This window comes from Leucopleurus acutus (assembly GCF_964270905.1).
Source record: "Leucopleurus acutus genome assembly, chromosome: 2".
Lineage (NCBI taxonomy): Eukaryota > Metazoa > Chordata > Mammalia > Artiodactyla > Delphinidae > Leucopleurus > Leucopleurus acutus.
This window is the reverse complement of record NC_139143.1, coordinates 175,836,550-176,121,004: the sequence shown is the minus strand read 5'-3', so window position 1 is coordinate 176,121,004 and position 284,455 is coordinate 175,836,550. Positions and strand designations below refer to the sequence as shown.

General features: G+C 52.1%; 5 protein-coding genes across 8 annotated transcripts; all 5 read left to right on the top strand.

The window, feature by feature from the left end:
* The first annotated feature begins 8,779 nt into the window (after window positions 1–8,779).
* C1QA (complement C1q A chain) lies at window positions 8,780–11,708 on the top strand. The gene is made up of 3 exons (XM_082833342.1): window positions 8,780–8,809; window positions 9,748–9,917; window positions 10,993–11,708. The coding sequence occupies exons 2-3, from the start codon at window positions 9,755–9,757 to the stop codon at window positions 11,565–11,567; spliced, it is 738 nt and encodes a 245-aa protein (XP_082689468.1). The 5' UTR covers window positions 8,780–8,809; window positions 9,748–9,754; the 3' UTR covers window positions 11,568–11,708.
* Window positions 11,709–15,034: 3,326 nt separating this feature from the next.
* C1QC (complement C1q C chain) lies at window positions 15,035–20,088 on the top strand. Its single transcript, XM_082833345.1, has 3 exons — window positions 15,035–15,087; window positions 15,367–15,558; window positions 19,159–20,088. Exons 2-3 carry the CDS (start codon window positions 15,378–15,380, stop codon window positions 19,713–19,715), a joined length of 738 nt encoding a protein of 245 aa, XP_082689471.1. The 5' UTR covers window positions 15,035–15,087; window positions 15,367–15,377; the 3' UTR covers window positions 19,716–20,088.
* Window positions 20,089–21,751: 1,663 nt separating this feature from the next.
* On the top strand, window positions 21,752–22,579 carry LOC309957834 (heterogeneous nuclear ribonucleoproteins A2/B1-like; the record flags this gene model as incomplete). Its single annotated transcript, XM_082833341.1, has 1 exon — window positions 21,752–22,579. One exon carries the CDS (start codon window positions 21,752–21,754, stop codon window positions 22,577–22,579), a length of 828 nt encoding a protein of 275 aa, XP_082689467.1.
* An 8,192-nt stretch (window positions 22,580–30,771) lies between these two features.
* On the top strand, window positions 30,772–32,784 carry C1QB (complement C1q B chain). The gene is made up of 2 exons (XM_082833346.1): window positions 30,772–30,967; window positions 32,107–32,784. The coding sequence occupies exons 1-2, from the start codon at window positions 30,784–30,786 to the stop codon at window positions 32,679–32,681; spliced, it is 759 nt and encodes a 252-aa protein (XP_082689472.1). The 5' UTR covers window positions 30,772–30,783; the 3' UTR covers window positions 32,682–32,784.
* A 40,757-nt stretch (window positions 32,785–73,541) lies between these two features.
* Window positions 73,542–260,197, top strand: EPHB2 (EPH receptor B2; the record flags this gene model as incomplete). Of its 4 annotated transcripts, XM_082833330.1 has the most annotated exons (17): window positions 73,542–73,602; window positions 138,458–138,522; window positions 141,747–142,431; window positions 218,181–218,336; window positions 219,486–219,821; window positions 234,528–234,652; window positions 242,571–242,733; window positions 245,079–245,187; window positions 246,090–246,154; window positions 253,396–253,518; window positions 254,108–254,355; window positions 255,320–255,535; window positions 256,306–256,455; window positions 257,511–257,704; window positions 259,127–259,282; window positions 259,833–259,935; window positions 260,027–260,197. In XM_082833330.1, the coding sequence occupies 17 exons, from the start codon at window positions 73,542–73,544 to the stop codon at window positions 260,195–260,197; spliced, it is 3,126 nt and encodes a 1,041-aa protein (XP_082689456.1). The 4 variants fall into 4 exon arrangements, with proteins under 4 accessions (XP_082689456.1, XP_082689458.1, XP_082689457.1 ...); XM_082833332.1 differs by lacking the exon at window positions 260,027–260,197 and having other exon boundaries at window positions 259,833–259,941; XM_082833331.1 differs by lacking the exon at window positions 260,027–260,197 and having other exon boundaries at window positions 246,087–246,154; window positions 259,833–259,941.
* Window positions 260,198–284,455: the final 24,258 nt, after the last annotated feature.

The window sequence follows — 284,455 nt, the reverse complement described above, 5'->3', positions numbered from 1 at the left end:
CCATCCTGTGCTGTATGGCTCAGGAGAAGGAAGTTATGCTGTAGAAACAACCCATACCTCAGTGGTTTGACACCACCAAGATTTACCCATCGCTCCTGCAAAGCCTGTTGTGGTCCAGATGACTCTGCAGGGCAGTTGTCCTCCATGCAGACACTCAGCGAGCCAGGTCACTCGGATTCTGTGGCTTTAACCATCGCAACATGAGGACTCCACAACAGCAGCAGCAGAACAAGAGTGTGTTAGAGGATTTGCACCAGCAATGTCACTTATGCTCACGTGTCATTGCACAGAACTGGTCCCAGACCCCGCCTAACTGCTAGGATGAGGTGGGGAAGTGCAATCCCCCTGTGTCTCCAGATGTGCAGAAGCTCCTAATATCTCACAATATGTGACAAACATTTCACATATCGCACCTCACTTAACCCTCATGATGATTCCTGAGCACAGACAATCCTGGGACAGTCAGCAGAGTAGAGGCTAAGGCTTTGGGCTCTGGAGTCAGATCTGGCTTCAAATCCTAGTTCCACTGCCAAACAAGTGATGTCCTGGCTCCATTGGTAGTGAGCTCCCTGTCACCGGAGGTATACAAGCAGAGGCTGGATGACCACCTTGGTCATCGTCATCATTATACATTAATGTGTGATGTCTCCCAGAAGACACCTACATTTTATTTATTTTAAAATTATGTTTTACAGAAGTAAAATATATATACAGTGAAATACACACAAATGTACCATTTGGTAAGTTTTGACAAATGTGTACACCCGTGTACCTGATACCCCAGCGTAGATATAAAATATTTCCATCACCCAAAAAATTTCCTCGTGTCCCTCTCCCTGCTCCCCTCTCCCATCCCTGCACTTTAAAGGACGACGCTTAACTCTGAGAGATGATTTGACAAATGTGGGCTTTCAGCAGAGCCCGGACCAGGATGAGGTGAGTGAGGTGCCCAGGGCACACATTTTAAGGAGGTGTTCACTCTCGGTATCAGTTCTGCACTCACAGGGTCCTGAGTGAACGCCTCCTTAAATTTTCCTCCCTGGGAGTCTTACACTCCTTACCCTAGTCCTGGTCCAGAATTACAGGCAAGGCAGGAGAAATAACATACCTGGGAATAGAAGGGCCATTCCTGAAGCCTTTCAAGTCACATGTCACAAGACTGACTGCAGCCCTGAAAGGCAGACTGGGAGAGGATGAGCCCCCAAGGAGGCGGAGCCTTGACTCAGGGGTCCGTGGCCCACAGGGATGCCACGGGCATATTTTGATGCTTTCTGGTAAGAGTTTCCATTTACTGAACGCTGAAATGCCGGGCCATGTTAGACACTTTGTGTGCTGTCCAACTCTCAGTACAAGCCTGAAAAGTGTGTCTTTGTATCCCCATCTTTCAATGAGAAAACGGAGGCTCAGGAAGGTGGGAGTGACTTGACCAGGGTCACATAAGCAAGGACCAGTGCTGTGATTAAAAGCCAGTCCTCTCTGAGCCCTGAGCCTATTTCTCCCTCTGCCTTCCCGCAGAGCTCTAGACACAAGGACGGCAGGTGTGCGGGGGAGCCCCGAAGGTGAGCCCCCTGCTCCTACGCTGACCCCTCCAACCTCCCTAAACTTGACGGCCCAGGACCCCTGCAGCTGGGGCCACCGTTTCCCAGAGCCTCTCCCTTCTCAGCAGCCGGCGCCGGCAGCTCTGACAGCCTTTCCTGGGAGCCTGAGAGGGTGGTTTGCATACTAGGGGTGTCATTTGCATATACTTAGGAAAAGCCTTCATTTTTCCCACCTGCAGCAAACTCCAGGCTGATTAGTTCTCCCCACGTTGGAGAGTTAATTACTCTCCCGGGTAGACTGGTGTTTATTTGTAATCAGCAGAGGGCTGGGAAGAGGGGGAGGAAACAGGCTGAAGCAGCTGTCATTAGCCCAAATTCCGAAGCCGCCCTGTGGGTGGAAAAATGAGTAGGAGCTGATCACCGCAGACCTGCGCCCAAATCCCGGCTCTGCCCCTGGGCTTGCCCCCGTTCAGGGAAAGGAGAAAGGAGACTGGACCTGAGGTAGGGAAGTGTAGGACAATTGCCCGCTGTGAGTGGCTGGCAGGCCAGAGGCGGAGGCTCAGAACGTCACACTGAAGAAAGCAGCTTCTTCCAGGACCGCCTTAGGGTGGGGCTGGCGGCGGATTCCTGGCCCCAGAGACAGGAGACTGGACCAGCTCTGCTGTGTAACACCGGAAACGGATTGCCCTCTCTGAGCCTCGGTCTTCCCATCAGTTCACCGGGACTGACAACAGTAGTCTCACCAGTCCCCTGGCGGGGAATCACGTGAGGCAGGCAGGGGCTGTGTAAAACATAAATTTCTACTCGGATGTAAGAAATATTTCTGAATTCCCAGGATGGAAATGGTCTCAGCTCCAGGGAGATTTAGTGACCTTCCCTCCCTCCCACCCCCACCCAACCCAACAAACCTGGCCTTTCCCCCACTTCTCCGACTTCATCAAGGCATTTCGAGGCACTTCAGCACCTGCTCCCCACTTGTCTGATAAAAAAGGCAGGGCCAGCCCACCTGACAAGATTGGAGAGCCCCTCAGGTGCTGTCAGAGCTCCAGAAAGATGCTGGGCTGCCTGCCCTAGCTCGCTCAGGGCACCTATGAAAACGGCAGAAACCCCACCTCACAGATTCTAATGCGGTACGTAGGGATGCAGCTCAGGCAACGGTATCCTTGCCCAGCTCCCCCGGGTGACCCTGACCCAGGGAACTACTGCTTTGGTTCAACTCCTCCCTCTTTTTTACAAATAGGGAGACTGAGGCCCGGAAGGGTGATCTGCCCATGGACACCCTGCAGAGCTGGGAGTAGAACCCAAGTCCCCTGCCTCCGCCCATAGTGGCCTCTCCTGATGAAAGTCTGGGGCAGGGAGAGAGTTGGCAATGATATGGGGGGTCACAGTGGGAGAACCTGGCTGGGGATCGTGGCTCGCCCACAAGAGCAGTGATCTTGGCCCCCAGACGGAGGTGAAGGCACCTATTCCCCTTTCCCCTGGGAGGCAGAGACAAGTATCCCCTTCAGCCCACATTTTCCTACCAAGATAGGCTTCCCAGCGAGCCAGGAAGAGTGGGGAGAATGGTCACCCACAGGCTGTGTGACCTCTGTAAGGCTGCCAGATAAAATACAGGATGAATAATGTTTTTAGTATAAGTATATCCTATGCATAGTGTTGTTTATCTAAGATTCAAATTGAACTGGGCATCCTGGATTTTTATTTGTTAAATCTGGCAGCTCTAGACCCATGAGCAAGTCACTTTACCTGAGCCTTAGTTTCTTCCTCTTTAAAAATGAACCAAAATACTACCCTGTAAGGATACTGTGTAAATTGAGATGATATATGTAAAATGCTTGGCACAGGGGAGGTAAACTTGTGAAGCTGGCAAATCTTGCCTTCAGAGTCCCCATACCCAATACTTTTATCTCCTCCATTCCTCTCTCCCTTTCAGAGTTCCTGTTTTAGACCCCCGATCTGCAGGCTGCCAGTGAACATCTTCAGAAAGGTACCTGCTGTGGTGGAAACGACATTACCACTCACTGGCTGTGTGACCTGTGGGGACTGTTTACCCTCTCTGATCCTCATCTGTAAAAATGGCTTGTCATAGTACTACCTCCCTGGGGCTGTGATGATGACATTTTTAGATAGTGTATTAAGCGCCAGTACTCAGCCTGGCAGTAGGGCTCACTAAGTAGAGCCCATTAGCGTCTTGCAAATGCACTAAGACACAACTTTAATTGTAAAACATCCCAGAGAAGGCAAAGCTTACCCCACGGAAAGAATGAGTAGAAGTGGAACTGCAGGCCAAGCGATGGGCAAATGAGGGAGGTCATTTCTGCACGGCAAGTTGGGGGCGCTGGTGGAGGAGGATGGGGGGAAGAAGGGTGGCGGGGGATTTAAAGGTGGGGGTAGGGTGGGGCTTCCCCCTGGCTACTCCCCTTGCATCTATGTGAGCTCCTTTGACGCTCGAATTATCCAGGCCTTCCTGGTGCCGCATTTCCTGGCTGTGGAGTCCAGGCAGCCCTCGGGACCCGGGGCCCATCCCCCACCAGGCAGAGGCCTGTCCTCCTTGCTGGCTCTCACAGCCTGCACTGTCTGTTTTCCAAACTCTCTCCTAATCCTCTTAATCTTTTTACATCTCATCTGCCTGCATGCCTGATGGCTTCCATTAGCGCCTTTCCAGTTCGACCTGCGATCTGTGATCTACACGTTGGGAGCTTCTCCCAGAGCGGCTCCACCTGGCCCCTTGCAGGCTTGGCTGCTTCCTCCTGGGCAGCCAGGATGCTGGTCTCCAGCTGTGGCCAGCTGTTAGGGGAGTTTGTCTTCTTCGTATTTTTCTTACTCTTCCCACAAAATCATCTGTGCTGTGTTTGGTCTTCTTTTTACATTTTTCCCGCAAACTTCTCAACTGGTCTCCGTGCATGGCCCCCTGAGCAGCAGGTGGGAATTTTGCTAAGTGCCTGCCACATGCCAGGTTCAAGCCACACTGATCAGAAACCTTGGCCCAGTCCGAGGGGTCACTGCCATTCCCCAGACACAGGAGTTCTCTCATGCAAGAGCAAAAGAGAGGCAGATGCTGGATTTGAACCCATGCTGCCTCCGTCTCCACAATAAATCATTTCTTGTTCTACAATGCCCTCCGTTTTTCATAAAACAATCCCCCAAAGCTCTTTTATCTGCCGAGAGAGGCAAAGAAGAAAGAGCATGCCCTGAAAACGTGTAGCAGTTTCTGACAGCTCCCTTCCCAATTCCCAAACAACCCCCCAAAAAACAAACCCTGATCTTTTGGGTGGAGAGAAGGAGAAGGGAAGGAGAGATTCAGAAGGCCCCAGAGGAGGGGAAGGATTTCACAAGAAAGCCAAGATGAAGACAATCTCCATAATAAAGAGCTGGGAAAAGGAGAACAAGCGGATAGGGTAGAGGGTCCAGGAGGTTTGTGTTTTTGAGGGAGAGGGAGTGCAAGAGGGAGGTGTGGGGCAGTGGATGGGAGAGGAAGGAGTATCCACGTCAACTCCATGTCCCCTTCTTGGTGTTCAAACAGTACAACAGGGATTTGAGCACATCCGTTCACAGGGTGGCACAAGGAGGAGGATTGTACGAGAATGTTCTCAGCAGCTCTCTTCATCATAACCGAAAATATCCACGAACGGGAGAAGGGCTACAGGAAGTGCGCTGCACGCATGCCATGGAGTACTACTCAGCAATAACACAGCTGACTCTCGCAAGCATGTGAAATGAAAGGAGCCAGACACAAAAGACACACACTGAACAACCCTATTTACGTGAAGTTCAAGAACAGGCGGAAATAACCCATGGTGAGAGAAGTCGAAACGCTGGTCACATTGCGGGGAGGGGGGGTACAGTTGTCCCTCAGTATCGGCAGGGGATTGGTTCCAGGACACCCCTGTATCCCCTCGGAGCCCCAAATCCGAGGATGTTCAAGTCCCTTCTATAAAATGGAGAAGTATTTGCATATAGCCTACCCACATCCTCCCCTATACTATACATCCTTTCTAGATTACTTATAATACCTAATACAATGTAAATGCTATGTAGATAGTTGTAAATACAATGTAAATGCCATGTAGATGATAGTTGCCAGCGCAAGGCAAATTCAAGTTTTCCTTTTTGGGAACTCTGGAATTTTTTACAAATATTTTTGATCCCCGGTTGGTGGAATCTGTGGACGCGGAACCCTCGGACGCTGAGGGCTGACTGTACGACAAGGGGCACGAGAAAACTTGCTGGGGTGATGGAAATGTTCTGTATTTTGATCTGGGTGGCGGTAAAGGATATCTTCATTTACATGAGAAGCCATTGAACAGGGCACTTAAGATGTATGCATTTTACCGTATGTAAATTATACCTCAATGTTTTTTAATTAAAAAAAGGAATACAAAAACTTCAGAGTTACATTATATGCACATCTGACTATCTGTATTTTGCCTAGTAAAATTCAGAGTGAGAAAGAGCTAATGATGCCAATGAAAATAAGGTAAGGGATGCTGCCCATCGCTCCAGACCCTCAAGGAGCCTATTCTGGAGCGTTTTCCTGCAGTCCCCAGGTCTGCCTCAAATCCAGAGCCTCTTGTGGTCTAAATGCCTCACCACTGAGTACAACTCTAAACTTGAAAGATTGAATTTCTTTTTTTTTCTTTTTTTTTTGAAAAAGGGAGTATATATGAGCCAACTGATATGCAAGTAAAGAACAAAGAAAATCTGTTCTGATGTCAAAGCTAAAAGAACTGATATGCAAGTAAAGAACAAAGAAATCTGTTCTGATGTCAAAGCTAAAAGTGACAGCATAGAAGTATCCCGAAATGGTAATACAGTCTCCAACATGGCCCTTTCCTAAGAATTTCTTCCAAGGGTAATACTGACCATTTGCAATTATTGCCTTATATGCTGATTTTGGAACGCAGCCCTTGAGTGAGCTGTGACTCCACCATAAGGAATTTGAGTAACTTAGAAATTATTTTTCTGGTTATTCCTTAGGCCCTTGGCTATACTGTGGGATGGAGCGCCTGGATCCTCACAGGCATGACAAGGGGTTTCCTCTCATCCCTATATCTCCTACCTCCCCTCCAAGAGCCTGAGCTCTGGAGAAAAGGAAGAGAACGCCATTCCTCTGATTGAAGGTGTCCCAGCTGTGACATTCACAGGGCTATTGCCAACCCATTACTTTTCACACTAATGATATGCTTATTACCATCGATGTCTTTTATTTCTTGGGAAGTGTTTATACTCTTGTAACAGCCTGATAAGTGAAATCATCCAACACTTGGAAATAAGGCAAATAGATAACTGGTGTCCTTTCAAAGTCAAATTCGAGTAGTGTCTCACAAGCCTTCCTAAGGATCATCTGACACTCCAGGGGAATGTCACTTTGCTTGACTTATTATTTACTATTGATTAGGGCCCAGGCTCTATAAAGATAGCTGTTAGCTGGTACAAAACTGATAAGTTGCCAATTATTTTTGTCTGGTAGGGATGCAAATGATTTCTTTTCAATACAGAAGATAGCCCCAACGTTAGGGTTTTATTGCCCTATAGAACATTAACCAGTTTTGTATGTAACTTAGCAACCTTATGAATATTCCAGAATTCTTGGTTTTTTGGTTATTGTTGTTTTTGTTTTTACTGAATCTTTTTTACCATATATAAGTATATATAAATTTTTTTCTCATCTCCTTCATTGCACTAGCTTTGTTCCTTCATTATAAGCTACAAAGAAAATTCACATGAGCTCACTATGTATTTCTATATGAATTGTGTATTTAATATTTTGAAAACTATATTTTGAGAAGCCTTTCACAGTATTTGTTTTTCCCTCATGCCGCCTCTGCCGTTCTCTGCTTCCCACCACTCTCTCATCTTGAGAAAGTGAGGCTCAGAGAGGTTAGGTAACTTGCCCAAGGTCACACAGATATTATTCATAATGACGACTTATTTTAATGTGGTGTTTGACAGTATAAACTTCCTCATATATTCATATAATCCCTCGGCAGCTCACCGAGGGGACTGTATCCCCATTTTACAGATAAAGAAACTGAGGTCTGGAAAAGTGATGTGGCTTGCCCAAGGTCATAGAGAAATTCTAGTTCCCCTAAGCCCCTGAATCCTGGGGAGCAGTAGAGGGGCTGGCAGGAGGAGCTCTGGGTTCCCACCCTTAAACCAGAGCATCCCCATCTAGATTTGTTGTATATATATTGTATGTCACACAAGATTGCAAATGAAAAAGGAGTCCCAAAGGCTTGAAAACCCTGGCCCTAGACTGTCTTCACCTGCCCAGGTACAATAGCCCTCCCTCTTCTCCTCCTCCTCTTCCTCTCCTCCTCCCTCTGGAAAGCAAAACAAAACAACAACAATGACAAAAAACATGGTCATGGGAAGAAACAGAAAGACATGGTCAGCCCAGGCCTGAACACATTGGTCTCCAGTCTGGAGGAGACAGAATCACTCAATCTAAAGAAAAACATTCTCCAGGTCCAAGGTGTCAATGACAAAGTGAGCTGTGCTGACAGGTAGTGAGCACCCCGTCAGTGAGAGTGAGTAAGGCTAGATGATCCATCCAAATGTTAACAGCAATTCTCTAGATGGGGTTTTGTCACTGATTTTTAAATGTTGATAAAAGCTAATTATTAAGTGGTCACCGTGCGTCCACTGTTTTGTATATGTATTATGTCATTAAAACTTTATAATATTCGACAAGGTAGAATCTGTTGTTTCCAATTTACGAACAAACAAACTGAGACCCCAGGAGGTTAAGTATCTTTCCAAGGACATGCAGCTAGGAAGTGGCAGGTCTAGGAAGCTGATTACTGAGCTTCCCATTACTACTGCACTGTTCTTCTTTCTTCTGTATTTCTGTATTTCCAAGCTTTGGCAATGAATACATGCTGCTTTCATAATCACGAAAGTCTTACAAGTTACTGATTTTGTAAAGGTTCCTTCTGCCCTGATGTTCTAGGCCTCTATGGGTCTCACAGCCCTACCCAGTAGCCCTACCACGGCCCCCCCCGGCAGACTCCCGCCTTGCTGTCCCTGTCCCCACACCATCTGTGGCTGGGGTAGGATGTCCCATGTCTCAGTCTTGCTGAGGTCTGCTCAAAATGTCCCTTGCAGGCCTGTGGCCCTAGGGCAACACTGGGGGTAGTTTCAGGGAAGGAGAAGGGGAAGTGGGAAGGGATGTGAAAGTTGGCCACAGGCCAGCACCGCCCTGCTTGGTGTCCCACAGGGGTCCCTGGGCGAAGGACGGGAGTATCCAGTGCATCGACGACCAGACGCAGGTGAGGCCAGCGCTTGACAGGGAGGGAGCTGTAAAGTTCAGGGAACCAGGAGGTGTGGCCCAGGAGGCTGGACCGGGCAGGGAGGGAGGGAGAGCTCTGCTGGCTGGTTCTATGCCAGGACAGTGTTGCGGGGTGGGGGAGCTGGGGGGACCCTGATCTAGGACCCAGAATGAGTGAGTGGGGGGACCTTAACTCCAGGGGCTTGGGGGAGGGGGGAGGTAGTGACAGACCCATGAGCTGTAACCAAAGTTCCTGGGTTCTGCCCCCCACCACAAAACACAAGAAGCTGGGAAAAGGCTGGGGGTGTCAGAGCCCAGCAGAGGGGTCCCACGAAGGGATGGCAGAGAGTGCCAGTCAGCCCTCTGTCCTCCAGTGGGTGCTGAAAGGGGCCGAGTGTGTGGAGGAGAGAGCAGATGTGTGTGTCAGGTGTTTGTGAATTCTGGTGTGTATGCACAGCTCTGCCATCTGGGTGAGAGGGTGTAAATTAAACAGGGAGCAGGCGCTCAATAAATATTTGTTCAGTCACCTGTAGGAGTGTATGACTGTGTGTGTCCAGGTGAGTGAGGGGGCGCACGTCAGTTTGGGTGTCAGTTTGTGTGTCCAGGAGTGTGTGGTGGACTTTTGAGTTTGCTTATTGTGTTACGTAGGTGCGTGAGCGAAAAGCTGTGTTTGTGTGTCTGAGTGTGTAACTATATGGGTATGTTCAGTTGCATGTGTCTATCTGTGTGAGTTTGTGGTTCTTTGTGTATGTTTGGGGTCCCTGGAGCTGGATGGAGGGTGGACACTGAAGGCCCTCGAGGGGGTGTGGGTGCAATGGTCGGGGAGATGATATATATAGACAGATAGAATTGGGCGGGGTTGGGGGTTCAAGTGTGGGTGTTGGGTGTGCATGAGTGTGTGATGTCCAGCCTGCCCAGGCCCTGCCCATGTCTCCACAGTGACACCATGGAAGCCCCCTGGGGCTGGCTGGTGATCGGTGTGCTGGCCATATCCCTGGCCTCTTCGGTGACCCAGGACGTTTGCCGAGCACAGGATGGGAGGGACGGGGCCGCAGGAATACCCGGCCGACCCGGACGGCCAGGCCTCAAGGGGGAGCGAGGGGAGCAGGGTAAGCCCTCCCTCTGAACCCCAGTCCCTCATCCCTGGGCTTCGCCTGGCCACCAGGGTGGAGGCTTGGGTTGGCACTGAGAAACAGGAGTCCACCTGGGCCCACACACGAAGGCTCTCCAGTCTGCACTTGGTCCCAGGGGCTGAGGGGGGCCTAGCCTTCTTCCAAAGCCATGTCCACAGGCCCCAGTGGCCTCTCTGTATCCCCTTTACTGCCCAGGTCCTCTTTCTTTGGCCTCACCTTCCTCCTCTGGACAGTGGGTCACTGCAAGCAATGAATATGAAAGGTCCCAAAGCTGTGCTCAGTCCTTGGTCTTTGTTCAGTTACCAGAAAGATTAATGCCCTTGGCTTTAGACTCAGGAGCCCTTGTCTTGCTGTGTGACCTTGAGCGACTTACTGATCCTCTCTGAGACTCAGTTTCCTCATCTGTAAAATGGAGAAATAACCCCACCTAGCACATTGAGAGGGATCAATTCATGGCAACTATCTTTTTTGCTTCCAGCTTCCCCACAACTCTGTCCCTGCTTCCCCCTTCCCTGCCCCTTCAAGCTTCAGAAACTCTCATGTTCTAGAAAAAAGGCTAAGGGTGAAGGGAAAGGGAGGAGGGCACGACCAGAGCAGGAAAGGAAAGTCTCATGTAATCGCCCTGAGCCTCCCAGTCCATAGCAGACCACAAAGATCTGCACAGGCATTTGCAAACAGTCTGCACACAGGCAGCCTACATGTAGTCCGTGAATCTGAAGAAGTCAAGGTCAGTGCCCTGGGGAGAGTGTGGAGTGCACGGCTGTGGGCAGGAGTACAGTGAAGCCAGTGGACTGCTTTTCCCAGAACGTGACACTCCCAAGTGCCTGTTCACATTTCTCTCCATTTTACAGATAAAGAAGCTGAGGCTCAGAGAGGTTGAGACAGGAGCCCAAGGTCACGCACAGCCAGTCAGAATCAATGTCTTGAAGGCCCAGACACTCTCCCTATCCTCTATCCCACAACCGTCCGGGGTCCCAGCCACCTCCCTGAGGTCTGGAGGACACTAGACCAATTGGGGCTCTCACTCCCAATCTGGCCTTTCTCCCCACAGGGGCCGCTGGTATCCAGACAGGCGTCCGTGGCCTTAAAGGAGACCAGGGAGAGCCTGGGCCCCCTGGAAAACCTGGCAGAATGGGCTACCCAGGGCCCAGCGGCCCCCTGGGGCCCCCTGGCCTCCCAGGGTTGAAGGGCATCAAAGGCAACCCAGGAAACATCCAGAACCAGCCGCAGCCGGCCTTCTCGGCCGTGAGACGGAACCCTCCGATGGGCGGCAACGTGGTCATCTTTGACATGGTCATCACCAACCAGGAGAGCCCATACCAGAGCCACTCGGGCCGGTTCATCTGCTCTGTGCCGGGTTACTACTACTTCACCTTCCAGGTGGTGTCCAAGTGGGACATCTGCCTGTCTATCGTGTCCTTTGGGAGGGGCCAAGTCCAGCGTTCCTTGGGCTTCTGTGACGCCAACAGCAAAGGACTCTTCCAGGTGGTGTCCGGGGGTACGGTGTTCCAGCTCCAGCAGGGAGACCAGGTCTGGATTGAAAAAGACCCCAATAAGGGCCGCATTTACCAGGGTTCAGAGGCCGACAGCGTATTTAGCGGCTTCCTCATCTTCCCATCCACCTGAGCCCCTCCCCACCATGGCCTCCGCTTCCTGCTGTGTGACCCTGGCCCACTCACTCCACCTTTCTGGTGTCTATGCCCTGCTCTGTAAGGTCGGGGTGCTGTTGCTTTAGCTGCCTGAAGGAAGATCGTTTCTTGGAACTCTCCCTGGAATAAATACCTGAGTCCATGTCTGCTGAGCTTGAAGTTCAGTTGCTACCCTGGCCATGGGGAGGGAGGCTTAAGAATGACAACAATTACTGAGTGCTTGCAGGCCAGGCCTGCATTCAATATTTTACAATGAATATTTAGCAGGTCCTGGGAGCCTCATCGGCCTGGCCTCAAATCCTGGGCCACCGTTTCACTTACTAGGTGTCCAATTACGTGCATTTTGTGTTACTTCAGTGAATCTCAGTTTCCTTATCTGTAAAGTGGGAATACTGATGGCACCTTCCTCAGAGGGCTGTTGGGAGGAATAAATGACTTAATATATGAAAATTACAGAGGAGTGCCTCGTGCACAGTAAGGGTTACACATACGTGTTAGCCTTAATTATAGTTTGTTTAATCTTTACAGTTGAGCTCTGAGGTGGGTATTATGACCTTATTTTACAGGTAATGAAACTGAGGCTAGGGGGCTGGGACAAACTTAAAGCCCAAGGTTAGTGTGTAAGGGGAGAAGCTGGGGTTTGACTCCAAGTCTTACTGACGCCCAAGCCTGTGTGTCTACCTACCACCCTAGCCAGCCTCCACAGACACACGCCTGACAACTGACACGTGTCATTTCCAACGCTCAACCAGAAAGGCACATCCAAGGGCATCCAGAAGTCTTCCTGAAGCCAGGTTGCCCAAGGCCAGCGCTGGACTTCGACCCCCGCAGGCACAGAGGCTGGGCTGGGGACTGGGAGGGTCTGGAATGTTTGTGGTGCATTCCCAGGGTCCCACTTAGCCTGTCTGGGTGCTGCTCAGAAGCAAAAAGCCCCACTATGCCCTTCGTATGTGAGAAAAGTAAGGCGACCAGAAGTTCAGTCCTGAAAATGTCCAGCGTCCTGTGCTTTTTCCCAAAGGAAGCCGATTTTACCTTTGTGCTGCACACGTTCATGTATGCACAAGAATACACATCACACTTGCACACACACCTCCCGAGGTGCACGTGGACCTGCATTCCTGGACCAAGACTCGTCTACTCCTCACCCAGACACCCACTCCCTGCGACCCACCGGCTGCACCCCTGGACGCACTCCTTACGCCTCCAGACCCACAGACGCACTCAAGGATACACATGCGTCATACCCGTGCACACCCACCTCGTACACCCACGTGCCCCCATCAACCATCAGAAGTGCTCTCACACACACGTGTTCCAGACACACCCCTGACACGAAGGTGCACACACCCTCCTCCCCCTCTGACATGCGTGTGCCTTAGAAACGCCTGTGATCTCCAAGTCCTCACGTACCCACAACCTCCACGCCCGCCTTCGCCGCACACTCAAGACCCAGTTGGAGGGGGGCCCAGGCCCATCAACAGCCTTCGGGGCTCAGGAGGAAGAGGGTAAAGCTCTGCAGCCCCAGAACAGTTCTTGACTCCCCAGCCCCCTGCCCACCCAGAACACACACACCCACGGACTGGGAAGAGAAACAGATCTGTGAGCACCTACTGTGCGCTGGCCATTTTACAACCATGGATGCATTTAATCCCAGCAAAATCGGTGAGGACCCTGAGGCTCACAGAAAGGAGACATCTACCCAAGGTCACACTGCCAGAAAGTGGCAGGGCCTGAATTTGAACCAGGTCTGCCTGATCCCAAAGTGAAGGGCTTCTTTCATCGCAACGGGGCTCAAACACAATGTCAGGGGTAGAGGGCCCGTAAGAAGCTGGAGAGGCCAGGCTATAGAAATGGCGGGTGCAGGGAGTGCCCCGCTGCTTCTTACCCTAAATTCCACTCATACCCACCCCTCTTCGCAGAGGCAAATCACTTGCCCCTCTGGAAGGAGGGGACCCAGCCGCAACCCAGGTGGGCGGGGCAGGGGCGGGCTGAGCGCGGGCTGAGGCTGCCACCTGCTGGAGAAGCCGGACCCAGGCAGGAAGGAGGTGAGGACTGAAGATGGGAGAGAGGCCTGGGTGCCATCGGCCGGGTCCCCCACCCCCCATAATGCTGCGTCCATCATTTCTGCTCTCTCCAGCCTTCCACCCACCTGGGAATTCCAGGGACAAGTACATTCACGTTGTTGCTCTTGTTGCACACTCTGCAGCCCTGTGCCAGAGGGTGGAGAGCCAGCTGGGAAGACTGAGGCCCTGAGGGTCACCCAGCAAAGCAGGGGCAGGGCTTGGAACTCTGCTCATGGCTATGCACTGTGTATGCATTAGCACTGCCCTGCATGGAAGCTACTGGAAACCCTCATTTACAGAGGAGAAATCAGTGCTCGGGGAGATCAAACCACTCACTCACATGGGTGGCAGGAGTGGAATCAGGGTTGGAACCCTCCACTGCCCATCACCTCCTTCCTCTCTGGAATCTCATGTGAGGAGAAGAAAGAGAGGAGGGGCCTCTCTCAGCCTGGCCTCGACTGGCAACCCCTCACTAGCCATAATAGGCTCTGAGACGAGAGGCCAGGGATGGAGGTGAGGGAGGGGGTGCTGACAGGGAAGGTGGGATCATCAGGGGCCCCAGCAAAGGAAGAGGCACCAACATGCAAAGCCTGGTCCTCCCCTACCACCCAGTATACAGATGGGATGACTGAGACCTAGGGGCCAGTGGTTTGCTGAAGGCCTCGGGGCCAGGGAGTGGCAGGGCTGGAAGGAGAACCCAAGGCCGCTGACTTTGTAGCCAGAGGAATCTGTCGGCCACAGCAGGCTGCCTGCTGTCAAAGTTTGCCCTGGATGTCCACCCCCAAGTAAGACAAATGGGAGGGGGCATGTGGAAGTCTCTAGAATAAGACCTGTCACTTCACAGGTGCATGTGAGGCTTGTTTCTTAGGGCGGCTAAGCAGAGGGGTCAGAACAAGGCTTTGGACCCAAGAAACCATTCACTAAGTGACGTTGGGCAAGGGTTTTCACTTTCCTCAGCCTCAGTTTCCTCATCTGTACAGGGGGAATTATAACTTCCCCCTAGGGATCTTGTGAAACAACGGGGTCACAGGCACAGTAAATGGCAACAAACAGGGACGGGCATTAGCCGGGCTGAACTTGACTCTAGGGGAAGTCTGCCCGGCTGATGTTTACGCGCACACACACAGATAGGCACCCTTCAGCAGACCCGGGGCAGCGGACATTTCCTCATTTCAGACACTCATGACCTGGAGGTGGAGGGACACAGGGACATCAGTGCGGTCAGCCTGGCTCAGCACCCAGGAGAAAGTACTGAGTCAGGAAAAATTATGGGAAAGGGGATGTGGTCTTGGGGAGAGGAGGGGAGGGGACAGCACAGCCTGCCCAGGCCCTTCTTGCTGTGTCCACACTGACACGGTGTCCTCCTGCCTTGGAGAGGGGAAGCAGATCTGAGGACATCTCTGTGACCAGACCAGAAACCTCCCACCTGTCCAGGTGAGGGCAAATGGCAGCTTTTCCCCGCTGCCACTTCCTGAAACGTGGCCCCAGGGACAGCCTGATTTGTGAGAGGAAGGAGGGTCCCCATCTCCGCTCAGCCGGGGACTGAGCTTGAAGAAAAGGCCCCATTCCCCATCCATTGTGCAGTCCCAAGGGGCGAGGGGCCGGGGAAGGGAGGTCAGCTCCTGAGGGCTGAGAAGGACGGCCCCTGGGGAGAGAGAGGGTGAGGAGGGCATGCCAGGGGCTGGGGGACAACTCAGCTCTCTCCCCATCCAGCTCCTTCCCAAATGGACATGGGGCCCAGCTCCTGGCCCCGCCTTGTTCCAAACCTGCTGCTGCTTTTGCTGGCACTGCTGCCTGGGGGCCAAGCTGGCACAGACTGCTATGGGATCGCCGGGATACCAGGCCTGCCCGGGGCCCCAGGGAAGGATGGGCATGACGGATTGCCAGGGCCCAAGGGTGAACCAGGTGAGTCTGCTGGCCTGCTGGGGAGGGGTCACCTAGGACCTGGGGGCAGGAGTCGGAAGTGTCCATCTGAGGCTGACTCTGGGGAAGGTGGACAGCTTCTTGATGGCGAGGAGTGTGGTCCCTCCGGCCATGCCTGCTCCCAGGGCAGAGTCTTAACTCTTGTGGCAGGTCTAGCCCCTCTCCCCCTCAGAGCCCAGGCCTCCAGCCTCCCCAGTTTCCCCATCTGATAACAGGGAGAGAACAAGAGCACCTGCCCTAGAAGGTGGCAGGGAGGATCACGGAAGATGATCCAGGTGAAAGCCTTTGGCAAACTCTAAAACGCTCTGCTACTATTTTATTCCAACCCCTCCACGACTTGCCCTGCAACATGGACCCCAGTGACTGTACACAACGCCCAGGTGGCCAGGGTTCAAGTCCCAGCCCCACCACTTTCCACTGTGTGAACTTGCACAAGTTATAGAACCTCCCAGTGCCTCAGTTTCCTCATCTGTAAAATGGGGAGATGGTAGTACCTACTGCACAGGGGTGCTGTGATTATTAATAAAATTAAATATAAAACAGTACTAGCACGTGGTAGGTATCAGTAAGTGTGGGCTATGGTTGTTACCGCTGTTGTCATCTTTGTTTTTATCAGAGATGTGTGCTCCCTTCACTCCCTAGGATTCTGGGTAGTTGGAGGGGTAGGGAGTAAGGAGTCAGGATCACAGTCACAGAATCTTCTGTTGGAGATTCATGGGCAAGCCCTAGCACGAGTGAAAAGGGCTGAGGACATGAACAGGCACTGGTGTTGGGTGAGAACTGCAGTCTGCTGGTGACTTGTCTGAGAGTAGGTGCACATCTGGGGGTGGAATGTGTCCAGAGTGGCCATGGGGGAGGCTGGGGTGCGGCTGGGCAGAGGTGACAGGGGTGGCAGAGGCACTGGGCAAGGGAAGCCAGTGGAGGGGAATGTCCTTAGGAATTTCCCACTGTCATCTTCCCTCCTGGCAATAGAGTGGAATTGTACCAACATTCCAGACGGAATTCTCCAATTCAGTGTGAGTCAAATGAAGCCCCCAGGTCTGCCATTTTTCCAGGACCCTGTACTTCACAGCTGCCTCTGGCCACCTCACTGTGTGGGATGGCTGATGGACACCAATTTTTTTTATATAAATTCATTTTTTATTTACTTATTTTTGGCTGCTTTGGGTCTTCGTTGCTGTGCGCGGGCTTTCTCTAGCTGCAGAGAGCAGGGGCTACTCTTTGTTGAGGTGCACGGGCTTCTCATTGCAGTGGCTTCTCTTGTTGCGGAGCACGGGCTCTAGGTGCGTAGGCTTCAGTAGTTGTGGTACGCGGGCTTCAGTAGTTGTGACACATGGGCTTATTTGCTCCACAGCATGTGGGATCTTCCCGGACCAGGGATCCAACCCGTGTCCCCTGCACTGGCAGGTGGATTCCCCACCACTGCGCCACTAGGGAAGTCCCGGACACCAATTTTTAGCTCCTAATTTGGGCCAGGCATGGTTCTAAGTGCTCTACGTATATTCATCTCATGAGGTAGATAAAATTAACTCTATTTTACAAATGAGAAAACTGAGGCCAAAATCCTTTGAAGAAACGATTTACTCCCATTTTACAAACGTCAAAGCTGAGGTTCAGAGCGATTGAGCAAGTTGCCCCCAGTCACACACTGGAATCCTGTCCAACTTCAAGGCCATGCCCTTAACCGCTACCCTGCACTGCCTCTCAGGCCCCCTCCCCACTGCCGTGTCCCCCCCCCCAGCTGGTTGCTGGAAGTCAACATGAAGCATGAGACACAGCCCTGCTTATCATAGCTGACAGCCGTCACCGAGACCTGACATTACTGAGCACTGCCTGTGAGGTGCCCGGCACGGGCATTCTCCCACCCCACTCTGCCAGCAGCTCTGTGGGATCCGTTCTATTATGCCCTTATCTCAACTGGGCAAACAGAGGCTCTGGGAGGGGAGATCACCTGCCCGGGATCGCGTGGCCTGACGCTTAGGTCTGCTGGGTTCTGATTCCCCACTCCTAACCCTGGGATCTAAAAGGCTCACAAGCCGCAGAAGATCCGTCACAGTAGGTCTGCACAGACACCCACCCCAAAGGAAGTCGGAGGAGGAAGCAGCCACGAGGGCCAGCAGGGGTGGTCAGAAAGGGCTTCCTGGAAGAGGAGACTGGAGCCAGGCCCTAAAAAGATGAGTATGGTTTGGACAAGGGAAGAAGAAGCTCATAGGGGCTCAGATAACTAAGGCGGTAACAAGAGTCAGACACTGACTGGGACTAGCCAGACTTAGCTGTGAGTCCTGACTCCACCTCCTACCAGCTGCATGGCCTTGGGCAAGTTTCTGGCCTCAGTTTCCTCATATGTAACATGAAGTAAGTCGAAACAGGCCAGCTGTCAGAGGGGCTGAATTGGGCTGAGTGGGGCTGGGGCAGCTGGGGAAAGGCAGCCTCTATGGCTCCATCCGGTGGATCCCATGTGCTAAGCTGGCCTGGGCCTGGGTCGTTCCGGCTCAGAAATGGAAGCAGGTTTTGTGGGGCTCTGAATCCTATAGAATGTTGAGGATCCTCTTTAAGAAAAGTAGTACAGAATTTGATGGGGGGCGGGGGGAGGTTTCACAAATCTACACGTGCTACAAAATTGTTTTACAACTATAACCACACAAATAATGCATGTAAAAGTGGAGCTCTGTGGGTCCTACAAAGGTTCATTTCTTGGTTTTGATTTCGTACTTTAGTTATGTAAGATTGGGGACGACTAGGTAAAGGGTACATGAGACTTCCTCGTCCTTTTTTTTTTTTTTTTTTTTTGCGATACACGGGCCTCTCACTGCTGTGGCCTCTCCCTTTGTGGAGCACAGGCTCCGGACGCGCAGGCTCAGAGCCCATGGCTCACGGGCCCAGCCGCTCCACGGCATGTGGGATCTTCCCGGACCGGGGCACGAACCCGTGTCCCCTGCATCGGCAGGCGGACTCTCAACCACTGCGCCACCAGGGAAGCCTCCTTGTCCTTTTATTTTTTTGCAACATCCTGTGAATCTGTAATTATTTCAACATAAAAAGTTGAAAAAATTATAAATGTAAAATTATGCAAAGGGTCTTGAAAGGGCCAGTGCAAGTAAATGGGGCCCAAAGCTTAAGTTTTAGGACCTTTCCAGGGGATCTGCCTCTGACCGATCTTCTGATTTTTGTCAAGAAAAACTAAGAACCTAGACTTTTAGGTGAGGAGTTATCTGAGGCTGCATGCTGTCCGTGGGCTGACAGTCGTGGCCTCTGGCATGCTCTCTGAGATGCAGCCCAGCTCTGCCACCTCCTGAGCTGGCTGGTCCTACCCTCCTCTCCATCACAAACATGGAAACTGAGGCCAAGAGACGGGGCCGTGCTGCAGCCAAGGTCAGAGGGCAAGACTGTGGGGAGGCAGGATTTGAACCAGGGTCTCTCTCCCCTCTTCTCCCTGCCCACTGTGCCCAGGTGAGTAGGCCACCCTCAGGGGGAAAGAGAGTCCAGAGACCAAACCCTGGTGGCATGTCCCCTGGAGCATAGCCCTGTCCCTCTTCCTTGTCCCCTGCCCCATCACTTCCTTCCCACCTGCTCTCTCCCCAGGAATCCCAGCTATCCCTGGGACACGAGGACCAAAGGGTCAGAAGGGAGATCCTGGCACACCTGGCTATCCTGGGAAAAATGGTCCCATGGGAACCCCTGGGATTCCAGGGGATCCTGGCAACATGGGACCCCCTGGGGACCCAGGCGATGAGGGCAGGTACAAGCAGAATCACCAGTCAGTGTTCACTGTCACACGGCAGACAGTCCAGTTCCCAGCGCCCAACAGCCTGGTCAAGTTCAACTCAGTCATCACAAACCCACAGGGGGATTACGACACGAACACTGGCAAGTTCACCTGCAAAGTTCCCGGCCTCTACTACTTTGTCCACTACACGTCACACACGGCCAACCTGTGTGTGCAGCTGTACCGCAACGGTGTCAAGGTGACCACCTTCTGTGACCACATGACCAACACCAAGCAGGTCAGCTCAGGCAGTGTGCTGCTGCGGATGCAGGTGGGCGAGCAGGTGTGGCTGGCGGTCAACGACTACAACGGCATGGTGGGCACCGAGGGCTCCGACAGTGTCTTCTCCGGCTTCCTGCTCTTCCCTGACTAGGGCAGGCAGGCCTGCTCCACTCCCCGGGGCCACCCCATCTCCCTCAGCTTCCCTGCAAGAACCCACTGGGCCACACATCCTTGCTCAGGTCATTCTCGCCACTGGATGGACTCCTCCTCCAGGAAGCCCACTCTGCCCTCCTGCCCTGAGTTCTCTCCCTCCTCCAAGCTCCTTCAGGAGTCACTGCTTTGACACGTAACCAACACCTTCTGATACTGTCATTAGTGTTTTCCAAGTCTTGGAAGAGACAGAGAGATACATGAATGAATAAATAATTAAATCAAAGGCTATGCACGGCTCCGAATCCTCACTGCCAATTCCCTAAGAAGTAGTTCCCTTCATCTTCCACTTTGCCCCTGCCACAGCCATGTGTGGGCTCCAGATTCAGGCATCTAGCTGGTGTTCAGTAAAGCTTGGTGCCAAGGTAGAGACACTCAGCACCATTTGGCCATTTGGGAGAGAGATGGTCAAATGTGGCTGAAGGCTGCAAGGGGTCCGCAAGGGGCCATCTGTTGTCACTTGTTTGGGTGAGAGGCACTGCTGTCATTAAAGGTATTCGTGCTCACAGGTAAACGGGAGTGTGTTTGAATTCCCAGACCTACGTTGACCGATGTTGAGTTATGGGAGCGTCCACCACAGGAGGGGTTTGGGCTAAGGCAGGCCCAGCACAGATGAAGGCAAGATGTGCAATGAATTTGTGCTGAATTAATGAGTGAATTGGGGTGAATGAATGAATGAATGAATAGTGGGTAAATGAATGACTAAAAGCAGAGCGAATGAATGAGTAAAACAATCATAATAGCTAACATTTATTGAGCACTCACTATACACCAGGCATTACGCTAACCCACCTATTAAATGATTTAATATTCGTAATTATGCTCTAGGTGGGCATGGATGGGTGAGGGAGAGAGTGAGAATCTGACTCCCGGATGTCTGATTTTCCCCAAATAACTGAGACTCTGGGGGCCCCCAGGAGACCATCCAAAACCACTACTGCCCACAAGCCATCAGGGTTTCACTGTGAGACTCCTGACAGTTGGGCCCAGCTGCCTCGATCCTTGTTGGAGGACCAGGAAGCCGGCCGTAAGCTGCTGCCCTTTCGCTGCGCTCACCACGAAAAGGGGTTGACAGTTCAGGTTCAAAAAGATAAAAAGTGTAACTTTCCTGTGCAGATTGAGGGTCTGGCCTCAGAGCCCAGTGAAACCCAAGGCTCACTCAGGCCAGGGAAAATCACCCCTGCCTGATTGGGCTCTCAGCTTGGTTCCACAAGGCCCCACAGAGCTCACAAAGGCATGAGATGGGCTGTAACAGCAGAGGTTAGAGCTCAGCTCTCCAGCCACTGCCATCCACTTTGGCTCCTTTGTTCCTGAAGGAAGCTGTTTCACACCCCCATAGCTTTGCCCGTGATGTTCCTTCATTTTGTAGAGCCCCCACCCCACTCATACAAATCCTCCGTCCACTTAGATAATACACACTCAGCTGTCAGGAATCAACACAAAGATCACCTCCTCCATGAAGCCTTCTCTCATTCTCCCCTTCGTGTCCCCACAGCGTCCTCCACCGACTTGGACCACAGACTCATGACTTGTTAGAGCCCAGGTTCCCAAATCTGGGGGTGCAAAAAATTACCTGCAGACTTATTTATAAAATAAAAAAACAGATTTCTGGACCCAAGCCTGTTATACAAAGGTTTGGGGAGGACTGCTATTTCCAGCAAGCTACAGGCTGTCTACATCTCAGCAGTGGGTCACAGGACAGCTCTTGGGACTGGGGGAACCTGCATTGACCTGTTTCACCAATCAACCTATTCTGAAAAATTGAAAGTTGCTCAAGGTTGATTCAAGGGCGGCAGCGGCTCCAGAGGCAGCAGCGCCGGGTCCCCGTGGAGGTGCTCCTAGAGTTTCCCTGGAGCAGTGGAAGTTCTGACCGCAGGGTCAGGACCGACCAGGTTTGTGTTCTCACCATAGCGCAGGGGCCAGTTCGGTTCCTGTTAGTGCCCTGAGATCTCCCTCCTCCCCCTGAGTTTCGGAGAAATGGCTGAAGCTAGTAAGCCCATGATGAAGAAAACTTCAAAATCTGTTCCTTTGGAGAGGAATAAGAGAGAAAAGGAACAATTCCGTAAACTCTTTATTGGCGGCTTGAGCTCTGAAACCACAGAAGAACGTCTGTGGAACCACTACCAGCAATGGGGATATCTCACAGACTGTGTGTTAATGCGGGACCCTGTAAGCCAAAAATCAAGAAGATTTGGTTTTGTCACGTTTGCATCCATGGCTGAGGTTGATGCTGTCATGGCTGCCAGACCTCCTTCCACTGACGGGAAAACCGTTACTCCCAAACGTGCTGCTCCAAGAGAGGACTATGGAAAGCCGGGGGCTCTGGTCACTGTGAAGAAGCTGTTTGTTGGTGGAATTGCAGAAGATACTGAGGAACGTCATCTTAGAGATTACTTTGAGAAATATGGAAAAATCAATGCCATTGAAATAATTACTGATGGGCAGTTAGGCAAGAAAAGAGGTTTTGGGTTTGTTGCTTTTGATGACCATGATCCCGTGGATAAGGTTGTGTTGCAGAAAAATCATACCGTCAATGGTCATCATGCAGAAGTAAGAAAGGCCTTGTCTAGACAAGAAATGCAAGAAGGCCCATGTTCTAGAAGTGGAAGAGGAAGAAACGCTGGTTTTGTATATTTTCATGGTGGTGGTGGAAAGTTTGGAGCAGGAAACTTTGGAGGAAGGAACTTTACAGGAGGATCTGACGGATATGGAAGAGGACATACATTTGGGGATGGCTATCATGGGTCTGGAGGAGGACCTGGAGGTGGCAATTTGGGGGGTAGCCTTGGGCATGGAGGAGGGTGAGGAGGATATGGTGGTGGATATGGCTACCAGGATGGGAGCTCCAGAGCTGGTTATGACAACTATAGAAGGAGGAATTATGGAAGTCAAAATTACAGTGATTGGGGCTTCCCTGGTGGCACAGTGGTTAAGAATCCGGCTGCCAATGCAGGGGACATGGGTTCGAGCCCTGGTCTGGGAGGATCCCACATGCTGCGGAGCAACTGAGTCCTTGTGTCACAACTGCTGAGCATGCACTCTAGAGCCCGCAAACCACAACTACCGAAGCCTACATGCCTAGAGCCCATGCTCCGCAACGGAGAGTAGCCCCTGCTCGCCGCAACTAGAGAAAGCCTGCACGCAGCAACGAAGACCCAACACGGCCAAAAATAAATAAATAAAATTAAAAGAAAAATTACAGTGATTTGGAGGATTATAAGCAGAAACCTAAGTACGAATTACTGAAGAGTGGAAAACTGAGTGGTAGCAGGAACATGGGGGGATCATACAGTGGCGGAAGCTATGGTCCAAGAGGCAATGGAGGAAGTGGGGGTTATGGACAGACAAGATGATACTGAGCTTCTTATTTGCCATGGGCTTGACTGTATAAATAGAGAAGTAGAGCCCAGAGGTAACAGAAGAGCTTTAGGTTATCGAAATAACAATGTTCAGGAAACTCTTATCTCAGTCATGCAGGGATATGGGAGAAGACACCAGAGCAGGTACACAGAGCCATTTTGTGAGTGGACTCAATTATGTAAGAACATTACCTTCCTGTGGAGGAAAGACTATAAAAAATGCTTTTGAAACAGTTTCTTAGCTTTTGAATTGTTGTGTCTTTCCAGTGGTCTCTATACAAGTGTGGAAGAATCCCTTCTTTGATAATGTCAAATTTCAAAGTTTTGGGTGACGTGTGAAACCTTTTTCAAGATTTTTCTCAAAGTTTTGAAAGACTATTAGCCAGAATCATGGTGTAATAAGACATAACATCATTCTTCTAAAAAAATCGATTTCGTGTGTAGAGTTAAGAAGCTGTTGTACATTTAAGATTTAATAAAATAATTCTAAAGGTAAAACAGTAGTAGTTTGTCCTCTTTGATAATTTTGCACTTTTAGTTTTTACCTTTTAAATGTTTTTCTTGTTTTATGATATCAAATTTTGAAGTGTAATGATATGACTTACCTATATTATGAAATGGTTACCAAAAAAACCTTTTTCTTCTTGTGATGAATAGGATTTACTGCCTTAACAACTTTCATAGTATCCTACAGCTGTGCTAATTTTGGTCTTCTTGTACATTCCATCTTTTGTAATGGTGAGTAACTTGTCATGTATCTATTGGTCATTCGTATATCTTCTTTGGATAAATGTCGATTCAGTTCCTTAGTCTATATTATAGTTTGATTATTTGCTATTGTGGCGTATGAGTTTTTGTTGTACATTATCTGTTTTGTATTTATTTACCTTATAACTGGAAGTTTGTACCTTTGAACAACCTTTATCCTGTATTTCCTCCCACCAATTTTCTGCTGCTGGGAGCCACAAGCATGATGCATGATTCTTTTTCTGTGAGTTTAGTCATTTTTTTCGGGATTTCACAAATAAATATGATCATACAAAAAAAGAAGGGTTTGGGGAGGACAGAGACATGGGTGGGTGGACGGTCTGCCAGGTGAAGTCAATGCACGAGGTCCACCACCTGGCTTTTCTGCACTTATTTCCTTACAGGTCTGCATCCCTCACTGGACTGTGAGCATCCTTGAGGGCGGGGCCCCTTTGATACAGGCCAGGCGCATAGTAGGGGTCTGGGAAATGTGTCAGATGAGAAGGAAGGAGAGATGAAGACACACACACACACACACACACACACACACACACACACAGCAATAACAGAGGCCAGGGCCTAGGAACTCGGCCTGGTCCACAGAGTCTGAGAGCCTCTGGCAGGGACAAGGCGGGGGTCACGGGGCCGCTCCACTCACAGCTCACCTCCAGCAGCTACTTAGCAGCCCACCCGGCAATGCTGCAAGTGATACATCTTTCTTCTCATTTCTCTTTTGTTTAAAAAATCAGTGCACCGTTTATGTAGGCCACGGTGTCAGATCAGAAACCTGTATTTCGGAAACGACCATTTTTATTTTCCATAATTGTTTCCTTGTTGTTCTCTCTTTGCCAGGAGAGACAGGCCTATGAAAATGCCAGCTTGTCTGCTTGGCCGAGGGGAGCTGGGGGAGGGCTTTTAAGGGGGGTAGCAAGGGTGGGACAGGAGCTAGTACGAGGCACCCCGAGGACCGGGGGGCCTCTTTCAGACCACAGGATGTGCAAGGGTCTTAGGCTTCTCTTCCACCCTCTGTAGGGATTGTCCCTTCTCTATCAGGGTTGCAAGCCAGCGTTTTAAGGGTACAGAGACCAGCTGGCTCTCACTCAGGGGCCAAGGGTCTCCCTAGCTCCTGACCCCTAATCCAGGCATGGCTCCTGTGCCTCCAGGCTCCAAGATTTCTGTCTTCTCTTCAGAGAAATCACACGACTCCCAGGTTTACCTTGGGTGCCTACTGAGGGCTGGGCACTCAGCTAGGCCCTGGACATGTGGGGTTACCTCACTGACCCCACAATCACCCCAGGAGGGGGTGCCCATGCCCCTGACTCATATACGGGGAAACTGAGGTCAATAAACACACCTGAGGCCACATAGCTAGAAAGAGGTAGGCCTGGGATTCAAACTTAGGAGGGGGGCTTCCCTGGTGGCACAGTGGTTGAGAGTCCGCCTGCCGATGCAGGGGACGTGGGTTCGTGCCCCAGTCCGGGAAGATCCCACATGCCGCGGAGCGGCTGGGCCCGAGAGCCATGGCCGCTGAGCCTGCGCATCCGGAGCCTGTGCTCCGCAACAGGAGAGGCCACAACAGTGAGAGGCCCGCGTACCGCAAAAAAAAAAACAAAAAACAAAAAACTTAGGAGGGGCTGATTCCAAAGCCCATGCCCTGACCCCCCCCCCACCCTGCTGCTTCCTATTCTTAGGCTCATCCTGTTTCTACCCCAAATTCAAGCCCATCTTTTCCCTTTTTTTTTTTTTTTTTTTTGCTGTACGTGGGCCTCTCACTGTTGTGGCCTCTCCCGTTGAGGAGCACAGGCTCCAGACACGCAGGCCCAGCTGCCATGGCTCACGGGCCCAGCTGCTCCGCAGCATGTGGGATCCTCCCGGACCGGGGCACGAACCCGTGTCCCCTGCATCAGCAGGCGGACTCTCAACCACTGCGCCACCAGGGAAGCCATCTTTTCCCATTTTTACCAGCCACCAAATCATTGGAGGGTCTATAGTTGGCTGAACCCAGAGACCCTTGGGTTTTATCACACGAGTCTCTTCTTTCCCTATCATCCTCAGCAGTAAACACTTAATTTCTGCCAAGAAGCATCCACAAGCCCAACGATTTTCTCTCTCTAAGCACAGATATCAAGAGAGCCCTCCTGACCTACGGCAGCTCCTGGGACTCGCTGGGCAACCACCCCTGAGAGGGGCATCACGTTGCTTCAGACGCAGCCTCGGTAAGAGGGCTGCTATCCCGGTGCCAGGGATGCCTGACTCCAAGTCCTGCATCTGCCACGAGTGAGAGGTGTGGGCTCCAGCAGCTACTTCTTGTGACATTCATCACAGGAGCAATGAAACCATTGTGTCACTTGATGTGTAATACCAGTCTCCCCCGGGAGAAGAGACACCCCACGGGGCAGGACCCAGGGCCGATTGGCTTGTGGCTCTATCGCCGGAGTACATAGAGGCTCACGATAAGTATTTGCTGAACAGTGCTCTCTCCCCTCTGGGCCTTGGTTTCCCCATGTATAAAATGAGCGGCACGGGCTGGGTGACCTGCAAGCCCCTCTCCTGTCCTAACTTGCTGTGACGCCAGGATCAACAAGCAACAGGCTCCTGGCTGTGCCAATTACAGTCATCAGCCACAGGTCTGCTGGAAGCAGAGGAAGGGGTATAAGCAAATCATGACCACATTTAAAATTCATTTTTCATTATTAGATTATTTTCTGAGAACAGAGAAAGAGCCGGGGTGTAGAAGGGAAAGAAAGCAGAAGATGAGCCCAGAAAGGGGAGGCCTGGGACATGGTATGATATTAACAATTAACATGTGCACTGCACTTTACAGTTTACCCTCCTCTTTCTCCACTATCCCATCTGAGCCCCCCAGCGCAATCTGTAGAGCAAGTGCAATTATGGTCCCACCATATGGCAGAGGAAATGGGGGCTCCCTGGGGTTCCCTTGGCTGAGAATGTTTAGTTGGTAAGTGGCAGAGCCAGCATACGAGTCAAGGTCCCTGACTCCAAATCCAGCCCTCGGGCACCAGGGCAGCCATGTTTCCATTTCATTGAGGAACACCCATGTGCCTGAAGAAATGCATGAGGTCAGGGGCCTTGGCAGGCAAGCCCCCAGTTGTGGACATTCTCCCGGAACAGCCCGATTCCCCCACAGCTGCTGAGCTAGCAAAACCAAACTGGCACCCACCCGTCCTACTTACAGTAAATCCCTCCAGATTGCGGAAACGGGACCTGAAACTGCCTGAGGACAGCAGAACAGGGTGAGAGCGGGGTGACAGGGAGGGGGGCCGGCCTGCGGGGCCCCTGGGAGGGGACCGTCAGGGGAAGGCCCTTGTTCTCGCTGGAGAATGGAACTTCCGCTTTGGACTGAGAACAGGAGGCTCCCAGCTGCCTGTCCCACTGCTGCCCAGCCCAGCGGCATCAGAGGACGCCAGGTTCCCAGGTGAGGATGGGGCTTGGCACCTGGGGGGACTGGCGGGCAGGACCAATATGGCAGAGGGTGGTGATTCCCAAAGTATAGGCCCTGCATCCCCTGCCTCAGAGCCACCTGGAGTGTCTGACAGTGAGGATTCCTGGGCCCAATCTCAGACCTCGGGAGTCCAACTCTCTGGGGGTCAGCTTGGGAGTCTGCTGCTACCTGGGGTCCCAGGTAATGGGGAGGCACCAGGATAAAGGCTTTGGGGTCACCAAGACTGGAGCTGAGCCCTGCTTCTGCCTCTCAGGTGCTGGTGATCTGGGCCAAGCCACATGACCCCTCTCAGCCTGGACCCTTTCCGGGGATATCAGAACCTTTCAGGGCTGCTGTGAGCCCTAAAGGATATACCAGCTCAGCCAGCGCTTAGCACACTACCTGGTGCAAGATATGTCAGAGGCAGGGATGCAATTAGAACCCAGGTTCCCCTCTGCTCAGCCCAGCATTTCTCCAGCACCCGCCTTCTCTTATTTCCTCACAGTCAGACGAGAAAGCTCAGCTTGACTCTTTCAAGGAAATGATTTGACTTGCAGGCGGAGTTGTGATGAGTTGTTAGTTAGTACTGATACCACTCAGTAAGGCTTGCGAAGGAGGGTGTGGGGTCGGGCACTGCACTAGGGACCTGGCTCCTTCTAGGTTCCCTCGCGTGTAATCCTCTGGCAGCTCTGTCGGGTTGAAATTAACTTTGCCAAAGGCTCAGAGAGAGGTTAAGGCACTTGCCTGAAGTCCTGCAGCGAGGCAGCAGCAGAGCGGGAGTTCAAGGTCAAGTTGCCCTGACTCCAAGTCAGGGGGAAAGGGGCTCTTGGGGCTGGAAGGAGATGGAAGGGCGGCTGATATGGGGAACGTGTGAGGAGCCAGGCTGACGGCGGTGACAGGCGGGAAAGGCAGGGGGTTGTCACCGGATGCGCTTTGAGTCCTCGCCCAAGTCTGAGACTCGCTGGCCCCTGAAATGGGCCAGAACCCAGATCTCCCCACTACCCCCCCCACCTCCGGCTCCCCCGAAAAAGCCCAAGTCTCATCATGGGTCAGAACCCTGCTCCCCTCAACCCCCCACCCCCCGGCAGGTGGCCAGGGCTCCCCACCCTGCGCTGCCTGCACCTGAGAGACCTCCTCTCCCTGAGCCCAATCTCCCAAAGGGACCAGATTCTTTTTTACTTTTCCAAGCATCCTCCGTTGTGTCCTGAAACCTGGGGGCTCTCAGATGATAGTGATAATAAAAAAACTAGCTAATATTCACTAAGCACTTCCAACATGTCGGGCTGTCGTGAGCCCTAACGCATCTGTCCTGCCGCCAACGCTGTGAGGTAGAGATTACTATTATCTCCCTTTTACAGAAGGGGAAGCTGTGGTCGGAGAGAAGCAACTGGCCTAAGGCCCATAGCTAAGAAGGGGCACAGGCCTGGTTTGGACCCTGGCAGTGTCCCTTTCCTTATGACACTCCAGGCCTCTCACCTTTGGTGAATGTTTGCTGCCAAACAATAGCAACAATAATAGTAATGATAAAAACCATCACCAAGCCATCACCAAGCACCAGCCCACAACCAGCACTGCTCTAAGTACAACCCAGGCTGTAGCTCCTGTCAGGCTGTCTGGCTCCAAAGCCCATGTTTTAACCAGCAGGTAGGGAGGCCTCTTAATGTAACACCCGTGGTGTTTGGATGGGTTTGAATGGGGAGCGGGTTTGAATCTCAGCCACAGCGGGGCTGCGTGACCTTGATCGAGGTTCCCGCCCTCTCCACTGCCCAGTTTCTTCGTCTGTGAAATGAGAAAGCAGGGGTGCTTTCCCAGGGGGCTGCTGTAAGGACCAAATTAAATGAGAGAATGTGGCCCGTGAAGTGTTTGGCACAGAGCCTGGCACCTGCTAAGTGCCCAACGCATTGATTATTCAGGGTGTCAAATTGTCGTTGTGCAAAACCTCCAGCCAGATAAGCAGGATCGTCCCCAGAGCCACCCTCTCTTGGGAGCGTGACAGAGCCTAAGCCGGTCACTCGTGGCCCTGGTCGCACCCACATTTGCAGCCCCCCCTTCCTTGTTACCCAGTACAGCCCCTGGTCTAATTCAGCTCCTGGTCTGAGCCATGAACTGATTAGGAGACCAAGGGGGCTGGGGCTGACTTTCTGAGCACATGAGCCCCACATCAGCAGGTTTTTCTGGGCTGGCACAGGCCTCACGAGGCAGAGGGGGCAGGGGTCTGGCCACAGCCCCACCATCAGCCAGCTCACTGGGTGATCTGGGGAGGGCTGTTTTCTAATGTTTGCATCTCAGTTTCCTCATCAGCAAGGTGGGGAAATAATCACAACCCACTTCCCTGGAGTGCTGTGAGGATCAGACAACCCCAGCTATGGGTCTGAGCTAGAGCCCAAAACCCTATGGTTCTTCCCCAGCCACGGCCTCACCTGGCTCCCCACGGTTATCTTGGGAGATGAGCAGGGACCCCTATGCTCTTCTATTTTAAGAGCAGGAAACTGCTCAGACTTGGTGGGCTGAGGGGTTATGAGGGAAGGCTTCCTGGAGGAAAAACGCTTTGACCTGGGCCTGGAAAGATGGAGAGAATTTGCATCTAGGCAGAGGTGGAATGGGCTGCCTCAGAAGGTAATGAGCTTCCCGTCACTGAGATGGTACAAGTCATGGGCGGACGGGGCCTTGGCAGAGATGTTACTGAGGAGACTTAACAGTAGGCTGAGGCCCCCTCAAGAAGTTAGACACAGAATAACCATAAGACCCAGCAATTCCACTCCTGAGTATATACTCAAGAACTGAAAACAAGTTTCAAACAAATCCTTGTACATGAATGTTCACATTAGCACTAGTCACAGTCGGCAAAAGGTGGAAACTTCCCAAATGCCCATCCGTGATGAATGGATAGGGCTTCCCTGGTGGCGCAGTGGTTGAGAGTCCGCCTGCCGATGCAGGGGGCGCGGATTCGTGCCCCGGTCCGGGAAGATCCCACGTGCCGTGGAGCGGCTGGGCCCGTGAGCCATGGCTGCTGGGTCTTCGCGTCCGGAGCCTGTGCTCCGCAACGGGAGAGGCCGCAACAGCGAGAGGCCCGCGTACCGCAAAAAAAAAAACCAAAAAACAAAAAAACTTTCCTGGTGGGAATGTCTATAGACTTTCCTGGTGGGAGGACTTCCCTCACAAAACCAGCCCTCCAGGCAGCCTTTCATTTCAGCCAGGGCACTCACCACGGCCTATAACTAGTTCTATTGACTTGTATGTTGACCTGTTTATCGTCTCCCAGACTGTCAGCTCCATGAGGGCAGGGACCACATCTGTCTTGTTCATCAGCGAATCTCCAGTGCCCAGAACAGGGTCCGGGGGATAAGGCACTCAGTGAACACAGGAACAAGTGAAGGAATGAATGAACAAACCATGGCCGTAACCTACCGCATCTTCTTGTCCCCCACCGCCACACACACAGGAAGCAGCTGAGCAGGGCCATGATGAAGACCCCGCGGGGCAGCGTCCCAGTGCTGCTGCCGCTGGTGCTCCTGAGTCTGCTGCACGTCTCCCAGGCCCAGAGTGGCTGCACTGGGCACCCGGCCATCCCTGGCATCCCGGGCATCCCCGGGGCACCGGGCTCCGACGGCAAACCAGGGACTCCAGGGATAAAGGGAGAGAAAGGTACTGTGGACTTTGGGAACAGACTAGTGTCACTGACCAAGGCCCCATCTCCTACCTCCCAAGTCCCAGTTGCCCACCTTAGGGATTGCAAAACACTTGCAAATCCATCAGCTTGCTGAGCCCTCCACAATAACTTTGCAAGGAAGGAATTCTGATTCCCATTTTACAGATGGGAAGACTGATGTCCGAAAGGCTACTGACTTGCTCAAGGGAACCCAGTAAATGTTGAGGCTGAGGCCAAACCATGGCTCTCTTACCACTAAATCCACTGCAGTCACACAGTCCTGGGTTGTTACCTCCAGGGTAGGTGGCTTCGCCTCTCTGAATTGCTATTTCCTCACCTGTAAAATGTGGATAATGATTCTTTGTCAGAGTTGTCACAGGGTTCAAATGAGACTTCCTGCCATAAAACCCTCCTGTAAGATGTAGTTCATGTGTTCATTTAACCATAGCCTTCCGCTCTCTTCACATAATCTCACAATCCCACAAAATATCCCCATTTTACAGATGAGGAAGCTGAGCCTTGGAGAATGTGACTCAGTCAAGGTGACCCAACTAATAATGACAGATGTGACATGAGAAACACATCTGCCTGTCCCCTGAGCCCATGTTCACAGCCACTATACTCTGCCACTCTACTGGAAAAGGTTTTATCTTGTGTTCTGCCAAACCAAGGAGGAGTAGCTGTTTGGAGTGGTGGAGTGAGAAGGATTCTAATACTCCCAGCTTCAGCAAGAAAGAATGCATGATTGATGAGGGATATGTGCCGTCAGGGAGGGGGTGGAGAGGGATAGCACATGTGCCCGGAATTCCTGATCCCTGCTCCAGGCTTAAGCCTGTATGAGCTGGCGAGGAGGGCAGGTCCAGCACCTTCCTGAGGGAGACGCCGCTCCCCAACCCACGGGCATCGGTCCCCATTACTGTCAAGCACGTCTCAGACTCAGAAAGCTGAGCTGGAAGGAGACTCGGGGCCCCTCCCCAACATCCCGTCCTCTTGTTCACAGATGGGGAGCTGAGGCCCAGAGAAAAGCGGGGACCTGTCTGAGGTTACGCAGCCAGGCTCCCTGCCTCCCAGCCCAGCTCCTTCCGGGTTCTCAGCGATCTCTGGCCCCCTCATATCTCTTGTCTCTGCCTTCCAGGGCTGCCGGGGCTAGCTGGAGACCACGGTGAGCTTGGAGAGAAGGGGGACCCAGGGTTTCCTGGGATTCCAGGAAAAGTCGGCCCCAAGGGCCCCGTTGGCCCCAAAGGTGCCCCAGGGCCTCCCGGAGCCCATGGCCCCAAGGGCGACTCAGGAGACTACAAGGCCACGCAGAAAATCGCCTTCTCGGCCACACGCACCATCAACAGCCCCCTGAGGCGGGACCAGGTCATCCGCTTCGACCACGTGATCACCAACACCAACAACAACTACGAGTATCGAAACGGCAAGTTCACGTGCAGGGTGCCTGGCCTCTACTACTTCACCTACCATGCCAGCTCTCGAGGGAACCTGTGCGTAAACCTCATGCGGGGCCGGGAGGAGACACAGAAGGTGCTCACCTTCTGCGACTATGTCTACAACACCTTCCAGGTCACCATGGGCAGCGTCGTGCTCAAGCTGGGGCTGGGGGAGACCGTCTTCCTGCAGGCCACCGACAAGAACGCCCTGGTAGGCATCGATGGGGCCAACAGCATTTTCACCGGGTTCCTGCTCTTCCCAGATGCAGAGGCGTGACCTGTGGGTCCAATTCACCCCCTCCCCTGCCAGCCACGCTCTCTTTACCCCCAACACCAGCCCCCACCTGGCCAAAACACACAGTAGGGCTCCTTGGATATTGCTGAATGAATGAGTAAATAAACTTTTCAAGGCCAAGGGACAGTGGTCTAATTCAAATCTGTGTCCCAGCGACTGGCACATAGTAGGTGCTCAGAAATATTGCTTGAACGCTGCTTGAATGACTGAACAATGAATGAATGAATGAGCTCTGAAAGCAGAAGCTCTATCTAGTTGGTGGCGACTGGAGGGCCAGACTTTGTGTCCAGTTCTGTGCCAGACGCACAATGGGAGATGGGGAGGGAACACCATCTGTTGAGCACGAATATGCTCAAAACACTGGGCTAGACCCTTTGCCCCTTCTCTCATTAATCCTCGCATGCATCCTTGGAGATAGGTTAAATCATGCCCAATTCACAGATGAGAAAACTGAGGATCAGAGGGATGAAGGGATTGCCCTCGATCCCACAGAAGAGCTGGGAGGGCAGGTCTGCCCACTGATCACTGAGACCTCTTTCAAGGCAAGGCATCTAGGCCCCTAAAGGGGTGTTCTCTGTGTAACGTCACAAACCTCCACCCAAGGGATCAAGGAGCCTTTCTTCAGTCTTAAGTGACCTTGGAATCAAGACCCTTCCTCTTTTGATTCTCACCACATGCTCTCCCTCCCAATGCCTTCCCAGCCTGGCTCAAGCTCAGCCATCCAGTCAGAACACACGTCACTCCCCTGCTCAACAATCTTCAGTGGCTCCCCACTGCCAACTGGACATAGTCCCTGCCCACGAGCTGGCATTCAAGGCTTTCTATGGATTGACCTTCCAGTCTCAATCCTTCCTCTCCCGGACAAAGAATATCTCCACTCCAGACCAGCTGGGCCCTTTCTGTCTTCTAGGCAAGACACATGCTTTCCTGCCTCGATGCCCTTACTCTCACTGTTCCCCTTCCACTCTGCCTATCTAACCATCCTTTAAAACCTCATTCAAGCCACACCCTCTCCCTAAAAGCAGACCATGCCAGCCCTCATAGCTCTTACCCCTCCAACCTCCTCTAACCCCATTTCTCAATTGTTCAAGTCTGAGCACACACTGCCTGCATCTAGCATTTCACTCATGCTCACCCCGTCTCCCCAGCTAAGCTGTGAGCCCCTTACCCTGCTCATCTCTGAACCCCTCCCAGCCCTGCACCTGCTCTCTGCAGCCCCTCCTACTAGTCCCACCCACCAAGACTCTCAACCAATCCTGACCAGAGGTAGAAGGGATTTAAAGCACTTCAGCCTATCACATAGCGTTATAACACCAGTCCAGCCTCCTGCTTGGCTAGCCTGTTTCTCAGGATTCCGTTCATTGGGTGCAGCTTCTGCCCTATCTCCTGGGCTTCAGGCCTGCCCCCAACCTCAGACTCTTCAAAGGGGACCTGGATTGAGCCTTTTCACCAGGGGCTGGGCCTTCTTTCTGCTACTCAACCCTTTCAGTACCAACTGTCTGCCTGGTCTTGGTAAGAATTGTTATAATAATAACAACCACACCACGACTGAGTTAAGTTACTGTGTACTTAGTGTTTTGTGTGCATTAGCTCATTCAACCCCCACCACAAACCCTGGGAGACACATACTATTATCCTCATTTAAAAAATAAGAATCTGAGGCTCAGAGAGGGCAAGGGATTTGCCCAGGGTCACACAGATGCAAGTATACAGCCAGGATTGAGGCCTGCTTCTGTTTGTCTCAAAGCTCTTGCTAAATCTATAGACATACCACTCCTTGCCACCCTCTCCTGTTGGAATCCCCTCTGCAGTCCCCCAGCCTCTCACCTGAACCCATCCGACCTCAGGAGTCCACATTCCCGAGCCTCTACCGTTGGGTCTGTCTTCACAGGGCTACACTCCACCCCAAGGGCAGATCTGCTTGCTGGTGGTGAGCACGTGCAGGGCACCCCAAGTCGCTGCAAGGACCCAGGCAAAGCCGGCCACGGCCAAGACATCAGAGCTCGTCTCTAGTGCTGCCTCAAGCCGGCTGGCTTTCCTTCAGGACCTGCCCTCCTCTGACTCCTGACCCGTAGACCCTGACCCTGCCGCCTTTCCTCCGTCAGACCCCTACCCTGACAGCACTCTGAACTGTGCCCCTTTTGTGCCTCCCCTCCCAGCTTCCAGATCTGCCAGAAATCCAGGGCTCTCACTGCATGTTCAGCCATGCCCACTGCAATCAAACATACACTTTACCTTTGTTATTGCTCTTTCCCACCCTGTGAGGAGGGTTCACCTTGTCAGTTCTCTGGAGAGACGATTGAGGTTTCATCGCAGGAACCAGGACCGAGAATGATGGGGGGAGCCTGGAGGTGACCATAGGTGGGTCTCGGGATTTTGCCTATTCCATCACTGTCCAGACCTGCCTGTTCCCCTTTGCCCCTTCTCAGAGTGGATGGGGTTGAAACTCAGATCTCCTGGCTGGGCTAGCTAGTTGAGCAGGGGAAGGAAGGGAAGTGGTCTTCTCAGGCCTGGGACCCTTGACCTTCATGCACCCACCTTGACTCGGACTCATAACCCTCAACATGCCAGAGTCCTTTTAGTTTCCAGACTTCCAAGAAACCTCCTAGAAATAATAACCTTCCAGAAAAGGAGGGACTTATCAGGAGAAGCCAGAGGACCTACAGGACCCAGGAGCAGGTGGGACAGCTCAGTCTCCGTGGACGTGGGTGCCAGACCGGGGCTGCTGTGTCTCCCGCTGGGACCTCTCGGCTCTGAGCCTCTCTCTGCAGATTGGCCCTCTTAACCGTTAAAGGCAAGTGGAGATACATGGATGCCCCCAACAACAGCCTGGACCACCAAGCCATCCCCTACCCCTCAAGGAAGTTACCCAGAGACTAACGTCTCCTATTCCCAGTTCCCAGGAGAGGGGATCTGATTGGCCCAGCTTGGGCAAGAATACTCCTGGCCCAATCAGCTGAGGCCAAGAAGGAGCAGGCCTATAATAATAGCAGCTCATGGTTATTGACCTAAACGCCCAGTGAGTATTCTCTCCTGTACTAGTCACAACAAGCCTAAGGAGCAAATCTTCTAACCCTGTGGTTGTCAAACTTCAGCAGGCATCACAGTCACCACGAGGGCTTGATAGAATTTGCATTTCCTGGGAATTCCCTGGTGGTCCAGTGGTTAGGACTCTGTGTTTTCACTGCCGAGGGCGCGGGTTCGATCCCTGGTCAGGGAACTAAGATCCCACAAGCCACAAGGTGTGGCCAAAAAAAAAAAAAAGAGTTTGCATTTCCTAAGAGTCCCCACATGCTGCTGGTGCTGCTGCCTGAGGGACCACACTTTAGGAACCACTGCTCTAATTTTATTGCTCCCATTCTATAGATAAGAATGTTGAGGCTCAAGGAGGAGATGTTACTTGTCCATGTCACACAGAAGATTCAGAATTTAGATCCAGGGACTTCCCTAGTGGTCCAATGGTAAAGAATCCGCCTTCCAATGCAGGCGCCTTCCAATGCGGGGGACATGGGTTCAATCCCTGGTCAGGGAACTAAGATCCCACATGCCGTGGGGAAAATAAGCCTGCACGCCACACTACTGAGCTCGCGTGCCTCAACTAGAGAGACTGCGTGCAGCAAAACTATAGGGCCCACGCGCTCTGGAGCCCACATGCCACAACTACAGAGCCCACACGCCCTGAAGCCAGTGCACCACGACTAGAGAGAGAAAACCCACACGTCACAACTAGAGAGAAGCCCGTGCACCGCAACGATGAGTCCGCGCACTGCAAGGAAAGATCCCGCCTGCCTAAAGGAAGATCCCGCGTGCTGCAACTAAGACCCGATGCAGCCAAAAATAAACAAATAATAAATAAATCTTAAAAAAAAAATAGAATGTAGATCCAGGCCTATGTAACCCGGGGATCCATGTGTTAAACTCTGTGCCCTTCTGCCCAGACTGCAGGGTTGGCTGGGCGGTTCCCAGAGCAGTGTGGGCGGATCCACCTTGTCTGCCACCTCCTGGCTACAGTGCTCTATCCTTCATTCTCCACCTCCACCCTAGTCCATCCAGATGGGCGTGCCCCTCCCAGTGACCCACAAGCTTTGAGCCAATTAAGAAGAGAAAAGGAGGGACTTTCCTGGCGCTCCGCGCTTCCAAGGCTGGGGGTACCGGTTCAATCCCTGGTCAGGGAACTAGGATCCCACATGCCATGCAGCCAAAAAACAAACAAACAAAAAACCAAAAAACAGAAGAAGAGGAAAGGAGGGTGAAAGCAAAGAAAGAAGGTGGGGGCTTGATAAGTAATACTAATAACAGCTCACAGGGTACCTGATGCTTGGTGACCTTTACAATCATGTCCCCCTTTCACAGAGGGGAACATCAAGGCACAGAGCAGTTAAGTGGCTTTTGCCTGATGTTACACAGCTAGTAAGTAATACAATGAGCATTCAACACAAGGCAGTTTGGCTTCGGAGTCGCTGCTCCCCACAGCAGGCAGGAGGTCCCTGAGGGGCTGTGTGGTGTGGCAGGTGAGGGCACTGCCTCTTGAGTCAGACAGACTTAAGATCAAATCCTGCCTGAACTCTTTACCAGCTGTGCGACCACGTCAAGTGACTGCCCTGGTCTTCTATGCTACCTGCTTACGAAAAAACGATGCGGTGCGCACCTGGTATGTATCGGTGATTCTTCTCTTGGATTAAATTCCTCGAAGTGGATTCCCTGGGGGAAAGGATGTGTAAACTTTGAAGGCTTTGAAATGTGAAAGGATTATCTGTCAAGGCTGGACTCGCCAGGCCGGCTCCAGGCTTGCTGCCACCAGGGGGGAGCAGACACCAGGAGAAGGACAGCCTGGAAGAGGAGTTGGTGGACGGGCCGCTGAGATGGGACCTGGAGCTCCTGCCTCCTCCGTCCCTTCTCCCAAGGCTATCTCACTCCCTGGGTGGGCTACAAGCTTCTGGGGTGGGGCTGAGCATCAGCTTTGAAGACCCAAGTTCCTCTAAACCAGGGTCTTCAAAGCATGGCTCCAGCATCAGCATCACCTGGGAGCCTGTTAGAAATACAGGTTCTCTGTCCCCACCCCAGATTGGGTGAATCCGAAAATCTGGTGATGGGGCCCCACATTCTGTGTTTTAAAACAAGCCCACCAGGTGATTTTGATGCAGCTAAAGTTTGAGAATCACTGTTGTACACCAGGGGCTGCCAAACTTTTTCTGTAAAGTGCCCGATAGGAATTATTTTAGGTTTGGTGGCCATACAGGCTCTGTTGCAACTACTCAACCCTGCTCTGTAGCATGAAGACAGCCACAGACGATATATAAATAAATGAGCATGGCTCTGTTCCAATCAATCTTTAAGCACACTGGAATTTGAATTTTACATAATTTTCAAGTCACAAAATATTTTTCTTTTGATTTTTTTCCAACCATTTAGAAATGTAAAAACCATTCTTAGCTAGCAAGTCGCACACAGTCTGTGGGCTGGATTTGCCATTCTGCTCTAGACCCAGGTACGGCTCCAGGCTTGGAAAGGGAAGAGCAGGAACTTGAACCCAGAACTGCCTGATTCCCAAGCCAGTTCACCTTCCATTAGGCTAGTCTGCCAGGTTCCGACCTTGGGACATTGACAGAAAAACTCTCTGGGCCTCATTGTCTTTGACTGTAAATTAGGCATTGCAATTCCTACCCTGAGTGACCAGAGGCACTGGGTCTCCAATTCTGGTGGGCAACGAAATCCCCTGGAAACTTGCTGCTGTCTAGGCCCCATCCCAGAGGTTCTGATTCCGTAGGACCTGGAAGCCCCAGGAATCTGCACTTTTCTCAAACACCCCTGGTGATTCAAGTACAGGTGGACCTTTGCTCCAAGTGAGAAGGCTAAGCTACTAGACATGAAAGCGCTGACCAGTAGTAGCCCAGCCTCGGCTCACAGGAGTCAGTGGGCTACACGGGGTTGAGGGAAGAAGGAAAAACAAATTTCTTGTCTGTTGGGACCTACACAAAATGAGAAACGCAGTGAGGGAGGAAAGCCTGGGGGCTCAGGAACCGGAAGGACAGAGAGGCTGTATTCAATTCCCACCTCTGCCACTTATAGGCTGTGTGTTCTCAGGCTAATTACTTAACCTCTCTGAGTTACAGTTTCCTCATCTGTAACATGAGGGTGATAATCATATACACGCCAGAAATCTGATGAGGGTTAAGTGGGATTCTATGGGCAGAGACCCTGGCATGCAGAAAGTTCTCCACAAGTATTAGTTATGGTCATCAATGGTGAGCTGTCATTGGAACTGGGGTGCTGTGATGGTGCAGGGCTCCTCAAACTCTAATGTGCACAAAACCCACCCAGGGTCTTGGTAAAATGCATTTTCTAATGCAGCAGGCTTGGGGTGGGGCCTGAGAATTTGCTTTTCTAACAAGCTCCCCGGGGAAGTTTATGCTGCTGGACCAGGGACCACACTTTAAGGGGCAGGGTTAGGGGCCCTGGTTCAGTCTGTTGACCTGCCGTGAACTGGGTTTCTCTCAACCGCGGGCAGCGGTTAGCACAGGAGCCGGTGGTATCTGGCAAGCACTCAGTGAAGAACCTCTTACTGTTGCTGTTGCCGCTGTGGGCATGTGATTATGTCCTGCTGGGGAAGGTGAGCAAGTGCGCAGGCACAGGAAGGGATGAGGGCGGAGCCCCATCTCCCCGGCGCTGAGCACCCCTTGCTCTGAGCGCTGCGGGCCTAGCTCCTGTTTCTCCCCCACATCTTCGCCTTTCTGGTCTCCCGCTGACAACGGGCACCAGGTGCCCTGCCTTTCCCCCCACTACCCAACACGCACGCAAACACACACCCTCCTTTCAGAGCAGGCCTCGAGCTGCGTTTATGTCTGCACGTAGCCAGGAGGCATTCTCATAGACAACCCTGTTGGCCAGATGTAAGAGAAAAGGGTGTTGTTCGAGAAATCCAGCAGGGCCCACCCAGGGAGGGACACCCACAGTGAGGGGACCTGGCAGAGCAGGAAGTGCCCTGGATGGGAAGCCGAGAGCTCCCAGTTCCAGGCTGGCCTCGGAATTTGACTTAGTGTGTGACCTCAGACAAGTTGCTACCCCTCTCTGAGCCTCAGCCTTCCCCACAGAAGGAGGGGCTTGAACTAGATCAGCTGCATTAGACCCACCTGTGACAGAGATTCTCAGGCCCGCCCCAAGCCTACGGATTACGAACCTTAGGAGGGCTTGTGACACCCACAGGAAAAGGGAGAAGAGTTATTACCGGGTCACTGACCAGGGAGGACGCAGTGGCCAAGTCCCCCAACACACTTCAATTTTCCAGCATCCTCACCTATACAGACCACAGGCAGGACCCAGAAGGAAACAAAAGAGGCCAGAAACAGACATGTCACAGCTCAGAGAGCCCAGAAGATTTATGTTTATCAAATGAATGAATGAAAGCATATGTGTGTTAGTTAACTAATTGATTGATGAATAGTTCTTACTCCAGAGAGTACAAGGTCTGGAGACAGATATACATAATATAGGCTCAATAAATAGTTGTTGAATGGAAGGAAGAAAGGCAAGATGGAAGGAATGCCAAAATCACGTCCTGCCCAGAATGAGAGGGAATGCAGTCATGTTTCGTAGGCCCTTGGGACAATTCCCTTGGGAAGACTTGACATTTCCAGGGGAAACAAAGACAGGCCAACAGGAGAAACTTAACTGAGATCATGAATATCATAGAGACATTAACCCGTTTAATCCTCATGACAATCCCCCCTGCCCCCTCCCTGATGTGGGCATTGTCACCCCCATTTGCAGGCAAGGAGACTTGGGCTTATTCCCCAATGATGCAAAGAGAACTGAGCCCCTAGCGTCTCCAAACAGACGCACCAGCAGCGAGTGGGCACATCTGATGGAACATATTTTCTTGGAAGCCTCCTTCCTCTCTTCTGTTCCAGATCTTCCTGCCTCCCCTACCTCATTTTCACGTTGTCTTTTGCAGATTCTTCTCATCTGTGCCTCTTGTCACGTATTTGTCCCTATAAGCCCTTACAGCATCCAGGGGAGCAGGGAGAATGTAAACAAGCCGTCGGCAGAAAGAGGGCAGAAGAAGCAAAATACAGTACACGGAGCACCTACTGTGCATCAGGCACCTTGCCCGATGCTTTGCGTGCATTCCCTCATTGGCTTCTCACGAGAGCCCCACCTCGTTCAAATCCAGCTTTGCCGCGTTCTCGCTGGGTGACCTTGGGAAAGGAAGTCAGCTCAACCCTGAGCTTTTGTTTCCTTGGCTGTAAGATGGAGCTGTATTGGCTAATATTGGCATGAACGCTAAGTGAGCTGGTGCGTGTAAAGCACCTGACTGGTCTGTAGTAGGCACACAATCAAGAGTGTTTTTTATAAAGAACCACATTCCACACCTGACACACAGCAGATCCTCAACAAACGTTGGCATCTTCATCTGAAAAATGAGACTATTGCTTGCTGTAGGGTTCGGAGAGGCTGCAAGAGGCGAACAAGCTTTGCACGCGGAAAAGTCCGGTGCCCACCTTGGGACAAACTTCCCTTTCTCCCCCCAGCCTGGGTTTGCAGCGGGCACGTGGGCGGCACCGCGGTGTGGGCTGTCTGCAGGCTCTGGTTCCTGAGTTCGCACCGCTCGGGGCAGCTCTCCCCACAGGCACAGGTTTCCTTGGGAGAGACAGCTGGGCCCTTGTTAAAAAGTCGTCTGCAGACCTTGTTTAGAACATGTCAGCTAATGTGATTAAAGACAGGACATAAATGTCAGCCTTGCAGGGACCCGCCCCAGCTGGTTTCCAGGGAAGGAGACCTGAAAAACATGTCTTCATTCCTCCTGTTTCTCAGTGCTGGAAACCTATCCAGGGCCTGTGAGGGGTGGCAAGTGGGACAGTCTGCCCCCAACCAGGCCCAACCACAAATGTGTGACCTGGAGTCACCTATGCCCTTTGAGCCTTCTTCTCATCTATAAAATAAGAACAATAATCTATGTGCCACGGGCTGTTAAGAAGGTAAAGGATAACTTTTGTAAGGTACCCAGGATAGTGCCTTGCACAGAGCAGGTGTTCATGGCAACCAGGAAAGTAGAGACGTGGACACTGGGGAATTGAGCTGCACACTTTGTCTGCAGAGATGCTCAGAGAATGTCCCTTTAGCTGGATCCAAGCTGGTAGGGACTTTGAGATCCTTAGTGAAAGGACATTAAAAATAGATAATGGGAGCAGAGTAAGATGCAGGTGCACTGGTTCCAGAGTCATTGACTCTCTGTGACCTCGGGTAAGTGACTCTGCTCCCTGGGACTATAAAATGGGGGGCAGGGCTTCCCTGGTGGCGCAGTGGTTGGGAATCTGCCTGCCAATGCAGGGGATACGGGTTCGAGCCCTGGTCTGGGAAGATCCCACGTGCCGCGGAGCAACTAAGCCCGTGAGCCACAACTACTGAGCCTGCACGTCTGAAGCCTGTGCTCCACAACGGGAGAGGCCGCGACAGTGAGAGGCCCGCACACCGCGATGAAGAGTGGCCCCCACTCGCCGCAACTAGAGAAAGCCCTCGCACAGAAACAAAGACCCAACACAGCCATAAATAAATAAACAAATAAATAAATTTATTTTTTTAAAAAAATGGGGGGCTGATCCCTGGTCTGTCCAGGCTCTTCCTTCGGGAGCACTGTGAGGAGGCTGAAGCCTGGCCTGCCCATGTCCTTGCTGGCCCTGGTGGACAGGGCATAGAGCTACTGAGATTCTGATGCTCCCTAGGCCTGGATTTCAATCCTGGCCCCCTACCTCACCCAGGCCATGGGCTGTGGGACTTCAGGCCAGTCCCCTCATATCTCTGGGCCTCCATGTGCCCATCAGTAGCACTGGGCACAAGTTATGGCCAGACTCTCAGAGACAACTTGATGCAGAGAAAGGGCACTAGACTGGGAGCTAGAGACCTGGGTTCAAGTTCCGGCCTGAACATCCACTTGGCGTGTGGCTTTCCCTCTTGAGCCTCAGTTTCCCATCTGTAACATGAGGAGGCTGGACCTGGTGATCTCTGGGCCACCTCAACTCAGGAACATTGAATTTCTTTCAGGAAAGGAAACAATGGTTGGGACTGGGCTGAGGGAAAAGGGCAGTTTAATGATTAACCAAAGGGCAGAGCTGCATCCGGGGAGAAACCCCTGGACTCTCTCGGAGTCCCGGAGCCAGGCTGAAAGATAAACCCAGAGCAGGGAGTGAGCTCACCAGGCTGCAGCCCCAAGCCCCAGATAAAGGTGGCACTGGGAGACCTGCGTCCCAGACCTAGGAATGGTGGAATGAGGACAGGGGAGGGGAGTTGAGCTTCCTTCTCACCAATTGCTTCTTAACGTCAGAATAAGAGAGTAATAGCAGCTGGCATTGACTGTGCTCCTCCTTTGTTCCAGGCTCTGTTCTAAACACTTCCTATATCTTAACTCATTTAATTCCCATGAGGCAGGTATTATTATTACGCCCATTTTGCAGATATGGAAACTGAGGTACAGGGAGGTTACATAACTTGGCTAAGGCAGAGCTGGGACATGGACTAAGAGAGTGTGTCTCCTGAGCTGCACTCCCGAAGTAATGATGATGATAAATCATTTAATGTGCACCTACTGTGTGCCAGGCTCTCTGCTAGCTTCTGTACGGCATGATCTTCATTAATTGTGGCAGCCTCTTTACGAGGAAGGTGTTTCATTAATCATATTTTGCAGATGAGGAAATGAAGGCCTAGAGAGATGAAGTGCTCCCCAGAATGTGGCTGAACTGGGAATCTGACCCAGATCTGTGTCCAGGACCTGTCACCAAGCTGGACAGGACTCCTCCCCAGAAACCCTGAGAGGGTTCTAAAGCAGGTGTCAGGAGGAGACACAACCATGGCTGTGTGGAACGTGACAAAAGCCCTTCAGGCCCCTCTCCGGGGCCAGAGAGGAGGGGGCCAGGGTGTAGCTAGGTGGCAGGGACAACCCCACAAAGGAAGCTTGGGAGCTTCAGAGAGCTGTTGTGACTTCATCAGGGTTGTGGAAGCAGGTCTCTTTATTGAGCACCTGCTGTGTCCCAGGCACCACACTGAATTCTTTGTATTTATTGTCACTAGATAATAAGTTCTTACCTGTGATGTAGGTACCATTGGTCATCATCCCCATTTTATGGATAAGGAAACTAAGGCACAGACGATTGGAGTCACTAGTCCAGTGTCACATACTTAGCAGGAGCCAAGCTCAGGTCTGTGGGTCTCAAAGCCAGTGCCTCTTCCACAGGGCACACTTTCCCATCCAAGTTCAAGTGTTCAAACCCCTGGTAAGTGCACGGCAGCACGGTATCTGGTGCATAGCAGGCACACCCAGAGTGGAAGCCCGCCCTGCGCCCTCCTAGCTCCCTCCCAGGGCCCTTAATGGGTTAACTTCCCTGAGGTCCCTGATCGTCCCCGTCAGTCTCCCATCTTCTCCCCTGCATTATGAGGACCAGACCCACTCCTTGCTCCGGGCAGCTGACGGGTTCTCTGTTCAGTGGTTCGCACTCCAGTTATTAAATTACTCATAAAATGTTTGGCCTGTCCCCAAAGCGACTGCCGCCTCCTCCCTGCGAGCGCCGCTCACCTCCCACTACAAGGTCAAGTTCTTCAGTGGAGGGGCACAGCACTCAGAATATGAACCGAACTTCATCTGGAATTAGCCTACGATGGGGTGTCGGAGAGCCCGGGAAGGAGGCTCTGGTAGGGTTGGGATTTTCCGGGAGAAGGGATCCTGTCTGTGACCCCCATTCTGGATTCCCAAGCCTGGCCTGAGCTAAGAACTGCTCCCCCAAATCCCAATACTGCAAGGTATGAAGAACCCAGAACTTCTGACCACCCCAATGCCCTCAGGACAAGGCCAAGTGTGACCTGGAATAGGTTTCCATTGTCTGAGGGGCAAGTGGTCTCTCCTCTGCTCGTCCCTCCCCCATTCAGTTGTCATGGCAACTACGGGGCGGGGGCGGGGGAGGGAGACTGGACCACTCAGCTCCTGGCCAGGCTACCCAGTATGCTTTGCTTTCACCCAGTTTTCTCCCTCGCTGCCCTTCAGCAGGCAGGGGGGTGGGGCCAGTTCTGCCCTGTCACCAGCCTGCAGAGGGTTCACATCCAAGGGTCACCACCTCCAGTCCCCAGTCTTCAGGCAGGAGGTTTTCCTGCACAGTCCTCAGGACCAGGATTTTTATGAATGTGGTTCGACAGAGAATGATTTGGGGGGTCTATCTGGAGCCCCGTGGAGTTAATAAGGTCAGTTAAGCCCTGGGATTAGAAGGTCGGGGTCATGGGTACAGCCCGTGTTTGCAGAGTATCACCCCACCCCACCCCTAGCTCCCACCAGCTGTTTCAGAAATGCCTAGTGCTGGTCGTCTAGGGAACTGGTGAAGGAGTGTGGCTGAGGTCTGGCAACCCCATCCCAAGTGCCCACAGTCACAATCCTCAGGGACACACCCTGCAGCCTGGGCTTTGTGGGCCTCTCCTCTTTCTTCCTGTCTAACAAGGACACGTTTTCATAATAGTAACGCCTGTTTTAGCAGGCTCTCATCATCCAGGCCTGGGGTTTCATAAATTCAACACCCAAAGGAACTGGGTGTGGCCTTTGTCATAGCTCCTCCATTTGGGGTACACTGCCACCAGGTGGCGGCAGTCAGTGCCGAGGTATAGGGTTTCACTGAGATTCCAGGTGATTTTCCAGTTTACATCCTCTACCACAACCTATAAAATGTAATCCCATTGCTTGTTGTTTTTTTTTACTTTTATATTAAGGTTACAGGGCTTTATCAATAGCTGAAGTTAAGCAGGCTTTAAACAAACTCTACATTTTGGCAGTATAGTAGCAGCACAGTCTCTGGAAGAACCAGACTACCTGAGTTAAAATCCTGGCTCAGCCGCTTGCTTGCTGTATAACCTTAGGCAAGTGACTTACTCTCTCTGTACCTCAGTTCTTTCTCAGCAAAATGAAGATGGTAAGAATTATCTCCCTCATAGGGCTATTGCAAGGACTTAACGAGTTAATGCACATGAAGTGCTTAGAACAGTGCCTGGCACAGCATTAAGCTCTAAAAAAATGTTGGTTATTCATATTTAAAGATGATGCATGAGAGCAAAGTTTCAAAAATAATTTGCATCCTGAGATTCACAGGCATATCCTTCTCTGCTTGGTCTTTTATCTGCTGATTCGTCTCAGGGCTGCACTGCTTATAGACAACCATAATCTGCCCTGATGCCGCCTCCAGCTCCCTCAGCCATACATTCAAGCCTGCATCCTAATGCTTTACCTCCTAAGTGTCTGTGGCGTCTGTCCCCTCCACTCCAGACTCCTGCCACCTTGATTTCACTCCTGAACCTCTACAACTGTCCCCTGCCTCTCGTTCTGCTCCCCGAACAGCCGATCTCACGGCAGCCATGTGATTTTTCTAAAATAAATCAGCCCTGCTCAAATGCCCTCCGTGGCTCCCCGGCACCTCCAGGATGAAGTCCAGCTCTTTAACTGAGTCCTTCTCCCCGACCTTTCTCTCCAGGCTCATCTCCCTCCCCCTGCTGTCAGAATGCTGTGCTCCTACCCTAGCAGCCTCCTTGCCCCTCCCCCAAAGCCTCAGGCTCTCTCAGGCACTATGGCCCGTGCAGGAGCTGTTCCCTCTTCCCCCGTCTCCGCCTCCCCGCACCCCCTCCACCTCCCCACCCCCGCCTGCCTAGCTCCAGCCTGCTCAGCCTCAAGATTTGGCTGCTGTCTCTGCTCTGGGAAGCCCTTCCTGATGCTCTGCAGCCTCCAGACAAGATGGAGACCCTTCTTTGGATGCCCTGAATCCTCTGCATGCCGGACGGGCCCTGTTGTAGACTATCTGTATCCCCAGAAGTTGCCCTGCATGCAGCAGGTCCTCTGTGAACCTCTGCGGAACAAATGCAGGATGACCACTCTGTCCTATTCAGTCTGGAATGTCCTCTTTCCCACCTTCTCTGTTCCAGTACCTTCTATTCATCCTTCCAGGCCTGGCTAAATGTCACCTCCTCCAAGAGCCTTGGGTAACCCTGGCCCCCATTTCATCCCTGCATGAAATATTTTACTCTGTCCTCCGACAGGCAATCCCAGTGGGAATGAACTCGACACCTATAACTCTATGGCTGTATCCCCAAGGCCCTAGAACAGCGCCTGGCACACACTCAGAGCTCAAGAAACATGTGTTGAATGAAGGAATAGACAAATGACCAGGATTACAGTCTAGATCAATGGTTCTCAACCGAAGTGATTTCACCCCTAGAGGACTTTTGGCAATGTCTGGAGACATTTTTGGTTGTCACAGCAGTGGGGAGGGGTGCTACTGAGATCTGGTGGGGAGAAGCCAAGAAAATGGTTAGACATCCTACCACTCTCAGGATAGCCCCCACATGAAGGAATTATATGTCCCCAAATGTCAGTAGTGCCGAAGCTAGGAAACCCTGGTCTAGAGCTTATTACATACAAATCTGTCCCCCCAGCACACTGAGGACCCTCAGAGTGGACCCTCAGCTTATTTCTCTGTTTGCTCAGCACCCACCAGAGAGCAGGCACTCAATCAACAATTATTTTTAAAATAAATTCATAGGTGAGATAATTGCTGTCCTTTTCTCTGCCCAGCTACCACCTCTCACTTGGAGCTTGGCCTCAAGCGGGGCTCCTCCTGGGTCTCCAGGCTTCAGTTTGCCAAGTCCCTCCAGTTTCTCCTGGCCTCAACCTTCCTTTTCTCAGGTCCTCCTGGCCCACACAGCTACGTGGAACAAGCCAGCAGGAAAGGGCGACCACATTTTCAAGAAGGCAGGGAGCTTTGCTGGGCACTGTGGGCCCTGGGAGCAAGTCTCGCTTGGCCATCAACTTGCCAGGTGACGGGAATAAGACAAAATCGGGGCCTGTCCCCCAACAGACTGCCTGAGGCATCCCCCCTGCTTCCAGTGAACCCTGGGGTGTAGCCTGTAGCCCAGGACTTCCTGCCCTCCCTGGAGCCTGGGTGCCCCCGGCTCTCTGGCTCACACGGGGTGCCGCCGTCTCCAGGGGCGCCACCGTCAGCTGTGACCCCTGCACCCCCAGAGGCGGCCAAACAAGCGGCCTTTGTGGGCTGGGCGCGGGCAGCCGTGGGTAGCAGCACAAAGGGTGGGAAGAAAGGCGCCAATCCTCTTAGGACCAGCCGGGCGCTTTCCCACTGAGGCCCATCTGCTCCTGGGGAGCCCGGCAGAGCTGGCGCCTGGCCCCACAGCGGAAAGCAAGCAAAAGCTGCCCAGGAATGAAAGGCCAGCCTGGCCAGCCCCGATCCCCACGGCAAACACAGGCCTGGCCTGGGGCCTGGGAGGGGGCACGGCTGAGCCCTGGGGAGAACACACTTAAAAGGGCCGCCCCGGGAGGGGGACCCTGGGCTAATCCCCTCCTGCCCTGCGCCTTCCCTTCCCACACCGCTGCGCCTGGCTGGGGCAAGGGATGGGAGTGGGGGAGGGGCTGGGATCCAAGGTCCTCTCTCGAGTGCCAGACCCCCAGTGCACCCCTTTATATGCACCCCTTACCTTTTCCTTGCCGCACCCCATTTTATGAATGGGCTCAGAAAGCCTAGGTCACTTGTCCAAGGTCACCCAGCTGCTTCATGGCAGAGCTGGGATCTCAGCTCTGAGCTGAATCTAAATTCATTCACTGGGGTGAGTCTGAAGTTTGCTGAGCCTCTCTCTGCCAGGGCTCTACAACCATCTCCATTTCTTCCTGCAACCCTTGGACACATGGGGAAACTGAGGCCCAGATGCAGAAGGTGATTTGCCCAAGGTCACAGACCAGATAAAAGTCCTAGCTCTACCCTGCGTTCTGGTCCCAGCCCTCATAAATCTATGTGCAGCCTTGGACAAGTTAGCATCTATGAGGCTCAAGAGCTTCACCTGTAAAATGGGCATAAGATTAACCATCTCATAGGGTTGTTGTGAGAATTCAACTGATGAAATCATTCGTTATAGTCACTTAGAATGGTGCCTAGTTCACGTTTAAGTGCTCCAAAATGTTAACCATTATCAGTTGTAGAACTCTTCATGAGAGTTTTGAAGAGTGGACGGATAATATTTGTCCCATTTTGTTGATGAAGAAACAGGTTCAGCGTGGAGAGGTGACTGACTTAAGGGCAATCAATAGTAGAATGCGGACCTGAATTCACCTCTCTGACTGCTCATCCGGTAGTCCGGAGTTGGGGTGGTGCTGGAGAAGATTGAGTCTTTAGACTCAGCTGGACTCAGGTCCCAGGCCCAGCTCTCCCATCTTCTGGCTTACAGCCTTGGGCTGGTCACATCACCCTTCGGAGCCTTGCTTTCCTCATCTGTAAATGGGCATCTGTGAAGAGGGTGGTTCTGAGGATTTAATAAGATCATCAGTTAAGACTTTAACTCAGGCCCGGCACACAGTAGGTGGCCAGTAATAGTATTAACTGGCCCAGAGCAGGATGGATCCCAGAACCGGAAGAGAAGGAAACAGTGAGTTTCCGCCCATTAATGGATGGCCCCAAACACTCATTTTTTCCATGGATGGGGTTTGTCTGACAGAGTGAGGAAAGAGCCGAAGTGAGGGGGAGGGAGGCAGCAGCTGGAGCCCAGGCTGAACCCCTTCCAGGGAGGGGACGGTGGACAAGCTGCCCCCGGCCCTCACCCCGCCACATGAGGCCCAGAGCCCGGGAATAGTGGAATTCAGAATATCAGAGCCCAGATGCTGTCTCTGCGCACACACACACACACACACACACACACACACACACACACACACACACACACACACACACGGCCCAACTCTGACCATTTTACAGATTCCTAAACTGAGGCTCAGGAAGGAGGCTGTGAACTTTCTAAAGATCACCCAGCTAATGAGCATAGCCCTGTCTCCAGCCACCCTCTCCCCTCCCTTGAGGGGATCTGTCCCTGCATCCCACCAGCCTTCCTCCAGGCCCTGCCCAGCGAGGAGCCGCACAGGGAACAGGGCGGCCTGAGTGAGCCATCCGCCCCTCTCATTTCCCCAGATCTGGAGGTGGACTCTGCTCGGAAGATGGGCGTGAACCCATGGTTCGTTCCCCTCTCCCCTCCCACACCCCACTCCCTCCTTCCTATCTCTTCCCTGCTTGCTCTCTGTTTCTCTTTCTCTCGCTCACACTGTCTCTCTCCGTTGCTCTCCCTGCCCCCACTCTGGCCCTTGACACACTTTCCCCAGGGAACCTGGCTGTGTGTTCCTCTCTGTGTACCGGGAGCTCTCCGGGGAGCTTCCCCCACTGATGGTGTCCCCCTCTGGAGCATGGGGTGATGGTCAGTGCAAGGTCATCGTCAGGGGCCAGTTTTGGACAGGGCCTCTGTCTCCCTCTGCGCACATGGCCAAGACACATGATAGGCGTGGTCCCACAAACGTTCCCGTCCCCAAGAACCAGAGTCATGGAGTGATTTGAGGAGCAATGTAAGAACTTTATTCACCTTTGAAAAGGGTCCTTCCTCCAAATCTTGTCTCTTCTACCCCTCCGCCCGCAAACCTCCCATGCCTTGTGTCCCCCAGGGACCCCCATCTCAACCCCCTGTCCCGACCGCCTGCCCAGAGCTCTCAGACTGCCGCCTCCCAGAGCAGAGTGGGCCTGTGGGTCTTGATTCTGATTCACCCCCAAGGTGTCACCAAAGGACCACGGCATTCTTAGTTAACTTTGGCCTTGAGGTCACCAGGAGTCAGGCAACCTGGGTTCAAATCCCGCCTCTGACCATAACTGGCTGAGGGTGTTAGGCAAGTTAACTCTCTTGGCCTTATTTTTCTTCATCAGTGAGGTGGGGATAATTACTGATTTGTAGCTGAAATTTAAGAAAGAGATGTTACAAAAGAAACTGGGGCTAGGGTGACATGTTACTGAATTCATGGATTGGCTAATTTACATACAACAAAATGTCTGCTCTGCATGGGCCCTTTATACTTATAGGGAAACTGAGGCTGGGAGAAGGGAGGCCCACCTGCTAAGGGTCTGACAGCAAGAAGCAGCTGCGCCCAGACTTGAATTCTGGCCTGGCTCTCAGCAGTTACTCGGTGCAGATTATCAAAGACAGCCGATTCCAGAAGGGAGATCAAAGGCCTGCTTCTTTATTCACAAAGAGAAATCCTCATTAAAACATGGCCAACGGCTGAGGCAGCCAGGGAGACGGGCCACGTATGCACAAAAAGAGAATTAATGATCCCAGGCAGACTGTGCCGGGCGGCGAGGGAGCCATTCAGAGAGTCTGAGCTGGGGAGAGCTGGGGCCAGGGCAGAGGTGGTCTGGGAGGACTTCCTGCAGGAGGAGGGGACTCAGGCCAGCCTTGTGGGGGAGATAGGATGTCCAAGGAGAGTTGACTACAGCTACTACTCATTGAGGACCTACTGTGTTCCAGGCACTGAAAGGATGGGGAGCCTATTCCCATTTTCCAGAGGAGAAAACTGAGAGGTAAGGGACCGGATTGATGCCATAGGGCAAGCCTGGGCCAGAATTTAAACCAGTTTGGGGTCCCCATACCTCCAAGCTTGTCACCGCTGGGCTGTGCTGCCCATGTAGGAATAGTGTGTGTGCATGTGTGTCTCTGAGCATGAGAAGAGGATGAGGTCATGGTCTGTCACCAATTTGTCAAAAGCAAAGGGTCCGGGAAGTGCAGTGGAAGGGTCTGAGAAGGGTCTGGCTAGAACAGCAGGTTGGGGGCAGTGTGAGAAAAGGTGCTTCAAAAGTGCCAGTTGGGGGCTTCCCTGGTGGCGCAGTGGTTGGGAGTCCGCCTGCCAATGCAGGGGACACAGGTTCATGCCCCAGTCCGGGAAGATCCCACATGCCGCGGAGCGGCTAGGCCCGTGAGCCACGGGCACTGAGCCTGCGCATCCGGAGCCTGTGCTCCGCAACTGGAGAGACCACAACAGTGAGAGGCCCACGTACCACAAAAAAAAAAACAAAAACAAAAACAAAAAGTGCCAGTTGAAGTGTTCATGCAATCACCCATTCTTTGATTTGACCAAATATTTCATGAGCGTGTACTATGCAACAGATACTTTTCCAAACACTAGGGACACAGCAGTGAAAAAACAGATAGTACATGGTCTCATGGAGCTGATCCCTTGGGGGGAAGGATGGAGAATAAACACATAACTAAATAAAATCATTTCAGATGGTATATTAGTCTCCTAGGGCTGCTGCAACTTGGGTGACTTAAATTGGGTGACTTAAAACAACAGAGGTTTATCATCTCACAGTTCTGGAGGCCAGAAGTCTGAAATCAAAGTGTCGCAGGGCCCTGAGTCCTCTTAAGACTAGGGAAGAATCCTTCCTTGCCTCTTCTGGCTTCTGATGGCTCCTGGCATTTCTTGGCTTGTGGCAGCATCCCTCCAATCTCTGCCTCTGTCTTCACATGACCTCTTCTCTGTGTCCTCTCCTCTTCTTATAAAGACTCATTCCATTTTACAAAGGAGGAAACTGAGGCTCAGAGAAGAGAAATGACTCACTGGAGGTCACACAGCCAGGGGCTGGGGAGCCAAGTCCAACTGATCCCCAAGGGTTATGTGGGGACCCCAATGCTATACTACACGTAGGGGGGCTGGACACTCATTACTTCTACGGGAGGAAGGCCCTCAGCTCCAAGGGCGTCCACCCTGGGGGAATGGCTCTCACCTCTGTAAGGTCCAGGCCCTTCCCCTGGCAGCAGCCCCGTGGCTTTCCTTTGGCGACCCGCCATCCTCATTCTCTGTCTATGCAATTTGGGAGGGGCTGATCCTGCTGCCCCCACCCATCCCACCTCCCGCTCCAAGAGTGGGCACACCTCCCAGGCCTGGCCAATCAGCATAGGCCATTCTCCTATGGCAGCGGTGACTGGTTCAAAAATGGGCACGTGACACACGTCAGGCCAGTGAGAGTCTACCCAGGAATTCTGTGGACAAATATTGGGAAAAAGGAGCCCTCTTTTTTTTTCTTTCTTTCTTTTTTTTTTTATGGAACGCGGGCCTCTCACTGTTGTGGCCTCTCCCGTTGCGGAGCGCAGGCTCCGAACGCGCAGGCTCAGAGGCCATGGCTCACGGGCGCAGCCGCTCCGTGGCATGTGGGATCTTCGCGGACCGGGGCACGAACCCATATCCCCTGTATCAGTAGGCGGACTCTCAACCACTGCGCCACCAGGGAAGCCCAGGAACCCTCTTTTTACTGAGCTTGCTATACAGGAAGCCATCTTGCCAACATGTGGGCAGACGATGCTTGGGGATAAAGCGCTTGAGGAGGAAAACAGAGGTAAGAGACGGGTGGCTGGAAGAGACACTGGAAGTCCTGGATCCAGCCATGCCAGAGTGGGGCTAGCACATGGGCAGAGCTCACCCAGCTGCCCGAGGAAGGACCAGGGCAGCCTGGAATTAGCATTCTTACAGCCCAGGTCAGCCGTAAGGGACCTCCCAGAAGCGTATCAGAGCACAGGACCGATGTGCTTTGTATTAGAGGTCAGGCCCATGGCTTGATGTGGAAGGACCCACATCGCGTTCACCTGGCCCAGCACCTGCCTCTACTTGGCAGGGTGTCCACATTCTCAAAACACAGCAGAACGGCTTCTGGGGCCTTTCTCAGTGATGCACTGAACACGCTGCTCCCCTGAATCTCCCCCACCCCCATTTGAGCACCTTGCGCACCCAGCTCCGGGGTCTCCAGCCACGCGCTCAGCCACCTACTCCTCCCACGTCCCCAGTTCTCCTCTGGGCTGAGCCCTCGCTGAGCCTCTCCTGGGCTGCTCCTTGGAGCTGGCTTGGATTACACAGTGTTTGCTCAGCAACGCTGGGAGGAGACAGACCCCCCACCCCCATCGATTGGCTCCTGGCCGGCTGGTGTGCAGCCTCCAGGCCACACACCCCTTCCCATCTCCCTGCTGGTCTCACAGCAGTGGTGGGTGCACCCAGCTTGGGGACCTTCCCCCAATCCTGGCAGCTCTGTCCTCAGTGACAGTCTCCCTCCCAAACAAGCTCACCTCCTCCATTACCCAGGTGCCAGTCTCTGGGTCCTGCCTGTGGGGTTCGAACTCAAGTAGTTCCCCACACGATTCACCATCTGCTCCCCAAACCTTCCTCGACCACAGCCCTGACTAGGCAGCCAGCACTCAGGCACCTGAGCTGGGGCTGGAGCTGGAGCCTGCTTCCCAGCCCTGCAGCCAAAACCATAACCCCAGGCCCCGCCTCTCAGCCCCACTAACACCTCTCAACCCTGCCCCTCCTCTCCAGGCCCTCAGGCAGGGCTCTGCCTCAGCTCCGAGGGATGGGATGCAAAACCTGCCTCTCTGCCTCCAGGATCCCCTCCTCCCATTCATCCTCCTCACGGTGTGCTCCAGGGATCCCCATTCAGGGAGTTGGTGAGGTCAGATGTTTTTCATGATAATAAACCAGACATAAAAGAGATCTGCAGGGACTTCCCTGGCGGTACAGTGGTTAAGAATCCACCTGCCAATGCAGGGCACAAGGGTTCGATCCCTGGTCTGGAAAGATCCCACAAGCTGTGGAGCAACTAAACCCGTGCGCCACAACTACTGAGCCTGCGCTCTAGAGCCTGCGAGCCACAACTACTGAAGCCCATGTGACACAACTACTGAAGCCCACACACCTAGCGCCTGTGCTCTGCAACAAAAGAAGCCACCTCAATGAGAAGCCCGCTCACCGCAACGAAGAGTAGCCCCTGCTCGCCGCAACTGGAGAAGCCCGCGCACAGCAATGTTCAAGACCCAACACAGCCAAAAAAATAAATTAATTAAATAAATAAATTTATTTAAAATGCAAAAATGTAAGACAATGCCACTCTGCCCAGTCTATACTTTTATTTTGGAAAATACAGTTATCTTTCATAAAAAGGTATTATTTATTTTTAAATGTAATGGGTTTATTATTGTTACTTTGAAATGAACAAGTAAATATTTTAAAGTTTTCTGAGTCTACTGGATTGAATCCAAGCCCCATGGCCTTTTAAAGTTCCCTGAAGGTGCTGTTCCCTCTTTTGTCTCCAGATCTCTGCCCACACTCTTCCCTCTACCTCAAATACCCTCTTCATTTTCCTTCACCTGGCTTCCTTCACCTATTCCCTCTTTAAGATGAGAGTCAGACATCACTTCCTCCAGGAAGCCTGCCCTGATGCCTCTCGTCTCCCCTGTGCTCCCACCACTCTCACACTGCCCTCTTTCAGAGCGTCTAGCATCTCTGTTTTGGTGTGTCTCCCCCATCAGATTCCAAGCTTCTCTCTCACCTCTGTATGCCCCACCCCTGGCACAGAGCCTGGCACTCAGTAAGTGCTCAGTGAATTTTGGAGCTGAATGAAAAGTCTGTGACAGGTGGATAGATATTATTGGTGGGTCCAGGGTTCCTATGTAGGAAAAGCTTCGAGGTCACTGTTTTGTTAAAAGGCATTTCCGAGGGGGACTAGGGCATCTGTCTGAAGTTAGTGGTTCTCACAGAGTGAGCCGTTTGAACTCTCTGAGCCTCCATTTGCTTACCTATGAGATGGCATTAATGACAATACCTCTCCTCTCTACCTCACAGAAATGTTTTGTGAACCATAAAGGGCTGTGCACATGCAAGATTTTCATTATAACTATTAAAAATGGAAAGTAACTTGGAGATGACAGGATAGCCTTAATCTTAGAGCTGAGAAAGATCTGAGCAACTGACTCATCAAACCTCCTCAACTACAGGTGAGAAGACTGAGCCTTGGGTGGGAGGAGTTACTTATATAATGTCACACAGTGTCTGGACCACAGGAGGGCCATTTTCCATTCTCCATTCCTAACCCTGTATCTTCCTCTGTCAACTCAAGGGACCCCAGAAACTGGTATCCTCACCTGGGCATCGACTACTTGGTTACCATTCTGGTCTGTCCTAACTTGCTTGCGGAAGAAGCTCTTCCCCTCTGTGGCTGTTTTCACATCTGTCAAAGTAAAGGGCTGGATGGATAAGCTCCAAAATACGTTTCAGTATGATTTTTTTAATTAATTAAATTATTTATTTATTTTTGGCTGTGTTGGGTCTTCGTTGCTGCACGCAGGCTTTCTCTAGTTGTGGCGAGCAGGGGGCTACCTCTTTGTTGCGGTGCGTGGGCTGCTCATTGCAGTGGCTTCTCTTGTTGCAGAGCACAGGCTCTAGGCGTGCAGGCTTCAGTAGTTGTGGCACGTGGGCTCAGTAGTTGTGGCTCACGGGCTCTACAGCACAGGCTCAGTAGTTGTGGCGCACGGGCTTAGTTGCTCCGCGGCATGTGGGATCTTCCCGGACCAGGGATCAAACCTGTGTCCCCTGCATTGGTCGGCAGATTCTTATCCACTGCACCACCAGGGAAGCCCCAGCACTCTTGATACTTTTGATGACAGTAGTTAGTCAAAATTGTCAAATCCTATAGCCAAAGTCTTTTAAATGTGGTATGCATATCCTTTGGCCTAGAACACTTCACTTCTAGGATCTTACTTTAAGGAAATAATGTAAACATTGAATGTTGTTCATTGTTTATACAAGAGAGCGAGACAGACAGGCAGAGAGAAGTGTCCAATCAAAGGACACTGGTCCTGGCAATTGCAACCACTCAAACTGATGGAATAATTCTGCAACCACTCAATGGAATAATTCTGTAACCACTAAAACTGATGACATAGCAGTGCATATATAGATGTAGAAAAATATTGACTAGAAAAAGCAGATGATAAACAATACAGGTAGTACATTCCTATTAATGTTGTTTCAAAATGTATGTTAAAAAAACAAGCAAAAGATTCACTAAAATGTTAAAGATGTTATCATTGGGTGCTGGGATTATGGGTGATTAAAAAGTATATCTTTTGGGGGTTGTTTTGCAGTGATTGTATATTATTTATAAAATAAGACAACAAATAGAATCAAGTCCCTTTCAGCTCTGAAATTCTAGACTGTGGGGCTCTTCCCTGGCTGTGTCCTCATTAATATCATCTTGTCCCTCTCAGCCTTAGTGTGAATCATGGAAAACAGGAGCAACAGTCAACTTTAGAGGAATGTGGATTTGGTGGGGAAATGCCGTGAACCTTTGGCCAGGACATGAGCAGTGGAAGTTGTCATCCATGAGAAGGCTTTTCTGTGACTGCAGAGGCAGGAAACCAGGTGTCAGTGCAGACAAAAAAAATTCCTCAGGGCGTGAAATGGGACTTGGAGTAAGGCCCACCGGGAGGGGACAGAGGGCGGCTGTCCAGCAGGACAGCCAGTCCTGACACGGGGAATTCCAGCAACCAGAGCATCCCAGAGCGATTTGGCTGCAAGGCCTTCAGAGCATTTGCTGCTCCATCACCCCTTTTTACACTCAAGGAAACTGAGATCCAGTCAAGTGGATCAGCAATGTCTTTAGACCTACCTGGGCAAGAGAAGCCCTGTCCCTAGGCCCTGCGTTTTGTAAGCAGTGCTCGCAAACTATCTATTGCAAAGGACCGTTTGGCTTTTAAAATTTCCAATCTGTGGCAGACTGAACGTTTTATAAAGACAATAAAAATGAATTACTACTAATAAGGCATCTAAAATAGTCTAATTCATAGAAACAGAAAGTAGAAGGGTGGTTCCCAGGGCCTTCGGGGAGTGGGGGGGGGGGATGGGGAGTTTAAATAGCATAGAGTTTCCATTTTGCAAGATGAAAAAGTACAAGAGATTTGTTTCACAACACTGTGAATATGCTTAACACTACTGAAATGTTCATTTAAAAATGGTTAAGGGGCTTCCCTGGTGGCGCAGTGGTTGAGAGTCCGCCTGCTGATGCAGGGGACATGGGTTCGTGCCCCGGTCCGGGAAGATCCCACATGCTGCAGAGTGGCTGGGCCCGTGAGCCATGGCCGCTGGGCCTGCGCGTCCAGAGCCTATGCTCCACAACAATGAGAGGCCCGCGTACCGCAAAAAAAAAAAAAAAAAATGGTTAAGATGGTAAATTTTGTTATGATTTTTTTTACCACAATAAAAAAAAGTTTCATAACTTACAATGATATAGATGCCAATACATGAAATTCTATTTTGAAATGACAGTCAATGCTTCATAAAGCAACGGTACTAAACTTGTTCAGGAAATGAGAGAAACACATTGTATTTGTCTTAGAACATTTTATAAAATGATTACAAGAAGATGAATGACTAGGAAAGCGAACGTGAGCTTGGGTGTAGCAGCAATGGCTGTGAAAGTTTTGAAACACCCTCGGTTCCTGCACAGCTCCTGCACCAGCCATGGTCCACCAGACCCCACATGAGTCGTCCAGAGACCTGCATGTCACAGTGCAGACAATTTATTAAGGAATCCTGAAGCCTCGGTCACCTGGCACAGCACACTCTCGTGCCTGACGCTGTTCAGGTCCCAAGGAGGAAAGGGGAATGCTTCTGTTCATCCCTTGCTGTGTCCTCAACACAAAAGATGGCTGCATTCAAATGCCACCAACACTTGTGCGTTGTATGGCTGTTGACATTACCGATGCTCCCTGCTTTGGAGCACAGGGAGGCTTTGAACAGTAAGAAAAGCCTTTGCTCTTCGGTAAGAGAGAAGACTAATTGACTTCTTAGATCCTTCCTCTTAGCACAAACGCAGTAAATTCCCAATGGTTCTGAGTGTCCATTTCCTTGCTTCTTTTCCTGTTCCAATTTGTGGTTCCAGAGGTATACAAAAAAGGGCATGGTATCCAAAACGCACAGGGCGGCTGGGGAACATTTTGCAGTATTAAATAATTCATATTATCCTTAAATTGGTATATATGTAACAAACAGTGCATGACACCAATCGCTCACATGAGTGTTGGATCTAGATATTGCTTTGAGAGACAGTAAAACTCAAGATATACATGATAGGGTTTATATGAGGAACTCAAAGAGTTTGTAATATATTCCACAATAATCATAATTTATCAGATGCAATCCCATTACAACATTTAAGCTTGCTTTGTGATACTCATGGCTCATTTCCTAATCTAAACATTGCTTTTCGAATATTATTGACAATTTCTTCTTACGTCTCAACAGAGCAAGTGTTTCCCAACTGAAATTAATTTAAAACTATCTGAGAGGGTCTTCCCTGGTGGCGCAGTGGTAAGGAATCTCCCTGACAATGCAGGGGATGCGGGTTTGAGCCCTGGTCCAGGAAAATCCCACAGGTCGCAAAACAACTAAGCCCATGCGCCACAACTACTGAGCCCACGCTCTAGAACCCGTGAGCCACAACTACTGAAGCCTGTGCACCTAGAGCCTGTGCTCCGCAACAAGAGAAGCCACCGCAGTGAGAAGCCCACGCACCGCAACGAAGAGTAGCCCCCACTCGTCACAACTAGAGAAAGCCCGCGCAGCAATGAAGACCCAACGCAGCCATAAATAAATAAATAAATAAATAAAACTATCTGAGAAATACAGTGACTTGAGAAAGGTGGTCTAATTTCACATTATTAGCAACAGAACAGAAATTATGTGAAAATCTTGATTATAACAACACAATTATTGATTTTGCTGAAATAAAAGCAGGAAAAACAAAATTGACAGACTAAATGTGTAATAACTTATGAATCCTGTCTGTTTTTATTTTATCACTCACTCAAACATCATCAGCCCATCAAGAGACAACCCAGGCACGTGTAGTCATCTTTGCTACTTGGCTGACTTTCACTCATATAGAAACCACAGCTTTGCACAGATTTTGTATTTTGTTGTAATGAACGTATAGTTGTCATAACTCATTTATTATTAATTAGTTTGATTTGCAGCTTTAAAATATTCAGATTTATGGTATGTAAATCTCCATTTGTATCTTGCCCTGAACCCCACAAATGTTTGGATGGGTTTGGTCGAGGGACCTGCCCAGGGCCACACATGATCCAAATGACTTGCCTCCCATTCAAACATGCATTTAATGAGCACCTACTGGTTGCTAGGCATGGGAATTAGGCCAAAGAGTGTAGTTTACAGCCCCTGTTCTTGTAAGTGCACTGGCTCCTTGTGGAGCTCAGAAAGACCCGTATTCGGTCACTGGAGCATCTCTAAGAGATGTCTCGCATGTGGTTCCACACAGACCAGCTTTTAATTCAAATGGACAAGGGCTGAGGTCTTGAGTCCACCCCATCATTACTGAGTGGCCTTAGGCAAGTGTCAGCTCCTCTCTGAGCCTTGGTTTTCTCATCTGTAAAATGGGGATAATAACAATGCCTGCATCCTAATGTTATGAGAGTTAAACTAGATTATGTGTGTGTTTTAGTTATCTATTACTGTGCAACAAATTATTCCCCAAACTTCATGGCTTAAAAAACAGTTATAACTTCACTGTGTCTGTGGGTCAGGAATTCATGAGTGGCTTTGTGGGGTGGTTCTGGTTCCGGGCCTCTCACCGGGTCGCAGTCAGAATGTCGGCAGGGGCTGCCCTCATCTGAAGATTTGACTGGGACTGGAGAATCCACTTCCGAGCTGACTCCCTCCCGTGGCTCTCCTTGATGGCTGCTTGCAGGAGGCCTTCATTCTTTACCACCTGGCCCTCCCAACATGTACCTGAGTGTCCTCAAGACGTGGCAGCTAACTTCCCCCAAAGTGAGTGATCCAAGCTAGAGGAGAAAGCCACAGTGCCTTTTTATGACCAAGTCTCCAAAGACATATCATCATTTCTGCTGTATTCTATTAGTTAGAAGCATGTCACCAAGTCCAGACCACCTTCAAGGGGAGGGAACTAGCCTCCATCTCCTGAAGCGGGGAGGAGCTCAGAATTTGGGGACATATTTTCAAACAGCATGAAAATGCTTAGCAGAGGATCTGGTAAGTAAGCGTTCATCGTGAGTGCCATGATTATTTCCCACGTTTGTGTTTCGTTTTACAGTTAACAGGGTTTTTTGCATCCTTTGCTACATTTAATGTTCGTAAGAACCCTGTGGTGTCATTATTTCCATTTTACAGATGAGGACACAGGCTCAGAGAGAAGTGAGTTACCTAGAGTCAAACAGACAGGGGTGGCAGAGCAGGGCGGGAAGCCAGCCCACTGGTAGGAGGGCAGCAAGCCCAGCTACTTCTTGTATTGCTTCCGCACAAGACGGGAGCTCAAGTTCTGCATTCTGAAGTACTGGGAAGTCTTAGAAGCCATAGAAATCTAGCAGGCCACCGGCAAGGGCAGCGACTCTTCCTGGAGGAGGGAGTGGGATGGGATGGAAAGGGTCTGGTGAGCGTGCAAGAGGGATGGGACGAGACAGGATGTGGCTGGCATTCGAGCATGAAGTGCTGAGGGATGAGAGCAGGGAAGGGGTGATGGAGAGAGACCTGGGGCAGGTGTTGGCAGTACCTGAGGACAGACTGATGCAAGTGACCACGTCTGGGGTTTTCTGGCAAGGGAATGGGAGGCAGGAAGGGCTTTGGGGTGGGATGGTGCAGGCCAGTGTTAGCCTTGGAGGGGCTCCTAGGTGACAGTTCCCCCAGCAGAGCAGACAGCAAATCTCGAGGACAAGCCTGGGCCTTGGAGTAAGTTTCTCCTGAGGCCAAACCTTGACTCGACTCTAACACCTCCAAGCTGTGTGCCGTTGTGTAATCTCTATACCTCTCTGAGTCTCTGTTTCCACAACTACATTGGAGACTAATAACCACTGAACTTCTCTTTGTACACCCCCATACCTGGTATAAACACAGCTATCAGGACGCCTGTAACACACTATGGTGCTTAACTGTCTTCACGAGGCAGAAAAGCCTAACTCTCTGGAGCTGTGCTGGTCCAATGCAGTAGTCACTAGCCAGGTGTGGCTACTTAAATTCAAATATAAATTAATTTAAATAAAATCCAATTAAAAATTCACTTTCTCAGTCACAATAGCCATATTACAAGTTCTCAATAGCCCCGTAGGACTTAGTGGCTACCATACAGGACCAGGCAGAATAGAACTCTTGCACCATGGCAGAAAATTCTATTGGACAGCACCGGTTTAGAGCAGCGGGTCCAGTAGAAACATCATGCAAGCCACGTGTGTCACTTAAAATTTTCTGGCAACCACGTTAAAGAAAGTAAAAATAAATAGATGACAGTAATTCTAATAACATATTTCATTCAACCCAATATATCCTGAATATTATTTTGACATGTCACCAATTTAAAAACATTAATGAGATGTTGTCCATTCTTCTTTTTTTCTTCCAGGCCTTTGAAGTCCAGTGTGTGTTTCACATTAATGGCACGTCTCGAGTCCCACTGGACAAATTTCAAGTACTCAGTAGCCACCTATGGCCAGTGGCTAGTGTATTGGACAGAGTAGTAGGAGAGCACAGGCTCAGGGACCTGCAGAGCTGGGGTGAATGCTGCCTCCTTCACCTGCTGTAGGGCTGTGTGAACTTGGGCAAGTTATTTAGCCTCTCTGAGCCTCAATGCCCTTATCTGTAAAATGTCTATGATTCTCTATATGTGATATTATTATGGAGGTGACACTATCATATTCTATATGCGATTATTATATTATTATATCATTATCTTATACCTTATGATTATAACAGCCAGTGACCCTTGTGAAGATTGACGAACAGACTGAATATAAGCCGGTAGCACAACGCATGCTACAGGGTAAGCTCCTGATAAATGCCACTTGTGGTGGGGGCTGATGTCACTATTACGGGTCTGACCTCTCCAACAGACTGTGAGTTCCTGGAGGGCAGAGACCAGGGTCTGTTCATTTCTCTGCCCCCTCCCTCCATACCCTCCCCCATTCCTCTGCACCTGACCCAGAGCTCCCCTCTGTCTGGGCCTCGCTCTGTGGTCAGACAGGTAGGAAAGCTTTTCAGCTTTCGGGCTGGCCCCCACCCACGGGGCCTAGCTCAGAGCTCATGACTCAGGTTCAGCAAACATTTTCAGCCCGTGAGGCAGTTGGTGGTTCAGAAATCAATTCTCCTGTGGTGAGGGGGCAGTGGGGGGGGGCAAGAACGCTCTGGGCTGGGAGACAAGAGACCTGCTGATAACTCCATCTGCTACCTTGGGTGGGTGCCTTTCCCTCTCTGGCCGCAGTTTCCCAACTGTAAAATGGGCAGGTCAAACCTGATGAATGTCAGGGCCCTCCCATGGCAGCTATACAGCTGGTAATGAGGGCCCCTGACCAGTCAGTCTCTGCTCAGAGGCAGGAGCACAACAAATGCGTCCCTCCTGACACACACACTCCTGGGGACCCCAGATCAGAATGCCCAGTCCCTGCACTCTGAGGGAAAGCCAGGCCTGGACCCCAGGTCTCCTGACCCTGAGGCACCTGCCATCCTTCTCCCTCCACTGAGGAAGGTAAGAGATGGCACAGCCCATAATCAGGAGCCAGCCTGTCATCCTGGCTTGGCCACTCACAAACTGTGTGACCTTTAGTAAGTTTCTTAACTTACCTCAGTTTCCTCATCCATAAAATGGGTGTATGACTACTTACCTCATAGGGTTGTTGTGAGCCTTAAATGAGCTGATGTGTATAAAGAGCTCAGAACAGTCCCCACTTCTTGTAGGTGCTCTTCAAGTGTTCACTGTTACATTATTTTTCACTGTTATATTAAATATATATGTGTGTGTATAACATATAGCTTGATGTTATACTATTATATTATTTATATTACTGATGCTATTATATTACATGAACTATTGTTACAGTCATCCCACATGAAGCAGGTGGAGGAGGAGGCGGAGTTGGCACTATTGAGCCATCCCAGGCAGTTAATGGACTTTATCTCATGCAATCCTTACATCAACTCTGTGTAACTCTATGAGGGTGCTATCATTGCCCCCATTTCACAGATGAGGAGACCGAGGCTTAGGGGTGAAATGACTCACCCAGCGTCACACAGCCAGTAAGTAGCAGACCAAGGATTTGAACCCAGTTCTGACTCCAAAGTCCTCACCCTTTCTGTCTTCTTGGAGAGGAAGAACTAAGCTCTGGGTTCTATGGCTGAGTTCCTGTAGGGTGACCAGTCCAAGCTCCTCTCGGCTAGGAAAACCTATTCCCAGACTCCCTCTAGAAGTTCTGGCCCCAGCCTGGGCCCTGTTAGGTCAGGGTCCCTCCAAATGCCTCCCCCATGGCCCTAGTCCCAGCCCTGGCCTCTGTGGGTGTTTTCTGGACAGGCCTTTACACAGCCAGAACAACCAGGAGCTCAGAAATCTCCCTTTCCATGGCTTCATTTGCATAATCCCCACAATCCAATGCAGACCCAGTTTCCCTTTGTGATATTAATTAAGTGGAGGAAAATGTCCTGGGCAAGGAGAACTGGCTCCTGATTTTCAACCATTGTCCCCTCATGCCAACCCTCCTGCTTGCCCTTCTCAAATATATCATGAGTAAGGTGCAGAATTGGAACTTTGGAACAAGAGGTGTAAACCTGCTCCTACGTGTACCCCCATGCCTGCCTTCCCATGGGGCTGCCTGAGCCCCTTGAACCACTGGAGGACGGAAGAACTGGCCCCTGCTCAGAGATCAGCCATCGGTGGATGTTAAGTGTTTAACTGTGTTATAAAACATGCTATTTGTATTTAAACATTAATCCCAGAGGAAAATAATAGACTATTAGTTAATGTGTAGAATTGACAAACTGGCTACTTTCCAATGCCAACTCAGGCAGTTACAGTGCTGAGCTCTGCACAGCATTCGAGATGGTGCTAGAAAGATGAAAACCACCTTCCTGGTCTCCTAGGACTCGCCTTGAGCTTCTCGTCCCAGCTCCGTGGTTGGAAGTCTGAGGCCAATTGCCAAGTCGGCTCCATAGCCTAGAGAACACCTCACCACTGTCACCCACTAACTTGCTGTGTGACCTTGAGTTAGTCACTTTCCTTCTCTGGGACTCAGTTTCTTCATTTATAAAATGAGAGGGGTGCAGAAGCTGATGTCAGGCTCTTCCGAGTTTAAAAATTCTAGGGTTCTGTCATCACCAATATCAAACACTTGTCCTGAGGCACAGCACTTTGAGGCCCTCTTCCCAGGAACAGAGTGTGTCCAAGAGAAGTCTGGGAAGGCTGGGAAGTTCAGGCCCACTGCTTCAATCCCCTTCTCCTTCCCTCTTCTCAGAACCTCTCCTGGACCCCAGATGTCTTTTCTCACCCCAGCCCAGAGACAGAAAATCACCAGGAGATCTGAGTTCTCGTCCTGACATTGCCCCAACCCACCTGAGACCCTGGGCAGCGCTGTTCCCTCTCCCATGATACCCAATGGCAGAGGACTTTGGACTGACCAGGGACCCATGGGGTGACATAAATGCTGTGCCCACCCTGGGCTTCGCTGCTGGCTGGACCAATCCCAGTTTCTCCTGAGAAGCACAGTCAGGCAGTCAAGGTGCATGCAGAGAGGAATACGCTGCAGAGAGAAGAAAGGGAACCAATGCCTCAAGCAAGCATGCTGAGGGACTCTTTCAAGGGGTGAATGAGACAACATTGATAAAATGCTCAGCACAGCCCCTTGCAGCTATTGTTATTACTATCATTATCTCAATGGTTAGAGATGCCTTAGATTCTGAATAATCACAGGTCACATTCAGGCCTCCTGAGTCTTTTGCCGCGTTCCATTAACACGTGATCATAGACTAGAGATTCCTATTTTTTGATTGCCAGATGTGTCCTTCCAAAAACTCCTGAGTCAATTTCTTGTAATCCAGAGAATCTTCCCAGCTCATATGTCACCACCTCCTGGAAGCCTGCCTGCTTGTCATCATCCTCCCTCCTCTTCATCCATCTATCCATCCATCCATCCGTCCATCCATCCACTCATCCATCTGGTAAAAGCTTCTAGAACACTTCCTTGTGCCTGGTCCTATTTAAATATGCACCAGCTGTAATCTTTGTCCTAATGGGACTTCACTATTATACTGGAGAGCTCGCTACACCTGGTTCTATGACTTCTTCTTTTCACGTACAAGTGTCCTTAAAGAATGATTTACCCTTCTGTGGGTTTCCCCAACCCCAGTGCCCATCCCACTCTGAGCCTTTTCTGGAAGGGGGCAGCTCTCCTGGCCTTCAGTGCCTTCTCCTGGCCGCCACACCCAGCTTGCCTGTCCAGCAGCCCCACCCTACTGCACCCCTGTTGCCAGGCACCTATCAAAACAGCTCTTTCAAACTCCAAGAGAGAGGCAAATTGGGAAAGAGCCGACCAGGCGAGCAGCCATAAAAGCCCTGTGTACTCCCGATGTGGTGCAAAGATCAAAGCATCCTGTATCAGGCTTGGTGGTCAACTGTAACAACCTTTTACCTGGATACGACACTCCACAGTTTCCAGAAGCAATTCCTATCTCCCGATTCCTTTCAGCTCCCAACAGGGCCCCTTGCCACAAGGAAACGGAGGCTCAGGAAGTGACACAACTACCCAAAGCCATGAAGAAAGTAAATGGGGGCATCGGAACTTGAACTCAGGCCTCCTAACGTTTAATCTGGTGGCACACCATAGCAACAGCCTCAAAGGGGTCTTTATCTGGGGGTCAGGACACCTGGCACCACGCCCAACATTCACTAGTCTGTTGAGTGACCTTAGCTAAGTCACATCCTCTCTTGGCTGCTGTTTCCTCCACCATAATATGGGGAGGGCTTCCCGGCTCACTAGACTGTTGTAAGGATCAAAGCGATGATGGGTGGGAACAGGCTGTGGAGACAGGCTGCCCATTGCAAGCCAGAACAACACCCCTTCTAGGACCCTCGGCTATGAGCTGGATAATCCGGGCCCTCCCAGCTCCCAGGAGGAAGTGACTGTGGTTCTGAGTGGTAATTCCCATGGCTCACGGATACTGAAGAGCATTTCACCACCTGTTTCCAATGCCAAGAAGGTTGTTTGTGTTGGTGGGAGAGAAGTTTCGATTCACTATAGCGAGCACTTACACAGGACACATGTGCCAGGCCCTCTGGGATTCTGAGGTGAACAGGATGCAGCCTGCCCCAAAGGGGCTTCCCGTCTAGAGGGGCCATAAGTTAGCAGAGAATGGAGCTAACGTCTCACAGGTATCTGCAGGTGGCAAGTGTCTTGTTTGTGTCCTCTCCTTCTACACTCATAACCTGTAAGGATTAGGACCATTTACATAGAAAGAAACTGAGGCTCCAAGAGGTTAAGTATCCTCCCTGCTCAAGATCACACAGGATTTGAACAAGTACCTCCCTTAACCCCAAAGCCCAGATTCTCTCCATCCCATGAGGCGATTTACAAGAATACAAGATGAAGGAAATTGACGTGTGCCATCAGCCTGCTGTGGAGATTTGGAGTCGGGGAGTAGATCTATGGCAGGCTTCCTGGAGGAGGTGGTATGTGATGAGGTCTTTGGAGGACGGGGAAAATGTGGTCCAAAGTGAAGCTGAGTATGACAGGAGCGTGGAGGTGGGAAAATGGAGGATGCCCCTGGAGTCTTGAGGACAACGGTTTGGCTGGAGCAAAGGGGACCTGAAGGTGAAAATTGGGAGACAAGACGGGGAATTTGAGCTGGGTCCTGTTCCCGAGGATCTTGAATGCCAGGCTAGGGCATTTGTATTTATTGCAGGGAGCAGCGTGAAGCTACTGAAGACTTTTGAGCAGGAAAGTAGCTCAATTGGAGATTTCGAGTTTCAGGAAAACCTTCCAGGGGTTGGAACGTTAGTAGCAGAGATCTAGAGAAAGGGGATGAGACTAAATAAGATCCACCCTCTATACTTTGCACTTAGTTTCCCTCTGACATCAAATAATTAAAACATCGAGCACTTACTGTGGTGGATAGACTATTATTATCCCATGTTACAGATAGGGAAACTGAGGCACAGAAAAATGGAGTAGCTACCCAAGGTCACAAGGCTCCTAAAAAGTAGAGCTGGATTTGAACCTGGGCAGTCTTTCTCCAAAGCTACAACCCTTCAGAATGAGAGCAGGAAGGAAGCCCTACTCCAGAATAAAAACTCAGATGCCCTCCACTGTGGAAGACTGTTCACAAAGTGGTGCAGAGACCAGGGGTCAAAAGTGGAAACCCAGGGGACTTCCCTGGTGGCACAGTGGTTAAGAATCTGCCTGCCAATGCAGGGGACACGGGTTCGAGCCCTGGTCCGGGAAGATCCCACATGCTCACGGAGTAACTAAGCCAGTGAGCCACAACTACTGAGCCCGAGTGCCACAGCTAATGAAGTCTGCGTGCCTAGAGCCCATGCTCCGTAACAACAGAAGCCACCGCAATGAGAAGCCCACGCACCGCAACGAAGAGTAGCCCGCGCGCAGCAATGAACACCCAAAGCAGCCAAAATAAATAAATAAAATAAATTCATTTTTTAAAAAAAGTGGAAACCCAGGACCCCAGCACCTCCTGACACAGGCCACCTGGGTGGTGCTGCGCTCCTGGAGGGTGCATTCACTTCCAGGACCGCCAGGTGGCAGTGGGGAGACTGGCTGCTCGGAGCTGCAGCCCAGCCCAGCCTTCTCCAGCTCCAAGCCACAACAGCCCAGGACTGGCAGTGAGGCATGAAGCACAGCATGGCTTTCAGGGCACCTGACCCTCCTGGTTGCTCCTTGCACCAATCCCTGCATCCTCTGGTCTCAGAGGGGCATCCAAAGCAGAGCTGGGATTGCAGGCACCCTTAGGTGAAGCAGGAAGGCACAAAGGTTTTATGGCCAGTCCTTCCCTGGAATGGTACATAGCCAATAGCGATAGTGTTGCATGAGAGTTTTTAACAACCCAGGGAGATGCTCGCTCTACAGTGCTAGGTGGGGAAAAAAAATAGGACACAGCACTGTGCATACAGCAAGAATACAGTTATATGCAAAATACTTGTGCCTAAAAAAATGCCTGAAAGGAAATGGATTGAAACGTTAACAATGCCTCTCAGGCTGGGGAAATTACGGTCGTTTTTGTTTCCCTTCTTAACTCTTCTGTATCTTCTTTCCTTTTACTAATGAGCATGGGCTACCTTTATCACGAGGTAGAAAAACTTTTCTCAAAATGGAGAGGAAAGGGCTTCCCTGGTGGTGCAGTGGTTGCGAGTCCGCCTGCCGATGCAGGGGACACGGGTTCGTGCCCCGGTTCGGGAAGATCCCACATGCCGCGGAGCGGCTGGGCCCGTAAGCCATGGCCGCTGAGCCTGCGCGTCCGGAGCCTGTGCTCCGCAATGGGAGAGGCCACAACAGTGAGAGGCCCGCGTACCGCAAAAAAACAAAAAAAACAAACAAAAAAAAAACAAAATGGAGAGGAAAGATATTAGCTGTCAATAAGATTTTTTTTGTCTTTCAACTGTCACCTCCTCCAGGAAGCATTCCGTCTTTCTCCAGGCGGAGGTAGTGATTCCCTTCTCTGCGCCCCTGAAAGGTTTGAACAGTCTTTATAAAAGAGCACTTTTCGCTCCGTTGGGTAATTATTGATGTCAATGTCTAAATCTATGCTATTCAATATGGTAGCCACTAGCCACTTGCCACATGTGACTATTGAGCATTTGAAATGTGGAGGGGGTAAACTGAGAGATGCAGAAGTATAAAATACACGCCAGACTTCAAAGACTTAGTATGAAGAAAAAAAAGTAAAATAGTTCATTAATTACATGTTGAAACAATAATATTGTGGATATATTGGGTTAAATAAATATATTAAAATTAACTTCACCTGTTTCTTTTTATGTTTTTAATGTGGCTGCTAGAAAATTAAAAATTACATATGGGGCTTGTACTGTATTCTATTGGACAGTGCTGGGCCCTGAGCTTCATGAGGGTAGATCTGTGACTGCCAGCACAGGTCCAGAGAGGGGAAGGGCCCTGTCTGAAGTCATACAGCAAACTAGTGGCAGAACTAGAACTTGAGCCAAGTCTCTACTAAGAAACTCCCCCTGGCCTGGCACTGGCTCCAGGTGGGTCTGACCCACAACTGGCCATGTGCCTGCATCAGTCCTGCACCTGGGCAGGGAAGGAGCATCGGGACGGGAGTCAGAGACCTAGGTACACTGAAAGGTGACCTCTATGTTCTCTCCAGGCTGTCACTCAGCATAATGCACTTCCCTTTCAGAAGCCCCTCCACCTTGCCCCTCTGGATGAAGGTCTCAGGGAAAGCTGAGGGGACCCAGAACACATTAGCATCCCCTGGTATGGCTGAGATGAGGACACAGGTCCTGCTGTCCCCACTGAATCCACAACACTGAGGGAGTCAGGACTGAAAGTGGCCTCCGAGAAACCACCTTGGCCAATGCCCGCATTTTCATTTGTAGCAAGTGGGGCCCAGAGAGGGTGAGTGCCCTGCCCAAGCTCACACAGCAAGTTAGAGAAGGGCATGGACATACCCTGGAGTCTCAGTCTAGGGGTACAGAGGCCCAGCCAGCCCCCTAGACCAGGAGGATGGTGGCACGGATTAGCACCCAGGCTGCCCGCAGGCCCTGCTGAACCACGCTCATACTGCTTCCTCTACCTCAGATCAGTTCATTCTCTACTTATAATCCTCTATGTCTCCCCATTGTGCTTAAAATACAATCATATTCCTCCTCCACCACCTAATCTCCTCCACACTCCCATTGCTTGCCATGCTTCAGCTGCTATTCCTAGAAGGTACCCTGTATATTCCCACCCCAGGGCCTTTGCATTTGCAGTTCCTTCCACCTGGAACTCTTTTTCCGTACTTTTACATGGTGGACTCCCTGTCATCCAGCTTTCAGCTCTCATGTTCCCTCTTCAGAGAGGCCTTCTCTGATCTCCCTGGCTAGAATAGCCCCCTCCTCTCAGTCACCAACTGTCCCATCGCCTGTTGTCTTGTCTTCCTAGCACTTATCCTTATCTTAATTATCTTGTCCATATATAGGTCTTACACAGCAGAATGTAGGTTCTAAAAGAGCAGGGCCTTGTCAGGCAGGTCCACAGCTGTGTCCCTGCCTCTCCAGTAACTGGCCTGTAGGAAGTGCCCCATTAATGTTTATTCATCAAATTTGATTTAACGCTGTCAGGTCACTGAAGGCCTAGTTCCAGCTGCACCCCAAATTTGCCATACGTCCCTGGGCAAGTACTCTTTTCCCTCTCTGAGCCCCAGTTTCCCCTTCTGAAAAGTGGAGCTCCCACTGCTGCCAGGCTGGCTGGCAGGATAGGCTGGTTGAATTAGCATCAGTCGAGTTGATGGGTGTGAACACTGCTTTGTAAACTGTTAAAGCGTGATTGCAAATGCGAGTAGCTGTTGTCATTAGACAAATGAAGCTTAAGCCGCCTCTTCCTCTGCTGAGGAGGGGATCGGGTCAGATGCTCTCTGGGGCCTCCCGCCCCGGGAGTATATTGTTCAGAGTCCCTGCACTGCCTGCAGGCAGCTCCCAGTCTGAAGGGGGTGGTAGAGATAAGATGCAAATTAGAAACAAACAATCTGAGACACCAGCAATGAATGGGCTGCTGTGCATGGGGCTAACCATCTCTCAGGAAACAGATAACAAGTGCAAACAGTCTGAGGGGGGTGAGGCCAATGTCAATTAAAGCTCTTGGTGGTGGCTGGGGGGGCAAATCCAAGCCGTTAGCGTGGAGAGGACAACCAGGGGGAGGGCACAGCTGGGACAAAGGCACAGCTGAAGGCAGTTGCCACAGAGACCAGTGAGGAGGGGCCTCGCCAGACTGCAAAACCCAGCCACACTATGGGCTCCCAAATGGGGAATAAAATAATGTGTAGGGAGAAAAAGATGGGAGAGAAGGGGGCTTTATTTGATTATTATCGTTATTTTTCTTTTTAGCCAGGTAAATGCCCTGGACTGATGTCCACTTAATTATACAACGTTGAGTGAGTCACTTCCCTCTTTAGGCCTCAGCTTCCTTACCTGTGAAAAGGGGATGTGGGAAATCGACAAATGACTCGCTGAGCTCTTTGTGTCCGTGAAAGGCACAAGGGGGGAATCAGTGTTGGGGTCGGACAGGCCTGGGGTTAAATCCCAGCTCTGACTTGCTGTGTGACCTTGGACAAATTGGTCCTCAATTTCATCAACTGAAAAGGTGAGCACCTACCTCATAGGGTTGAAAGATTAAGGGGAACACTGTATAAACAAAGCTTAGCCTAGTGCCTGGTACGAGGTCCTTAACAAATGCCACTGCTGTTCTTATTTGGAATCAGAGGGAAATACCAATGGGGTGGGGAAATGGGGACAAGGGCCCTAGGGGATAGAAATGCAACAGAAGTGCTGAATCCCCCCAGCACATAACAGGTGCTCACAAAATATATCTTGAATTGGGAAGGGGTGGGGCACCTGGATGTTGGCACTGATGAGTGCAATAGCTTGGAGCCTCTCTGCCCAGGAGAGGGAGTCTTGTCCCAGGATGGGTCAAGCTCAGGGTCTCTCAAACCCTGGGTTCCCTGAAAAGTCTGAGAAGCAGGGACTAAAAATAAAGGCCAGCCACACCCCAGTGGATTTTGACCCTGGCCAAGGAGGAGTCTGAAGCTTAACAGGGGGCAACCCCCCACCTCATTTCCTATCTCTGCTCACTTCTGCTCTGTCTGCTTCCCAGGCAGTCTCTCCCAGCCTTCCTGGCCCACTTCCTCCTGGGGGCCTTCCAGGATGATGCCCATTTCAGTCGGACCCTTGAAGCTTCTAAAGATGACCCACTTTTCCAAACCTTAAATGGGCTCTCAGAGTCTGTGGTATCCTTTTCTTGGTGTGAACTGTAGGGTGGGCCTGAAGGGAGGGGATTGCTGGGACGTTTTGATAGATTGTGGGACAAAGGGATGGGAGAGGTCCGGGTGGCATCGATTGAATTTAAACCGTCTGTTCCTCCACTGGGCACTTACACCCACTCCACAGGGCAGGAAGCTCCTGGTTAAGTCTTGTTTGTCAGGAGTGTGGCTACCAAAGGCCAGAGGCCCTGACTGGGTGATTCCTGTAGCCCCCCTGCAGCTCGGCCACCATCAGCCTCAGCAAAGCCCTTAATGATGATGGTGATGTAGACTGTCAGAGCAGGGATGGAACAAGGGGTTGTGTCCTCCCTGAAGGGACAACCACAGCACAAAACCATAGCTGCACAGACAGGTCCATTCCATGGGGGCGGGGGTGGCTTCCCGAGACACCCCCCCATCTGCACCACCCCCAAACTGCATTGGGAACAAGATGAACAGAGAGAGAGAAATCCAGTGTACAGACAGAAGGGGCTACAGGGAGGGGCTGGTGGGCTCGCTCAGAACAAGGCAGGGAGGGTAGGCCTGGGGTCTGCCTGCCAGGGCCCGGCCCGCCCCTGCCAGAGTGACCCCCCCACCCCAGGCCCCAGTGTTAGCGCCAAGGCCCACTCTCCCAGGCGGAGGCCCCAGCCCAGCCCCAGCGCCTGGGAAAGACGCCTGTTTTGTTCCCATCTCCACCCCCCCCCCTTTTTTTTTCATTCATTTTAGTTCGGTCCCTTTCGGAGCTGCAGGGACCCGGGTGGCAGGGCTGAGGCGAGGGGGGTGGCACTCCCGGCCCTGACAGGTAGGGCCCGCCCCGCTTTGGGCAGCCCCTTCCCCCGCCCTCCCCCAGGGTCCCCTTTCCCTGCCCCTGTCAGCCGCGCCAGACGCTCTCCGGCTTTGCAGCATTCAATAAAAATTCAGAAACATTTGGGCTGAAATCGCTGCTTTATCTGGAGGAGCCACAGCGCCGGGAGAGACCACTGCTGCGCGGGGGGAGCCCGGCGTCTCAGTCGCCGGAGCGCGCGACAGCTCCGCGCTCCAGCGCCCGCAAGGCCCCCGGGTGGCCCCGAGGACGCGGGGGGCTGGGGCTCCAGGAGCGCGCGCGGCCAGCTGGTGTCCCGGGCGCGCGCGGGGAGCGGCGGCCCGGCCGGGATCCCCCCGCGCCCGCGGCTCAGGTGGGCCGCGCCCAGCGCTGGCGGAGCCCGGGTCCCCGTTCTGCCCGGGCTGGATGGCTCATTCTGCTGGCTGCGCGGTGGCGGTGGCTGTCTGTGCGCCGCGCCTCGCCGCTCCCCCCGGCCCCCCGAGCCCGGGGCGCGCGCTCCCGCCCGGGCCGCCCGGGCCCCGCGGCGCCGCGGCCCGAGGCCCCGGGAAGCGCAGCCATGGCCCTGCGGAGGCTGGGGGCCGCGCTGCTGCTGTTGCCGCTGCTCGCCGCCGTGGAAGGTGAGCGGGCGGGCGGGTGATGGGGGCGGGGAGCGGCCGGGCATGAGCGGCCACCGGCGCCCACCTCCGCCCGGCGGCCCGCAAAGTTTGCCCCGGGGCTCGCGCCGGGCGCAGGTGGCCGCGGGGAGGTGTGTCCGGCCGCGCCGGGAGGCGCGGGCCCCACGGGCGCCCGGGAACGGCGGGCGCTGATTGACTGTGCCAGGAGGAGGCGAAGGGACCATCTTGCGGAGGCTTTGTAGCCAGCCCGGCGAGCGCCGCCCAGGGCCGGGGGCTGCCCACGCGCGCTCGCCGCCCCCGGCCCGGCCACCCCCTGCGCGCGGGCCTGGCCTTGCTCGGCACGGGGTGGAGGGGCGCCGGCCGCGGGGCCCGGCGCGCAGTTGGGGCTGGAAAGTTTGGCAGGGAGCGGAGGGAGGAAGGCACCGTGACTGGCTGGGGTGGGGGCTCCCGGTCCGCGCCCCCGGGATGGGGTCGGAGCCCCGAAGAGCGGGGACTGGCAGAGTGGAAGTGAGCGCGCCAGCACCCCCGCTCTGGTGCCTGCCCATCGCCCGCGGCTTACAATGGGGTCCCCTCCCCTGGAGGACTACGGGGGGGATGGGTCCGTGGGCATCTCTTAGCGGCGCGGGGTCTCCGGGCACCCCTGCCGGCCACCGCCCCGCTGGCGGCAGAGCTCAGAGTGGCCGCTGGAGCCCCGGGAACTCTCCAGCTGCCGCCAGGACCGGACCAGATGCTCTTGCCATGTGTTGGCCTTGGCCAGGGTCTCTGGGCCGTCTCTCCATAGCCTCGTGTGTTGGTCCCACCCGACCCTCAAGGGGTCAGGGTGGCTGCCAAGTCTCCTGAGCCAGCTTGCTCTGGAGGAAAGTTAGTGGGGTCTGGGTGTGTCCACCAGAAATGGACGAGCCTGTAGGGCAAGAAAGGAATATGGATAATGGTTCTCATGTGTACAGCTCTTTACAGTTTTCAAACCGCTTTACAGTTTGTGAAGTACTTTGCACTGTATGCAAAGTACTGTGGTTTACAACGTGCTGCACAGTTGACAAGATACTTTAAGCTTTACAAAGTGCTTTCCCACCCACAATTTTGTTGGATTCCCCAAAATAAGTCTTCCACGAAAGTCAGGTGGGTATGAATCTTACTTCCTTCTAGTAGAAAGGGAAACTAAGGCTCAGAAAAGTCAGTGTCTCACCCTGTGGTCACTGGGTGATAAAAATAGAATGGGGATCTCAAATCTCTGAAGCTTGTGCTCTGTTCATTTTGCTGGGTCTTCTTGTCCTTAAACAGGGTGACCTCTTCCAGGATTCTGCCACCATAGGACCGAGGGGTACCTTCATCTCGGGCCATTTGGGGATGATGTGAAGCCCCTTTCCTTCTTGCAGCTCAAAAACCCCAAAAATACCAAAACAAAAAAAACCCTGATCGGACCAGGCATGGAGGCTGCAGCCTCTGCGAAAGGCGCAGTGGGGGATCCCGTGCTATAACTTTAGTTTCTCAGTAATGAGTGCTTTAGTGACCGCAGTTCAGGGGGTGGAGGGGTGTCCCTGGATGGCAGCCGTAGTTTCTGGCACAGAGGCAGCTGTCCTCTGGCTCCTGGAGGATTTGGCGGCCGCCTGAGGTTTCCCGGAGTGGGGCCACTGGGGCACCAAGGGTGCCACGGGCCCTGGGTGTGGAGCGCAGCCCTGAGGCCTGGTGCTGATGGGAGCTCCCTGGAATATGGCTGAGGTACCACTTACTAGCTCTGGCTTTGGGGAAATGACTCATGCGTTGGCCCGCTATACATTGGGATGTTTACAGTATTATGGGGAGCTTGGCATAAATATTGCTATTCGGATTGTAGTCAGCGGTGCTGGAGGGGAAGAAAATTGGCCCCTCTCGTGTTGGAAAAGGCCTGGGTGTGTTTTTAATTACCGTGGGGTGGATGGAAGGGCCACGTCTGTCTGGCCATGTCCCTGGGAGGCGGCGGTCAGAGGTCTGGTGGGCTCTGGCCAGACTCGACCCAGGGCCCTGGACCCTGGACACAGGGCTGATCGGCTACTGACGTCACAGGAGGGCATGGCTGCTTGGGCTGCCACTTGGGGGGCAGGCTGGGAGGAGGGCTGTGGTCGGCACCCCAGACCTTGCTTCAGGCTCTTCCTTTGCCCCCTGGACACTAAGGAGTCTAGTCCATTAGGGGTTAAGAAGGAGCTGGCCTAATGGAGGGGGAGGTGGTGCGAGGTGGAGATCAGAGGCCCCACCTCTCATTTACTATGGGACCCTGGGCCAGCTCCCTTCCCTATAAGGGGCTCAGCTTCTCTGGGTCTAAAATGTTCAACCTAGTCTTCTAGGATTCCATCATATGCACCCTGCCTCCCTTCCCTGAGCTTCAGTTTTCTCATCTGTCAAGTGAGGGTAATCATGCCAATGATTAGGAGTGTGTGTGAGATTCAGACCAGATAATGGATGGCAAAAAGTCACCTTGAAGAACTGTGTGGCCTCTGGGGGATGGAACATGGGGATGGGCAGTGCTGTTCGTGACACAACCAGAAGAGACAGGATCCTCCCGGGAGTAGCACAGTCTGTAAAAACAGGTCTGAAACTTGGAGTGATGGGAGGGCAGCCCCTGGGGCTCCCAGTACCCAGAGACGTGTGGCCACCACTCCTGGCCCTTCCCCCTCCTCGTGCCCTGTAGTAACAAGGCTGTCCTGAGTGTTAAGGTCTGGGAAATCCCCAGCCTCTGAGAGAGGAGAGAGGGTGTGTGTAGATTTTTTTCAGGCGGGGGAGGGTCCCTGTGTCAGGATGGTGAGTTTAGTATCTTAGTATCTCCCCCAAACCATGAGACCCTCCAAAGGCAACACAAGTCTGGAGCATCCGGCGTGGGCACTTGGAGAGGATGGAAGTGCGCTAGGGACGTGTCCAACAGAAGACCAGCCGCTAGATGGGATCCAAAAGTTGAAGTCTAGAGAAAACCGGTCTCCTCTGTACGTTTGTTCTTTTGGTTTCCAAATATTTATGGAGCTTGTTATCTAGCTGGTGTGGTGCTGGCTCCTGGGGCGGGCAGGGAGATAGGGGACAAACTGATGGGGAAACAGTTGGCAAGATATAATGTGGTAAGTGTATCCCAAGTACTGCCAGGAGGAAGTTGTGAACCACCTGGGGCAGCAGAAGCCGTTCAGGATGGAAAGCCGGTCACTTTGTCATTTATGGCTTTATGCTTTGCCTCATTTTCTTACTTCCCATTCTCTCTGCAACAAAACTTTGTCAGCCACCTGCCACATTAATGAACTGTGTTCCCAAAAGTTAAGGAGGTTAACTTTGGGACTAAGAGGAGGCAAATGCTTTGCCTGGAAACAGCGTGTGTAGAGACACAGAGGCATGATGATTGGGTACTTACTTGGGTGTATCTGAGGGAGATGGGTGTTGAGGGCAGCAAAGGGGGATGAGGCTGAGACTGGAGAGCAGGGCTCGGATGGAAGGCTGAGGAGTTTGAACTTGATGCTGAGGGCAGTGGGGAGCCATTGAATGTTCTTGAGACATTGAGGGACCTGGCCAGATTTGTTTTTGGAAAGATCACTGGCTTCAGTGTGTGGGATATTCAGGTGAGCCAGACCCCGTCCTACCCAGTCAAGAGAAGGCCAGCTTGTCTCTTCCTTGCTAGACTCTGAGCTCCCTGAGGGAGCTCATCTGGCTCATTTTTGTGTCCACAGTTGTGGTAAAAAGAGCTCCGTTCAAATGCCACCTCCCAGAGGCCTTCCCTGATTACCTCATCTAAAACAGGCTCAGTTCAGACGCTTTCTATCCCTCCTGCTTTGTTTTACTTCAAAATACCCACTGCCATCTGAAACGGTATCAGAGATTTGTTGGTTTCCTTGTTTAGTGTCCATCTTGGCCACTAGACTGTAAACTCCAGGAGGGAAGAGGTTTTTGTCTGCCATGTTTGCTATGGCAGCCCAGTGCCTTGAACTGAGCCCAGTCACATGGTGCCCAGTAACTGAAAGACATAATCAGCTAAGGAACGTTGAATGAATGAATGAATGAATGTTGAGTGAACAAATGAATGAATATATTATACTGTGTTATACAGTAAGTATCCGGAGAATGATACAGAGATGGAGGAGAGAGTCATCCGGCTGGGGAGATGAAGGAGATCTTCCAGGAGGGAGAAGCATAGGGATGATGTGAGCAGGGATCCAGAATGCAGGCCAATGGGGATAATGCAGAGATCGGTTCAGCCAGAGCTCAGGATTCAAATGGGCCAGCAGCAGCTGTGTGCTAGGCAAGTCCCCCTTCGTACAGGGGTTGAGGGAGCCTGCCTGCCCCTCCCGCTGCCATACACCTCTTGTCTCTCCCACTCCCAGCCCAGCCCTCTGCTTGGGCATTACCTATCTAAGACCCAGCGACCTTCAGTGGGATTAATTTAGAATTGGTTTCTCTTTTATGTTTATTTCTCCTGCTTCTCATTTTTAAAGGAGGCTGCTTTCATGTATTCGTCTTAGCCAGGAAATCAGGGCTTAGATTTAAAGCCCGAATTCAAAAGCAAGTTGACTTATTCATTCCTCCATCCATCTATATATTTTAAAAGAGTCACCAGGCAACTCCTTCCTGTCAGGTGCTGGGTGGGAGAAGGGATTCCAGCTTTGGTGGGAAACAAGGCTGGCCAACTTCACTGACTGTAGAGTAGAGAAAAGGCACAGCCTTCTGAGCAATCAGACCTGGGTTCAAATCCCGACACTGCACACTGTGTGCCCTGGGCAAGCAGCTGGACACCGTGTCCTCAGGGGTTCTTGTGGACACCCACATAAAATGTCGGGCACGTGGCTATGTACAGTAGAGGCTGTTCTCAGCCCCACCAGGGCCCTCTTCCTTGGAGTGCCTATGGGTGTGGTCAGTGTTGGCTGTGTCCTAATTTGCCCCCCCCCCCCCCCGCTTTTTGGCATTTAGATTGTTCAGGCAACGAATCAGCCCTCTGTGTCTCCCCCAGCCCATCGCACAGGCTCCTAACTGTCCCTCAGCCTTGGGATGGTGACCCCACAAGCGTGGGCAGGCCTGGGGCCCCATCTCTGCCTCCGTCTTCAGGGCCCTGTTGGGGGCAAATACTTGGTTCTTACAATGGCAGGGAACTGAGGGTGGGGGGCTCTCAACCGGAGTCCACAGGCCTTCTTAGTTGTGGGGCTGTGGGATCACCCTGAAATTATAATAGAATGTTGGATGTTAATGTGATTTTCCAAGGAAGAGGGGCCTTAGCTTTCAGAAGATTCTCAAAACAGTTGTGAAAACACAAGCCTATACCCAGACTCACAGTGGAGGGCTTGAGTCCTAGGTTGGCCCCGTGGCCCTACTGCCAGCCCCCCTGCCCTGCTGTGGCCCCAGCCCCTCCTAGGGGGTTGTCCTTCCTGGTGCCTTTGGCCCCCGCCACTTCATCAAGGTTTTGCATCAGCCCCAAAGCCAGGATGGGGGCAGGTTCTCTGGGCAGCTATGCTGGGTACTCAGCAAGGCCCAGGGTACCAGCTTGTCATCTCTGCCTGCCCAGAGCTCACCTGTGAGCTTAGGCTGGAGGTCAAACCCCTGCAGGCAGAGAGACCCCTAAAGGAAGGGGCAGATGGAGCTGGCTGGTGACAGGCCTGGGCTGGACAAGGCAGGGGGGCTGTGCTCCCTCAGAGGGTGGAGGGGTGAGACCAGGATGGCCTCCCGGCAGAGGTGGACCTGGCCTGCACCTCTGACCGAGGCCCCGTCCCATCTCGTGGCCTGGCCTGCTTGCCTGACTTAGCTGGAGATTTGGTAGATCCGGATCGAGGCCAGGGATCTGTATTTTTAACTCACTCCCCAGGTCTTCCCATTGGGCAGGCAGATTTGCGCCCCCCTCCCACCCAGTGCCCTAAGATAAAACACAGGACTCCCGGGAAAGAGGAAGAGAAGCCTCAGCAGGAAGCTGGAAAGGACTGAAATGAAGTGAAATCAATCAGTTAGTGCCCCCGGCCCAGGCTGCCTGCCTGCTGGTGAAGGGAGGGAGGCTTGGCTGGGGGAGGGCAGGGCAGGGCAGAATGTTTGCACACCTCTCAGGGGTGGAGTGGGCGGTTGATCGTGACAGCACCTGGAAGCTTCCTGATTGGGATCGGCTGTCTGATAAGGCTGCCTTGAAAGCATTTTAGGGTTTTAGGGCCTTCTAAAGCAGGTGGAGAGGGGACACCTGTCTCCTCGGTGCTCCTGTGTCACCTGGGGGCCTTGCCTAGACCCCCTTAGCCTGGGCCGTGAGCTTCCTGGAGCCATCTGCAGCCCCGCTGCCGCCCCCTGGGGGCAGGGGTATCCTCAGGGAAGAGACTTTGTCTGCTCTGTGGCCTCGAGCAAGTGATGTACTCTCTGAGCCTCAGTTTCCTGATCTGTAAATGGGAGATACTGCCTGTCAGAGGCTCGTGGTGAGGGTTAAGTGAGGTCCTGTATACAGTGGCCAGCAGAGCAGCCTGACCCGCGGCTGTGCCAGTATTCGTCAGTTGTCATTACTATGAAATGTCAGCACCCTTACTCCTTGCCGAGTACTTGCTCCTCTCTCTGGGATCCCAGAGCCCTTTAGGCAAGCCCTGACCCCTCTCTCCCTTGTTCCATAAACAGCATAGCCTGGGGGTTACAAGGATGTCTGGAGTCAGACTGTCCTTTACTCTGTGTCCTCTGGTCAGTTACTTAACCTCTCTGAGCCCTGGTTCCGTCACTTCTAAAATGGGGATAATAATAGTTCTTGAGGTGGTTGTGAGGAACGAATGGGTTAATCCATGAAAGAAGAAGCTGACAGACTGAATGTGTACCTCCTGTGTGATGAGCACGCAGTAAATATTAACTGTGGCTGTTATTTTTTGAAACCAGTGGGAAACCGGATTCAGAGTAGGGGGACGTGGGTGCCGTTTTACTAGGGGGCTCTGTCTCTCCAGCTCTCCCCCTCTTCACTTAACCCCAGGAAAAAGCCAAAGGTTCAGAGTTAAGTTCTGAGTCTATCTAACTTTTGCTGAGTAGTTGGAAGGCCCCTCTAGCCTGCCTCTCTGGTTCCCATCCAGGTTTTTCTCAAGGGTCCATCCCCACCCCAATTCAGCCTCCCTAATCCCAGGAAAGGGACAAGATCTTCTATAGCTGTGCCCTCCTTCTTGGCCCTATCTATGCCTGCCAGACACCAACTTCCATACATGATCATGATAACAGCTCTTAGCTCTGCTAAGGGCATTGTATATGTCATCTCATGCAGCTGCCCCCACAGCCTACCCAGTGCTTTGATTATTACGCCCATTTTACAGATGTGGAAAGTGCAGCTCAGAAAGTGACTAGCCCAAGGACACGTAACTAGGGAGTGGGAAGCAGGGATTTGAACCCAGGTCTGGAGGACTTTGAAGCTCATGCTCTTCACCGCCCTTCAAGTGGCCTCTGGAATGTATCTCCTGGCTCAGAGGAAATGCTTGGCTCTGGCGAGGGTCTCCAAGGCAGCCATCCAGCTCTGACTCCATCAACATCCTGAGATAATGCAAGCGGGAGGGTTCTGGAACTCACAAACCTGCCATAAAAATGCAATCTCTGTCATAATGGTCAGAATAATGTTGTTCTAACTTAGACAAATCGGGTGTTAACTCATTACTTTGTAAGGGGTACCTCCACAGAGAACTGAGGCTGTGGAACAGTCACGGGGCCATTCGTAGCTTGTATTTCTAAACCCGTCAGCTCATCGGGTTTTCACAGCAACCCGGTAAGTGGGCGGGAGCCATGGGGCCCATTTTAGAGATTAGGAAACTAAGGCCTGGGGGGATAACGGGACTTGCACAAGGTCAGTGGCCAGAGCAAGCTTGAAGCCCAAGGCCAGTCTCAAGGCCCAGAGATCGTCAATCCAATTTGAATTCTTAGCCAACATGTAAAAATCAAGAGAGTTTACAGAGCAATCCCGTTTCTGGCTTTGTGAGAAGTCAGACAATCTGGCTTCCCTAGGCCCACATTCCCACATGGCCACAGTTGGCTGGAACCGAATAGTGGCTGCCTCTTCAGATAGAACACGTGAACACGGGGGTAGCTCGCCACCACCTTGCGTCACACATTTGTGTTACTTGTCTGGCTCCTGTAGGGTTCAAGTTTGCCTCCTAGCTCTGCCCCTGTCTGTCTTGTGATCTGGAGTAAATTGCTTCTCCTCCCCGGGCCTCAGCTACCTCCTCTCTAAGATGAGGAAGTGGGACTCAGTGGTTTTGGAGGCGCCTTCCAGCTCCGGGATTCAATGCCCAGTACCAGGCTCCAAGCAAGGGAGGAGAGAGCTGGAAAAAGGACAGGGCTCTGCCCCTGGGAAGTGCATCAGTTATCCACTGCCGCCTAATAAGCCACCGCAAAATGTACTGTCTCAAAACAACAGTGATTTAGCGTTTCTCCTGGTTCAGTGGAGTGGCTGGATGAGGCTGGGCATTTATTCTGCTCCACGTGGTGTCGGCTGGGAGCACTCCTGAGCTTGCCCTTAGCGAGGCTGTGCCGGAAGGTCACCCACATCTCTGTGGCCCTGGTAGGGAAGGCTGGAAGACCAGGCTCGCTCTCTCACTCCTCACGATCTCTCACTGGTCAGTAGTCTACACTGAGCTTTCCCTGGCGGCTGGCTCCCAAGAGGGTAAAGCAGAAACCGTAAGACTTCTTGAGGCCTGGGCTGTAATGTCACAGAACATCACCCCTGCAGCCAAAGCAGGTCACAAAGCCATCTCAGATTCATCCCAGGCTTCCTCATCCGGTTCAGGGAGAGGGGAAATACACTGGGCTTGATTTTCTGTTCCGTCGTTAAAGGGAAGCGTCGTTTCCTGCCGACGGTTTAACACACAGCGTCTGCCCGTGCGTTGCCCAGCGTAGTCTTCAGCGCGTCTTTGGAGGTGATGCTCATCGCCCCCCCACCCGCCCACTCCACCATGTGCACGCATCTCCTTATGCTCTGGGCCAACCTGTGGTCCAGACTTAGCTGTAGGCCCCCTTCACGGGAGACGGCTTTGTGTTTAGCGACGGCAGGTATAGTTGGTGGCCACGTGGGAGACAGTCTACCACCGCGACCGACAGGGCAGGGACTCTCCACTTCACCTCGTCCCCTGCTCCGCCCAAGGCCTGGTGCATGGTAGGCGCTAAAGAGATGTTTGTGCAGTAAAGGAACCTACAAATTAATTACAAATAATAACCCAGGTCATAGCTATTCAAGACCAGGCATGAGGAAGAGGCCCTGGGCTGGTGGGATTGAATTTGGAGGATGGGACCAAGGCGCCCCTGTGGCTTGGAGCAGGTCACATCGCCCCTCTGGGCCTCAGTTTTCTCCTTGGTGAATAGGGGATCATGATTTAACCACCTGAGAAGGCTGTGCCAGGGAGCAGCTGTGTTCATTCAACCGTAAAAGAACCTGTAATGACGTGACTGTGGTTTGTCAGTCCTGCCTTAGCCAGGGGCCACTGTAGGAGCAGGGAAGCACTGGGGGAAATCTGAATGTCTAAAGGCATTGGTTGACCAGTTGCTGTTAAGCGTAAGTCTGGACTACAGGTTGGCTGAGAGCACGTGGAGATGTGTGCACATGGTGAAGTGGGTGGGGACACAGCTCTGAGCAGTGCCTTCAAAGATGTGTTGAAGACCATGGGCAACACGTAGACAAATTTTATTGTCAAACCATTAAGCAGGAAACAGGGCTTCTGTTTGCTGACTGAACAGGAATCAAGCCTACACCGACAATATATTTTGTTTACTTTTCTTCTTAATTATATGTGGGGAAGGGTCATTTTATTTTAGTTTAGTTTTTTAAGTATTTATTTTGGCTGCGCCACATCTTAGTTGCAGCATGCGGGATCTTTAGTTGCAGCACACGGAATCTTTAGGTGCGGCATGCGGACTCTTAGTTGTGGCATGCATGCGGGAACTAGTTCCCTGACCAGGGATCGAACCTGGGCCCCCTGCATTGGGAGCGTGGAGTCTTACCCACTGGACCACCAGGGAAGTCCCTACACAGATAATATAAGCACATAATAAATCATAAGAGTCCTTCTGATACACCTTAGTCTATCTTTTATTTTTAGAAACACTAAAAATATGTTTGGGTATGTTTCTTGTTTGCACAAGGGGAGCTGAATTATTATTTGGGGTCTAGTTTTGTTACCCAAAGTCTAAGTCTTATTCTTTTAGTAAGTGAGTTAAACCTGCTCATGTTTTTTGTTTTTTTTATATAAATTTATTTATTTTAATTTTGGCTGCGTTGGGCCTTCGTTGCTGCGCATGGGCTTTTCTCTAGTTGCAGCGAGCGGGGGCTACTCTTCGTTGTGGTGCACGGGCTTCTCATTGCGGTGGCTTCTCTTGTTGTGGACCATGGGCTCTAGGCATGCGGGCTCAGTAGCTGTGGTTCGTGGGCTCTAGGGCACAGCCTCAGTAGTTGTGACGCATGAGCTTAGTTGCTCCGCGGCATGCGGGATCTTCCTGGACCAGGGCTCAAACCCGTGTCCCCTGCACTGGCAGGCGGATTCTTAACCACTGCACCACCAGGGAAGCCCCTGCTCATGTTTATTGATGTAACTGATATGTTTGGTCTCAACTCTGTTGTGATATTTTAGAATATTGTGTATTTTATTGGCCGTGCTTCTTTTTCTACCAGATGTGAATTCTTTACTCTGGTTTATTTAAATATGTTTGGTATTTAGGAAGGTTTTTGGTTTTGTTCTGGTGGTAACCTTTGTACTTATGCCTTCTTTCTTCTGCAGTGTCTAACCTGCTCTTATAGCATCCAGTGTGTTCCTTCTCTCTAGAATTTCCATTTGTGTCTTTTTTGTATCTTTCTTGTCTCTACTGAACAGATTCAGGCTTTTCCTTCTTAAACATATTAAACAGTTATATTAAAATAAATAAACAAACAAATAAATAAATAAATCCCAAGAGTCCTGGCCTGAGACCTCAGACTCACAGGCTGTCCGGGTTGTGAATGAGTGAGGTGAGCTGGGCGTTCAACAAACAGCAGTGCCCCTGGGAGAGCACATCTTGTCTAAAGAAGGCAGGTGCTACCCACTCTTGACCGTGTTGCTGTGCCGGGATTAGGGCTCAGTTTTGCCAGATCTTCTGGTTTGCAAAACTCTTTTTTTTTTTTAATTAATTAATTTATTTTATTTTATTTTTTTGGCTGTGTTGGGTCTTCGTTGCTGCGCGCGGGCTTTTCTCTAGTTGCGGCGAGCGGGGGCTACTCTTTGTTGCGGTGCGTGGGCTTCTCATTGCAGTGGCTTCTCTTGTTGCGGAGCCAGGCTCTAGTTGCACAGGCTTCAGTAGTTGTGGTTCACGGGCTCAGTAGTTGTGGCTCGTGGGCTGTAGAGCGCAGGCTCAGTAGTTTTGGCGCACGGGCTTAGTTGCTCTGTGGCATGTGGGATCTTCCCGGACCAGGGCTCGAACCCGTGTCCCCTGCATTGGCAGGCGGTTCTTAACCACTGCGCCACCAGGGAAGCCCTGGTTTGCAAAATTCTGATGTTTATGGAAAAACTGGGTTTTAAATGTTTGCTCAGTTTATTCTAAAATATAGTCCTGGCCAAACCACTTCGTGTTTGCTGGCTGGATTTGGCTCCCTGGCTGACAGTTTACAAGCTCTAGCTGAGGTGTTGTGGGGAGAAGTAGCAAGGGTGTTGTTACCTCCATTTTACAGATGGAGAATTTGAGGCTCAGAGAGCTGAAGTGACTTGCCTAAGGTCAGTGAAGGTGTCAGATATGCTGGTAGGCAGTGAAGGTGTCAGAAATGCCTCATAACCTTGGACTGGGGAGTCTTTTTTCCTGGAATTTCCCTCCATGGTTTCTGTTTCCCACCTTCCAGAACAATCCAGGTGCAGAAGCCCCTTCTTGCAGGCATCTGCCATGTTTGAAGGCAGAGAGCATGTCTTCCTTCAATTTCTTCTTTGAGGGCAGAGTTGGTGGAATGGAAGGCTCGTGGTCTTGGAGTAGAACCATGCCAGGTTGGACCTCTGGCTCTGATACTTACAAACAGCCTGACCTTGGCCCTTTTAACTTACCTCTTTGCACCTCAGTTTCTTCCATGGTAAAATGGGGTTAGGAAAGCTTCCTAGAAAAGGTGACTTCTGAGATGCTTAGTAAGGAAGAGCCAGGTGAAGAAGTGGCAAGGCAGGCATTCCAGGCAATGGGACATCAACAGAGATCCGAATGGGAGGCCCATGTGTGTGATGTATTTGGGGAGCTGGAAAGGGTCCTGTGGCTGAGAACAGGGCATGCCAAGCATCGGGGCGGGGCACAAGCTGCCTGGCCCCAGCAGGGAGAGAGTGTGGGGTCAACATTCCCATTATGGCGACGACATATGTCCACAGCACCAACTTGTCACTTGGCCTGAGTCCATGGGAAGCCGGAAGGACAAAAAGCATCTGAAACGTGTAAGTGGGGAGAAAGCGGCTTAGCGCACAGTGGGATGCGTCCGCCTGAATGGGGCTTCTCCACCTCTCACGGGGAGGCAGAGCCTGGGAACAGCCCCGGCCAGAACCCGTGGGGCCTTTCTGGAACCCACGAAAGGCTGTGGCCCAGGGAATCTGTTCGAGTTGGGGCCCCGGCTGGTACGTCCTCTCGCCTGTCCTCGTCAGTGTCAGCTGTCACTCCCCACAGCCTCAGATGGCAGTTCCTGCGGCTCTTGGGAAAACAGTCGAAAGCGCTCCTGAGATGCCAAGGAGGCCCTGATGCTGGGTGTCCCCGAGCCGCCCGGAAGCCCAGCCGTGCCAGCAAAGTTCAGGACTCCCTTCTGCCTGGCCCCTTCTGGAGTTGAAAGGGTTCCGATGAGGCCGGGCCCCTTGGCCTGGGTCCAGGGACATAGACGAGGCAGGAGACGGCTGGGGCAAGATCCTGGACTTTGGAGACAGTCAGACTGTTTAAATCCTGGCTTATCCACGCACCAGCTGTGTCGCCTTGGGTAGGTCATTTCCTCCTTGGCCTTAGTTTCATCTGGCAAATGAGGATAATATCACCGATAAAAGAGATAATGTATGAAAAGCAGGTGTTTACCCAACCTCTCCTAGCCTCAGTTTCTCAGCGGTTTAGTGATTTATAAGAGTAGTGGTAATAATAACAGTAGCAACAAGCACTTATTGAGGGCTTGCTAGAGACCAGGAACTGGGTTTAGTGTTATTATTGCCTGCATCCTATAGATGAAAAAATTAAGGCTTAGAGAAAATAAATAATTTGCCCACCGTCATTCAGCCAGTAATAGTGGAGCTGGACTCTAACTTCAGGCAGCCTGGGCTTCCCTGGTGGCGCAGTGGTTAAGAATCCGCCTGCCAATGCAGGGGACATGGGTCCAAGCCCTGGTCCGGGAAGATCCCACATGCCACGGAGCAACTAAGCCCGTGCGCCACAACTACTGAGCCTGCTCTCTAAAGCCCACCAGCCACAACTACTGAAGCCTGCGCGCCTAGAGCCCGTGCTCCACAACAAGAGAAGCCACCGCAATGAGAAGCCCGCACACCGCAACAAAGAGTAGCCCCCGCTTGCCGCAACTAGAGAAAGCCCGCGTACAGCAACGAAGACCAAAAATAAATAAAATAAATAAGTTAAAAAATGATAATAATAAATAAATAAATTCAGGCAGCCTGACTTCAAGATAGATTGACAAAGAGCTGATTTGTTTTCTTTCCTTCTCCTTTTTTTTTTTTTTTTTGGCTGCGCTGGATCTTCCTTGCTGCACGCAGGCTTTTCTCTAGTTGTGGCAAGTGGGGGCTACTCTTTGTTGCAGTGCGTGGGCTTCTCATTGCAGTGGCTTCTCTTATTGTGGAGCACGGGCTGTAGGCACGCAGATTCAGTAGTTGTGGCTGGTGGGCTTCAGTAGTTGTGGCTCATGGGCTCTAGCGCACAGGCGCAGTAGTTGTGGCGCATGGGCTCAGTTGCTCCGCTGCATGTGGGATCTTCCCCAACCAGGGATCGAACCCGTGTCCCCTGCATTGGCAGGCAGATTCTTAACCACTGTGCCACCAGAGAAGTCCCTCTTTTCTTCTTTTTGGTATACAGAAAAATTTTAAGTAAACACCCATATATCCTTCACCTAGATTCAACAATTGTGACCATTTTGCCACATCTGCATCCCTCTTTGTATGGGTGTATGTGTATGTATGTGTATAGTTTTTGCTGAACCATTTGAACATAAATTGCTGACATGGACAAAGCACTGATGTTGACTGAGAAGTGATCCGTGTATGTCTGAGATCACTTTGCCTGGCACACAGGAGGACTTGAACATTGGCAGCAGTTAGGAAGAATAGAATACCTACGGCCAACCAAGGAATCCCCCTGTTCTACCTTATTCAGTGCTCGATGTGACCTAGGTGGGAACTGTTAGCGGTGTCTTCATTTTCAGAAGAAGGAAGAAAGACTCAAAGGTTAAGTAACTTACAGCAAAATGTGAGGTTGTGATTTACACCTGTGTCTACTTGACAGCAAAGGCTCTCCCACAAAACTTTGGGGGCCCACTTTTCTCCCCATCAGGTTTAGCTCTATTGTAGCCACCAGAGCACAAGCCAGGGCAGCATGTGGCAACTTTGCTCCCAGCTGTAGTTGGACATGGCCCTTTCTCTCTGGGAATCGAGGGGAAATTATAGAGGCAGATGGACTTGGAAAAGTTGGGGACTGGCCCAGGGTTCACAGTTAATCAAGTGGTCATGAGGACTCAGGCCTTGGGACTTCTAGAATCCACCATGCTGTTTTATGTTGCCCCCTTGCCTGGGTACCCTTCTCACCTTCTTCCTCTGGCTAATTCTTGCTGCGTATTAAGACCAAGTTTGAGTGTCTCCTATTTGAAGCCTGCCCTGACCTCTCTGATCCCTCCCGCTTCTGTGTGTAGTGTTGGACTGTCCTTGGTGACTTCTGTGTTCTTAGTGGCACTTTGTATGTACCTGTTTTATATTGCCTAGGTTAGATCATACTGGATACTGTGTCAACGTGTCTGGTTTACCCCCAGCCATACTGGGAGATCCTCAGTCATACTGGTTGAGTCGAGTACAGTTGGAGAACTAAATAGCTGAGCAGTTGGATGGGAGCTTGAGTGATTGATGGCTGGATGGATAGAGAATGAGGGCATGGATTGGATGGATGGATGAATGATGGACAGGTTGATAGGTGGATAAATGGATAGAGATAGATAGATAGATAGATAGATAGATAGATAGATAGATAGATAGATAGATAGATAGAGAAAAGGATGGTTTGATGGAGATTGCATGGATTGGGTGGATGGAGGGATGGTTGGATGGTTGAATGGGTGGAGGGATGATGGATGGATGGATGGATAATGGCAAAATGGTTGCATGTTTTAGATAGTTGGTTGGATAAATGGATGGAAGAACGAACAAACACAAAAAACCAGAGTACATTTCTCCCCCTCAGATTCCCTTTGGCATCTAGACTGTGATATTTCCTTATTCTCCACTTTCTGGACTTAGAAAGAGCTGGCCAACAGCACACTCCCCAGGTTTGGAGAAACCTTCTGAGCCGCTGACTGTGGTTTTGCCAAAGTTGCTGCACTGGGGAGTTCCAGAAACATTGGCCCCCAAAGTGAATTTCTGTAAAGTAAATCCTATTTTCCCATTGACTTGTCTCACAGTTTTGGAGCTGTGTGCCTGCTGTCAGGAGCTGGTACTCTCAGAGGCTGGTGGCAGGTGGGGGAAGAGCTTGAACTCCCGGGGGCATCAGCTGCTCTGAGCTTCCACTCACTCAACCTTGAGAGCAGCCTGATGCTGGCCAGGAGCACAGGAGCTTGGAGCCAGGGGAACAGATTTGGCATCTGGTCCCAGAAGCCCCAGCTTCCAGTAGGATGCTATGCTGCTAGGCTTCTGGGGTAGCACACTCAGTCTCCCCCAGGCTTATCGGTTTCCATTCATCTGTCCATACATCCTTCCTTCTTTCCCATAATCCTAGCTTCCTTCCTTCTCTCCATTCATCCATCCTTTTATTCTGTCTGTCCATTCAACCATCATTTATGAAAGCCTCCAGGATGCTGGGGGACATAGAGGGGAATGAATCAGAATTGACTTTCTCGTGTTAAAGAGTTATATCCCAGCAGAGGGATGGGCAATGTCTCCCTCCTCTTCCTCCTTTTCCATCTCTTTCCCTTCCCCTTCTCTTTCTCCTATTTCTCTTCCATCATCAACATCATCATCATAGCAGCCTCTCACCACTGAGTCCCTATTAAGTGCCAGGTACCATACTAGCTGCTTTTCTGACACTTTCTCATTTATTCCCCTCAATAACCCTGCATCACAGTTATTATCACTGATTTTGCCAATAAAAAAGCAGGTTCAGAGACGTTTGGTGAAGTGAGAAATACTTGGGTGTGATGGAATTTGTTGAGTGCGAAGGGGAAATGTCTTCCAGCCTGGGCTGGTGGAAGGCATCTTTATATTTAGCCCAGTAGGATTTTTGACCCATGGTAAATGGAATGGAGGGCATTCTTAGCAGAGGGGACAGCTTGAGCGAAGGCCGAGAGGGGCGGGTTTGTAGAAGCCACAGTGAATGAAACTGTGTGAAAGAAAAAAAAGGGAGATGAGGCTGGGGAGAAGGTTTGAGCCAGGTAAGAGAGGCCTTGAGTAACAAGGCCTCTCTTGTGTTTGAACTTGATGCTGGAGGCAGTAGGGAGCCATGGAAGGAAATCAGAAGCAGGGAAGGGTTCACGAAGATGGCCATGGGGGCTGGTGTGGGGGGAGGATCCAGAGCGGGGAGGGGCAGGCTGGGAGGGGTGTGTGTGGTCTGGCCCAGATTAAACCAGACCCTGGGTGCAGTCTAGGCCTGCCCAGCCAGCTCCTCTGGTCATGGGAGGGGCCAGGATGTAGGGAACATACTGGGAGAGGGGCCAGAATGGTGGGAACCATGGCAGAGTGAACATATCAGGGAGGGCAGCTGCCTGGCCCCTTGCCTCCCCTCCTGGAAGCCCTCCAGCTTCTCCAGAGAGCTCCTGGGAGCCTGTCCGACCCCACCCACTTCACCCCTTGGTGCCAGGGAAAGGTTGTGGACACCTTGCTGGGGCTCAGCAATTCCACAGAGCCTAGCCAACCCAGGCAGCACACCAGGAACGATCCCAGAATGCAAAATACTAGAGCCGGACATGTGGGGAAACTGAGACCAGAAGGGGACAGCACCTGCCTGAGGTCACACAGGGCCGGTTGCAGGCCTGGGACTAGGTCTGCACCTGCTAAAAGTCTTTCCAGGGGAGATAAAACCTTTAAAACCAGTGGCTCCCTTTTGTAGCTGTAGAGACTTGGATAAATTATTTAACATCTGCCTCTAGCCCTTTTGAGAGTAAGATGGGATCAAAATAAATAATGGGCATCTAAAAAATGACTTAACCATTCTTACTTTCAGCTTGCCCTTCTGTCAAATGGCAATAATAGGGCTTCCCTGGTGGCGCAGTGGTTGGGAGTCCGCCTGCCGATGCAGGGGACACGGGTTTGTGCCCCGGTCTGGGAAGATCCCACATGCCGCGGAGCGGCTGGGCCCGTGAGCCATGGCCGCTGAGCCTGTGCGTCCGGAGCCTGTGCTCCGCAGCGGGAGAGGCCACAACAGTGAGAGGCCTTGCGTACTGCAGAAAAAAAAAAAAAGGCAGTAATAGTAACGACAAAAACAAAACATCATTTAGTCATTGTCCTCCCCGTAAGAATGTAAGCTTCATGAAGGCAGGGATTTTTGTCTCTTGTTTACAAGTGTCCGGCATGGTGCCTGGGACCTAGTAGGTGCTCAGTAATCCATGAATGAATGAATGAATGAAGGAGGACTAGCCATCATGTATGGGCTCCCTACAGTGCGCCAGGCACACAGCCCTTTACATGTCGAATCCTGCTTAATCCTCACAACAACCCCATGGAGTAGGTATGATTATCCCCACTTTACAGATGGGGAAACTGAGACTCATATGACTTGCCCATGGTCACAGGGTTCCTGGGCGATGGAGCTGAGATTAAAGCCCTGCTCTGTGTGGCCCTGCAGGCTACAGTGCTGCACAGCTGCTGCAGAGTTGAGTGAACACCGTGGTGTTTCTGACCCCTATTTCAGAGCCTGGCCCAAAGCAGAGGCTGGAAGTACGGTGTCCCTTGCCCCGTTCTCCCTGGTCCCCTTTCCTGGACCTCAGTTTTCCCATCTGGAAAGCTCCAGGGATGGACTCTTACCTTCTCAGGGTGCTTGCACATGGACTTCCCACACTAGGGAGGATGCTCCCACAGCTAATAACTCTAGATTGTCCAGGCGATTGTGAGCAACCCCCATCCCAGAGGGAAAAGACCTGGAGGTTTCTCCACATCCCCTCCCCCTCCTGGGACCGCAGCACCTCCCTGGTCTCTTCGCTAGCTTCCCGAGGGGCTCCGAACTGGAGGCCAGACAGATCCGCCCGGATGGCAGCACCCAGAGGCCCTTTGGGAGGGGCGTGTTCGCCGCTGCCTGGCGGCGTCCGTCCCAAGGTGCGAGGCTCCAGCTGCACGCGGCAGGCCAGGCTGCCGCTCTGTCTGGAGCAGTGCGCAGAGAAACAAACACAGCTGTGTTTATTCCAGAAATTACACATCCTGATAATCTGCTCACTCGGGATAATGCCTCCCAGTTAGGATCACAGGGGGAGCCATGCCGCGTTTCCTGAATTTCTGGGCCGATTTTAATTCTCTGTGACAACTGTGCTGTTGGGCCGACCTTGGCCAGCGGGTAGACCTCAGCCAGCGGGCACCTAGACACCTTTGGAATGTTCTGTCTTGAGGATGGTCGGCATTCTCACCTGGGCATGAGATGCTGGGAGGAGAGGACCTTTTGCCTTGACATCTCCAAATTGGGAGACTTGAGCCTGACCCGCCCCCCACCCCCACCCTCCCAAACCCTGGCCACCCTGGGACAAAGAGACACACAGACCTGTTTCAGGAGAACCTGAGCTGGGATTGGATTTTGAATCTAACGATGCTGTTTCTCTAAAACATTTCATGACTTCCTATTGCTTTCAGGATACAGACCCACCCTCCCCATAACCCAGAGGCCCTGCTTCGTCTGGCTCCTGCCCATTTTCTGGCTTATCTCCATCACCCACCTTGGTCCAGCAATTCTACCCACTCTGGCCTTTCAATTCCTTACGCTCCCTAGGCTTCTTCCCACCACAGGGCCTTTGCACTGGCTGATTCCTCTAGGCTGATTGCTTTGCTCGTCACCTGGACAGCTCTCACCCATCCTCCACTTTTTCAGAGAAATTTTCCATAAGCTCTCAATAGTTCCACAGGCCGATCTTTCACAGCAGGGGTCCCCAACCCCTGGCCATGGGAAAATTGTCTTTCACGAAACCGGTCCCTGGTGCCAAAAAGGTCGGGGACCGCTGCTATATATAGCATTTGTCAAAGTCATAATTGTAAAATAATTAATGTTGTTTCTTGGATCGTCTCTCTTTCTCTCCTACCCAATAATACACTCCATAAGAGGAGGAACCATGATTCAATTGCTTCATCGCTAGATTCCCGGGCCTGCCATAGAGCCTGGCCCATAGTAGGTGCTCAATAGCTATGTATTGACTGGAAGACTGAAGGAAGGAAGGAAGGAAGGGAGGGTGGGTGGGTTCTCGGGATAAGTGAAAGGAGGATACGCTTCTGTTTGTTCTTTTGGGTGACAGTTGGCAAAGTGCTGTGACATCCATCATCTCCCTTTAATTGAAGAGACTGGTATTGAAGTCCGCAGGGGCTTGGCATGGGGCCAAGCCCCAGGGTGGGGGTGGGGATCTGAAGTGAATCAGACATCATGGGTCTTGCCCTCGGAGCTCGCACACTGGATGTGCACAGCCCCCTGGGAGGAAGGCCCACTGGGATTGTTCTTCTAGATGGACGGATGAGGCTTCTGCTACTCAGAAAGGGGGAAGTAGCTTGGTGGGGCCACTCACTCAGTGGGTAAGTGGGGACAGATGTACACTCATCTGGTGGACGTCAAGTCTACCGACCCTTCCCCTCTTCTCTCTGGCACTCAGATGGGTGGTACCAAGGGGTCCCTGGCCTCTGGGGGCCTCCAAGCCTCTAACCAGCTGTGTGACTGTGGATGAATTACAGTGGGCCATGCAGACTGCCCTGCTCCGTGGAGCTTTCCTTCTAGTGGGAAAGACTGGAGATAATATCTAGTGAGCAGGTTAGGTGTTGGCGATGCTAAGGAGAAAAATGAAGGGAAGGGGAGCCACGGTCAGGACTTGGCTTCTACCCTGAGCGAGATTCCAGCAGCGGAGGGTTTTGAGGAGGTGACAGGATCTGACTTGTGTTTAGAAAGTGTTGCTCCGGCTGTGGTGAAGGGAAGAGACTGCGGGGGCACGAGCAAAAGCAGGGGACAGGGAGGAGCCTGTGCACAGGCCAGGCAGGTGGTAGTGCTCGGACTGAGGTGGTGGGAGTGGGAACCCGTCAGTAGACGGCCCTGGCTTTGCTGGTTTGTGGGAAGGTGCAGAGCTGAGGAAGCACCCTGCATCTCTCCTCATCCTGGCCCTTCACCCCCACCTCCCACCGCAGGAGGCTCTGTTGGTGTTTGTGATGTGGAAGCATCTGTCTTTTTGTTTCTAACATAAATTAATAAGTTATTGACAACTCAATCTCCTGGCAGCTGTGTTGGCAACTGAGGCATGTGCTGGATGGTTCTGGCTGGGGCTGGAAGGCAAGGGGGAAGCGGGAGGGCCTGGCCTGGGTCCAGGTCCAGCCTTTGTCAGGACCCTCTGGGTGACTTTGCTCAAGTCCCTTCACCTCCTGGGGCGATGGTTCGTCCATCTGTAAAACGGGAGGAGGGGACTTGGCACCTTCTGCCCTGGCCACCATAACCTCATGGCCAGCATCCTTGGAGCTACATATATTAAGCACCTACTGTGTGCTGGGCTCCTTAGAGCAATACAGAGGGGACTGTGCCTTTTTGCCATCCTCAAGGAGGTCAGAGTCAAAGTGAGATGACTGGGTTAAACAAAAGCCACGTGTTGGGCCCAGGATGATTGAATAATGCACAGCCAGGGGCAGCCAACCAGGGGGCTCTGCAAACACACTAGCTGGGTTCAAGTCCTGGTGTCAGCTCTTACTAGATGTGACTGCCCTGGAGCCCCAGTTTCTGTATCCGTAAAATGGGGATAATAATAGTCCTTACCTATTGAGGTTGTGACACATAGTAAGTGCTCAATAAATGATCATCATTGTGTAGAGGGCAGGCACAGAAGGCAGAGCTGGGAATGCCTTTGTCCAGACTGTGCCCCTGACCCAGTCCACACCCAAGGAGATTGCCTGATCCTCAGTTCCAGCAGTCCTAGGGTTCACTCCTGGGTCTCAGGACCTACAGAGCTGGGCAGCAGTGACCCCGAGAGACAGTGCCCTCTAAAGGAAAGGACTCAGCTCCAGGGTGCAATAGAGCATTCGCAGGCTGTGTGACCTCAGGCTGGCGACACAGCCTCTCTGAGCTCCAGGGGTGATAAGTGTCCCCATCTGTGCCTCCCAGGGTTTCTTAGGGATGAAACAAGAGCCCATTTGGAAAGGGCTCAGAGGGTGGGGCTCAGCGAGTTCTGGCTTCCTTCTGCCCAGATGCCAGTTGCCTCCCAGGTGTGCGAGCCAAGAGCTGCAGGGGCCTAGGGAAGGTGAGGGACGGGGGTGTGGATAAGGTGGTGGGCAGGCGCCTGGAGGTGGGAAGGAGAAGGATTTGGAGGAGGGCCTGGGGTTGGGGAGAGAGGGCAGCTCTAACAGTTCTCTTGAATTTTTGAGAAAACCTTTCCCCTATCCTCATATAATTAAGAGTATTTTTTAAATGCTGTGTTGAAACAAAAATAGTCCATTTCCATATGACCTCATTTCATTCCATGCCCCCCACGCAAACACACACACACACACACATGACTAGATTTTAAAGCTGCCTTTAGTGCCTCTGCTAAAGGGTCCTTATTTTTGTGTAACAGGTAACTATTTAGGAACCCCCCACCCCTTTATGTTCTGATTTGTAGTTGGGGGCCTTTGACAATAGCTGACATCACAGCTCTTTGCAATTTACAAGGTGTGTTCTCAGGCACTATCTCAGTGGTCCTAAGGAGGGAGTGGATGTCCCCATGATCCACCACTTGAAGGTAGGACCATGCCAACTTTATCTTTTTATCAGCATCGTCTGGCCCAGGAAGAGGCATGTTCCACATTCAAACTCAGTTGATGTCAGTTGAATACAGATAAAGAATGAGGCTCATAGTACAGAGGAGGAAACTGAGGCTCAGAGAGGTGAAAGGATTTGCCCAGGTGGATTTTTCTTCAGATTCAAACGCAGGACTGTCCAAATTCTCTGTGCTCCCCTCCTCAGCTGTCTTTCTAGTCAGCCCCTTCATTTTGAGACTGGGAGACTAAGCGCCAAAGAGGACAGAGGACCTTTGCTGGGTCACACAGGGATCACGTGACCCACAAAAATGTTAACACAGCGTTGACTTTACAAAGTAGGTTCACATCCTAGTAATTAGCATACCTGCAGCCTTACTCTGTGCTAATTACATTGCCTTGTTGAATCTATCGCTGCAAGGCAAGACGTTATTGTCTCTGTTTTCGAGATAAGAGAACCTCTGAGAGGTTTAGTAACTTGCCCAAGGCCACACAGCCAGTAAGTGGCAGAACTGGGATTTGAATCCAGCATCTTCTGACTAAAACCCATGCTCAAGGCTACTACATCAGGCTGGCTGGACTTGGTGGGGACAGTGCCAGGAACCCAGGACTCTAGACTCCTGGCCTCTTGGCCTCCAAAACCAAAATTATAGCCAAGAAGCCATCCCCGTGGGGAGCTCCTGCCCTGGGCCCCCCGAATCAGAGGCCAGCTTAGGGTGGGCAGGGGGCTGGTGTCTCTCTCAGGGCTCTCTGTGTAGGGGCAGGAGGCAGCCGCTGCTGTGGCCTGGCGCATAGGGAGCCAGCCCTGCTGCCTCTTTAGCAGGGTAAGGTACCCCTCCCTTCTCACACAGCCCTGTACACTGTCACCTTTCACCTCCACAGTCCCGATTGAGCCCTGAAACATCCTCGTGAGACAGGCAAGGCAGGGAGAAACTTCAGTTTGAGAAACCGAGTCCCAGAGAAATGTACACCCCAGGAGAGTGCTACAGGAACGGAGAAACCGAGTCCCAGAGAAACGTACACCCCAGGAGAGTGCTACAGGAACGGAGAAACCGAGTCCCAGAGAAACGTACACCCCAGGAGAGTGCTACAGGAACGGAGAAACCGAGTCCCAGAGAAACGTACACCCCAGGAGAGTGCTACAGGAACGGAGAAACCGAGTCCCAGAGAAACGTACACCCCAGGAGAGTGCTACAGGAACGGAGAAACCGAGTCCCAGAGAAACGTACACCCCAGGAGAGTGCTACAGGAACGGAGAAACCGAGTCCCAGAGAAATGTACACCCCAGGAGAGTGCTACGGGAACGTCAGTGTTCTTTGGCAGTGGTTCTTAACTTTTTGGGGGCGGTGAAGAGCCTGGAGAAGCTGACAAAGCCTATGAACTCCCCACCCTCCCAGGAAATTGGAGACACACCTCCGCATACTCTTGTATCTAATTTCAGGGGGCTCACAGTTTAAAAGCGTCTGTGGTTTTGCTCTGGGATGCCGATGATGGTGACAGGCTACTTTGTGGCAGGCCGGGTATTCGATGCTTCACATACGTTACTTCCATTGAATCCTCATAGCATCCCTGCAAGGTAGGGAAACTGAGGCTCAGAGAGGGTAGCACTCCCTAAGCCTGCCCAGCAGGGATCTGAACCATTTCGGCCCAACCCTGAAGGTTGTGCTCTGGCCTGGGGGCATGGTGTTGCAGCATCCTTCAGAGGCTATTACCCAGAACCAGGGGCTCTGAGGAAGTTCAAAGTCCCTAGTTAATTTCTGCCTCTGGGAAAGGAGTGCTGGCTCACCCCCAGGGCCTGAGAGCAGGGAGAGGCACCAAGACCAGCTTTTTTAGCCCCCCCAGGAGCTCCCACTTGGTTGCCCTCCTTCCACTTCCTAGGGGTTTGATTGGAGGGCCTTGCGGGGAGCCCCTCTCTTGGTTCTGTAGGACTGAAAAAATCTTCAGTTTAAACTGGACTCATTTGGCTTAAATTATGGGAGTTTATCTTCCCTGAAACTGCCACTCCCACCCCTGGATAGCCTCATAATTGTCGTAGGGAACTCAGAACTCTTTGGAAATCAGTCTGCCCTGAGGGCTGGGGGTTGATGAGGTCACTGAACTTGGAGCAGAGCCTCTAGGCCTGTTTGCCTTTCATTAACAGCCTTGTGTGTGGTTAAGAGTATGGGCTCTGGGGTCTGCTGGACTTGGGTTTGAATCCTGGTTTAGCCACTTACATGCTCTCTGACCTTAGGCTGCTTTCTCTCTCTGAGCCTCAGTTCCCCATCAGTAAAATGAAGATGATAAGATTGTCCAGAGAGGCACATTGCACGATGCCTGGCACAGAGGAAGTGCTTGATAAGGACAGCGATAGTTGGTCATAATTACTATTACCATTAGCAGGACGAGCGTGCGTGTGTGCGTGCGTGTGTGCGTGCGTGCGTGTGTGTGTGTGTGTGTGTGTGTGTGTAAGGGAACACATTGCGAAACCTCCAAAGGTGTGCGTAGAGGGGTCTGCAGGAGGCTGGCCAGTGTTAGGCCTCCATTTCCTCCTTGGCAAGACTGTACCTGGAGCGAGGTTGGGTGAGGAACGAGCAAGCTGGTGGAGGTGGTGGTGGGTTGGGGGAGGCTGGAGACAGGGAGGCCCCTCTTGCTTGGTTGGTATGGGGAATGAGGCCCAGGGGCTGGGCCTGGAGGCACAAAAGCCTCTCCCCTTCAACTTTCCTCTCAAATAATTCTGGAGGCTGAACAAAGAGTTCCTTGGGGCCCCTTCCCAGTACCTAAGCAGGGGCTCTGTTTAGCTGCCCCCCACCTTGGTCCAAACCCACCTAGGTCACGATGCTGGCCAGAGCATGATTCCTCGGGGGGGGGGGGGTGGGAAGCGCCTGGGAGCATCAGTGAGGCCTGCAGGCCGCCGTCTGGTTCCCATAGGCCCCCGGAGGAGGCCCCTTCACAGCTTCAGCACGAGGCCCTTCGGGGGAGGGGCAACCTCTGCAGCCCCAAGTGTCTTTGCGGCTGACACTGTGGCAGGGTCACCGTGCATAAAGGCGCTGCCCAGACCCCGGGCCCAGCCTGGAAAGGGGCTTTCTTGTCAGAGAGGAGCTTTTCTTCCCAGTGCACTGTGGGGCGGCAGCAGGGGGTCACCCGGCCTTGGAGGATAATGGAACTTCGCTGATGGAGACACAGGGTCCAGCCTGCTCACCGTCCCCACCCCCCATCAGAGCTGGGGGGAGGGGAGGTTGGGGAGGCTGGTTGGCTCAGAAATCCTGGCTGCCACCTTGGCAATGGCTCTCTGGGCGGATTCTGAAGGGGAGACACAACCGAGAACTTGGGACTCCCCCCAGAGGCCTCCGGGTATCTGTGAATCCAGCCATTAGCCTGACGAGGAATCCTGGGCCAGTCATTCCGTGCTTCAGGTTCCTAGTCTGGCTGCCTTGTGGATGTGGGGAGAGAGTATCCCGACCAGAGGCAGCAGAGTCCTTTTCATCTGTGCTTCCCTTTCTCCCTGACCATTCCTGTTGCTTCCTGACTCTCTATTTCTACAGCCTGCACCTGACCTCAAGGCCTTACCCTTCCTCTCCTGGACCATCTCAGTGACCTCTGGACCCCACAGAGCCTCACCACTGAGTCTTCAAAACTGCAGCTCAGATCATATTACTCCCCTGCTCAGACCTTGGGCTCCTTGTCATCTAAAAATTCAAAGTCAGACCCCTTCCCCTGGCTTACTAACCCACCTGCTTGGTGGCCCTGGCCCCTGTTGACCTCCCTGCCTGCCCTTGTCATTCTCATCCATAAGCTCTTAGGTTTCATACATATATGTCGTAAACGCCTGGGCCCCCAGACTTTTGTTCAGGCCCTAGTTGCCTATGATGAATGCCCTTCTCTCACTTCTCTGCCTAGTGAACTCTTGGTCATTCTTCAAGGCCCAACTCAGATGTCCCCTCCCTAGTAAATCCTGCTCCTAGTATATCCCTAGTAGCCACCCTCAGCCCTTTAGCCACAATTTTTTTCTTTTTTTAATTTGGCTGTGCCACTCAGCTTTTGGGGTCTTAGCTCCCCAACCAGGGATCAAACCCGGGCCCCAGCAGTGGAAGCGCCGCGTCCTAACCGCTGGACCGCCAGGGAAGTCCCCATCAGCCACAGTTCTTTTATAGATGACTTTAGAACACCAGTTATGGCTAATCTTGTCCACATCAGCTTCCCTCGCTAGACTGGAACGTGGACTTTCTGATGTTATTTATCGTTGGGCCGCTGGGGCCTAGCTCAGAGCCTGTTACCAGCCGGCTCTCAAACCGATGTTTAATGAATGAGAGAATGAATGAATGCACCGCCTGCCCATAAAAATAACTTCCTCCTCTATCCTAGAAGCTTTTACAACTCAGCGCGACACCCTCTCAAGACCTTGGAAGTGGGAGGAAGTGATCGTAATACACAGGCTGTTCCGATGCTTCTAAAACTAGGTAGAAACTGGAGAGAGATGGGAGTTGGGTCTCGGGCCAGAACAAGGTGGCTCTGTCATTGGCCCAGCCTTGAAGAGGTCTTTGAGTTCATGCCCTGCCTTGGGGCAGGACCTAACGAAACCATTTACAGGTGAAAAACACCAACTCATCTCAGAGATGAGGAATCCCCACTTTGGGGCTGGAAGGATTCGTGGGGGCCCAGCCTGGCTCAGCCCCTTCTTTGTGAACGATTTACACGGATGGCTTTATTCACTTGGGAGTCTGGTCTTAGCTTCCTTTCCTCTTTTCCCTTATCATTTTCTTTTTCCTAAATATGCCTGGCTCTGTCCATGTCTGTGTTGATGATCTTTCCAAAGCCAGGAAACCTCAAATGTTTTTGGTCCCAAGCCCTCAAGCATCAATTGTAAATAACGACCATGGTCATGAGAGTAACAGTTTCCATCTCTGAGCCTGCCCGGGTGCCAGGTGCTGTGCCAAGCTCTCCTGGCACCTTACTCCGTTGCATCTCCCTAACAGCTCCTTGTGGTGGGTACTGCCGTTATGCCATATTGCACGTGAGAAAACCACGGGCTCCCAAAAGCTAAGGAATTTCCCTAAAGTCACCCAGCTAGTAAGTGGCAGAGCCAGGATTCAAATCTCCATGCGAGTGCCTTGTGCTTTCCTGTTCTAGGACCACACTGCCCCCATCCATCCACTCGTTTATTCATTCAGTAGCCATTTATGGAGTGTATATACTATTATGAGTCATTTTGATCATTTATTCATTCCCAGCATTCAATAAATGTCTATTGAGGGCCTCCTGTGTGCCAGCGCTCTGCTGTAGAGGTTTCCAAGGGAGAAGAGACTTGAGGTTGGTAGAGAGGAGGAGAGGTGTTCTCAAGCTGTGATGGAGGAAGCCCTAGGGCTGAGGTGCCCCCACAGTCCTGGAAAGGTTGGACCTACGGCCTCGAGGTCCTGCCGTTTGCCAGGCTGGGGAGAGTGCCGTGGGGGCATCGGCAGTGAGCCAGCACGCTCGGGGGTCTTGGCTGGAATACTGAGGTACGCTCAGGGTTTTGGAGCCGGCCCCTAGAGCTGCTTGTCTTAGCTGCCACGTTTTCCTTTCCACCACATCACCCCTCCCAGAGCCTCATTTCTGAAGTGGGCTGAGCGGCCCTAGCCCAGCTGCTTATCCCGAGGCCTCAAGGAACACGGTCGATCGGACGTAACCTAGTCTGGGCATTTCTAGTGTCACATATCGATGATCCTTGAGGCAGAGTCAGGAGAAACTGGTCCGAGCCCATCTGGCACAGCAGCCCAGCGCCCAGAGCTGGGAGAGGAACGCAGGCCACCCTCCCCCCCGCACCCAGCCTGGCCGGGAATCAGACTCGGATTTGATGAGTGATTCATAACCTGACGCTGCAGAAAGTTGTGCCGGGCCGCAGAAGGGCTGCCCAGGGTTTGTGGTTTTGAACGCAGGGAAGAATTCCCTCGCCGTCTCAGGGTAGGATAACTTACTTGTTGAGAGAAACATTTTCACAAAATAAATCCTTAGAGAAACCAGGCGCTGAGGCAGGGAGGCCTGGGGAGGGATTATCTAAATAAACCCTGTTTTTGAAGCTTCAGGCCCAAATGATTTGCCTGAGCCTCTTGTTGCTTCCTTGTACTCAGCCTGTGGTCCCCAGTGCCCCTGAGATCTTTTTCAGTGGTACCAGTGCAGCCAGGTCCTTTCCATCTGGGTGACGTCCCCAGTCATCTGGCCTCATTGGAATTCCCTTCAACTAGGGTCCCTGGAATGTGTATGGTTCTTTTGAGGGTGGGTGTCATGATTAGTCTAATCTACCTTTATTTTTTTAAACAAGGTTTCTCTCCATATTTTTCTCAGAATAATTCTTCCTTTTGTGGGACTCTCCTGCCCACTGCGGTACATTTAGCACCCCGGTCTCCAGCACGTGAAATGCCAACAGCATCCCTTTCCCCCATGGTCGTTGTGCCTCCACAGTTCTCAGATGGTTGGACCCATGGTCCAGTCTAGCGGGTTTCCGGTGGCACTGCTGTGGTGTCAGCAGGGAAAGTGTGCCCGTGAGTCTCTGTTGTCATTAAAACAACCAAAACCGCCTCTACACGTTTCTAAATGCCCACCTGGGGGCACGGTGCCCAGCTGAGACCCACTGCTCTCACCACAGCCTGTGTCTTCCACCCTCAATATCTTGCTCTTCCTTGCTCTCACCCTGCTTCTTCTTACCGCCTGCTGTTCCCCGGCCTGGAGTGCCCTTCCTCACCCCTCCATTCTCGTCCAGAGACCCCCCCCACTTCTTACCCAGGAAGCCCTCTGTCAAGAGCAGGCAGCACTCTGCTGGCTCCTCTGCCCTTGCTGCTGTGTGGCCTGGGACTGTTCTGCGGCTCTCTGAGCCTCATTTTCCTCTTCAGTAAGATGAAGCACAGAACAAAACTTTCCTCCCCTCGTTGTGGGGTGGTTCGTGCAAAGCTCTTAACTTGGCGCTGGGTCAAGTGTGAGCCGCCCCCGCCGTGGCCAAGCCTTCCCCAGTTGTGCACCCAGCTCTTTGCACCCAGCTCTGCTCCCCATGCCCCCACCCCCCCCAGCGGGGGGAGGGGGCAGTCCCATCCTCCACGGGCCTCCTATTCAGCAACAGTGGCCTGGTTACAGGGCTGAGGAGGGTGCTCCGTGGACCACGGGGTGCCGGCTAAAGGTGGCCAGTGGGGCTGGCTCTGGCTTGGGAGACCCCCCTCTCCGCGCCATCCTGTTACTCCATCTGATGCCTCCTGGGGATCTTCCTCCAGTGGCAGCCTTGGGAGAAATCTCCTCTCTTACCCTGGGCCCGCTGGGACTTGTCTTCCTAACCTGACACCTCGACGTCCCCTCCTCCACTTTATCCTCCTTCTAAGTAAAACCCCTTAAAACCGCGTTCCTGGAGCCGTCTGCTTTCCCTCCCTCCTGACACCTGGCTGCTCTCCCCCCAGCCCGCGCACCCCAGTCTCCCTCTTATCTAAATCCCAAGCCGGCTTGTCTCTCCTTGGGAGATAAGGGGATTCCCTCTCTGCACCCTGCCCCCACCCCCACCACTACAGATACCATAGTTACACGCGAGGCGCTCCTTGCCTGACACTTAGAATAACTCCTGGCGCCTAGTAGGCACCTGAATACTCGTTGAGTAGGTGAATGGACTGTGTGGCCCATCTGGTCCTCCGTTTTGGAGATTTAGAATTAAATCTAAAAGCCTCAGGGAAGGCAGGATGTATTCGCTCTGAGAGCCTGGTTTTCTTCCCAGCAAGAAAACCCAATCAATTTCTCACGTCCCTCTGTGGCTCAGCGTAGTAACAGTAACTACAAGAGAAACAAGAATGGTTAACCTGCATGAGAGCTTAAAACGTACCACGCCTTCCACGCCCATCTCAGGTGGGCTCCGTTTTTCTCCCTGAAGCTCTTTGTTGGTTGAGGCACCTGCCCCACTTTGTGGGGGGCAGGGGGGAGAGGTAGACTTGGGATTCAAACCTAGTCTGGGCCTTCAAGGCCCACGCACATCATCACCATCCCACACCTTCTCTGCACATTTTATTTTCCTTGTAAACTTGTCCTATTACAGGTAGGCAAACTGAGGATCAGAGAGAAGGACTTGCCCAAAGCCTCCGGGTGAGTGGGAGGGCAGGGGTCAAGCCAGGGCCAGAGCCGAGGCCCCTCCTTCTGGGGTCCGTGCACACCATCCTCCTGAAGGCTCGTGTGAGCCCAGGAGCCATAATCGTCTTGCAACAAAAGCTCAGCTCATGGTGTGGGCAAGTCACAGAGTCGCTGACATCGAGGCTGCCCAGCTGATCTAAGAGGATGCCCAGGAGACAGGCTGGAGTCAGACAACGTTTCTGTATTCAGGGTGGGCATAGGACAGGTCAGGAGTAATGGAGGGAATGTTGGTGGAAAGGGTCGGGGAAGTGACGCTGGGAGCAGGAGCTCCACATGCCGTTCCCAGCCCCTGGGCCTCACTCAGATCTGAAGGGGAATGGGGTTTATTGACTCTCTATTCCAAGTGCTTTGAGGTTGTCTTTCCGGGCAGAGAGGATCAGCCCCCAGGTTTGCCCCAGGGTCCTTGTTCTTTTTTTTTTTTTTTTTCTTTCTGGCTACGCTACATGGCTTGTGAGATCTTAGTTCCCCAGCCAAGGATTGAACCCGCGCCCTTGGCAGTGAAAGCATCGAGTCCTCCCGGGGGCGGGGCGGGTGGTTCTTGTTCCATTCCTGCTTTGACTTTAGCTACACTCACTTGGCTGTTCAGTTGCCAACAAGCCTTGATTGAGCACAGACCCTGTGCTAGGCATCATACTCTTGGGGATGCATTGGCTGTTAATGGTCACATAACCCACAGCTCACTAACCCATCCCTCTGCCCTGATAGGCTACTGACCTCCAATACCAGGAGACCACTCTTTCCATACCCTTACTTCCTGTGAGACCCAGGCCAAAGCGCCTTCCCCTCTGAGCCTCAGTTTCCTCTTCTGTAAAATGGGAAAGTCATTACTGCTTCACAATACATTTGGGAGGATTAAAGGAGATGGAAAAAAAAAAAAGCTCTGAGTACAGTCCCTGGCACGTAGTAGGCCTCTTCCTACACCTCCACAAATGGTAATTACATCTGTTTCTGGACTGGGAGCCTGGAGTCCGGGTCAGTTATTAACAGAGCCACATTTATCTGGACCCCCAGATTGCCCATAGGAGGTCTGACAAAGGGTTTATAATTGATTTGTGAATTTGTTTCTAATAGAAATCACCCAGTAGTATTAAAAAGAATCAAATCACATTTCATTATTAACACAATAAGTCACCTCTATCCAAAATATTAAAATCACCCCACGTCATGATTTCCCTAAGAAAAGACTGGGGCAGTGATGTGAACAAAAGCAGTCACATAACCCCTTTGGAAAACAGTTTTGCAGTTTCTGCTACAGCTAAACATATGCCTATCCCATGGCCCAGCAGTTCCACTCCCTGTTAAGTATGTACTTAAATGAAGCGAGTACCCATGTTCATCCAGGCTCTTCCCAGACTAGAACGTTTATAGAAGCTCTGCTCTCAATATTCCCGAAGTGGAAAAGGCCCAGATGCCCATCAACAAAGACCAGGCACATACATTGTGGTGGATTCACACCGTGGAATACCACGCTGCAGTAAAAAAAGCACAAACTGCTGATAACATGAAGCACCATGGCTCAATCTCAAAATCGTGACGCTGAGTGAAAGAGGCCAGGCACCAGCGAGTACATGCTGAATGGTTCCCTTTCAGAACTTCAAAACCAGGCAGAACTCGTCAATGGTGATGGAAATCAGGATAGTGATTGCATGTGGTGAAGGGGGTTCGTGATGAGGGAAGGACACGAGGAACTTTCTGGGTGGTAGTTACTTGGGTACATCCAGCTGAGAAATTCATCGAGCTGAACATTGACGATTCTGTCCACTTGACGGTATGTACATCACAGTTCAGTTTCAAAGTCAAGAATCCGAGCCACACCCCCATCCACTTCGTAATAGTGCAGCCTTGAGTGACTGACTTCACCTCTCTGAGCCTCAGTTTCCTTCATCTCTAGAAGAGGGTGACAATCCCCACGTTATGGGGTTGTGAGAATTTAATGAGTAACTACAGCCTGTGCAGCGCCTGGCAGACATCGGGGGCTGGGCAGTGGGGGCCTCTGTTGATGTTGTCCAGTGGGGCCCAGGCTGGGTCTCAGACGGGTCAGCAGCTGTGAGCATAGGAGGAGCCTGGTGTCTGTGCGCACGGATGTGACTGGGGTGTCTGGCTGGCACTCGTCTGGTTTCTGTGACAATCTCCAGCTTATCTTCCAAAGCATGTCTCCCCTTCTATACCCCTGCAAGCAGCCTGCAAAGTGGGGACAGAGCAGGGTCAGTTTAACTTCTCTGTATGTTACCAAGGCTTGGTGAGAGAGACCTCTAGTCCTGTACTCATCCACTCTGCTCAAAATCTAGCAATGACCAAGTGCCTGCTGTGGGCTGAGCCAGGGGCCAGGGTATAGCCGTGGGAAGACCGTGCAAGATGCCTGCCCTCAAGGAACTTAGAACCTGGTGGCAGGGCAGACAGTCATCAAAGAGCGTCACAGACATGGGACCACCGCATCTTAGACAGCTACTCCAGCAGAAGTTGTAAGGGAGGATTGGATCTGGTAAGGAGGCCAGGGAAGGCTTCCTGGAGGAAATGACACACAGTATAGCCTGAAAGGTGAGTTGGGAGCTGACCTGGCTCAGAGAGAAGGGAGGGTGCACCAAGCAGAGGGCACAGCGAGAGCAAAGACCCAGCAGGAGTGTGGACTCCTGGTGGCTGAAAGGACATAGAGTGGCTGGAACTGAGAGGTGGGGAGGGAGAGGGGTGGCTGAGGCCAGAAAGGCCTGTGGGTCAAGCCCCACCCTGTATCGCCTCATACTTGGAGCAACAGGAAGCCCGCCCTTCCAGAGTCTTCTGCAGGGGGAAGATGAGATGATGAAATTGGCCTTTTGTGAAGAATAGCAAAACGACCTGGTTGACCACCTACCGTGGGCCACGGTCCGTGCTAGGCCCTCCGGCCGCACTCCTGATCCTGGCGCCTCCTGCAGGGGTCTGCTCCCACCTTTCAAGATGGAGAAAGCAGGTCAGGAAGGTGTTAAGTGTTTTCTTCATTCCCTTCCAGCTGGGAGCGGAGGAGCTGGGATCCAGACCCAGCTCTGTCTGAGGCCGAGTCCACATGCTTCCCACTGCGTCCTTCTGATCTACAACAGCCTCCGGGTGTAAAGCCCTTCCCTTCTCAGCCTTGCTTTCCTCATTTCTGGAAAGGGGTTAGGACCAGCCCTGCGTCCTTCCTAGGGGGCGTTGCCAAGTCAGATGAAATAAAGGATGAAGTGACACGTGGTCAGAGTGGGCGAGCTCCTCAGTTCAAGCCTCTTATGAAAGGGGAAACTGAGGGCCCAGAGAGGAGGACTGGCTGGCCCCAGCTCACACAGCCATTAGAGGTAGGGCTGGGATTGCAGCTTGGGTTTCTGCACCAGCTGCCGCACACCAGGAACCCAGATGGAGCAGTGGATCAGGCAGAACTGCCTTTTTGCTGTGACCTCAGTCACTGGGCCGGAGCCCCCGTAAGGCAGGCTCGTGTCTGTCCATCCTGGTCAGAGTGGCTGTGGCCCACAGATAGGCCCAGGCCAGGTTAATTGTATTAGTAATACCTAGTTTATTAAGCACGTTCTATGCGCCAGACACTGCGCTAAAAGCTTTTATTGCGTGATATTATTTAGTCCTTGACATTGCCCTCCTGCTGATGAAGTGAGTTGCCCAAGATCAAACTCAATCAAGGTCTGTTGACTCTGGACCAACCAGACTCTTCCAGGAACTCTTTGTTATCCTGGCAGGGCAAAGCGAGAGGGGCTTGGGATCCTGCAAATCCCATCTGTCCACACCTTCACGCAGGCCCAGCCAAGGGGTGGGGGCTCTGAGTGACTCACCCACTCGGGAGCAAAGCAAACACCACAGAGTGGCATGTGGCTTGTGAGCTGGCATTGCTAGACCCCCAGTCATCGGGGACCTCTGCCAGCAGGGGCGGCCTGCGGCAGAGTGGGCAGGTGAGCCGTCAGGATTCCCCTGCTTTCAGGGGACTCGGTGTGGCCTGTCTCGTCCCCCGGAATGAACTCTTTGCTTCCTTTTGTCAGTGGAATGTGCTGTGGAGCTGAACCCGTCTGCCAGAGGGGAAGCACAGGGAGGTTGGGCAGGCCCCTGTCTGCTACAGATGCGCTGTGTAACTCTGGGCAAGTCACTCCACCTCTCTGTGCCTCTGTTATGTCACTTGGCAAATGAAGGTAATAATTCCACATGGTAGAGCTGTGCAAAGCCAACGAGAAAGCACACATAAAGGGCCTGGCAGAATGGCACGGTGGCTAAGTGCTGGTGTGACTCCTGGCCCCACTGTTCGCTGGCCACTTGAGCAAGAGACTTATCCTCTCGTGTCTCAGTTCCCTCGTGTAAAACAGGGCAGATAATCTTACGTATTTCACTGGGTTACTTACTATGAACGTTCAGTGTGTTTCCATACATAAAAATTTAATGCCTGGCCCAGAGTAAGCGCTCAGTAAGTTTTGCCTCTTCTTCTTTTCCTTCATCTTCCCCTCTCAACCTGCTTCCTTTCTCACTTAGGCTGCTGGGAAGCTCAAAGCAAACGTGGTTTCCTGATTACAGTCATTATCTTATCCCAGATTCATGGGACGGTTCTCTTTCCCTCACCTCTGATGGCTTTCTGGATGCTCTTTTTACATAAATGTGATTCAAATGTCATATATGTTTTAAATTATAAACTTCCCTCCAATTCTTTCTGGAAATAGCAGAGGATATAGTATTTTATGAAAACCAGGGTAGGCTACACATGTCATGGAGCCTCTTGTCTGTGAGCTCCTGCCTTCAGGGCGTGTCCCATTCCTTTGTACCTCTGACTTTGCTGGATATCAGCATATACTGGTACCCTAGAGAAAAGGAATGGAGTGCAGGGACTGGACATGTGTGTTTTCTTTGGAATCTTCCTCCCTCACACTGCCTAGCCCAGGGCTGGGCACATCTTAGACATCCAGCAGAGACCTGCTAGTGAACAGAGGGATACAAGATGTTCAATCAATTCCACGAGTAACCACAGAAGGTGTTTTTTGGTTGTCTGACGTCACAGATCCAGGCTGGCATCAACTCCCACTGAGGAAAGTTGTCCCTCCTGGTTCCTCTTGGAGGGAAGGGGAGAGGAAGCTGAGGGTTTGGGGCCCCAGATGGAGAGGGGAAGGGACACTACCTCCTCCCTGTCTCAGGTGGCTTAGGTTCCCCTGAGCCATTTCTGCATTCATTCATTCATTCAACAAACACTTTTTCAGCTGGGCCTCCATGGGGCTCCAGCCCTGCACTGCGGGCTGAGGGTACTGACCGGAGTCTGTGGGTCCCTGCCCTCATGAACACCAAGAAAGACAGACAGAAGGATGGGATAAGGCGAGAATGCATGAAGTGCTCTAATTACTGTAAGCAAGACACATGGTTTGACAGAGGACTTTCTCTCAAATTTTGCATTTATTTATAACAACAACTATCCTTTATTAAGCGCTAGCTATGTGCCCAGAGCTGTGCTAAGCCCTTAACCTGAATTATCATGTTGACCCGCCCCCACCCGCGGTAGGTAGTTTTCTCCTCCTTTGGCAGATGAAGAAATGGAACAGAGCAGGGATGTGAGTTGCACAAGGCAGGTCAGAAATGGAATTTAAAGTTCAGAATCCTGACTCTTAACATTGACCGTTTACCACTTCCCTGTACAAAGAAATGGAGTGGGATAGTTTAAATTGGAGCCAACCGAGCAAATCCAGGCCAGGTGGTGGCTGAAGCAGTAGGAGGGTTCTCAGCAGGTAAGGGGCAGGAGAACAAAAGGACGAGGGCAGAAGGGGTGCCATGGACCGACCCTTCCATGGCATCAGAGCTCCACTCTCTTCCGGGAGTCCAAGGTCATCAGAGCCAGACTTTCGGACGTGCTTTAGTCCCGTATTTACCGGGGTGTCCGACAGAGCAGACTCTGGGAGGAACACAGAAATGACATTAAATAACACTGAATCATACGGTAAGAAGGTTCCCCTTCCCTTCTCCTCCACGCCTGCTGATTACTCACAGTGAAAGTCTCTGTTTCCTGCCAACATGTCTCTAACACCTTTCTGACAGCCCCTAATCTCCCTTTTCAATAGGAAAAAGCAAGCCTCAGGCTTAGCCCCGACTAGGGAGCTGGAATGCCAGGGCACCATCTCACTTTCATTGTGCATAGTTTGCTTATGTATTTTTATTTAACAAACACACATATAGCACTTACAGAGTGCCAGTGCTTTGCAAATATGAACTTCTTTCATCCGCATAATAACTTTATGAGATAGGCACCATTATTATCTTCATTCTTACTGATGAGTAAGCTGAGGCACAGAGAGGTTAAGTAACTTGCCCGAGGTCACACAGTTTCAGAACAAGGTTTATGAACCCAGGCAGCTGGCTCCACAGCCTGTGTGTCTAACCACCTTGCCAAACTACTTCTGGTACAGGAGTCGGAGCTGGCTTTCTTCTAGTTACAGTAGCAGCTTGGTTTTTCCTTTACTAATGAATTTATTTCAGTAAAAATAGGTGAGTCGATTTAAAAGTGCAGTTCAAGTGGTTACATGCATACAGCCAAAGTCCTAAAAATACTTTAAGAATAATGGAAGTTTGAGAGTTTCTGGTCCAGTCTAAGCTCTTCATACGCCAAATAGAAAGGTGAAGCCTGGAGAAGGATGGGACCTGCCCAGCGTCACACAGCAAGTGAGTCTGTAAGCTGCCTTGGCAGTCGGGGCTGAGCTGTCACCTGCAGCCCAGACCCATCTCCTTCCTGCACTCAGGGCTGATGGGCACCAGACGGCAGGAGTCCTGAGGTGTGCTCACCTGCCCAGAGGTGTCCGGTGCTGTAACAGGATCCCCATTATCTCTGCTGTTCCCGGCACAGGTAGGCCCTCACCCTGAGGCCCAAGCCCACATCAGCATTTAGGCCATGGCTGAGCTGACTCCCGTTACATTCTCTACCTTCTCTCCCAGCTCTCATTGCAGCCTGGGCAGGGAGCTGTCCTCATCCTGCTCGTCACCTTCGTACCTTTTCAGAAGGTTCCACACCTCTGCCTTGCAGAGACATGAGCTGCCCTGGGCTCAAATCCTGGCTCTGCCACATATCCACCTTCAGCGGGATGCTTAGCTCCTCTGAGCTTTGCTGTCCCCGTATGTAAAGCAAGGCCGAACAAGATCAAGGACATTGGCTGAAGGATGCATGAGGGGTGGTGTGTCTTCTGCACAGGAAGGCAGTAGCAGATGTCACCGCTCAGCTCCTTTTGGAGTCACCAAGCTGCAGGGCCACCTCTTTGTCCTGGAAGGAATAAGGCCCCATTGAAGAGAATGAGTTGGGGTTATCGTCCCCATCATAGACATGAGAAAACTGAGACCCCCAAGTGGGACACCAGCTTCTTCCAAAATCAGGTGCTGGTCTGGAATTCCACCCTGTGGGCCGTGGCCCCACTCCCAGGCTTTAGACCCTGGCTGACCGCCGGCTCCCGTGGCCTTGGGTGGGTCGTTTCTCCTCTCTCGGCCTCAGTTTCCTCATCTGTCAAATGAAACCTACCACGCAGGGTTAACGTGAGACTTAAATGTGATGGATGTTCTCAGTAATGTCTGAGGCACTCTACAGATGTTATTTATGACTGTCTTTATTCCTTGTGTAGACAGGAAAATCACTGTGTGACACTCCTACCATGTACACAGGACATACACGGGAAATAAAATCCCTTTTATAGTAAGAGCCTCTGAAAGGGGCCTGGAGGAGCTGGATCCCCTTCATTCTTCCAGCCAACAATCATTTTTTGCTCGCTACTAGGTATGGAGGAGATTGCATGAGCTCCAATGTGGGGCAGCCCTGGGTTTGCATCCTGGCTGTGTGACCCTGAACAAGTCGCTTTATGTCTCTGAGCCTCAGGTTCCTCGTCTGTAAAATGGGAGTGATCATAGGACCTGCCTCTCCAGGTTGTCATGGGGATTAGACGAGTCGATGTATGTGGAATGCTTGGCACACATCCTGGCCCATGGTGGACACGTGATAGTCGCTATTCTTGTTGTCATATAATTACTACACACAGGGCCCTCCCACCAGGCTCTCGCGGCCGAGTCGGGCAGGTTCGGCAGACATCCAGGTCAGCTGGTCAGTCCCCATCCTGGTGGAGGAGGCCCAGGTACCACGCCCAGCCTGGGTGGTCAGGGAAGGCTTCCCTGCACCGGGTGCAGGGAAAGGAGAGGACACATCAGGCAGAGGGATCAGCACAGGCAAGAGCTCGGCGTCCTGAGAGGGGCCACGCTCTGCCTGTGTGGGGGGGAGAGGCAGGAGATGAGGCTGCTGAGTAGACGGGCCCCCTGGGGACAGTTTGTCGGGGAGCTTGACAAGGTTAAGGATCTTCCCCGAACATCCTTTCACTTCCTCTCAATAACCCGGCGCGGATCTATCATCCCTGTATTTATCTAAACCCTTGCTGGACCCATTTATATCCTCAGCCTCTCCAGCTTCGCGGAGTAATGAGCTCCAGATGTGGTGAGGGGGCCTTCCCGAAACCTCTACCTCAAGCCCGGAGGGTGCCGGGATTGGGGGGCCGAGGGGAAGGACTTAGGGCCTGCTCCCCAACACTGGCTTCATTCTTAACATGGGCCTAAGGCGTGGATTAGGGTGGGCACCGGGCCCCTAGGGGTTCCGGGCTGCTGCGGGACCCCAAGTCCTGGGCCTGAGTGCTCTGCGTGCCAGGGCATCTATGGGCTCCTCAAGGGGTATCCACTCCAGGATAGAGATGGGGCAGCTAGGAAGCTCTTTCAACCCACAAAGAGACCAGAAAGGTCCCTAAACCAAACCAGAGTGTTCAGGCTTGAAGGGGCTCAGAAACCTTTTGTCCTGTGGTTCCCAGTTGTCAGTCCCAATTTCTGCTGTCTCGAGCCATGTTCTCGCTGTTCTTGAAGTGACTCACTTTTCTACTTACTGGAGCGAATGTATTAAGAGGGAAAGCCCATATCCCTGCCATAAATAAAACACCAATATCTACTGACACAAACAGAAGGTAACTGTAACTATAAATACAGCAGAAACAGGACGGGGTGATCATGGTCCAGCTCGAGCCTGACGCTTGCTCTGTTAGCTGGGCTCCCGCAGAAGGGAGGGGAGCCTGAGATGAGTTTTAGGGGACCAGAGGGGCACAGGGAAGCAGTCAAAAAGGATGCAAGGGCGAGTTTCGGGGCTGTCACTGCTGTGGGCAGCTGGGACTCGGTCTCACCAGGACCTGGTGTGGGGCTCGGGAGATTGACCTCAGCATCGCCACCGCCCTCACCGGTCAATGTTACTCCTGGGGAGGTATTTCCTTGCACATCCCTGTTTGCTGTTTGCGAGAGGAAGAAGGCCCTGCAGACACTAGGGTGGAAGCGGCAGGGCCAGCGGGTGAGGCGAGGATCGTGAACCCCAGGGGCAGCTCTGCCCAGACCCTGAGCTGAGGCCCGCTTGCCACTCTCTGTTAAAAAGACCGGTGATTTCAGAGAGGTGTTGAAGTCTCAGCAGCCCCCAGTGGAGACTTTCTCTTTGAGGGATCAAGGGATTGAAGAGAGCTGAAAAGATGGAAACATTCTCGATGTACAACGTTCTAGGATTCAGCATCAGGTCCCACTAACTCCTCTCAGACTTGCCCCCATGAGAGAACAGGTTCCAAGAAGAGAAAGGGACTTGTCCAAGGCACGTGGGTGCTAGAAAGCTTGGTTCTCCTTTCACTGCACTGACCTGCCTTCCCCAAATTCATTTTCACTCACCCTTACAGTTTTTTTTTTTTGCGGTACGCGGGCCTCTCGCTGTTGTGGCCTCTCCCGTTGCGGAGTACAGGCTCCAGACGTGCAGGCTCAGCGGCCATGGCTCACGGGCCCAGCCGCTCCGCGGCATGTGGGATCTTCCCGGACCGGGGCACGAACCCGTGTCCCCTGCATCGGCAGGCGGACTCTCAACCACTGCGCCACCAGGGAAGCCCACCCTTACAGTTTTTTGAAAGCAAAGACCAGGAAATATTTTTAGATGGATACAGGAGAGGGGATCCCCAAAATTGAATGGGCAGGAGGCTACCTTCAGCCAAGGTATGGACTGTGGAAAGAACCAGAGCCTCAGAAAGGCCCATCTGTCCCAATGGTCTCCCCTCCTCTCCAAGCCGCCCAGTGCCCGCAGGGTGAACCTCTGAATTCTTGTTATTAGAGGAATGACACAGGACAGAGAGGAGAGCTACCTCTCTGGCTTTGAGAGGGCTTCCTGGGAAAGCTAGATGCATTGGGTTCAAATCTTCCTTCTGCCCCCGACTGGTCCCGTGACCTTGGACAATTACTTCTCTGCTCTGTGCCTCCATTTCCTCATCTGTAGAATGGGGGGAGAGGGCAGAATAATACAGTGCCTATCTCATAAGAGTGTTAAGAAGATTAAATAAGGCGATCCATGTAAATGCTTCCAGCTGTCCTGGCACAGCAGTGCGTGTGTTTGCTGATATTATTGTTGTTATTATTAGGCATGAGAAGAAAGGAAGGAAGGAGACTAACATTTCTTTAGTACTTCTGAAGGACCAAGCACTGTGCCTGCAGTTTGCATAGTTCATTCTATGCAGTCCTCAGGACACCTCTAGGAAGCTATCAGTAGTTCCTTGTCAGGTGAGCAGTTAGGGCTCTGAGAGCATAAGTGATGCCTGGGGTCACACCTCTGTGGGGCTGCAGCCCAGTTCTGTCTGGATACCTGGATATTCACTGCATGAACTTAGGCAAAGTGCGGGGGTGGGGTGCAGACATGCAGTAAGAAGGGCTGAACCAGCCAGCGCAGCAGAGGGCTCCAGGGTGGGGATGGGAGACAGGCTGGAAGGGACGGCAGGGCTGGCTCAGGAATTCTGGGGGAAGAAGGTTGCACTCTCTCCCACAGGCACTGGGGAGCCACCAGCAGGCCACAGGCAAGGAGTGACATGATAAAAGGGGTGTTTGGGAAGGGTCTGCGCAGCTGCGGTTTCAGGATGGATGGACAGCAGAAGGGTCCGGAGAAGAGGCAGGAAGCTCAGCCCCGCGGCAGGACGGGAAAGGTCCTGGAGACACGCACGGGGCCCCTCAGTCAGATGGACCCCCGGGACCCCGGAGAAGGTCCAGCCAGATCAGGACCCAGAGCCTGAGATGCGGACTGGGCCCCAGAGACCCAACACTCCTTCCCTTTGCCAGTTTTTGGCTTTATCTGGGAGCCTCCGAAGGGCGTCCCGGCCGCTTGCAGATTTATGAGGTGTGGGGGAAGCAGGAGGGGGTGGCAGCACAGGAGACAGGCCTGGAGGGAGAGGGGAGGATGGATGTTCTCCGGCCTCGGACATGCTCTGACCCCACTTCCACCCCATCACTCCGTCACCGTTGCTGAGAGCCTGCCCTGGGCCGGGCCGGGCCGGGCGCTGGCACCTGCTGCCTCAGTTTCCCATCGCAGACACCCCGGAGTGGGGGAGTAGAGAGAGGCCACGAATGAGAATCTTCGACATGAAGAGGCTGTCCCAACTCAATTCCCAAGCCGCCAGGAGAAAGAATGCGCCGGCAGCTTCTGTACCAGGTCGGAAGATGTTTTTGAAACGTCAAGAGTAGGTTATAAACAGTATGTAGGTTATAAACAGTATGATTCCGTTTGTGACTTTCACAGGCATAAATATGCATTTATGCCTCTCTGTGTACATTTTACGTACAGTGAAACGTCTAAATGATATCTAATTGTGACTGCCTCCGGAGAAAGAGCTGTGACTTTTCACTTTCTACTCTTCTACGATGTTTCACTGTCTTATAATAAGCATATACCTTTTTTTTTGTTTTTTCCCACTTAAAAACTGTGTTTTTAAAATTCAGAGTAATGGCAAGGGGGCGATGTCAGGGAGAGAAGGGAGGGTCTTCTCCATGCTGGTGGGTGGTGGATGGGCTTTTCCATGCTCTTCGCCAGGGCCTGAGGGCGCTCAGAGCTTGGGTCATCCTCTCTCTGCTGAGAGCCCTGCCCCCTCCTCCGGAGACCCCAGCTTCAGTGGGGAGACCGTGCTGACCCACATGAAGACATGCTCTAGGGAGCATGGAGGTGAGTTGGGCCAGTCACGGAGGGTCTCCCAAAGGCAGTGGCCCTTGAAGTATGTTAAGATTTGACTAGCTGGGAAAGAAAGCTGAGCCTGAGTTTTCTCATCTGTGTAATGGTGATCTTAGTGTTATTAAAAACCAGACAGCGCTCACTATGGGTAAGCTATTATTTTTAAGGTATGGGGATCCCAAAAGCTGGGGGATGGCCCCCGAGAGCTTGATGTCCAGGACCCCAGCCTGGTCAGGCAGAGGGTCAGGGAGGATTGTGTGAAGCAACACGGAGGGGAGATGATTTCTCCTAGGAGGGGGCTTCCTAGGCGGCTGGACAAGGGCAGGGAGACGGCGGCCCCTCGTAAGGGCACCAGGTAGCCCTTGGATTGAGGACCCCCAGGTCTGGGTGTCCAGGGGCAACTGGTACTCCTTTGCATGGGCACTGCCTCCCGAGCGGGGCTCAGGGACATCCACAAAGCAGGACAGCATGATGCCTGTCCACTAGTTGGCTTATAAACACACCAGGAAATGGAATCAGACAATGAATGCTCCCTCCTCAGGGCCTTTGCACGTGCTCGCTTTTCTGTGTGGGACATTTTTTCCCCAGGTTCTTTGCCTGGCTCACTTCCTCACCTGCCACAAGGTACCCTGAAGGGCACAGCACAGCCACTAATCACCACGGACCTTGAGCAAAACCCTCGGCCTCACTGAACCACAGTTATGTCACCTGTGAGATGACACTGACGCTTGCCTGTTTGCTGTATGTCCCTGGCGTGCCCCGCACCCCCGTACCCCTTGGTTGTGGTACCTGTTACCCTTTATTGCAGCTAATGGTGGTCTGTCTGCCCATTGTCCGTCCTGTCCCCACCCCCCTCATTATCTGCATTGCCCTGGGGGCTGGAACTCCTTCCTCTAGAGTGAGGCCGCATACAGCATATAGCACGGGCTCAGTGAAGGCCTGATGAATGGATGAATGCCCACGTTGCAGGACTGTTGTAAGAAAAGCATGAGACGATGAAGGAGAAAGTGACGTGCAAACTGTGAAGCACTGTGCTGTCATCTTCAAGGAACCTTGGCCCATGGGGCCCATGGCCACACCAGTCACACCCTCCATGGCTCTGTCTCGGTTACCCTTCTATGTGTCCCTGAGCCTTCGGGCAGAGGATTCAAAGCAGTGCCCCACCCCCACCCCTGCAGTGTGTTCTGTGACACACTTGAGAGGGGGTGTGAGGAGTGTTCTCACAAGGGGGGGATTAGCAGTTCACCTTCCTTGCTGACAGCTGCACCCTCTGGAGGGGCCCCCTCACCAAGCCACACTAGGCTGATGGCTCCTGCAGAGGTGACTTTGGGCCCAGCTGACAGCAGGCCTGGGGCTGTGTGTAGGAAGGGGGCCTCAAGGACCTGCCCCAAATCCCACCCATGCAACACTCTCTCTCCCCAGCAGCCAAAGGCTTATGCACTTTACAGTTTTCAAAATGCAGCCACATCCTTTAATTTGCTAGAGATGCCAAACCTTTGAGGCAGGTGAGACAGATGACACGACTATCCCATTTTACAGCTAGGAAAACTGAGGCTTAAAGACATTCATGCTTGGCTTATTCAGACAGAGCGTAATCTGACCCAGCCCTGCCCTCCTAGACCCCACAGTTTGGTGGAGGTGGGGCACTCAGAAACAGTTATATCTCAGTGTGGGTGGAGGGGGGGTACACAGAAAGGGGGACTGAGAGAGCCCAGGAGGTGACCTTTGAGCCAGGCCCTGAAGGCTGAGCAGAATTTTGGCAGGTAGGATGGGCTGGGGGAGGCTTTGGGCTGAGGTCAGTTCTGGGCCTGGCAGTGGGGGCCTGGTTTGTAAGGACAGGAGTGGCTGGTGTATGGAGTAGGCGGGGCAGGCAGGAGCTGGGAGGGGAAAGGCAGGAGATTCATCCCGGAAGCCTGGCACATAGTAGGTTCTCAGTAAGTGTTGGTGGAAAGGACCACCAGTCTCATTGGGAACTTCACCTGTGAGACAATCCTTGAGTGACTTGTACTGTGGAAAGGATGCTCGGGGCGGGCAGAGGCAGGGTCTTATTCAACAAACGTTATGGTTTTGCTTCTCAAAGATCCTCCTGCCCCACCTGTGCCCCTCTTCCCTGGCTCCAGGTGGCTCCCCCCTGTCCTCAGGGGGCAGCTTCTCACCCTTTCCAAAGCCTGAGCCCCCAGGAATCTGCCTCGCCAGCATGTGCCTGTGGTTCACACATGCCCACTGCCCCAGAGGGCCGATAGGACTGGGGGAGATGAGACGGAGGCCAGGCCAGCTGAGCACACCTGAGGGTCTGTGGTGGTCACTCCGCACTTTAGAATCCATTTTTCTCTCTTCTGGGGGCCTCTCCACTGTACCAGCTGCACCTCAGGAAATTGGCCTTAGGACCCTTAAGATAGTGGCTTTGGGACAGTTATGATGACAGCCTTGGGAGGGTAGCAATGTCTCAGGTGAATGTAAGATGCTATTTTTGGCCTTTTTCTCTCATTCTCTTCACAACCCTGCAAAAGAGCATCCGTTTTTTCCAGATGAGGAAGCTGCAACTCAGAGAGGTAAATTCACTCACCCAAGGCCACACAGCTCAGCCTGTGGTCAAGCCAGGTGGCTCCTACTGTCTCTGGAGCCTGTGGTCTTGCCAAGTGCAGGTCTGTGGGCTGATCCAGGCTGGCTGCCTCGATGTCACCCGGAAAGCTTGTTGAAAATATAGATTCCCAGCTGCCACTTGCCAGCCCGCTCCCAAGATTCTGATTCTTTCCATCTTATGGGGGAAGGGGTAGCCAGGACTGGCGTTTTTAAAAGGCACTTGAGTCCATTGTAATGCACAGCCAGCTGCTACCCTGGGCCACCACCAAGCGGTATTAAAAGCATCACAAATTATGCGAAGAAAAAAACAAAGAGCTGAAAGAACACGCCAGGACGTTAGCAGTGGTTGTGTAGGGGTGGTGGGACGATGGCGGGGAGATGATGATTGTTTTGTACTTTACATTTCCTTCTGACTTCTCCACATTTTCCAAATTGTCTTTAATGAGCATGTATTGCTTCTATAATGAGAAAAGTAAATAACAGAGCATCTAGACAGGAGCAGTTTGGAAAGAGGTGAGAAAGAGAATGGGAGATGTGCTCACACAGACCTGGGTCAGTGGCCCAGCCCCGCCCCTTCCCAGCCACTGCACTCTCGGGCCGGGCACAGGATCTGCTGAGCCTCCGTTTCCTCATTTGTGAAATGGGAGTGGGAAAACCTCCAAGTGTGGCTGGAAGTGTTCAATAAGATAGTCCCTCGCGGCCACCAGTTGTCCTTCCTCCCTCCCTCTCCTTCACCTCTCTTTCCCTGGCAGCGACGCCCCTTACATGGGACGCCTTCTGCTGCCATGTCCAGTTGGAGCCGCGTCCCCTAGTCTGGTCTAGACCCTCATAAACGGTGGGGCTGGCAGAAGCGCTGGGGGCCACCTCAGCCAGTCCATTTTACAGCTGGGGAAACTGAGGCTCAGAGCATCCTCAGGGCTTGGCTGCTGCTCCAGCTCACCGGCCGTGGGAGGGGCGTACACGTGCTCACTGCACATCTCTGTCCCTGTAGGCGCCTTGCTCAGTGTGTGTGAGGGGCAGCAAGTCACCATCTGTGTTTTCCAATAAAAGAAAATGAAAATTGAAGCACATTAAAAATAGCTCAATTGGGATTCCGAGCAGGGCTCTGAGGCCTGCTGTGGCAGAGACGCCCATCCTGCCCCCTCCCACACCTCCCAGCCTGGCAACGATGCCACCAGGAAGTCATCTGAGGCGAACGTCTCCTGGGAGGGGCCGGGGTGCAGGCAGCATCTTCAGAGCACCAAGGGTCTTTGGGGTCCCCCAGTTCTGGCTTCCTGGCTCCTAGCTGCTGGTGTCCAGGGTCTTGGGGTCCTATTGGAGGCCACAGAAGATGGATCTAGAGCCATATATCATCCTACTGGGCAGACTCTGGACCTAGGTCCCCAGGGACCTCAGCTGGGGCCCCTGCCTCCTGAGGAGGTCACAGGAGGGACACCCTGTGGCCGAGAGGAAGGTAGGCTCTGGGGCCTGGAGACCTGGGTTCACCACCTGCCCCCCCCCCCCCCCCCCCCCGCACACACACACACTACCCCTGCACTGACTCACTGGGCCTTGAGCAAAAGCCAGGGCCTCTGAGGGCTCATTTCCTCCTTGGCCCAGTGAGGATCTCAACAGGCCGAAGGGGTGGCGTGTAAGTGGGCTTCTGAAGCCCCGTGGCTAGTTGCAAATGAGGAAGATTTAGGAGTTTCCTCCTGGGGATGTGTGAGAGGACAGCAAGCTCGTAGCTCTGTGCCCGGCTCAGAGGAGTCTCCACGAATGGCCATGATGATAACTGTTCTCCCCGTTACTTTCAGGGAAATGGGGATGTGATGACGAGCTGTAGGAAGCCCGAGAGAGGTCATACGGGTGGGAGAGGGCTTGCTTTGCACCAGCTGTAGCTGCTCACCTTGAGGAAGGCCTGGCATCCATCCAGGAGTGCTGGTTCCGTGATTCCCAGAGCGGCTCTTCCTTCTCTGAAGGGTCCAGCTATCTCCAGGGCAACTGTGACCTTAGCTATGCTTACCATGCTGAGACCTCTGTGAGTCAGACAAAGGGGCCCGATTCTCACCCCCAAGGCCCAGAGAGTGCTGGAGCAGGGGGGTCACCCCAGGTCCCCCAGCTCGGCCAGCAGCTGAGGTCCACTGCCCGGTAGGTCTGTCAGATCTGAGTGGCCTGGGGTTGGACAGGGCACTCAGGGAGGGCCAGAGCTGCCCATGCTGGGCCTGTGCAAGCAGAAGTCAGACCACATCATGCTGGACGGCTTTGGGCAACTTGCTCTGAGCCTCAGTTTTTTTCATCTGCAAAATGGGGCTGATAATAGTTCCCGTGCTTTGGGAAGATTGGGTCCTGGGCAGAGCTTGGCACATGGTAAGCACTAGATAGATGGTAGCCCCAAGAGTAGCCCACCCCCATCCTGCTCTCCCATCCATCCTGAACAGAGACTGTTGCTGGGCCTATGGGTGCCCAGTTACCTGGGCCCAGCATCTGCCCTGCCAGAGCCCCAGGCCTCTCCCAGATGGGCGCATGGGCCAGCAGGACAGGAGGTGCCAGAGGAGAGGGCTGTCCTCAACCACAGCCATGAACCCCCCAGTCTCCCACCACCGCCCTTTCTCAGCAAGGGGCTGGGCTTTTTCTCAGTGGCGGGGAGTGAGCATTTGGCATTCTTGAGGGCGGAGCAATTGCTGGGATGCGGGAGGTGACCGTGCTGGCTTAAAACAGCACAGATTTATGGTTACGTTATAGTTCTGGAGGTCAGAAGTCTGAAATGGATTTCACTGGCTGAAATCAAGATGGTGGGGGACGAGCAGGCTGCACTCTCTCCAGAGGCTCTAGGAGAGTCTCTTTCCTTGCCTTTTCCAGCTTCTACGAGCTGCCTGCGTTCCTTGGCTTGGAGCCCCTCCCTCCATCTTCATAGTGCATCACTGCCACTTCCACCCCCATCCTCACATCTCGGCTCTTACTCTGACCCTCCTGCCTCTCTTAAAAAGATCCTTGTGATTAATCGGGCCCACCTGGGTAATCCAGGCTAATCTCCCCATCTCAAAATCCTTAGTTTAATCTCATTTGCAGTCCCTTTTGCTATGTAAGGTAACATTCACAGGTTCTGGAGATTAGGATGTAAACATTTTCACAGGGACCATTAGTCTGTCTACCACGGGTGGAAAAGCTGCCATCTGCCTTAGCCTCGACCAGAGGGGTCTGGCTAACGTTGATGATAATGATATCGTAACCTCCATTTATTATTTTTTTAAATAAATTTATTTATTTATTTATTTTCGGCTGTGTTGAGTCTTCGTTGTTGGGTCTTCGTTGCTGCGCACAGGCTTTCTCTAGTTGCGGCGAGCGGGGGCTACTCTTCATTGCGGTGCGCGGGCTTCTCGTTGCGGTGGCTTCTCTTGTTGTGGAGCACGGGCTCTAGGTGCGCAGGCTCAGTAGTTGTGGCTCGCGGGCTCTAGAGCGCAGGCTCAGTAGTTGTGGCGCACGAGCTTAGTTGCTCGGTGGCACGTGGGATCTTTCCAGACCAGGGCCCGAACCCGTGTCCCGTGCATTGGCAGGCGGATTCTTAACCACTGCGCCACCAGGGAAGTCCATAACCTCCATTTATTAAGTGACTGCTTTGTGCCAATTTGTGTAGAAATTTGAGTTATATTAACGATAGACAGTATTTTGCTGAGCCCATGCCCTGGACAGAGCGCTTTCTGGGCATGATCTTATTGTCACGACCACCTGCAAGGCAGGTACCAATGTGATTCCCATTCCACAGCTCACGGACCTGTGAACTGTCACAGGAAAGGAAGTATCTGGCCCGAGGTCCCTGGATTAGGAAGTGGGGTTCCAATCAAGATCTAACTTCTGAACATACACTCTGCATTCCCCACAAACACCACAGCCTATGCTGCTTCCCTGCCATTTGGACCCAGCGACACCTGGGTCCCACCACCGGCTCCCACCACCAGACTCCCGCTCTCCTGCCCATCTCGTCTCACCGCCCAGCGTCTGCTCCCTGCTCTGGTGGCGGGTACCAGAACTGCTTGCTCAGTGTCACCCTGGCCAGTCTGTGGTTCCCCCGGCAGGGACTGTGGCTGTAGGTGTGCTGTGAGCGAGTGTGCTGAAATCAGAGCAGAGGACATGGGCAGGGGTGTTGAAGACCGCGTGTGGGAGAGCAGAGTGGGTGCGTATGCCTGAATAATCCTGCGTCTCAGTGAGAGGTGGGAGACTGGGAGCCAACCAATCTGGGCACCAGTTCTGGCCACGCCATTGAGTGGCCGATGCACAGGCTGGGCCCAGACCTTCCTTTCTGAGGCTTTTCATCTGTTGCATCCTGTCCCCCACAAGGCCTTCAGAAGGCACCGGCCCACTGAAAACCTCACATCCACGCCTGTGAGCACCGTTACTCTCTGCTCATCCCCGGGGCCCTTCCCCAGTTCTATTTTTCTCCCTCTCAGCGAGCTTTCAGGGGCCCTTCTCTAGATCTGTCTCACCCACACACTGCTGCCTCGCCATGGGATCTCAGACCAATCCCCAGGCTGACTCAGTCTTTCCATCTCTACATCTGGTGCTATCTTTGTGGCTCAGCCCTTGGTGTGATCCTTTCACAGCCTCTGCAGGACAAGGAGCCTGCCCACCCTGGGACAGCCCCTCGCAGTCCCCCGTGCTGGCCTGGTCAGTTCCCTGGGGCAGGGGCAAAGGGGAGAGAGGCCCAGGAACAGGAAGCCACATGTCCTCCATGCTCATTCAGTCCCAGGCTCAGGGAGGATTCCTTAGAAAGTCGCTGTTCTTGGCATCCTCCGTCAGGGTCTTCCCACCTCCCTGGAGAGCTCAGTTGTAACCAGAGGGAAATGGGACAGATAATTGCAACTTTAAATAAGGCCAAGTTAACGCTCCCTACCAGGCCCAGCATGGGGGACTTTCTGAGCTTTCATAGGAGGCAGCAGGAAGCCCTAGATGATGCTGAGAATCCCAGTGCTGCCACTAGCTCCCTGGTGACCCCAGGCGAGTCACTGCCCTTCTCTGAGCCTCAGTTTCCTCATCTGTGAAATGGGGACCAAATGGTATCACCCATGAAAATGAGCTAGCACAGTGCCTGGCACATGTAGTAGTAGGTACTCAGCTAGAAGTCAGGATGCAGCTGCCCATCCCACCCCACCCCAGAGGTTTCTCTGGGAGCTGTTCTCAGTCCCACTCGCCTCTGGGTAATGAAGGGTGATAAAAAATTGTGGTACTAACCTCTCCTGGGCTAAGCTGACCGTGCCAGGCCTGTGCTAGGAGCTTTGTATCCATACCTGTGAGTAAGCCTTGCCTACTGCTCCCATTCCCCAGATGAGTTCACTGAGGCTGCAGACCTGGAGTGGGTATGGGGAGGATAGGGCCAGCGGGGAAGGGAGTGGGAGCGCCGGCCAGCATGCGGGTACAGCAGGACCACCCACCACACACCTTAACCCCATCAGAGAAGCATCCTATCCCAGCGCGGCGAGACGCTTGAGGTTCCGGAGCCAATATCTTAATCAGAGCAGGAATTCCTGAGCCGGCTCCCAGCGTCAGCGTGTCTGCCGGGGCTACCCCAGGCTGCCGCCGCCACCACCGGTACCATGGAATTCCTAGTGAACGGGACCCCCAGTGTAGGCCTGGAGCGCTGAGGGCCGATCAGGGCAGGGAGCTGGGCCTGACTGTGGCCAGTGGTCCTGTGGTCTCCAGCTCCCAGGTGGACCGGCTGAGTGGCACAGCCAGCAGCTTGAGGACTGCTCCTGGGCTCAGTTCTGAGGCAGGGCCGGCCCGTTGTGTTTGTGGTCTTCGCACAGACCACCTGCTTGTCTTCTGACGTGGCCTCTCCTTGCGTCTGCGGGGAGCTGTCTCCTGGACACACTGGACACCAGGGGCCACCACATTCCACCCAGCAGCCAACAGTGCAGGACTCCTGCCCCCATCTAAACACCAGGTTAGGAAAGGGCATCAGATACACTCTGGAAAATTGTTGCCCAGAGAAGGGGCATCTAACCCCGGCTGGGAAAGCGGAGGCGTGGTGTTGGTCAGGGAAGGCTTCTTGGAAGAAGAGATGCCTGATCTAAGTCTTAAGGGTAAAGAGGACTCTTCCAGGTGAAGAAGGTGGGCAGCGGAAGAGGCCTGGGCCGGTAGAGGAGGCAAAAGGAGGTCGAGAATGTCTAAGGGACTCTTCTTTCCTGCCCTGGGCCTCGCTTCTGCTGCTCTGCCTGCCTGCCATGGCCCTGTCTTTTCAGAGAAGGTGTTCCAGGCAGGGGTATAGGCAAGAGCAAAGGCTCGACAGTGGAGACAAGAAGACATGGGCTCCGACAGTGAACAGACTGGCCCCGTGGCATGGAGGAAGTCAGAGGCCAGGGCAGCCCACAGAAGGCCTTGCAAGTCAGGCCAGTCTGGGTCGTCCCCTCAGGGCAGGTGATGGAAGAAGCTGCCCGGCCCATCAGCACCTGGTCAGCTTCCCAGGGCAGCACTGGCCTGGAGGCCTATACAATCACAGGTGAGAAAGCAGGGCTCAGCCCTCCCAGGACTGTGGCTGACGCCCCCTGGAAGCCTTCTGTGACTCCATGGAATGATCTCTCGCACAGGCAAGAAGTCTCCTCTGCCACCCCCTGCACCCTTCCCAACACGGAAGCCCAGAAAAGCCCACTGCAGTTCATGTGGCTGTCACAGCCCACTTCCTGGGGCCGGCCATGCCCTCCTCCTGACACTTCTTGGGCTGCAAAGGCACCCACAGGTTGTGGTGGGAAGAGCACAGGACTGGGTGTCAGGTGGCCTTGTGCCCTGTCCACTCCCCCTCCCTGGGGACAGCCTCCCGCTTCCAGAGCAGACCTTGCCTGCTCCCTGATTCCTTGCTGCCATGGAAGCCCCCACTTCCCAACCCCACCACCTGCTTCAACCCTCACCTGAGACTGTGGACTCCCAAAAGGCTTCTTAGGGTCATGAAAGGAGTTGGGTCACACAACCCAGAAATCAAACTCTACCTTCCTCACCAACTTGCGGGGGATCTTGGCCCACTAACTTGTCCTCACTGAGCCTCAGTTTACTTGTCTGCAAAATGGAGACTGCATGCCCCTGGAAGGGGCAGGGGAGGCTCAGATGAACTCAGATGCCCTCCTGGATGCCCCTTGCATGGCACAGTGCCTGGCGTAGAGTAGGTGCTCAATAAACAGTCTCCATGGTGATGGAGATGCTGCTGGTGGGGGTCGTATTCCCTCACCTCCTGGCCAGACTCCTCCCTGCCTCTGACTCAGAGATCCCTTTCCTTAGTGTCTTCTCCACCCTAAGGACCCTTCATTTCAAGTCCTGTCCCTTCTCAGGCCCTTCCACTGTCATGAACCTTCTGTGCCGTCATGTCGTGAGCCCCAGTAGTGAGAAGCTCTTGGGCCCGCCTGCCTCTTTGTCTGGCATCGCCCCTCAGGAAGTCGGGGACGGTAAGGAATGAACGGTAACTGACGAGGAAGATGTGGAGACTCTGATCGTGAAGATGACGATGGGGAACAGGGGCACATTAGAAAACGCCCCAGCGGAGCTGTGTCTGCTTAATCACCCGAGGGGCCAGGTGCAGCCGGCAAGTGAGCCCAGGCAGAGGGAGCAGGCGAAGTCTCGCTGATCAGAGATGGCGCCCTGGGAGTTCTATCACCGTACTGACGCGGCCACCGAGGGCCACAGGGGCAGAGCTGGAGGGGGAGTATTAGCATAGGAGGGATGCAGGCGTTCTGGAAACGGCTCCTCTGAGACAGCAGCTGCTTTCAGGATGAGCGAGGGCTTTGGAGCCATCAGACGTGGGATGGAATCTTTGCTCTGCCCCTGACCAACTGTGTGACCTGGGGCAGCCCTCTGCACCTCTCTGATCCCAAGGGTGCAATTTCCTCATCTATAAAATGGATCGGTTACACCAGAGAATGCAGTGACGACTGAATCAGGCCACCTGCCTTCGATGGCTCCCTGCTGCCCTCGGGCTGGTCTTGGCTGTTCGGCCTGGCATTCGAGGCTCTTTGTGGTGTCCGTAGTTCTCTTTCTCCCAGGACTTCCTCCTCCCTCGTGCAGCTCCCTGCAGGGGCCATGCTTGTCCTCTCCTCCCAGCCTTTGCACAAGCTGTTCCTTGTGCCCAGAACACCCTTCCTCCTCTCAGTTCTCCCTTTCCCTCCTTCCAGCCTGGCTGTCTCCTGCTCAGTACCTTGGGGTTCAGGCCAGGTGTCACACACTTGAGGAGTCTCCATTGACTCCCAGGCAGGGTTAGGGTCCCTGCTCTGCTATGCGGTTATGTCTGTTTATGCTCGGGATCCCCCTTCCACACTGTGCAACAGGGGTTCACAGTTGGAGGTGAGGCTGGTTCTGGGCCCAAGTTCTCATTCATTGGGTCCTCTGTGGGGTGCGATGGGCCTCAGCCACATCCATGCCTGATATGATGGGGGAAGCCAGGTCTCCAGGCCAAGGGGGGTGCCCAAGTGAAGGGCGTTATCTGGAGGCAGAGGGAAACCAGATTCAGAGGCAGCAGGACAGAACCCAGGATGTCAGCCTGAGCAAGGGGCCAAATTCAGGGGTAGAATGTGGAACTTGGGAAGTCCTTGGGAATTGGGGGTGGGAACCATTAAGGATTTAGAGTTTATCCCAAAGCAGCACATTTAGAGGTCAGTCTGTTTTTGATTTTCAATATTTAGCACAGCCCTGGCACATAGTAGGTGTTCAATAAATGCAGTCTGGATAGATGGGAGGAGATAGATAGGTGGCAGATTTTTAGACATGAGCGAGTGATATGAATGGTCAGGTAAATGAATGGTCAGGTGGATAGATGAAAGAAAAGAGAGAAAGGACAGGTGGGAGGTTGGCTCAGAGAGAAGATGGATGGATGGATGGATGGATGGATGGATGGATGGATAAATGAATAGATAGGCATGCAAATGGGTAAATAGGTAGATGGCTGGGTGGGTAGATGGCAGGATAGTTTATGGAGGGTTATAAGGACTGCATGGTTGGAAAGATAGATAGATAGATGAGTAGGTGTGTGGGTCAGTGGGTGAATGAATGAACAGTAAAATTACACGTGGCTAAATGCCCGACATCTTGCCCAGAAGCAGAGGTATGGTTTGGGTTCTGGGATTTGAGTTAATTGTCCTTCACTGGGAGAAACCAGTGCCAGTGAGGCAAAGAGATCTAGTCCCAGCAGGTCTTGCAGCAGCCTTCCTAATTGACTCCAACCTGAGAGTCCCCAGCTTGGACTTAGAGTGGCCTGTGTCTTATTGATTTGTAATTTATACTTCACACACATCCAAAAGGATTTGAGGTGACTTATAATATTAAACCTGCATGCAGCAGGACAGTTTAAAGTGAAATGAGGGCTTCCCTGGTGGTGCAGTGGTTGAGAGTCCGCCTGCCGATGCAGGGGACATGGGTTCGTGCCCCGGTCCAGGAAGATCCCACATGCCGTGGAGCGGCTGGGCCCGTGAGCCATGGCCGCTGAGCCTGCACGTCCAGAGCCTGTGCTCCGCAACGGGAGAGGCCACAGCAGTGAGAGGCCCGCGTACCGCAAAAAAAAAAGAAGTGTACCTGGTTCAACTCCTGGATCTGCTGCTTACTAGCTATGTGATGTTGGGCAAGTTGCTTAACCTCTCTGAAGCTCATTTTTCCCCATCTATAGGAAGAAAAGGAGCAAGAGGTGATGGAAGGAAAGGAAGTTGGTTTAATGGGGAAATGTATGCCTGATGATTGGATACTTAAGTGGGAAGCTTGGTATATGGGCAGGTAGATGAATGGGTGGTAGGTTATAGGGCGAGTGGAATGGTAGATGGATGGTGTAGGTGAGAGGGTGGATAGATGAATGGATGGTTGGATGGATGATGGGTGGATAGGTAAATGGGGACAATAATAATTCTATCTCATAGGGTGTTACGAGCATCAAAGGAGTGACAGCACAGTCATTGGCACTAAGTAAGTGCTTTGTATTATATAATATATGGAGCCATCTTGATAACAGTAACCGTATTTCCTGGAGGAAAAATCCAGACACCCAGAGGGTGTAAGCAGAAAAGAGCATTTGATGTCTGGGTAGGCTGTGGGGGGCTCGGGGCGAGGTGGGGGGTACGTGGCTTTAACAGAGGCTGGGGGCTATCACAGTGATCCAGACTCTGCCCTGCCCATGTTGTACTCACAATCCAGTTGGGCTGATGAGTAAAAGTCTCAGGGCAGGGTGACAAGGGTGACAATGAGAGGTACACATAGGACTGTGGAAACCCCAGTGCTGGGGTCATCAGGAAGGGCTTCTAGGAGGGGGTGACATTTGAGATGGGTCTTGAAGGATGTGTATGAGTGTTCTGGGCAGGTCAGAAGGGCGAGGAATGTTGCAGGGAGAGGAGCGCCTTGAGTGCTGGACTGCAGAGTGGGAGGTCTGTCCAAGGGGCAGAGGAGAGATGCAAAATATTTAGCAACTGCTCAGAAGGGGTGCCTACTGTAAACACCTGGGGTGCCTGGGCTCCTGCCTCGCTTAGCCAGCCCGAGGCGGGTCCCGGAAGTAACTGCCTACCTGAGTGTGTCTCCTCTTCTTTAAAATGGCTATGGCAAGGGGGACTTCCCTGGTGGCACAGTGGTTTGCCAATGCAAGGGACACGGGTTTGCTCCCTGGTCCGGGAAGATCCCACGTGCCGCGGAGCAACTAAGTCCGTGTGCCACAACTACTGAGCCTGCGCTCTAGAGCCCGCGAGCCACAACTGCTGAGCTCACATGCCACAACTACTGAAGCCCGTGCACCTAGAGCCCGTGCTCCTCAACAAGAGAAGCCACTGCAGTGAGAAGCCCACGTACCGCAATGAAGAGTAGCCCCCACTCGCTGCAACTAGAGAAAGCCCGTGTGCAGCAACGAAGACCCAACATAATCAAAAATAAATAAAATGCATTTTTTTAAAAAAATGGCTGTGACAGGCACTTCCCTGGTGGTCCAGTGGTTAGGACTCCATGCTTCCACTGCAGGGGGCACGGGTTCGATTCCTGGCTGGGGAACTAAGATCCCTCATGCTGCACAGTGTGGCCAAAAAAACCAAAATGGCTATGATGCATGTTCCCAACTAATCAGTCACTGTTAGGGTCTCACGAGATAAAGTCAAAAAGTGCTCAGCACAGACCTGGCACACAGTAGGTGCTCAGTAATGCCTGCTGCCATCACTATATTTTTATTACCTACTTAATAGGTGGGAAGGGTCTATGGATTTATTTAAGTAAAAGGGCCTTAAAAATTAAAAAGCATTGGGACTTCCCTGGTGGTGCAGTGGTTAAGAAACCACCTGCCAGTGCAGGGGAAATGGGCTCGAGCCCTGGTCCAGGAAGATCCCACATGCCGTGGAGCAACTAAGCCCGTGCGCCACAACTACTGAGCCTGCGCTCTAGAGCCCGCGAGCCACAACTACTGAGCCTGCGTGCCACAACTACTGAAGCCTGCGCGCCTAGAGCCTGTGCTCCACAAGAGAAGCCACCGCAATGAGAAACCCGCGCACCGCAACGAAGACCAAACGCAGCCAAAAATGAATACAAATAAATAAATAAATTTATAAAAAATTAAAAAGCATTGGACAAATGCTGGCTGTGAAAGGCAGCCTGATGTATCAGGAAGACTCAAGGGCAATAGAAGTGAGTTCAATTTCTGACTCGCTGTGTGACCTTGGCCAAGTCACCTAACCTCTCAGAGCTTCATTTTCCTTCTGTATAAAATGGGACCAGTAAGAGTAACAGGCATCCCTCAGGGTTGTCGTGAGGACTGACAGCTCTTCTGTGTGCAGGGCCGTTCCCGTCCCCGCTTCCCTTCTTTCCCTTCCCCAGAAAGCCCTGGTGTTCATTTACCACCCCCCCCCCGCCCCCCAAGCAACCCCTTCCCAGACCCCCATCCATCATCCTGTCCTTTGCGGAGGTTAAGTGGGTCCCCAAGCAGCGAATCCAAACTCTCCCAAAGCCCCGGCCGCACAATGCGGCCTGCTGTTAGCGAGCACCCCGGCTGGCCCGGAGGATTGGGTTTCAGCCAGGCGGCCGGCGCTGGCGGTTGCCCAGGCCAGCGGTGGGCAGGCGGGGGACAGAGTGGAGGAGCCGGCGTCGTGGGGACTCCTCCGGCCAGGCCTGAGAAAACAAGAACAGGCTCCAGGCAGACAACCGAGGCAGAGAAGGGCCTCCGAGCGGCAGGAGGACAAGTAGGGGTATGTGCTGGGAGAGTCGTTGGGCAGAAGGATTTTACATTAGCTGGGTCCCCTTTCTGTGAGCCTGGGGGCGGAGCAGGGGGGCCGTGCCGGAAAAATACCAGGCTGCCTCTTGGCAGATTTCACCTTATAAGACCCATAGCCTTCTCAGGGCTGCTCTGGCATCACCACCCCCTACTTGGTTGCTTTGGACCAGTGACCCCAAGACCCTCTTAGCCGCTGTTCCTCACCTGGTTTTCAGAGGAGAGACCACGGGAAACCCATTTGGGCTGATGGTTCAAATCCAGCTTTGCTGCTTTTTGGCCGTGTGTCTTTAGGCAGGTCTCTTAGCCTTTCTGAACTCAGTTTTCTCATCTGTACAATGAGGATAACAGCACAAGCCTTGCGGGGTGTGCAGAGTGCTCAAGACCTGGCATTGAGGGCATGGTACACAAATGCTCTGATTTTTTCCTCTCCCATTTGCGAGGCATCATAACCTGGTAGTTTCTGGGCTCAGACCGAACAGGTCCCATCCTGCCCTGCCCCTTACTGGTTGTGTGGCCTCGGGGGAGTCCTTGATCTCTCCCAGCCTTGGTTTCTCGATTACTTGCTCTGGGAGGTCAATGAGACAGGGTGAGTGAAGCCCACTGTCTTCCTCTGTGAGTGTTAGTGATTTTCACTGTTGCCTTCGTATGGCCCAGCCTTTGCATTTTATAAAGACCTTTGCACCCAGTTCCTCCTTGGATCCTCTGAGCAACTCTGTGAGGTACACAGAGTGAGGATGTTGTGATCCCCATTTAATAGAGGAAGAGACTGAGGCCCGGAAAGGTGAAGTGACTTCGCCCAATTACCTAGCTTATCAATGGCCTTGAACTTTATCTGCTGATTCCTGACTGTGGCCTCCTCTCAGAATTCTAATATGGGTTGTGGAAAGAAGGCTCCAACTCCCAGCCACTGATAGCCCAAGTCTGGCCTCCAGGCTGTGGCTAGCATCTCACCAGGCTGTGGTGGGGTAGACGGGCTTGTGTTTGAATCACCTCAGCCTCATTGGCCCCACCAGGGAGCAGCCAGAGCTGCTGGGAAGGGTTCAGAGCAGCATCTGAGGCTTGGGTCATGTGCCAGGCTGAAGGGCTGCCTGGGCTGTGGGCTGCTGGCCAGTCTGGGACAAAGACCCCAGGGAATAGCTACGAGGTGTCTGTCCATCTTCAGGATCGACTGTGTTCTCAGGACAGACCATGTCACTACTCTCCTCAGGGACCCTCTATAGCTCCCCATTGCCCCATGTTGGATCTTTGGGACAAGATTCAAACTCCTTAGCTCCACATTTGAAGCCCTACAAGTCTGGCCCCATTCCAAGCTAACAGATCCATCCACAAAGCATTTTGCTCCCATCCCATGGGACAGACACCCCAGCATGATGCAGTGGTTAAGAATATGGGCTTTGGTGCAAGGCAGACGCAGCTCCGCCACTGCCCAGCCATGAAAACCTTGAACAATCTCTCCTAACTTTAGTTTTCCCATCTGTAAAGGGAGATTCAATAAAGTACTTACTTTATCAATAGTTACGATGCCATGAGATAATGAATGGCAAACCCTTAGCCCAGAGCCCTGCATTGAGACCCCGTCCTCAGGTTTTACTGTTGCCCAAACTGCCCCTCAAGTTTCATACCTCCGTGCCTTTGATTCTGTCACGCCCTTTACATGGCATGCCCTTCCCCTCTTCTCCCAGCTCAAATGCCACCTCCTTTGAGATGCCTTCGCTGATTCCCTGGTCAAAGCTAATCCTTTCTTCCCTTGGGTCTCCTGGCTCGCGGCCCGGACCAGCTGTTTCACTCTGCCTCTCCCTGTAGAAAGTTCACGCGTCAGGCACTAGTCTGGAAGCTCCTTGAGGGAAGGACCTGCTCACCTGTTTCTGCGTCCCCAGTACTCAGCACAGGGCCTGGCTCACAGGAGGTAGAGTAGATGTGTGTTGAATGACCATGATCTTGTTACTTAACCCAGGAGAACTCAGGGACAGCTGCCAGGAAGAAAGAGCCTTTGAGTTAAGTTTTGGAAGAGAAGTTATCCAGGCTGTAAAGCTGGAAGGGCCGGACATTCCAAGCAGGAAAATTGGGAACAGTCAAGTCACCAAGGCCCAAGGAAACATAGTAGCTTCTGCAAGCAGAAGGAAATTCAGGATGGCTGGACACTGCTGGAAGTTAATTAGCTGGTCCAGCCAGCAGGGGCCTTGAATGCATTGTTGAGGAGCTAGCACTTTATCTCGCTGACAGTGGGAGCTCTGAAGGGCATTAAGCTCAGTTAAGACATGATCAGACATGGGCTTTAGAAACCTCACCCAGCTTCCGTGTGCAGACCGAATATATCTACTGTGTATCAGAACCAGTTCTCAGTGCTAAGGTTACAGTGGTGAGGGAAACAGACACAGCGCTCCCCCAGAATGAGGGCCCTGGGAGACTGGAGATCAACAGGACTCACCTACATGATGTCACTTAATTCTCACGTGACCCATTTTACAGATGGGGGAAACTGAGGCCCAGAGAGGAGGACGATCTTGCCTGCAGTCATACACTAGAACTTGCCAGAACCAAGGTTCTAGCATAGACAGTCTGCCCCACTCCCCTGCTGCCCTCCCGCCTCTTTCCCCTCCTGTCCTTACACAGGGCCATATACAGGGAGAGCATACAAAAAGTCCTGGTGCGTGTGTGTGTGTGTGTGTGTGTGTGTGTGTGTGTGTGTGTGTGTTTAAGGCTGTAGCTGCAGCCTCCTAAAAATAACACAGGAAGAATGAGACACATGTGGGTTCAAATCCTAGCCCTGCCTGTGAGCCTTCGTGTAGGCCACTTCACTTCTCTGATGTCAGTTTCCGCATCTGAAAAATGGGGCTAATAGTGTGTACCCCTCTGGTTGCCATGAGCCTGAGGCCATACTTAGAGTGCCCAGCTCATTGCCTAGCACATGGTAGGCGTTTAATGAATGTTCCTCTTCGTGTCTTTGGAACTCTCACCTACTGTCATTAGTGCAGATAAACAGTATCTGTGGCCCTAGAGAAGTATGACCCAAGAGGGAGGTCAGACAGAGCTGACCAGGGGTGGGTCGGGGAGCAGAGGACGACCACCTACCCCAGCCTGAAAACAGAGCCCCGCGAAGCCACCCTCCTGTTGGCCCAACGCTAACGACTTCATTGTGTCTCCCCTTTTAGCTCAAATATTTCTGAAATGTGCACTGCTCATTCACACATAGCCAGAGGGGTCTTCGGGCCTCCCCGGCCTGTGCAATTGGGGCCTCCTGATTGCTTCCTTCTGTGCAGTCTCCAGGAAGCAGAGGGGGTGCGGGAGCAGTGGGGCAAGGGCCAAAGCCGCTCCCAGGGCCCAGACCCTGTTTTCCCACCGTTTTCCCACTCTGGGCTGGTGGCTGGAGGCCCTGGTTCCAGCTTTCAGCTGGATGCTAAGCATCTTGTCCACAGAGCCTCAGTTTCCTCATCTTTCTACTGGGATTTTTTAATGGTCACTTAGAGCATCCAGGGCTTGGGAACTGGACATTTGCAGGGCTAGCTGGGGTGGGGGTGCCCAGAGGTGAGTGGAAGGGCAGTGTCAGGCAGGATGGGGGGTGTGGACGGCACCAGGGGGGCTGGGAAAGATGTGGGCAGGTGGGTGTGGTCCAGCAAGGGGGCCTCCGAGAGCCGCTGACCTTTACTGGGCAGTTCCTGCTCCAACTCTGCAGCTCAGTCCTCAGCTCCCACCACTCCCTGCCCCCCCACACATCTATCCCCACAAACCATGCTGTTGTCTCCTCCGTGCCTTTGCCTCTGTTGTCCCTTCTGCCTTGCATAACCTTCCCACTCAGCCTCTCCTAACTCCCTTCTAATTCATTCTTCAAGCCTTTATCCATGTCACTTCCTCCAAGAAGCTGTCCTTGCATTGTTTGTTTTCTTCGCCTTCTGTACCCGATTCCCATCACACACAGTACCCCATACGCATTCCCGTTGCGGTCTTTGTCACATCATGTGGTGATTAATCAATCATCTGTGTACAACAAAAGTGGCTTCCCCTGCACACAGGATTGTCTTTGTCACAGTGGGGATGGGGACGGGGACATTTCCAGCAGTTCACAGGCAGCTTGGTGGAGCCTAGTGGTCCCCAAACTGTAGGAAGTGAGATGATGTTAGCTAGTTTGCAGACGAACATTTTTAATTGTAATGGTCTTATGTTTATTTTCCTTCCTTTTATAGCAAGTGATATTGGTTTACCATTTGTAATAATGATAACCTTTTTCCTCTTTAAAATGCACTTAAGAGAAAAAAAAGAGTCAGAAGAAATTTTGTAATTAAATAACAGTGCAGGCTGTAGGTGGAAACAGCTGAAGTCATGGATGGTGTCCTGATGGAGCATGTGTTCAAGCCGTACAGTTTTAGGGGAGGGAAGGGGATTTCAGCCTTCAACTGAAGACCTACTAAGTGTGAAGCCCTGTGCTGGGTCTTGGGGCAGGTAAAGAAGGTGTAGAAGGGGAGAAGATCAGAAGGAACAGTGTGTGTGAGAGAGTACCAAACAATCTGCAGCTGGAGCACCGCGTGTGAATGGAATAGTTGTGTGACCTTGGGCAAGTTCCTAAGCCTTTTTAAGCCTCAGTTTTCCCATCTGTGAAATGGGACAGTATCAACTATCCCTTGGCATCATTGTGAGAATGTTGGTAAGGGTTTCTGGCTCCTAATGGACAGGGTCTCTGTCTCAGTGAACATGAGTTCTCTCCCTCTGTAGGTTTTTGTGATCAGAGGAGCAAAGTCTGGGGTGTTACAGGGAGGAGGGAAGTGCTGGTGATGGAAACAGGGCTTGGCTTTTTGAACCCACCCAGGTTCCTGAGGCAAGGACTACTGACCGCAGGTTCCCCGGGAAACTGAGTTTGACTTTGGGGCTTGGTTTGAGAGAAACAAAGAGGAAACCAGGGCATCCCAGGAAAGCAGCACCAGACGGGCCAGGAGGGGCTCCCCAGAGGCCGCGGCCTTTGAGCGAGAGGCTGATGTTTGTCAGATGTTGGCAAGCGTGGTCTGGGGTGTGGCGGGAGCTGCTTGGACTCGCCTTCACTTGCGGGGCCACCTAACGAGCCCAGAGGAAACGCTGGGTGTGTGCAGGCGCTGGGTCGGCCAAAAAGCACCACACTCGGTCTAAGAAAGAATAGCTGCCGCTTATTGACGATCTGCTTTGCGCTGGGCTGCAAGCTAACAGACCTTCCGTCTCCTTGCGTCCTCCTGTCCACCCTCGGAGGGTATTATGGCCATTCTCCAGGTGAGGAAACTGAGGCTTACAAAGGTTGCCTGTCCTGGGTTACAAGGCAAGTGGGTGGCAGAGCGGGTATTGGAATTGAAGTCTGACCTCCCGACCCCAGTTGATCTGCTCTGCTTAGCTGCCTCTTTTGCAGAGGGTGGAGGGAGGTGTCGACATGGAAAGGCAAAAGGCCAAGGGGAAGTTGTAGGGAGAACACCCCGGGGTTCCCTCCTGCCACGGCCCCAGGGGTAACAGCTTTCCCAGAGGCAGCCTTCAAGGCAGAGCCCAGGATCAGCTTGGTGAGAAGGGAGCCCAGGAGGTGCCGGCCTTCTGTGTCCTTCCCAGGGGACATGCAAGCTGGACCCTCCTTTTCGCCCCTTCTTGCTGTGAACCAGCCTGCCCATGGACTTCCTGTCCTTCTGAGATCCTCCCCTTGCTGGTTCCAGATGTGGTGGGAGGCTGAGGGGGGGAGGGCAATGGAACCCCCAAGCCTGAGCTCCCCGGGAGCCCAGAGTTTGAGGACCAGCCTTTAGTGCGTGACTTTCGGCAAGTCATTTGCCCACTCTGGGCCTGAGTTTCCACCCAGGCGATGGGGATGTCAGTTCACAGGCCCTTCTCTGGGCTGTGGAATCCTCTAGTGCTTGGCCTCTGGGTCAGCCCAAGAATCCAGCCAAGGGGTGGGGCCACCTGCTTGGCGGCTTGCCTCCCCCGCCCGACCCCTTTCTGGTCCCAAGCAGAGTCTCCTCTCTCCCTTGTTCCACACGGCTCCCAGCAGCTGTTCCTCGGGCCCAGGCAGAGAGCCCGGCTTGGCGCGTCTCTGGCTGAGGCCGATGAGAGAAAACAGGTTAAAAGTTCAGCCCTTGTTCTCTCCAGGAGGAAAAATCTGTAGCATTCGGAGTGTGAAAAGGAACCCTTTTTTTCAGCTCCAAAGCAGCACAATACAACTTCCCTCCAATTTGCCATCAGAAAGATGCCCTTGGCACTGGACTCCACCGTCCCTGGCACCCTCCTCCCTCCTCGCCAGCCCCCAGTGCAAAGGGACACAGTGACCGCAGACACAAGCCACAGGCGGTCATGAGGACACTGCCACATCCTCCCTTGTCAGCTCACAGGTCTGACTGGGGTCACCTCTGGCTGAATGCTTCCTTCTCTCCCACTCTCCCGTCCATACCTCCCCTGCCCTAGTTCAAGACCTTGTTACTCCCATTTCGACCTTCACAGAGGCCTGGACACTGTGTACCCTGCCCCCACTCTCTCTGCCCTAGTTCATCCAGCCCAGGCCGTCAAACTAAGTGTCTAGAAGTTTATAGGGTAGGAAGCAGGAGACCCCCACCTCCCACTCTGCCACCAACTCCTGTGTGACCTTTAGGAAGTCTCTTCCCCTCTCTGTGCCTCAGTTGCCCTATTTCTAAAATGAGGCAGTTAGGCTAGACCAGGGATAGCATCTCAAATGGTGGGTGTTAGTCTCCTGGAGCACTGTGGTGAGAAGCATTGTGTAGCCACAGAGTGTGGGGATTGATTAGTGATGTGTCCTGGGCACAGAATTGAAGCATAGCTGCAAGCACGCCTCTCGCTCACTCTCGCTGATCTAGGTGGTGTGGAAGGTCCAGCTGTGATGCTCTGGGTCTCTCCGCCTACCCTCTCACAACTATTTGTATTCCTACCCCATCTCCACTAGCAGACTGTGAACTGCTCCATGGTAGGGCTTTGCTAGTCACTGTTTTTTCCCTCAGGGTATCCAGTACAGTGCTTGGTACATAATGGGCATCAGGATATATCTGGTGATTGAATACTCGAGCAATTTAAATCTTCTCAGTGCATTGTAGTTCAGTTCAAAAAGTATTTTGAATCCCCTGTGGCAGGAAAGGGGTAGAGGGAGGGGTGCTGAGCCTGATCTGGGCATGATTGGGGATCTCTCTGGCCCTGTGGGTCTCCTTTGTCATTGGCCGTATGGTTCTTTTCCTCCAGCTGCTGGAATAAGGGGAGGCAAGTGGGGCCTGGCTGGTTCAGAAGCTGATCTGAGTGTCCTGAACCCCCAGAGGGCAGGTGATGGTCTGGCCCCACTGGACACAGTGCTCACCCCTTAACACCCCTCCATCCCCAGGGCCCTATCCTAGGGGCAGAGTTGGCTGAACCCTAGGGGAGGGGGCCCAGGGTTGAGGACACAGTGGAGAACCCCAAGTTCCTGGAGAAGGGGGAAAGGTATCCCTCACAGGAGGTGTGGGCCAGAGGGCCAATGTGGGATAACTGATGCGGCTTGGCTGGGACCCAAGGGAGGCCCCTGTAAGGCCAACATTCCAGTTCTGAGAATTTGATGCAAGTGGAAAAGCTAACAGAACCCTAAGTCTGAAGTTAAAATTTGAGATTTCCTGAGGACTCTCTGAAACCCATCCAGGAGACCCCAGACTAAGACCCTTCCCTACCAGTAAAGGAGCAAAGGGGCAATACCTAGGTTGGAGGGATGTGATTAGCTAAGAGGGTGGGGCATAATCCTGTGTGAAAGGGCTGGAGTTGGACCTTAAGGGGTGGAGTCTAGAGGAATAGAATCAGATGATTGGCTGGAGTGTGTGAGTGGGCGGGATTATGGAGTGAGAGGCAGGACCTAAAGGGAGGGTAGTCTATAGGGTTAGATCCAGATGATTGTTCGGAGCAATGGAAGTAGCGCTCTGTAGAGCAGGCCCTCAGGAGGTAGGTTCTTGGTGATTGACGGTGCTTCATAGGCAGCTCAGTGATGACTCTTTGCTGTCTCCACAGAAACGCTGATGGACTCAACCACAGCGACGGCGGAGCTGGGCTGGATTGTGCATCCTCCGTCAGGGGTGAGTCAGTGGTCCTCAAACCCTGCCTGGTCTCCCAGGATACCTCGGGTTCTGCTGCAGGGCCCAGATGCCCCGCCTCCCCCACCCCGCCGAATTCCAACCCCTTCTCCTCCTTCAGGTCCCAGGACGTGGCCTCTCATTGCCCCACCCTGCTGGTCCCCTACCATTGATGGAGTGCTAGTTACCATGACAACATGCTGGATGCTTTCAGACTTTATCCCATAGAATTCTAAACGGGAGGCTGAGGGAATTCCCTGGCGGTCCAGTGGTTAGGACTCTGCGCTTCCACTGCCGAGGGCCTGGGTTTGATCCCTGGTTGGGAAACGAAGATCCCACAAGCCACACAGCGTGGCCAAAAAATAACAAATAAATAAATAAAAGCGAGGCTGAGAAGTGGTACACGCACTACCCCCATTTTATAGATGAGGAAGGTGAATTGTCATTTCCTGAGCACCTACTGTGTGTCGTACTATATCAAAGCACCTTTACATCATCTCCAGTCCTATGGGGAGGAATCCCCTCCATTTTACAGGTGCGGAAACTGAGGCTCAGAGAGCTATAGCCACCTGCCAGGGACCCTATGGCTAGTAAGTGATGAGGGCTCAGGTTTGCATCCAGGGCTGTGACCGAGTCTTCTGGGTGCCTTTTCTGGGTCCCTGTAACACTAGGCTCCCCCTTCCTGAGCTCTTATCATCCCACTGCCTTGGGTCCAGTGGTCTGAGCCCATGGAGGCTGCGAGCTTCCCGAGAACAAGATGAGGCACGATTTGAGATTCCTCTTTCTTCCCATAACAACCAGCCCAGCAGTTACATAGAGACTGTGGGATCAGACACTCCTGAAATTCTGTCCCAATTCTGCCACTCACCAGCTGTGTAATTTTGGGCCAGTTCCTTAACCTGTCTGAGCTTTAGTTTCCTCATCTATAAAATGGTGATAATAATGTCTTCCTCATAGGACTGTTGTGAGGTTCTCCTGCAACGTGTCTAGCACGGTGCCTGATGTAGAGTGGGCTCCTAGTGACAGGTAGCTATAGTAACTGTCACCGTCATCATTGTCAGTTCTTGTATCATTCCCTCCTCATCCCCCTGGTCTCTGGGGAGGGCTCTGGGCTCCCACAGCCCATCCCTTCCCTTCCCCCCATCCCAGCTCCTCCGCTGGGACTCAGCTGCTACCCCAAGGAGCTGCGTCCCCCCACCCCCCTCAGGTCCGTGCTCTCAATAGGCAGGGCCCCAGGGTCAGGCCTCTTTCTGTGGCTCTTTCTTGTCACCAATTTTCCATCTGTGAAGGCGGCTGGGCGCACATCCCCACCCTGCCAGTAATGAGGCCAGGCTGGGCTGCAGGGCCCCCGGACGCAATTATTTGGGGTGTTTAGGCTGCAGGGCCTCTGCATGTTAATTAGAGAGAGGGGAGAAAGGCAGACTGCTCTAATTAAGTGCTCTAATTAAGTTCCGAAGAAGAGCAGTGATTGAAACAAGGGGCTGACTTTGTCACATGGTGCCACAAAAAAAAAAAAAAATTAAATGCAACGTAGGGAGCTTCAGAGCCACCACTGAAGGAGCGGCTGGGCCAGCTCAGCCTTCCCCACGCACGCTTGCCCTTCACAGCATCAGCCCTCCCTGGGCTGGCAAACACCACCCCGCCCTGTGCAGACTTGGCCTGGAGAATCTGAGGGAGGCAAAAGGACAAAGAGGGTGACACCTCTCCCACCGCTTGCCCCTGTCCCCCCCCAAAGTCACGTTTGGCAGTTGGGGAAATAGAGCCCCAGAGAGGGGCAGTGACTTGCCTAAGGCCACACATCAAGTTAGCAGAGCTGGGACAAAACCCAGGACTCCTGGGCCACTGTTGGGTCCTCATGTTTCAAGACAGTGCGGACAAGCATGGGTCTGGGTCTGGGTCTGGGTCTGTGTGACCTGGGTCAGGTGACCTCGCTTCTCTGGTCTCTACTCCCTCATCTAAAATAGAAATAACCCTGCTTACCACATGTGATAATCATGACAAAGAAATGAGATCCTGTTACAGCACCCACCCTTGGCCCAGCATAGGTGAGTGGGGTTCACCCTGCTGTTGGGTCTACCCCAGACGCAGCCAGCCCAACACCAAGGGGGGCACAGGAGAAGGAGGGGATGGGTGGCTGAGCCCAACAAGCTCTCAGTCCCGCTGTGGAGACCAGACCAAGAGGGCCGGGGGTGCCCGACACTTGTCCAGGCAGGTTGTCCCCGAGGGCCCAAGCGAGAGTCGGTGAATGCGAACACTGCAGCTGGAGGGAGAGCCCGTGGCAAGAGGTTCCAGAGGATGGACAGAGAGACGAAAGGTGCTCGAGGGGTCACAAAAGTGTGAACAAAGGCGCAGCCTACGAGTGAGCTTGGCCTGTGAGCGTCTGTGGAGGGAACGTGGCCTGTGCCCTTCCATTTCCAACTTTCCATGGCCCTGCCCCGCCCCTTCCAGCCAGGGGGCTTGGGAACTCGCAGCTGGGTGAGAGCCCAGGCCGGGGCCCAGTGAAGCGCCGAAGTGCGGACCCCAGGCGGGAAGGCGGGAAGGTGTCCCTCCAGGCACCGTCTTAGCCACTTAAGGCCCCAGAGCAGGGCTGCTCTCATGGGGGAAGGCCTTGTCTTCCTGTTATGGGGGTGAGAGCTCTTCTTCCATTGGACTGGGAATCCCCAAGGGCAAGGACTGTGTCTCCCTGATCAGACAGGGAGCTCCCGGCAGGCAGAATTCCTGTGTCCCCCATCAGACTGGTAGCTCCCCAAGCACAAGCTCTGTCTGCTTTCAGACAGGGTGGGCCTCTCCCTGGTTTCCCTTCCAGGTGGGAGCTTCCCAGGAACAGGGGCCACGTCTTCTTTATCAGATTAGTTACCCCTGGGGGTAAGGGTCACATCTCCCATATTGACTAGGGCAATACCAAGAGCAGGGTGTGTGCCCTTCCCATCAGATTGGCATGTCTCCCTCATAGACTGGGGGATTCCTCAGAGCCAAGGCTATGTCTGCCGCTCAGCTTAGAGTTCTCTGATGGTAAGCATCATGTCTCCATCATCAGACTGGAAGCTCCCTTAGCTAGGGTCTGTGCCTCCCCCATTAGACTAGGAGGCCCCTGATGGTAGGTGTCCTGTCTACCCCCATCAGACTGGAGGATTCCCTAGGGAAGAGTCTGTGCCTCCCCTCTTAGACAGGGTGTTCCCTGGGGCTAAGCCCCTACCTCCCCCACCTGACTAGCATTTCACCCGCAGTGGGAAGAGGTGAGTGGCTACGATGAGAACATGAACACGATCCGCACGTACCAGGTGTGCAATGTGTTTGAATCGAGCCAGAACAACTGGCTACGGACCAAGTTCATCCGGCGCCGTGGCGCCCACCGCATCCACGTAGAGATGAAGTTCTCAGTGCGTGACTGCAGCAGCATCCCCAGCGTGCCTGGCTCCTGCAAAGAGACCTTCAATCTCTATTACTATGAGGCCGATTTCGACTCGGCCACCAAGACCTTCCCCAACTGGATGGAGAACCCGTGGGTGAAGGTGGACACCATTGCCGCCGACGAGAGCTTCTCCCAGGTGGACCTCGGTGGCCGGGTCATGAAGATCAACACCGAGGTGCGGAGCTTCGGGCCCGTGTCCCGCAGTGGCTTCTACCTGGCCTTCCAGGACTATGGCGGCTGCATGTCTCTCATCGCCGTGCGCGTCTTCTACCGCAAGTGCCCCCGCATCATCCAGAACGGCGCCATCTTCCAGGAGACTCTGTCCGGGGCTGAGAGCACATCGCTGGTGGCTGCCCGGGGTAGCTGCATCGCCAACGCGGAGGAGGTGGACGTGCCCATCAAGCTCTACTGTAACGGGGACGGCGAGTGGCTGGTGCCCATCGGGCGCTGCATGTGCAAAGCGGGCTTCGAGGCCGTGGAGAATGGCACTGTTTGCCGAGGTAAGGGCCACGGCGGGGCAGGTGCCCCTGCAAGTGTGTGGAGTTGGTGTTGGCTGCAGACTTGAACCTGGCAGCTGGGAGGGGAGGCTGGTGAGCACAGAGGCCTGGAGCTGACCATGAGGCCCTCTGTGGCCAGGGTTTCCAAATCTACAGCCGTCGTTCAGCTTCTTAGAGGGAGGCATTAAACAGCACTTCTTGAACGGTGGTGTGTGTACGTACTACAGGGGGTGTGCAGGCTGATTTTAGCTGAGGATAAATGGTTCTCCTTTTAATTATTACGTAATGATGCCAGGTGACACTTCATTTCTTCATTTACAAAAGTGATGTGGTTTCCTTTTTAAGAAAATGTATAAGTCATAGTAAATAACACTTATAAGAGAACCTTCATTGAGCTTTTGCTGTATCAGTCAGTATAGGCCAGGCCACGCCGAAGTGACAAAACAGTAAAAGTTTATTTCTCACTTAATGCTACCTGTACATCGTGAGTCAGCTTGGGATTCCTCCCTCTGGGAGCCAAGCAGATGGAGACGCCCCCATTTGGAATGTTGTGATCACCAGGGCAGAAGGAAGGAGCAAGTGTCACAGATTGTATATGGGATCTAACTCTTCCCCCCCGGAATGGCTCCGACGTCACTCCTATGCACGTTTCAATGGCCAAGGCAAGTGATGTGGTTACTTCCAATTCAAAGAGATGGGGAAGTGCAGCTCCGCTGTGAGCCAGCCCTCCTGATTATCATTCTTACTGTGTGCTGAGCACTTTACATGTCTAACTCATTTAATCCTCACGAGAACCCTATGAAGGAAAGTACCATTTTATAGGAAGAAATCACAGCTCATGCACAGTTCATACAGTGAATAGGTGGAGGTAGCACAGAATCTTACCCAGGCAATGTAATTCCAAACTACCCTCTTAACCACTGTGCCCCTTAAGTTAATTTAAAGAAAAATATTAAGTAAACAGTAGTACAGGTAGTATTGGATTATGGCCAAGAGTCACCAAGGTGGTGTGTAAACATAAGAAGTTTGTAGGAGGTACTGCATGGTGGTGAGAAGGCCGTGAAGGTAGACAGACCTGGGTTCAAATTCCAGCCCTGCCGGTTACTAGTTGGACGTCCTGATCCGAGTTGTGAAACCCTCTTTCATAGGGTAGTTGTGAGGATTCAAGACCTTAAGACATGTAAAGCACTTTTGATGGCTTCTAGTATACAGTAAGAGGTTAATAAATGTTAACTAAATGAGATGCCACATATACAGCCCAGCATGGCACAGGTTCTCTGCAGTGGGAGCTATGGTGGTGACGGTGGTGACATAGGAGACTTGAAGCCTGCTTGTGCCACACTTCCTCTTGCCTTCCCAATTGGAATTGGGTCCTGGGGTGTTCCAGGTGCCAGGCTGCGAGTTTGGACCTTTCCCAGGGGCCTCGAAGAGCCAGTTAAAGCTTAGCCCAGGGTAATCGCAATGATCCTCACCTTTATGAAATTCTGTCGCATCCACCATCCCCATGGCTCCTCCCTCCAGCCCTCTGAGGCAGCATTTTAAGGGTCCTGGGAGGATAAGTGGGTGTATAAGAGACAAGAGCAGTGGCCTGTGGGGGAGCTGCTGCAGTGATCTCAGGTGATGATGGCTGCATGGACTGGGCGTCCACAGTGCTGGGGAAGAGGAGGGGTGCAGTCAAGGGACGTTTTGGCAGTGAGTCAGATGAGATGTGGAGACAGATTGGAAAGGGAGGAGGGAGAGGAATCAGAGGGAACCAGGAATTCCGGCTTACAAGGCTGTGATTGTCTTGGAAAAGAAATGGGGGCATTGGGAGAAAAGGCTGGTTTCTTAGGGAAGACAACAAATCTGGTTTCCTTTACTTGAGTGTGAAAGTGCACAGCCCTGGGACATGGCAGGGGTGAGACAGGCCATGGGGAACAGAATCAGGCACTCATTGCCTATTGGTTATTCACTCGTCAACCCTGTACCTCCTCTGTGTCAGACCTTGTGCTAAGCACCAGGTAAGATAGAAGAGAATCCAACTATGGCCTTGCCTTCTAGGAGCTCACAGTCTAGCAGAGGAGACCGACTGTAAATGAACAAGGGTGGGAATGTGTTAGACTTGTTTTAATAGGAACTGCTCAGGCTGAGGTGGGCACAGAAAAAGGGAAGACTTCAGAGAGGAGGTGACATTGGAGCTGAGTCTTGGGAGAGGTGTACATTAATCAGGTGGCCCAGTCCTTCTGGAGGTTGGCTCAGCAGCAGCAGAGACCTGGGGACATGAATCAGTGTGCCTCATTAGGGGGACTGGTCAATTGTTTGGTGTGGCTGTGGCTAAGGGTGCAAGGAGAGATGTAAGAAGAACTGTGGCTGGAGTGGTGCCCAGATGAAGAGGTGTATTAGTTATCTATTGCTGCATAACAAGTTAGCCCAAAATTTAGCAGCTTAGAACAACAAGCGTGTATTTATTTATTTATTTATTTATGGCTGTGTTGAGTCTTCGTTGCTGCACGAGGGCTTTCTCTAGTTGTGGCGAGCAGGGGCTACTCTTCGTTGCAGTGCATGGGCTTCTCATTGCGGTGGCTCCTCTTGTGGAGCACGGGCTTCAGTAGTGAACAACAAGCATTTATTACCTCAGTTTCTTAGAGTCAGGAACCAGGCACGGCTTAGATGGGTGCCTTTGGCTCAAGGTCTCTCCTGAGGTTGCAAGCAGGCTGTAGGCTGGGGCTGCAGTTTCATCTGAAGGCTTGACCAGGGAGGGATCTGCTTCCACAGTCCCTCATGTGGTTGTTTGCAGGCCTCAGCCCCTCCCACGTGGGCCTCTCACACGTGCAGTGGCTTCCCCCGAGCACATGATCCGAGAGAGGGAGCGTAAAAGAGAGAGCACTCAAGACAGAAGCCACATCTTTTTATAATCTCATCTCAGAAGTGACATCTCATTACTTCTGCTGTATTGTCTTCATTAAAAGTGAGTCACCAAATTCAGTCCATGCTCCAGGGGAGGGAATTACACAGGGTGTAAATGCCAGGAGGTGGGGCCCCTGGGGCCATGGCAGAGGTGGCCTGTCACAGAATCAGAGTCTGAGCTGCTTCTTGCAAGGGGTGGGAGTTCGAGGTAATGCTGGGGCAGAGTGTGTCCAGCGCTGGCTTCCCCCCTTCCCCCAGCCCCCGGACGAGGCCCAGCCCAGCCCAGCTGGCTACTGGATGTAAGTGGAGGCCAGTCAAGGTGTGATTAATGAGCTCAGGGAGCCAGAAGGACACCAGCTGCTGCTGTGGCATGTGTGCAGCCACCCAGATGTGGGGCTGCTTCAGCCAAAGTCCCACAGGCACTGGCCCCGCCAGCCCAGGGCGTGTAGGAATGATGATTATTGTTCACATCTGGGGGTTGGCAAAGTGCTTTCCCCATCTCCAGCTCAGGGATTCTCAGCCTTTACTGTGCCTCAGGGTCTGCTGGGAAGTTTATTAAAATACAGATTCCTGGGTCTGGTGCAGACCTCTTCCCCAGGTCTGGTTCTGTGCCTCTGAGGTAGGGCCAAGAATCAGCATTTTTAAACAAGCAGCACTGATATTCCTATACCAGGACTATTAGCTCAGACACACAATGTGTTAACACATCCTTGGCCAGACCAAGCAGGACTCAAGGCCAGCCCCACCACCACCCCAGGGAGCATCCACCCTAAAGGGTGGGAGGGGACATTAGCAGAATCTCTGGGAGGGTGTGGTTTGGAAAGATCCATTTAATATTGAAACATAACATGATGGGGAAAGAATCCATTGCTTTCTGAGAGAAATACAGATTAGAGAAAACTTGACGGTGGGGGGCGGGGGGGAGTAGGTGAGTCCTCGTGGGGAACGGCAGCAATCCCAGGGGTGGGCAGTGGTGGCTAATGATGGACTGGGTGTTCCCAGTGCACTGAGTGGTTCATGAAACTATGGACTAAACTGACTCATTCAGACCAACTTCCTCTCGTGCCTGTTTGTTGTGTGCAGGGCACAGTGGGGAGGGGAGGGGCTCGGAAAAGCCAATTAGCCCCTCAACAAACATGTATTGGGTACCCCCTGTGTGCATTTAGCCCTCTAACAGATACTGATTGAGTTCCTTCTCTGAGCTAGGCACATGCCAGTGCTAGGGAACACAGATGTGACCAAGAGGGACACATTCACTGCCCTCCCAGAGTTTGGGTCTGGGTGGGTGGATGGGGGAAGATGGAGGAAGTAAAGTTAATAAACAAATAAATAAAATAGTTATAAACTGTGAGGAGTGAAAAGAAAAATATAGGGTACAACAAAAGAGATCAAAAGGAGGATCTGCTTTAGCCAGGTGGTTCAAGGAAGGCTTCTTGGAAGAGGTGTCATTTGAGCTGACTGAGGCTGTCCTGGGATGGCTGGAGGAGAGCTCCTGAGAAGTCACAGTTTGGCTTCAAGTGGCTCGTGGGCAAGCAGAGCATTCAGACACAAGGGAATAAGGCAGAGCATGGTCCTTCCAGAAATGAAGTCTATCCAGGCAAAGCACTTTGAGAATATGAGGAAGAAGGCAGCTTTACCAACTGGGCATCTGGGAGGGCTTCAAGGAGGAGGTGGCATTTGAATTAGGCCTTAAAGAGTGAGTGGGATGTGGATGGGTGAAGGGAGGGGAGGAATTGTAGGTCGAGAAACTGCATGAATAAAGACCCAAGGTGTGACAGTATAGGGCATGTTTGGTGGGTGTCCAAGGCCCTAGTGGGTGCAGAGCTGGGGTATGACTTTCTCCTCTTCATTCATTGAGTGCCTAATCTGGGCCTGCACTGGCCACACAGACACAGGTGGGAGACTCCTGGGACTTCCTTCAGAAGAACTCTGCCCCCTTCCCTTACCCCAGTCCCCAGCCTCCTCAGGATCACAGTTCCCACTGGGGCTTGCCACCAGCTGATTTGCTGGTGGGGGGCGGGGGGGGGCAGGGGAGGCCTTGGAATTCCTCCTCTGCAGCAGCTGCTCCCACCCAAGCCCTGAGTCTGTTTGCCTGACTCTTTCCAGATGTTTATGGGATTTACTGTGAATGTGTCCCTGCCTCAGTTTCTCCAAGTTTGTCTCCATATCCCTGTGCCCCTTGGTCTCTCCTTCCCTAGTGAAGCCCCTACTTGCTACTCCCTGCCCATCAGAGGGAGCCCCCAGCCCAGCAACCGCTGGGGACCCGGACCTCCTCTCTCCCCACGGCAGACGTGCGTCTATAACGGATCCAGAGGCGGTTCCACAGTGAGCGTGATTGCCGTGATGCTATTGGGGTGTAATGGGATTTTTCATGTTTAGCTTGGACAGGGAGAGGGACTGCGAGCCAGTGGGTTAGGGGGGTGAGGGGGTGGGAGGTGCTTGCACACACATGTTGATCCCCTGGCTCCAGCTCAGACTTCCCAGTTCCCAGCTGCCGGGCTTCTCCTCCCAGCCTCTCCCTCTCCTCCCCCTGCCCTGCTTGGCAGCCCCTAGCCCTGCTCTCTCCCCCACCCATGGCCTCTCCTTGACCTTGGCCATGGAGACCTGTTTCTTCAAACCCCAGCCCTGCCTCTTGCTAGCTGTGTGACCTTGGGCAAGCAGTGGACCTTCTCCTGGTCTTTGTTTTCCCATCTGCAGAGCAGAGTAAACAGATGCACTGCTGTGCAGAGTAAATGAGAAAATACCTAGAAAAGTGTTAGAAAAATAAGGACTTTTACAAACACTGTCTTGCCTGTGGACTTTTTTTTTTCTCCTAATGAGCTTTTTTATTTTGAGGAAAAAGTAACTTTTCCTTATCACAAAAGCAATACAGGTTATTTGTAGAATCTTTAGAAATTACGGATAAGCCAAAAGGAGAAAATTAAAATCACACGGAGAGTAACCACTGTTAACAGACGGGTGTGGATCCTTCTAGGTGTATTTAGATGTATTTAAACATATTGATCTTTTTAAAAAGAAAAAATAGATTCCTTCTGAGAATACATGTGGATTTTTGACTTATTAATATTTTGTGGGCATTTTTCCATGTCATGTTGGATCATCATTTGGGAAGGCTCTTAGAATTCCATAATAGATAGACGTACCATAGTTTATTTACCAGTTCTCTGGTGATCCGCGTGTAGATTGCTTGCAGTTTTTCACTATCTTAAATGCTGGCATGGACTTCATTGTCCCTCTGCCTTTTTGCACTGCTGCTGGCATCTGTGTAGGATATGTCTCCAGGCATGGAATTGTAGGGTCAAAGGGTATGTGCTTTTTTTGAGCTTTTGATGCACATTGCCAGATTACCATCCAGAAAGGCTGGGCTGAATTACCCTCCTGGCAGCAGTCTTTGAGAGTGTCTGTTTCCCTACATACTCACCAGCATGGGATATTATGCCTGTGGCTTTATTTTCTATTTCACTCCCAGAATCCTGTGCCTCCCCAGCCAAGGTAGGGAGGGGCCAGGGGTCCTCTCTGGGCCCTCAGGGTTGGATCCTGGGCCACCCTCAGGGTGGCCTCCTTCCCACCCTGCTCTCAGCTCCAGCCCTTCCCACAGAGGCCGAACCAGTGGCCCAGATGTATCTGGCAAGCCTCTGGGGGTGGGTGCGGTCAGTCTTGGGGTGAGGAGGAGGGAGGCATCCAGCTGGCAAGGCCTGTGCTGGCTGGGGAAAGGGGGGTGAGGGTTGGAGTGCTGGGTGGGAGGAACGGCCCAGACCCCCACACAGAAAGTTCTGCTGCTTCTCTTCAAGGGCAGGGTGGAGACGCCCAATTTGGGGAGGGGGAAGGGTGATAGATAACCCCTCCAGACCCCCAGGCTCAGGCCAGGACTGAGACCACACAGGCCAGCCTTTCAAGAAGGGGATTGGATGGGGACCCTGGCCAGTACAGGCTATTCAAGTCTTTGCTCTTAAAAATTAGAAGTACCCCCTCCCCACTTCCCCTTTTCTATATGCTCTCAAAGCATCTATTTTTGTTCACAAATATCTATCCATCTCTCCATCCATTAATCCATCTGTTTGTCCATCTATCCAGCCAGCTGGCCAGCCAGCCATCAGCCATTCACTGAACGCCAGTTTCTGATTTTTTTGCTTCGTGGGGAGATCAGGTGATGTCTTCATAGAGGACCAAGAAGCTAACACACAGTGAATAACACTCCTCAGGCACCTGCTGTGCGCCAGTTCCTGAACCAGGTGTGGGGACTGCAGACATGAGGAAAGCGCTTCTTGCCCTCATGGAGCTTCCAGTCTGGTATAGAGGAGTTGGCTCCATCTGTAACTGTAACCTTGGGGCACTTAGGAGGGAGTCAGGAGAGAGCTGGGGAGGCTTCCTGGAGGAGGAGCCATTTTCCCAGGGCTTTGGAGAATGGGAGGAGGTGGAGGCAGGAAAAAGATAGTCAGAAATGATACTGATTTTTTTTTAACCCTGGCCTCTTGCTGACCCCCAGCCATCTGGGGGAGTGGGGGTACAGGAGAAGTATTCTTAGCCAAGGGAGAAGGGCAGAGGGGCTGCCAGCACTCAAAGGGCTGAATGAGGCAGAGGCTGAAAGGAGTCCTGAGAGGATTGGAGAAGGCCAGGGCAAAGGGTGAAAGGTACCTCCTGTGTGCCCAGCTCTGTGTTATATGCTCTGCTCCACTATCTTATTGAATCTTCTGTTGATACGATTAGGTCCATTTACAGATGATGAGACTGAGGTCCAGAGAGGATCAGTGAGTTTTCCAAGGCCACACGGCCAGTAAGTAGCCGAGGCAGAATATGAACCCAGCTTTCTCCAGCTTGCTGGGACAAGTGATTACCCGGGAGTGAGTGGATATCTGAATGTACTCTGCCCTGCCCACCTCCCCATTACCCAGGAGCCCCTGAGATGTAAGAAGAGTTTGACAAATAACCAGCTGAGGGGCTCACGTGTGAGTCTGTGAGACCTCAAAGAAAGGAGGGGGCAACCAGAAGGGCTTCCGAGGGGAGGAGGGAGGCTCACGGCTGTGTCTCGGAGGACACGTTGCTTTCATATCAAGAGATGTAGGGCATAACACACCATTGTAAAGCAATTATACCCCAATAAAGCTGTTAAAAAAAAGAGATGTAGGGCAGGATGGAGCACAGTCCCAGGGCAAAGGCTCAGGGGTGGGGAAGCCCCCCGTAGGCCTCCTCTCCTCGTGCCAAGCCGTGAGATGGCCTCGGGGAAGGAGGCCCACCCACCCCTGGCTAACCTCCGGCCAGAGAGAAGAGTCCCCCCGGCCCCCACGCGACATTTACCAAGTGCTCACGTCATGCTCCCTTCCTGCCCGGTTACCTTCTGGAATCCCCCCATCTAATTAGAAAACTGAGACTGAGGGCCAACTGTCACACCCCTCATAGTTGGCAGAGGCAGGGGTGTACTCTCGGGCCTCCTACTTCTCATCTCCTCTGCTCCTTGGAGGTGTCAGAAAGGCTTGGTGGCAGGGCCCCCGTGCTCATTCCTGTGGACCAGACAGCTCCCCACTCAGGGTCTCACTGACTCCTAGTCACCCTCGGGGTTAGGTATCCTCATCCCTATTTTACAGAAGAGGAAACTGAGGCTCTGAGAGGTGAAGCAGCTTGTTTGTCCAAGGTGACCCAATTAGGAAGGGATAGGATTTGAACTCAGGTCATCTGACCCTGCAGCCCCAGCGCTGCCCCCTCTCAGCCCCAGACTGGCCTCGGACCCTGAAGGCATCAGGTTGATGGGTTTGGCCGCAGGCTGCCTCCAGAACACTCTGGCAGGGCCATAAACAGCTGGGGAAGTTCCCTCCCTCCAGCGGCTGCCTTTTCATCTGGCTGGGCTTCGGGATCTGGCGAGAGAAGCCCGTTTATTGAGGAAGTTTATGCATTTAACAGTTTAAGCCTTTCTAAGCCTGTGGTACAACAGGATTTGGGAGCTGTTAACAATTCTGTGTGGTTAAGAGATTTTCATTGCTCTGCGGCAGCTGGCTCAGGCCCCACAGGCCCTGTTCTGGCCTCCACCCTGCCCTGCTGGGCACCTCCTCCCTAGGACCCTTTGTCCTCTGCCCCCATCCTGCTGCTTCTCCCTGCTCCCCCTGCTCCTAGTGTCTAGGTATGAGCTTGAACCTCAGAGGGGAACCGAGGCCCAGAGAGGGAAAGGGAGTTGCCCAAGGCCACACAGCAGGTAAGAGGCTTGAACTGAAACCTGCCTGGCAAAGCTCGCGTCCCTTCCCACACCCTAGGCTGCCTTCCTTGGGTCAGGGGGGTGGTAGGACATTACGTTGTTAATTCTGCCCTGGCAGAACTTATAAAACCCCTCTAAAACCAGCATCTGACCTCTACCAAGGCTTGGGAACAGGCCGGGGGTGGGGTCACTTGCCCAGATCCACTCACCCTGTCAGGTACAGAGCTGGAATCAGAACTCAGGCCTCCCGAAGTCCTAATGAGAATTCTTCACACTATACCGAACAGGGTTTTTTTTTTCCGTAGCCTGGCGGGGGGTGGGGGGTGCCATTTGTAACTATAATGTCTTACGTATGTACAGTATTTATTTACTTACACTCTGCCTCATTCCAGAAAAGATTAGAGGCTGCTTTAGTGTAGCATTTGGTCTCACCCCGTGAGATACTTTGATCTGAATGATACCCACATGAGAGAAGCAAGGCGAAGGTTATTAGCGCTATTTTAGAGGCAAGGAAAACTGAAGCCGAGAGGGGACCAGACTCTCCCATGGTCACAGTGTACTTTGGTGGCAGAGCTGGGACTTGAACCCAGTGCTCCGGCCTCCTAGGCCCAGGGTCTCGCTGGGGCCCCTCGTGATGTTCAGTCAGATAGCCCCCATCCTTCGCCTCCACCTCCTCAGGGACAAGACCCCAGCGTTCCCTGAAACGCCTTAGTCTCCATCCTAGGTGGGGAGAGGTGGCCTGGAAGAGTTCCTGGTGGCCCCGAGGACACACGGTTTGTGTGAAGAGGAAGGTGTGGGTGGGATCGGCAGGATGTGAATCAGCCCCCGACAGCCATACGGGTAAAGGAGCCCGTGGCTGGCGGCCCAGGGGTCACCCTGAGGGCTGGGCTGCCCTTCGGACTCCTACCCTCTCTGGTTCCTCGGGCTCTCTGCTCCTTCACCAGGCCTTCCCAGCCTTTTTCCATGGAGCCCCATCCATGGAGGTTGGATGAAGCTGTTGTTTTCGTCACAGGGATTTGTTTCCTGGTCACGGTAACCCATCTGCCCGACCCATCCGCGAACCCAGGAGAGGGTCACAAACACGCAAGCACTCCCACGTCACTGGCATCCAGACGCAGCACGTGAACTTTATCTCTTGTCCTCTGCTCCCCACCCCACCCCAAACAAAGGGGCCAAGGCCACTGATCACCAACTTCACACTCATAAAAACTGAGGCCCAAAGACGATAGATGAAATGGCTTATCCAGAGACCCAGCAATCAAACTCAGGGTCCCTGTACCCCACTCCCTGTACCTCCCGCTGGACTCCGATTATGAATAACAGAGACCAGAGCCCAGCGAGGTAGGGACGCGCGTTGGTTGAGTGCCCACTGTGCGCCCGGCCTTATGCCCTAGGCTTGGTGTAGAATACTGGGTCCCTGTAGTCCCCAGAAGTTGGGTACAGTTGTTATTTTCATTTTATAGAGGAGCAAGTGGAGGCTTAAGAAGGTTAAACAACCAGCTCAAGATCACACAGCGAATGAATGGTAGAGCCCGCAGTGAAATCCAAAACCTACCGTCTTCTCACTGGAATGTTTGTACGTCTCATTGTGAATAAAATTTTTTCACAATCCTTATCTCATTTGTCTCTGACAACCCTAGGAAGTAAGAGAGATATCATCCCTGTTCTTTTTTTTTTTTTTTAATGTTTAGTTATTTATTTATCTTTGGCTGCGTCAGGTCTTAGTTGGAGCATGCGGGATCTCTCACTGCGTCTCACAGACTCTTCTTTGCAGCACGCGGGCTTCTCTCTAGTTGTGGAGCACGGGCTCCACAGCACGCGAGCTCAGTAGTTGTGGCGGGCGGACTTAGTTGCTCCGCGGCATGTGGGATCTTAGTTCCCCGACCAGGGATCAAAACCACGTCCCCTGCACTGGAAGGTGGATTCTTAACCACTGGACCACCAGGAAAGTCCCTATCCCCGTTCTTCCGACAAGGAAATTAAGGCTCAGTGAGGTGAGGTACGCTGCCCAAGGCTCACCGCTAGAAAGGGTCAGAGCTAAGACTAGAGCTGGGTCATTGGGTTGGTTTGACTCTGACACCCAGGCTGTGACCCTCCCAGCCCCCTTGCTGCTGATTCCTGTTCCGAGACCTCTCTTGCACCCGTTTATATCAGACCTCTGCCCCATCATTCCACTAAATCTGCTCCTAATCAGGGCCATGAGTGACACCCATGTCGCCAATTCAGCAGTCAGTTTCCAGGCCTTGGCTTCCCTGAGGAGCGTTTATCAGAGTGACCACTGTCTCCTGGTGTCCCGTGTGCCTTGCCGGGTGCTTCGTGGCCAGTTCCCACTCAACTCCCACCTCTCTACCTAGGAGGCCCCGGTGCTGAGTCTGTGGCCTCCTCTTCCCTCTCCCTCCCTGGGTGGTTCCATGCAGGCCCTCTCTGGTCAATCTCCAGCCTGGACCTCTCCTCTAAAGTCCAGATTCACATACCTAACTACCTAGTGGACATCTCCACCATGCTTCCTCCCTGTTCCCTGCCCTGCAGCCAGAGGTCCCTCTAAAATGTAGATCATGGGAATTCCCCTGGCTGTCCAGTGGTTAGAACTCAACGGTTTCACTGCTGGGGCCTGGGTTCGATCCCTGGTCGGGGAACTAACATCCCACAAGCCGTGCAGTGTGGCCAAAAAAAAAAAGTAGTCATGTCCCACCTCTGCTCAGAATCTCCCGAAGCCCCTCGTCTTACATAATGCAAAAGCTGAAAGGTCCCACAGATCCCTCCGTGATCTGTCCCTCCCCTCTCTCGGACCCATCTTTTCCCATTTCCTCCTTGCCTCCTCCACTCCAGACCTGCTGACCTCCATGGTGGTTTCTTCTGCCTGGAATGTTCTTTCCTCAAGTATCTACAATGATTGCCCTCTCACCTTCTTCAGGTCTCTGCCCGAACGTCACCTTTTCACCAAGATCCCCCATTGCCCTAGTTTTCCAAAGGGTGCATATATATTCACATGCACACATGCACATACACACGCATGCACGCAGCCCGTCCCCCTTCCCTGCTTTACTTCTCTCCGTTGCCCTTGTTGCCATCTGACATACTGTTTCTTTGTTCCTTACCTACTTGTCTCCCCAGCTGAAATGCAGGCTCCATGAGGGCAGATGTTTCTGTTTTGTCCACCACTGTGTCCAGTTTCTAGACTGATGTTTAGCTCATAGAAACTACTCCATAAATGTTAGCTGCAGAGACCCACTCACCCCAGTTTCACGCCCTGTACCCTCCCAACCCTGATGTGAGCGATGATGCTAACAGAGGCCCTTGGAGAAGCCGAGGGCTCTTCCGGCTCCAGAGGGACCAACTTAGCCAGGGTGCATAGCAGGTCTGTCTGTGGTTGGAACAGGTGTTTCCAGGCATGGATTGAGGGTTCTTTTTCTTGGGACTCAGCATTTCCTGTAAAAATCTTAAATCCAGGAGCTGGGGACCTCAGGGAGCATCCTTCAGTCTTCCTTGTATTTTCACATCAACAAACATTAATTCCAGCTCTTGCTCCCTTGCCTGCGCTGGCCCAACGGTGTTTGGACTCCCTGCATGGTCGTCCTAGGCCGGGGCCTGCTGGGGGACCCACCTCTCAGTAGGAGCCTGGGGGAGCCCACCACAGGCCCGGGTCTGTGCAGACACAGAGCAGGAGGAGACGCCCAGCCCGCCAAGTCTCCGATCTCAGGTTCAGACCCCAGCCCTATTGCCTGACTTACTTGAGGAGGCCTTTGCTCTGAGCCTCAGTTTCCTCACTGTTAAATGGGGCCTGTAGTCCCAGCCTCACAGGGTTTAGAAGAGGCCCAGAGGAGTCATGAGAGCTCAGAAGATAGGAAAGCGATGGGGAGTGGAGGGGGTGCTCCTGCTTCAGGAAAGAATGTTCCTTGGGGGCAGGGGGTCAGCAGGCAGTGCACCTGGAGAGCAGAGCGTGTGTACATGATTAAGGGGGCCGGGGCTTGGTTGGTAATCCCCTCTCGGTTACAAGCAAGCCTGGGTACACAGCAGGTGCCTAATACATACTTGTGGCTTGGCGTTGTTTTAACTAGACAGGGTGCTTTTATTGAGCGGCACAGAAGCAGCTCCCAGAGTCAGGGTGCCTGGGTCCGAATATGGGCTCTCCCACTCACCCTGGGACCCTGGCAGAGCACCTCCCCACCCCACCCCATCTCTGGGCCTCATTGTCGCCAGCTACAGAATGACTCTTCTGCACTAACACCCTCTGATTCTGTTCTTCCTGGTCCTCACATGCCCCTCGAGAGGCCAGCAGGGCAGCTGTGACCATCTGCGACACCAGGATAGTGACCCCAGGTTACCTGCCACACTCTAGCGCCCTCAAGCAGGAAGGTTTAGAGATGTAGGTAAGAGCCAGCTGCCTAGGTTCTAATACTGGCTCTGACATTGACTAGCTGTGTGACTCTGGGCAGGTGACTCACTTCCCAAAGCCTCAACCTCCTCATCTAAATAATGGGTGTAATAATAAATGGAATGTTACAGGTGAGTCGTGAGGACTCAGTGCAATAATCAAAGTAAAGCACTGAACACAGCACCCAGCATGTGGCACGTGGTCAGTGCCGATCATAGCCTGGACCTTGCTATCGAAAGCTCAGGGTTGTTACCATCCCCTTTTGCAGATGAGGAGACTGAGGTTCAGAGAGAGCAGGTGACTTCTTGTGCTCCAGGCCACTCAGCAAGTAAGACCCCTTAACCCCTGTTGTCCAGTGGAGCATGGGCAAAGGGCCAGGTGGGACTTGGGGGCCAGTCAGAGCTATTTCCCGCCTCTGACCCCTGTGTCCCCGGCAAATGCTGGGCCCAAAGCCTCATGTTAGGTTGGCTCCTTCCAGGGAACCAGACTCAAGCTTCTTCCCTTAAAGGCGTCACCATCTGATGAGCAACATTTTAAAGACCTGAGAGTGGTCGCTGGCCTTTTTGCGCTGGCTGGGCGGGCCACGAAGCTTTGGGAGCCCCACATCCGTATCCCTGGCAACTGCAGCCCTGGGCTGCCCTCCCCCCACACCCTGCTGTCAGAGCTGTCTGTCTGTGGGAGCTCCCTGGAGGCCTGGGAGGGATGTGCACACACACATGTGCTGGGTCAGTGCATCCGCGACACACCTGCCTGTGTGTGTGCACTGGCCCCGTTAGACGTGGGAGAGTGTGTGCTGGGCCTGCTGGGAGTCTGTGTGCCTGTATGTGTAGAAGTGTGCCCACTGACCCAACATCCATCCACGTGTGTGGTTGGAACACCTCTGGACATAAGAGCATGTGCGTACATTTCAGGGGTGGGGCCTGTACGTGCCCTTGCCCACGCAGTTCACCCTGGAGCCCACTGTGAGTCATTACTGCCTTTGTGTTTGTATGTTCCTGTGTCTGTCTGACCTGTCCCAGCACATGTGTGTGCAGGATGACTTGGACCAGTGCCCGTCAAGGAGCATAGGTGCCACAGAATGAGTGTGTGCACCCATCATTGTATGAGGGGATCCCTGTCCTTGGGTGTGTGTGTCCTGGGTCAAGTAGGTGTGTGTATGTTTGTGCATATCCAACCACAAGGAGATCAAGCCAGAGTGTATATGTTCACGTATACATTGTATCAAACCAGATGCACATGCACTTGGAAATGAGTACTTGTGAGCATGCGTGTCTGTGGTGCACTGGACCCACCAGTGGAGTATGTGTGTTGGTGGCAGGGGAGGGGGGGGGGATACACACATACACACACTCACACACACACTTTCTGGGGGCCAGAATGTCAGGGCCATTGATTTTCTGTCTCTTAGAAATTCTCTTTGAGGTCCTCTTCATGTCTCTTTCATGAACCAAAGTCAGTGGCTCCAACATCCTTAAAGCAAATCGGGCCCATTTTGCAGCAAGCCTCTATCCTTGGCCTGCCCGCCTTCCCTGCTGGTTGTGTGCACAACACGTACATGCAAAATGTGCTTATGCTTTACAGGAAAGCATGGGGGGGCCCTGGAGGGGTGCGGTGCTGGTGCTGGCCCGGGGTCAGTTCTTCACCAGGCTCCGATATTTTCTAGTCGGTGGCCTTGGGCATCGCCCTCACTTCCCAGAACCTCCGGTTTCTCATCTGCCAGAGAGGTCCAGACGGTGGTAAAGACATGACCGCAAGGCCCTGCCCAGGCTGGGATCGTCATTCCTCTCATATCTGTCTGAGGTGTTTTGTTTATGCAGCACTTTTGCCTTCTTCCTGGGGAGAAAGGCTGTGTCTACACGAGACACCAAAGCAGGGCCAGTGGGGGACGGGCCAGCAGAGGAGCCATGGTGCTTCTAGGAGGAAGGGAAGGGGCACATTTGAACTGTGTCTCCCCAACCCCGTGCACCCCCTCTGTGTTATCCCCACTCCACAGAGGAGCTGCAAGGGCCTGCGCGAACCTCCCAGGGGGCAGCAGGGGGCAAGCCAGCATTGGGACCCAGGTCCAGCCGACTCCTAGGCCTTCCCGAGCATTTGGAGAACACTTCCTAGAGCAGATGGGAGCAAGAGGTTAGGCCTCGAAGGATGCCCATTCCCCAAAGCGGGCTGGATGGCATACAAGCCCAAGGCACTGCATGAGTAGAAGTGGGGAAGCACGAGGCGGAGGAAAGCAGGCCCTTCAGCCTCCGCCTCCCAGGAGCCTGCTCTGGCTTTCCCCGCCCTCTCCCCGCCCCGGCGCCCTCCAGATGGGCAGCCCCTCGCTGAGGTCCCTTCCCGCCCCTCGCGCTGCAGTCTTTGTGGCCCGGGAAGAATGCCTCTCTTTATCTCCCGGACGCCCCTTCCCTTTGATTCTCCTCTCCCCAGCGTTTCTGCCAACCTCTGCGTGTTGGGAATCCAATTAGAGGAACGGACAGAGAGAGTGACAGCCGCACCGAATCCCGCCTCGGTCCCTCTGAGCACGCCCGGCGGAGCTGCAGGCAGCACAGGGCCTGCTTGTCATGCCAGGCCCAGCGCTGGGCTTTGTGGGGATTAGCTGCCGGGGGCGGGGGTGGGGTGGGGGGCTCTCCCCAGATGGGACCAGAAGTGATGCTGGTGAGTGTCACGTCCCGGTGAGAGTGGAGGGGGCCACTCTGCTCTGTGTGGAACCCAGCATGGGGAAGAGGGGGGAAGGTGCCAGGAGGCAGGGTGGCCTTGGCCTGGAGTGGGCTACCTTGGCCTATAGGGGATGCCGGGGAAGTGATGGCCCAGCCCAGTCGGGTTATCTGGTTGCAAAGCTAGACTCAAGCAGAGCTGGCAGCCAAGCTCGGGTCCACCTGCTGTCGGGGAGACACCTGAATTTCCGCCTGGGAGGGGCCGCAGGGGTTTTCCGCCTGGGAGGGGCCGCAGGGGTTCGTGTGCTTGCAGGGGTGGGATATTGATGCTTCATTTGCAAAATACTTTACCTGTGATTGGGAGGGGAGACGCCGAGGAATGGAAAGCGGGCGGCCACTGCATGATGGTGTCTGAAGAATCACCCACCACAAACTGCTCCTTGGCCTGGCTGCCAGGTCAAGGCCAAGACCCTGCCCTCCCACACCCACCACCATGAAGTTATCCTCTTGGTTTACTGCCAAGGAAAATGAGGGTCCCAAGGACAGAGGGCCAGTCTGAGGCAGAGCTAGGATTTCTCTAACCCCTTCCTACCCCCGGGTCACCCTGACCCCACCCCCAACTCCTAAGTTGGGAGAGTCCCCGATGCCCCCTCCCCAAGGAGGGATTTGGTGGCTGAAGAAATGGATTTCTGGACCTCAGGGAAAGCAGCAGCCTCATCCCCAGCCCCAGGAGCACCAGGCAGAATACGGGCCAACAAATGCCCCAGCCTCTCCAGGAATGGCTGGAGCCTGCAGTGCACTGGGCCTTGTCCTAGGCCCAAGCACAGAGAGGGATTTGCATCCAACGTGGCTTCCGCCTCCAGGAGCTCACAGTGATGGCATATGTAAAGGGGAAGCTCAGGACCGTGAGGACCCCACAAGGGACACGGGGAGGCGGGGATGGGACCACACTCAGCCCGGGCGTCCCAGTGGGCTTCTTAGAGGAAGCTGCACCTGAGCTGAGACCTGGAGGACGAGCAGAAATAGCTTGAGGAGGCACCGAATATTCTAGGCATGAGAGGCAGGGCAGGTGTGGGGCTTCCCGGGGAGAGGCCCCTGCCCACCCTCATCCCCATCCTCATTCCACAGCTGCCTGGGCTGGGCAGGGCTGACCCACCTCCTACCCCAGAGCCCCAGCGGGGCTGCACAGCTGTGACCACCTCCCGGGCCCGGCAGGGTTGGCAGCTTGGGGTATCAGCATCTTCAGTAAGAATCATCACGGAGGTGGGACGGGAGAGCCAAGGGAGGCCACAGTGCCTAAGAGCACACATTAGAGAACCGGGCCTCTTACATACACTGGCTCCTGGGATCCCACATCAACCCGGGGAGCAGGAACCACCACCCTATTTTACAAGTGAGAAAATGGTTCAGAGAGGCAAAGGGGTTGCCCAGACTCAGAGAGTATGTTAATTTATGGGACCAGCATTTAAACTCAGGACCCCCGTGGACCTTTCCCACCACTCTGGGCTGCCACAGCCAGTGCAGATAGGAGTTTGTTGGGTTTATGTTTTTGGTTCTCCTGTCCCAGCACAGTGCCTGAGTGGTGGGTGGGTGGGTGGGTGGATGGATGGATGGATGGATGGCAGGCTGGCTGGAGAAAACCAATCAGTCAATTGACCAGTTCTTCCTTACGTGTTACCTTTTTAAAAAATAACAAATTGGCACTCATCCCCATCCTGCCACTAAAGACCATGTTAATTATGAAGTAATCTTTCAGCTCAGTCCTTGTGAATACAAAATGAGAAGGGTGTGTAGACCTAAGAGACCAAGGAAAGACACCCTGATCTGCTTCCCACACCTACCTGGACCTGAAGACTCGCTCAGTCACACAGACCCACTCACTCTCACATCTTCTCACCCACTCCCTCCCTCACAGCTGATGACCCCCCCCAGGGACCTCCCCCCTCCCCACTCCCCATCTTTCCACTTCCAGGTGGAGGCCTCTCTGGGCTCAGCCCTGGCCCTGCCTGCATGTATGTGCCCACATCTCCCAGTCCCTCCCTCCTCCCGCCTTCTGTCTCCCTCCCCCCTCCCTCCTTCTGTCTCCCTCTCCCCCTCCTCCTGTGTTTTCTTTCTTCTTCCATCTCTTGGTTTCTCTACCTTAATGGGGCTCCAGGTCTCTGTCTCATCCTCCATCTGACTGTCTGTCCTCTGGGTCTCTCCTCCCACTTCCTCTGTGTCTCCCCCTCCCCCTCGCCCTTCCTCACCTTTTTCTCTCCGACCCTAAGGAGATCCCTTGCCCATCTTGGACTCACCTGGAGCCTCGGTGAGCTGTGGGCTGGAAAAGTGAAGCCCTTCTCAACCCAGACACAGGGGTCAAGCTGGGGTCCAGAAGCAGCCCCCCAACCTTCCCCCGTAGAGAGGGGCGTGGTGCACATACCCAGGGTGGCTACCGTGGTCTGCTCACCTGCCGACCCGTGGAGTCACCTGGCCAGGCCGTTTGTTTGCTGCCCACACACCCTGACTGCCCACCCGCACGCCCACCCCCCGCCCAGGTGAGGTCGGGGGAAGGCTACAGGTTCACGCAGCCCTGGGTCACATTCACTCCATGCCCTGAGCAGGTGCCTCCACCTCTGAGTCTCAGTTTTCTCATCTGTAAAAGGGGACAGGAGACTTGGCCTGGAAGGGCTGTGTGAGGCTCGGGTGTTCTGCCCCACACAGTAGGTGCTTGGGAATGGCCGTGGAAGACAAAAGAGAAGAGCAGGCTCTACCCTCAGAGGACTCACGGCCCACTGGAAGGCAGGTGGCTGGGAGAAGTCACCCCGTCAGGCTCTGGGGAGCTGGTAGAGCCATGATCAGAGTCCATTTACCCCTGAGGTCAGTACATGAGGGCAGACGGAGGGGCCAGGGTCAAGGGTCACAGGGAAGAGGTCAGCCTCAGTCCTGAGTGACTCTGGGGCCAGACCTTAGTGGGAGCCACTGCTGGGGATTCAGCCTAAGGCCTGGTCAGCTTCGAGTTTGTCAGTCAGTCTAGGGGTCCTCGAGCGCCCGTGGTTGGCCCCTCTCCTCGCCAAGGCTGGAATCCTGCAGGCTTGGGATAAGCCACCCACCTCCGGAGCCCACATCATCCACCCATCATCTCTGTCCCGTGCTGGCCACAGGGGGCCTGGCCTGTTGATTCTGAAGGGACTTCAGTGGTGCCCCGGTTTAGCATGATCCCATTTGTGTGTCCTTGAGCCACACCCATCCTCTCTGAGCCTCAGTTTCCTCATCAGGGCCTTTGAATAGCTTAAACAAGGGGCTGCGGGCCCAGAGTGGGCTCGGGGTACCATCTCCCAGCCTCCCGCAGTGCTCCCTGTGGTGGAAATTCCAGACCTCCCCCTCCCCTTATGGCCCAACTTGGGCCCTCCCTTTCAGGAGCTGACCTCCCCTCCCACAGCCTGAGAAGTCTGGCCCCAGGACGCTCTCGCCCTCTGCCCGCTCCCTCCACCTCCCCTCGACCACCCAGCCCAGCCAGCTGGGCAGGAGGGGATCAGAGGCTGTGAGTAGCAACCTCCCTCCCACCCACTGGACCCAGGGTCAGTAAGCCTTTGAGCGTGGGAGGGGGACAGAGACTGAGATTCTATGGGGTGGGGGTGAGGGTGAGAATAAGGCAGGTGTGTGTGTGTGTGTGCATGCATATGTGTGTGTGTGTGTGCATGCATATGTGTGTGTGTGTGTGTGACTTTGTGTGTGTGTGTGAGAGAGAGAGGGATTGCCAGTGCATATGTGCCTTCTAGGGGGGCTGCAGATGTGTCTGAGGACCCCAGAGGGTGAGCCTGGGGAGAGAAGACAAAAGAGTGGCGTGAGCCGAGGAAGCTGCCCCTGGGTGGGAGGCGGAGCCTATCTGTATGCAGCGGGAGCCCAGCAAGGCCGGCTCTTCAGAAGAACCTCAATTCCCAGGATGCTGGAGGGAGCACTGCAGAACCCTCCCTCACACACCATCCTGCCCAGCCCTAATTGTTCAGGTGGGGGAACTGAGGCTGGGGAGCCAAATGGCAAGTGAATGGCACAGCTGGGACTGGAACCCAGCCAGCCTCCCAGACCAGGGTTCTTCCCATCCATTGAGTGCCTCTGGGGGCTGCAGCTAGGTAGAGTTGGATGCATGAAGGAAGGAGTAATGACCGTTGATATTTGTCAAGTGCACTGAGCAAACATTTTATGATAACTCAGTGATCCTCACACAACCTCTAAAGTATGTGCTGCTTTTATCATCCCCATTTTACAGATGGGAAGACTGAGGCACAGAAAGGTAAAGTAACTTGCTCCAGATCCTACAGCTAGTAAGCAGCAGAGCCAGGGTTCAATAACAGGCCAGCTGGTATCAGAGTCCATGCTTGCAGTCACTGTACCATGCAGCCTCTTTGAACGTGAAGTTCTTGAAACACAGGGACTGTTACGTCTCTGTACCTCCGGTTCTGAGTGCTGTCCCGACACGTAGCAAGTGCTCAGTGATGCTTACTGAGAGAGTGAATGAGTGTGAGGGGCTTCACCACGAAGACATCTTCCCAGGCCCCAGGAGCCCAGCTCCCTCAGCACGGTCCTACTGCGTGTGCGTGGCCCCTGCCCCCACCCCCACCAGGCAGGTGTTGGCTGTGCCCTCCTTAGGACCAGGCCCCGCGGGGACAAAGCCGGGGGCGCGCCTGGGCGGCCCAGCCCCAGCTCAGGCTGAAGCTGCTAACAGGCTGGAAATCTCTTTTGTCAAAGCCTGTGCTGCCTCCAACCTCCTTTAATTAAAGACAATTAGTGCTTTCAGCCCCTCTGCACAGCTCAGCTCCCCTGTTTGCAAACACACAGCTGCGGGAGCTTTGTGGGCCCCCCTCACCGCCACCCCCAGCCCTGCTTCCCCAGAGGCACACAGAGGTGCCTTTATTATCAGCACTCAGGCTGCAGCACCAAGAGGCAGGCGCCTCTGCTCAAGGAAAGGATGGGAGCGCTTCCCAGCAAGGCGGGGGAGCGAGGAAAGCCGAGGACCCTGGGGTGGCCTGGCGCACGTGGGCCGTGGGTCTCACTTTTTGAGGAACAGCCTGTGGGTGCCAAGTCCAGCTGGGCACCTTGGAGGGACTTGCCGCCTCCTTTTCTCCCCCTCTGCTTCTTAGAATTCGAGCCATCCATGTGTTTTCTCCCAGAACTTTGTGTCTGACTTGGGCACCGGAGGGCACAGACGCTGGCCCGAAGTGCTCCCTAAGAAGGAAGGAAAAGGGAGAAATGGCTTTTACTGAGCACCTGCTATTTGCTGGGACCCTAGCTAGACTCTGACTGCACAGCATAATTCTGTTATAGACGGAGATGCCAAGGCTCAGAATGGCTCAGTCACTTGGCCAAGCACGACTAGGAAGCAGCAGAAGCAGCATTCAAGACGAGGCCTTCTGAGCTGAGCCTACTGGTTGGATCTAAGTATACTAGGAGACCAGCCTCTCAGAGTTCAAAAGGTCATCTGGTCCAGCTCTCCACCTGCCTTGGCCCCCACGGACTGAGCCTGTGCCACGTGCCAGGCAATCTTGGACCCCTCTGGGTGTCGAAAAGGGCACAGACACAGCCATGCCCTCCAGGAGCTCCTCATCGAAAGGAAGCTGCCGTGAACAGACCCGTGCACAGTGGCAGTGCCCTGTGATAGCAGAGGGCTTTGCAGACTTCTCTGGCAGCGCAGAGGTGGGAGTGGCTGTTTGCAGGGAGAGGTGGAAACATTTGAGCTGGTGCTCAGGGATGAACAGTTGTTCTCAAACAAGAGGACAGTGGACAAGAGCATTCTAGGCAAAGTCAAGGCGTAAGAGAAAAGAAGGGCGACTATAGCTCAGGCAGGAAAGGGGCCGCTGTGCCCCCTGCGGCTGGGGGCAGGAGCCCAGGTGGGCCGAGTGACTCGTCTAAGGTCACACGCAAAGTAGTGCTGGAAAGAGAGCCTGACCGCCCTCTGAATGCAGTACTGCAATCGGCCAATGAAGGTCTTCCCCACTGGACTCTTTTTTTTTTTTTTTTTTTTTTTTTGCGGTACGCGGGCCGCTCACCGCTGTGGCCCCTCCCGCTGCGGAGCACAGGCTCCGGACGCGCAGGCTCAGCGGCCACGGCTCACGGGCCCAGCCGCTCCGCGGCACGTGGGATCTTCCCGGACCGGGGCACGAACCCGCGCCCCCCGCATCGGCAGGCGGGCTCTCAAGCACTGCGCCACCAGGGAAGCCCCCCCACTGGACTCTTGACTCCAGTGGGAAACCGTGTCTGTTTTTGCTCACCTTTGTAGTCTGGGGCCTTGCCCAGTCCTGACCCAGGCAGGAGCTTAATAAATATCTGCTGAGCAAATGAAATGTCCCAGCAAAGGCATGTGAGAGGCTTACTGGCCACCACTCTCCCTTCCCAGGCCCAGGACAGACATCATAAATCCTTCACCACACTTTTCCACTCAGTCCAGAAGGACTCCAGGCAGACTCCTTGGAGCTGGCATGTGTGATGAAATGTATGTCACTGAAGAGTCAAGTCCAGGCTCACAATTGCAGATGAGAATTTCCAAGTAAGATGCTTCCAAATGGGGAGGAAGGTATAATAATAATAGCTTAGGGGGCTTCCCTGGTGGCGCAGTGGTTGAGAATCTGCCTGCCAATGCAGGGGACATGGGTTCGAGCCTTGGTCTGGGAGGATCCCACATGCCGCATAGCAACTAGGCCCGTGAGCCACAACTACTGAGCCTGCGCGTCTGGAGCCCGTGCTCTGCAACAAGAGAAGCCGCGATAGTGAGAGGCCCGCGCACCGCGATGAAGAGTGGCCCCCACTTGCCACAACTAGAGAAAGCCCACGCACAGAAACGAAGACCCAGCACAGCCAAAAGTAATTAATTAATTAATTTTAAAAATAATAGCTTAACATTTACTGAGTGATATTCACGTACTAGGTACAGTTCTAAGCTCTTAATATGTAAGTCCCACAACACCCCATGACATGGGTATTCTTCTTCTCATTTTCCAGAGGGGGAAGTTGAGGCACAGAGAAGTTAAGTAACTGACCCTAGAGCACACATCACTAATTTTCGGGGCCAGAATCCCAACCCAAGGAACCTTGCCCCAGAGTCACGCCCTCAGCTGCTAGGCCGCACTCCCTCTCCTCCACTGGCGAGGGACCTCCTGGTCCCCAGAGCTGCCCACCCCGAGGGCTTGTGTGCATCCAGCCTCGCTATGAGGCCCTGGCTTCCCCCCCAACAGTGGAGACCCAATAGCTTAGAGCCAGCAGGGCCGGGCTGGGCCTGGGAGCCATCTGCCTTTCGGCAGCTCTGGGCCCACTTCCTTCAGCCTGGACAGCTTCCCAGTGGTGCCTCTGCAGACCCTTTCAAGTCCCCTGGCACCCCCAGCCCCACTTCCTGCGACCCCTGGCCCTGGCCTGACCCGCTCCACTCAGTTTCCCAAGATGAGTTGCAGAAGCTGCAGGGTCTGTGTGCAGAGTCGGGAAAATTAACGAGCTGCTCCCCAGCAATTGGTGGTTTCCAGGCACCAGGTGGCCTGGAGTAAATACTCGGCACCCTCAGAGCAAGACAATTAAGTGGAGCTTAGGCTGGGGTGCAGAGATGAGCACAGATCAGACGGAAACCCTCCTAAGATGTTTTTCCAAGGGATCAGTGCCTGAGAATGAGTTTCCAGGGAACTTGGGTCTTTATTCATTCTTATTAGTGTATTATATAGTAATATGTATATATATAACATATATGTATAGTCATTCATTTTTGTCCTTACCTGGGTTACCATGTTGAATCCTCACCTTTTCTCTGCAAGGTAGACATGGTTATTGTCGTTTTACAGATGAAGATACTGAAGCCCAACAAGGTTAGGGGACATCTCACAGGTCACACAGGGGAGCTGGGATTTGAATTCAGGTCTGACTCCAAACTTCTGCTTCTTGCCATAGAATAGGTCTCTTTCCTGGTCTTTGAATATACGTAGCGCTGTATTAGGCACCAAGGAAGAGCCAGGGGCAAGAGCAGATCCAGTATGTGCTGTGTACCTACTCCATGTCAGGCACAGAGAAGAGTAAGAACCTGAGACCCCTTTCCTGCCTTGGGAAGCACCATGTTAGAGGTATGTGCTGTACAGTGCATGGACCCAAGAAGATCTGGCCAGCTTAGATTGGTTCTGATGATGGGGCAAGGCTTCATGGAGGAAACAAACCTTGTTTTGGGCTTTGAAGGCTGAATAGGAGTCTGCCAGGTGAAGATGGGCCAAAGAGCATTCCTGGGGGAGAATTCAGCATGGACACTACAGTGCTTTGTGTGCTAGGGAAGTGTTCAGAGTTCAGTCTGGTGTTTGGTAAGATCGTTGGGTGAGGCAGGAGGCAGAGAAGACAGTTGGGGACAAATGACAAAGGACCTTGAAGGTCTGGCCAAGCAGGTTGGACTGGGCAGCTCTTGTGGGGACCTGGGTACTAGCCAAAGAGAAGAGGCACAGGAGATGGGAAAGGGAGCCTGATTGCCGATGCCATCCTAGGGCACCCCTCACCCAGTACCACACGGTAGGAGTTCCCCATTCCTCCAGCCCTTTCTCCTGTTCCCTGGGCCTCATTTTGATCTCATGGTGGCTGGTGGGGGGAGCAGCAGCAGGGGCCAAGCTGGTTGCTTGTCCACTGAGTCACCTCCTCCTTGCTGTCTTCCAGAAGCTACAGATCCACCTGTCCTCCCCCAACCCTCAAGTCAGGCAATTACTCACTCACTCTGCAACCTGGGGCAAGTCACTTCTCTCTGGCCCTCAGTCTCCCCAGAAGTCTAAGATGGAACTAAACCAGAGGTCTCCAGTGGCCCTTAACCTCTGCATCCCAGAGTTCCCTGAGAGAATGAGTGAGGAAGCTCTGCCTCATGGATATTTCCCAGTGGATGGGGGTGGGGGCAGGAAGTTTGGGGACTTCCCATGATGACCGTCCCCAGCAGAGCTGTCAAGGCAGGAAATTTATCTTCCAGCCTCTCTGCCTCCTGTCCCATCCCCATCCAGGCCCCTTCTTATTCCTTGTCACCCTGTCTCCCCTGATGTGTCACTTAGTCCCTGTCATCCCACCTCAAAGCTGGGAAACCTCAAATGGGGGATGTTCAGACATCCTGACACACCAAAGAGGGTATATATTTGGGCAGGGGCTCTGGCAGCCCCAAGTTCCCCTCCCCAAACCCACTCAGACCACTGACAGCCCCCGAGTGGCCTTTTATTAAAATGCCCTATTCCCTGCCTTTGGGGTGAGGTGACAGGGCCTAAATTAGGGAGTCAGAAGAAACAGGGTCTGGCCATAGCTTGAAAACCCACTTGCTGTGTGACCCTGGGTGAGTTCTTTGGCCTCTCTGAGCCTCCGTTTTCTCATCTGTACAGCGGTGGGGTGTGGGAGTAGATGAATGCTTCTTACCCCAAGAGTATATGAGTAGATGAGAATCACCCGGGCCCCCAGTCCCATTTCTGATGCTGTTGGTCTAAGGAAGGGCCCAGCCTAGGAGATCCCTGAGGGCCAAGTTCAGCTCCAACACTTGTGAACTCTGCTTTTCTATTTGCCCCACGTCTGACCCCTCGCACCCTGATGACCAGGACCACAGAGCAAGGCAGTGTCAGCCCCATTAGCCCTGCCACACTTGGGATGTCCAGGCCATAATGTCATCTTTTCCCCTCAGTTTCACTCTCAGCATCCCTGTCCCCAAGCCAGTCTGTCCTTGTGGGTGGCCTGGGTGAGATAGAGGCTAAAAATAACCCAGCCTGGGCACTGGGAGTGGAGGGTAAAAACCATGTACAGGAGGGCGAGGGGAATAAGCCTGTGGGTCAGGTCCAGGCTTAACATCCCAGGCCTAGCCCTGCTTAGCTGTGTGGCCCAGGGCAAGTCAGTCCACTTCTCTGCACCCCTGGACATTGTAAAATGCAGGCGTGGCACCTACCTCTCTGGATATTGAGAGGAGTATGAAATAATGGCAAATTTAGGCACCACCAGTTCAGCGCCGCCTTGCCCCCGATGTCCTGCCTGGCGAGGGAGAGAAGACAGCCTTGAGGGAGCAATGAAACTTCAGCCCTGCCGGTGGGGGTGGGGGTGAGATGGGCACACAGAGCTACTGGGGGGCCTTCAGGCCCACCTGGGGATTTTCCGCAAGGCTTCCACTCGTAGTGGCAGCAGTGATGTCGGTGAAATCATGGAACACATTTTGTAAGAAAATTAATGAGGAGCGGTTGGAGATGGAAATCGTGAGCCCTTGGAAGCTGGGGTGGTGGGGAGATGCATGGTTGGTACTCAGAGGTGCCAGACCCACCCGACTGAGTTGCTGGGGCGGTGGGGGCGGGTTGTCTTTCAGAATCAAGGAAGTTGGGAGCAGGGGCTGTGGAGAGTGAAGTGATCATAAAACACATGAGATGGTGTTGCCAGTGAAAGCAGGAGGGGACTTCAGGGCCAGCCAACAGGAGAGAGGGATGTGGCACTGAGGTGAGAAAGGTCTTCTGAGTCCCTGGATCTTGGTCTCATCCGCCCTGAGCCTCAGTGTGCTCACCCATAAAATGAGTGGGTGTGAGGATTAAAGGAGGACTGGGAACAAGCCTGGCATCCTTGGGGCTCCATGAACAGAAGCTGATATCGATTTCCAGTCGTAGGTGGGAGTAATGTTCTCCTCACCCCATCTGAGACTTTGCAAGCACCCTGCACCCAGCAGGAGTTTGACGAGTGTTGGTAGAATGGCCAGATTGATGGATTGGTGGATGGACAGACTTGATGGACAAAGGGCTGAGTGAATGACCGCAGACCACACTCACCGGGCACAGGCGCTGAAATCTACATTATATGTTTTTCTTCTATCACCCAAAAGCCCCCAGTCAGCTGCTGACACCTAGTACCCTTTTGTTTGATTGTTTGTAATTTATGATAATTAGGCATATATGTTATGTACTTAAGTTATGGTTCGGCACTATAATCCATTATAGGTCTTTAATTAAAGTCCATCACCTACCCAGTGCTTTTCTGTTACAAAGCACATCCACGCTCATCAGCTCGCCGCCTCATCCTCACAATAACCTGTCAGGCAGGTCCTCTTTTCCAGGAGAGGAAATCCAGGCTCAGAGGGATTCAGTAGCTTGTCGAAGTTACTAACATACATCTCGTAAGTGGCAGGACCAGAATTCAAACCCTGGGTCTTTTGTCTTCAGGGGCACTGCCTGGTGAAGTAGGTCATTCTGGGTGGGGCATTTCAGATAATTTGGAGCCTGGGATGAAGGTTTAAAGGAGGCGTCAAGGGTGGGATCAAGAAAAATGGGTTGAAGTCGGGCATCAAAGATCAGAGACTGGGGGTAGGGACAGCTCGGTGCCGGTTCCAGGGTGCGGTCTGGCTCCTCGTGAGGGCCTGAGGGGCCTGTGCCACAGGAGGGTGACCTCCACGCTGCATTTGAGGTGCATGCTGGTGAAGGGAAGAAGAGGGGGAGAGATGGGGGTGCCAGCCGGAAGCAAGGCATCATAGGCCTTGGGGCATGGGTGGGCACGCCCAGATGTTCCCAGATGAAGTGCCTGAGTGCCGGCATCCCTGTCCCCTGGCCATGTGACCCCAGCAAGTGAATTCACCCCCCTGGAACTTGATTTCCTCCCCTGCAAAATGGAAGCTTCAATGGGAGAAGTCAGGGAGCCTTCACGTCCAGAGCCGTCCGCAGAGAAGCACACAGGGCACCATGGCTGGTCTTCTGTCAGTTACCAGTCTTCTACTCTACCCACACCACCTCCACCCCCGACCCTGAAATATGCCCCCTGGCACTCCCTAGACCACACCCCTAGACCTGAGTTTCAGAAGGGATCATCATCACCATGTTTATTCGTTTGTTCTTATTTATTCATTGAGGACCTGTTGAGTGCCAACCGTGAACCTGGCTCAGCGAAGATAGTAGAGCACAGTGTCAGTTATTCAAGCTTACCTGGGAAATAGGTAAACAGACTGTTGCAGTTCAGTGCGCTGAGTCCTGTAATGCAGGTAGACATTAGAGGGTGCCGTGGGAGCGGGAGGAAGGGGCCCCTGACGCTGCCAGGAGGAGGTGGCCCTATGCACCTATGCAGGGGTGATGCTGAAAGGCGGGGATGGGGGCCAAGTGCAGGGAAACCAGCACCTACTTTGCACCATGCTATGCCCTTTCTGTCCATCTCAGTCAGTCCTCCTTGCAGCGCGTCTTTGTAGCCTCCTCATGCCCACTTTAAGGGTGAGGACACTGAGGCTCAGAGAGGTGAATGCACTTGCTCAAAGTCACACAGCCAAGAAGCCGAATCCAGCAAAGGTGCATCTATTTCCAAAGTTACCATGGTAGGGTAGATGGGCCTGAGTAGGGCCCCAGGATACTGGGAGGAAGCAGGAGCACCAAGCGCAGCAGCCCAGAAACCGTGTTCCCCAGCCCAGCTGAGGTCACTGGCAGCTGTGGTTTACAAGGCATGGGGCTGGCCTGAGATGTTTTGCTTCACAAATGCACGCCGGCTCATCTGGGGTAAGTTTGCGCCTTTATGAGCGTTCTTCAAAAGCCCAGCTCGGCTCTGTGCCCGTCACCATGGAGACGGCTCTGGGTGGCTGAAAGCGGCCGCCCTCTGTGGCCACGCGTGAAGGCTGCCAGGTGCTGGGGCCGGCGCCACGCTGGGTGGGGCACCCACAGAGGCCTTTCCTGAGGAGATAGATGCTTGTTGAGGGCAAGGAGTCAGGGGTTTAAATCCACCTCCCATGGAAAGTGAAGAGGTCGAGTCCACTTCATTGGCGGCAGAGCTCTGTGGGCTGGGGGCTCCTCTCTCAGCCCCCCATGTGCCTGCTTCCCACCCCCCCACCCCCGCCCCACCGCTGTCCCGATGAAGCAGTGCTTTTCCCCAGCCCACCACCCTTGGAATCTAGACAGCTAAAGCCGGGTGGTGGGAGGGCTGGATTTGCATCCCAAAGATTGCTTGCACACCCACAGCCCTAAAACTCTCACACAGAAATCCCATTTTGTAAATTGCCCAAGGCCCGGCGAAAGGTGATTTGCCCAAGGTCACCGAACCAGGTAGAGGCCAGGTGAAGCCTGATCGCCCCCTACTCTGAGCCCAGTGCCTATGGGCCACCAGGAGGCAGACCCAAGGTGTGGCTGGGCCCCACTTCAGGCCAAGGCTGGGTGCAGCCAGCCCGCATTTGGAGGAGAGCTTGCGGGCTGGGAAGGCGGCCTGAGCCCTGCCTTGGCCCCAGGCCCTCCTTGGCTCTCAATTTTGGTCCAAGTCTCAAGGGCTGTTTAAAGATTCCAAAGGCATTTGAACATTTTGGAAGCAATTTGTCAGTCCTGGAAGCTGTTTGGAAGCTCCAAAAACTATTTAAAGGTTCCAGAATCTGTTGCGTTTGCAAAGACAGATTTCCAGAGTGGTTTGAGGTCCCGGCTGATGTCCCCGAGGCAGTGTTGGGGCCTGGGGCGGAAGCATACTGAGAGCCCTGGGTAGCACTGGAGGTGGAGCTCCTGGCAGCGTGAGCTCCCAGCTTGCTCTCCAAGGACTCAGCCTGGGAAGCCGCCAAGCCCCTCAGGACATCTGCTGTTCTGAGGAGCAGAAGGTGTGTGGGTGCTGGCAGCAGGGGGACGGAGTTTAGAACCCAGCTTCACCACTCACAGGCTGTGTGACCTGAGACCAACTGCTTAACCTCCCTGGGCCTCCTTTTCTGCCATCTTCTGCAGGCCCGATTGTCCCCCTCCCATCTCGTCTCGGGATTAGTCAGAGAACACCCCCCTCTGGGGCTGGTTAACGCTTTCCCTGCTGCTCCTGGGTGTGGATTTGGGGGTCTCTATCTGGGTGGAAACCTGACCTGCAGTAATTGGCCTGCAGCCCTCCTCAAACCAGGCCATCCTGACCCTGAGGCCCAGCGCTGCCGTGTCCGGTCATGGGGGAGGGGCCGTGGGCTGCCCATACCTGCCTAGGCCCCCATGGGAAGTTCTCTCTGGTCGAAGTCCAGTCCTGCCTTTGCCCTTTCCATACATCATTGCCACCCCCGGCATCTTTCCCTCTAGTCTTTATCATTGGCCCAACTACCCTATCCCCACCCACTTGTACCTTTTATCTCAATTTGCTATTCCCTCTGCCTGGAATGTCTGCACACACACACACACACACACACACACACACACACACACACACACACACACACACACACACACACACACACACACACACACACACACACACACACCATGGCCCTCCTGGATCCCCTTGGCTCCTTTCTAGCCCCCACTGCCTTTTTCACGTCGCTGACCAGCGTGGTACAATCCGGGTCTGTCACCTCCTGGGCTAAAACTCTTGCTACCCAGTGACTCCCCATGGCACCTGTATGGGGTTGGCCTGGGGTGAGGAGTCAGACCCCAGGCTCGGCTAGGCCTCTGCCCCATACTGTGACCTGGGGCAGGCTTGTGGCTGAGCCCTCTGAGCCTCAGTTTCCCCCTCCATGAAGTGGGAGTGATAAATCCTGCTCTGCCTGACTCCCAGGGTTGTTGTGAGGGTCAAATGAGATGACGCATAGGAACAAGGTATAGAAACTCTAAAGCAAGGGGGCTGATGGTGGCTGAGTGATTTGCCTAAGGTCATCCTGTGGAGTCGGGGGCCAAATAGGACCTTAATCTTAATCCAAGGCTCCTACCAGGGTATCGTTGAGGGCTTCCTCCCACCGGAACCCCAGACCATCCAGGGGGCTCCTCTGAGAAGTTTTACTTTCCTACAACTCCCTGACCCACTTGCAGAGCTGCAGGCGGGCAGGCTGGCTCCCAGCTGGGACCATCTACCGGCAGCCAACTGATGCGCTAAATGCATCACGCCTTCCTGAGAGACAGGAAGATCGATACCGCTGTGGACCGACAGCTTCGCTCGATGCCACAGCCAGCCCCCAAGGGTGAGAATGGGCCAGGAATAAATATAACCAGGCCTGCTCCCTCCACAGGGTCAGTCCAGGCCAGACGAGCACGACGTGGGTTTGATGTGGCCACCTGTGGCACCATCGTCATACCAAGCCATATACATGTGCTGCGCTCTAAGTATTTTTAGCATATGAACTCACTGGGTCATCCCAACCACCCTGTAAGGCAGGTGCTGATAGTATCCCCATTTTACAGATGAAATGTGACCCAGAGAGGTTTAGTGACTTGCCCAGGGTCACAGAGCTAGAAAGTATCCCACCAGGATCAGAACCCACACCTTCCTGCCTCAAAGCCCATGCTGTTGGCAAGAATATACTGCTGCTTTTTTAGTCGTACAGAATGCTCTGTGGCCCACACAACCACACGCTCCTTCCCTCTCAGAACGCCCACTTGGGGCCTCGTCCCCAGCCCCCTCTGTGCTCTGGGCACTGGGGCTTTGGCTCCTGAGCTGCATTTTCAGGGCTTGGCATGTGCTTTGGCCAGGAGCTCCTTGACAGGTTGGGGGAGGCGCCTACCCAGCAGGTACCCATGCTCAGCTTCATCCTGCCAGAGCTCAGAGCAGGCAGGTCTAAGGTGGGCCTGGCCCCCACGGTCACTCTGGCCATGGGAGACCCCCTGGCTTGCATGAATCCTCAGGGGGCCTAAACCCTTGGCCTGGAGTGGTCCCGGCCTCACCGCCTGTCGGCCAAAGATGACATACCCATAGCCAAGCATGGGCTGGCCCGAGGTTTGGCCAGCTCCACACCTTACAGGCAAAGCAGGAGAAACCCCAGCCTCAGGTGGGGTTAGGCTGGAAGGTGGGACAGGTGTTCAGGGCACAAGATGTGGAGCTGCAAAGTGGGCCCAGGCCTATGATCTTCTCCCTAAAGGGCAGCTTGACTGGTAGGAAATGTGTGGGCCTTGGTAAATCCTGCTGGATGCCTCCCAGCTGTGTGACATTAGATAAGACACTTAACCTCTCTGAGCCTCAGTCTATCACCTCTCTTTCACTTTTCTCCGAACCACGTGGTCCACCTGCATTCAGGATCATTGTGCTCATCCCTTCTATCCCTGAAGCCCAGTACACATGGCCAGTCCCCCGCTGGCCTCCCTCCAGCCCGCCCCCAAGTCATCCTCCAGCCCTCCCTCACCCTTGTGCCTTCCAGACAATCAGACACCAGATCCTGTCCATTTTCCCTCTAAATATCAGAGTAGTCACTTCACCTTCTGGCCTCACTGCCTCCCCGCCCTGGTCTAGGCCTCCTTTCTCCTGAATTTATGCAGCAGCCTCTTAACTGCCCCCTGCCTTCCCCTTCTCTATCAACCCATTCCCCTACGGCAGTTCCAGAACCATCTTTCTGGAATGGAAATCTGGTCATGTTGTGAGTACCTAAGACGCAGCCTGAGTGCACACAGGATGAACCTTCAACTCCTTCCCGTCCTGGGAGGCAGGCCCGTCGCCAGCTGGCCCTACCACCTCTTGCCTTAGCAGCCCTGAACCTCCAGTCGTACTTGATGCATGAGCTCCGGCCGCCCCCTGAGGCTTTGCACACGCTCTCCTCTTGGCCTGGAGTCCCCTCTGTCTTCACCCTCCCCCTCACCGTTTGTCTGACACCATCTATCCTTCAGGTCTCAGTTTTGACAGCACCTCGTCCATGAATCCTTCCTTCGCTACCACTCCCCAGGACTGGGATGGTTGGCCACCCTGAGCGCCCACACCCCCGTCATAGCAGCTTTCCCTCTGAATTCTCATCATCTATTTACATGTCTCCCAGTGCACTCGTTGGGGGTCCCCATTTCCAGACTCAGAGTTGGCCCCAGTAAGTGAGAGTAAGGGGCCCCCCACCCCAGGCCCTCCCATCCCAGGTAACCTCACTTCTCAGCTCACTGGACAGCTAGGCAAGGTCTAGTCCCAGCTTCCCCAGGGCTGCACTGGGAGCTTTCAGGCCAGTGCCTTCCCCTCTCTGTGCCTTAGCTGCCAAGGATCTATAAAAGGCGAGTCTGAACTAGATGGCTTCTCAGGGCTCTGCCAGCTCGACCACTCCACAGCTTGGTCTCCCAGCAGAGGCCCCTCTCTGCTGATCTTTGTGCCTTTTCATTCTGTCTCAAAACTTCGTCTCCAGCCACCGCTTCTCACAAGCTCTGTTTTGGCCTCTCCGCAACATTTCTCTCCCTCTCTGCCCCCAGACTTCCTGTGAGGACTGAGACCTCCTTTATGCAACTCCAGATCCAGGTCGAAGGGCAGGCCTGGAAGCCGCTCCAGTCCCTTACCCATCCTCCTGTCATGGGACCCGCCATCTGCACAGCCCCAGTAGGGCCATTAACTAACCATGAGTCAAATGAAGCTATAAATAAGTAAAGGGACGAGGGTCTCAGGGGGGCTCAACCCCAGCTGGCTGCCCCATCTCTGGCCAGGTCTGGGGTCTCAACTGCCCCCGGACGGACTCAGCCTGACAGATCTTGACGTGTCATCACTGTCCCCAGAGAGTGATGGGGAAATCACCAGGCCTCTCCGGCCCCCATTAGTGTCAGTAACTGCCAATCAATTTCCTGGGATCCTGGTGGGGAAAAGGCCCCTGGGTGTCTCTGGTGGGGAAGCCGCCTCTAATGGCTTTTATTTGGATTGTTGCAAATTGATTGGGTTTTTTTTTTTAATGGAGCTTTGGTTTTTTCCCTTGCATCCTAACTACCCCCTCAAGGCCCCTTAGGCCGAAAGATGAGTGATGGTATGACTTTACTCCCCGGAAGAACTGAGACCAGAGCTGGTCATAACCGCATCATTCATGTATCCTCCATTCAACAGACACTTCCTGAAGCCACAGCCACGGCTTCCATTTCCCTGGTAGTAACCCCACCCCACGTCCTTCCCAAGGTTACCAGGTTGAAACCTCACAATAACCCTCATGTGATTAGTATCACCATCTCCAGGAAAAGGTGAGAAATGTTGAGGCAGGCTCAAAAAGGTAACACGGCTTGGCTAAACTCACAAAGCTAATGAATGGTGAAGTGGAGATTTGAACCCAGCTCTTTCTGGCATCAAAGCCTTGGTTTTCCTGTTCTCACATGTACCTTCTAAAGAGTCACATATAAAGTGATGGTGGTTCCCTTAAAAGCTACAGAGCTACAGGAGTTACAGCTTTCATGGAACTCCTAGGGAAGGGATTAGCTGATGATAATAATAACGGCAACAACAAAAGTAGCTATTATTTACTCAGCCCTTAATTATGAAACAGAGACTATGCCAATAGTTTTAACATCTGTATTTCATTTCCTCCTTAGAAGTGTGCTGAGAAGATCATATTATTATAACCATTTCATAGGTAGGGACGCCGAGACTCAGAGGTCAAGTGACTTAACATGAGATCACTCAGATTGTTAGTGGTAGAACTAGGATTCAAACTAGGTGTGTTTGAATCCACAGCATGCATGTTTCACCAACTGTTTCAGTTTGGATTGGAAGTTACACAAAACCAAGTAAGAGTGACTTAACCACGATAGCAGTTTATTCCTCTCTCAACTAAATGAAGTCCAGAGGTAAGTAGTCCAAGGATTCTGTGGCAGCTCCATGATCACAAAGGTCCTAGGCTCCTTCTCTCTTGATCTCATGATCTAATTTGGCTTCTAGAGCTCTAGCCATCACATCCACATTCCAGCCGATTGGAAAAAGGAAAGGATAAACCGACATGCACATTTCTTTTAAGGACACTTCCTAGAAACAGTACCTACCATTCTTGCTAACATCTCATTGGCCAGAACTAAATCACATGACAAAATCCATCTTCAAGACAGGCAGGAAATGTAGACAATTCTAGGAGGCTGTGTGCCCAGCTAAAACTCAGGGACTATTATTCAGGAATGAGAGGAGACCAGCTATTGGGACGGTCGTCAGTGGCTTCCATTCGCATCACTGTAAGCTGCCCTCCTAGGTATATAGAAAGAATTTTCTAGTGCAGTCTGGTAAGTCAGCAGCCTGGCTTCCTGGTATCTCAGAGGAGGAGCCTGAGGTCCAGGGAGGGGAGATGAACAAAACCTGGAGCAGAGCGAAGTTTAGAAGCCTGTCTTAGTAACAGAACTCACGCTCTTGGCACACCTCCGTCCCACCAACATTCTGAGACCTTTATTCTGGTTCGTGGATTTTTCTTCTCACTTTCTCGTTTTCCCCTCTCCCTTTTCTGGGCCTCACGTTAGTGGCACTTTGGGGCTTCTTTTAACCCATGGATTGAGTAACAGAGGACCTGATTCCGTTCCCAACATCTATACTAAAGTCTGACCTTGGTTGTTTGTATTCTCATCTGAAGACCTTGAAGGTCTTTCTTGCTCTGACAGTTTATGAGATACTCGGAAGCTAAGGGTAGCTTTTGCTTAGCAAATGTAACCCTAGTGCCAGTAGAGCCGTATATTCCTTGGCATGTGAGGCTCAGAGGTGACACTTGTGGGAGGACTGGGCACTTGTGGAAGGGGCGATGGACAAGGGATAAGAGGCAATGGATAAGGTCGTTGGATGATGCTAGGAGGAAAGAATAATTTTTTTTTTGGCTGTGCCACTCAGCATGTGGGATCTTAGTTCCCAGACCAGGGATCAAACTGGTGCCCTGTGCAGTGGAAGCACAGACTCTTAACTACTGGACAACCAGGGAAGTCCCAGAAAAGAATAATCTTTGTTAGGCATTTACTCTGCACCAATTACAGTACTAAAATAAATGTGAATAGGTTATATCTTCTTATTAAATGCAGTGACTCTTAGATGAGGTTAAAAATTAGAATAAAGCCAGCTTCCTGCTCTTTAAAAAAGGCGCATCTAAAGCAAAATGATGGAGGATTAAAAATAAAGGCATGGGAAAAGGCCTACCAAGCAAAGCTAAAAGTAAATTATAAAATAAAGGCAGGGAATGAAAGCAGAAGTGGCAATACTATGATCATCCCTATTTCACAGCTGAGGCTCAGATTAGTAAGGTGACTCACTTAAGGTCATGTTGCCCCTAAAAAGACAGAGGTGTGATTTGAACCCAGGTCTTTCTCTCTCCTAAATTTGTTGCTCCTCTAGGAATGTCTAGTTGCCTCCAGTGAAGCCAACCAGTGGGGTAACCTTGACCTGATGGGGTACTGACATGCAGCCGGGTACCCACTGTCATAGAACAAACGTGCAGCAGGTGAGAGTAAAAGGAAGGCCGAGTTGGCCCGTAGTTACAAGCACTGGGCAAGGCACGCACAGCCTCTGCGCCAGAGCCTGACTCCTGCCTGCTGTGCCCTCTCTGGCCTGATCTCAGCTGGTTCCAGCATAGCTCCAGGCCTAGAGCCCACAGAGGCTTCTGCCCCTCCTTCCCACTTCCCAGCCTCAGATAGCGGCTAGGATGAGGGAGGATCTCTCCCACAGAGCCACGTGGCTGAGGTTCATGCCCGGAAGGGAGCTCCCTCTGCCTGGCAGAGGACAGCAAGCCCAGGGCCCTCAGGAGACAGTCTGGCAACAGTCAGGGCCCAGCCCCAAGCTGAAAGTCCCTGAGGCCTGCTGTAACCCAGCCAGTCCCAGAGGCAGGTCCTCGTTGTTTCATAGGAAGCACAGAGCAGAGGACCTGGATCCGAGTCTTCATTCCATCACATCCACCGAACACAGCAGGATCCAGACATGTATCAGCCAGCCGCATGCACACAGTCCCCAGGAAGCACCCTCATCCGTCTCTCTCCTCTAAGCTTTGTGCACACGACAGAACACGCAAGCAGAGGTTAGCTAGCCTCCACGCAGCTAACCCTGCCCGTCCTTCACAACTCAACTTGGGTATTACCTCCTCCAGGAAGCCCTCACTGCCCCTCCTCACTTCCCTATTAGACTGTATAGAAACACCAGGTTTGGCATTCCATTTTCTTGTGAGACTCTCCAGCCATCATCATGGATTTGACCTGAGGAGCGTGGATGGACTTTAAGGAGGTTTGTAAATTCACTAAGATTGTCCGCAAAATGTTTTCTGTGTGTGAATTTGGGGGAATAACAATGATAACTTCCATCACATTCTCTTGAGGATCACTGCTCTAGACTGTGGTGCTTTTATAGTTAAACACTGTGTCTGGCACTGTATCCTTGAGTGTTATGTAATCAGCAGGCGATACAATAAATATTAATTGAATGAATGTTGGGTGAGCAATTTGATGGATGACCTTAGGAAAGTAACTTCACCTTTTTTGATCCTGGTTTTCTCATCTGTAAAATGGGGTTAGAGTAGAGATTCTGCTCTCTAAGCTTTTCCTCATTTCTGTATTTCTCCTCTACCCTAGTACCCAGCACAGTGGCTGCTGGCACAGTAGGTGTTCAGTAGATGGGTATGCGAGGAATGGACAGATGGGTGATTTGGTAGGTAAATGGAAGAATCGTTGTTTTTATGAATGAGTGGTGGTGAGTGAGTGAATGGGTGAATGGCTGCTGTATGCTGAGATTCAGCAGACGTATTGGTAGGTTCGTTGGACAGATGGATGACTCAGTGGATAGGAAGATTGGTTGATGGGTGGGTGAATAGAGTGAACAGATGGATGAATGTCTAGATGAATGAATCAGCAAAGGGAAGGATTGATATTTGGGAGGAGGTAGACAAGCAGGTGAGTTTTTGATGAAAGAATCAGTAGATAGATGAAAATGATGAATACGTGACTAGATGGATCATAGATGTATTTGTGTGTGAATGGGTAGGTGGATGGATGGATGGGAGGGTGGATGGGTGGATGGATGGATGGAAATTGTACACCAAATTTTTATGTGTGCACATAAGGGATTATGGGATGTTTGGATGGATGAACTGATGGACAGTTGGATGGCTAGACTGATGATTGGATGAACTAAGGGATGGATGGATGAAAATTATACACAAAATGTGTGTGTGCTTGTGCATATAGGAGGTATAGAATGTGTGGATGGAGGGACTAAAGGGTGGATAGATCTGTGGACAGATGAATGGAAGGAAGGAAGGGAGGGAAGGACAATGGTCTCCATCTAACCCAGGCTGGAGAGCGATGAGGCAGGGACAGAGGGCTTCCTGTGCATAAGGACCCAGGCCGGAGAGTGATGAGGCAGGGACAGAGGGCTTCCTGTGCATGAGGCGGGCTTGCAGAGCAGATAAGCCACCTTTCCTCCAAAGCCTCTGTGTGTGGGGCCCCAGCTGAGCTCTTCCTTCCCATGAGTCCAGGGTCTTGCTGGCAGTGCCGGTGCTCAGAAACTGATGTAGGAGGGAGACAAAGGGAGTGGGCAGGTACCAGGGCCAGAGGGAAGGAGGGAGGGAAGATGGGCGGGGGCTGGGGCTGCCATTGGGCAGCCGCCCCTGTTTACTCAGCTCCGGAATGAAGCCCCGGAGAAAGGCTGTTCATATTTCTCTCTTGAACAGGGAGCTGACATTAATGAACAGCTAATTAACATCTTGGAGTGCGATGGTTCCAGTGTCAGTGTCCCTAATTAGTCTTGCGCTAATCTGCTTTAATTAACTGTCCCTGTCGTGGTTTTAATTTAATTTTCAGCTCCAGCCCAGGATGGCAGCCCTGTGAGCATTCTGTCCCAGGGCACCCGTGGCCAGGGCAGGGTGGGCTGGCCAAAGCCGGGTTCCCAGGGGCACTGCCAGGCAGCCCCAGGTTGGGCAGAGCCGGTAACAGAAATCTTGCCTCCTCCCTGGCCTTGGGGACAGGACACTTTCCTCCCCATCTCAAGGGAACATTCTCAGGCCACCAGTTGTTCCCAGAACATTCACGAGTCAGGAGAAAAGTCTATGACTGCCCCTTGGACTCAAACAGCCCCATAAACTGACCACACTTTCTGGCCATGGGCTCTGGGTTCAGATGGATTCATGTCCTAGTTCTGGTACTTTCTAGCTGTGTGACCTTAGGAAAAGCACTTGCTCTCCCTGAGGCCCTGTGAAATGGGGCTGATCATCTAGGTGTGGCACCCTGCCCCGGCCAAGGATGCGGTGAGTTCAGAGGTGATCCGCACGCCCAATTCCCTCATGGTCAGGGCAGAGCAAACACTGTGACAGCCACCCTTCAGTCAGGAGTGGAGAGGGCTGCGGGAGAGGGGTGGGTTGCAGGGGGAGCCTGTATCAGGGAGTGAAAAGGGCACGGGACCGGGAGTCAGGATACCCAGGTCCCAGTTCCAGCTCTGCTACTATCTCTAAGTCTCTCAACCAGTCTGGGCTTCTGTCCCATTCCCACGCGTAAGGTGGAAGAGGAAGGTGAGGGGCGAGCACGATACTGTCTGAGGGCCGCCCCCGCCCATGCTCCGGTGGGGACTGCAGAGTGGATGTGCAGGTGGCTCAGAGAACCCAAATCTGGAACACGAGGTCTACGTGGGAACTGGGCACTGGGGCCAGTCTGGGGGTCAGGTGAGGCCTCTGCATTTTGCAAGGTAAAGTAGGCGTTACCAGGAAGGATACAGCTGCCTTGGTTACAGGGTCCTGCTGCAGGTGGGAAACAAATCCACATGCCCGCTCCAAGGTGGGAGCCAGAGAAACAGTTGTCAAGATAGTTAGACAGATGAGGATCGTCGGAGGGGAAGCGGGCTGGTGGCAGAAGGTGGGGAGAGGAGAGCCCAGAAGCTGAGTCAGGACCCCGTGTCCAAGAGTGCAGGGAGCTAAGAGTATAGGGCAGGGCTGAGGGCTGAGGCTCGAGGAGTAAAAAGGCCCTCTCTGAGGCATGGATGCCAGCTAAGGAGTTTAGCTGCAGCCCTGAGGGCACTGGGGAGCCATGGCAGGGTTTTGAGGAGGAGTGTGGCCTGATCTGGTGATTGGCAGCTGGCAGGCGGTGAGTGAGGTGAAGTGAGGAGACAGAAGGAAGGAAGGGCTGTGAGGGGGCTGCTGTCTTACTCAAGGTGGTACAGTCTCGCAGAGGTTGAACAGGCTCAGCGAGACTTCCAGAAGCAGTGAGCTAATGTATGTAAAATGTGTGCTCTTTAGAAAAGGGAGGTGGGGTGCACCTCCCTCTCCCTATGGCCTTGGACTTAATGAATATGTTTGGAGTTTCTTTGTGACACCAGCTCCAAGGCTGTATCTCACGCTTTCTCAAACTGGGTCTGCAAACCCAGGATTTAGCGGGGGGAGGGGGGGGGGTTTCCCAGGTGTATTTTCAGGGCTCCAGGAATTCTAAAAGAATCTACAATTTCTGTATTTAGATTTTAATGCTGATTCCAAAAAAAAGGAAAAAAACAAAACAAAATTTTGACCACCTCTAAAGCAACACTGATTTCTCAGTGGTTTCACAAAGGGGAGCATCCTTATTTCCCAGCCTGATATCTGAGGTCTGGAGAGAGTCTCCAAGGTCCACAAAAGGACGTTTCTCTCTCCAAAGGACCCGAGCCTGAGAAATGCTGTCAGACCCGAGCCAGGACGGCGAGCTCTTCCAATATTGGATCCATTTTTGGATCATCTCAGCATCCCCACTGCCCGACTGAACCCAGGGAAGTTTTGTGAATTGAGGTGAATTCTCTCTCTGGATGCCCCACAGGCCCCCTCCCCCTGCCTTTGACCTTCAGTTGATCTTTGTTTTCAGTCCAGAGGAGCCAAACCAGTTTTTCCTGAAATTCTCAGTTAATTAGTGTGGAATTCAGAGCTCCAGACCACCCCCCCGCCCCCCCCCCACACCTCCACCCACACACTGGTGCACAAAACTCCTATGAAAGGAGGAAAAACCTCACATTTCTCTACTCCTGTCCCCCGCTCCATGGCAACCCTGCACAGTTCCCCAGATCCAGTTCAGACTGTGCCACTGCCAGAGAGCCCTCCGTGATTTCCCCAGATGAATATGTCAGTCAGACCTTGGAGCCCCTGGAGCACATGCCCCACCCTGGGCCCAGGTCTTCTCTTGCCTTGTGTTCATAATCACAGCCAGGAACTGCACTGCCGGCACACAGTGTCTGTGTCCCTTACTCCCACCCACCCAGTGCCTGGCTCATAGCAAAGGCCTGCAGAAGAGACTTACCCCTCACCCCCAGGCTGGTGGATAGACATGGTCCCTGAGCTGTATTCTCCTCAGAAGGGCCAGTGGCCACCAGCCTGGCCTCTAGCATGGTAGTCGTGGCAGTGGCTTTGCTGTCCATCAAGCCTAGGTTTCAACTGCAGCCCCACCCCTGATCCACTGGTGACTTTGGGCTGCATCTCTTGTCTTTGTTTTCTCATCTGGAAAACGGGTAATGACAGCACTTAACCCATGGGGGCTCTGTGAGGACTTAAGTGAGGGAATCCATGTAAAGTGCCTGGGACATAGTAAGTGCTCAGTAAAATGAGCTGACGCCAGTGATGGCGGTGATGAAGTGCCAGAGCCTTACGCCAGAGCCCCTGCACCCCCCGCATCTGGGGCAGAGCGACTCACACAGACACAGCGTGGAGTTGAAAGAAGCCTAGTTCTCAGTTTAGGGGTCAGTCCTGTATGAGAACTGCTGACCCTCCTTTTCCCTCTCTCACTCCCACCAGGAAACAGCTAGGCCAGGGCTCAAGCTACCGCAGGGATGACCGGCTGAAGGGTGACCAGACCCCTGGTCTCAGCTCTGGGGGGATTTGGAGGGACTGCACGGTGGTTTGACTATTTCTGCTTTGGGGCTCATGAAGGGGCTCATGAAGGGGTGCACATGCCCCTCTGTGCACCGTGTGAGATGCAGCAGCAGAGCCTGGGCTGCACCACAGCCCTTCCAACCGTAGGGGCAGGGAAGCAGCCGAGGCATCCGGGAGGCCTCCAGAAGCCCCCTGCCTGCCACCCCCACCCCAGAGCTCCTGGGGCCCCTTCTGCAGCGGCGCTGATGAATATTTAGTTGCCCCAATCTGTGCTCTTGCAGGACGAGGCCAGAGGGTCCAGACTCTAAAGGAAACAGAAGGACCCTTCTGAAGGAACCGTGTGTCTTGCTAGAACCGCCAACAGCCAGGGGCTGGCTGTGGGGGAATGTCACGAGGTCAGACAACCCAGGCTCACGGGCTCCCAGGATGTTACAGTCACCACCTGTTACGGCCACAGAATTGTGCAGTGTTAAAATCACAGTCAAGCAAGAATTTTCGAATGATTCAGGCCTAGAAAGGTTATAATCATAGAATTATAGAATGCTACAGTCATGCAATTATAGTAGCACCAAGAGGAATAAGCACATAGAAGACTAAGAAGCTAGAGTTTGAGAATGTTGCAGGCGTGAAAAGGTCATAATCCTAGAATTATAGAATTTTATAACTGTAGAATATTAAAATTTTAGCTTTACGAGCAGGAGTTTTCAATGTTACAGCCACGGAACTGTGGCCTGTTCCAGTGAACTCACACACACGTACAGAATATGCACTTGTAGACTTAGAGGCAGGAACTGTAGAATGCTGTAGTACAGTAGCAGAATGTCACAGTCAAGAACTGTAGAATATTTCAGTCTACAGGTGTTATAATGTCATACTCAAGAATCAGAGAATGTGAGAGCTGGAAGAACATTTCTTCCAGATAGATCGTGCCAGAGCCTATGCAAAGCCTGTGACGTCAACTAACTCGTTACTCCTCACAACGGCCCATGAACTGGGCCGCTCCGAGATGGGCAGGGAGGGCTGGGAGGCAGAAGCCACATGCCAGCCCCCCAGGTCCTGGAGTCTCGGCAGGAAAGGTGGGAGCAGTTGCCTGGGCCTGTGCTGGGCCCTTCCCCACCCCCAGCACAAACCCAGAGGAGAGAAGCACAGGGCAGTGTTTCTCCTTTTGTTAACTCACGTCTTAGGGGCCTGCTGGATCAGCTTCCTGGGTGTGGGAAGAAAGCCTGCAGCCTCATGGGGTCAGCTCTGCAGGCCCCACCCAGATTCCTAGCCAGGGTGTGAGGGGCCGTGGGTGCATGATTCCCAGAAGCCTTCCCCCACCTGCGCTGACCCTCACCTGCTTGTCTGGTGCACGAGTGACCATGCCGATTTTCACCAAACACCCTTCATTCATTCTGTCAGTCGTCATTTTCAGATCACCTTCTGAGAGCCAGGCCCTATTCTGAGCCCTGGGCAGATGGATATGAAACAAGGCCCCTGCCCTAAGGAACAGAATCGTGGGGCTATTTGTGGATACAGAGAAAGTGCTGTGGGGTCACAGCAGGGAGAAATGGCCAGGGCAACATGGAGGCCTTCCTGGAGGAGCTGGGTCTTAGAAGTAGGCAGAATTGGTATATCCGGGTTTCCCCTGCTGTCTGAAAGTAGAGTGTTCCTATGAAACCTTTCATAAGCTGAAATGGCATTAAGCAAAGAAGCAGTTTTCTTTATCAGGAAAGTGAAAATCCTCCTCGGATTTCTTTCTTTTAGCAAAAATAAGTACCAATGTTTGTCTTTTGTAAAAGTAAAGTGACATAAAACGCACTTTTGAAAAGCAGGAGATACCTGCGTAGGGATGGTGGGAAGGGCATTCCGGACAGAGGAAGCAGGAGGAGCAAAGGCCCGAAGGCAGCCGCATGTGGGATGTGTTCAGGAATTATCAGAGAGCTTTAGTTGGGCAGCGTGAAAGGTGCCAGATGATGGACGTGGGGCGGGAGAAGTGGGTTGAGGCACTGGGCCAAGGCTTTGGGAGCCAGGCTAAGGAGGTTGGGATTTGTAAATGGTAAATGGCCGGGCAAGTTCATGACGATGCTTGAGTTTGACTGGCAGGAAGGGGGGATGAGGAGCTTACAATTTGCTTTCCCTCCTTTAGAAATGAGAAACTGCAAATTCCTTCCCAGGACTGGTGGGCCAGCCCCGGGCTGGGTTCCAAAAACACAGAGAAAAGGCTTTCGCGGGAATTCCAGGGCCGTGTAAGGGGTGCTGGCTGCATAGCCTTTGTCCAAGGAGACTGGCAGCAGACAAGGCTCTGAGGACAGGGGCCGGGGAGGTGCTCAGGCACTGAGCGGGACCCACGCGGGGACCACACAATTCCTTCTGGTTCTTCGCAGTGTCTGTAGTAAGCTTCTCAGAGCAGGAGGCATGAACACCAGGAAAAGGGCCAGACAGGTCTGCGCTCAAATCCCAGACTGGCCTCATATTGCTGAGTTAGTTGAGCAAATGACTCAGTTTCCCCATCTGTAATATGGGACTGATAACACGATTCCTGGGAGGGAACGGATGACTGTCCCCAGTAGGTTTGCAATTCATGTTTGTTCCCCTTATGCCAACAGTCTTAGGCTCAACAAGAAGCATTTAGTCCAACCACCTATTTTACAGGTAGACAAACTGAGCCTAAAATCTACAGCAGACATCTCAGGTAGAACGGCCAGACGTTTGGTCACCTGGAGGTGGGGAGCTAGGTGAGTTCAATGTTGACTGTAAAGTGTGAAGCCCAAAGTCTGAAACTGGGATGACAGGCTAGGTTGCAAACCCAAGGGCTCCCTGGATAAGCTCCGCAGGCGCTGACTGCGGCTTTGAAGGTCCACACTGGCGGCCTCACCACAACACCCTGTCGAGGGGCAGGGCAGCAGCTCCACTGAGGGTGAGGGACAGCTGCAGGGCTGGCGGTGGGTATTAAGCAAGGCGGTTTCAGTAAAGCTCCTCACAGCGTGTCCTGCACATAGCAGGTGTCCAGGCTCTGGGAGGGATGATCTTCAGGGTGTGTGAGCACTGGATACAAACCAAAGCTGGGATGGGAGTGACTGCCCCCTGCCAACCCTACCCTGCAGAGTGGCAGCATTTTGCACAAAGCCTCAGCTATAGACACTACGCACCTTCTTAAGAATAATCACAGTTGTCGATGCAAGAAATAGTTATTGAGTTCCTACTATGTGCCAGGCCACCTACTAGGCCCTTTGCATGAATCATCTCATTTAAACCCATCAACCCTTATGAACAAGTCTACTATTATTTCCTTTTTAGAGACGAAGAAACTGAGGCTCAGGAAGTGTTTTGCCTAAGGTCAGACAGAGCAGGGTGGGAATCCAGGGCTTTCCGAATCCAGAGCCTTAACCCTGCACCACACCACGCTGGCATAGATATCCAGAGCTGCCGGCTGAGATGTTGGAAAGAGTAGGTCCAAAACGAACACTGAAATCAAATCCCCGTGGTAGCTATTGGTGGGAGATGCTTACCTGGCCTCCCTCAGGAAGGTGTGAAATGTTGCCTCCCCTGGGCTCTTCAAAGGCTCAGGAGGGGTTGTGTTAAGCTGGGCTGGAGACAGAGGGCTGACCGTGGTGGGCTCCAGATGGGGCTACACCCCACCCCCACACTAGCCAGAGGCAGCCAGGGTTCCATTAACCTGATTCTCTGCCCCACATAAACCTGCAGAGGGAGCCCCGGGAGGGAGGGGCGCTGGGGAGGAGAAGAATTGGGCTTCCCCAGGCCCCCAGTGGAGCAGCCAATGGCATCAGTTTCCTTTCTTGCAGTCCGGGAGGGCCTTCGAGGCCCCTGGCTCTTTGAGGAGGGAGTGGGGAGAGGGATGGAGAGCCAGGAAGTAGGGACAAGGGAATCCAGGCTAGGGAGCACGGCACAGGCCATCAGAACACAGAGCCCTGAGTTGCAGTTCCTGTCCCGCCCCCACACATGGCCTCGGACAAGTCACGTCACCTCTCCGACCTTTAGATTCCTCCTCACTAGTAGGGGCAAACCGATGCCACCTCTTCATGTTGCTGGGCAGACTAGCAACACTGTGCCTGACACATAGTAGATGGGATGCCCCCATCTCCCCACACGTACACAAAAAAACATTAGAGATGATATAGACATAGCTTGGAAGAAAGGAAAATCTTTGGGTGATTTTTTTTTTTTTTAATTTAGGGGATTTTTTAAAATAATAGGTAGAACGGGCTTCCCTGGTGGCGCAGTGGTTGAGAGTCCGCCTGCCAATGCAGGGGACACGGGTGTGTGCCCCGGTCCGGGAAGATCCCACATGCCGCGGAGCGGCTGGGCCCGTGAGCCATGGCCGCTGAGCCTGCGCGTCTGGAGCCTGTGCTCCGCAACGGGAGAAGCCACAACAGTGAGAGGCCCGTGTACCGCAAAAAAAACAAAAATAATAATAATAATAATAGGTAGAACAAAAATAGACATAAAATAGAAGATAGGAGGAATAAGATTGGAAAAAACACATGCTAAGATGGTTTGAAGGTCGATGGGGATGTCATTTAACTTTTGACTTGGTTGAGACAAATGTGCATGTTAAAAATGTAAGGGTGCAACCTTGAATACTTTATTGTCGGATCTTCATTGGTAAACCCCTTCCTTATGACAGTACAGTGTGTACTCAATTTTGGAGCATGGAAAATACATGTACTTGTTTTCTACCTGTAGTTTGGATATATAATTGACATCTTTGTGCTTTGGTGTTTTTCAAAAAATGTAAGGCTGTAATGAGTCACATTTACAATCATCAATATATTCTCTACAATGAATATACTCCCTTAATTAAATCATGATGCTGGAAAAACACACCAAAAAAAAAAAAAGTAAGGGTGGTCGTAAAAGACTAGACTACATACTCTGAGCCAGTAGAGGAAGTAAAAAGGCATAAAGAAAATCAAGTCAACTCCACAGAAGGCAAGAAAGGAGAAAAAAGTTTTAAATGGGTGATAAATAAAACCCATACTGTAAGGTAGTGTAGATAAGTTCAAATATATTAGTAATCACAGTAAATGAAAATGGATTGAACTCAACTGTTAAGAATCAGAGATTCTTAGTTTAAATGGGGGGAAAAGGTCCAGCTCTGTTTACAAGAGACATACCCAAAAGACAGTGACGCACAGACGGTTAAGTAAAGGGATAGAAAATGATAATGATATATTAGCAAATATTCTCTATAATAAAACAGGTAGGGCTTCCCTGGTGGCGCAGTGGTTGAGAATCCACCTGCCAATGCAGGGGACATGGGTTCGAGCCCTGGTCCGGGAAGATCCCACATGCCGTGGAGCGACTAAGCCCATGAGCCACAACTACTGAGCCTGCGCTCTAGAACCTGCAAGCCACAGCTACTGAAGCCTGTGCACCTACAGCCTGTGCTCCACAACAAGAGAAGCCACCGCACACCTCAACGAAGACCCAATGCAGCCAAAAATTAAAAAAAAAAAAAAGGTAGCAAGATAAATATCAGGGAGTAAAAAGACTTTAAGACAAGAAGCATTACTGAGGACAGAGAAGGTCATTACTTAATGACAAAATGAATAATTCACCCAGAAGATATAATAATCCTGAACTTGCATGCACTTACAACAGTCTCAAAGCACTTTAAACAAAGCCAATTATCTGCGAAAAGAAATTGTCAAGTCCACATTCTCTTTTAAATCGAAGTATAGTTGATTTGCAATGTTGTGTTAGTTTCAGGTGTACAGCACAGTGATTCAGTTATAATCTATATATATTCTTTTTCGGATTCTTTTCCATTATAGTTTATTACAAGATATTGAATATAGTCCCCTGTGCTATACAGTAGGTCCTTGCTGTTTATCTATTTTATATATAGTCATGTGTATCTATTAGTTCCAAACTTCTGATTTATCGCTCCCTCCCCCCCTTTCCCCTTTGGTAACCATAGTTTGTTTTCTATGTCTGTGAGTCTTTCTGTTTTGTAAATAAGTTCATCTGTATCATTTTTTTAGATTCCACATATAAGTGATATGATAGTTGTCTTTCTCTAACTTCTCAAATCTACATTCTTAGTGAGACGTCTTAGGATAGCTTTCTCAGAAATTTATTGACTAAGTAGACACAAATTATTAGGTTCAAATGACCTAATTAATAAGTACCCTGTTCCCAACAAATAAAAACTGCACTTTTTTTTTTTCTGATTATGCACACAGAGAGGGTCATACAGACACACAGAACTTCTCCCAGGCATATAAGCACATAGGGACAGAGAGTGACAAGTATGTAAGCACAACTGCAATTAACATCCACAAAGACACCCAGAAATAGGAGCGGGTCTGGTGGCCAAGTGTTTGGCTAACTAAACATTTACCTGGTGCATGACCTTGGACAATTAGATACCCTGTTTGAGTCTCAGTTTCCTCATGTGAAAAAAAAGCAAATTAGCAGTCAGCAAACTGTAAAGATCTAGAGAATTCATATACAACTCAACTCTGCTGTTGTAGTGTAAAACCAGCCACAGACAATTCATACAAAATGGTTATGGCTGTGTTCCCATAAAACTTTATTCTCAAGAACAGGTGGCAGGTCAAATTTGGCCCCTGGACTATAGTTTGTCAACTCCGATGTAGATAATACCATTTGCCTTGTCAGGATTAATGATGACATAAAGAATGGTGATTAAAACAAAGCATCTTACACGGAATGAACTCGATGAATGGTCTCTATTGTGAAATAAGGACATAACACAAGGGCATGGACACACATATATGTGCATGTATGTACAAAGGCCCAGACCTGAAGATCTGTTTGCATCTGGATATATAGAGAAAGACTGAGGTGTCCATACGAGCACATTTTGTGTACACACAGACATCCACGGGTAGGCAAATCATCTAGAAAATGGGATAATGGAACATAGACCCCATTGGGTTGTGAGGATAAAATGAGGTGGTGCTTGGTGTGCAGCCTGGCGCGTGGCTGGCACTCAGAAGTTAGCTTTTATTATATATGGGAACAGGTTCTGGAGACAGCGAGGGGTGCATGACACCGCACACGTTCACACACGTACCCATAATGCAATTTTTGTGCGCTTGTTTCCAAAGGAAAGCCAGGCTAATGAGGAGGTCGTCTTCGTAGCCAGCAGGTGCCCAGAACAGCTCTGACGGGGATGCAATTTAGCTTTCTCCTGAGATGTTGGACATATGAGGAGAAAGGGTGTTTTAATCCCTTGTCACGTCTCCAAGGGCTAGAGGACATGTGCTGAGTTGGAATTTTTCAACTTCAGCCTTTTTTTTTTCTTGACACATCCATCCCAGAAACATCTGTGAGATAAAACAGAGAAGGTCTTATGAATTCAGCTCATACTCGGCCTGTGCTCCCACCCTGGGCAAGCGAGACATGAATCACCGGCCCGGGGGCCCAGCAGCCCCGCAGAGCAGCCTCTCCAGCAGGGCCCTGGCCTTTCCTGAGTAGCTGCTTTTGATTTCCCTGAAGCCTTCTGATCGTCTACACTCCACAGAACCTGTGTGTCCAAGGGGAGGCGTGCTGAGAGCTCAGCTCGTGTGCTGGGGTTGGGGGGTCAGCCACTCATTCCCCGGGCTCGGCTAAGTCCTGCTCTGCGCCAGCCGCTCGGGGGTGCAAAGATGAAGCAGACAAGGAGTCGAGGCCCCTTGATTGTCCCCATTTTCCCATCATTTGAAAAGACCGTGGAGGAAGACTGCTGTTGTGGTTTTGTGATAGGTGCCTTACTGGCATGTTGATCCCTAGAATATTGTGCATTGGAAGTTTTCATCCTGCAAGCAGCTGGGGAGTGCATGGTGGCCGCTGCTGGGTCAGGGATCAACTGGCTAATGTCTTATAGCCAGCCGTTAGTTGAACGTGACCTTCTAGGGGCCCTTAGGCGCCATCCTGCAGCCTTGGATTCCGTGATGGTTGAAAACCTGAGCCCTCTCAGCCTGGGCTCGCATTTTGTCTCACTTCGTCTGTGTGCATCAAGAAAATGCATGGATTTCAGAGCTGTGGTGCCCCCTTGGCCTTCTATAACTTGTACCCAGGACCAGGGAGGGCTGTGACCGGCTCTCTTGCTCATTTCTTCTGTCTAGTGAACAAACCCATGTTGGGTACCTGCTATGCTGTAGGCCCCGTGCTGAGCACTATGGCAGCTGAGAAGGATAAGACAGGGCCCTGCCTAGGGACTTCCCTGGCGGTCCAGTGGTTAAGACTCCACACTTCCACTGCAGGGGGTGCGGGTTCGACCTCTGGTCAGGGAACTAAGATCCTGCATGCTGCACAGTGCTGCCAAAACAAAAACAAAAACAGAGCCCTGCCTTAAAGAGCCAGCAGTCCCAGGGCACCAATAAGAAAGGCGGAAAGCTTTTCGTGTTCTCAGAGAAGCAGACCAAGTCAATGGGGGTACGGAGGTGGGAAGAGAGGCTTGTAGTTCTGGAGGGCTGGGGCAAGACCAGGGGAGGCGTTACAGAGGAGGGGGCCTCTGAGCTGGATTTGAACATGAGGACATGGGGACGCTGGGTAAGCAAAGGCATATAGGTGGGAAAGTGTGGAGTCATTCAAAAGATGTCCCGACCTGAAGGGGCTAATTATCGACTATCTCCCAGGTGTTGTGAAGAAAGCAACCGAGGCCTAAAGAGAGGCGGTGGATTTCCCATTGTCAGAGGGGCCCTTGGGATCCCCAAGTCCCTGTCTGGGACCATTTCCACAGTCAGGGGCGAGAGCCTCACTGGGGTGACTCCGCTGCACACACGGGCACCGGCTTTCTCTGCTCTGGTTAGCTGTGCTTTGGGGTGGAGATGATGTGATGTTTACAGTGTCACAAGTTTATAGGAGCTGCTCCTCCCGGAGGGACAGGGTCTCTGGAAAAAGGGTACAGATGGGGATAAAAAGAGTTTCTCTAGTCCAGAAGTATTTGTCCCTAGGTCCATTTTACAGGTGGAAAAGTTGAGTCACAAGAGACCAAGTTAAATACCCAGGGTTGTAAAGTATTTAGAATAAGATGAAACCAGGCTTGTATGGAGCAGGAGAGAGGGAAGAGGGTGGATGCCAGACCAGGTCTAGCCATTTTCCCGTCTGTTCCCAGGTCATCCCTGTCTTCCTAAGGACAGTTCCAGACCAGTCCTTCTGGGTGGCTGCTTCTGGTCAGCTTCTCACCTTAGCTTTCCCTGCCTCATTCCCAGAATCCTTAGCAACAGACAGGCAGTCTGAGAGGGGCAGGAATGCCCCCCGCCCTTGGTTGGGGCTGGTGCCTGTTTACCCAGCTGGTGTGAGCCCAGGCTGGGGTCATGGAGAAGACCCGGGAGGCCTGTCGTCCAGCTGGTGCCCCACTGCTCAGGTCTTCTGACCCCTTCTCTCCCCTTCAAGGTCCCCCTTCAAGAGGTGGCCCAAGGTGGGGCTTGGCCTCCTGGGAGTGGGGAGCTTGGCTCCTGTTACATCTCCTTCATGTCTCTGCTCTTTCATCTTTCCTGAAAAAGCAGAGGTGGCTGTGAGGAAAGAGGAAGCGCAGTGGAACATAGGAGCTGCTTAGTAAGGGGCAGGTGGCCAGAGCATGGGGTTTAGAACCAGAAGACCTGGTGCATCCCAGCTCTGTGAGACCTAGCAAATCACGTGCCCACTCTGAGCAGCAGTGTCCCAATCTGCCAACTGAGGGCGATGGTCGCCCCTCCCTTGCCAGAGTCCTTGAGAAACTCAAGTGCAATAATGAATGTGAAAATGCTCTGTGGAGTCAAATGCAATATGGCTGCTGGTTGGCGCCATTATTTGATTGATTCAGAAAGGTACATGCAACTGACTGGGTGCAGGGGTCAGACGACCCCGGGACCGGTATGGGCACTATTGGCTCCAGGTACAAATCTTCAATTCCTCATATTGAACTGGGATAATAAGTCCTCTTCTCCCTACGGGGTCTCACAATAACCAAGGAAGATTATTCATCCAACTAGCATTTACTGAGCACCTGCTGTGCGCTAGGCTCTGGGCTAGGCTAGCATGTGCCTCCTGTCCCCAAAGAAAAATCATACTAGAAGAGGATGTGGGACTCAGAATCCTAGAGTGTCAGATATAATTGAGTCTAGTCTCCTCATCTTACAGATGGGAAAAACAAAGCCTTAAAGAGGACCACAACCTTTTCCAGGATATCAGAAATGAGGAGCACCCGTTGCCACTCCTCCTGAAGCCATGGCAGGCATTGCAAATCAATCACAGCACTCTTTCCATTAAACCCGATGCTACTTCAGGATCCTTCTCAACACAATGCTCCAGGCAGCTACCAACCAATTGACTGAAGTTGGAGGGTGAGACGAAGCTATTTGTATACCAAGCCTAAATTCTAACCGTGGGCTTGTCCAAGGCCAGTTGGCCAGAATTAGCAATGCTGGGACTCAGATGCAGGTTTTCTCACCCACTCTGCCTCTCCATTTATTCCCGAAACCAGCTTTTGTTGAGTAACCACCCTCTGCTCAGCTTTGTACTAGATTTAAAGATGAGTAAGCCCTGCTTACAGGCTCACAGACTGGTGGGGAAGAAAGTCAAAGGGAAACTAATTATGATCAGCACTCAGCCAGCAAACAAATGACAACCAGTGAGTTCCAGTATAGGGTCGAAATACATTGGGCTTCTCTGGGGATGAATGACATCTGTGACCTATGAGATGATGTGAGGTGTCGTAGGAGGGGCCATTGACCCTGATGAATGGTAGCTTGCAATGATGAGAAGGGGCAAAGATGGAACTTAGGAGGAGTGGCTTAGGAGGTGGTAGGAGAAATTTCTAGGCTACTTTCCTCCAACTACATGCACTGGCAGGCCCCTATTGAATGCACTCATCATACCCTGCACTCCTTCACTCAGGACCTCATCGTGCTGCTCATTACTTAACGCAGTCAGCCTTCCCCAGCAAGACCAGAAGCCCTGATAGGGCAAGGACTGGGTGTCTTTTGTTACCAGCTGGAACTTGAACCTAGTCCTGGCACAGTGACTGCCTGGCTCATAGTAGGTACTCAGAAGATCTTGGATGGATGGATGGATGGATGGATGGGTGGGTGGATGGGTGGATGGATGGATGGGTGGATGGATGGGTGGATGGATGGGTGGATGGTCGGTCATGCAGCCTCTCTAAGCCTGTTTTTTTCTCTGCAAAACAGGGGAAATGGTGCCAACCTTATCAGGATGTTGTAGCAACTAAATAAGATGATGTGGCTAAAAGCCCTAGAACAGTGCCTGGCATTCAAAAAATCTTTATTGAAGGAATAATGATGACTATTTAAGCACAAGTGCAAAGACACTCTCGACAGATAGCTCCTGACAAGTGCATTTTGCATACTCTGCCAGGATGCTTAAAAGAAGAGGGAGCCTGGGACATGATTGTTAGAAACAAAACCCAGCAGTTCCCATCAGGACAGTAAGAACTTGCTTGGGAAATCCTACACGTTCTTAAGAACGTGGAAGGACAGAGCTAAGCATTGACTCTGTGTAGACTCACCTTTCTAAGCACTTTATACCTATTAACTCATTTACCCCCGACAGTGACCTTGGTGGTGGGCGTTGTTATTACCCCCATTTGTCATCTGGGGAAACCGAGCTACAGAGAGGTGAAGTAAGTTGCCGAAGGTCACACAGCCAGGATGTGGTCTGACTCCCAAGGCCACTCTCTTAACCACTTGAGAAGCTCCCAGTCCAGTGGAAGAGACAGAGCTGTACTACTGGGTAGCAGTTACCAAGGGCAGGGACTGTATCTGACAACTTTCTGTCCCGGCGAGGTGCCTGCGACATAGCAGGTTCTCAATCAGTGTCTGTGGAATGAATGGGTGAATAAACAAACAAATGAATGAATGAACCTTAGAGCAAAATGTGCCAGGCTCTAATCATGGTATTAGTAGACAAATGGCAGGGATTAGTGCCTAAATCACCTGAGTGACCATGTCATTTCTCAGTGGATGTCATGGGCAGTTTTAAAGCTCACCTAAGACATGCGCTTTGCTGTCCATTCCTGTCTGTCACTACCCACTGATGGCCTTGTCGGTTATCCCTCCGATCTTAACCAGAGCCCTCTGCTGTCACTTCTGTCCTTGTAGAGCAGGAGGGAATCCGGGTGGCAGAGAGGGCCTGGTGCCAAGGAGACCATGCTCGACTCAAAGCTGGAAGTGGAGACTTTGGCCCAGGCATCCATTTGGCCCTGGGCAGTCACATCCTTCTCTGAGCCTCGCTTTCCTCATCGTCACGAGGGGGATAATAATCACACCCCATCACGGGCTGTCGTGAGGTGCACCCGTGGCCACGCTTAGGAAACAGAAGCAGGTTGTTCTGGAAAGTTGCAACTTACAGGCTGATTTCAGGAGCAGGTGGGTCAGTCTTGAAGGCGGGAGCAGCAGACCATGGGAGGTATGAACAGCAGCCCGGTGCCCTGTCGGCCCCACAGTCCACCTCCCCTCCCGGACACGCTGCCTGAACTGTCCCCATTTGATGAACTCCCGGGATGAAGGCCTCGTGTCTTCCAGGAGGGAACCTGCTTTGGTGCACGCAGGTGCAGTGTACATTTTGACTCCTTGGCAAAGACGCATCCTTGGCCTCTCCCAGCGTGAGCTGAGTTCAGAGGGAACGAGACGCAGCTGGGGCAGAGGGCAGATGCCAGGAGCTGGGCAAGATCTGGGACCCTGAGCAGGCGTCCTACGGGGCCTTGGGACAGCTCGGGGAGCCACATGCCTGGGGCTGGGTGAGGGCAACAGGAGGACCCTAAAAGTGGAGCAGGGAGCTGCCCGGAGCAGGTTTTTTCCCTTTCAACTTTCTGCCAAGGAGCAGCATGGCCATGGGCTCCACACGGCCCACAGAGGAGGTGCTGCCAGCCCACCGGGCACCTGTCCCAAAAGCCTAATAATTACGGGCTCTCGATGGGCAGTCAGCTCACTGACTGAGAGTCCTTGGGGAGAAGGCGCTGCTGAAACAGTGAAATACTCGGAAGGAAACACTGTTACTCCTTCGCAGAAGCAGAAGGCTCTCACCCCTCATGTTCACGCAGGGCTCTACGGGGGGCAGAAGAAACTGCTGGCAGGTCCTCATTAAATCCAACCTCCTCTCTCCACCCTCACTGTCACCACCCTGTCCAGCCACCATCACGCCTGCCTGTTCAAATCACAGGCCATTTCACAGCCCTGCCGAACACCCTCCATGGGTTTCCCATCTACTTTCTGTGTCCACGGGCCTGAGGCTCAGCCTCCCACTCTTTTCCCCTTGTTCACACCTCTCCAGCCACAAGGGCCTCTGCACTCCTCAGACACACTAGGCTTCTTTATTTACTCCTGAGGAAGGGCTTTTGCACATGCTGTTCCCTCTGCCCGGAATCCCCTTCCCTGTGCTCTCCCCATAACCGACTCCTTCATGTCCTTCAGGTCTCAGCTCACATGTCACCTCCTCAGAGAAGCCCTCCCTGACCACCCCAGCTAGAGTTGTCCCCCAACTCAGCACCCTCCCGCACATCACCCTGTACTTATTTGATAACTTGTTTATTATTCATATTCCTCATCTGATTGTAAGCTCTACAAGTAGGGACCTAGCTTGTCTTATTTGCTGCTGTGTCCCCAGCAGCTAGAACAATGCCTGGCACATAGTAGGGCTTCGTGTCTGTTGAGTGAATGATCCCTACTAGGAGGGATCTGTAATGCAAGCAACACTTCTTTTTTTTTTTAACATCTTTATTGGAGTATAATTGCTTTACAATGGTGTGTTAGTTTCTGCTTTACAACAAAGTGAATCAGTTATACATATACATATGTTCCCATATCTCTTCCCTCTTGCGTCTCCCTCCCTCCCACCCTCCCTATCCCACCCCTCTAGGTGGTCACAAACCACCTAGCTGATCTCCCTGTGCCATGCGGCTGCTTCCCACTAGCTATCCACCCTACGTTTGGTAGTGTATATATGTCCATGCCACTCTCTCACTTCGTCACAGCTTACCCTTCCCCCTCCCCATATCCTCAAGTCCATGCTCTAGTAGGTCTGTGTCTTTATTCCCATCCTACCCCTAGGCTCTTCATGACATTTTTTTTTCTTAGATTCCATATATATGTGTTAGCATACGGTATTTGTTTTTCTCCTTCTGACTTACTTCACTCTGTACGACAGACTCCAGGTCCATCCACCTCACTACAAATAACTCAGTTTCTTTTTATGGCTGAGTAATATTCCATTGTGTATATGTGCCACATCTTCTTTATCCAGTCATCTGTTGATGGACAGTTAGGTTGCTTCCATGTCCTGGCTATTGTAAATAGAGCTGCAATGAACATTTTGGTACATGACTCTTTGAATTATGGTTTTCTCAGGGTATACGCCCAGTAGTGGGATTGCTGGGTCATATGGTAGTTCTATTTGTAGTTTTTTAAGGAACCTCCATACTGTTCTCCATAGTGGCTATATCAATTTACATTCCCACCAAGAGTGCAAGAGAGTTCCCTTTTCTCCACACCCTCTCCAGCATTTATTGTTTCTAGATTTTTTGATGATGGCCATTCTGACTGGTGTGAGATGATATCTCATTGCAGTTTTGATTTGCATTTCTCTAATGATTAATGATGTTGAGCATTCTTTCATGTGTTTGTTGGCAATCTGTATATCTTCTTTGAAGAAATGTCTATTTAGGTCTTCTGCCCATTTTTGGATTGGGTTGTTTGTTTTTTTGATATTGAGCTGCATGAGCTGCTTGTAAATTTTGGAGATTAATCCTTTGTCAGTTGCTTCATTTGCAAATATTTTCTCCCATTCTGAGGGTTGTCTTTTCGTCTTGTTTATGGTTTCCTTTGCTGTGCAAAAGCTTTTAAGTTTCATTAGGTCCCATTTGTTTATCTTTGTTTTTATTTCCGTTTCTCTAGGAGGTGGGTCAAAAAGGATCTTGCTGTGATTTATGTCATAGAGTGTCCTGCCTATGTTTTCCTCTAAGAGTTTGATAGTGTCTGGCCTTACATTTAGGTCTTTAATCCATTTTGAGTTTATTTTTGTGTATGGTGTTAGGGAGTGTTCTAATTTCATACTTTTACATGTACCTGTCCAGTTTTCCCAGCACCACTTATTGAAGAGGCTGTCTTTTCTCCACTGTGTATTCTTGCCTCCTTTATCAAAGATAAGATGACCATATGTGCGTGGGTTTATCTCTGGGCTTTCTATCCTGTTCCATTGATCTATATTTCTGTTTTTATGCCAGTACCATACTGTCTTGATTACTGTAGCTTTGTAGTATAGTCTGAAGTCAGGGAGCCTGATTCCTCCAGCTCCATTTTTCTTTCTCAAGATTGCTTTGGGGACTCCCCTGGCGGTCCAGAGGTTAAGGCTCCGCGCTTCCAATTCAGAGGGCGTAGGTTCAATCCTTGGTCAGGATCTAAGATCACACGTGCCACGCTGTGTGGCCAAAAAAAAAAAAAAGAGAGAAAAAAGAAAGATTGCTTTGGCTATTCGGGGTCTTCTGTGTTTCCATACAAATTGTGAAATTTTTTGTTCTAGTTCTGTAAAAAATGCCAGTGGTAGTTTGATAGGGATTGCATTGAATCTGTAGATTGCTTTGGGTAGTAGAGTCATTTTCACAATGTTGATTCTTCTAGTCCAAGAACATGGTATATCTCTCCATCTGTTTGTATCATCTTTAATTTCTTTCATCAGTGTCTTATAATTTTCTGCATACAGGTCTTTTGTCTCCTTAGGTAGGTTTATTCCTAGATACTTTATTCTTTTTGTTGCAATGGTAAATGGGAGTGTTTTCTTAATTTCACTTTCAGATTTTTCATCATTAGTGTATAAGAATGCCAGAGATTTCTGTGCATTAATTTTGTATCCTGCTACAAGGGCCCAAATTCATTGATTAGCTCTAGTAGTTTTCTGGTAGCATCATTAGGATTCTCTATGTATAGCATCAGTAAAGCTGTCATTGTTAACATTTCTAAGGTCATGCAGAGAGCAGGAAGCAGAGACCCAGGTCTGTCTAAGTCCCCACTGTAACGTCTGTGTTATTAAAACAGGGGTTATAATCCTTGTTTTACATACAAGAGAACAAAGACTCAGAGAGATGTGCTTCTGTGCCTAGAGACCTCAGCCAGGAAGAGTTGGGGCTGGGATTTGAACCCAGAGTGCTGCTTTCTCTACAGAGACAGGGCTGACAGGAGGCCTGGGCAGCTGGGAGGTTGGCCAGGCCAGGCAGCGGTCTGTAATGCAAGGGGCTTTAGGGATGGACAGAGGCTGTTTGGTTTGGCAGCAGGGTCCAGGGTGCAGGGCACATCCCCAGAGAGAGCAGACCACAGTAATAATAATATCTAATATTTATTGAGCACTTACTGCATGTGTGGCAGTGTTCTAAGTGCTGTATGTATATTAACCATCGTTTCAACAACCCTAGGAAGGAGGTAGCATTATTATACCCATTTTGCAGATGACAGAACTAACCGCAGAGATGTTATGTGACTTTTCCGAGGTCACCCAGCTAGAAGTGGTCCATCTGGGTTAAGCTCGGGAGCTAACCACTACACTGTACTGCCTCTCTGAGAAGACAAAGCCAGACAGGGCTTCAGAGCCCTCAGGTTCAGGAAGGGGCTCTAAGCCCAGCAGAGTAAACGAAGCCTGCAGCCTGGGGCCACCGGATTCTCATCCTCGGGACCCTGACTGATCCCAGTCCCTTGGGACTCTAAGTCTGGTCAGGTCTGGAGGCTGAGTCCAACCTCCGTGCAAGGTGCCCAGGCCCTGGAGCCAGGCATCGGGGGTGAGATGGATCCCAGCTCTGTGATCCCCCTGCTGCGTGCTCTTGGCCGGGACAATCGACCACTCTGAGCCTCACCTTCCTCGGCTGTGAAACAGGGCCAGGAGTTGATCAGGATGTTGTAATGGGAGGAGAGGAGATGACGGACATGAGCCAGGCTCCACCCAGCCTGGAGCCCGACCCCTTGATGAGCTAGCAGTGGGTGAGGGAAAGCAGATGGCTTCCATCTCAGTTTAAATCCCTGCTCTGCCACTCACTGAATCAGTGATGTTTGGCAAGAGACTTACCCCTCTGCCTTATCCCCTGTAAATGAGGATAATTATAGTATAACTTGAGATTATATAAATTAATCCACATAAGGTACTTAAAATAGTACCTGGCCCAGAGTAAGCGCTAAGTGTGAGCTGTTATTTATCAGAAGATTACAGATGTTAAAATAGTAGTTCTGGCCTCTCTTGTAACCAAGGAGACTCTCTCCAACTGGGTTGCCTTGAGGTCAAAGTAAGTTAGGAAGCTGTGCTCTCAAACCCTCACTTGGTGACAGCGTGGGCCTTCTCTGCAGGCTGCCCTTCCCCAGAAGTTGCCTCCCCTCTCTTCATCTCCAGTTTTCTCAAGGATTAGAGTCCTTCCCTCTGGGTGCTAGAACTAAGGGCTTGTCAAGTTTATGAGTTTTCAGAGCTGCTTTTCGTGACAACCAGGCCTCCCCATTTTTATAAGGACTGAGATAAGAGGAGAGTTTATGAGATTAGAGGGTTGTCATCATCCCCTGCTTTGATGTCCGTCTCTCTCAGTTTCCTTCTCTTTTACAAAACCAAAGCACAAGGTGGGAACAGCAGCTCCAGGCCCCGTAAACACACTGTTCAAATAAAGGAGACATTTAGAGGAAGGTCGAAGTGCCCTTTAACGGTGCTCACTCTGAAATGACCGCGTCTGGGCGTTTGTCATGAAGTGTACCGGCTGCTACAGCCGAAGATCACTTGTTCTGCAGATCTTGCTGTTGGCTCATAATTTTCAGCTTTTGACCCGTTAAAATTGAAAAGGTGTGGGAGTTTTGTAAGCTTTGGGGATAGGAGTGTTTTAAAGTAACTCTTAAGGAAGCCATCTATCTTTGGGAAGGTTTGGGATCAGTTAGCCTTGAAGGGCCCTAGTGAGCAGGGTAGTCTCCCCAGGTCCCTGCTCTGCCATGGGGGACTTTATGATCCAGGAATGTTCCAGTCCAGAGACTGAGCAGGCTTCTTCCTGATTCTCTGTGGGTTCACAGGCTGTCAAGCCGTAGGCAGAGTTGCAGGCAGTGGGCACGGGGCATGGGTGGTAGGCTCACTGCTGTCCGCCCCTGCCTGCCTGTCCAATTTCATATCCTTTACCCCTGCACTCACAGGCTCAGGGTTCCAGCTGCAGGTCTCATATCTCCACAGCTCTGCATGGGCTATTCCCTCTCTGCCCAGCATGCCCCTCTTTTCATTCTTCTGCCTTGTCCTTCTTTATCTTCCAAGACAGCTCAAGTGTTTACACCTCCAGGAAACAACAGTGTTAAGGTCCTCTCCTCTGGGCTCCCAGGCCCAGCGCTCCTCCCCCCACCCCACACGTCCCCTGGCACTGGTCACGCTGTTTGGAAACTGCCTATTTACGTGGACATCTTCCCCACCAGGCTGGGAGCCCACTGAATCTTGGGTTCCTGGGCCCAGCCCAGGTCCCAGCCTGGAAGAGGTGAGGCCATGAGACACCTCGTCTTTGGACTCAGAGGTAGTGCTCCACTGCTCCCCTCCCAGCGCTGTTACTGGCTGTGGGTGGATTCGTTATCCTCACAAAACCTTAACTGTCTTCTCTATAAATGGGAATGTCACTAGTACCTGCCTTGTAGGATTGCTGTAAGAATTGTTGATGAATGCACACTCTACAGTATTAACTCTGAATTTTCCCTACAAGGTAAGTCCTATTGATAGACCCATTTTCCAGATGAGGACACCGAGGCACAAAGAAAAGTTAGGTAACCTGCCCAAAGTCAGTGGTAGAGCCAGGGTTCAAGGCCAGTTGGACCCTGACTCCAGAGCCTGTGCCCCTAACCGCAGCGATGCACAGTCCCGCCCCCATAACTTCCGTGAAGCCGTCAGCCTGCCACGTAATAGGTGCACAATAGACGGTATGAATGGTTGTTGTTAATAGCTCAGTTCATTTTTAATGATGGAAGAGGTGGAACTGGTTTCAGCAAAGGAGGAAAGGTTCGAGAACTAAGGAAAACAGAGAGGAGATGGGTCAGAGTTGAGACAGGGGAGTGGGTCAGCTGAGGCCAGAGCAGGAGGGCTGCAGTGCGAGGAGGCGAGGGCCCGGGCAGGAAGGTGGGAGGGAAGGACTGAGGGCACACGGCGACCATTTGAGCACTGGCACAGGACCACCACTGGCTTCCCTGCTTTTAGAGAATAAAAACCCAGACTCCGTCAGTGACCACATACAGCCATTGTCACCTTTCTTGTGTTGTGTCCCCACCTTTCTCCCACGCAGCCCATGCTCCAGCCACCCTGCCCTCCTCGCCTCTCCATGCCTTCTTTGCACACACTGTTCATCTGCCTGGAAGGTCCTTCATCTCTTCTGGCCCTGACGGACTCCTATGTATCCTTTAATACACAATTCAACTGGCCCTTCCTCTGGAAAGTCTGCTTTGATATCCTAACTGATCATAATCACTCCCCCCTTCTAGCCAGTGATCATCAAGGCTAGGGACTGTCTTATTCCACTCTGTGCCTAGTGCCCAACAGAGGGCTGGGCACAAGGTCATTACTTAGAATGTTGGGCTTTTTTTACTGAATAAGTCTGTCCTTAATTGAGGGCAGGCCATGGTGAGACCACACACGTGATCTCAAATCCCCAGTATACAGGAGGGCTAGGACATGGAGGTAGAAGCTGAGCAAGGTTAAGGAGAGAACGCATTACGTCCCAGAGATCCAGGCAAGGGGATGCTCCAGGGCAAGTCAGGCTCCAGAACTCTGCTGGGTGCCTAGAAATTGCTGTCTGGAGAGTTTGAACCTGGGACTCTACTCCTAGCCCCTCCAGCACCATCCAAAAGGGACTGCAGATAGAAAACCAGCTGGACGCCTCAGATATCCTGTCCACTCTCACTCATTGGACCTCCTTAAAACGTGGAGCTCAAAACGGACCCTGCCTGAGCAGCAGGGAGGATGCTGGGCTGTCACTCTCCTTCTGCTCTTACAGCCTAAGACCACATTGGCTTTTTCAGCAGCTTTGGCTTGTGGTCAACTCAAACCCCCAGATCTTTTTCACTGGATGGCTGCCAAGCCACATCTTGTGCATTTGATTTATGGCTTGGGTTCGCTGAGGCTCACTCCTGCTCCCCAGAAGCCGATGGGAGAGGGGCAACGATTTCTGTACCCCTAGGAGGGAGAGCGACTGCAGGCTCCCCAACCCAGGAGCCTCAGTGTGAATGTGGGCAAGCTCCTCTTCTCCCTGTTTGTGTTTCTTAATCCCTTCTCCTTGAGGCACCAGACGCTGGGACCTCTTGAGTGAGGTTTTCTTTAGCATCCAAGTCACAGGCCGCCAGGGCTTGAGCAGACCAGTCTTCTGGGTTACTGGGGGGAAGCAGTAGTTCTGGAAAGCACCCAGAAGGGCAGAGAGAGAGGGACAGGTGTTGGAGGCCCAGGCTCCTGAACTTGGTGTCCGTGTGTCCTGGGGAAGGCAGTTCATTGCTCTGAGCCTTATTTTCTCATCTGCAGAACAGGGGTGACAAATCCTGACCTCATGGCATTCTTAGGACAAAAGTGCCCAGGCAGCAAGTGTGTTCGCAGACATAGTGGTGTCTGTCTGGGGTCAGAGACAGCTGGGGCCAAGCAAATGGGTGTCAGGCACTTGGTGATGTCCTGCTCTTACCTCATTACATGGAGAGGAACCGAGGCCCTGAGTTTGTACCATCTTTGCAAATACTGTTCCCGCTCATTCTTCTCCTCAGGGATTGCCTTTTAAATGCTACCTTTCAGGGCTTCCCTGGTGGCGCAGTGGTTGAGAGTCCGCCTGCCGATGCAGGGGACACGGGTTCGTGCCCCGGTCCGGGAAGATCCCACATGCCGCGGAGCGGCTGGGCTCGTGAGCCATGGCCGCTGAGCCTGCGCGTCCGGAGCCTGTGCTCCGCAACGGGAGAGGCCACAAGTGAGAGGCCCACGTACCACCAAAAAAAAAAAAAAAAAACACAAAATAAATGCTACCTTTCAGAAAGGCCTTTCCTGACCACACTCCCTAAGGTGACCCGCTGTGGTCCTGCCTCAGCCCCCGCTGTCTCCTTCGTGGCCATCGCAAATCGAGTAGAGTATTTGTGTTTGTCCACTGCTTCTTTCCCTCTGTTGCTCTCACTAGACCCTCAGCTCCATGAGGGCGGGGACTGCATCTTCCTCGCTCACCACTGTCCCCTCCGGCCCCAGCACGTGGTCAGGACACGGTGGAGTGTGAACAGTGACCATCAGGGACTTCAAAGATGTTCCTTTGGGCCCTGGCTGCAGACTCTGATTGTGTTCAGCGAGCGAGGGGATGCGTACAGAACCCAAAAGAGAAGCACGTGTACATTTCCCTCTGCCACGAACAAGGTCACTTCCCCTCCCGGGGCCTCAGTTTCCCCAGCTGTAAAATGAGAGACTGAACTAACTCCTTTCTCTCAAGTCCTTCAAGCTCTAAAAGACTCTTAAGTCGACACAGGAAGGGGGAGGAAATTACATTGAATTGTATTGCCTGTTGGGTTGAAAAAAACAACTTCTGCCAGGAAATCTCTCTTACTCTGTCACTTTCTCCACTGGCCTGGAAAACACAGCCGTGCACAGGCCCAGGCCTGCGGAGCCCACACCGCAAAAGTCACAGGCCCCCTCCTGACCTGGGCCCGGTCAAAGGGGGCCCCTGAAAGGTGTGTGGCAGCTGCTTCCCGGGGGGTCCTGGAGTTTGTTGCCTTAACCGAGCTCGCAGAGCAGGTAAAAAATTCCAGACATGTTCTCCACTGACAGCTAATTGTGTCCTTTATTAATGACCATGGCTTTCTTGGGGCAGGTGGGAGGAGGTAGGAGCCCAGGGGGCTCCCTCAGGTGGAGCTGATGACCACGTTTCTGGATCCCATATAAGGGGAAGTGCTCCATGAGGTGACCCTGAAAATGCACCCCCCCCCAGCTGGAGAGGAGAGGGGGCTTTCCCAGGCTCCCCAAGCCCCAGTAGGGGCGGCTGGCGCCAACAAGATGATGCAGGGATTTTGGAATCTGGCGGCCCAGGTTCTAGGTCCTAAGCCGGCCTCTCAGAACACAACACCAAAGTCCAGTGGATGGCCTGAAGCAGGGATCCACAAGGGGGGGGCTATGGCCTGCAGGCAGCTTGGGAGATGCTCCCAGCTCCATCCGGCCATCACCCCCACTCATGGCATGAGGACCCGGCCTGACAGGCCCTTCCTCAGTGACCTACTACACCACCTGTCAATACAGCAGCCAGATGTGCCGGGGGACTCAGGCCTGCCCTGCCAGATGTGTCAAGCTCTCCGAGCACATCCGGCTTCCCCTCGGGCACATCGTGATTATGATTTAACACTCGCTTCTCCAGCATGTGTGAGTCCTGAGGACTACAGGCTGGGAAGCTCCGCCATGTTGATCCAGCTTAAGGTCTGGGGGCCTGGAGCCCACTGCTCGTCTGTGGGGCTGTTTTCTCAAGGACCCAGTGAAGACCTTTCCAAGCCCTGTTGCAGTGACAGCCTCGAGCTGGAGGGAGGGCTTTTGTGGAGCTTTATTTGTTCCCCATTTTCTCACTAGGATCCCATGTTAGCCTGGGGAGGAAGGTGGGGAGTACAACATTAACCCCAATTATAGATGAGGGATGTGAGGCTCAGAGAGGGCTGTAGTGAAGAAGTAGCTCAGCTAGGACTTGAACCAGGCAAGGGAACCTCACGTACAAAGGCCCTGAGGCTAGAGGAGGCCTGATACACTCCAGGACAGCCAGGAAGCTAGTGTGGCTGCAGTGGGGTAGACAGGGAGGCTTCTAGGAGTGAGTTCAGAGAGGTAAAAGAGATACAATTACAACAAAAAGAATAAAAGGCCTAGGAATGGATTTAACCGGAGAGGTAAAGGGGGCTTTGTAGGCTATTGTTTTTGACTCCAGGTGAGGTGGGAGCTGCGGAAGGGCTTGGAGCAGAGAAGCAACACACCGCTGATTCCTGTTCTCCAGGATCCCTCTGGCTGGTGTGTTGAGAGCAGGCTGCAGCCAGGGGAGAGTGGGGAGGTCGGAGGGCAAGGGCGAAAGCCAGGAAACCAGTCGGGAGGCTACTGCAGTGAGCTGACAGCTACTGCTCCTCTGCCCTCCTTTCTTCCCTTCCAGTCTGGGTATCAGGACTCCTGGGCTGCAGCCCCAGCTCCACCAGCCACTAACTTGCTGTGTGACCTTAGGCAAGTCACTGTCCCTGTCTGGGTCATGTATTCTGTAGTCATAAAATGAGGAGCTTGGACCAGAAGATCGTGAAGGTCCTTCTGACTTCCAGTGACCCAGACCCCACCTGCTTCTCCAGGCTTATCTCCCACCTCTCCCAGACTTGAACTTCATGCTTCAGCGACCCTGAACTATTTGCAGCTACACGCACACACACACACGCACACGCACACGCACCATACTACTTCAGGCCTCCGTGCCTTTGCACTGGCTGCCCCTCTGCCTGCAGTGCCCTCTCCCACCGGCCACCCGGACTATGGAGAGCCTGTGTTCTTCAGCAGCTCTCAAGCTCGCTGGCATCTCCTGCACAGCCTCTCCCTGACCCACCCCCAACACACACACCCCCACCTCACCCCACCCTGCTTCCTCAGTGTTCCAGGGCACTTCCACAGGCCATGCTGTTCTTTAAGAGACAGTTGATGGGGGCTTCCCTGGTGGCGCAGTGGTTTAGAGTCCGCCTGCCGATGCAGGGGACGCGGGTTCGTGCCCCGGTCCGGGAGGATCCCACATGCCGTGGAGCGCTGGGCCCGTGAGCCATGGCCGCTGAGCCTGCGCATCCGGAGCCTGTGCTCCGCAACGGGAGAGGCCGCGGCAGTGAGAGGCCCGCGTACCGCAAAAAAAAAAAAAAGAGAGAGAGACAGTTGATGAAGTGGATGTGGACTCGGAACTGGCTTCAAATCCCAGCTGCATCTCTGGAGTTGCCTAATGTTTTTGAGCCTCTGTTTCCTCTGATAATAATACTTCCTACTCCCAGGGTCAAGGTGAGGATGCAGTAGAATTGCAAAGCGTGTACGTAACCCAGCGCCTGGCACATGGTAACTGTCTGGAACCTGGGAAGCCAGATTCCAGCTGAAGAGAAAGAGCCGTCGCGTGAACAGAGGTGGCGGCAGGGGGGTGGGCGTACCCTGGACAGTGTGGCCCCAGATCCCTGGAATAGCCCTGGTCAGGAACCCAGGACGGCCTCCAGTAGCCCCATGACCTGAGGGCACTCCTGTCCCCCTCTCCGCTCACCTCCTCCATCAGGGTCTGGTCAAAGCTGCCTGCCGGCAGACACACCACTTAGAAACGTCCTTAATTGCTTCACCGTAGTGGGGAGTCACCCTGCAGGCAGATAATTAAAAAGTTCAGAGCTTGATTAATTGGGAGGAAATTGGAGGAATGGGGCTGCCTGCTGGGCGGGCGGGAGCCCTCAGCCCCCACCGTGAGGATGGCAGGAAGGGAGGTGGGCCAGAGCCGGGACTGGGGGCCTGACGTAGTATCCAGGGGCTGGCGAGCCGGGAGTAAATCGCCCTTAACCCACCTTCACGGCCGTGGGGTTCAGGGTCTGGCTCCCGCAGGCGTCTGTGAGCTCGCCCCTCCTCACCTTGGGGCCTTCTAGCCTGCTGTCGAGTGAGGTGTTACAGAGGGCCTGCTCTGTACCAGGCAGTGAACAGGGCAGGCACGGGGGCTGCCCTCATGGAGCTCACACTTGGGCAGGTGGGATAGTGGGAGGCGGGGAGACAGACGTTAACCAAATGCCAAGAAGAGAGCCCGCTACTGGGGGCCCCGGATGAGCCCTGGAGTCTCTGACATGGTCCAGAGGCCTAGAACACAGTCTCCAGTCCGCACACAAGCTGGGTGACCTTAAGCACAAGATTCCACCTTTCTCAGACTCAGTCAGTCAGTCCACAAACACTTCCTGAGACCCCCTGTCCATCACCTCTCAGCCAGACCCCGGGGCTGAGAGGTGCCAGACGCTATGGGCACCCACTGCCACCGGGCTCAGGGCCTTGTGCAGGGGCAGTCACACCTGTATAATCATGCAGGAGCAGAGGCGAGGGGCTTCAGGAACACAGAAGGGAGGCCCTAAACCTGGCCCTGGAGAGGGTGGCATCCCAGGAGAAGGACCCAAAGTAGCTGGAGCTGAGATGTGAAGGGCGAAGAGGAGTTAGCCAGGCTGGAGCTGGGACCGTGTAGCAGGCAGAGGTGACACTGAGCACAGCCCGTTGGGGAGCCGGAAGCTGCCTCCTGTGACCCGAGCCCAAGGCACGGCTGGGAGGCTGTGGGAGCTGAGGCCGGCGAGGTGGACCCTGACGGGGAGGCTGAAGCGGGCGGGACGCGCCACAGGCACAAGGGAGCCACTGAAGGGTCTTGAGCAGGGAAAGGACTTAGCAGCCGGCTGCATGGAGGCTGGCCTGGGGGAAGCCCTGGGTTCCCCTCTCAGGCAAAGAGGAGGCGTGTTAACACAGCTCCTGCCTTCTGACTTCTGTCGTCCTGCCAGCTGCTGGCAGAGATCCACAGAGCCCGGGTCCCAGCAGGGGCAAGTGGGGGGAGCCTGGGCATGTGGGGGAGGGGGACAGGATGACTGACATCCCCTGGGTGGTCCCAGTAGGAGCTGCCACAGCAAGGGGATGACCCTGAGGCACTTCCTGGACTTAACCTGGAAGGGCAGGGCCCCCTTGAGGGAGGAAGGGCTGGTCAGGGAGGGGCCCCCTTCATCAAGCTGGAACACTGAGGGCCTCGGAAGCAATGTGAGAGCGTGGACTGTGGGGACACAGGCTCTGCCCCCATGTCTCTGAGTGACTTTGGACGAGGCACTTCCTTCCTGTGAGCCTCAGTTTCCCAATCTCTAAAATGGGAATAACACCTCCTATTGCACAGGGTGATTATGAGGACTGATGAGGTTATGGGCTCCAGAAGCTCCTGGCCCCGCACCGGCAGGCACATGTAGACACACAGTGATCAGAAGCTCCTCTTTCCAGCCCAGGAGCTTGTCGCCTGCTTCCAGTGTGGCTTTGCCCCTGGCACAGATCAGCACCCTTGCCCAGCCCAGCTCAGGGGTACTGACTCCACTGGCTTAACTTCAGCAGCAAAAGCAGGAAGCGTGCAAAATGCAAAAGACACTTTGCATGAGGGAGACCCCAAAACCCCACCCACTCAGCCACAAGAACACCACAAGCTCAGCCCTGACAAACGCTCAGCATAAGCCCCTAAAAACACACAGATCAGTTCTTCCACAGTTCAAGGAGAATGCAGGGCCCAGGGTGGGTGCCTGAGCCTGTCCAGAGCCAGAGTCCCGAGCCTGGAAGAGGCCACAGAGATGGTCCCAGCCACAGCCAAAGGAGGCAGGAAGTGGCCTGGACTCACAGAGCAAGGGGCTGAGGGGGCAGCCGAGCCCGGGCCTCCCCCCTCTGGGCCTAGGACTCTTTTCTCTGTCCGAACTCCTCTCCCCGACCCACATCCAATACTACCTGGAGATCCCAAGGCAGGAAAGTAAGCCAGCTGCCCTTCAAACCTGGCACTGCTGAGCCCAGGACCACTCCCTGGCCCCTCCGCCCACAGTGGCCAACAGTCAGCCCTGGTTGAAGACAGGTGTCGCAGACTCTTGCTCAGGTGTAGCCTCTAACAGGCAGGGCCTGGGCCTTTTGTCTGCATGACTCAGTGCCCAGTACACAATAGGGGCTTAATAAGCACCTCTTGAATAAATTCATAACTCACCATCTCCCCAACTGGACCCACACTCCTGAGGGCAGGGACTACTTCTTTGTCTCTCTATCCCCAGGTCTTAGCACAGAGCGAGTGGTGGGCCAAGAAAGAATGTATATAATAAAAGCAAGCACTTGCATAGCCCTTAATATGAACCAGGCAGGCACTATTGCAAGTGCCTTCTGTGAATTCACTCGTGTAATCTTCCCAGCAAATATAAGAGCAGTGTCATCATTCCCCCCATTATATAGACAAGGAAGCCAAGGCACAGAGAGTTAGGTGACTTACCCAGAGTCACACTGTTAGCAAGAGGCAGGCTTGGGATTCCGCCCTGGCCGCCAGCTACACAGTTCATACCCAGGTTCAACTTCATCAAGTTCTCGGGAGTGGGAGCTAGACTGTGGTGAGCCTGCCTCTACTCAGAGCCACAGGCAGAGCCCTCTGGTCTACAGGACCCCCCAGGAAGATAGAGAAACTCCTTGCCCACCCTGGAGGCCTGGCACACTGGGCCTGACAACATCTGAGTCCACTGTGGCACCAGGCATTCTGGGGCTTAATCCGGAGTCTCTGGGAGGCGAAGGGGGAGCACAGCCGCAGGCCAGCCAAGGAGGCTTCGAGGATCACCCGGTGCCAATTAGCAGCCCCGCCGTGCCAGGGCCAGATGGAGCCCTGCCTCGGCCTGACTCATGGCTCATTCGGTCAATTATCACCTATCCCCGGAGCCCAGGGGGAAGGCCAGGAGAAAATCTGTTTCCCCGTAATCCTCTCTCCTCCTCCCGGCCGACTGCCATCCCTGCCTTCGGTTGCCTGGCTGAGGGCTCTGGGCGTCTGCAGAAGGCAGGTGCTGGTTGGCTGCTTTGGCTCCAGGTCCTGGGTTTGGGGCCCAGGCTTTGGCTCCACCTTGCTGAGTGACCCCAGCAAGCCCTGTCCCCTAAGTAGCCCTGACAAGATGGTCTCCACTTGTGTCTCCACGCAGCAACTTCATAATTTTGTGTCCTGGAACCACAAAGACCTGGAGTCAAACCTCAATTCTGCCATTTAGTAGCTGCGTGACCTTGAGGCATTCACTTCATCCCCTCTGAGCCTCACTTTCATCATCTGTAAAATGGGGGTGATAATGGTACCTACTTCCGTGGGTGGTCATGTGGATTTAGTGAGAGAACCCATGTAAATCACTTGCACTGGGCTTGGCACCCGGAAAGCACATAGTAAGTGGGAATTTTTATTGTCCTTGCATGCTGGGTGAGTAATAATACCTAACATTTATATAGCGCTTGCTGTATGTTCTAAGCATTTTATGTATGTTAACTTATCAAACCCACAGCTCCTGCCCTCAAGTTGTTCACTGTCCAGTTAGGAAGACAGACCTGCCTTCGTTCGACAAACTGAATTAACTGAGCACCTACTATGTGCCATACCCTGTACTAGGTGCTCAGGGTGTAGAGATTAAAGCCCCAGCCCCTACTTAAACCAGGGTTTACCAACTAGTGGGTGGTTACATATGGGTGAGGTCCAGTGGTGGGATGGGCTGTTTTTTGGTGGCTTGGATCACAAGAACTGACTCTGGGCATTTCTTCCCAACTCAGTATTCAGTTATCTTAGATTGGTAGCATGAAATTTGCCCTGATGGGAGCATTTTCACCATAGAAATTGGCAAACACAACAAATCAGGGCTTTCCCCCCCTCCCCAGCCATTTACCAGCACACAGCCGTCCATGGAGTCTGAGTTGTGTGCTGTAGAGAGTGGAGGGCAGGCCTCCCAGAGGTGCACATGTCAGATTCACCAATCCAGCAGGGCAGGAGGATGGGAGAGAAGGACATTCAGGCACGGAGAACAGTGCGTATGCAGCCAGGGCATCCAGAGAACTGCCAACAGAAGAGAGAGGTGACAGATGGGGCTGAGAAGCATTCAGGAGGGTTGTCTGGGACTGAGGGCATTTCTGGGATGCAGAACTTCCAGCTTGAAAACTGGGGACAACTTGGTCACCCTGGTGGACAGGCTGACGGGAGGACCTGTGGGGAGAACATTGAGAGGTGGAGAGGGATCTGAGCATCAATGCAGCCTGGTGAAATTGACATGATAACAGTGGTAACAACCTGGCATTTACTTGGCCAAGTATTTTCTACCCCACTTTCTCATCTGATTCTCACAAAACCCTATAAGGGGTATATTCGTTCACTCAGCAAATGTATATTGAGCACCTGCTATGTTCCCACTACTCTGCCAGGAGCTAGGGAACCAATGAGAACCAGACAAACCCGGTTCTTCTTTTCCTCTCCAGGTACTTCCAGTGCAGGGTGAAGACAGATGGCACACAAGACAGACGTAATTGTTTTCTAATACAATTACAAATTGTGATGAGGCTCAACGAAGGAAACAGAGACTAAGACTGAGGGGAGTGGCAGGAAGGGTCAGGAAGACCCCAGAGCCGCCCTTGCAGGGCTAGGTGTGTGCATTCATTCTAAGTATGCAGGGAGCCCCTGGTGAGTTTGAGCTCTGATTCATTCTCGTCAGATCACTCCAACCACTGCGGAGGATTGGCGGGGAGGCAGAGGTGGAGCAGGCTACCCATTCAGAAGCTCTCACTGCATCTACACCACGCAGGTATCATCAGCTACCTTCCCGGAGGAGGAGACTGAGTCTCAGAGAGGGCGGGAGACCTGTCTGAGCCCAAACACCTGTCAGAGGTGCAGCCACCCAAGTCTGTGACTGCAGCTCTCATTGTTTTCTTACCACTTCTGTACAGGAGACTCAGGTGTTGGCAGGACGGGGTGCCTTCCCGGCTGAGAAGCTAGGAGCAGCGTGACCCCTGGGCCCCTGGGCAACGTGGATGGGGGAGCTGCCCCGGACCCCTCTTTGTGGGAGAAGAGGTGGCTGATGGGAGCTGAGTCCCTGGCACACCCTAGTCACTCAGTACACCTGGGATCAGAATCTGCCTCTGCTGGTAAAGAGCCATGTGTGTCTGCTCGTCTCTGGACCTCAGTTGCCTCAAATGTCAAACAAGGTAGCTGAGCTGGATACTCCCAGCTCTCACTACACCCATCCATCACTCACTAGGTACCTGACCTCGTATTCACAGTTTACAGTCCAGCCAGATAATTACAGATTTGTAAGTAATTAAAATGGGAACCTCAACCCTTTGTGGGGGCTGAGGGAAGACTTCCTGGAAGGGGGTGTACCTTCACTGTCTTAAAGGGGTGTACGCGTTTGCCTGATGACAAAGGGAGGGCATTCCAGGTAATCAGGGCAGGAGAGACACAGGCCGGAGGTGTGTGTGTGAGCCTGGGTGGCACCATATGTGGTTGACTGTGGAGCATCAGGCACAAGGCTTGGGGTGGTGGGCACTGAGAGGGGGCAGATGCCAGCCTTGGGGTCCTGAGTACCCGGAGGAATTTAGGGAGCTCTTGTGGATTTTTCTTAAGTAGCAGTTTTATTGTGATATAACTCACATACCATACGATTCACCTATTTAAATTGTACAATTAAGTGATTCTTAGTGTTTTCACAGAATTGTGTAACCATCACCACAGTCAACTTTAGAACATTTTCATCACCTCAGAAAGAAACCCCGTACCCATTGGCAGTCAGTCCCCATTCCCTGCTCTCCCCAGCCCCTGGCAACCACTAATCTACTTTCTGTCTCCATAGATGTGCCTAGTCTCGACATTTTCATGTAAATGGAAGCGTACACTATGTGGCCTTAGTGTCTGGCTTTTTTCATGAAGCACAGAGTGTTTTCAAGGTTCATTCATGTTGTAGCATGTATCAGTACTCCATTCCTTTTTATGACCGAATAGTATTCCATTGTATACCATTGTGGATTTTTAAATGACACAGAAAGGTTTGTGCTTTAGAAAGCTGGCCCTGGAGCGTGGGCAGGAGGAGGCCAGATGGCCGTGAGAGGCTGAGGAGTGGGTGGGAGGAGCTTTCTGGATGCCCACGGGGGTGGGAGGGCCGCAAAGAAGAGCCAGGACTGGGCCCTGCTGAGGAGGAAAGACCTGGTAATTGATGGGCTGCAGGGGGTAAGGGGAAGGACGAGGCACCCAGGGTTCCTGGTGACCGGGTGGAAAGCGACACCACTTCTCAAGACAGAAGAGCGGGTTTTATGAAGCACAAAGATACAGAAGATACAGAAAGCGTAGAATGCCCGGTGGGAGGGCCGAGTGGTGGCTGGGCAGTATACCTAGTGGAAAGAGGCAGCCTGGGGAGTCAAAGAGGGGCCAAGACATGGCGATGGGAGAGGACAGTCGGGAAGGTGGTCCAGATGGAGGGGCTGGAACAGCGTGGAGGGGAGAGTGGGCAGCCACCCACCAGCCAGGCCCGCGGAACCGCCAGCAGATGGAAGAGGCGTGCTCAGCTGGGCAGGCTCTCGCCCGAGAGGGAGCCAGGAGGATCCCAGTCTTGGGACCAAAAGCTTCTGGCATCTATCAGGATAGTCCTAGACCCTCACAGGATCCCTGTGTCCCCATTCTACAGCAGAAGAAACTGAGGCTCAGAGAGGTCAACCGCTCAACTAGAGCCAGGGCTGCAGCCTGTGTGTCTTAACTAGACAGTGCCGAGATGGTGGGCTGCCCCTTCGTCCAGCCAGCAGGGAGAGGTTGGTGCCTAAGAGGGAGGGCAGGCAGGAGGACTCCGGGGTTCCAGGGCCAGCACGGCAGCGTGCAGAGAGCCCTGGACAGGCACCCGGAGCAGAAGCTGCCAGTCCCTGCCCGGCACTCATGGACTATTGGCCCAATGCAAGTCTCCTAAAGGCAGAAGAGTGTGGTGGTTAGGGAAGTGGCCTCTGCAGTCCGACCACCCGGGATCAAATCCCAGCTCTGCCACTGTAAGCCCACATCCTCGGAAAGTTGCTTCACCTCTATGCTTTCTTTCCCCCATCAGAAAATGAGGGTGACAACATTACCTCTGTCATAGAGCTGGGTGAGGCATCGATGAGTTACTATGGGTTAAGTCCTTAGAACAGTGCCAGCATTTAATAAGTACTCAATAAATGTTGTCCAGTCCATATTTACACTCTGAGCCCTGGTTTCTGTACGATGGATGCCCGAGGCACTCACTGCCATCCTCCTCTTTGGTGTCACCATAGCCTGGTTGGTTGCATCAAAGTACTGTCTTTTCCTTGTCTGGCGGCTCCTTAAGGACTGGGCTGAAGCCGAGATCTTCTCTGAGATCCTGGCAGGGCCTGGTCAGGGTGGCATCAGCCAGGGCTGCAGGGTTAGGAAGGGTGCCACCTTCTGGAAACTCCCTCCAAAAAGCAGGCAAAGTAGGGCCCCAGGGGGGTGGGGGATTCTGTTTTCTAGCACCCTAGGGGGAACTGTCCTTGGCTTATTTACTGGGACTTCCCTGAGATTGTAACTGCAACCCCTGCCTGACCCTGGGCCAGGCCCTGTTCATCACATACAATCCTCATGGCTACTCTATGGGGTAGATGCTCTCTTACCGATGAGAAAACTGTAGCTCAGAGAGGTTGAACTACCTTTCTGAGGTCACCCAGCAGACTGGTACGTGAACCAGATACAGTTTAATAATGCCAGGAATTGTTTAGGCAGTTTTTTGTTTTTTTTTTAATTTATTTATTTAGACTGTGTTGGGTCTTCGTTTCCGCGCGTGGGCTTTCTCTAGTTGCGTCAAGCGGGGGCCCACTCTTGATCGCAGTGCGCGGGCCTCTCACTGTCGCGGCCTTTCTTGTTGTGGAGCACAAGCTCCAGACGCGCAGGCTCAGTAGTTGTGGCACACGGGCCCAGTTGCTCGGCGGCATGTGGGATCTTCCCAGACCAGGGCTCGAACCCGTGTCCCCTGCATTGGCAGGCAGATTCTCAACCACTGCGCCATCAGGGAAGCCCTGTTTAGGCAGTTTTGCCTGAATTAACCAGTGTAATCCTCATAACAACGCTAGGAGGTAGGTACTATTGTCCCCATTTTACAGATGAGGGAACAACTTAAGTGACTTGCTCAAGGCCAGATGGCAGGGACAGATTGCTAGGATGGGATTTGCTAGGCAGCTTGCACACTAACCACCATTCCTCACTGCCTTTCTACTTATGTGATCCCCAAAGCCCAAGCTCCTTCCACTTCAGCAGGCGGCTTCAGGAAGTATTTACGGAGCGCTGCTCAGTGCCAGGTCTATGCTAGGCACAGGGAAAGGAGCTGTGGTTCAGACAAGGCTCCGATCCTGGGGGAGCCGAGGGCATGGCCAAGAGATCCCCTTGATGAATAATTATGGCAGGGAGGTAAAGTACCCCGAACGCAAGTCATGTAAGACCGAGGAGGGCAGCATCTCTGAGGCTGGAGCTGGTTGAGGAGTTGGGAGGAGGGTGAGTTGCTAAGACTTGGACTTGCAAGATAAGCTTGAAGACTGGGCCTGGAAAAATGATTTCGGGAAATCTGTGTGAGCCATTTACACGAGGAAACTAACACTCAGAGAGGTGGAGTTGCTTGCCAAAGGTCACACAGCACATGAACGTGGAATGCAATCCAGGTGAGAGCCCCCGGCCTGTGGACAATTCAGCCCCATTTCATCCCAAGGAGGAACTTGTCCATTGGAAAGCTCTTCCCTCTCCACCTCTCACTTACCCCTTGCTTGATCCCCCACCTGAGGCACCACAACAGAGCTGAGATTATGAACCCCAGTAAGCAGAAGAAGGCCAAGAAAGGGGCAGGGCCTACACCCCAGGCCTCCTGATTCCCAACCCAGGGCCAGGAGGAAGGGAAGGGTGGATTTGCACATAGGCCCACACAGGAGTGGTCACCCTAAGCCCTGAGCTTTAGAGCCTGAATCCAAATCCTGAGCATCCCCCCAGAGCAGAGAAGAAGGCCAAAGCCCATGGGAGAGCCCAGATTGCTGAATGCCCACCAAGTGTAAATACTGCCCTCCCCAGGCTGTCCCTGGTACTGCAAGCCCTCTTTATCTCAGTAAATTGATCAAACACCTGCTCTAATAACAGCTCCTATTCCCTGGGCACCTATACCTTGCAAGACCTCATGCCATGTGCCTTACACACTTATGCCAAGTGCTCACAATAGACTGCAGAAATGAGTCTTAACATCATAGTTTTCCTAATAAAAAACCAAGTCTCAGAATGGTTAAGCCACTTGTCTGGGCCACCCAGCTAGAAAAAGGCCAAAGCAGCAGACCCAGGTCTGTGTGCTTCCAAAGCCAGCGTCCTTTCCTGCTCTACCACATCACCTCTCTACATGCCCCGTGCTGTGCTAGGACTTTTTTTTACTGTAATCATCACAATCATCGGGAACCCAGGAATCTAGTTACAAGAATCAGAGCCCAGCCAGCCATTAGTAAACAAGACTGGGCCATGAGCACTGCCCTAGACCTCTGCAGAGCCTTCAGACTAAGTCAGGATTGGTCCTAGAAGCTGTAGCACAGCCAACCTGGAGTAGACAAAGGATGATTGCTAGGGGCTCCAGCTGAACCCATAGATAGCTTCAGAGACAAGAAACCAGGTAGCCTGAAACCTTCTGGGCACAGCTAGGACTGCCATGTTGGGGCCTGAAGACCCCCAAGAGCTTCAGGAGATGGGGTTCCCCATCAGTGACACTGTGTGGCTGCTGTGTGATCCTGTGTGGCCACTCCGTGATGCTGCACCGTCCTTCCAAGCCTGTGGCCTGAGTCCTCATATGGTTTCCCCAGTGACTCTCCTTGTCTTCTCTCCAGGTTGCCCATCTGGAACCTTCAAGGCCAACCAAGGGGATGAGGCCTGTACCCACTGTCCCATCAACAGCCGGACCACTTCAGAAGGGGCCACCAACTGCGTCTGCCGCAATGGCTACTACAGAGCAGACCTGGACCCCCTGGACATGCCCTGCACAAGTACGTCCAGGGCCCCAGAAGGGCGACGCCTGACCGAGTCCCGAGTCCCTGCTGAAAAGCTCAGAGCGAGGGTTGGGTGGCTCTCCGGCTATAGTTTCCTAAGTGAGGAGCAGCCAGTTACTTGGTGGGAGGGGAAATGGAAAACTGGCTGGAAAGGACCATCCTGGGGTAGTCATGCTGCCAACATGCAGACACCACAGAGCTGGCATCTGGCTCCTTATCCCCTTCTGCTAAGTCACGTGGAGTATGAAGTCAAGGTCTTGATTCACAAAGGGACAGAGAATGGGAAGTTGGCAGAAGAAGAACCAACACAGGTGGTGTCTGTGGTAGAAAAGGCTTCCTAGTGTTCTTTCCTGGCAGCAGCTGCCTGAATCACAAGCCAAGATTCTCCAAGAACAGGGTGACTATGAGGGCAATGTCACAACCCTGTATCAGACAGGAATGGCAGTCAGCTGCAAGTAGCAGAGAGCTGACCCCAGTGGCTTAAACCATAAGGATTTATTCTCTCACATAATAGAAACCCAAAGATAGGCAGCCCTGGGGGTAGTGTGGTAAATCCATGAACTTCCCTGAGACCCAGCACTTTCTTCTGCTCCTGCATCCATAGCATGTGGTTTCTACCCTTCAGGTCACATCATAGTCCAACATTGCTGCTGAAGCTCCAGCCATCACACACATTCTCAGCAGCAGAAAGAATGAAAGGGACAAAAGGACATGCTGCAGCTGTCTCTTTTCTTAAAAAAAAAAAAAGTCCTAACCAGCAATTTCTGTATATCAGTGGCCAGCACTTAATCACAAGAGGCTGGGAAATATAGTCTTTAGCTGGAGGTAGTTGCCACCCTGAATAAAATTGGGTTATAAGGAAAAGGGGGAAATAGATATTGAGTGGCTATAATCCCCAACACAGAAAGACTATCCCTAGCGAGGAACACCAAGGAGGGTGGAGTCCAGGGAGAAAGGTTTAAGCAGATGTGTGTACCAGGATGCGAGTTATATTCTAGAAGCCTGTCTGTTGAGTGGAGAGGAGAAAGGATTTGGAGGAAACCTTTGGGGAGGCCTAAGCTGGAGCCAGGGCAGTGGGCACAGAGGGATCTCTTGGGGAACGTACCCCCAGAGCCCCCACTGACCGACACCTCTCCACCTCCCCAGCCATCCCCTCCGCACCCCAGGCCGTGATCTCCAGTGTCAACGAGACCTCACTTATGCTAGAGTGGAGCCCGCCCCGGGACTCAGGAGGCCGTGAGGATCTTGTCTACAACATCATCTGCAAGAGCTGTGGCTCGGGCCGGGGCGCCTGCACCCGCTGTGGGGACAACGTACAGTACGCACCCCGCCAGCTGGGCCTGACCGAGCCTCGCATTTACATCAGTGACCTGCTGGCCCACACCCAGTACACCTTTGAGATCCAGGCCGTGAATGGCGTCACCGACCAGAGCCCCTTCTCACCGCAGTTCGCCTCTGTGAACATCACCACCAACCAGGCAGGTAAGCACTTCAAATGCAAGCGCCCGGGGCAGCTCCGTGCCATGCTGAGCCAGATGGGTATCCTGCCAGCCCTTGTTAAAGACTCCTTCACATCTGTGGAGTGGTTTCCTCTTTTCCAAGGCTGTCCGTGTGATCCAGCCACCTGGGAGAGTAAGTGTTGCCTCTCTACTGTAGTGGCATATATAATAATTGCAGCATTTGTTGAGCATGTTATTGAAGGTGAGAGTAAAGCTGCTGTAACAAAAGGGCCCACTGTTCGGTGGCTTAAAGAACACAGAAGCGCATTTCTCTCTCATGTAAGAGTCCAGGGGTGAGCAGTCCAGGTAAGCAGGGTAGCTCTGATCCACTTGGAGATTCAGGGACCCGGGTTCCTTCCGTTTTGTCTCACCAGCCTCCATGCTCCTTGTCTGCTTGGTTGAAGCTGAGTTGCAGTTTTGTCTGCGCTCTAGCCTGCAGGAAGGGGAGAGACAGAAGACCCAGGGCAGCAATATGTTTTAAACAAGGTAGGCAGAAGTGGCACCCGTCGCTCCTGGGCATGGTCCACTGGAAAAAACGTGGTCACGGGACCTCACCGAGCCACAGAGGAGGTTGGGAGATGTCATCTCTCCCAGCCTAGCTCAAACCTCCATCACAGCAGAAGGTGGGGAGACAGACTTCAGTGGACACCTAGCAGTTTCCACACGTGCTTTCTCTGAACCTTCAGCCCCCTCCAGTCTAACTACACCAGAACTCCTCTCCCCAGGCTCATCTGTAATAATCCTTTCTGTGACCCCATGTAGCACCCCCATCATCTGCCCCTCTTTCCTTTACAACAAAAAAAGTTGCCAAACAATGCCATCTCACTACCTCCCCCCATCCCCTCTTCACTCCACTGTACTCGGGCTTCCGGCCCTACCTCTCCACCAAAGCCACTATCCTCAGGGTCACCTGGGACCTCCAGATGGCCAGGTCCAGGAGGCGCTTTCCAGCCTCATCCCCACCCAAGGGCCATGTGAGATTTTCAAGCACCTTCTGGTTCCTGTGGTTCCTGCAGAAGACTCTGTGGTTGGCATTGTGAGTGTGCCCCCCAGTTCCTCACTCAGCAACCTTTGCCAAGCCCCTGCTGTGAAGCGTGGTCTGGACCCCATCTAAGTAGAGCCAAGGGAGGTCAGGCTCCAGGGCAGAAAGTGAATGGGCTGCCCAGCTTACCTTTCTGATGCCAGGTGGGGCCCACACAGTAAGCACTCAGGGCATCCAGAGATGGAGGTCCAGGAAGGCTTCCTGGAGGGGGCAGGATTTGACCTGTAGTTTGAAAGACTAACAGAATTTTGAAGGGAATGATAGAAATAAATGGAATTTGAGAAGGAGGAAGGGCATGCATAGGACCCGGAGGGGGATGGGGAGCCAGCTCTGCCTGGTTGAGGAGTGCTTTCACACATGACCTCACTGCCACCCCCCGGCCTCCTGGCGTAGGAGGAACCTGTGTCCTCATTTCACAGACGACGCTCAGAGAAGTTGAGTCACTAAGCTAGGCAGGGTGCAAAGCAGGCATTGACTAGGTCTAACAGACTCCAGTCCTCAGCACAGTCCATGGTGCCTCCAAGGAACCATGGACTGCGGGTCTGAGGAGTGTGCGTGTGTGAGTGTGCATATTTGTGAGAATGTGTGGTGTGTCGTCGGCTATGTCCGAGTGTTTGTGTTTGCACGTGACTGGCCATGTGGCTTCTCACATATACGTGCATTTGTGAGCATGGGTGTGTCTGAATCTGAGGGGCTTGAGTTTGTATATCTGAAGGTGGCTCAGCCCGTCCGTGTGTTTGTGTGTGGGAAGGAGTGTGGTTTTGTTTGTCAGCGTTCGTGGTGCTGCTGGGCCAAGAGGGTGCGGTTACGAGCATGTGCTGCAGCACTTGCAGGCCCGTGGGTACATTTAAGCCGCCCTCAGGTTGGGGTTGGGATGGCACTGACTCAAGGAGGGCAATCTGAGAGAACTCTCCAAAGCCAGCAGCTGTTGGCAAACACACCTGGCTGTGAGTCTCTCCAGCTTGACAAAGCTCTGAGGGAGGGAAGCCAGGCTCCCAGTGGGGGTGGAGGCGAGGGAACTCTCTTCACCTGGGAGGAGCTAGAATTCCCCAGAGCCCCTGGAGTTCTCTCCCTAGCTGTGGAGGCCTCCCCTGCAGCCATTTGGGAGCCCTGAGTGTCAAACTGCCTACTTAACCAGCTCAGCTTATTAGCAGCAAAGGCTTCTGGGATGGACCCCTCCTGTCTGGAGCTGGAAGTTCCCAGAGAATAGAGAGATGGGGCAGAGTGGAAGTGAGGGCTCCCAGAGAGGAGGGTGCAGGGGGAGCCCTCAGGATTAAAAGGCAGAAGCAGCAAGGAACAAGCCCCGGGTTAGGAACAGGGGACCTGAGTTTGAATCCCAGTTTTGTCATTCATTTGCTATGTGACTTTAGTGTATTGGTCAGTTACTGCTGCAATGATGTTGCATAACAAAACCACCCCCAAACCCAGTATTTTACAATAATATTTATTTTCTCACTCACTAGTCTGTGGGTCAGCTAGGGTTTAGCTAATCGGCACCAGGTCCTCTGAAGTGGGCAGAGTTCCAGAATGTGGGCTGGATTCAGTCTGCTCCATATGTCTGCTCATTCTCCTTGGACTAGCAGCCCCCCAGGCTTATTTCTCTTGTGGTGAATGGTGTGAACACAAGTGGCCGAGCCAAGCCAGGCCACATAAACCCATGCCATTGCCTGTGGCACAGTCATCCACAGTGAACGCACCCTGCAGGGCTCTTCGGCAGAGAGTGTAGGTGCGTGATCCTGTTACAAAAGAGGCAGAGCTGAGATCACCCATCCAACCTATCACACTTGAGAAAAATCAGTTCCTCCCTCTGGGCCTCAATTTCCCCACCAAATTGTGCATCAGAACTGTATGAGAGCTTTTTCAGAACACAGGTCCCCTGCCCCCACCCCAGACCTGCTGAATCAGAACCCCAGGAATAAGACCTGGGAATCAGCATTTTAAACAAGTGGCTCAAGTGTTTCTTAGCATCAGACAAATTTGGGAAAGTCAGGTCTAAGTGAGTCCAAGCCCCTGTAAGCCCTCAAAGCCCTGAGGCTTTCTGGGTCATAACCACCCTTTCCCCCTCCTCTTTGTTCCAAGCCCCTTAACAAGCCCCCCTCTCTCATAGATGCCCAGAGCCCAGCTGGGGGCTGTGCAGCCACACACACCCTCACCGCACTATCCCCCTTTGCCAGAGGAGGAAACAGAGGCCCAGAGAAGCGGAGTCATTTACGCAAAGTTCTGCTACTAAGTGGGCTCAACTAGGATTTAAACCCAGGACCATGAAACTCCAAGTCTACACTGTAGAACAGACAGTTCCTGCCATTGAGATTTATGTCCTGGTTGGGAAGATAAGACATGGACAGAGTTTACATATTAGATGGCATAAATGAGGACCCAAGGAGGGGTCTGGGAGGTGAGGGAGATCACAGGCAGGAGAAATCATTTCCTCCTGGGGAATGGGAGAAAGGCATGCCATGGAAGACTTCCTGAAGAGGAAGCATTTGAGCTTAGCTCTGAAGAATAGAGAAGCTTCTAATAAGCAGAGATGGAATCGTGCGGAGAAGAAGGTATCCTAGGAGAGGGAAGTACAAAAGGCAGACTGGAGGGAGAGTTCCCCTTTCTCTTCCTCCAAGGCACCAAGCTTCTCTGCCACAGGGTTTTTGCAAATGCTGTTCCCACTGCTTGGAATGCTTTGCCCCTTTCCCCCTTCCTTTTTTTTTTTTTTTTTTTTTTTTGCGGTACATGGGCCTCTCACTGTTGTGGCCTCTCCCGTTGTGGAGCACAGGCTCTGGACGTGCAGGCCCAGTGGCCATGGCTCTCGGGCCCAGCCGCTCCGCGGCATGTGGGATCCTCCCGGACCGGGGCGTGAACCCGCGTCCCCTGCATCGGCAGGCGGACTCTCAACCACTGCGCCACCAGGGAAACCCTCCCCCTTCCTTTTGACCTAGCTCATCTTCATTGACCTTCCTGACCTGGTCACATGCCCCCAGCACCATGGCCCTCAAGTTCCCGTGGCTGAGATTTTAGCTTCACGTCTTTGATCACTTCATTCCTGTCTCCCCGCCACCACCACGCATTGGTTCACAGTGAGTCTCCTTTCCCTCCCTGTGGTTCTCCTGGAGCCTAGACAGGGGCACACCACAATGTACACTTGGTGAGCAGTTGCCCAGGGGTCCAGAGAAGCATGGAGTGAGGTGGGGTGTAGAGAAGTACGATGAGGCTGGAAAACAAGACTGGGGACTTGATTTCCAGACAAATGTATTCAGTGCTTGGTTTTAATTGGACCCTAAAATTCAATATATAAATATCTAGCTCATGCCCTTATAAGGAAAAAGTATTTCTTTTGGGCAAGTGACTGGGCCTTGTTCGCTATCCCTTGGCATTCACCAGGGCCAGAGCTGTCGTCTGACTTCATAAAGCCGTCACGCTGCCTTCGAACTATACTCCGCCACTCCAGAATGCCTTTCCGTCCGTGTTCACGAGTCCTCTCAGGGCCCCCCAGAGACAGGAGGCCAGGCTGGGCTGCGTATCCCCACTTGGAGGATAAGGAAACAGGACTGGGAGAGGTCAAGCACATGCCCGGGCTCACTCAGCTGGGAAGGGGCAGACGCAGGGTTCAGTCTGGCTGTGCAGAGTCCACGGTCCCCGACACAAACAAACAAGACAACATAGAGGTGGACGGGAGGGGGAGGGCGAGCCTCGGCAGCATCAGAGGATCAGAGGAGAGCCTCTCTGGGAAGGTGGCATGTGAGCTGAGATCCGAATGACAAGGCGGCGGCAGCCATGCAGACCTAGGTGCAGGCAGCATTTCAGCAACATGGGGCTTGTGCTAGGGGCTGGCCCCAGTACTCCGGGCCTCCCTCCAGGACTGCAGCGGACACACTCTCACCCCAAGCAAGCCCTGAAGAGCTGCACCTCTGCCTGGTCCCAGGGGTGGAGGGAAGGGTCTGGGCTTTGGAATCAGGCAAACAAACCTGGCTTTGAATCAAGCCTAGCTGCTCACCGGCACTTAGCCCCAGACAAGTCACTTAGCCTGCGTCCGATCGCATCCTCCTTATGGGCATTACCACCCCCTCTTTGCAGGTCGCTGTGAGGCTTTGAGCTCATGTTCTCAAGGTACCTCACAGGCTGCCTGGGATGGCAGGCACTCAAAAAGCAGAGATCACTCTGTATTCACTCGAATCATACAATAGCACACATTTGGCAAGTGGTTTACTATTTTTGCCAGATACCAAGTCCTGAATGATGAATCTCCCCAACCTCAGTGGGTTCTGTTATTCTCCTGTCTTACAGGTAAGGAAAGCAAGGTGTTAAGAGTTAAATCACTTGCCCACCAGGCAAGTCACTGGCAGAGCCTGAATAATTAACATCACTGCATACTCAGGGCCCGGTGTTGGCTGGAGCCAAGCCTCCTGCACAGGTAGGGCAAGCTGTGTACCTAGACCTGCCACACCACAGCCTGGCTGAGCAAATGCAGCCTTTGGGGCCACCCATACTGACTGACCAGTTAGGAAGATCCCCCGTCATCATGTCCTAGGGGGTCGTGTGGGAGAAAAAGGCATCAGTGCTGAACTTGACGAACTCCGCCCTCATCCAGCACGCCCCTTTCCAAGCTATGTGACCGGGCTGTCTAGGGAACCTTACTTCTCTGAGCCTTAGAGTCCTCGCCTTCAAAATGGGCATGTTTCCATCATCCCAGCTGTGCAAGATGGTTGCCAAGTTAGTCATAATGTGGACAAAGCACGGGGCACAAGAGATGGCAGCTAGACTTAAAAATGAAATCAGAAGGTATGTTAGTTTCCTGTTGCTACTACAACAAAGTGCCACAAACTTAGCAACTTACAATGACACGAAGTTCTTACCTTACAGTTCCGTGGGTCGCAAGTCTAGTCTGGATCTCATCAGGCTAAAATCAAGTGTCAGCAGGGCTGTGTTCCCTGCTGGTGGCTCTAAGGGATGACCTGTTTCCTCGCTCACTGGGGTGTTTGCAGAATTCAACTCCATGTGTTTTTGGGATTGAGGTCTCCGATTCCTTGCCAGCTGTCAGCTGGGAGGTCCCCTAGCTCCCAGGGGCGTCTCTCCGGTCCTTGCACGAGGCCCCCCTGCATCTCAGAAGCAACAACAGGGCGTCGAGTCCCCCTCAAGCTCCCGCTCTCTCATCTGACTCTCATCTGGGAAAGATTCTCCTCTTTTAAGATCTCAAGTGATTAGAGCGGGTCTACCTGGATAATCCGGGATAATCTCCCATCTCAAGGGCCATAACCTTAATCACATCTGCAAAGTCTCTTTTGCCATGTAATATAACGTATTCACAGATTCCGGGATTAGGTCGTGACATCTTTGGGGGCCGTTATTCTGCCTATCACATGCACACGTAAGTCAGAGTACATCAGCATTCATCCAGTGCAAACACCTCCTTTTACAGAGAGCAAAACTGAGGCCCAGGAGGTTCCTAAGTGGCTGCCCAAGATCATACAGCAGGCCCTTGGCGGAGCTGGTCTCTAACACCCTCGCCAGGTGTCAGAGTCTCTGTCCGTGACACCACTCCACATGGCTTTCTCATGGAAAAATTTTCGACTTTCCAAAGCCCTTTCTGCCAGCCATGTTCTCCTCTGATCCTTTTGCCCTCCTGTGGAGCGGGCACACAGTGGCTGGTCTCTAGAACTGGCATGATCATGTACTCACCTACTTCTCTCCCTGGGGGTGGAGAGGATCAGAGAGAGATAGGACAAGAGGGCCCCCAGTGAGGCCCATGCCTGGGGAAAGGAAGAGAGAGGGGGAGGGCGCGTCCCTCCCTGGGCTGAGGGCTCTAAATGCGTCGTCCTCTTTCATCCTCCCAAGCGTTTTGCAGGGGAGGCACTGCCCGCCTAGACTATCATCTAAGGTTGGTTCAGCTTGCCTGTAACAGGAAGAAAAATAACAGATAGCCGCTGCCACAGTAATGCTGTTTAGCAATCAACCGCAAAAGCAATGGCGTAAAAGCAAGAAGCACTTATCTAGCTCGTGAGTCTCCTGGTTGGATGGTTCTTGGCGGGGAGCATTCATATGTTTGCGCTCCAGCTACTCTGGGTTCCTCAGCAGCTCTTCTCTTTGGATTTTGTCAGGGATCTATTGCATGTTTGGGGTTGAGTGCGGTGGGCTGGTCAGGAATGGCCCTGGTGGGGACAACTGGGGCAACAGCTCCGCCCCATGTATCTCATCCTCCAGCAGGTCGGCCTGGGCGTGTTCTCGTGGCCATGGCGGGGTACCTAGACGGCTGGCAGATACATGCGAGGGCTTTTTCAAGCCTCTGCTTATATCGTATTTGCTTATATTCTATTGGCCGGAGCACGTCACACGGCCAAGCCCAGAGCCAGGATCAGAGGCTGATTACACAAATTACAGGGCAAAGGATATAGAGACAGAGAGGCAAGTAATACAACCAGTCTACCATAGTCGCTTAGACCAAATGGAGATTTATTTTTCTTACGTGTAAAGGATGTCAGAAGACAGGAATTAGGGCGACTCCATGGACTCAGCAGGGATCCATGCCCTGAGGGGGAACGAGGCACACGGAGGGAAGGCTGCTTCCCCAGGTCTCAGCTGGTGAGGAGATTGGAAGCTCCCCCAGGGCTCGCTGGGGGCAGCAGGGCCCCTGACCACCTGCTCCCGCCGCAGAGCAGGCCCTGCCTGGCCAGCCTCCCCTAACCTCTGGACCACAAGCCTCTTTTGTGCCTGCTCCCTGGGGCTCCATCTCCTGGCAGGGGTCACGGGGCGCCACTGATCCCATCCCCCTGCCGGTGTGCCCGGCTGGTAATTGAAAATACCAGAATTCCCTAAAGACCAACTTACAGGGAAACCTGACACCTCAGGGTGGGCGGCGGGCAGCAGGAGGGATGGGAGAACATCCAGCTGTTCCCTTTTCTCCGCCGTTAATCCCCCTGGATTCCAGGAGAAAGGCCAGCCCTCCTTGGCCCTCACTGGCCCGCCTTGATCATCTTCCCAGCAAATGCCTCCTCCTTGCCACACCCAGGGTTACGGGGCTTATGGGATCAGAGCCTGGGTTAGCTGCCTGTAACCCAAGCCTGCCAGCTAAGCCCGCCGAGCCCAGACACCCATGGCTGTGGGGGACCTGCCTCCACCAACAGCTGAGCGCCCAGAGCCAGGGCAGCGGGTGGGTGGTGGGTGAGGGGAGTGAGCCAGAGCCGGATGGAGTTAGCTTTGCAGCAGCCTCTGAGGCCCACTGGTTTCAAGACCTCTGTGGTCAGCCTGCATCGGCCACAGACAGTGGAGGGGAGAGGAGATGCTGGACTTTGGTGGGCCTGGGTTCAAATCCCAGCTCCACTGCTTGGTAACTTTGGGCAAGTTACCTCATACTTCAGTGCCTCCGTTTCCTCACCTATAAAATGAGTATAACAGTAATACCAGCCTCTCAGGGTTGCTGTGAATGTTAAATGAGTTAATTGACGTAAAGCATTTGGAAAAGTGCCTGGTGTAGAGCGAACAAGGAATTGTTAGGTGTTAGCTGTGAGGCCTTCTCTTTTTAATTTTTTAAGGCATCATGGGGCATCCAGAGGTTGTCCAGATGACAAGCTTGCGTTTTAGTTAAGGAACAGGTTGCCACCCCTACCGCAGTCCTTCTGTGGCTCCCCAGTGCCTTTGCGACAAAGCAACTCCTCGGCCTGGAGGTCTGGCCCCCACCTGCCTTGGCAGCCCCGTCCCTGTGCCTCTCCTGAAACTACTTGTACCACTGCGTCAAGACTCTGAGTCTGTGGGCCCCGGAGGAATACTCTAGCCTGGGCAGGTGAGAGGGGCAGTCTCGGGCAGAAGCTGGGCTGGGAGAAGCAGCATGGTGGGTGGAAAATATACTAGACCAGGACTCAGCTGATCTAGGCTCTAGTCCCAGGCCCACCTCTACCTGCTGTGTGACCTTGGACAAGTTACTTCCCTTCTCTGGCCCTGAATCCACTACTCCTCAAAATAGGGGCCACAGGCCAGCAGCATCAGTACCACCTGGGAGATTGTTAGAACTACAAATTCTCAGACCCCATCCCAGACCAGCTGAACCAGAATCTCTGGTGGCGGGAGGAGGGGCCCAGTAATACGAGTTTTAACAAGGTCTCCTGGTTATCTCCTTACTTCCACTCAAGTCGGAAAAGTCCAGTAATCTATAGGGACACATGCTACCACTTTCACCTCCATTATTGGGAGGTGAAATTGCAGGGAGAGATGTGGAAGGAGCAGCTTCACCCCTGCTTGGGACTGGATCACCTTGGCTGAGTTCCAAAACGGAGGCTTGGGTCCAGGAGCTCCACACCAAGTCCGAGTCTTATGGTTTCTCCACTGCCTAGTATGGTGCCCAGCCTGGAGCAGGCACTCATTGGGCTGAAACAAATATGCCTTCTCCATTAGACTGTGCCCCCTGGAAGGCAGAGACCCTGCAAGGTTCCTCTCTTGAGCCCCAGCACCCAGCATCATGCCAACATCACAGTGACTCTGAAGTGAAATTTTTTTCCAGCTTTCTTGAGATATTATTGACATAGATCATATGCAAGTTTAAGGAGTACACTGTGATGTTTCGTTACACATGTATATTGCAAAATGATTGCCTTAGTGAGGTTAGTTAACACCTCCATCCCTTCACATAATTACCTGCGTGTGTGTGTGTTGATAATATTTAAGATCTACTCTCTTAACTTTCCAGTATATAATACAGTATTGTTAATTATAGTCACCCTGCTGTAAATAGGTCCCCAGAACTTATTCACCTTATAGCTGGGAGTTTTTACCCTTTGACCAACATCTCATTTCCTCCAACCCCCAGCCCTGGGTAGCATTCTACTCTATTGAAATATTCTTCATAATATCTCCCTCCTGATGCTGCTGGGCATCACACTTAAACCTTTGCCTGCATTTCTCCTTTCATCCTCACAGCGTCCTTGCCAGGTAAGGGTCCCCATTGGACAGGTATAGAAACTGAGGCTCAGAGAGGTTAAGAGAACTTGGTCAAGGTCACAGTATTGGGGAGTGGAGGAGTAGGGAGTTGCATGCAGGTCTCTCTGATTCCACCTCTGGGCTCCCATCCACTAACCTAGACTGCCCCTCTGGGGTCTGGATTGGAATTTCCTTAGCTGAGCATTCTACAGTTCTCAGCAGGAAACACTAGGTAAATGCACGTAGTAGCGGCGTAATGAGAATACTCCTCACCTATCCCTACGGGCTCAGTGCATGTCTGATGCTCCACAGACGTGCAGTGGCAGCACGCGCCCCCCACGACATACATACCCCTCCCACCTTGGTGAGAGATCCCAGCATTCCAAGGAGCCCTGAAGATGACCTCATCCAGCCCCTCACACCAGAATTATCCTCAGACCCTTGGAGGCAGGGTCAGGGTATATCCCTCCTCGAATCCCTAGTGGCTGAGTTTAAAGCATCCTCACTGATTTTCCAGTGCATGTGAATGCGCGCACATGAGTGCACGCGCGCGCACACACACACACATACACACACACCCTGAGTGGTCACACTGCCCTGTGTTTTGTCTGAGAGGGGCTGAGAAGCTTAGGGGAGGCCTGGGGGCGGGGTGCTTCCTGGACCAGCAGGAAGGGTAAGCCCCCAGCCAGGATCCCCCAGATTAGCCCAGATCTGGGAAACTCCAAAAGGGACCAATTTTGTTGTTTTCAACGGGGAGCTGACTACGACAGGCTGGAGAGAGGGACAGACAGCCCGGGCCTCACAGAGGAGCCAGGGCCGCCAGAAGTTCAGGAGAACAAGCTCTACACAATGGTGGTACCAGAGGGAGGGGTGGGGCTGGGACTGGAGACAGGGTCAAGTAGGGAGGGGACAGAGAGTAGGACCAGCTCTGAGGGACAACAGGGAAAAGAGCTGGGGCAGGATAGTTCAGCTTCAGGCATAGCTCAGCTCCTCACTAGCTGTGTGACCTTGGGGAAGTCACCACACCTCTCTGAGCCTCAGTTTCCTCTTCTGCAAATTGCAGCTATTTACCCCCATCCCACACTGTTGTTGAGAGGATCAAACAAAATGACGCAGGTCAGCTGCTCAGTGCACAGTGGCCAGTGCCTAGTGATACCCGTGAACACTCACAGCACTGACCACGTGCCAGGCACCGCACTGAGCACCTGAAATGCTTTCATTCATCTGTCCTCACAACAGCCCCCAAGGCACGTTACCATTAGGCTCACTTTACAGATGAGGAAACCAAGACACCGAGAGCTCTGACCACTCCTCCACAGGGATCTAGCAATTTCCTCATTAATTTCCGGTGAGCGTTTACTCGGAACTGGGCTGACCGCATGGTAACCAGGGCTGCGCTGGTAGAGAGCCTGAGCCACCAGGTTCAAGGGCTAGCCCTCCACTGCCTTGCCGCATGAGCCTTGAGCAGGTCACTGAACAGCTCCAAGCCTCAGTGTCTCCATCTATAAACTGGGGATGTTAATAGCCCTCAGCTCGTAGGGCAGTTGTGAGAATTCTGTGTTACACCTGTGTTAATAGGTGAGTACCTGGAACAGGGCTTGGCACAGAATAAGAGCTCAGTAAGTGTTAGGCCAGTGGGTTTTTCCTTGTTATTATTATACACATACACACAACCCTGAAAGCTCTTCAAGTGACTTCATGAAGCATGAGAATATGTTGCTTTGTCCAGCCACTTACTGTCTATGTAGCTTCAGGCAAGTCCCTTTACTGTGATTCTCAGTTTCTCCATCTGCAAAATGGGCTGAAGGAGGTCTGCTTCACAGGTTGTTGTGAGGATTAAATGGGTGCATGTGTATTGAGGACATAGCCCAGTATTAGTAGGTGCTCAATAGGCAGTGGTTGGTGGGGCCCCTCCTTTGGATTGGGTCTTCTTGATACCGTGGCAGGGAACAAGGAAGACAGAGTCTCCTTGTTTGACTAAGGAGGAAACTGCTGGGAGCCGGGTCCCTGATCTTCCCAGGAGGCCCACTGCCCCTGGCAGGGCAAGGAGCCAAACTGAGGGACAGGCAGCCCTCCCTTGGGGGGGGCGGTGGGGGGGCGTGGCAGAAAGAACAGAGGCTCTTCAGGGACACCTAGGCCAGGGTCCAAGTCCTTCTTCTGGGTGCTGCCACCCCATCTGGGGTGTCTTGGGCCAATTTTCCACAGCTCCTTGGGGTGCTGGAGGGAAGCCTAGACCCTTTCGGCCCACGCTGGCCCCTGGGCTGATCCAACTCCAGGACAAGGGCTAACCAGGAAGGACAGGCAGGGAACATTTGAGCTGCAAGATCACAGGGATCTTCCAGCTGTGCCCATGGTGCAGAGGAGGAACCAGGTCCAGAGAGGGGGGTCACTTGCCCAAGGTTGCCCGGGCAATTAGTAGCAGGACAGAGAGCAGGGCCTGGGTCTTCTGACCAATAGACAGCTCCCTCCACACTGGGGACAAAGGAACAGAGACAGAGCAGGAAACAGATGAGGATCTCTAAGCACTAATCCTCCAGGATCCCCTACCGTCCCTGATCCATGCTCATGTCAGTGTGGTCAGAGCCCCTAGAAAGCAGGATTTGGGTGGGAGGAGAAGGGTCAGCCTCAGCCTCCTTCGGGAATCACCGTGATGGTCAAGACAGGGCATCCGCTTGTCACGGACCTGCCCAGGAGCCAGGAGAGACTGCAGGAGGTGCCCCCTCTCACCCTGGTGAGTCCTCAGCCCCTCCTGGGACCAGTCACACAATAGGGAAGGACCGGGTCAGGACTCATAGACAAACCCTTCTCTGGAGAGTGGCAGACCTGGGTTCCAATGCCAGCTCCCCCACTGACAGGCTGTGTCATCTCAGGAAGCCTTGTGCTGCTCTGAGCTTCGGGGTCTGCACCTGTCGGTGGGGCTAATACTGCCCCCTCACTGACAGTCAGCTCAGGACGCACACGTGTGAAGGGCCCAGGGCCATGGCTAGTACGTTGTGGGTGCTTTGTGCTTTGCGCAGGCAAAAAGCACAGGCATGGGTGCTCTGTGAAAGAAGGAATCAAGGAAGGGGCAGCAAGCTTGAACTCACTGTGACCTTGGGCAGCTCACAACCCCCTCTGGACCTCAGTTTCCACACCTGTAAATGAGGGGATGGGACTAAATTATTTCTAAGGGTCCTTCTAGCACTAAACACAGCCTCCCCTGACTTTTTTTTTTTTTTTTTTAAATTTTTGGCTGTGTTGGGTCTTCATTGCTGCGTGCGGGCTTTCTCTAGTTGCGGTGAGCGGGCGCTACTCTTCGACGCGGTGTGCAGGCTTCTCATTGCAGTGGCTTCTCTTGTTGCACAGCACGAGCTCTAGGCACACGGGCTTCAGTAGTTGTGGCACACGGGCTTCAGTAGTTGTGGCATGTGGGCTCAGTAGCTGTGGCTCACAGGCTCTAGAGCACAGAGTTGGTAGTTGTGGCGCACGGGCTTAGTTGCTCCCCGGCATGTGGGATCTTCCCAGACCAGGGCTCGAACCCGTGTCCCTTACATTGGCAGGTGGATTCTTAACCACTGCGCCACCAGAGAAGTCCCTCCTCTGACATCTTGTCTCCTACACCTAACCACCCTCCATGAGGGCACTAGCAACGCTGCTGGGAGGGATGGGTGAAATTCCGTAACATGCAATTAACCATTTTAACGTGTACAGTTCCATGGCATTTCGTACATTCACAGTGTTGGGCAATTACCACCTCTATCCAGTGCCAAATCATTTTCATCACCCCAAGGAAAACCCCGTACCCAGCATTCCCCATGCTCCCTCCTCCAGCCCCTGGCAACCACCAGTCTGCTTACTGTCTCTATCACCTTACCTATTCTGAATATTTCATATAAATGGGACCAGACAATATGTGACCATACAGTTTGCATCTGCCTTTCACTTAGCATGTATTTGAGCTTTATCCTCATTGTAGTGTACTTCATTAGTACTTCATTCTCTTTTATGCCTAAATAATATTCTGTTATATATGTATACCACAATATGTTTATCCATTCATCTGTTGATAGACATTTGGGTTGTTCCCACCTTTTAGCTGTTGTGAATAGTACTGCTATAAATATTCATACACAAATATTTGCTTGAGTACCTGTTTTCAGTTCTTTGGGGTATATGATTAGGGGTGGAATGGCTGGATCATATGATAATTCTATGTTTAACTTTTTAAGGAACCACCAAACTGTCTTCCATGGTAGCTATGGATTTATTTTTATATATTTATTTTTCGCAGTCCTTTTTATTCACTGCAGTATCCCTGCACATAGGAGGCACTCAGTGCACATTTGTTGAAGGAATGAATGAATCTCCCACCGTCTCTGCTTCCCTGTCCCAGAGCCCCGTCCCCTTGTCTAGGGTCTGTATGTCCCCTGCTTCAGTAGACTGTAACCTCCAAGAGAGAATGAATTAACATTTCGTCCAACCCACCTGGGGCCAGACCAGAGAAGGGGCCCAATGCATCTGTCTTGAGTTGATGCGGCTGAGCTTCCCCAGGGATGGCTGGAGCTGTCGGTGTCTGTAATCTGAAGGTGCCCCATGAGAGCAGCACCTGTGGCCCTGCACCCTGTCGGCTCCCCAGGCTGGCTGTGTGGCCTAAGCCAGACGCCTTCCCCTCTGTGGTCCCACAGCTCTCTGTCTGGGCACCTTTGAGGCTGGGCCAGAAACTGCACCCTCTCATGCCCACCCCTGACACCTGACCTCTGACCTCTCTTCCAGCTCCATCGGCCGTGTCCATCATGCACCAGGTGAGCCGCACCGTGGACAGCATTACCCTGTCGTGGTCCCAGCCCGACCAGCCCAATGGCGTCATCCTGGATTACGAGCTGCAGTACTATGAGAAGGTACCTGTGCTCCTGGGCGCTCTCCCCACTCCCGCCTCCCGCAGGGCCCCCTTCCAGGCTGGTGCTGGGGTTCTGCCATCCCGCAAGGCTAGGCAGTCTGGTGAAGCAGAAAGAGCACTGGCCTCAGCTCCACTCCTGCCCAGCTGTGAGACCTCAGGCAGTTGCCTTGACCTCTCTGAGTCCTGCTTTTCTGGTCTAGGGGGTCAGGCCACAATCTCAGTGAAACGCAGTGGTCACAGCCCTTTCCCCACCAAGACCCCTTTCATCTTGACTTTGATGGGCTTGATGTTCTGAAAAAACTGGTTTTCCCAAAAGCTGCATTTCTTAAGTAATAATTAGTCATTTACCCATTCTGAAGCAGAGATTTGAAACTGCTCAAGAGAGCTTCTGACAGGGTGAGAGGGTGGAGCTTCCTCCCCATGTTGCTCTGATTCCAGCTAAAACACTCGTTTTTGTTTGCCTGAGTGCCCTTTGTATGTATGGGGAGAGAGTGATTTCTCTTTGAGCTTTTAAATCAGACCTTTATTACTCCCTCAGGGACCTAGGGTTGGAAGCCACTGGTGTAGAAGAAGGAGCATTGGACGAGGAATGAGAAGCTGTAGGTTCAAATCCCAGCTCCATCCATAACCAGCTGTGTGACCTTGGGCGGGCATCTTTCTCTCTCTGAGCCTCAGTTTCCCCCTGTGTCAAATACAAATGAGACCACCTCTCTCGCGTGGCGGCTGTGAAGGTTAGGGAGAAAAGGCAGGTGGTGTGCCCAGCATTGCCTGGCCCTCAGCAGAGACAAGTGTGCTTTCCCTTCCTCCCTCTTTTGTGCTGCCTGCTTCTCGGTGGGCAAGAGCTACATGATGTAAGGCCAGGTGAGCTCAGCACATCTGAATGTGGGGTCTGCACAGTACAGAGTCAGCAGGGGACAGAGCAGCTGGACATCAGAGGCCCAGAAAACTCTCTCTTTGGGATGATGACATTTTTAACTGCTCCCTGAGGCACCCAATAGCCACAGAGACTGTCCCTGGGAAAGGGATCACCGGGCTCCCATTTAGACTAGGTTGTAAATGACTACAGGAAGCACATTAGTTGAGGGTAAGCCCACTGGGAAATAGAAAAGGATGGAAAAGCTTTCCCTAACGACCAAGAGGAAGAGAGGGGGAGTCATTTCCAGCCAGCCCTGCTGGGGCCCGCGTTCTGAGGCCCAGCCCAGCCCTCCTACTCTATTAACCCCTGGATCGGCCTAACTCTGGTGAGTCTCAGAGGTTCAGCAAACACCTGTCCAGCCTCACCTGGCTGGTTTGTGATTGCGTCCTTGCTCATCCCCTCGTCTAAGCAGTGCACTCCGAGAGACCGGGAACCACATCTGTCCAGCACACCACCTGCTGCCAGCGCCCTGGGCCTGGCACCAAGGAGACGCTTGATAAGCATTGACTGAATAAATAAGTGAGTGGATCCCTTCCCGTGGCCTCGGTAGAGAGTGGAGACCTTGCCTTATCTCCGCTGCGTCCCTCGCCTGGCACACAGTAGGTGCTTGAGGTGTTGTTGGACAGCTGGAGCTGGGATGAGGTGAGGGAAGCAACTCCACCCTCGCTGGGCCCTGGAGAGCCTTAAAGTAGCTGGGCACCCAGGGTAGCTGGACCAGCTGCTCCCAGGCCCAGGAAGCCCCAGCCTTTGCAGAACATTTCCACCCCCTCTGGCAGGGACAGTTTAGCAGCTCAGAATTAAAAAAAAAAAAAAAAAAAAAACTAATTAAGAAGCTTTATGATTAAATGAAACTGAAAGCATTTGTCCCCAAAGATTGGAACGGAAATGAGAAATCCCGGCGCGGGTCCTGCCTACGACCCATTTCCTACCGAGAAGGGAGGGGCTGGGGAGGCTGTCGGAGGTGTGAACCAGGAGGCAGCACTGTCCTACTTTCCGCCGCTACCTGGGCATCCCCAGGCCCCTGCCAGGGGTGGCAGGAGCAGCAGGCCCTGCAGCAGCCATAGTTATCACCTGCTCACATTTCCTGAGTGCCCACTATGGGCTGAGCACATCCCCTCTGTTACCTCATTCATCCTCGCAGCAGTGCTATTCGTCTCACTGGACAGGAGGGGAAACTGAGGCACAGGGAAGTTGTGTAACTTGTCCAAGAGCACCCAGCTGCTAAGTGGAAGACTTCACCTGGCCCTCCTGCCTCCCAGTTTTCTCCCAGGGATATTCTGGAATGACTGTTAAGAGGTGGACAGGAACAGGCCCTGATGGAGAATTGTAGGCACAAATGGCAAGAGAGGGGCAGACATGAGGTACAGCTCTGATGAGACGTGGCCTTACTTCTGTCAACCCCTCCTCCCAGGGCCTGGGTGCAGAAAGAGACAGCTTGGCTCTGCAAGTGGGCAGATGGACTCTGGTTTGTTCAACATTCACTGTCACCAGCTTTGGGCTGGGCTGCTGGATGCCAGGAATACTCAGAGTAACCAGACATGCCTGAAGGCCTCAGGGATTTCACAGTCCAAGGGAAAAGACAGGTTCAGACACAAATAGCCGTTAGACAAGATGTGCTACAGGCCACAGAAGGGCCAGCAAAGGTTTCATGGGGCCACCATAATCCTGGCATGGATGAGAGGAAATCTTCATTTAGGTTACATTTGAGCCGAGCCTTGAAAGAGGCTAGGAGTTAACCAGACAGACAAGTGATGAGAGCAGGGTCATTCCAGATGGCAAGAACAGCATGTGCAAAGGCCCTGGGGCAGAAGTGTGCTAGCTGCATTCAGGGAACAAAGAAGGCGAGAGTGGCAGGAACGACCAGAACAAGGGAGGGATTGGTAGGGGAGGAGTTTGGGGAGGGAGGCGGGGTGGGGTTGTGGTGGGACTTCCAGGAGTTAGAGTCTGGATTCAATTTAATGGGGTATGATAGGAAGCCATCAGGAGATTCTAGAAGGATGTGATCTGACTCCTATTACTTTTAAGATTCCTACTACTTGCCATGTGGAGAATAGACTGCAAGGGGGTCCCAGGGACACCGTAGACCCAGCACAGGGCTCTTATGGGACGCCAAGAGAGAAATGATGGTGACATGGAGTTGGAGGGCTGGCAGCAGAGATGGTGAGAAGCTGACAAATTCAGACAATATTTTGGAACTCAGGGGACCAGGGAGATGTGAAAGATGACTCCCAGTGGATGGCGGTGCCTTTTCCCAGGGGCACATGTGGGTTTGTGATTTGCAGAGGTAGGTGCAGTGCTTGCCAGGGGTAGGGAGATGGTAGCCAAGAACAGACAAGAGAGGGTGCAGAGGAAACACAGAAGTGGAAGGATAGGATCCAGGAGAAAGGCAGGATTTAAGGAGAGAAAGAAAAAGTTGTTGATGAAAGTGTCGGGGAAGACACCAGCAGAGGGTGAGCAGGAGAGCCAGACGTGGCTTCTATCCCTGATCTCTGACATCCCAGCCACCATCTCTACTTTTCTGAGTCAGCCCCACCCTTGGGGAGGCAGAGCCGCGCTGCTCGTGGTGAGATTTGTTTCTGGTAAGTCCACAGCCAGCTCTTACCCAACACTCCAGCATCCTCCTGGTGCCTGCAGTTGATTTCTTTAATGAATGCTCCAGACCCTCCCAGGTAGGGAAATTAGGAACTGAGCCCTGCAGTCCCCTGTGGGCCCCACCCCCCATCATCCTTCCCACTCCTCCTTTCCTTCTTTAGAAAGGGCTCTTTTGGAGCAGCCTCTCCGTTTGGCCTTTCCCCAGCTCCACTGGGATTTCCCAGCCTGCCTGGAGCCCGGAGCTGACAACCACGTTGCTGGAAGGTTTCTGGATGCCGTTGACGAATGGTGTTAGCTAGACCATGGTTGGCCATTTCCATTGGTTCTGGCATCCCAGGGGAGGTGGCCTCCTTTGGCAGCTGCCCTGAAGCACACAGGTTCACGCTCCCTTTGGCTCCCCAAGAGCTCAAGAAGAGTCATTTGTGAGGCGGATGGGCCCTCGTAGGCCACATCGATTTATGTGTTTATTCAACAGAAACTTCTACTTGGCAGAAGTGTAGGGAAAGGATATTCCAGACAGAAGAGACAATGGTTGGGGGAGCAAGGAGTGAACTATGAAAGTCCAGGCTGCATTCAGGTTGTTGCCCAGTGTACATGGAGTTGTATCTACATGGAGAGGTTTGTCACTCATTCATTCACTTTTGCAGTCACTCATTCATTTAATGACCGTTGGTGAAGGCCTACTCTATCACGTGTTGATGATAACAGTGATGGTGGTAGCCTACATTTACTAAGTTTTTAGGTGTCCTAGAGACTATGGTAAAAGCTTTCCCCTTGGGCTTCCCTGGTGGCGCAGTGGTTGAGAGTCTGCCTGCCGATGCAGGGGATGCGGGTTCGTGCCCTGGTCCGGGAAGATCCCACATGCCGCGGAGCGGCTGGGCCCGTGAGCCATGGCCGCTGAGCCTGCACGTCCGGAGCCTGTGCTCCGCAGCGGGAGAGGCCACAACAGTGAGAGGCCTGCGTACCGCAAAAAAAAAAAAAAAAAAAGAAGCTTTCCCCTTTTTTTCCTATTAAATCTCCACAATCACCCTGTATGGTACATAGTGGTGTTATACCACTTTAGCGATGAGAGCACCGAGGCTGAGAGGGCTTAAGAAATGCAACCAGTGCCTCTGGTCCATTGGGTAAGGATCTAAACTGAGCACTAGTGGATTTCGTACTAAATTTCTTCCCATAATCTGTTGGTGCTTAACCTTTATGCAGATAATGGGACTTCGAAGAGAGGGGAGAGGGAAGGGAATTGATGGCTATTGAGCACCTCCAATGTGCCAGGCACTACCTGATCAAATTTTATCTTCACAACAACCCTGAAAAGTTGGCATTTATTGCTCCATTTTCCGGAATAGAAAACGGGCTCAGGGAAGTGAAGGGTCTTTCCCAAGGTCACAGTGCAAAGAAGTGGAAGAGCTGGCATTTGAAATGACTTTCAATCCCATGCTCAGTCCTGTGCCTAGCTTTACAGAAGGAATCCACTCAGGTTAGTGCCTAAATTTCCCGAGGCACCTATGCCACCAACAGTTTCCTCCCATCTCCTCATTACAATCAGAAACTTTCAACTTCCAGCCTCTAAGCGGGCAGCCACCGTCTGCAGAATCCAATCCCCCTTTTCAAGCCTGAGCCCATCCCGTGCTGGACAGCGGCACCTAGTGGCCAACTGTGGGACTGCATCCCAGGTTCATAGAATGAATAGTTTAACATTCACCCATTCATTCATTATGTCAGTAGTTAGTGAGCACATACTACGTGCCCAGCCTGGGGGTACCAGAGATGAACCCTGCCCCAGGGAACCCACAGGCTTAGAGAAGACACATTTATATCAGAACAGTGGGTGGGAGAGGAGACAATGGACCTGCAGTCTCTGGCTGGGACATCTGGGAAGTCTCCCCAGCCGAGGCGATACTTGTGCTGAGTCTTGAATGATAAGTAGGGAACTGCCAGGCAAATGAGTAAAGAGTATTTCAGACAGGGGCAACAGCACTTGCAAAGGCTCAGAATGTCCAGGGAAGGTCGGATTGCCAAATAAAATATAGGACACCAGGTTATATTTGAATTTTTTAAAATATATTTTTAGTATAAGTATGTCTCAAAGAATGCACGGGACATACTTATACTAAAAAATTATTCGTTGTTGAGCAGAAATTCAGATTTAGCTGAGCATTCTGTTTTGTTTTGTTTTTTCTAAATCTGGCAGCCCTACTAGGGAAAGGGGAAGCAGCTGCATATAGCTGGAGCCTGGAGGACCCTGGGGATGTGGCAGGAGAGACTGGCAAAAGCCAAGTCATGGAGAGTCTGGAATGCCAGGCAAAGGAGTACAGCCTTCGCCCTGTGGCCGTTGGCAAAGGACTTTGCATGCAGGCCCCTATGCTTGGTACAGGGGAACGAAACATAGCCCCTTCCCTCTGGAGTTTACAATCAAGGGAGTGAGATGAGCATGGGCCTAGGGTGACGGGACATAGCCGAAACCAGACAGCAAGTGCTCCAGGGCTCAGAGGAGGGGAGGCACATCTGGTGAGGAAGTCAAGGAGGCTTCCTGGAGGAGTAGGCAGGTGATCTGGCTCAGGAGAAGAGACTGCCTATCCACTACTGCCCCCACATCCCAAGCTCTTTCTCACCTCCTTGCCTTTGCACCTGCTGCTCCTTCCCAGCAACGCCCTCCCGCTTCTTTGCCTGCGTGACTTCTATTTGTTCTTTAAGATTCCGTTCCAGTTGCCCCCAGTCTCCAGGGAGATTTCCTTGACATCATCTGATATCCCCCAGCCAGGCCAGGTCACATGCCCCTGGGCTCACTGCGCTTACCCTACCCGTGTAAGCATTTCATACATATTAATTCATTTCATTCTCTGAACGCTTTGAGGTAGCTATTATTATTATTATCCCCATTTTACAGGTGAGGAAAAGGAGGCAGAGAGAAGTTAAGGAACTTGCCCAAGGTCACAAAGGTAGTAAATAATAGAGTCAGGATTTGAACCGAGAAAGTCTGGCTCCAGTTCCCTTTAACCTATGCACTATAATAACACTGTAATTACATTATTACAGTGTAGTTGTGTAATTACATAATAGGATTGTAGTTACAATTATTATCTGTAATAACATTGCTCACACTGAATTTAATTGTTTCATGAGAGTTTTCAAGGGCTCTGCGTACCCGGCCACGTACAGGATTAACATGTACAATTAGGTGTGCATTTTTCTACATAAGGGTTCATAGCTTTTCATCAGTTTCTCAAAGGGGTTCATGATCCTCAAAGGGTTAAGACCTCCCCACCATTTGCTTTGCTGAACTGAGCTCTCCAAGGAGGCCAGGGCCTCTGCTTTACCTCCTGTGGGTCCCTAGTGCCCAACCCAGGGCCTAGTGCAAAGAGGGTATTTGGGGAGGATTTGCTGGGTAGCTGACAGACACCTGAACAAGCATCATGTAGGCTGGTAAACATCTGCATCAACTCAAGCACTTTTCTACTCCCACTGCAGCAGCTGGATCTTTGTCCTGTCCCAGACTCCTCAGGTCACCCTGGGCAGTGATCAGGTCAGAATTGGCATTCTCCTCTCTCAAAGGAGGGAACATCAGGTCCTGGGTATCCAAAGGCATGGGTATTAGAGGTGGCTCCATGCAGGAGACTTAGTTTGAGTCCCAAAGCAGCCACCAACTGATGTATGTGACCTTGAGCATCATTTTCCCTTTCTGGGCCTTAATTCCTGCCTCACTCAAATGTGCTGAGGCTGAAAGGGGGTCCGTCCACTTCATCCGTAGAGGCATGAGGCAGGAAGAGGGATGCAGAAGTGAATAAGTTGGGCCCTCTCCCTGCTGTCTCTAAGAACCCACAGTCTAGTCTTCAGGGTCTGCATACAGTGGCCACTCAGCATATGTGTATTAGTCAGCTGTTATTGAGATGATGCTGCAGAACAAACAATTCCCACAATCCAGTGGCTTACAACAACAAGTGGCTATTTTTCTTGCTCATAGGTTTTTGTCTGTGGGTCAGCTGAGGTGGTGCTGTTTCAGCCTAGGAGTTAGGTCAAGGTCTTCTTCACAAGTTTCTCCTTCTGGAACCAGCTGTTACCCAGGTTAAGCCTCACCATGGCAGATGGCAGAAGCATAAGAGACCAGGTCAAATCAACAAGCACATTAAAGCCTCTACTTGCATCACGTCCTTTAGAATATTCCAACAGCCAAACCAAGTCACATGAACAAATTCAGCATCCGTGAGGCAAAGAAATATGCTCTGCCTTCTTTTGTGGGAAGTGTTGCAAATCATACGCAAAAGGTTTGGGTATGTGATTCTGTTACAGGAAAGGAGTGAAGAATTTGGAACCACAGATGTTTGTCCAGTAGCCAGACCTGCCCCAAGTGGCAGGAGTGGATGGTGGACTCTGGGCTACAACCTCATTAACTGTTTTCTCTGTTCCTCGGCAGGAGCTGAGTGAGTACAACGCCACAGCCATAAAAAGCCCCACCAACACGGTCACTGTGCAGGGCCTCAAAGCCGGCGCCATCTATGTCTTCCAGGTGCGGGCACGCACCGTGGCGGGCTACGGGCGCTACAGTGGCAAGATGTACTTCCAGACCATGACAGAAGGTAAGCAGGGTGCAGAGGGCAGGAGGAGGGTGTTGACTCTGCAAACAGAACAAGGACCACCTCCTACAAAGTGCCTTTGTGCAAATTAGAAAAGGCACCCCCTCTTCTAGATGTCAATTCTCCCTCCCTCCCGGGTGAGAACCTTTGTGCACTGTACAAACCGCACAGCCACATATAGAGGACTGTTTCTGTGGCCCGGAAAAGATATGAGCTCCTCCGTTACCATCATGTCCTTTCCCAGGACCGTTGGGAGCTCAGCCCCAATTTGCAAAGCCACTCTGAGCAAGCCAGTTCCATTCCCTGGGCCAGTTTCTTCTCATCGATGAAATGAAAGTATCATATTCCATCTGAGAGAGCAAACATTTTATCCATACATTGCTCCAATGACTTGCGGTTGGTTTGAGAAGAATTCTGAAGCCACATCTGAGCTCAGCAGGGAGAAGTGCAGGGATGGATTAGTAATGTCTTCCCTGGGCAAGAGAATGGAAGGTTGTAGCCCGTGTGCTTTGTGTCTCCAAGTTTGGGACCACATGGTCTCTAAGCACCCTTCCTGCTCTAATAATCTTTGAGAAGCAGCACAGTTATAGAATGCAGACTCTAATGCCTGACAGTGCTAATTCAGCTCTAGCTGTGTGGTCCTGAGTAACTCACCTTACCACTCGGAGCCTCAATTTTCTGATCTATAAATGGGGATGATAACAACTAACTCATTATCATCATCATCATCAAACTAGGCTCAGGATGGGGGATAAAGGTACAGGCCATAGCACAGGGTTGGCACTACATCTCACGTACTTAGTGCTCACCAGATAGTAGTTAAGGTCATAGTTGTCATTGCTGTGAGTCTGGGGGCCCTTTCCCCAACCAGCCAAACTCCAGAGCAGAATACTTATGACCAGACTTCAGTATCCCTTCTTAGCATCTGCTTCAACCACTGGGCATGGGCCTCAGCCTTTGCCTGGTTGAACATTTCAGAGGCTCCTGGACCCCTGAATTCTTATCACAAAGTCTTATCACAAAAGTCCTCCCTTATAGCTCCACCATCTCTTCTAGTATTCACCTCCTCTGGAAAATCCCCCTTCCTCATGGCCAGCGTTTTTCACCTCTCTAGGTCCTCTTGCATGTTGGATGAGGGTCACTGACCTGGGGATCGGGGAACTGTCTCAAGATCTTTCTTTATTAATTCAACAAATATGTGTTGGTTCTAAGGACCCACAAATGACCTAGTCCCTGACTTCAATAAGTTCCTGTCCGGTCATGGAGGCAATGAGAAGTAGTAATAATAAAATTTTAAACAATGAAGATGTTGATGACGTTGAGAATGCACCGAATGGTTTCCAAGAGCCAGGGCCAATGCTGGGCACATTTTACACATTATCTCACTTAAGCCCACGGCCTTGGATCAAACAGACCTGGGTTCGGATGCTGGCACTGGCCACTTTCTAACTGTGTGACCTTAAGCAAATCACAATTTTGCTAAGCCTTAGTTTCCTGATCTGTTAAATGGGATAATTATAGGCAGTACATCATAGGACTATTCTGAGAATTACACAAGATGCATAACATACTTAACCATGACAGACACTTAAAACACTTAAGAACAATAGTAGTTAATATTTACTGAGTGCTCACTTTGTGCTACAAGTTATGCTAAGTCCTTTACGCAAAAATCCCACGAAATGGGAATTATTCTTCTTCTCACTTTACGTATGAGGAAACTGAGCCATAGAGAGGTAAGTCACTTTACCAGAGATCACACAGATAGTAAGTGGCACCATTGGGACTCAAACCCAAGGAGTTCAGTTTCAGAGTCTGTGCTTTTTTTTTTTTTTTTTTTTTTTTTTTTGCGATACGCCGGCCTCTCACTGTTGTGGCCTCTCCCGTTGCGGAGCACAGGCTCCGGACGCGCAGGCTCAGCAGCCATGGCTCACGGGCCCAGCCGCTCTGCAGCATGTGGGATCTTCCCGGACCGGGGCACAAACCCGTGTCCCCTGTATTGGCAGGCGGACTCTCAACCACTGCGCCACCAGGGAAGCCCGAGTCTGTGCTTTTAACTGCCTCTGTATATGTGTCAGATAATTATTATTATTGATTTTCATATCAAATTGAGATGCAGGCATTATTATGCCCATTTTATAGATGAGAAATTGAGAGTTGGAGCAGTTCACGGACTTGTCCAAGGTTACTTGTGAGGGAGTGACGGCCAGTTCTCCACCCGAGCATGACAGATACTCTGTCAGGAGCGGAACAGACCTGGGATCCAAGGAGACCCAGTGTGGTGGGGATGCAGGGGGTCATGACCCCCAGAGCCAGGCTGAGAACACTGTGCTGTGCTTCCTCCCCAGCCGAGTACCAGACAAGCATCCAGGAGAAGCTGCCCCTCATCATCGGCTCCTCGGCAGCTGGCCTGGTCTTCCTCATCGCTGTGGTTGTGATCGCCATCGTGTGTAACAGGTGGGTGGTGTCCCCCGGCCTGGCCCAGGCCTGGCTGTCCAAGAGGGCTGTCCGCCCATTCTGCCATTCCTGAACAGTGTTTGTGAACAGAGGGAACAGGAGGGGCTCGGGTGGCCTGGAGACCCACAAGTGGCCTCCCACTGCCTAAATGGCCATGGTTGGTAGTCCATCCCTTTGAGTCAAGCATTGCCCTGGACAAGTCCACTATTCGAGGAGGTGGCACATTGAGACACTGATACTCCAGCATGAAGGGACGTCTCAGAACAGTGGGTGGGAAAGACTGCAGGATGCCGGGAGCCAGGGATGGTGGAGAGGGAGTACCAATCACCCTACTTTCTGCTCTAGTAGAGGCCCCTTCATGAATAGGGCCATAAGCAGACTGAGGAACTCGGGTAAGCCCCCCTGGCTGAGGTGGCTGGAAGGAAGGGGAGAGGACACAGACAGGAAGAAGTGCAGGAAAGGGCATCCCAAGTGTCTGGCACAGCACAGGCAAAGGCAGGCGATGGGACCGGTTCCTGGACTTCTGCTGGGCTTAATGCAAAGACTCTCCCTTCTTCCTTAGAGCTCCCCACTTAAGACCAGACTAGGTCATAAGGTCAGATGGACAGAAGCCCCTGAGTTTCTGGGGCCAGGGGCCATGGCCAGAGATGACTTTGCTCTTTGAAAGGGGCTCAGCTGGTGAGGGGACAGGGGAAATCGTGAGCCTGGACTTGAAGGAGGAGAGGTGGCAAGAGCTGAGTGGGACCAGGGTGGGTGAGGCTGCTCGGCCAGGGACCAGCAGGGTGTCCTCTGGCAAGGGGGCGGTTTCAAGGGCCTGCCCACCCTCTCCCTATCACCTACTGTGGCTCCCAACTCCCCGGGTGCCTCCAGGTGGCTCCAGCCCTTTGCTCTTGTTCCAGAAGACGGGGGTTTGAGCGCGCTGACTCGGAGTACACGGACAAGCTGCAGCACTACACCAGTGGCCACAGTATGTATACCCAGCAGGGCCAGCACCCCAGGCCCTCACTGCCAGTGCCCAGCAACCTGTCCAGCCTTCTATCACTGCCTCCACCCTTGCTGCGGTCAGACCGATGCCCAGCGGTTCCCCGAACGAACGTGCACATGCCACTCCCTCTGCCTGAAGCACTCCCCCTTCTCTTTACCTGGGTCCCTCCCTCTCCCTCAGGCCTCATCAGATACAGACCCCTCTGAGAAGCCTTCCCTGACCCCACCCTGGAGTTAGGGCCCTCGTCTGTGCTTACACCGTGTCCCCCTACCTGGCTGCGCGGTAACGGCCGCTTCCTTTCTCCCCGCCATTACGCTGGGGGCACATGGGGACCTGAAATTGTCTGACACTCACCACTGCTTCCCCAGCGCCAGCTGGCGGCCCCGCACACAGCAGGCACTGGGCACAGCCTTGCAGAATAAACACAGGAGTTGAGTGAGATGGTGAGAAGCCCAGGCTCTGGCCTGGGAGGGGAGAGAAGGGAGGCAGGAGGCCCCCTGCTGTGCCTGCTCAGTGCCTCCATTTCCTGCTCCCTCCCACCCCACCTTCAGCCAGGTCTGGGGGCACGTGAGCCACACACTCCCAGAGCAGATGCCCCTCCTGGGGAGCGGATCAGAGAGAAGAGCAGAGCAGAGATTCCTCTCCGTCTGACCCTGGCAGAACCAACAACCTGTGCAGGGAGGGGACATGTGGGTCCTCGCTTCGGTTCACTCAGCAAACAGGAATTCCAAATGGGCTCAGTGGGGTACCGCAGGGCTCCTCAGTTGGCCACCAAGTAAGGGGGGTCATCAGCACATCGCTTCATTTGTCACATATTTGTTGTGGCCCATGATGTATGTCAGGCCCTGCTCTAGGTGCTGGGGATATACTAGTAAACAAACCAAATATCCCTGCCCTGGTGGAACTTATGTCCTAGTGGGAGGCACAGGGGATTTTTTAAAACACATGCAATAAACGAGTAAAGCGTATGGTATATCAGAAGATGAAAAGTGCCCTGGGAAAAAAAGCAAAGTAGAACAGGGTGATTGGGAGCTGCAGGGGTCAGCGCTTCATTTTTAAATAGGGGAGAAGGGGTGGGCCTCAGCGAGAGGGCTTCCTCTGAACAAAGGTGCAGAGGAGCTGGGGGAGCGAACTGTGTAGAACCTGAGGGAAGAGCATCCCAGGCAGAGGGAATAGCCAGTGCAAAAGCCCTGAGGCTGGAACGTGTCTGGCAGGTTCAGAAACAGCCAGGAAGCTAGCGTGACTGGAGCAGAGTGAGGGGGCAGGAGCAGGAGGTATGAGGGGCCATGACATGTAGATTCTTATCAACCATTGAAGGACCTTGGTTTTCATTCTGAGTGAAATGAGAAGCCTCTGGAAGGGTCTGAGCAAAAGACTGATGTGCTCTGAGTTACAGTTTTCACAGGATTTCTCTGGCTGCCATGTGGAGAAAGGACTGAAGGGGCTGGGCTGTGCCAGGCAAGGACAGAACAGGGGCCATGAGGTGGCTGCTGGGATAATCCAGAGAAGATATGATGGTGGCTGGACCAGGGTGGCAACGGGGGAGGTGGTGGGAAGGGGTTGGATTCTGACACACTTTGAGAGTAGAGCCGCCAGATTTGCTGCAGGATTGGATACAGGGTACGCAAGAAAGAGCAAAGCCAAGGAGTTCTAGATACTAAGCCTCTGGGTAAGACTTAACTTGAAGTAAAAGTTCCTGGGCTTAAAAGTCATTTTAGACATACATGTAAAAATAATTAAACCATTAACATTTCCAGAAGACAATTTAGGTAACTATTTAACTGATAGGTGGATGGAGAAGCACCTTCTAAGCACAAAAGCAATGGAAGGACCATAAGACAAAGGTGGGCAAATTTAACTACACAGAAATAAAAAGCCACCTGTATGTTAAAAATAAAATTCAAGGGCTTCCCTGGTGGCGCAGTGGTTGGGAGTCCGCCTGCCGATGCAGGGGACACAGGTTCGTGCCCCGGTCCGGGAAGATTCCACATGCCGCGGAGCGGCTGGGCCCGTGAGCCGTGGCCGCTGAGGCTGCGCGTCCGGAGCCTGTGCTCCGCAACGGGAGAGGCCACAACAGTGAGAGGCCCGCGTACCGCAAAAAAAAATAATAATAATAAAATAAAATAAAATTCATAAATTCCATCACCCCATCCTACTCCCCAAGTAATAAAATCATGATCGTAGATGTAGCTTAAACGTATTGTGTTCTTTGTGCCAAGAACTCTTTTAATGCTTAACGTGTGTTTATTCATTTAATCCTGATAATTTCCCACTTTGAGTATGAGGAAACCAGGACACAGAGAGGTCCCACAGCTGTGCAAGGCAAAAACTAGGGTACAAACCCAGGGTGTCTGGCTCCAGAGCACACACACTTAGCCACGCTGTGCTACCTACACCCTTCTGAGCTAGAATAAGACAGGCTCACATGCTCCGTCACCTGGAACCATTTGGGAGCATCACTATGTAGAGGGTGAGTCAGTAACAAGGAAACAGGTGACAGCAGGGATTTGTTTTCAAAATAGACCCCAGAATAGAACGTGTTGTTCACAGATCAACACATTCTCAAGCTCAAGCTCCTACGCCCTGCATCTGAGCAGGATTTTGTTTTTTTTTTTTTCTCAAAGCCCTGCCAGCCCTGTGATCGCATATCCACCAGCAACCCTCTGTGGCTGGGACAGAGGAGGAAGCTGAGGCCCGGGTATGTGTGTGATGGCTCCAAGTCACCCTCATGGGCTCATGTTTTCCATCGTTCAGCAGGTGCTGAATGAGTACCGAGGGCTGTGGTGCCTGGATGTGGAACCAAGGGGACTCACCTGGTTTCTCAGCCATACTCTGCTACTGGCCAGCTAGGTGACCTTGGGGAAGCCGTCAAACCTCTGAGCCTTGGCATCTTTATATGGGAAGCAGTAGGAATGATACTTTCACAGAGTTATGAGGATTAAAGGATTTAATGGATATTAACGCGCTTTGTAATAATAATATTTAACAATAGCCAACTCTTCATGGTAACAGTTAACAATTATTCAGTGCTTTCTATTTGCCAAATACTGTACAAAGCCCTTTAAAAAGATTCTCATTTAATCTTTGCAGCCCCCTTACAAGGTAGGGGATTTGTTTATTTATTATCTCCATTTTGTAGATGAAAGAAGTGAGGCACAGAGAGGTTAAGTAACTTGTCAAAGTTCACACAGCCAGGTCAATACAGTGGTTGATCTTGAATTCAAACCCATAAAGCAGCTTATTTGTGACCATTATTACTGGCAGATCCAGAATCCAAATCCAGGTCTCTGGATGCCTGGGTCCTCCTTCCCTCATCCTGAATTTCCCATGTGGGTTCAGGATGGCAGTTGGTGACCCTGACAGTCATAAATCATCCAAGAGTCCAATATTTTCTGAAGACTCTTGCCTGCAGGGGTCCTCATCCAACTTCAGTTCAACAGATGCCCCTCCCGGGAGCCAGACCTTGTGCAAGGCTCTGGCCACAAGGAGCTCACATTCTATCCCAAGACACAGGCTGGAGAAGCACCCAGAATAAACTGGTAGCCTGGCAGCTGTAAGTGTAGATTTTGCAGCCTGGATTCAAACAACACTTCTGTCATTTATTAGCTGTGTCCATGTCCCCTTGGACAGGTCATTTAACATTTCTTATACCACAGTTTCTTCATCAAAAATGGGAAGGATAATATTATGTTGGACCAAATGAAATTGCCATTTCTGTAGGTCAGAAGCAATCGAATATTGACAGTTCCATAGAGCTCAGCTTAATAATACTATTTACCTGGGAAGATTGTTAGGGAGGATTAATTGGGTCGATGCCTATAAAGTACCTAGAAAAGGGTCTCGTGTGTGGTAAATCCATGCTAAACTGTGAGCCAATAGTGTTATTAATTTTGGTGAGGCGAAACCAAAGGGTCACCAAAGCAGGGATGGCTGTGCTCAGAGCCGTACATTCAAAAGCGTTTATTAAGCACCTACTTTATACCACCTTCACATATACTCCAGAGGAAACATTCTAGAGCAAGAGCTCACAACTTGGGGTTCACAGACTCCTAGAGCTTCCAGGGCATGTGAACGTTCCAGAATTATATGCTGACTGTGGGCATGTGCACATACACGTGAATACTTTGCCAACAAGCAGATTCATAGCTTTCATCAGGCACTCATGACCCCAAACAGGTGGAGAGAGAAAACCAGCATTACCAATGAGTAATGCTGTTATTCTTCCAGCACCCTCTATGTGCCAGGCCCTGGGATTTAGCGAGAATGAGATAGACATGGCTTCTGTCCCTCTGGGGGAGGGAGGGCAAAGCAAGCACTCGCGCAGGCAGGAGAGTGTTCCAGAAAGGGGTGGCAGGAGGCTGTGGGCCTGTGAATCTGGGAGCCCTGATACAAGGTAGAAAAGCCATACAGACATCCGGGGGAGTGGGTGTGGAGACAGGGCAGCAGGAGCCTGAGGAGAAGGCATTGGCCTCCAATGAAGGGATCCAGGCAGGCTTCACAAGGGAGGTGGCATTTGATCTGGACACAAAGGAGGAAAAGGGTGTTCCAGGTTGAGAGAACCACATGAGCAAAAGCATGGAGGCAAGCAATTATGAGGTGTGTCTGGGACCTCTGGGTAAATAATTCCTTGTGCTGGCATATAGAGGAACAAGGGAGCTGTAAGTGGAGCCCCTCATGGAGCACTTGGAATGCCAGGTGAAGGCATGCACCTCTGTCCTGTCAGGGATAGAGAGCCCTCCTGACTAGCACTCCTGACCAAGGCTTGGGACGGCATCTGATTGGTTGGCAGCGCCCAACTGGGCTTTGAGCTCCTGCCGTGCTTCTCCTTAGCTCCCTGAGCTGACCCATTCCTGTCCTTCCTCCCCAGCTGGCCCGGCAGGAAGGGCTTCTCCCAGTTCTATTGGGAGGGAGACTGAAAGTCAGTCGCCAAGAACCACAGGCCAGACACAGAGTCTGGGCAAAAAAGAGAGCATCTCCGGGGAGCTGATGCACCCTCTCTGAGGAGGGCTGACTTGGGGAAGGAGTCACAGCTGAGTCCTCCAGGAGGAGGACGCATGGACCAGATCTGGGTGGATTTCCTCCAGAGGCAGTGAGCATGGTGATTAAGAGCCCCGGCCCTCAGCTCAATTCTGACAGACCTGGGTTCAAATCCTGGCTGTGTGGCCTTGGGCAGATTACTTGGCCTCTCTGAGCTGCAGTTTTCTGACACGTAAAATGAGAATAATGATCCCTTCCTCCAAGAGTTGATGGGTGGAGAAGATGAGATTACGCATGTAAAGAGCCTGGCACAGTGTCGGGCACAGACAAACAGCTAAGAAAGTGGAAGCTGGTATTATTCTTCTTCTATCTCTATCATCTGGATTCTGTCGTCTGACACTCAGTGTCTGTTATGTGCAGAGCATTATGCAGTATGCCAGGGAGAAAGGAATGAGAAAAAAAACATGCACCCATCCCCCTCTTCCCAGGCTCCCACAGCCTAAGATGGTGGTTCTTAACTTCTTTAGGGTCTCAGACTCCTCTGAGTCTGCTAAAAGTTTTGGATCCTATGGCCGGAGAAACACAAATATGCATATGTGTGTATATAAAATTATAAGACAGAAAAATCCAGAAAAAAAATCTATACTCAGGGATAGATTTTTGGAGAACTTTTACTTTCAACAATATATATTTACGTAAATTTTAAACTATTTACAAGGAGCATAAATTACTTTTCTAATTCAAAGAGACAATAATAATAAATGCATTCCATTTCAGCAGCTCCACCAAACCCATCCTGGGACTGCCAAGTGGTTCACAGACCCAAATTAAGAAAACCCTGACCTAAAGGGCTAGACAGACACCCACACAAATAATCCAAAATGAGAATAATGTATTAGAGCAGCGGTTGGCAAGCTTTTCTGTAAAGGGTCAGACAGTAAATATTTTAGGCTCTGCAGGCCTTATGGTCTCTGTTGTAACTGCTCAACTCAGCCACTGTAGCGTGAAAGCAGCCACAGGCAAAGGAATGTGTGTGGCTGTGTTCCAATAAAACTTTATTTATGATACTTTATTACAAAATGGGCAGTGGGCCATTTTGCCAACCCCTGTGTTAGAGGTTCCAGCTCTTGGAATACTGGAATGTCTGAATTAGAGGCTGAGAGTGGTCAACTAACATGTCCAAGATCATGCAACTGAGCAGGGCTGTGGCCTCACTCACCAACCAGCCAAGCCTTGCTACGGCCCAGGACTTCACCTCCCAACTCCCAGAGCTGCTGCCTCCAAAGTCACAACTCCTGAAGCCGTGGGAGAATGTGGGCAGGGAGCTGGGGAACCAGAGGGAGGCCCAGGCTGGGTGAGGGCCAGATGGTCTGGGAAGTGGAAGACTAGTTATCTGGGAGGGGGAATGAGGGATAGATCATCTTTCCCTTCCTTCAAAGCATTTTGCTGACTCAGTGCTGGGGTCAGAATTGGGTCTTTAGCATCCAAGTTACAGTCTTCCCTTCTGCATCAAAAAGTAAAAATCCACATCAGATCAGGAATCAACTTCATTTGCCCCATGGCCAGCCTCACACTGATCACCAGGGAATTTGAGATCCAGAAAGGTTTAAGACTTGGCTGGCGGGGGGACCTGGGAAGTGGGCCCAGGAGCCATGGGTACTCAGACCCTTGTGAGGCAGCCGTTCCAGTGCCTGGGAGGGCTAAGGCAGCCAGGAAGTCTCCTGAGGGGAGAGGAGGCTTGAATGAGGCCTTGAAAGGCAGGGAGATCTCCTTAGCAGAAGCCCAAGAACATGGTCTGTTGCCTGCTCTTTCTATATTTTTGTTCCAATTCTCTCTCTTCCTTCTTGACTTCCTCTTCCTTTGCTTTGCACCCCCTGATTGTCTATCACAAGAGTGATAAGCCTATCTATCCTTCCATGCCCACACTCATAACAGACATTGTTAATCAATCTTGACCATCTTTTAGCTGCTCCAGGAAGCCATTATTAATCAATTAGAGTTGGAACAAAAACTAGAACCTATTTGCTATCCCTGCTGACCTCTCTGTTCCCCTCACCCTTCTACTCAGCTCAGTGCCCATCTGCTCACTGAGACCCAGAGAGGTCAAGTGAAATGCAGGGGCTTGCCCCATTCATACAGGGGCCACATGGGAGTGTACTTCCCTCCACCGAGGGACTGGCTCTCACTTTTCTATCTGTCCACATCTTGTGTCTGCGCACATGACTGAGCCTGGTCTTCTGTCCCAGTGACCCCAGGCATGAAGATCTACATCGACCCTTTCACCTACGAGGACCCCAATGAGGCAGTGCGGGAGTTTGCCAAGGAAATTGACATCTCCTGTGTCAAAATTGAGCAGGTGATCGGAGCAGGTAGGTGACTGGTACCCTCTCAGGTACCATGGCCTCAGCCACGGGTCAGGGGACCACCCCAGTGTGTACTCCAGGGATAGAGGGCAGGATGTGGGGCAGAAGCCTCAGAAGACCCTCCAAGGCCTGAAGGCTCAGAATACCCAAGGTGGAAGGGCCCTCAAAGTTTGCCCAGTAAAACTACTTCATCACCAGATGAGGAAACAGGACTGGGAAGGAACTTGCACATCACATCAGAGATTGAGCTAAGTCTGGAACCCAGGTCTCTGGACTTAGTCTAGTGCTTTGTCCTTCCCACCATTCATCCCAGGTCCCTCGCTCCATCTCCCCAGGTTCCCCTACATCCTAACCCCACACCCAGCCAAATATCACAGGACGGCCATGAAAGGTTTCCTCTTACTCCCAAAGGTGGCTGAGACTCTTCTGGGCCCTTGCATTCTATAAAGGGGTTCTGTGTCTGGGAGGATGAGCTGACCACTGAGGAGGAAAAGCTCCTGCAGGTCCCAGGAGCAGAGGTTACAGGGAACAGGGAGGGAGGTGGTACTTCCACCTGGTACGTGACATCCTGCCTCTTTTGGTGTGTCTGTCCCAGGGGAGTTTGGTGAGGTTTGCAGCGGCCACCTGAAGCTTCCAGGCAAGAGAGAGATCTTTGTAGCCATCAAGACGCTCAAGTCGGGCTATACTGAGAAGCAGCGCCGGGACTTCCTGAGCGAGGCCTCCATCATGGGCCAGTTCGACCACCCCAACGTCATCCACCTGGAGGGTGTTGTCACCAAGAGCACACCTGTGATGATCATCACTGAGTTTATGGAGAATGGCTCCCTGGACTCCTTCCTCCGGGTAAGGGAAGCCAAGAATGGCGGGGCAGGAAAAGGAGTAGTAGACATAGCTTTATACTGTCAGAGCCTGAAAGGGTCTTGGCAAGATCTAGGGCAAGAATAGCTTGCTTGCTGCCACTTTCCATTGCTTTACCCATGCCAGGCATTGCTAATAAATCCCAGACTCTGTCCCACTAAACCCAGAAGCAATCTCAGAGTCCATCTCAATCCAGGAATTCCTCAATCCGGGAAACCAGAGCAAGTTGATCAGAGTTGGCATACAACCTGAAATCTGTTCCCTCCAAGCTCTTAGCCAGCCTTCTCACTATGCACAAGAGAAAACTGAGGCTCTAAGAGAAGTAGAGTTTGCCCAGTGTCACCCAGAGGGTCGAGATGAGAGCCAGGACTGGAGCAAGGTTTCTTGACCCTGAGTCCAGAGTTTTTACCAGATTTGGATTTTCCCAGAGCTGTACAGGGAGAGAGTTCAGAGCACAAGGCCAACAGAGGAAAGTTTCTAGGCCCCCCAAGAGATCACAGTCAACCAGCTAGACAAAGAGCACTGACTAGGAATCAGAAGTATGCCATCAGACTAGGTGCTATTTAATAAATATTTATTAAGCACCTAGTACGTGCTAGGCACCTTCCATGCGCCTTCTTGTTGAACTCTGACAGCCCTAGAAGGTGGGTGTTAGTTATCCCCATTTAACACACAGATGACGAAACTGAGACTCAGAGAGGTTAGGTCACATGTCCAAGGTTGCACAGCCAGCAAGGGGCAGAGCCAGAGTCAAACCAGCTCCAGAGTCCATGTTCTCTCCACCACCCTGAAACTGGCTTCTCTGAGGTCTCTGAGCATCTGAGTCCTTCCCACCGAGAGCCCAGGCCAGGGCAGCAGGGTCCTGCTCCGGTTTCCCATTCTGAGAATGCTCCAGAGATCTGACTCATGCCCTTCCATTTACTCCGTGTTTCCTCCACTTCTCCCGAAGCAAAATGATGGGCAGTTCACAGTCATCCAGCTGGTGGGCATGCTGCGGGGCATCGCGGCCGGCATGAAGTACCTGGCAGACATGAACTACGTCCACCGCGACCTGGCTGCCCGCAACATCCTGGTCAACAGCAACCTGGTCTGCAAGGTGTCTGACTTTGGGCTCTCACGCTTTCTGGAGGACGATACCTCGGACCCCACCTACACCAGCGCCCTGGTAAGATGGAGGCAGGGAACAGTGGAGCCACAGGGCCAGGGAGGAGGACGAATATCCGTCTCTCCCCGCAATACGTTTTCACCAACACTTGCTCATGCCGAGCGCTGTGCTGGGCCCTGGAGACGCAGAGACATAAACCATGTCTTCTGCCCTCTTGGAGCTCACAGACTGGTGGACACAGATATGCAAGGCACCAGAGAGTGACGGGGCTGTGAGTTAGACACCAGCCTTGGGAGGCAGAGGAAGGCTTGCCAAGAAGGAGTGATAGCTGAGCTGAAAGCCAGGTGCCAGTAAACGTTTGTCAGATGCCGTATTCTCATGGGGAGCTGTGACTGAAACACAGGCTGTCGGGGAAATTGGTGGGCACCCATGCCGGAGAAGTCGGCAGGGCCAGATCGTGGAGACTCTTGACTGCCCCAGCTCAGGACTCTCTCCCGAAAGCTGTTGGGGTTGTTGAAGAGTTTTAAACAGAAAGGAATAAGACACAATCCCTAGCCTCAGAGGTGGTTCAGATGGGACTTAGGGAAAGATTTGCAGAGGGACCTCAAGGACGAGAAGGAGGTTACCAGATGGCAGAGTGGGAAAAGGCACTTCATGCGGGGGGAAGGCACGTGCAAACGCCTGGAGGCCCAGAGCAGCGAGGTGGGTCTGGGGAACAGTAAGATGCTTCGTGTGATTGTGCAGCACAGGGCACAGGCTGGGGAGCTTTGCGAGCAGAGGGCATGAGGGTAAGCCTCCCACCCATTAACCCTCCTCATTCTGTTCCCCAGGGTGGGAAGATCCCCATCCGCTGGACGGCCCCAGAAGCCATCCAGTACCGGAAGTTCACCTCGGCCAGTGACGTCTGGAGCTATGGTATCGTCATGTGGGAGGTGATGTCCTATGGGGAGCGACCCTACTGGGACATGACCAACCAGGACGTAAGTCTCCAAGGGGATGGGCAGAGCCTCTCTGGCCAGCCAGACAGGAGGGGAAGATCCAGAACTTCTGGCCTTTTGCGTGTCTCTCAGGGGGGTGGGAACAAGGTCTCTGAGATCCCAGCCCGATGTTGGTTGATTCAAACGTCTGCACGGGACCCTGGACTCTCCAGGGGACTCAGGAGTAGGAAAGGCCTACCCATCCACAAACCAGCAAATCTTCAGAATGCTGTCACCTGTGGCCAACCCTGAATGAGCCCATATCTGCCCCTCAGGTGTTTACCACCCGTATGGGAGACAAGACAGTTATTCTGGGAACCAGATGTAGTTATCAGTTGCTACGTATGATCAGGTACTAAAGTGCAGGAGGCAGGTGTCCAGCCCTGTAGGTGTTGGAGCAAGGCCAGTGTGGGCAAGATGAGCCAGGAAGTCTTCACAGACAGGTGGGACTCACGCAGTAGTGGGACTTGGAGACGCGAGCGCTTCCAATGGAAAGAACAGCCTGTGCAAAGGCCCAGAAGTGGGATGATGAGGGGTCATGTCGGGGAGCATGGAGAGGAAAGTTGATCCGAAAGGTCGATGAGGTTCAATGATGGGGTGTTTGAAAATCGATCTGAGGAACTCTGATCTGCAGCAACGCCAGAACAGGGAATGCTTGAGCAGGGAAGGTACCCACAGTCAAGCTGGGGAAGATGAATTTGGCCCTGGGGGCAGGAGAATTTGGAGAGGTGTTTGGGCTCTTTTCCCTGACAGAAGAGCCAGGTGGGGTTGCCCACAGGAGGGTCAGCCCGGTAGACCCTGAGGCAGAGGGTATCTCAGGGTGCTGGGTGGGTGAGTGAGGGGAGCAGAACACCCAGCTGCGAGGCCAGACCGAGGCCACAGATGGTGGGAACCCAGGTGAGGCACATACTGGGGCTGCCTCCAGGAAGTGGAAGTAGTTGCCATGGCAACCAAGCAAGTCTGTCGTGCCATGTACTGGGGGCAAGACGGGCCAGGCCAGAGGGCAGATGCTCTTACCTCACCCAGCCAGCCCCACCCGGCCCCTGTGTTGTCCCCAGGTAATCAATGCCATAGAGCAGGACTATCGGCTGCCACCGCCCATGGACTGCCCAAGCGCGCTGCACCAGCTCATGCTGGACTGCTGGCAGAAGGACCGCAACCACCGGCCCAAGTTCGGCCAGATCGTCAACACGCTGGACAAGATGATCCGCAACCCTAACAGCCTCAAAGCCATGGCGCCCCTCTCTTCCGGGTACCGCCCCACCTGTCCCGCCCCTTTTCCCAGTTCTGCCCTGGCCCCACCCCCTCTGGTAAAGCTGAATTGGGATGGGGAAGGACAGCGCTAGTGTCTGTTGGAAAGATGACTACCTTGGGGTGCAGAGTGCAGGACACAGCCTATCCTGAGAAGGAGAAGGAAGCCCAGTCTGGTAGAGGAAGCATCTTTTAAAGCATGGTCGGAGAGGACAGCTTTTAAGAGAAATCGTCAGAATCTTGGTGAATAGATTTACTCCTCACTCAGTTTCCTCCTCCACACTTAAACCTGGACCCTCTGACTCGCATTTGCAACCTCCTCGACATGGCCAGGCTCACACACACATGCATGTACACATACAAATATAGTCCCGTACGTGTACGTAAACGTACAGCTGGGCACAAACGCTCATGCTTGTGCTCACACACAGTCTCACACACATGGAGACACCCATTCTCACACAGGTAGGCTCTCACACCTACACACATCCACAGGTCCCTGAGCACACACGTTCAGAAGTACATACTCACCACACAAACACATGCACGCACGCCCCACACTCGGGTTGCCATCCTTATATCAGAGAGACTGGCTCAGGAGGTGCACTAGCTCCAGTGATCCCGGAGCTTTCCTTCTCCCACTGGTCCCAGGGTGCCCTCCATCAGGTCTGCAGCCACAACTGCCTTGCCCGGGCAGCTTCAACAGGCCAGCCCTGGCCCTGCACACTCTTACACTTCAGGACTCTTGATCACACAAGGTTTCTGAGGGGCATCCGGCTAGATATCCTCGGGGTCCAGGGCTGGCTGTGGCCAGAGACTCTCTGGGCCCAAGTCTTTCACCTGCCGAGTTCTTAGGGCCAAGAGATCTTCGTGTTTGCCTCTGCCCATCCCTCCTCACCACGACCCTGCATCAGCCATTCCTGATTCTTCGGATAAAAATCACTCTGAGCTTTTAGCCTGAGGGTCACTTCACACCTCGCCTGCCAGGAAGTCATTCCCACTAGCCCCACCAGCTCTGTCTGGACTTTGGAGAGGCAGTCCACAAGATCAGCTTCCTGTACCACAACCATGGTAGAGAAGGACAGAATGGCATCAGGGGAGGAAACAGCAAATAATCAGCACAGTTAGTCCAGCTGAAATCCCTCCTCCTCAAAAGAAGAAGCATGGAGAAGCATGTCCCGCCTCACCACTGTGGTCCAGCCTCTCCGCAGTCCCTGTAGAGGCTTCCCTAGACTTTCCAGGTAACCCCAGCTTTGAGTCCTGCACACACTCACTCTCGCCTTCTCACACAGAAATGCTCACATACATACACACTCACCTGCGTTCACACACGTGGATGCCCATAGCCTGCAAGTGTAGTGCTTACCTTCACCCCCAGGTCAGCATGTGCCCTGACCGTCCCCATTGCCCACCCCACCCCCAGAATCAACCTGCCGCTGCTGGACCGCACGATCCCCGACTACACCAGCTTTAACACAGTGGACGAATGGCTGGAGGCCATCAAGATGGGGCAGTACAAGGAGAGCTTCGCCAATGCCGGCTTCACCTCCTTCGATGTCGTGTCGCAGATGATGATGGAGTAAGTGCCCAGCCGCTTCCACCCACTGCCATTAGCCCCCCTCCCCACCCATCCTGCCACACGGGGGGGCTCTGGAAAGTGAGGAATAGACAGTGTCCCAGCAGGGATATGGGGGACCAAGGGGCAAGACGGCCAACACGGACTCACATTCATATCAACACCCAGGTCTCCTGCCACCCACTGTCTGCGACCTTGGGCAAATCACAGAACCCTTCTTAGCCCCAGTTTTCTCTTCTGTAAACTGGGGAGTGGTAGGAAGATGAAAGGAGATATAAAGTGAATGACTGGGTACTTAGTAAATGCAGGTTCCCTTCTCCTCCCCCGAAGCAGAGGAGACACGTGCACCTAGGCACCCTGATTCCTAATCACGGGCTCCTCCCATCTCAACATTCACTCACTCCAGCTCCAGACGCCAACCCATTCCCCCAGGTCCTTCACCCCCTCCCTTGCCCTCTCCAGCAGAAAACCCCTGGAAAAGCCCAGGCAGCTCTACCTGGAAAGAGTCCCTCCACCCCCGCATTTCCCTAACACATGTGCTTCTCTCCCCAAGGGACATTCTCCGGGTTGGGGTCACCTTGGCTGGTCACCAGAAAAAAATCCTGAACAGTATCCAGGTGATGCGGGCACAGATGAACCAGATCCAGTCTGTGGAGGTTTGACGTTCACCTGCCTCGGCTCACCTCTTCCTCCAGGCCCCGCCCCCTCCGCCCCACATGCTGGCCCCCGGTTCTTCGTCCACCGCAGGGTCAGCCACCTGCCAGGAGGCCACGGGCAACAGGAAGAACCAAGCAGCGCTCCAGCCATGAGACGTCACCAAGAACAACACGTGCAACTTCAGATGATGGAAAAAAGGGAATGGGGACAAAAGAAAATAGATCCCGGGAGGGGGCGGGAAACACAAGGAATAGTTTTTAAAGAGGATTCTCATAAGGAAAGCGATCACTGTTCTTGGAGGAGAAAAAGGGCTTGGGAGATTCACGCAGTTTGTCCAATCGGAGATCAAAAGCAGTTTCTCTCCAACTCCCTCTGGGAAGGTGACCTGGCCGGAGCCAAGAAACACTTTCAGGAACACAAATGTGAAGGGGAGAGACAGGGGCCACACTTCTCTCCCGTCCCCGGGGCTGCTCTTCCAGGTCTCACTCAACAGCCATGCGCCAGGCGGATGAGCAGGCGATGGGCAACCAACCCCGGAGCCGCTCTTGGAAAATCCAGTCCCGCTGCCTCTGGGCAAACAGAAGAATTTTTCTGTCTCTGGAGAATATTCTAGAAACTCCAATGAAAGAGACTTGTTTCTCCTGTCAGCTCCCGGGGCTGAAAAGGGACTTTTGTCCTCCTGGGTCAGGGAGAACGGGGGGACGCCAGAAAGGTCAGCCTTCCTGAGGTTGACTATCCCCCTCCCCCCGGTCTGCAGCTCACGTCCACGTCATGCGCACGGCTCGGCGGCCATGGCCCAGCTGGGCACCCGCTCCTGCCGGTCCACACCTGGAGGACTGATGCTGCAATGACTGCCATCAGCTACGACTGCCACTGAGAAGGATTGCTCCTACATCTGGGTTTGTTTACAGCAATTTGTGGACTCGGGGGTATTTTGGTCAGGGGTGGATTTGGTTTGGGGGGTTGGGGTTTGTTGGTTGGTTTTTTTTTATGACAATGAAGTGACACTTTGACATTTCCTACCTTTTGAGGACTTGATCCTTCTCCAGGAAGAAGGTGCTTTCTGCTTCCTGACTTAGGCAATACACCAAGGGCGAGATTTTATATGCACATTTCTGGATTTTTTATATGGTTTTCATTGACACCCTTCCCTCCTCCCCCCTGCATAGAGTTCCCACCTGCTGCCAGGCCTCACCAAAGCCGACTGCCACGGGGCCATCTGGGCCATTCAGAGACTGAGTGAGATTTGGGTGGAGGGTGGGGGCCAAGGTGGAGGAGCATCCCACCCCAGGACTGTTTCTGAAAGCAACAGATTGAGGAGGAGGCTGCAGGGTCAGAAGCCTCTGCCCACATCTCCATCTCCTTCTGTCCCAGTCTATCCAGTACTTCCCAGGCAAACAGGCCCCTTCGAGGCTCCTGAGGGCCCTCGGGTGGCCAGAACCCAGTTTTGTCTCTGGGAGCCTAAACCAGGCCAGGACCCAGGTCATTCACTGTGATATCCCAGCCCTCCAGAGCATCACCGTCAGACCATGTGCAGGCGTGCTCCTCTCCACCCCTTGCAAGAAAGCATGTGATTTCTCTCCCACCTCCTTCCCTCCACCAGACCTTTGCCCAGGTCTGAAAGTCTTGGCCGTGGGAAAATAATCAGGCAAGTGGTCTGGCCACAGACTCTCTCCTATGAGTAAATGCAGCTACCTGAGCAGAACAATCGGTTAGTGAACTGAATGGAAATAAACACTTTAGTTAGAAAATGACCCCTGTTCTCTGTCAGTTCCCACAGAGACCCTGGCACCTTTGGGACATGTCAAGTGACCCATGATGCTCTTCTAAGGGACTTTTCCTACCTCAGCGTTCCCGAAGGCCCAGGGCTGAGAAAACACATGGAGGACACCATGGTCCATGTGGCCTTTCTGGCTCTGGCTTGTCAAAAGCACAGGCAATGAAAGAAGTGAGTCGGAAGTGGCTCAGAACTTGGAGTCTGATGCCCTGCAGATCAGTGTGAACCACTGCAGGACGCATTAGGAGCAGGGAGGTGACAGCAGTGCACTCGCTCTTTTGGGCCAGAGAAAGGGGGCCCAGGTATTAAGTGAGCTGTGATGGTGGCAGTGTGAGGGTCCCGGAGAACCCATGGCTCTGCAGTCAAAGCCACAGGTATTATCACCTTATCCTGGTCAACTCTAATATCCTCTGAGCAGATGGATTTCTACTCACGTACAATCAAAATTCTTCGTGTGGAAGGAGGAGGCTGGGGAGGGGGAGCCAGGGACGCCACATCTCAGGACCTTTCCCTTTGTCCGTGGGAGGCTGACCAGTGAGAAAGATTCATGCCGCAGGTGGTCACTTAAAGGCCCCCGAGTGAGAGCAAGCGTCCAGCACGGACCAGCCTGTCATCTGTCACTCACCTGTTCTCAGAGCCCGAGATGCAAGGGGAAGGAAGGGATTAGAGGGGAGCATGGGCCCCCCCAGGGGGCACAGCAGAGCAAGCCACAAGGAAGGCATTGGCTGGTTTCCCACGAACTGGCCAGCCTTGGCCCAGCCAGCTGCGCTTTGTGCCCCAAAGATGCCCAGCACGGGTGGCAGCTGTCCCGACACACAAGGTCACCTTCTGGAGGGAGCTGCCCTGATGCTCTTCAGATTAACTCTGTCTCCTCAGCCCGTCCCCCCAACTGCTCTGGGGCCCCATAGGGGGCTGGCAGTCGGTGCTTCCTGTCAGATGGCTTCCTGTCCTAAGCCGCTAGGCTGGTGTCTGCTAGCCAGCACGTCTGCCCATCCACCCTTCAGGGCTTGAGTCCTCCGTGGTCCTGGGCCTCCGCGTGCCTGCTTCTCAAGAGTTAGGGTGCTACCCAAACCCTCTGTCTCTACTTCAGGGCAACAGACAGACGTCGCCGTGACTGTCCCGGGTGCAGGCAGATGCTCACCTCTCCCCGCTGCTGGGGCAGCTCCCCCCGCCACCTCTTGCCTGCTTCTCAGTGGGGATGGTGGGCCATGCTGCCAAGCGCCTTCCACTGATGGCTGCCTGCTCGCCCGGGCACACGGCTCTGAGCCACCCGCTGCCTGGTTACTAATCCTTTCCTGGCTCAACCTCCCCAAGTGCCAGCCCCCACCTGCCCAGCAGTGTGAGAGGAGTTTCCGGCCGCTCTGCACACAGTTGGTACTTGAGGAAAGAAAGCTGCCTTGCAAACATGGGCCAGGGCACCATGGAAATGGGGACCAGCTGCTCTGAGAGGGTGTGACAGGCAGATCTGCACAGCGCCAGGCTGGGTAATAGAGAGCCGTGCCGTCGCCCCCGCTCCTACTGCCCCAGAAGCGCCCCCAGATGGGTCAGATGGGTTACTGTTGATGATCAGCAGGCCTCTTCCTGGGGGATGATACTCTAAATATCTATCAACCGGTAAGATGTGGGCAAACCAATCAGAATAGATGATGGCCGTAGCGCTACACCAAAAGGCCCCAGAGTAGGGGCTGGGGTGGCGGGGGCAGTCGGGGATACTTAGGGACTTGGGGCGGTGGCTGTTCGCTACCCAATGGTGCCTCCTGCTCAGATGGCATCAGCTGGACTTTCCCCATCATTTCTGGTCGGTCCTTCTCAGGGAGCTCTCTGCCACCCCTTCGTGTGCACTCACTAGCTTTGCACCCCCGTCAGATCAGGGGCTCATCTCCAGAAGACTAGGAGGCCCCGCCCCGTGCCAGCCCCTCCTCACCCCTGGCTGAAGCACAGGCAGCAGTCATGGCCCCAGACCACTGCCCACCCCGGTGCTGGGCCCTCAGCCACTCCTGGCTCTCCCCTGAGCCCCTGAAGTTCCAAATGGTCCCAAAGGTTGGATGACTTGTCCGAGGAAATAATGTAAATGCATTCGGAGGTCAGGATGAGGCATGATGCTAGGGAAAAAGCACACTGCCACCAGAGTGGCAGCTCTGACCACTAACTTAAGACACAGATCTGGGCAAGCCAGCTCCCCTGAGCCTCACTCTTACGTTTGTAAAATGAGCGGACTGGACTGGGTGAGCCAAGCACGCGAAACACTTTGTACACTGCAGCCCTGTGAGGAGGGACTATTTCCTTCCACAGATGGGGCTGGGGGGCTGGGGGAGAATGGGCTCAGAGAGAGGAAGTAGCCTGCTCAGGATTCCATAGCCAGGAAGAGGCAGAGCAGGGCTGTGTCTACCTGCTTCCAATGCCCACTCCGCCACACTCAGACGACATGAAGCACCTGATGTCTGGATGCTGGTTGGTAAGATAAGGGAAAGAGCAAATGGGCTGGGATTGTCATGGAGGGCTTCACAGAGGAGGCTGTCTTGACAATAACAGACGTTGAGAGAAAGGCCACTCCAACTGGGAGGTGCAGTGTAACCAAAGATGCAAAGGCCAGAACGGTTAGCAGTGAGGAGTCGTTTCTGGATGGACCGGAGCAGTGCTGGAAGGTGGGGGCTGGTTTAAGGGGAGGTTGAGGCAGTTTGGACACGATGCTCAGTCCAGCCACAACAGGTTCTTGAGAACAAGAGTGGCAGAGTCAGCATCAAGTGCTAGAAGGAGCAGTCAGTTCGGCCATCAGATGGGAGCAGGATGCCTCACAGCTCCCCCTCTCCCCCGGGGGAGAAAGCCCCCTGGAGAAGCCCTCATTTATTCCCGGAGAATCCAGGCCCTGCTGCTTCGTTTTCCATCCTCACTGACGCAGATAATCCAAAGAGTCATTTCAGCTGCTTGGAACAGCAGGGTTGGATTTTGTGCTACCTGCTTCTTAATTCAGCTACATTCGACTGAGATGCCCACCCCGTTTCCTCCAGGCCAGGCACTGAGAGAGCTGCCACTCACGGCCAGAGCGGAGTAGACGCGGGTGGTGGTAAGGGCAAAGGAAGGCAGGCAGAGCCCCACGGGGGGGGGGGGGGGGGCAGAGCGGAGTGATAAGCGAACAGGGCTGGGGGCTGGGTAAGTGGTATGCAAACTGCTCAGGAAGCCCATTTCTGCCCCGTCGCCCTGGCCCTGGAGAGATCACCCAGACATGCTGTTGGAAGGGGGCGGGCTCCTGCCCTTTTCAATAGTGTGTTATGCTGGGGAACCCAGAGGGAGGTTAGGGAGTCAGCACACATGCGCTCTCCACCTTGCCCACCTTGACCCAGCCTCCCATGAAATGGCTCCTACCATAAAGCAGCATGGACTATGGCCTCGAAGCTGGCCAGATTCCCCTTCAGGGAAATCAAAGAAAGTGACCTGGCCTTTGTTCTGTGACACAGGAAGACTCAGGGACTCCCCATCAGAGGCTGGTCTCAGGAGGCTGATGCCACAGCAACTGCACTAATCGCTGAACACTTAGCCTACCCCAGTCCCACGCGCGGGACCCTATGGGTGTCACCATCCCCACTCTACGAGTGAGGAACCAGAGTCTCAGAGGTGATTCCCAGAGGACTCCAGCCAGGCCGCGTGCCTGCCCCACCCTGACCCCCTAAATCAGAATAGCCAAGGTTGGGCTTAGGGGCCCGTTTCTAACAAGCTCCTCCAGGAGATTCCTCCAGACACTGAAATTCTCTCTTCACTTCCCCCACGGTGAACTGTGCCCTGATGTCTGCAGGGAGAGGGTCTGGCGTAGACAGGGATTAGGAAAAAGCAGGACATCGTCAGATAAGATGCCCAAACTCAGACGTGGATTAGGACCCGTGAAGTGGGGGAAAGGGTGACCCTCAGGAATGTATTGAGCTAAGCTTTCAGGAAAATTAGACCCCCCGCCTCCCCAGACCCAGAGTCTGTCTGAGTTTAGCTTCACAGCTTGAAGGCTGCTTCAGGAAAGCTGATATAGCAAGAAGGAACAGGAACTTAATACTTCACAGGGGCCCAGCAGCCCTCCCAGGGCCACCCTCTGGAGACCCCACAGGCCTCAAGGCTATGATCCAGGCCTGTTCACTCAGCACCTGGTCAGGTGGGCCGGGCAAAGGCAGGGTGGGGCTTCCAGCTGGACCTGGAGCTTCATAGAACTCCCCGCTACCAGCCTCTGCTACCCAGACTAAGGCATGGCTTTCCCTGGAGGAAGAGGGAGTGAAGGTCCTGTGTCTACTCAGGGTCTAATGGCCCCTGCCGGAGGAGGGGAAAGGGAGATGGCAGAGGGAGGAGGTCAGCGCCAGGACCACATACACTCTGGGGCCCTGCTGACACTGCAAGAGTCCAAAACTCTAATATTCCATGGGTGAAGATTCCAGCAAAACCTCATAATTCTACGATTCCAACAGAAGGATTCCATGTTTTTAAGATTCCAGCACCATATGATTCTATGCTGCCAATCTTGAAATTTCAAGTCCCATCGTTCAACCCTGATCCCCAAACCTGGGGGTCCCAGCAGTGACAAAGCACAAAGAGATGGGGACAAAGAGAAAGAGGTGGGGAGGGAGACAGCTAAAAACAAATCCTAACAACTCCATCCTTTGAATCACCTCCTTCTGAGTGTGACGGTGGCTTTCCCTCCCCGGTACAGGGGTAGAATTGCCCACACCTGGCCCTCCCAGTGGCCGGGGAGCTGACTACCCCAGGCTGCAGAGAAGCCCCACACAGCCCACAGTGCCCACTAGCTGGTGGGCTAGACAGCTCAGTTCAGGAGCCTAGTAGGGGCCCCAGTGGCTCAGTTTAGGGAGGAACTCATCTGGGGTGGACACCCCCCACCCCCTTAGAGAGGAAGCTGCAGGGCCAGGGATTTGCTGAGGAATCTTTCCCAAGCACATCACCTCCCTGTTCAGAACCCGAGTCTTAACACTGGGAAGCCATAGGGTCTTGCTGCAAACCCCAGAGTCAGGTGCCTTCCCTCTGACAGTCAGGATGCAACTTCCGTGGCCACACAGTCCCTGCCTCACCTCCCAGTTGAGACCACTGCCTATGGAATCTGGGAGACCAGCTGAAAGAGGTGCCTCTGGGTTGCTCAGAGCCTGGTAATCAGTCTGGCTGCTTTCCCCTCCGTGGACAGGGACTCTGGTGGGCAGGGGGCAAGAAATTGAGCCCCTGAGGCTGGCCCGGGGTAGGACCGGCAGGGACACTCACTCACAGCCAGCCTCTTTCGACTCCACAGAAGAGCAATTCCTGGTTGGCCATGCCCAGCCCCAAACCCTAATCATAGCTGCTATTTCTTGAGTGCCAACAGTGTGCGAGGTGCTGTGCATAACTTTTTGTACACGGTGTCTTGCTTAACCCTCACACGGCTCTGTGAAACAGGTACAATTATTATTCCCCTTCCACAAACTAGGAAACTCAGAGACGTGTGTGGTGGCCTTCCCAGGTCACACCGTCGGCCAGTGGTCTCTGGCCCAGTATCTGCCCTCGTAATCACTATGCTATGCCGCTACCTGTGGTCCCCACTCAGCCCCTCCCCACTGTCAGACCCTTTGCCAATCAAATCCAGATCCCCAAGGAGCACCCTGTTTGGGGACACTCAGACACCCCCTCTGACCTTGGCCTCCTGGACCCGCTGTCAGAGCCATGGGCAGTGGGTGTGGGCACCTGGACTGCCCAGCCCCCGAGCGGTTCACTCTAACCTCGGCCATGCGGGCCAGAGTTCACAGCTGGGGCCCGTGGGGTCTGGTGTGGTTTCACAGAACTCTGTTTCTTCTGGTCACAAATATGCGTTTTCCTGACAATGCTGGGGAGTCAGGGAGGGACGCAGCTGGGGCTCTGTTGGTTGTGGGTCAGCCCTGGCTCCCGGGACCCCCACTGTTATGACCAAGGAAATCTCACCAACTGGCTCCATGAGCAACCCTGAGCCTGTTACTCCAATGCCTTTGTAGGAGTATTTTTAGCAGAACCTTTTTTTTCCCCAAAATAAATGTGAATTGCAAAAATTATTACTTGGACTCACAGTATTTTTTCCCCCTGAGGTTCACCAGGGAACAAACAGGAGCTCCTAGAGGTCCTCAGCAGGTTTCTGAAGAGTGACTAGGAGTTTTCCAGGGCTAAGGATGAAGCCAGGGTTGGGGCTGGGGTGGGGATTTGGCCTGGGGTGTTGAACTCGAGCAGTAATTCCTAAGTGTTCTAAGAACATTCATTCATGTTTAAGAGTTTGAGCTCTGCTGTCAGGGGTCCTAGGATTTGAATCCCAACTCCGCCATTAGTTAGCTATGTATCCTTGGAGAGGACACATCATTGCTCAAAGCCTCATTTTCATGTCTGTGAAATGGGGCAGTAATGCCTAACTCCTGGAGTAGAGGTGAGGATGAAATGAGATGAAGCGCGTCAGTGCTCAGCACTCACAACCGTTAGCTCTTAGTATTTTGCCGGGAGGAAGCATGGCCCACATCTGTCATACACTCTGCTGTGTTCTCCACCACGAGGACAAAGCCTGACTCATAGCAGGCTCTCAATAAACGTTTGTCAAATTCAAAAAAGGGGATTTGGGGGAGGGTTGCATGGTCAAACACGTTAGGCAAATTCTGGGCTTGGGCAAGTTCATCAGATTTCTTTACTTCAGGATATTGCAGAGCCTTAAATATGCCAAAAGCACAATGTGAATCTCTAAAAAAGTGTTGTCGTTTGCAGGTTTCCCTTTGTGGAGGGTGCAGCTCTCAGTGTCCCTGGGGGTATAATTGGAGAAGTTCACCAGCGTCTGGGTACTGCCCTGGTGCTCAGAGGGAGAGCGGTGCTGAGGCTGAAGATGGGCCCATAAACATGCGGGGGTAGATGTCAGAGGGGAGGGCAGTGGGAGGTCTACCTGATGGCTTGACATTCAACCAGGGAGAGCATAACAGACCCTACCTTGCAAGACCTTTGTGAAGCTTAGATAGCTAACGGGTGCCACAGTGCCCAGCAGAGAGCCTGGCACATAGCAGGGGCTCAGAAAGTAGTTACTCCCTTACTGCCCCCAGGAGCAGCCCTGCCATACCAGTCGGGATGGAAGGCCCCAGATGGACTGAAGGGTGAGCTAGGCCTTCTTTCTATGGAGCCACTCTGCCCCCTGGGGACTGAGGCTGGTAACAGGCCAGACCTGAGCCCCAGAGGCAGCTTGGCATCCTGGGCTGGTGGGTTGTGGTGACTACTTGACTCTCTGCGCCCTGCTCCCCACCCCAGCGAAGGTCCCGGCCAGTGCGTGAGGACCTAGAGGCACAGTGATGGGGCAGAAAGCAGAGACGTTGAACCAAAGGTTATCCCCTTACCAGCTGCCCTAGATGCCTCTTCCCAACTCCCAACTCCTGACTTAATATTAATACTGTGTCTCGGGTCCAGGATGTTGGTCCCAGAATTTCTCTACAGTAAGAACCCAGCAGCAGCCAATCTGGTTGGGATGAGGAACTAGGAAATTTCTCCTGAGGTCGTAGTTACTCGGCCAGCATGCTGTTTATCCGCAGATCTCGAGTTTATCGGGCATGGCTCGGGGAGGAGGCAGCTGATGGAGACTGCCACCCCCGGCACCACCATCCACACTGTGTCACTGAGAGGCATGTTGCCAGGGGTGTGCTAGTAAGTGTACCAACCAACTCGCCAAGCATACTTCAGGAATGCTGGCTGACACCTCTATTTGAGTCAAGGAGTATGATAAGAGTGAAACAATGGGGGAGGGAGGAGTGGGGAGGGACAAGACAGGGGAAGGGGATTAAGAGATACAAACTACCAGATATAAAATACATAAGATACAAGGATATAATATACAGCCCGGAGAATATAACCAATATTTTATAATAACTTTAAATGGAGTATAATCTATAAAAACATCGAATCACCGTGTTCCACACCTGTAACCAAAATAACACTGAAAATCAACTATACTTCAATTTTTTTTTAAGTGAAACAATGAAGGTTTATGTTGGAACTTTTCTCGCTCCACAATGACATGGGTGACTTCTTTGCTGAATCAGATAATAGTTTTCAAATACTGGAAGAATATTTCCTCAGTTTTTTTGTGCGATTCACCACGTCACAGTTTTCGATTTAATCTGCATTAACATGTTATCCATTACCTTCTTAGGTCTGGACAATCAACACAATGATAAATAAATCAAGCCCTGATGAGTAGCAACTGCCGTTTTCTATGGTATAAGTGGCCGTCAAGGCCAATTTCAAACTACCGGTGTGAGTCACTGAACAACAGACTTTGGAAGAGATGCTCAGTAACATATCTTTTTTTTTAAAATAAATTTATTAATTAATTTATTTATGGCTGCGTTGGGTCTTCGTTTCTGTGCACGGGCTTCTCACTGCAGTGGCTTCTGTTGTTGCGGAGCACGGGCTCTAGGTGCGCGGGCTTCAGTAGCTGTGGCTCGAAGGCTCTAGGGCACAGGCTCAGTAGTTGTGGCCCACGGGCTTAGTTGCTCCGCGGCACGTGGGATCTTCCTGGACCAGGGCTCGAACCCGTGTCTCCTGCATTGGCAGGCGGATTCTTAACCACTGTGCCACCAGGGAAGCCCAACATATCTTTTTTATTTTGGGCTTATGAACAGAAATGTGTTTCTCACAGTTGTAGAGGCTTGCAAGTCCAAGATCAGGGTACCTGCATGGCCCTGGTTCTGGGGAGGGCTCTCTTCTGGGTTGCAGACGGCGAACTTCTCATCCTTCTCATCCTTTGTGTCCTCACGTGGCAGAGAGCAGAGCTCAGCAACACATGGTTACATAATATTTCCAAAATTCAGATACAATAGATGTAAATAACCTCAAGAATACAAATAACAGTAATACATAGTAAAATAATTAGGAAGCGATTTGTTTTGAGTGTTGTCTTTGTTTTTAATGCACGTTATGCTATTGTATATTTATATAATTTTTAATGATGGCATTGTTTAATAACTGCTTCACAAAATTCCTGAAAATGTAACAACTGGCTCTCACCAGCCAGTGTGAACTGGCTCCAGCACTACGCTGGGCCCTTGTCCTGTTTTACAACAGTAGAAACTGAGGCTCACAGAGATGGGGTGTCTTAACTGCTCAAGGTCAAGATGAATGGGGCCTGGTTGGGGTAACGCCCAGGTATATTTTACTCTAAAACTGAGTTCTTTCAGCTGTTTCCTAGATCTTCAAACTCCCTGCTCAGGAAGATCTGACATCTTCTCTCTCCACATCTCTTCTGCGTTCCTAGGGTACTTCAACACCATATACAGAATTTCCTCTTCCTCCTCCTCCCTCTTCAAAACCAGTCCTGAGGCTGGACCCTCCCCTCATACTATTCCAGGGACACTAAACCCTGGAGCCTCTGAGGCCAAAGAAGGAGCCCTTGGGTCCAGGGGAGAGTGAGAGATGCCCAGCCCAGCCGGCACATGCTCGGGTGACCTGCCCCCAAAAAGCTCACCCTTAGCTCACACCTCTAAGTGGTAGAAAGAGCTATGGGGCCCTGCAGAGCTGTGGTGGAAACCCGCTGATAAACTTGTGACCTTGGGCAAGTCACTTCACTTCCTGGAGTAAAATGGAGTTTATAATCCCTACCCTCAGGGTTGCCATGACAATTATCTAAACACTGCCTGACTTCTTTCCCAGTTTCCTTAAATGGTGTGATTGAGTGGATGCCAGGGAGCCCCACACTTGTCCCTGAGGCTTGGAATTCCATCATAAAGGGTCGCACCTTGGGTTTTCAGCATTGCCTTCTTCCAACTGTTCTTTTTAATTGCATTATGCTTGGAGAAACAGGTGATCAATTCCGAGTGCCCTCAAGAGGGAGTCTGTTCAGGCTTCTTCCGTGACTGAGGCCCTGGGCTCTTCCCCTCTTCCCTCTCTCTTCCTCCTGTAGGCGGGGAAGCTGTGGCATGGCCTCCCTGGCACGAGGCCCACAACCAGAGGCCCTGGCTTGGGTCTTCCCTTCATGAGTCTTAATCTTACCAGAAGGGAAATCCCACCATATTATCTGCAGTCCTTCTAGGTCATTCTGAAAGGCTCATGGTTCACTGTAACCAGCCCTTAATGTGTCTGTCCCTGACCAGTCTTGACCCCTCCCAGCTGCCCACAGTGACCACTAACTATAGGCCAGAGACTGACTGATGGAAGATGCCGGATGACTTGACCTTCATTCTGGCTCTGCCACTATATCCCTGTGTGATCGCAGCAAGTTGCTTCCCCTCTCTGAGCTTCATTCTTCTAACAGCAGACATTTTTTTTTTTTTTTTTTTGCGGTATGTGGGCCTCTCACTGCTGTGACCTCTCCCGTTGCGGAGCACACGCTCCGGATGCGCAGGCTCAGCAGCCATGGCTCACGGGCCCAGCCGTTCCCATGTGGGATCTTCCCGGACCAGGGCTCAAACCCGTGTCCCCTGCATCGGCAGGCGGAATCCCAACCACTGCACCACCAGGGAAGCCCAGCAGACATTTTTTGAGTGTGTTCTCACACCAGGCACCGTGCCAGGAATTGGGTTACACCCGGGAGCAGGAGAGACAAGGTCTCTGCCTTCGTGAATTCGACAGCCCTTATTTAAGCAAATAAATGGAATAAAGGCAAATTGTCACAAGTCCTTGGAAGGAAACCAGCAGGTGTTCATGATGCCAGTCAGAAAGGGCAGCAGACTTTAGACGGAGCGGCAGGGACGGTTTCCCGAGGAAGAATTTGAGTAGACAGCTAACCAATGAGGAGAAGGCAGCCACGTGAAAACCAGTGGAAACAGAAATGCGACAGGCCCCCCGACTCCTCACCATGGAAGGAGACTTCAAACGCTGCAACTCGCAGCCCTGAGTCCCAAGGAGGTGCCCAGCAGACCTTGTACAGGAGAAAAGGGAGGGCCTGGTGAGCTGAGCTTCGCCTCCACCTCCACCTCCACCTCCTCCAGAATAATTCTGCTTTTAACTGTTTTAAAGATTGGATTTGGATGTTTCTGAAACAAAAAATGATATAGCTGAAAGATATTCAGAAACCACTAGAAACTCATCTCACTCGTGATGAGATGATGGCGAAGAACTCTTCCAGGTCTAAATCTTAGGCTCTCTGCATTCATGACATAAAGGGTGACTGCTAGGTTCACAGAAGAGGGAGTGAGAAGTCTGCAAATGCCCTTGGAAGGACGGGGCAGGGCAGGCAAACCTCTCGTCCATGGCTACATGAGCGGTGATTCTGGAACTCAAAGAGCTCCTAGTTGTGCAACCTTGAGTGGGTTGCTAAACCTTCCTGGATCTCAGTTTCCACCCCCTTGACCTGCAGGTGTATAAGTTTCCTGTTGCTGCTGTAACAAATTACCTAAAATTGCTAAATAAATTTAGCGGCTTAAACTACACACATTTACTGTCTTACAGTTGCGGAGTTTAGAAGTCCAACACGGGGCCCACTGGCCTAAAAATCAAGTGTCAGCAGAGCTGTGTCCCTCCTAAAGGCTCTCGGGGAAAATCTGCTCCCTTGCCTTCCCACCTTCCAGAGGCTGCCCGCACCTTGGCTTCTGTCCCCTTCTCCTCCACCTTCAAAGCCAGCAATGTTGCATCCCTCTCTGACTGTTCTGCCATATCTCATACCCCCCTTTAACTCCCTTCTTCTACCTTCCTCTTCCACTTTTAAGAACCTTTGTGATTACACTGGGCCCACCCAGAAAATCTCCCAATTTTAAAGATCAGCTGATTAGCAACCGAATTCCCCTTTGCCGTGTACCCTCGCACATTCAAAGATTCTGGAGATTAGGACGTGGACATCTTTGGGGGGCCAGTATTCTGCTTTAGAAAGTGGGTTACATTGCCATTAACAGCCAACATTCCGATGCTCAGAGCATTCTCCAACCTGTTTAATAACAGGCTCTCCTTTGATGCTCCTTCTGGGACCAGACACCAGTATCCCTTGGGGAAGGGCCTAAGTGGTATCATTTTGCCAGTGCCCCCCATCCAGTCCCCCCAACTCATAAGTCTTCCTGTACACTCCAGTTCTCCTTAAGGTGTCTCAAACAGCCATAGAAGCTATGCATATTAAATTCCTGTGTGAGCTAGACACTGCCTGAATCCTGCTCCGCCATTTTCTAGTTGTATAATCTTGGGAAAGTGATTTTTCCTACCTCTGAAGCTCAAGCACTTTGTGTGTAAAAAGGAAATGTCCCTTTCTTTATGGTATTTCTGTGTGGCTAAAACAAAATAATGTATGTAAAATGCTTTGCATGGAGTCTGGCAAACATCTCTATCCTTTCATCCCTTAATTTATCCATCCATCTGTCCATCCATCTATCTACTGAACTCTCCATTGAACCATCCATCCATCCTTTAATTTACTCAACCATTAACTTATGGGAGGGAGGGAGACTCAAGAGGGAAGAGATATGGGAACATATGTATATGTATAACTGATTCACTTTGCTATAAAGCAGAAACTAACACACCATTGTAAAGCAATTATACCCCAATAAAGATGTTAAAAAAAAAGAAAGAAAAAAAGAAAACAAACAACCCAATTAAAAAATGGATAAAGACTTTAACAGACACCTCACCAAAGAAGGTATACATATAGCAAGTAAGCATATGAAAAGATGCTCCACATCATATGTCATCAGAGAAATGCAAATTAAAACAACAATGAGATAGCACTATATACCTATTAGAATGGCCAAAATCTAGAACACTGACAACATCAAATGCTGGCAAGGAGGTGGAGCCTCAGGAGCTCTCATTCATTGCTGGTGGGAATGCAAAATGGCACAGCCACTCTGGAAGACAGTTTAGCAGTTTCTTACAAAACTAAACATACTCCTACCATACAATCCAGCAATTGTGCTCTTTGGTATTTACCCAAAGGAGTTAAAAACATGTCCACACAAACACATGCACATAGATGTTTATAGGAGCTTCATTCAAAATTGCCAAAAACTTGGAGGCAACCAAGATGCCCTTATTAGGTGAATGGATAAACTGTGGAACATCCAAGCAATGGAATATTATTCAGTGCTTTAAAAAAAAGTTATTGAGCTGCAAAAAGACATGGAAGAAACTTAACTGGATATTACTAAGTGAAAAAAGCCAATCTGAAAAGGCTACATATATATGATTCCAACTGTATGATGTTCAGGAAAAGGCAAAACTATGGAGACAATAGAAAGATAAGGGATTTCCCTGGTGGCGCAGTGGTTAAGGATCCGCCTGCCAACGTAGAGGACATGGGTTCAATCCCTGGTCCAGGAAGATCCCACATGCCATGGAGCAACTAAGCCCGCGAGCCACAGCTACTGAGCCCGTGCGCCTAGAGCCCATGCTCTGCAACATGAGAAGCCACCGCAATGAGAAGCCTGTGCACTGCAACGAATAGCAGCCCCCACTCGCCGCAACTAGAGAAAGCCTGCGTGCAGCAACGAAGACCCAGTGCAGCCAAAAATAAATAAATAAATAAATAAAAATAAAATTAAAAAAAAAAAAGATAAGTGGTTACCAGGACTTAGGGCGGGGGTGGAACGAAAAGGTGGAGCACAGAGGAATTTTAGGGCAGTGAAGATACTCTGTATGATGCTACGATGGATACGTCATTACACATCTAACTATACCCACAGAATGTACAACGGCAAGAAGGAACCCTAATGTAAACTGTGGACTTTTGGCAATAATGATGTGCCAATGTAGGTTTATCAACTGTTTACAAATGTAACGCTCTGGCAGGGGGAATGTTGATAATGGGAGAGGCTATGCGTGAGTAGGGGCAGGGAGTCAATGGGAAATCTCTGTACCTTCCTCTCAATTTTGCTGTGAACCTAAAGCTGCTCTAAAAATTGTCTTAAGAAAAAATAATAGAATTGAGAAGATCAAACTCCAGCTGTATGTGAGAAGAGTAAACATTGTTGCATTAAAATTATTTCAGTTATAGTAATGTGTATGTGTGTGAAATCTATTTTCCATTGAAGGTATAGGTCAAAAAAGTTGTAAAAACTCTGGTCTAATCCATATCAAGCATTCAAGCTAACAGGCACACACAACAAAGCTGCAAAATATGTGAAGTGAAAAATGACAGAATCAAAAAGAGAAATTGGGCTTCCCTGGTGGTGCAGTGGTTGAGAGTCCGCCTGCCGATGCAGGGGACGCGGGTTTGTGCCCCGGTCCGGGAAGATCCCACATGCCGCGGAGCGGCTGGGCCCATGAGCCACGGACGCTGAGCCTGCGCGTCCGGAGCCTGTGCTCCGCAACGGGAGAGGCCACAACAGTGAGAGGCCCGAGTACCGCAAAAAAAAAAAAACAACGAAACAAAAAACAGTGAGAGGCCCGCGTACCGCAACAACAACAACAACAACAAAAAAAGAAATAGACAAATTCATAGTTATAATTGGAGACTTCAATTTCCCTCTCTCAACAATTGACAGAACAACTAGATGGAAAACCAGCAAGGGTAGAGAAGAACTCTACCTGACAACCAACAGGTCTAATCGACCTCTATATAGCACTCCACCCAACAATAGCAGAATACACATCTTTTTCAAATGCACATGGAACATCTACTAAAATAGACTATTTCCTGAGCCACCAAAAAAAAAAAAAAACCCTCAACAAATTTGAAAAGCATTGAAATCATACAAAGTGTGTTCTCTGACCACAGTGGAATCAAATTAAAAATCAACAGTGGAAAGATCACAGGGAAATCTCTAAACACTTGGAAACCAACCAACATACTTCTAAATAATCCATGTGGTCAAAGAGGAAATCTCAAAACAAATTTAAAAATACATTGATCTTAATGAAAATAAAAATACAACATATTAAAATTTGTGGGACATAGCTGAAGCAGTGCTGAAACAAACATTTGTAGCACTAAATGCTTACATCAGAGAAGAGGGAAAGCTTCATGTCCATAAAGTAAGCTTCCACCTCAAGAATCTAGGGGAAAAAAATTCTAGAAAAAAGAAAAGCACAATAAATCCAAAGCAATCAGAGGAAAGAAATAATAACAGAAGAAATCAGTGAAACTGAAAACAGAAAAGAAATAAAGAAAATCAATGAAACAAAAAGTAGTTCTTTGAAATGATTAATAATTGACAAACCTCTAGCAAGACTAACAAAGAAAAAGAGAGAAGACATAAATGACTCATCTCAGAGATGAAATGGGATATCACTACAGATCCTGCAGATGTTGAAAGGATGAACAACTCTACATGCATAAATTTGACAACTTTGATGAAATGATCAGTTCTTGAAAAAGCACAAACTACCGCAACTCACTTACATGAAGTGGATGGCTTGACTAACCCTATAACCATTAAAAAATGGAGTTAATAGTTTTTTTTAATTCCCAAAAAAGAAAATCTCCCGGCCCAGATAGTTTCACTGAAGAACACTACCAAATGTTTTAAGAAGAATTAATACCAATTCTAAACAATCTCTTCCAGGAAATAGGAGAGGAAAATACACCTCCCTATTCATTTTATGAAGCTAGTATTACCCTGATACCAAAAGCAGACAAATACAAAAAAAAAAAAAGAAACTACAGACCAATACCTCACATGAATATAGATGCAAAAATCCTTAACAAAATATTAGCAAACAGAATTCAGCAATATATTAAAAAAAATTATACATCATGACCAAGTTTATTTATTTACTTCAGGGATACAACGCTGGCTCAATATTCAAACACCAATCAATGAAATTTACCAGAATAATAGACTAAAGAAGAAAAATTACATGATCGTATCAATTTATGCAGAAAAAACATTTTACAAAATTCAAACCTTTTTATGATTTTTCAAAATACTCGCAGGGACTTCCCTGGCAGTCCAGTGCTTAGGACTTCGCACTTCCACTGCAGGAGGCACGGGTTTGATCCCTGGTTGGGGAACTAAGATCCCGCATGCCGCGCAGCGTGGCCAAAATTAAAAAAAAAAGAAAAAAGAAAAGAAATACTCTCAGAAAATTAGGAACAGGATGAGAATTTCCTCAACTTGAGAAAGGGCATCTTTCTCAAAAAACTTACAGCTAACATTATATTTCATGGTCAAAGACTGAATGCTTTCCTTCTAAGATGAGGAACAAGGCAAGGACACAGACTCTCACCACTCTTATTTGACATAGTACTGGAGGTTCCAGCCAGCAAAATAAGGAAGGGAAATGAAGTAAAAGGCATACAGACTAAACAGGAGGAAACAAAACTATCCCTATTTGCAGATTACATAACTGTCTACGTAGAAAAAACCAAGGAATCTAAAAACAAAAACAAAAACCTTCTAGAATGAATAAGTACAGCACAGTCCCAGAATACAAGGTTAACAAAAAAATCAATTGTTTTTCTATATACCAACAATGAACATGTGGACACTAAAATTAAAAATATAATACCACTTACAAACGCTTCTAAAATGAAATATTTACGCTTAAATCTAACAAAACATATATAGGACTTCTATGCTGAAAATAACAGAAGGTTGATAAATGAAACCAAAAAAGATGTAAATAAATAGACTTAGTGTATCCATAGATTGGAAGACTCAACAGAGTAAAGATGCCAGTCTCTTCAAATTGTTATACAGATTTAATAAAATTCCTATCGAAATCCCAGCAGGACTTTTTTGTATATATAGAATAGATTACTATAAAATTTATATGGAAAGACAAAGAATAGCTAAAACAACTTTGAAAAAGGAGAATAAAGTGGGAGGAATCAGTCTACCCAATTTCAAGACTTACATATAGCTATAGCAATCAAGACTGCATGGTATTGGTGGAAGGACATACAGAACAATGAAAGAGGATGGAGAACCCAGAAATATGCCCCACAAATATGCCCTACTGATTTTTAACAAAGGTGCAAAAAAGCATTTCAATGGAGTAAAGACAGGTGGTGCTGGAATAATTGAACATCCATGTGCAAAACATTAATTTCAACCTAAATCTCACACTGTTTACAAAATTCAACTCAAAACAGATCACAAACTTAAATGCATAACATAAAATGATAATTTTTAGGAAAACACCACAGGAAACAATCTTTGAGCATTAGGGCTAGGCAAAGAGCTCTGAGCTTTGACAACAAAAGCATGATCCATAAAAGGAAAAACTGATAAACTGGTATATCAGTTTCCCGAGCTGCTGTGACGAGTGACCACAAAATTGATAGTTTAAAACAACAGATATTTATTCTCTCACAGTTCTGGAGGCCAAAAGCCTGAAATCAGTATCACCGGGCCAAAATCAAGGTGTTGGGAGGGCCATGCTCTCTCTCCCTTGGCTCTAGGAGAGAACTCATCCCTTGCTTCTGGCAGCTAATAGAACCCCTTGCCTTATGGTGGCATTATTCCAGTCTCCGCCTCCATGGTCACGCAGCCTTCTCCTCTTCCATCTGTGTTGAATCTTCCTCTGCTTCTCTTTTACAAGGGTACTTGTGATTCCATTTAATACTTAATACCAACGTTACGGACCAGGGTTCTTGGCCTTCCCCAATCAGTAGAAATTGACTAGAGGCAAGACAAGAGATTCAGGCATGGCTTTATTGGGGACCCTGCTGCAGCAGGAGGGGGCGAGAACAAACAAGAGATTCCCTTGCTTGCTGGCTCCCTGAGGCAGGGGCGAGCTTGTTCCTTACATGGGGTGAGGGTAGGGATGTGTCCAGGGATCGGGCCAGAGGGGTGGCTTAGGTGTTTTGTCCACCCCTCTAGTGGTGTTGTGTGCAAGGGGCATGTTCAGTACCCTGCTTTTGCTCCCAACACCCTGTTTTTGCTCCAGGCTCTTCAAAAGTGACAGTTTGGTTTTTTGATCTCTTTGTATCTTTTGGGTCCAGAATTTGCCGCAACTGCCCCTGCATGCAGTTATTTTTAGTCCCATACAGTTTCTTCGTATTTTGTTGCTCAAGGAGAGGTGTATCCAGGTGCAAGCATTGCAGCACTGCAGCAAAGGGTCCCAGGTCCCAGCAAAGTGTCCCAGGTCCCAGCCTGTCTCACCAATAACCCAAGGTAGTGTCCCCATCTCAACATCCTTAACTTAATCACATCCATAAAGTTCTTTTTTTATCATATAATGTTAACATTCACAGGTTCCAAGGATTAGGATGTGTACATTTCTGGGGGGGGGTCATTATTCAGCCTACCATAATTGAACTTGATCAAAATTAAAAATTTTTGCTCTGTGAAAGGCCCTGTTAAGACAATGAAAAGACAAACTACAGACTAGAAAATATTTGCAAACTATATATCTAACAAAGGAATAGTACCTAGAATATGTAAAGAATTCTCAAAACTCAACAATTTAAAAAAATATTCCTTTAATTAATTTATTTATGTATTTATGTATTTATTTGGCTGCGCCGGATCTTAGTTGCAGCACGCAGGATCTTTACTTGTGGCATGTGGGATCTAGTTCCCTGACCAGGGATGAAACCCAGGCTCCCTGCATTGGGAGCCAGGAGTCTTAGCCACTAGGCCACCAGGGAAGTCCCAAAACTCAACAATTTTTAAAATCCAATTAGAAAATGGACAAGACATAAAGAGACATTTCACTGAAGAGGATATACAGATGGCAAAAAAGTATATGAGAAGATTTTCGATATCATTAGTCATCAGGAAATTAGAATTACAGAAATAAAAATAGTGACAATACCAAATGCTGGCCAAAATGTGGAGAAACTAGATCACTCATACATTGCTGGTTGGAATATAAAACGGTACAGCCACTGTGGAAAATAGCAGCTTTGGCAGCTTCTTCTTTAAAAAAGCTATCATTCAACCATCAGTTGCCCTCCTGGGCATTTATCCCAGAGAAATAAAAACTTATGTTCACACAAATACATGCAAACAAATGTCCAAAGCAGCTTTATTCGTAACAATCTAAAATTGGACAACCTAGATGTCCTTTACCAAGCGAATGGTTGAATAAACTGTGGTGCGTCCGTACCATGCAACCAACCACTACTCTGCAACAAAAAGAAACAAACTATTGACACTTGCAACAACTTGAATGGATCTCCAGAGAATTATGCTGAGTGAGAAAAAAACCCCAAAGATTACACACTGTGTGACTCCTGTCAACAGAAATAATCAATAACCAACCTGTAATAAGAATAAAGGAAAGGGGGCTTCCCTGGTGGTGCAGTAGTTAAGAATCCGCCTGCCAATGCAGGGGACACAGGTTCGATCCCTCGTCCAGGAAGATCCCACATGCGGCAGAGCATCTAAGCCCGTACACCATAACTACTGAGCCTGCACTCTGGAGCCCGTGAGCCACAACTACTGAAGCCCGCGCACCTAGAGCCTGTGCTCCGCAACAAGAGAAGCCACCACAATGAGACACCCGCGCACCACAAGGAAGAGTAGCCCCCTCTCGCCACAACTAGAGAAAGCCCGCACGCAGCAATGAAGACCCAACGCAGCCAAAAATAAAATAAATAAATTTAATTAAAAACAAAAAAGAATAAAGGAGAGTTTTATTTGAGCCAAACTGAGGACCAAAGCCCAGGAGACAGACTCTCAGATAGCTCTGAGGAACTGCTCCAGAGAGCATGTTTTTCAGTGCAATTTTATATCTTGTCAGAACAAAGAACATCAAACATGACAGGGGTACATTCCTTCAAAGTTTCTCCCAAAATACAGATTTGTACATACATAGGAAGTCAGTATGGCTTTGGTGCCTGGGGAGGGAGACTAATCATCAAAGAAGTAGTAGCACTGACATCCCAGGAAGGGAGGCATTTATCTCTGTCTTCAAAACGGAATTCTTTACTTCTGGACAATGCACCCTTTTCTTTAATGGTTAGAGGAAAGCAACAGTGTATGTTTGATAAGCCACAAAGTCAAGCTAAACCATGTATGTGTAAGCCAGAATGACTTCCCCGTACCTCAATATGTGAAAATTTCTTCCATCACTCCATTGATATAATATTCTTGAAATGAGAAAATTACATTAATGGAGAACAGATTGGTGGCTGCCAATGCTTAAGGAGAGGGTGGGTTGGTAAACAAGTGGGTGTGGCTAGAAAAGGGCAACAGGAGGGATTCTTGTGCTGATGAAAATGTTCTGTATCTTGACAGTATCAACATCAATAACTAGCTTATGATATTGTCCTATAGTTTTTTTTAATATTTATTTATATATTTATTTGGCTGCTCCAGGTCTTAGTTGCGGCACGAGGGATCTTCGTTGGGACATGCGGGATCTTTAGTTGCTCCATACAGGATCTAGTTCCCTGACCAGGGATCAAACCCAGGCCCCTGCATTGGAAGCACAGAGTCTTAACCACTGGACCACCAGGGAAGGCCCTGTACTATAGTTTTGCAAGATGTTTCCATGAGAGGAACATGGATAAAGGGTACACTGATTATTTCTTACAGCTGTATGTGAAACTACAATTATCTCAAAATTAAATGTTTAATTTTTAAAAGGACATGCAAAATGCAAGCCCAAATTTGGTATTAGACTCATCAGGCATAAGACTCCTCAAAATTTTAAAACTTTTGCTCTTCAAAAGACACCATTAATACAAGGAAAAAGTGGGACTTCCCTGGCAGTCCAGTGGTTAAGACTCAGCACTTTCACTGCAGGGGGCACGGGTTCCATCCCCGGTCAGGGAACTAAGATCCCGCAAGGCACGCGGTTTGGCAAAACAGAACAAAACAAAACAACCACAGGACTACAGTGAGACAGGACTTCACAACCACTAGTGTGACTGAAATTGAAAAGACTGTCAATGCTAAGTGGTAGGAAAGATGTGGAGACACCGAACCACTGCATATGCTGGCAGGAACATAAAACGGTACCAGTGCTTTGGAATACTGCATGGCAGTCACACCTAGATATTTACCCAAGAGAAATGAAAGCATGTATTCACACACAAAAAAGACTTATACAGGAATGCTTTTTCATAAAGCCCCAATCTGGAAACAACCTAAATATCCATCAAAAGGTGAATAGATAAACAATTTGGTGGCATAGCCATACAACTGAATACTATTCAGCAATAAAAAGGAACAAAACATTGATATACACAAGGACATGAATGGACCTCAGAAACATCCTTCAGAGCAAAAGAAAGCAGACACAAAAGCCTGCACTATATGATTCCATTTATAAGAAATTCTAATCTAAAGTGACAGAGTAGACCAGTGGCTGCCCGGGCCTGAGAGCAGGGGAGGGGACTGACTGCAAAGCAGTAGGAGGGCCGTTTTGGGGATGATGAACATTTTCTATATCTTGATTGTGGTGAGGGGTATACATTTGTCAAAATCATCAAAATGTACTCCGATAATGTGTACATTTCCTTTTATGTAAATTATAACTCTATAAGGTTGTTTTTTTTAACATCTTTATTGGAGTATAATTGCTTTACAATGGTGTGTTAGTTTCTGCTTTACAACAAAGTGAATCAGCTATACGTATACATATATCCCCATATCTCTTCCCTCTTGTGTCTCCCTCCCTCCTACCCTCCCTATACCACCCCTTTAGGTGGTCACAAAGCACCGAGCTGATCTCCCTGTGCTATGTGGCTGCTTCTCACTAGCTATCAATTTTACATTTGATAGTATATATAAGTCCATGCCACTCTCACTTTGGCCCAGCTTACCCTGCCCCTCCCCGTGTGCTCAAGTCCATTCTCTAGTAGGTATGCGCATTTATTCCCGTCCTGCCCCTAGGTTCTTCATGACCAGTTTTGGGGGGTTTTAGGGGTGTTTTTAGATTCCATATATATGTGTTAGCATACGGTATTTGTTTGTCTCTTTCTGACTTACTTCACTCTGTATGACAGACTCTAGGTCCGTCTACCTCACTACAAATAACTCAATCTTGTTTCTTTTTATGGCTGAGTAATATTCCATTGTATATATGTGCCACATCTTCTTTATCCATTCATTTGTCGATGGACACTTACATTGCTTTCATGACCTGGCTACTGTAAATAGAGCTGCAGTGAACATTGTGGTACATGACTCTTTTTTTTTTTTTTTTGGTACGCGGGCCTCTCACTGTTGTGGCCTCTCCCGTTGTGGAGCACAGGCTCCAGACACGCAGGCTCAGTGGCCATGGCTCACGGGCCTAGCTGCTCCACAGCATGTGGGATCTTCCCGGACCGGGACACGAACCCATGTCCCCCACATCAGCAGGAGGACTCTCAACCACTGTGCCACCAGGGAAGCCCAACTCTTTTTGAATTATGGTTTTCTCAGGGTATATGCCCAGCAGTGGGATTGCTGGGTCGTATGGTAGTTCTAATTTTAGTTTTTTAAGGAACCTCCATACGGTTCTCCATAGTGGCTGTATCAATTTACATTCCCACCAGCGGTGCAAGAGGGTTCCCTTTTCTCCACACCCTCTCCAGCACTTGTTTGCGGATTTTTTAATGATGGCCATTCTGACTGGTGTGAGGTGATACCTCATTGTAGTTTTGATTTGCATTTCTGTAATGATTAATGATGTTGAGCATCCTTTCATGTGTTTGTTGGCAATCTGTATATCTTCTTTGGAGAAATGTCTATTTAGGTCTTCTGCTCATTTTTGGATTGGATTGTTCGGGTTTTTTTGATATTGAGCTGCATGAGCTGCTTGTAAATTTTGGAGATTAATCCTTTGTCAGTTGCTTCATTTGCAAATATTTTCTCCTATTCTGAGGGTTGTCTTTTCATCTTGTTTATGGTTTCCTTTGCTGTGCAAAAGCTTTTAAGTTTCATTAGGTCCCATTTGTTTATTTTTGTTTTTATTTCCATTTCTCTAGGAGGTGGGTCAAA

What these genes read in the sequence shown, in the direction of transcription:
- C1QB (XM_082833346.1), top strand. Translation starts at nt 30,784, where the DNA reads ATGATGAAGACCCCGCGGGGCAGCGTCCCAGTGCTGCTGCCGCTGGTG. An exon ending in AGGGATAAAGGGAGAGAAAG is followed by an intron (nt 30,968 to 32,106) that starts GTACTGTGGACT and finishes TCTGCCTTCCAG; the next exon opens with GGCTGCCGGGGCTAGCTGGA.
- C1QA (XM_082833342.1), top strand. Translation starts at nt 9,755, where the DNA reads ATGGAAGCCCCCTGGGGCTGGCTGGTGATCGGTGTGCTGGCCATATCC. An exon ending in GGGGGAGCGAGGGGAGCAGG is followed by an intron (nt 9,918 to 10,992) that starts GTAAGCCCTCCC and finishes TTCTCCCCACAG; the next exon opens with GGGCCGCTGGTATCCAGACA.
- C1QC (XM_082833345.1), top strand. Translation starts at nt 15,378, where the DNA reads ATGGACATGGGGCCCAGCTCCTGGCCCCGCCTTGTTCCAAACCTGCTG. An exon ending in AGGGCCCAAGGGTGAACCAG is followed by an intron (nt 15,559 to 19,158) that starts GTGAGTCTGCTG and finishes CTCTCTCCCCAG; the next exon opens with GAATCCCAGCTATCCCTGGG.